The sequence below is a fragment of the Phalacrocorax aristotelis genome, chromosome 10 (assembly GCF_949628215.1).
Source record: "Phalacrocorax aristotelis chromosome 10, bGulAri2.1, whole genome shotgun sequence".
NCBI classification, from domain to species: domain Eukaryota; kingdom Metazoa; phylum Chordata; class Aves; order Suliformes; family Phalacrocoracidae; genus Phalacrocorax; species Phalacrocorax aristotelis.
The window spans coordinates 18,004,647-18,265,663 of NC_134285.1; the positions used below are offsets into that span (position 1 = coordinate 18,004,647).

At 46.8% G+C, this 261,017-nt stretch overlaps 7 protein-coding genes across 31 annotated transcripts; 4 read left to right on the plus strand and 3 right to left on the minus strand.

The window, feature by feature from the left end:
• Positions 1-4,715: 4,715 nt before the first annotated feature.
• ZNF408 (zinc finger protein 408) lies at positions 4,716-8,899 on the minus strand. The gene is given in 6 exon segments (XM_075105499.1): positions 4,716-5,782; positions 5,784-5,914; positions 5,917-6,644; positions 8,267-8,343; positions 8,345-8,519; positions 8,599-8,899. Coding segments are annotated over 6 exon segments (1,965 nt in total). The 5' UTR covers positions 8,819-8,899; the 3' UTR covers positions 4,716-5,148.
• On the plus strand, positions 8,858-34,956 carry ARHGAP1 (Rho GTPase activating protein 1). 5 transcript variants are annotated; one of them, XM_075105493.1, is made up of 13 exons: positions 8,858-8,947; positions 13,843-14,030; positions 14,832-14,924; positions 25,506-25,593; positions 25,824-25,955; positions 26,455-26,541; positions 27,170-27,268; positions 27,996-28,103; positions 28,971-29,047; positions 29,435-29,512; positions 30,058-30,186; positions 30,363-30,466; positions 31,151-34,956. In XM_075105493.1, exons 2-13 carry the CDS (start codon positions 13,892-13,894, stop codon positions 31,328-31,330), a joined length of 1,314 nt encoding a protein of 437 aa, XP_074961594.1. In that variant the 5' UTR covers positions 8,858-8,947; positions 13,843-13,891; the 3' UTR covers positions 31,331-34,956. The 5 variants fall into 5 exon arrangements, with proteins under 5 accessions (XP_074961594.1, XP_074961598.1, XP_074961597.1 ...); XM_075105497.1 differs by having other exon boundaries at positions 8,922-8,973; positions 13,847-14,030; XM_075105496.1 differs by lacking the exon at positions 8,858-8,947 and adding an exon at positions 9,140-9,162 and having other exon boundaries at positions 13,847-14,030.
• A 1,346-nt stretch (positions 34,957-36,302) lies between these two features.
• Positions 36,303-60,805, minus strand: ATG13 (autophagy related 13). 16 transcript variants are annotated; one of them, XM_075105476.1, is made up of 18 exons: positions 60,665-60,805; positions 54,906-54,987; positions 54,020-54,100; positions 53,247-53,366; positions 52,784-52,830; positions 52,093-52,233; positions 50,967-51,007; positions 50,330-50,426; positions 49,878-49,976; positions 49,064-49,154; positions 46,560-46,658; positions 45,344-45,454; positions 44,125-44,258; positions 42,811-42,928; positions 42,015-42,092; positions 41,607-41,723; positions 41,032-41,160; positions 36,303-36,719 (listed from the first exon to the last, which is right to left on the minus strand). In XM_075105476.1, the coding sequence occupies exons 2-18, from the start codon at positions 54,972-54,974 to the stop codon at positions 36,621-36,623; spliced, it is 1,671 nt and encodes a 556-aa protein (XP_074961577.1). In that variant the 5' UTR covers positions 54,975-54,987; positions 60,665-60,805; the 3' UTR covers positions 36,303-36,620. The 16 variants fall into 16 exon arrangements, with proteins under 16 accessions (XP_074961577.1, XP_074961583.1, XP_074961582.1 ...); XM_075105478.1 differs by having other exon boundaries at positions 36,483-36,719; positions 42,844-42,928; XM_075105479.1 differs by lacking the exon at positions 36,303-36,719 and adding an exon at positions 36,789-39,839 and having other exon boundaries at positions 42,844-42,928.
• Positions 60,806-61,321: 516 nt separating this feature from the next.
• On the plus strand, positions 61,322-63,724 carry HARBI1 (harbinger transposase derived 1). The gene is made up of 2 exons (XM_075105498.1): positions 61,322-62,390; positions 62,960-63,724. Exons 1-2 carry the CDS (start codon positions 61,661-61,663, stop codon positions 63,334-63,336), a joined length of 1,107 nt encoding a protein of 368 aa, XP_074961599.1. The 5' UTR covers positions 61,322-61,660; the 3' UTR covers positions 63,337-63,724.
• A 2,817-nt stretch (positions 63,725-66,541) lies between these two features.
• Positions 66,542-219,269, plus strand: AMBRA1 (autophagy and beclin 1 regulator 1). 5 transcript variants are annotated; one of them, XM_075105475.1, is made up of 19 exons: positions 66,542-66,671; positions 77,874-78,129; positions 78,384-78,442; positions 79,156-79,339; positions 80,019-80,191; positions 80,972-81,038; positions 81,632-81,778; positions 82,007-83,091; positions 101,819-101,905; positions 109,594-109,773; positions 123,004-123,084; positions 123,638-123,738; positions 155,398-155,508; positions 163,595-163,783; positions 164,239-164,393; positions 179,935-180,074; positions 206,803-206,895; positions 208,476-208,669; positions 217,679-219,269. In XM_075105475.1, exons 2-19 carry the CDS (start codon positions 77,995-77,997, stop codon positions 218,167-218,169), a joined length of 3,672 nt encoding a protein of 1,223 aa, XP_074961576.1. In that variant the 5' UTR covers positions 66,542-66,671; positions 77,874-77,994; the 3' UTR covers positions 218,170-219,269. The 5 variants fall into 5 exon arrangements, with proteins under 5 accessions (XP_074961576.1, XP_074961575.1, XP_074961572.1 ...); XM_075105474.1 differs by having other exon boundaries at positions 66,548-66,671; positions 123,001-123,084; XM_075105471.1 differs by having other exon boundaries at positions 66,548-66,671; positions 81,632-83,091; positions 123,001-123,084.
• A 17,832-nt stretch (positions 219,270-237,101) lies between these two features.
• On the plus strand, positions 237,102-254,410 carry CHRM4 (cholinergic receptor muscarinic 4). The gene is made up of 3 exons (XM_075105500.1): positions 237,102-237,248; positions 250,768-250,809; positions 251,367-254,410. Exons 1-3 carry the CDS (start codon positions 237,194-237,196, stop codon positions 252,830-252,832), a joined length of 1,563 nt encoding a protein of 520 aa, XP_074961601.1. The 5' UTR covers positions 237,102-237,193; the 3' UTR covers positions 252,833-254,410.
• Positions 254,411-254,748: 338 nt separating this feature from the next.
• Positions 254,749-259,914, minus strand: MDK (midkine). Of its 2 annotated transcripts, none has more exons than XM_075105501.1 (5): positions 259,806-259,914; positions 256,460-256,543; positions 256,206-256,367; positions 255,936-256,097; positions 254,749-255,494 (listed from the first exon to the last, which is right to left on the minus strand). In XM_075105501.1, exons 2-5 carry the CDS (start codon positions 256,536-256,538, stop codon positions 255,469-255,471), a joined length of 429 nt encoding a protein of 142 aa, XP_074961602.1. In that variant the 5' UTR covers positions 256,539-256,543; positions 259,806-259,914; the 3' UTR covers positions 254,749-255,468. The 2 variants fall into 2 exon arrangements, with proteins under 2 accessions (XP_074961602.1, XP_074961603.1); XM_075105502.1 differs by having other exon boundaries at positions 256,460-256,539; positions 259,806-259,889.
• Between the last annotated feature and the right edge of the window lie 1,103 nt (positions 259,915-261,017).

Sequence of the window (261,017 nt, forward strand, 5' to 3'; positions counted from 1 at the left end):
GTGCAGCACTGGCCTGCACCTTCTCATGTCAACTTGTTATGTGGATCACCAGAGTATTTCACTTCCTGAGAGCTTCCAGTTTACTCAGTCACTCTTTTCTTTCTTCATTTCTGCACTCTCTGTGTCTCTTCATTATAATAACCAGGCAGCCTTTACACTGCAGCTTAAGTCAACATTGTTATATTGATGCATAGTTTGGTTTTTACCGTCTTCTTGTCTTTCATTTAAAGGAAAGGTGTTAGCGCCTTTCATGGTATTGTGCGTGATATAAGGTTAGCTTTAAGCAACACTAGAATCTAATAGTTAAGCTTGGTTATCACACAGGTATGATTATCCTCTAACACCTGTGCCATCTTCCTTTAACACTATGTCTGTTGCGGTTCCTACATCCATTCTGTTGCTTAAGCACTTGTTTAAAAAAAACCTTACTGTTTCTTACCAGTTGCTGTTCTCCTTTCCCTCTGTGAAACAGGACGAACCCACCTACCAGGGCCATTAGGTCGTCGACTGTAACTGCTGAAACCTTTTATCTCAGGATTATTCAAGGTTACATCCATCACTTAAGTTTCAATTATTTCTTTACAGTGGTTTTGCTTTATAATTGGAGACTTTCACTACATCTTGGGACATTTTCCAGCCCTTTCTGGTATCTTACAACAATGTTAGTTATTAAAGATGCTGGCTCTTCACATTCTAGCCTTTTCTTGTTCTGTAATGTGCTTCCAGGTCTCCTCGCTGTTTCTCTGATTCTTGTGGCTAGCCTCTGCAGCAGGACAGCGTGCATCAGCTGTCACCTCTCCAGGGGCTTTGACTTCCACTCCTCGAACATTTAAGTCTTCCATCTGTTCACTCTTCCTGTAAGCAACTTTTTATCATGTCATTTTCTTTCTGCCTTCACCCACCCCGTGAGTGATGGACGCTGCTTTCTTTCTTAGGGTAAGAGAGTTAAGATTCAAACCTTTACCCTCCCAGAGTTACGGATTTCAACACAGCTGGGAGTTTTGATCTCTTTCCCTATACGAGTTGGCTCTTCTTTCTGAGTGCAGAAAGCCTTTGACAATTGTTTATTTCCTAAGTAACTATTTTTCCAACTTCCAGGGAGCAGAGTATAGAGGGTTTGGCCTTGGCCGATTCTCTTGGGCCTTTGTCTGCTCTGTGATGGATACGGTTTGCTGGTTCAATAGTTGGTGCATTTCTGAGAAGTTTCCTGAAGTGAGTTATAGAGTTTGATCACCAACTGTAACGCTTCAGGTACAACCACAAAGGATTGTACCATCCCCTCACACAGGAGTTCTCGTGTCCCTGAGGACAGGGGAGCTGCCAAGCGGGAAGGACTTCAGGACCCAGAGGATTGTCCCCTTCCCTCGCAGCCTGCTGCCACATTATCACTCAAACACCGTGGTCGGGTATAAGCCAGTTTACAAGTTGGCCGAGGGTTCAAGTTTGGCACACATGGCCATGGTGTGAGGTTTCAAAGTAACACTTACGGTTCCATGCATGCCTGATACCTGGGGAGGCCCTGCCAGCATGAAGGACCCCAACCATTCGACAGACCCCAGGCACTTGTCACCCTGGAGCAGTGCAGCAGCACCCCAAAGCCCTGATGATGCCCTGCTAGTATTGTGGAGCCCCACCAGCCTGGAGACCTGTGGGCTTGCTGCCTGAAGGCGTAAAGTCACAGGTGCACAAGATCTCCAGCAAAGCAGGTGATCCATGTGTCTGCTGCCCCAAAGCATGGTTATTGGCATTATAAAGCAGCATACTGTGTGACTGTTCCCCATGCCAGCCCATGGGACCAGGCAGGCACCCACACTTTTCCTTGCTAGCCTTCTTCCAGTAAGGCGTCTCTCACCAGGATCCTGTCAACTACACCAAATGCAATGCACTGGTGCAAGTATGGATGAAAAGCTGAATGTGAGCTGGCAATGTGCGCTCGCAGCCCAGAAGGCCAACCGTGTCCTGGGCGGCATCCCCAGCAGCACGGCCAGCAGGTTGAGGGAGGTGATTCTGCCCCTCTGCTCTGCTCCGGTGAGACCCCACCTGCAGTGCTGCATCCAGCTCTGGGGTCCTCAGCACAAAAAGGACATGGACCTGTTGGAGCAGGTCCAGAGAAGGCCACAAAAATGATCCGAGGGCTGGAGCACCTCTCCTACAAAGGCAGGCTGGGAGAGCTGGGGTCGTTCAGCCTGGGGAAGGGAAGGCTGCAGGGAGACCTTATTGCAGCCTTTCTGTACGTAAAGGGGGGCTGTAGGAAGGGTGGGGACAGACTTTTTAGTAGGGCCTGTTGTGGCAGGACAAGGGGTGATGGTTTTAAAGTAAAGAAGGGTAGATTTAGACTGGCCATAAGGAAGAAATTTTTTACGAGGGTGGTGAAGCGCTGGCACAGGTTGCCCAGAGGGGTTGTGGATGTCCGTCCCCCGGAAACATTCCAGGTCAGGCTGGACGGGGCTCTGAGCAACCTGGTCTAGTGGAAGATGTCCGTGCTCACAGGGGACTAGATGGCCTTTAAAGGTCCCTTCCGACCCAAACCACTCTATGATTCTATGTGCTTGTTATGGAGCCCAGCAAGAAAGACACTCAGAGCTCATGCTGTATTAATTAAAATACCATTTATTGGACATAGCACAAGGAAGGGTAGAGCATTAGATAATCCTACGCCCCTTCAGATGCTGCAAACACCAAGTAGTACAGCATCAGACAGACCTCTAGTCAGGCCATGGCATGCTGCACAGATCCCATCCATGTTGAGGTTCACAAGCATCATGGTCTTCAGGGCTTTTATGGGATTTTCTTAGGTGTAAACAATTTTATTCCTCATTTTGCTGTCAAGCAAAAGGTTGTTCACATAAGAACATGCTGTTTCGAAGATAAAGGACACGGTGGTGGCATCATCACCAGGTGCCCAGTGGGAGCCACCTAAGGGCTCCTCAGTCAGGATTAGCCAGCTAGGTTTATCCTGCAGCCAGATGACATGTGCAGCACGGCACAGACCTGCCCCTACATACTCAGATCTACTGTTAGGAGAATAATTTATCTATGAGGGTCTCCCAATTTAAAATGTTCCCACTTTTTCTCTCCTATTATCTCAGAATAAAGAAGGTAGTTACACGTCAGCGGATTAAGCAATAGGGGCCCAGATTCTCTGCTTCCCCCAGTTGCTCCCCCTTCTCTCCCAGTTGTGCTGCGACAGAGGGCACATGCTTCAAACACAGCACACGAGCCCAGCTCCAGCAAGAACGCTTTGCAGCTGTGTCAATATTTGAAAACTGCAAGAGTTAGGATAAGCACCAAAGGGAGAGCAGTAGGAAGCACTGTGGCTTCAAATACAAGCCCCCCGGTGTGCCTCTGCTCCCACTGGTCTGTCTCCGAGCACTCGGGGCAAAGACTGAACTCATCTGCCCCCTGACTTCAAAGAAAATAGCTGAAAACAAGGCCACCCAAAGGTTTATCAGCTGAATTCACCTTTCATCCTCACTTCACATCCGGCTCTAGCACCCAGTCTGCAAACCTGTTGTAGACGTTCATGGAAAAATTTTAATGTAGAAACTACAAAGACCAGCTTTTCAGACTGTCATATTACAATTATGTCAATTATGTCAATTATGTCAATTATGTCATATTGGGGTTCATAGCACCCCAAAAGGGAACTCTGCTACTGATGATTCCCTGGTGATACTACACCCTCCTTTTGTGCGGTGAGCATAAAGAGCCCTGAGAAATTAGGCCCCTAAACAAAACTTTCTGGGGAAATGCAGATGTTAGAGAGGGGCAAGATGGAGACCAAGAACAGCTAAAACTGAGGGTACCGCAAATGAAAGCAGTGTTTGTGTAATGTGTGAAGAGGGAGCACAGGGTGGGCAAGTCTGAAAGACCTCTGTCAGGGCTAGTATTGTTGGTCTCTTCCTATAAGGCCACATTCACAGAGCATTGGGAGCTGTGCACTTCCTTCCTGAGGACAGTCACCATTGGAATAATCTCCCCAGGGAAGGGGTTGACTCGGCCACGCTGGACACCTTCAAGAGTCGGCTGGACAGGGTGCTGGGCCATCTAGACTGTGCTCTTCCCAGAAAGGTTGGATTAGATGATCCCTGAGGTCCCTTCCAACCTGGGATTCTGTGATTCTGTGAAATGGAACCAATTTCCTTCAGCGTGCCTCAGTTGGCAAACTAGCACTAAAGATGGAGCAGCGGGAATACTTGGGTGTAGCTATGGTGGTGCTGTCTTTTGGCTTTTTGCTGTAGGAACAGGAAAGTGGAAGAGAGAAAGCAAGAATGTGAGAAAAAGAACAAGGGAAACAGATTAATGAACTTAGGAGAGGACAGGCAAATCTTCTGACGATACTGAGATGAACTGTTGGACCCTCACCAGAAAGGCAAGGAGCCTCTCAACTGGGGACAGTGAAAATTGCACTGTATGATGTTATTCAGAGTGGGACACGAAACCATCCTTTCATGTCCTCAGACAGACCACCCAGTCACTGTAAGGCCAGGAAGCTGACAGCAAGCAAAACAGGTGACAGTGGAGAAGGACCACTCAGCCCTAGCTCCAAGGGAGGACTTTGCTTCTGCTAATTGTGAAAAATGCTCTTCAAAAAACCCACAGCAGACACACCTTGTAAATGCTTGGGAAGCTGCTTCCCAGCAATGTGTGGCACCAGCATCACCTTCAAATGATCAGAAGTGCTGCTGAGCATCAAGAGTAAAAGCCCAGGAAAGTGCTTGAATAGCAACAATTTATTAGAGAAAGAAAAACTTGAAAGTGTTGTTCAAAACCGCTCCTTTGGGACTTTTCCTGCCCTCCCCACAGTGCACTGTCACCTACTGACAGTGTACTGAAGGCAGAGCAGAAGCACTGCTCATTAATGCTGTGGGCATCTTCTCTAAGAAGCTATTCCCATCAACAGCCAATGCCTTCCTGGCACCAGGCCCAGCATGTGGCATGCGTGGGCTCATAGCTCCAAGGCGCAGCTACCGAAAAGAGCCAGGTCTGCACAGGCAGTTACCTCCAAGACTGCTAGTTCTGCCTGGGGCTGAGCCACGGGGCCTTCTTGCCACAGAGAGACAAGAGAGCTAGGGTTTTTTATTGGTTTTTTTTTTACCTCACTTTAATAAGTACTTTAATAAGATCAGCCAGGGCAGGTTGGGATAGTCAGGTCCCAATCTCAACCTCTACCACTTCTGCCACTGCTCCAAAGCCCACCCCCTCCTGGATGATAACCACATCCCTTGGTGAGCCCTCGTCCTGTGCTATAATGCATTTGTCCTCATGCTCGGAGATGGTGATTTCAGCAATGTCCTTTGCTGATGGCGAACGCCCAGTGGGCCTCCCGTGTGCCCCAGGATCTGGAGGGCTGCCTCCAGATAGGTAAGTAGCAATGCAGTGACCACCAGCCGCGATCGGCAGCTTGGCCTCATTTGCTGGTCCTGGCGCCTCCACCATGAGCAAGGTGGGCTCTGTCGCAACCTCCTCCTGGTGGTCCTTCCTCTGAGGCCTTTTTCTTGCTGCCTGAGGTAGGTCCATGTCAAGGGAGGCCACTGCAGTGTTGAGTTCCTCAGGGTCCTTTTCTGCCTTGTGGGTGAGCACATGGCATGCAAGGCTCTGGGGAAGGGTGTAGCCCATGCCACAGAGATCGCATTTGCAGGGCTTGTCAGCCAAATGGGATTTCTGGTGGCGCCGCAGCTTCGTGGCCAGGGTGTAGGACTTGCCACGCTGCTCACAGCAGAAAGGGCGCTCGCCTGTGTGCAAGCGCCTGTGGGTGTGCAGTGTGTGGGGGTCCCGCAGTGCACACTGCGCACAGGTGGGCCTCACCCGTGTGGGAGATGAGATGGCGACGCAGCTCTGGCAGCTTGGGGAAGGCATCACTGCAGAAGTGGCACTTGTAGGGCTTCTCTCCCATGTGCAGCCAGAGAGGGGCTTGTGGCCAGCGTGGACAAAGCAGTGCTTCTTGAGGTGGCAGAGCTGCAGGAAGGCTTTAACACAGTCACTGCAGCAGTAACTGAGTTTGATCATCTCCTTCTGCGATGGAGCTTTTGGTGGGTTGCCTGGGCTGCCAGAATGACCCTCCACCAGCTCCGTATACTCCTCCTGCCCCTCAGGCCCCTCCAATGGGCCCTTTTCCCCATGCTCTGAGGATGCCAGCCTGGAGTCTTTGCAAGATTTGCTCTCTTTCTCACAAGTCTCTACACTCTCTCCTTCAGAAGGACAGAGCTGCTGGGATTCCTGCCCTGCTGTCCTGCTGCTACAGTCCCACAGGCACTTCCAGAGCTGGCTGGCCAGAGCACGCACCTTGCGCGGCTTGCCAACCAAGTGAGCCCTGAGTCGAACTGCACTTGAGGGTGACAGCAGATCCAGGTCTCCTGGACGTGCCTCTTTATGTCCCGTCTCCCTGTTTTCTGCTGGAGATCTGGGATCCACACCCTCACCCAGTTCTTCCTTGTACCTGCCATTGGCCTTAATGGTTGAGATGGTCTCAAGGCACTGATTCTCAGTCCTCAGCACCTTGGTTTGCCATGGCTCACATCTGGAAGTTGCGATTTCCTCTTCTTGCAGCCCGTGGAAATGTTTGGCAGCTGGCCTGCTAACCTCAGTAGGGACATCAAGGACTGTGGCTTCATCAGTTACCACCTTGGAGACATCGGGATCCTCTGCACAAACACAAAAGTGGGGTGGATGAATTAACATTGGTGGCTGTTATAGGGCACGATTGCTGCTGGATCAGAGGAATGTGAACCTTGGAGACAGATACTTTGCTATCCAGTAATCATGGGGCTTGAAAACGATTACTTTTATGGCTTTTGAACTAGGGAAGATGGGGAGAATTTCAGTTTTCTCTCCACAGACGGTACCTGTGCAGCATTTCTAATATTTTGCAGTCAGTATTTCTAGGAGATATCATCGTGACTGGCATAAAACAGGGTAGTGTCCTCCTTTCTTGGCTGGTAGCTCTTAGGAGTGACACAGGGCCAAGGACGGCCATCTCAGAGGGTCTGTGGGGCCAACACGCTGTGCCCAGATGGTGGGGACAGCTGAAGGCTCCGGGTCACCCGCACCCAAGACCCAGGAATCACAGAATGAATCATAGAATGTCCTGAGTTGGAAGGGGACCCACAAGGATCACTGAGTCTAATTCCTGCCCTGCACAGGACTACCCCAAAATTCACATCTCTGAGGATGCTGTCCAAGTGCTTCTTGAACACTGTCAGGCTTGGTGCTGTGACGGCCTCCCTGGAGAGCCTGTTCCAATGCTCCACCACCCTCTGGTTGAAGAACCTTTTCCTAATATCCAACCTAAACCTCCCCTGGCACATCTTCCTGCCAGTCCCGACCTCACTGGTGGCCAAGAGAGATCAATGCCTGCTTCTTCCCTTCCCTTTGTGAGGAAGCTGTAGACCGCAATGAGGTCTCCCCTCGGTCTCCTCTTCTCCAGGCTGAATAAACCAAGTGACTTTAGCTACTCCTCATACAGTTTCTCCTCTAAACCCTTCACCAGCTTCCTGGTCCTCCTATGGACACTCTCTAGTAGCTTTATATCCTTAATGTACTGTGGCACCCAAAACTGCACACAGTGCTCGAGGTGATGCTGCACACATGCAAAGCAGAGCAGGACAATCCCTTCCCTCGGGGGAAGGTAATTCAAAAGCAGTGTGGCCAGCAGGTTGAGGGAGGTGATTCTGCCCCTCTGCTCTGCTCTGGTGAGACCCCACCTGCAGTGCTGCATCCAGCTCTGGGGTCCTCAGCACAAAAAGGACATGGACCTGTTGGAGCAGGTCCAGAGGAGGCCACAAAAATGATCCGAGGGCTGGAGCACCTCTCCTACAAAGGCAGGCTGAGAGAGCTGGGGTCGTTCAGCCTGGGGAAGGGAAGGCTGCGGGGAGACCTTATTGCAGCCTTTCTGTACGTAAAGGGGGGCTATAGGAAGGGTGGGGACAATCTCTTTAGCAAGGCCTGCTGTGACAGGACAAGGGGTGATGGTTTTAAAGTAAAGAAGGGTAGATTTAGACTGGCCATAAGGAAGATACTTTTTACAATGAGGACGGTGAAGAGCTGGCACAGGTTGCCCAGAGGGGTTGTGGATGTCCGCCCCCCGGAAACATTCCAGGTCAGGCTGGACGGGGCTCTGAGCAACCTGGTCTAGTGGAAGATGTCCGTGCTCACAGGGGACTAGATGGCCTTTAAAGGTCCCTTCCGACCCAAACCACTCTGTGATTCTAAGGCCAAAGTCGCTCGTGCACCCCAGGCCGGGCCGGGCCCCCGTCACGGCACCCACCTGCGAGGGGCTCCGCCGCCGTTCCGCCGGGAGAGGCCCCGTCCCCCGCCGCGGCCGCCGGCTACCCCCGCGGCGCCAACTACCCTCTCGCCTCCGTCCGTCCGCCCGCCGTCCCTCCGCCGCCGCGGGGGTGTCCTGGGTCCAGCAGAGCAGCTCGGCCCCGCCGCAACCGGCCGCCGCGCCCGCAGCCGCCCGCTCCGCCAGCCCAGCGCCACGTCGGTCTCCACCTCCTTCGGGCTCCGCTGCACCAGGCCGTAAGCGCACGGCCCCGGCCCCGGCCCCGGCGGCACGCACGGCCGCCCACCCGCCCTGCCGGACCCCCAGTACTCGCCTCCTCCAACCCCGGGCCCCGCCGGGCGGCCCCAGCACCGCCCCGACCGGCAGGGCCCTGCCCACGCATCACACACCCGTGCTCCCCACCCGGGACAGCGCCGGCCCCAGCGCGGGCCCGGGCGGCAGGCTCCGCAGCACCGGGCAGGCGACACCAGGTGGCCCGTAGGGACCCGCCGCGCCGCCGCCCGGGCGGGACGCGTCGGGGCCGGGACGCTCCATACCGACGGAACAGTGTGAGGGGGGCGGCGGGCGCGGCCGGACAGCGGCGGGGCGGGGCGGCGTTCCCTCGGTGACGGGCCGCGCTTCCGGCGGGCGGCGGATGCTCGGCGGACGGGCGGGACGGCGGCGGACGGGCCGGACGGCGGCGGCGGCAGGTATGGCTGCCCGAGGAGCGCGGCGCGGCGCCGGGCCGGAGCCTGGGCCTGGGCCTGGGCCTGGAGCCCCGACCTCCCGCCCCGGGCGTTGCCGAGCCCCGGCGGGGTGGGGGGAGGCGGCTGTTTCTGCGGGAAAACGTCGGGCCTGGGTCCTTGCCGATCGCCCCGCGGGAGGGAAGAGCCCGCCCGGTAAAAGCACCGCGTTGAGCGCTGTAGTCCTGGCTCCTGGGATCGGAGTTTTCAGTCGTCTCTTCGGTGTATCCGACCGGTGGAGCCGGGTCACCGGGCCGGGCTGAGCCCTTGCCGGCTCGGCTCCTCTCGTCCCGTCCCGGGCGGCGTGGGCTGGGGTAGGGGCGGGGGTAACTTGTCACCCCGTTCGTCCCTGACAGCAGGGGCTGATATCCGCCCCTCCGTTAGGCGGCTGGCGTGTCCTGTGGGAGTTCGGGGGTTTCTTTTAACAGTGTAAACAGCAAATATTTGAGTTTCTAATTAGCATCTTGAAGTTGGCTCTGGGTTGTCCCGTAAAGGGAATGGGAGAGAACCGGGTGGGTGGTGGGGAGGAGGGGTGCAGCCCCTGGAGGGCTGTACGTGCCCCCGGGTTTTCTGCTGAGTGGATCCTGCACGGCGCCGAGGGCAGTCCCTTCTGTGCCAGAGCTCCCGAGAGAGGAAGCTGAGCTCTGCCGTTTTGCTCCCAGGCCCTGCAGGGAACCGCCAAGAGGAGGCTCATTGCTAGCTGGGAGGGATTTCCAGCAGGAACAGAGGCGGCCTTCAGCAAAAGGTTTGAGGTGACCAGGGAAGGAAGGCTGCTCATTTAAAAAGCTGTTACGATAATGAAGGGCCAAAGAGTTTCCCCACGTAGTTGTGTGTCTGCCCTGAGTTAGTTGGTCACAGTGTGCCAGACAAAGCCGGTCTGGCTCTCAACCCTTCTATTCTTTCAGGGCAGTACCAGGTCGTGATGCTCTGGGCGCTGCTGTCAGTCTCGACACAAGGGAGGTCTTGGGCTGGACTCTCAGTGAGTCTCAGTCCTGGGGCTCATTCACGTAAGTGAGGGCTTTGAAGGTCTGCTGCTGAGTAACTGCTTCCTTTTCTTTTGCAGTGTGCTTGATGTTAAGACGATAGCAAAGTGCAGGGTCACTTGAGTGATGTGTACAGAAAAGTAGATGCTTGTGCAAACGAAATGAAACTGGGAGGAGGTGCAGATGGCAGCAGAGTCAGGAAAATAACACAATCACCCCAGAACTGGGATTCCTTTGGGTCTGAGCATTGCTTGTTAATCGGGCAGGGAAGAAGAGGCCACTTGGCTTTTGTAATTCTTTATTGTGTGTAAGTACAGGTCCAGGGTGTGGTAATACATGCATGGACATACTCTGATGTGGAGATTTACTTTTGAATTATAGTACATCTGGAAGAAAAACAGGAAAGGAAACTACCAAGGAGGCGCAGCTCGGAAATAAATGATGTAAAAGTAGTGAGTCTGGGATTGGGGCAAAAAATAGTCTGCGTGAACAGCAGCTATCACAACTTCATAGATACAAGTGAACTCTCTTCTCTGGGTAAATTCGGGTGGGGTCTTGCATAAAGAGCCTCCAGCTCAGAACTTGTGTACGAGTTGTATTTTAAAGCGCTGAGGTTTCTCTCCTCCAGCAGACTGGGCTGTTCTACAGCGTGTATCTCTGTAATCAAGGAAGTAAATTTTTATTAGATAGCAAGTGTTCAGGTCAACCAATGTAGGTGCAGAAAACATACTGAAATGCTTGGAAAAATGGAAACAGTTGGCTCTTTAGAGCCTGGCATTCAGTAAATGCTTCTGATGTAACCTGTAATTCTTTAGTTTTTAAATGTTTGACTAGGCTTTTTACATCTAGGTACGTCATTTTTCTTACCTGATGATTTTCTGTACAGGGTGTATCACTTGCATCTTGTTGTGACATTTATCTAAAACAAGTGGGGTTCTTAAACTGTGTTATGTCTGGTGAGATGCTTGTTTTTGACAACTGTTACACCCTTATACCGATACAGAATGGACTTTCTGGTCAATGACAGAGCCTGCTTATGGGTCAGTTTTGAGTACACAGGGAAAAACCTCATGCAACAGCACTGTCAGGAAGTAAAATGCATACCCTTAAGCTAAGATCCCCAAGCAGCTTCTTACATCCTAACTCCAGGTCTCTCCTCCTCAGTTGCTAGTTCCCAGGCATTTAGAGGATTATATTGCTCTAAACTGTTCTAGGTTTACCCGATGTGAGACTCTGTGTCTTTTGCGCTGTTGGGAAAGGGCTGGGGAAGAGTCTGCAAAAGCCTTCCAGAGCTCTGTGGGAGCTACAGTATGGTTCACAAGAAGGACCTGAAATCTAAGAGGTGTTCTGCTCTGGGTCCTCCTTCCATTAATATTTCTGCCATGGAGCACTAACCTAGAGCCAAGGAATGGTGCTGCCTGCCTGTGAAAACCACGTAGAGGTATCTGGGGAGTCTGGTCTGCCTTTCCAAGGGGTAAGGAAGGTTTTGGCAGGAGCACTATCCACAGGGCTCTCTTTCCAGTGTGGAACTGTAAGGATCCTACTAACGACTTCCTTCTTCCACATGGTGCCACTTTAGGATTAATTTTATGCCTAAAAGGGGAAATCCCCCAGTGCTGTCTATTAACGGCCTCTTCTGCTTCTGCTCAAGTGGTGCAAGTTGGCTGTGAAGTCAAGTTGTGATCTGTGTAGAGACAAGCGAGGACACTTGGTGTCTTGCTGGCCCTGTGGCAGTACCATCGCTGCTCCGTGGAAAGGTTTGGATTTGGTCACTAAGCGCTTCAGGACCTTGTTTTGGGGACACTTGCTACTGGGCATCCCCAAGAATCTCCCATGAAAGGCATCTCAGTGGATGGCAGCAGTTGTTTGTAGGTCCTCTTTCCCCACTAGAAAGTCCCTGGGAGCTGGGAATGCTGGGGGCTGCCCTGGGGGACTGTGGATGCTTCCTCAGCATGAGGTGCTGGGTTGGGGGGGCTGCTAGGCTGTTGTGGGGAGTGCTTTAAGCACACTGACTCATAGGAGTTGATGCCTGGCGTTACCATAGAAATCAGATCAGCTGCTAGGAGTGGGGAGTCCTTGTCCCTTGGCTCCACTGCTGTGTGGTTCCAGCGTGAGCTCACTGTGCAAGGGAACGTGATTTCTCGCTTCAAGATCAGAGAGGGTCAGACAGCTCTCACGGGCGGCCCTCACTGGAGGGCAGGGAATAATTTTGCTTGGGTGTCTGCTTGGCTGCAGCGGTCAGACCCTGTGTGTTTGCTGTACTGTCTTGGTGATCCACTGCCCATATATGTCTTGCTCTTTCATATTTTGGGAAACTTATGTCATTTGCTTAGCAACAGCTCCCAGCCCTCTGAGAGCCCCACAGAGGTGAAAGCTGGTCACACACTGGTGAGTAGCAGATAAGAGCGGACAGGAAGTAATAAGCGGGGAGTGATCCAGAGGGAGGGGACAAACACAGACTATCCAATTTCCTGTACTCTCAAAATGAATCCCCAAGGTTGGTCACAAGTGTTGCCCTGAGGATGGACATGATGCCTTCTCTCCGTGGACATGATGCTCAGTCTCTCACGGTTTTTGACCTCTGTGCTCACATCTGAGAAACTGTTTCATCATCTTCTCTGAATAAATATACACATTCAAGCTCTAGGGATAGAAGATGCAGAACATCATTACCCCCTCCATTCTACTAATGGAAATAACTTTACTGTGAATATAATCTTTCCACACAAAGGCATTGTGCCTCCTCAGGTCATCTTTGAACCCTTTGCTCTCCTCATAATGCAAAACAAGCACAAGCCTGTCTGAGAAACATCATTACAGAGAGTCTTGCTGATGTGGGGTGTCATTTTGTTTTGCTACAATTCCTCTTGGCTTGCTGCCTCTTTTCCATGTGGTCTGTGTGAGCAACGTACTTGTCCTTTCCAGTGTTGGCATTAGAGGACAACAGCTGTTTCCTAGGGGGTCATCCCTAAGAACTGACACCCTTAGGAGGTGCTATGCTAGCTCAGTCCTGGGTTTGACATATCTTCTGTGCCAGGTGAGAGTGAGAAATATTTGCAAGCAGCAACAGCACACTGAGCTGTCTGTCTCTTGGACCTTTTTAATTCCTTGGTCTCCTGAGTATTATGGCATGCTTGGTGAAAAATACTCATTCTAGCAATATGGCTTTAAGTTAAAGATGATTCCTTGCTGCTTGCTGTCATGTAGGAAAAAGGATTTGCTGGGTGATGCTGAAAAGGGATGAAGGTTGTATGTGTATTGTCCTCCCTATCTTACTAGCTCAGCCTACGAAACCCTGTTTTAAGAAGCTGTTCACGTCTGTGTTCAGATCCCAGCATGCTGAAGTACCTACTTCAGTGTTGTGGAGAGCTCTGGGCCTCCCTTATGGGAAGAAGGGGGGGGTGATTCCTGGGAAAGCTTCCAGTGCTGGGCCAACTGTGGAAACAGCTGGACTTTGTGCCAGACCTTTGGAGGGAGGGGGAGCTCAGAGCTGGTACAGTGAGTGTAACAGGCAGGGGCTGGTGTAGCCTGTTGCCTTCCTCAGTGTCTTGCTGCTGCTCCTGTTTCAGGGGAGAAGCTACTCTTGACAGAGCTGTGGTCAAGAGACTCGCCAAGAGGGTTGGTACGGGCTCCTGATGGCCTTTTGATAGTGGTTGGCATGAAAGAATCTGACGTATGTCGGTGCTCCTGGCTTGGAGGAGGAGGAGGATTTCCTGCCTGTGTTAAGGGGGAGGGGAAGTATGATCTTTGGATAAGTAAAGATAAGAGAGGATTTGTGGAAAATTAGTGAGAAGAGGAAGAGCCTTTATGGGGAGGTAAACTTGTGGTCTCTGTGTCTCACCTAGCAATCTCTGCAGTCCTCATTCTAGGTGCTGCAAAATAAACTGTGGTGTCTGGGGATCATGGCTACAGACCCACTCTCGGAGCTTCAGGATGACCTGAACTTGGATGATACCAACCAGTCCCTCAGCCAGCTCAAACTGGCCTCCATAGATGATAAGAGCTGGCCAGCAGATGAAGCCCCTGCTTTTCCCAAATCAGGTAAATATCCTGCTTGTTTGGGGTCTGGGTTTTGGACAAAAAGGAATTGTTACTCCTGCAGCATTGTGGTCATATCTACATACACAGAGAGCCCCAGCTCCATTTGAAAGCTTTATAGATATATTAATTTTGCACCACACCCAAGTGAATTACCCCTGCCATTCAACAGCACTAAAAAGCTCAGAGCCAGATGATGTAAATGTACTCTTCTCAGTCCTGTGGCTGGCTGCACTTTGGTGCTAACAGTACAAACATGCTGTAAGTCATTGAGTGTCCTCTGCAATGGTCTCTTGCAGGATAGTTTGGACATCCTGAGTGGAAGGGTCTTGAACTTCCATCTGGGAGGTGGGGCTGGACATCTGAGTTGTTGCTCTGAAATCCTGTGCTCTGTGGACTGCTGCCCAGAGAGTTCAGGGAAACTAGCTCAAGGGCATATAGGATGTCTGTCCATCAAGGGACCATGTTAAGATCCTCCTCCTCTAAAAAGCCATGATGGTGCCCTTGGCACTTGGGTTTTGGTCTTTGTGAATGTTTGTGACGCATCTGAACAGTCGGTTTTGAGGGGGTGTACAGTCTGAGGGACTATATGGACCTCATAGGATTGACAGGTCTCTTCTGAAGTCATTGCTGCTCTTGCCCATTCAGAATTTCAAAGGTGGGTTTCCAAGGTGGGCAGGCACATATATTACTCCCTCCCATGTTGGAAAGCCATTTTTTCTCATCCCTCTACCTCTGTTGTACCCCTCGCCTAGGTGCTCCAGATCCCTTCTTCTAATTGCTTGTTCCTTATGTGTTCTGCAGAGGACTCCAAAGGCTCCCCTGAGCCCGTCACTCATCTGCAGTGGGATGATCCCTACTATGATATCGCCAGGCACCACATTGTGGAAGTAGCAGGTAGTGTTCTCTCTGTTTTCCCCTTTGATGTCTTTGCAGCTGGGCTGAGGAAGGGTCTTTCTAAAGGTTGTGGGGGTATCTGCTATATGCCAGGCCCAAATGGCAATGACAGCTGGCATCATAAAGAGAAGGAGCATCAAACTTCTTGAACATTTGCAACGTGTAATTTTCTGTTGACCTTGGTTACACTTGCATTCCTTCTTGGCTCTTACTGTCTTGATTATATTGTTAGCAGGACTTGGTTGCTTTTGCTGAATAGTTTCAGATTTGATCCTTCCCTATATGTTGAGCACAAGATGTGGTTTTTGTGTGATAATGCCACAGAAACTACCTAGCTATGCAGTACAGCTGGAAGGTCCTCAGCTGGCTAAATAATCCACAGTAGGTCTGGCAGCTCTCTTGTATCCGAACGGCCAGAGCTTGCCATCCTGTCCAGAAAAAGCATTTACAGAAATCTGGAATAGGCCCATGGCCCACTGCAGGGAAAGGCCTGATCATTCAGGGTCACAAGGATTTGGATTTTTCTGTGTGGTCATCTTATCCATATGATTTAAATTACAGTAGCCTTCAGTGATTTAATGATGGGACCTCCACAGGAAAGAGTTTTGGGAGTAGTTTTTAGTTTGCTGTGGTAAATCTGAGGGAAAGGTAATCGCAGTTTGTTTTGCATTCCTTGTTGAAAAAAAAAAGTGCCTCTTCAACTTGTTGTGACTCGATTCACACTTCCTCCTTGATTATCTGTAGCTACCCCTCCTATTGCCGTTTATCTCTGCCTTGGTCCCTGCCCCACATGTGAATTTGCAGTGAAGCAGAGGCACAAGCTGGAGTCCTCCTGATTCAGGGTTGTTCTGCATCAGGGTTTGACCGCAGAGGGAAGATTCTCAGGCACTTACCTTGGTAAGAGTTGTCTTTTCTGGGCTGTCTTCTAGAATGAACTTTCTTTCTCCTGACCTCTCACATTACATCTTTTGGGGAACAAAATGATAATGGCAAACTCAAAACTTTGTTGTCCTTTGTCTCTTGGGTGAGCCTGGCGGCTCAGGTTGACAGGCCAGGTCTTCAGCATTTGGGCCATTATGTCTTGTAGATCTGCCACAAGTGCTTTCATTTGCAAATGTGTTACTGACCTCCTTTTCCACGGGGCTGGAGCTTTAGGACTGGAGCTTATAGAGATCTGCACCCTGGTCCTCCCTACTGCTGAAATGGGGAAGGGACAGTTGTGTGGACTCCACCATTTCAGTGATAATAGCTGGAATGTCTGGAATGCAAATGGCACAGGTAACTGGTGTTTCTGGCCTCTGGGAGCCGGTGAGTTAAATGATACTGTTGTTCACTTCAGACAAAGTGCTTAGTGGAGAGTTTAGATCAGAGACGTTGATAAGACTGGAATGTCAGCCCAAACCAAGGATATACTTTGTGTGCTGCCTTCTGATGTTTAAGCACCGGTCTTCCTGCGGGATTTCTGCTCGGAGGTAACTTTTTTCCCCCTCCAAGCTCTATGACTAAAGTATTGCTCCAGTGGAGGCGTGTCTCAGCAGCTATTGGAACGCAGCCATTTCACACGTTGTCAGGATAGCTAATGAAGAATTATCTAACTTTCTGAAAGGATTTTGGGGTAGTAGGATGGCTGACCTGGAGGTGTGCCTGTATTCTGAAAGACATCTGTTCCCCGTCGTAGTTTAAATTTGTGTTTCTAGTGACCTTTCTGTCCCTGTCACGTCCCTGTATAGTGCAGAAACAGCTCAGAGAAGCTTCTGTTGTTGGTCGCTCCTGGCCAGTTTTCACATTAGCTGGTTTATCTGAAAGCCTGTGATGGTCCCACATGCAGAACATGGTGCGATGCCCTTCTTAGCCTTGGAAGAGCTAGTAGCACAGCTCCAGGTAGTGGATTTGCTGCCCCATAGTTTTGAGACTCTGGTGTCTCACCTCCTGGAAGTGGGATTTATGAAGTTGATCAGAGGGGCCTGAGCTGTAATCTGGGCTCTGGGGTGAAGCTGTTTGTTCAGTTTTCTTGGTCAATAATTAATAACGTTAACTGTTTGGAGAATCAGACAAGGTAATGTTCTCTGGGCTGTTGTTAGAGGCAAACAATCTGGGGAAAATCTGGAAAAATCCTATTAGAAGTAGCCAGGAAAATCGAAATCTCACTGGAGGATTAATATGAAACTGTTGGGATCTAGCTCTACTGAGAAGTTGTGCTTGTCAGCACCTTCAGGTGCAATGAACGCTCGCCATGCTGAGCCTGAAAAAATAGCTCCACCCTGGTTCTCTTGTAAATATTAGCAAATGCAGCACGTGAAGGGTAGTTTTATCCATTCTGCTGATTTATCAGCTTTTTCTTCTGTGTACTTCCCTGTACTGCACTTCAGAGCAGAACACATATGGCTAACTCTGTTCCTGCCTTCCCTGAAATGTATTCTGGGATGATGATGCTATTTTGAGAGAAGAGCAGAAGACTGGTTCCCATCCTCAGGCTGAACTCCATGATCCCACAGATATCCTGTGTGGTCAGAAAAATAATTGCTTCTTACAGGATGGGTGCATGGTGTTAATTACTTATTAAAAGCCCAGTTTTTATGACAAAAAGTTAGCCCACTCATTTTCTGGCCGACCTTAATTTCTGATTCTGTTCAAAGCACGCTGGATTTGAATATTGTGGCTACCTGGCCTAAAGAGAGAAAATAATATTGAAAAACATTTTTCAAAACTTTCTAGAAAAAAATCAGGGTTTTGCGTTTGTTTTTCCACTTAAAAATAGCGCAGCAGTTTCATGGAGAATGTCCTTTGTGCCCTGTGCTCCTGCCTCTTCTGGGGACTGGGATCTTCCTGGAAGCTGCTGTCCACAGGGAAGGAGCAGGCATGTCGTTGCTGTCCCTAGTGGTGGTGTGTCACAGCAAAAGGCATCCAGACCATGGTTCTGCGGAGTGCCACGGGCATTGTTATGGAGCAGCATATTTTAGTTTTGGGAAACCTTCTTTTGGTTCTGGGATTCAATGTTTTTCTGAAGGAGAGAGATGATACTCTGCCTGTCCTTTCAGACCTGCCTTAAGGTGTGTGTTTCTGGAGCATTTTACACAGGCTCTGGAGAGGTCTCTGTGTGGTTGTGCTCTTCTTCACTCTGAGTTCCTCTTTTTGTGAGCTTCATAGCAGAGAAATTCATCTTTACATGTGGCTAAAAGTTGGAGCAGAGGCCACTTGATTTCACTGCACAAACCACTTCTGCAAAGTGTATGTTTTTTTCCTTGCCACATATCACACAGCATTCAGCAGAAATGCAGGTTTCTGGTTGAATGCTATTGAGGAACTATCCCAAATTTCTGTTACGTTTAAGAGCTTCTATATTCTTCTGCTAATTCTTATAGGGGAAAGGTGCTGCTTTCATTTCCTTTGGAGTCGAGGCAGACTAGGGTGACATAATCTTGGCCTTGAACTTCAGCAGAGGCTAAATTGCAAGAAGATGGCAGATAGTTAATAACAGTCTGAAGGAGGTCTCTGGAGATGGCAATGCCTACTGGAAACCTTGGGCTGTGCAAGAAGAGCAGGGCTCTTGGCAGCTCTCTGTCAATGTGTTTCTTCTTTCTTCTGCCCAGCCTGAAATACTAGTCTCGCCTTTGTGGTCAATATGCAAGCGTTATAGCTATGAGGTACATCAGCGTTCCCATTTTACACAATAACTGGCTTTTTTCCTTTTGGGATAAGAAAACTGGGTCTTAACATATGATTGGCATATGCATTTTCCACCACTGTGGAGGCTATAAGTTGGTGAAACAGTTGTCAGGAGAGCAGCCATTGCTATTTACTTCAGCTATGCAGGCCCTGCCCAGTGACTTCAAAGCTTTGCTGAAACTCAGAGCATGTTTCTGCTTGTTTTTGTGGGAAAGCTACTGCCTTGCATCATTAACTGGCAGTCTGCAAGGCTGCCCTCGCAGAGAAGGTGTGATGCTAGTGTGTGCAAGACCCATGACTGAAGTGGGAAGGCAAGGTGGAGAGCCAGGGGTGTTTCTAGACCGTGTGTTTCTAGACCGTGTGTTTCTAGACCGTGTGTTTCTAGACCGAAACTGCAGTTTTAACAGTGAACCTTTTTTCAGTGGTGAATCTGGTACCAAACCTACGTGAAAAGCGATGTGGCTGGCTGTCGGCTGCAGGTGCCACAGTTGTAACTAGTGCTGTTTGCTGTCGGTGATTGACATGGGGAGGTAAAATCAATCTTGGAGCACCAGTTTCACTAAGCAGGCAGAGGTAGAAGTTATGGACAAAACTTGCGTTGAAAGTATGTTGCAGTGTGCCTTTCGTGGTTAACGGGCTTGGCAAAGGCCTCTGGGCCTTCCAGTATAGTCCATTATTATTGGCTCCATCAATACAGTGTGCCTGCTTTTCTGCTGCTTTTAGATGTAGTTTCTGGCTTTGACTTTTTTTTAAGAGTGTTTGTATGATGCAGAATGATGAGTTGCTTCTGTAGAACTGGGCCTATCCAAAGCAAGCCTAGCTTGTGCACCATGTTTTGACATGTGAGATCAAGGGAATAGAGAGTTTTTAAGGGATTCTAAGTTTCTAAGGGAGACCAAGGGGATGGAGGGTTTCTTTCTAGAGCCCTGCTCCACTCAGGTTCCCATCTTGATAGGCCCATGTGGGTCTGTTGAGCGTAAGAGTGATGGAAAGGGGCTGGGCATGGCAATAAAAGCCTTTGTAAACTCCTCCCTGCTCAGAGAAACCTTTTTCTCTTTTTTCTAATTGGCAATTTGATTTTTTATGGGTGTGTTGAAGATCTAAGTTGTCCCCACCTTCAGCTTATTAGTGAACTATAGCTTATTGCAAAACAATCTGTTGGATATGTTATTCATACAGTATGATCCTGTTCTCTCTACACTTCTGAAGTTTTTCAGAAGGCTTGGACGTTCAGAATTAATTGCATTTAACCCTTTTAAAAGTGGCAATATGGCAGTTGCCATTTTGCTGGTAGGGGAAGTGTTACAGTAAAGGCCAGAAATTTGACTGATTGTACAGAATTAGTTGCAAATTCAAGGAAGAGACTCGGGAGTCAGGGGTTGCTTTACTGCCTCTAATTGTTAGATAAAGTTGCTTTGGAGAGGGGCATGGGGGAAAGATGAAATAGAAGGAGCTGAACTGCTGCAAGACAGGAACTAACTGCATCCCAGTGGCAGTCTGGCTAGACTCTGAGACTTCATGCTCAATATTACTTTCTGGGAAAGGGTCCAAAGACTGGCTTGCTGTTAACTTTGTTTCTGTTCCTCCAGACCAGGGTGCACTTGATGGGGCCCAACCAGGTAGGTAGACTTTTCGTGGCACTAACATTTGGTACTGTAGATCATGGTATTCCTTTAGCATGACTGTGGCCTGTAGCTGGACTGTCTCAGGGGAGCCCAAACTTTGCTCAGCCTTAGGCTGCACTGGCAACTTCTCAGGAGTCCAAAGGCTGCACAACACTGTCATCTGAGGGCTGCACCTCTGTCTCGGGCACAGTAGAATCATCTGGGCCAAATCTGGCATCTGGGCTTTACTCTGGACACTTTGGGGCTCTTGGGTCTCAGTGTAAATCCCATTCCTCTTCTGTCATGGTGGTGGCCTGCTTGGACCAGTTCAGTCCAAACTCAGATTTACCTTATCGTCATACGTACTTTGGAAGTTCATCCTAGGATTGCTTCCTATTCCTTCATGTGATCTGCTGCTGCGCTCACGTGCTATGCAGCTGGGGCTTCAACTGGATTCTCCAGCTGGCAGCAACTGTTAGCTGTTTCTTCTCCATTTGGCTGCAGAAATGATGTGTTTTGGTGACTTGTTCCTCATTCTAGCCTGAAGCTGTGGTAGACTGCTCTGTGCTTGCTGAGCATTTGTTAATACTCTCTGGACTTCAGTCCCAGGCCTTAAGAGTTTGGCTGCTGGTGCTTTCACTTCTCAGTGTAGATGAAAACTTCTTTTTGGTGTGAAATTCTTTCTGCTGTTTCTGAACAGCAGGCCAAGGCCTTTGCACAGTCCATGGAAATGCTGATCCTCATCATGTGGCCTCTTCTGCCCCATTTCCCATGCTCTCAGGCATCCTCCCATTTTGCATTCTTTAATCTGACCCTCTAGTATACTTGGTATCAGTTAGAGCTGTAGTCACTTGGTAAGGCTTTAAGATTCTGGTTGTGTTTGAATATTAGGAATATCTAGGTGGAAGGTGTCATGTGTTAAAATACTTCTACTTTGAGCTCCTTACCTTCTTTTCCTGAGGGGCTAAATCCACTTTGGAATTCAACAGGTCACTAAAATCTACTATACTTAAACACTGCCCAGCTGTGTCATAAGCTTGGCAGGAACCTGAATTATATTAGAGAAATTTTTTACTGACAGTGGCTCTGATAAACATACTAAGCTTTGTTAAACTTGTCTAGTAATGTTCCAGAATTATGTAGTCGTGTCCTCTCCTTGACCCTCAATTCATTACCTTTGCTGTTTTACCAGTAGCACTAGCTTTTGGTGGCAAGTTTTATCCATCTGCATTCTCTCAGTATCAAAGTACCAGGATATTCCCATTTGAATCTTTGATCGAGGTGGGCCTTCAGCTGAGGGTACCCGATGAAGGTAGGAATGCGCAGGGTCCCTGGACTGCAGTTATGCTGCCAGTGAGTAGTGTGACAGCCTCCAATTGTGGCATAATCGTGGCTAATGGATATATTTCAGGAGAAATACCCAGAAATACATAGCAGGATTTGCATGTCAGCTATGTATTTTCCGTGTTGGCTGTACAGATTCATTTAAAAGAGTCCTGTCTCAGGACAGTACTGCTGCCTTGATATGAATTTCTGCTCTGATACATCTGTATTGCTGCAGGATGCCATCTGAAACATTAGCCTCAGTATTTGAACTTCAGCCCTTTTAGAAGTATGGTCCTGCACTGATGGCTTCAAACCACAGCAATGATGTTCCTTGCCCCATTTCTCAGAAGGGCATTGGAAACGCTGTACTTTGGGTGAGAGGAGAAACTGAGTTTGGCCCTTAAAAGCACCATAACAATGCTCAGGAGAATTAGCATGTCCATCAGTGCTACAAGTTAATATCTCTTTACATGAGCAGCTGTCTTGACTGGAGGGGCTTTGCATATTGGCTACTGTCTTGTTCTTTGTTGTTAAAAAAAAAGGTATCTGAATTACATCCTGTAAGGGGGTCGTTTAATTCCAGTGTAGATTGAAAATAGTTTTAACGTACGAACTTACTCACAAAGGTGTGTGCATTGTTGGGGTGCTCTGTGAGTACTGGTGGTATCTAATTGCTGCTTTGTTAGTTTGTTGTTACCTATTGAGGATTCCTCATCTGGGAGAGGTAGGAGACGGCCTCAGAAGCTGAGTGATTACTTCATGGTCTCTAGTTCTGTTAATGGAAACTTCAGCTATTTGCAATTGCAAACGAAGGGTGAAAGCCTAGATACATAAGATTAATATTGCAAACAGGAAAGCAAACAGAACAAGGGATGGAGCATCTGGGAAAGATCAAACACGATAAGGATCTGTTGGGTTGGAGGCAGAGAGGCCACCTGTGGGCAGTTTCCTCTGACAGCCAAGAATGCATGGAATGGGCTTTTGGATTTTGTTTATAAATTGGTACAACTGATTTTCAGCTTTGATGATGAATTTTGAATTTTGTCATGTCTGGAGGAACCAGACTGATGTAGATGGGTGTAGATAGGTGGAAACAAGATTGGCAGATGGTTGTTTTGAAAGTGTCTGTGTTGACAGGCTGAGCTCAGTGTGATGAAACTAGAGTGAAACCCAGACCTCAGTAATGAGCGTGCTGGTTCCTGTGTAGGTCTCATGCATAAATTAATTCTGATTTGGAAGGCAAAATAGACCATTCAGTTTTCAATCATCCAGGAGACTATAGATTATCTTTAGGGGTACTTGGCCTTTGAAATTGTGAAGGGGAAACATGCCATCTCCCCTTTGCCATAATTGTGGATTGTCCGTTTTTTCTTTACCAGCGATCCCAGACCTTTTCACCAAGACTATATAAGGATGAAGTTCTATACTTTGCATAGGCCCTGCCATAGGCTTTCATGTCATTCCAGAGGAAGGTGTTTAAGCTATGTGGTTCCTGACTTGTGACTTATCACGTCTCGAAATCAGCACCCAGGAGTCTGAGCTGAGTGTGTGGCCACCTACAACATCACATGAACATGGTGCTGTACTGCAGTTATTTACAAACCAAGGCCTGTCCTGATCAAGCTGGCAGTCATCTTCTGGCCCTCAGACCATCCGCTCTGGTATGAAATGCAGCCTCCTAGTTACCTGAAGATAGCACCTGTCCTGACTTTAGCACACAGCTATGATCTGCAAAGATCTGTAGTCTTTCTGACCATTCTCTTTCATCACTACAAAACTCAACAGATTTTCAGATGCTACTATCTTTTTGCTGATCTGTGCAGCAAGACCTTCGTCTTCAGATGAAGACATATGAGTGGCTCAAGACCACTGGGAAGAGTCACAATATGCCATATTCCCTGCCCAGGACTTTATAGCCTGCATCTTTGTTTTATAGACAACTTACGTGCATTAGACCCAGCCCTAAAGCTCATAGCAAGCTACCAAGAAACTCTGAGCTAGGCAGAGAGTGGGCTACCGTGGGATATGCAATGTGATGTTGGTCTTGTGGCCTGGCTGTGACTGTATCTGGTTGTTCCAGATAAGCCTTGCATCACTCTCTCCTAGTCCTGCATTCTGGGTCATGGTCCTCCCTAATTGCCCCTTACCTCCGCATGTGTATGTCAGTGTGATGGCCTATGCTGCCCCTTTCCTGGTCTGTGCCTAGTGCTGCCTCAGTGTCCCTAGCTTTCGTAGAGGTTTTGGCTTGTGTGCATCTGTAAATTCTGTCTCTTGTGTTGTCTGGTGAGTGACTTCGAAATCGGACTTGCAAGAGAAAAATATAAGTGAACAAGTAGTAAAAGAATCTGTTCTTCTGGCCAGGATGGGGTGTAAAAGAGGGTTAGCGGCATCTTAAGGTCATGGCTGGTGCATGTGAGTTCTCTGGCTGCCATTTGCAGCACCAAGTGGTCATCTGTTACTAACAGGCAGTGTTCCCAGAAACCTCAGGTTTGCTGTTCCGGAGTTCAGTTGGAGATCTCAGTTGCTGCATGTCAAGTGTAACCAGGTGGTAGCTGAGGGCCAGAGCCCATGCCAAGGTGAGAAAACGGCTGCATGCCCCGGATATTGTAAATCAGTGTGGGGAAAAGGATATGTTTCAAGAGGAATGATGTATTGCAGGGCGTATGCATATGTATTTATATTGTCCTGCATAGGTAGTGATCGTCACTGCTTTTCTGTGCTGCAGTCTGTATGAGATGGTTGTGCTGTAGGGAAGGAAGGAGGGTGGTGTTGAGTATAACCTCAGTAGCTTCTTCCACTGCTCCATGCTCCTTCTGCTTGGCAAGAAAACATATCTCTTGGAGCAGGGCGAGTAGCAAGAAAGATGGGAAGACTTTAACCCTTCACACTAAAGGAACCATTTCATCTCCACTGGGGCTAAAAAGCGAGTCATCCTTATGGAAATGGATTGACTGTTGTGTCTGGGAGAGAACCAGATTTTCTGTCAAATTCTGTATGTCCAAAAGATTTGTGACCTGCTTCTTACTTATCTAAATCTCTCAGTTCCCCTAGCAAGTCTGCTAAGCTTGTCCATGGCCATCTGATCAGGTTTTGTTCATGGGACTGAGATCTCTGCTGGCAGAAGTCCCACTGATGTATGAAGACTTGCTTTGGGGAAAACTTGGCTTCTTGTGTCTGAAGCCTCAAGTGGTGACTGGGAGTGTCCTCCCCGAGATGAGGGTGCTTTTGTGGGTTATTTGGCTCCAGTGTGATGTGGACTGTTTTCTGGTGGGTTTTTACATAGAATGCCTTGTTGTGCTGTACTTTGCAGCTCAGGTTGGAGAAATATCTCCTAGATGGAAGCAGTGAACAGCTTGTTCTGCAATCCCCTTGGAGAATCCAGCAGCCCTACTTGGTCCGCCTGTAGAAAAGGCTCATGATGGTGCTTGCTTTTCATCTCTGGCATGTGGCCAGGACTGCCCTGTTTTTAGGAATTTCTTGGTTTCCAGGGTATGAAATGGCTTTGTCATGTGTGCGGGACTAAGCTTCAGGTGAAACAAGAAGCAAATGTACCAGACCACAAGCAATTAGCCTGGGAACATGTGTAGGATGGAAGGAGTGGTTATTGTGCCTGTGAGGGACAGTTTTCCCTGTGCCTCCCTGGGCACACGTGCATCAGGAGCAGTGCCCAGGGGCAGTGTTGCAGGATTAATGCTCTGAACACTCTGCTCGGTACTTGAGGCCTCCATCCTCCTTCTTTCAGGGCTGGAGCATGGACTTTTTTCTCCGTTTGCATCGTTTACGTGCCAGGCCCTTGGTGTTCAGGTTCCTGCTTTCATACTAGGCTGCGGTAACTCTGCTGAAAATCAAGTTTAGCTTTGCTGGCAGCTATGGCGATCCAGACTTCTGCCTTGTTATGGTGGTTTCCCATTTCCTGTTTACCCCTTGCTGCCAAGACCACAATGTAGTCCTTAAACTCCCTGTAATCTCTGCATTTCATCTGCAGGTGATGACAAATATGGAAGGAAAGTAATTTTGTTCAGTGCCTGCCGGATGCCCCCAAGTCATCAACTTGATCACGTGAAACTGCTGGGGTGAGTAGTGTCTTACGAGGCTGCTGTTAACTTCTTAAGTCTGATATAATTCCCAGGTGCTGAATTCTTGGGGCCAGATCTATCTGCAGTAGCGTCTTTAGTTGGACATGACCTCCCAAAGTGCTTACCTCCATTGCTGGGGATGCAAATCCTCTGTTGTGGCACATAAAACTGAGTCCCAAAGGGAGGAAGAAGAGAAGGAAGTGAGATCAGCAGTTGTCTCTTCTCAGGTACCTGAAATTCACACTGGACCAGTATGTGGAGAGTGATTACACACTGGTGTACCTGCACCATGGCCTGACCAGTGAGAACAAGCCATCCCTGAGCTGGCTGCGGGATGCCTACAGGGAATTTGATCGCAAGTGAGTAAGACTGCAGCAAGCAAGGATATAACATGCTGTTCTGTAGCCTAATGTAGATGATCTTCCCCATGGCCTCCATGTAGCTTGGTGATTGTAATTTACTGTCACTTATTTCTGCTGCTTATGGAGATGGGTTGTTGTTTAATACAGGCTGAATAATGGGATAAACAACTCTTTCTGTAGTTACGTCCTTTAGGCCAACACGCAAGCAGCAAAACCAGGACTCAGTGCAAGCGTGTCAGCCCTGTGGTATAATTGTTGCTTCCTGGTAAGGCTGTTCACTGCTTATCTGTGAATTTTGGAATCCAGTAAAGCATGCCCTTAGGCTGCTGAGGGGCCTGACACAGCAGTGAAGCACAGCAGAGCAGAGGCTGTGGGTGCTGGGGAGTGGTGACGCTCAGTGCAAAAGGAATGGAGCACCCAGGGTGCCTCAATCTTGTGGAAACGTTGATTCCTCTGCTTAAAGTGCAGCTCATCCTTACTTAGCTTCTCTTGGCAGGTACAAGAAGAACATCAAAGCTTTGTATATTGTGCACCCAACCATATTCATCAAGACCCTGCTGATCCTCTTCAAGCCTCTGATCAGGTAGGAAGAGCTATAGCAGGGTCACCCACATCCTCACACTGCAGGGGAATAATGAGGCATTCTCAGTGGTGCACAATATGAGCCCAGGCTGCCAAGCCTACCTTGGAGTCTCTCACCCTATGCCATCTCCTCCTGTTTCTTAGCTCAGAAATATTCAGACACAAGAAGCACTGCTTTGGGAACCTGCAGAGTTTGCAGCTTTGTGCTGCCCTTTCTACCCAGCCAAGTAGAAGTAAAGTGTTGCAGGCTCTGCTAATAATGAACAAGGAAGTGAGAGCATCAGTCCAAATGGTATTTACTTTATTGTGTTGATGCTGAAATCCTAACTCTGTAAAATAATTGAAAGTAAAATTTTCTCCAGCCTACTGCTGAACTTAGGAAGGAGAAATCCAGTGTTTTAGGGAGCCTGCTGCTAGGGCTTCTAATGTGACTTGGAAAGTCTTGGCATCTCCTGGTAAAATATACGGAGTTGGAGAGCTATGTGGGCAATATCTCCGCTGCTCAGCCATACCTGCCCCTTTGCCCATTGATGTCTCTTGCAGACCCCTGCTCTCCTTGCCTGTAAGAAGTCTGTTCTGATACTGGATTTCCTGATTCCTTACATACCTACTTTTCTCTTGTTTTTCAGCTTTAAGTTTGGACAAAAGATTTTTTATGTGAACTTCCTTAGTGAGCTGGAGGAGTATGTGAAGCTGGAACAGTTGGGGATCCCAAGACAAGTGCTGAAGTGAGAATGCTGCCTGTCTCCCTCTCGCTTAGGGATCTGTGACAGGGGTCTTTTCTGGGGGAATGGCAAGGGGAGGAAGAGATTGTTCCGCTCAAGAAGTGGTTTTGGAGGGAGTGGTGACAAATTGCCTTAAAGACTGTTGTTTCTGTCCATGCTCCTTTCTGTGAATTGTTGACCCTGGTGCCCAGTTCTGTCCTTGAGTTAAAAATCCTTCCCCAGTGGAGCATCAATCCTGCCTCTCCCACACACCCCTCCAGGGCTTTCTACAAGCTGCTGACTATAACGCTGATCTGGAGCTCGTGCTGTGCATCTGCTGCGTCTGGGCGCCTGCTTTGCTCACTCTGCACAGTTCAGCTTCTCTTCGGGGCTTCCCAAAGTTGCCACAATCTCAGTCCTACCAGACTGATTCCCTGTCCCTCACACACACATGCAACTGTCTCATCACAAGTAGTGCTGTCCTGGCCTCCTGCCCATGCTGTCCGTCATCCTCAGCTACCCCAGCTCCTGATTCCAGGCAGATATTCCTTTCTCCCTGCTTTCTTCTGGCAACCAGATGTTTTGTTCTCGTTGACCCTGTGCTCCAGAGCTGACTGTTCTGTTTTTGCATATGTGGAATCAACCACGCTAGGCTAGAGCTGTTACCACTGAGTGTGCAGTGGGTCCATGCTGGGTTCATGCTCTTTCTGGGAGGTGGAGTGGCTTTTTACTAGTCTGCGTTTTGCCACAGATACGATGAATATCTGAGATCCCTGCAGAAACCTTCACAAGTGCCCCAGAAGCCAACACCCCCACGCCCACCGCTGCCAAACCAGCAGTTTGGAGTCTCGCTGCAGCAGTGAGTATCTCTGCTTTTACCCTGACTTGCTTCATATGAGGTCACTGTATTTATAAATGAACAGCGGCAAAAGTGGCTGTAAAATTTCTTGCAGTTCAGACTTCCTACAAAGCTCCAGTAGTTCTTCTGAGGAACTCTGCGCTCATGTCCAGATCCTGACTGACTCGGTTCAGTTCCATCCTCTTGATTCCGTGGCTAGATTGTATCTAAATTAGGATAAGATTGTTTCTGCAGCTAAGGGACACTAAGGGAGGAGCAAAATAAGGGCCGTGGGGACAGCTTTATGCCACTAGAAACTTCCTTTAAGCAAAGGAAGTCTGTAGGAGGCTGATGGAGGTGTCTTTAGGGCTATGCTGTTTTTATTGAGCAGTGCTGCAGATCTTAGGTTTTTTTGATATCATAAATTGTATTTTAAAAGCACTTCTGTTGACCCTTGTACTGATTCCCATCCCCCATTCCTGCATGGTGACACAGGCAAACAGAGATGCTGGCAAGGGCTCCTGATACTGGCTAAGTGGTGAAGGTATTTTTGAGTGTGATTTTTGCCTCCCCGGGGAATGAGGAGGAGCCAGTACTGTGTGGCCAGACAGATCCTCTGAAGCAATCTGGGAACACATTCCCCAGCTTCAGCATAACATTTCCAAATGTAATCCCCGTGATGCTGTGTGCCTGAGCTTGTTAGTAGCCTGAGAGGGGTGAAAAGCTCCATGCTATCAAGTGCTATAGACAATCGAACGTGAGGGTGGCTGAACCAGGGACTGGGATAGCAAGATCCTATGTGATAGCACTTGTGTGCGCAAGTTCAAGACTCAGGGGCTGCAGGACAGGGAGGACCAGTCATTTGTAACCTTTTATCTCTTCCCGCAGTCTCAGGGAGAAGAGCCCTGATCAATCTCCTGTTCCTCTGGTGGTCAGAGACACTGTTGCTTATTTGCAAGAGCACGGTAAGTCTTCAGCCCCACTTCTTTCCATGTCAGCAGCCCCTCCTCCACCCAAGTTCCCATCCAGAGTGTGGTAAGATAAAGAAGAACAGCAGCCTAGAATAAGGTGTAAAGGCCTGAACTGGTTGAGATAGCCTTCAACAGAGATTCTGCAGGGCTTAGGAGACCTCTTTCTTCCAGTTGTCCATACTCCCACTTGTACAAGAGTAGTAAAATGCTCCTTGTATCCTTTGTCTCGTAGTGGAAGCAGTAAGAAATGTCATACTCTAAAAAAGGGGCTTTGTTGACATCTGTCTGAACGTCCCCCAGCATGGATTTATGATTAAGACCAGCATTTTTATTGACTCTCACATGGCTGATCTTTCTTCTCCATTTACTCTTCTTTCACAGCTCTTGCTACAGAGGGGATTTTCCGGAGATCAGCAAATACACAGGTTGTCAGGGAGGTCCAGCAAAAATACAACATGGGTAAGTGCCCAAACTCAGCAGAGCCCCTCTCACTCCCTAACTACTGCTGTCCAGCTGGAATTAGTTGGAACTAATGAGTGGCTTGTCTCCTCCTCTGATAGGCCTCTAGGTGAGGCCCCATCGGGGTCTGACCCGAGTTGCAAGGGAGAAACATCTGATACTTCTGCTGTGTGGAAAGCATATTCCTTCCCACTCACATTCCCCTTGCTGCTCTATTCCTTCCTGAAAATTTCTGTTTCTCAGGGTGGGATTTACCATTTTCATCTGGTTATATTGGAGGGACTGAAGGTGACCAGAAAGGAAACTTGTCATCTGTTTCATCTGATGATTTCTAAAGATGCAGTGCTGGATTCAGCAGTGCTTTGTATATGCCTTTGGGACACATTTTTCCGCTCTGCTAGAAGACGTGGTGCTTCAGTACCCTCTCTGTGTTCTTTAAAATACTGCTTCCCTAGCTCTGGGCTCTGGCCACCATGTCCCATTCTTTGTCTGGAGGAGGTCCTGCTTTGGCCAGTGAGCACTGAGTCTCTGCTCAACTTTCTCAGGTGTGCCTGTAGATTTCCAACAGTATGAAGATGTCCACCTCCCTGCTGTCATTCTCAAGACCTTCTTGAGGGAGCTACCTGAGCCCATCCTCACTTTTGGCCTCTACAGCCATGTTGTCAGCTTCCAGAGTGAGTTGTAACAAGCGTGCTACTCCCTGAATTCTGCACCAGCCAAGGGCAAAGATGTCTTCGGGGAGGGGGGAGGTCCTGCATGGGATGCCCTGTGACTGCAGACAGGGCTTTCATCAGGATGGGTACTAAGGATTCCTCGTGGACCTGCTTGTACTGTCTCCCTTGATTTTTAGGTGTGGAGGAGGTGAATCGTGTGGATGTTGTTCGCAAAACACTCCAGACTCTGCCAGAAGAGAACTACCAAGTGCTCCATCTACTGACAGCCTTTCTGGTGCAGGTGAGCCGCTCCAAAGGTGGGCAGTTGTATTCTAGTTCAGTTGCCTGTGCCTTGCGTCAGCTTTTTGACTACCTGCTCCCTCTTTGCCTTTGAGAGGAAATGAGTCTCAAGCTAGGAAATTGCCTTTCTTTACCTTATGTTCTTGTTATACAGAGATCAAGAATGATCATGATGAACTAGCCTAAGCAGTTGCTTCTCATAACACTGAGAGGTGCAGGCGGGCATTAAGCCCGTGCAGTCTGTACCAGGGAGGCTGAAACCTCCTCCGGGTGGAGGTACAACTGCAAAATATCTGAGATTAGACTTGAAGAGGCGTCTTGGATCTGGCCTACAGAACTTTCTGCTGCCAGGGAGGCCACTGCAAGACTGTTCTAGGAAGAAGGAAGATAATTTTGTTTTGAGTGGTGTTCTGGATTGTAGAGATACTGGCTGATGGTGCTCTTGGTCATATTGTTACGATATGGCCTGGTGGCTAAGCCATAGTGGCAAATTGCAAGCTATTGCTCCTCACCTCCTGAATGCTGGATGTCATGTGTGTTTCCCCCAGCCATCTTGTGGCATTGGGCCTTCAGCTTCTCTCCTCCTGTTTGCCCTTGGGGTGTCAGCTCTGGCTTTGGGGAAGGTAGACAGCAGTTGCTGTGGTGTTCTGTAGGATTCACAATGGTCTCTTTCCTTCCCACATAGGTCTCTGCTCACAGTGACAGAAACAAGATGACAAACACCAACCTGGCAGTTGTGTTTGGCCCAAATCTGCTGTGGGCCAAAGATGTAGCCATCACCCTAAAAGCCATCAACCCCATCAATACCTTTACCAAGTTCCTGCTGGACCACCAGAAGGAGCTTTTTGAGGATGTGGAGGCCTGAATCCAGGCCAGCCGACACCAGCACACTGTGCCCACCTTCCCACCTTTTTTCCCACCTTGTCTTGGGAGCTGTGACCAAGCTGTCTCCAATGCAAAGGGACCATTGATCCTCTGGGTGATGAGCAGAGCGAGGGCTGTGGAGATAGATGGTGGAGAGAGTGTGTAAGTAAGCAAGCAGGACACCTGCTGCTCCGGATGGGGAAGGGGAGCTGGTGTCCCAGCTGCTGCTGGGTGGAGTCCTAACCCACCTGCCATTCTGTGCAGCTCTTGCAGGGCTCATCACCAGCCTGCTGCCCTATCAGATGACCTGCCTTCTTTTCCTCCTTCCCTCAAGTGCAGTTTTTCTGCCCTCCTTGGTCCCTTCCTCAGCAAAGATCTTTTTATGTTTAAGCTCCCAATAGCTCCAGCTGGGCTGCCTGGGCTAGGGCAGGCTTGCGGTGTTTTGTGGCAGAGACGTTCCTGCTGTGAGTGCCATTTCTCAGCACTGAACCTGCATCCTGCCTTTCCCCAGAGGCACCTAAAGCAGGGAAGGAAGCCAGGCAGCCCTTGTGCTTCAGGTGGCAGCGTGTCCTGCACTTGCAAGCACCACTCGCCCCCATGCATTTGGCTGGCAAGTGAAGAACAGGCTCACAGCATACAGGCTGTATACCTGTCAGACTCTGATGTAAGGAAGCTGAATTTAGCCCAAACTTCTCTGGGATCACCCACTCCAGATACTCTTCAGTGTTCATTGGGGTGTAGTGGGTGAGGTGCCTCCCATAGTTACCCAGCTCAGGTCCATTTGTCCCTCCAGCAGCATTTCCAGCCTGACTCATGCCAGACCTGGCTGTGCGGGGGGGGGCTGGCTGGGGCCCTTTGGGAGCTGGTGAGCCTGAATGGCAGGGAGCAAGCGCCCTGGTGGTGCTGCATGGCTGCACACGGTGAGGATCACTGCCTTTCCCCATGGCAGCCGCACAAGACCTCTCCCTTCTCCGTCAGGCCTGTGTATCTGTGCTGGCTGGCACAGACCGCCTTGGCTAGTTGTCTTTCTGAGCAGAGCTTTCCTCAGTACAGGGTAACAGAGAGCATGGCCTTGAGGGAAGCTCTGGGGACTGGGGCTAACCCTCACTGTGGAGTGCACCAGGCCTAGATTATGGATTTCCCAGGTGCTGAGCACTCATGTGCCAAAGCTGTGAGGGAACAGCTACTCCATGCCAAGGGCCTTCGGCCCATCTCCTCCTCGGTTTGTACTTTCCTTCCATCCTACCACGGAAGCCTGGTCAGATGCATTCTGTATGCCCTGGGCGTGCTGGAGAGATCAGGTTGTCCGCAGGGCAGGCTCAGAGCAGGGTGGGCCTGGCACCCTCCCGAAGCAGCTGCAATACTGTTAGGACATTACTGTTGGCTTTGGGTTGTGGCGTTCCCGTTACCTGAGCTCAAAGAGATCGCTCTCCTTAGCCTGGGCCCGGCAGGGTTGTTAGTAGGGTGCTTCTAGCCTTACTCCACTAGTGTGTTTTATCTTTGTATCTTGTGCCCTGTGTGCCTGGGCCAGTCCTCCCTGCCGCATCTGGCTACAGGGACAAATCTTTTGGACCAAGCAGAACTAATTTTTAAAAAGCTACTGGATGCTAAATAGGATTTGCTTTTTCATAATATTTTAGCCTGCCTTTAAACACTGACAGAAGTTGGTGCCCCAGTTGTAGTCAAAATAAGTGACATCAGCTGCAGGAATGGAAATTGCTCTTTTTGCTAAGCTCTGGAATGGGGATGGGTGCAAACACAGGCAGCTCTGCGGGGCGGTGCGGATCCGGCCACCTGGCTTGGAGGAGGCACACCAACATACGGGTGGGAACAGTGAGCAAGAGACTGGGCGTTACTAAGGCTGGAGCAAGAGAGATTCTAGGAGAGGGCTGGGTCTGATCCCTTCTACATACTGGGGAACTTTGCCCTATGGAGTCTACAAGGCTGCTTACTCTCCCTCTTCTAAGAGTAGGAGTCTTTCCTGTTTGGCCAGGACATGAATTGTTTCAGCCTGAACAAATCACAGCAGTAATCATATAAACGTTTTGGAGGGAGAGATACTCAGCTCCTAATTCACCTGCAATATCTACTAGAGTAAGTTAGCAGGGCTGATGTGCTGTGGAAGAGTAATCTCCTGGGAGGGACAGTGTGAAGAGAGGTGCACTTGCCCCAGTGCTTGTTTTAAGAGGCAAGGCTCTCTGGGCAGCCTGGGAGGAGTGGGGAGGCTGAGGGAGCCCAGTGCAGTCCCCTTTCCCTGCAGGCACCCCCCCAGTTCTGCGTAGGTTTCAGCATGGAGGGAGACGCGGTGATTTGACTGTATCTGCAGCTGACACTGGCCTCATTTACATCCCCCTAGAGGATGTAACTTCTCCTGCAGCAAAATAGCCCAAGGTCAGCAACTTGGGGCTGAAGTGCCTGTGTGCTGGGGCGCTAAGCCTTGGCCTGACGTGCAGCCCCAGCTCCCTGGGGAGGGTAGCACGTTCCGGCCCTGTGCAGCAGCAAGGACTGTTCCATGCCCAGTAGCAAGAGGAGCAGTGCTGGGGTAGCTTAGCTCCTCTCCGGGGGGAGAGAAGGGATAACTGCAAGTCTGTGTTCTGGCTGGAGTTTGTTTGGTGGGTGCTTTTTATTTTTTTAAGTGAATTCTTGAAATAATGTTCCTTTTCAGCAAAATAGAGACTGGTGCACCCCCTGCAGGCAGGGATAAAAGCCTGCTCCAGTTCAGTGCCTGCAGGAAGCAGATAAATGCTTGCAAATCCTGGAAGGGACCCTGTGAAAATATCCCCTTTCCTCTGCTGGTCCACGTTCTGGAGCTGCCGGGGGCCCCAGAGCAGGCACAGTAACCAGGGTTGCTTTTGCTTATGCAGTCTGCTCTCCTGAATGCCTTGTATGGAAATGTCCCTCCTGTGACTTGAGCAAGGAACTGGCCGGGGCTTGCCCGCAGCCCACGCTGGGTGGGTGGCCGCCAGGGCCTGCATCTGTCAAGCCCAAGGAGGGTTAAATTCCTTCCTCACCTGATCAGCCTCGTTGCACAGGCAGCATGTTGGCTGGGCAGCTTTTCTCTGCTACGTATAGGTGGGGGGCAGAATCGGATTAGGGTGCTGGTCTTTTGTGTTGGTGTTCTCCTTGCTGTAGAGCTGGCCAAGGGTGTCTTCCATGGCTTGTCTTTCAGGTTAGCTATTAGCCATTTTTCCCTGTGGGGGTACTTGTTCCACTTCAGCCCTCTTTTTGGCACCTAGACCATTCCCCTCTGCTAAGCCTCCCACTGTCTTAATGGCCTCTGATCCCTCCCTGCTCCCTGGCGCAAGCTGTGTACCAGCACCCAAGCTTTTGGGTGGTGCAGGGGATGCTGCGGCCACCTGCATGCCTTGTGGCAATGATTGCTAATTTGAGAGAGCTGAGGGCCAGTTCGGTCCCTCCTTCCTCTTTCACGCACAGGGGATCCTGTGCAAAATTTTTGGCTCCACTGTTTTGCTGGTGCTCCCTGCCGCCTTTTCTGTTGATGTTCGTCAGGCATGGGGCCAGGGTTTTGATGGTTCACATTGTTTATTTCCTTCTAGTCTGCATCAATCTTATATTTCACAGTTTGCACTTTTTGTATTTCAATAAAAATCAAAATGTAATCCCAGATCCAGGTGTGTCTGTCAAGTGGCAGCAGCTGTGGCACGTCTCCAAGAAACAGAAGTAAGGCTGGCTTGTGCTGCCAACCACAACCATGCAGACAGGGAGGAAAGTGCATACAGTCCTTGGAGTCTGATTTATTAATTTTAGTTTACCTGCTCTAACTCCCTGGACAAGACATCAGTCGTAGAGTTGGGTGGTTTAATACTTATTATTTCTCTGGGTTTTTTTTTCATGTGGATGGTACTTTTGTCTGTAGTCTATAATTTTCCACCCCTTGGACTCTGCTGGACCCTGTAACAGGGCCAGCATGGTTAATACGCTGACTATGCATCAGCCTGTGAAACCTCCTGTGAGCACAGCAGTTGGTCCTATCTCTGGGCTTGGTCATGGTGAGCTGCTGCTGCTGACACTGTGCTGTGGCCTCGGAGGAGCTGGGGAGAAGGTGGGCCCATCCCTGATGGGGTGCCATAGCATGGCACAATGTACACTGTGTGTGACCACATGGACAGCACAGCGTACACACCATTGCAGATGGATGTGTTTTCTTGTGTCACGGCCCTGCAGCCTTAAGGACATTATTCTAAGAACATTTTTCTTTCTATAAATACATACAGTAGGCTCGCAGTTGGATGGTATTTGATTGTTCGTGACCTTGGTGATTAATCATGCTTCTATGACTGTTTACTTTGTCACTTATTTGCTGATAGTTTTTCCAATCCTTTGTCTTGCTGGTGACATGGTGAAGAGGGAAGAAACTGAAGGCCCTGTAGTAAGGCCCAGATCCCTCGGGACAGTTTATGTGAGTTTGCCATCAATCCCTCTCTCCCCACCTTGTGCAGTCTCTCTGGTAAGTGCATGAAATGGTATGTGTAAATACACCTGCATACACATGCAGTTGATGTAGACAGATCAGTATCTATAAGGTTTCAATGGGTTACTCGGCTTACTGCGTTACCTCCTGAAGATACGATTAAGAAAGGATTGCTTTTAACAGTTATCCTGTTCCCCAAGCTGGACTATTTCCCTTCATAGAAGCTTTGAATACATGCATTTTTCTCTTTTTTTCCTCACCATTCGTGCCATTTCATCCACTGTCCCGTCTTTAGAACAACCAGACTCCCTTTACACTGCAGCTTGAATCAGCAGTTGTTACATTTACACACAGATTTTTTCCTAGCTTGTCTTTCCTTTAAAGGGAAGGTGTGAGCACCTTACATGAGAGCACATGTTGTATGGGATTAACCGCAAGCAATACGAGAACACAGCAGTGAAGTTTGGTTATCAGACAGGCATGAACTGCATGCTGCAAGCACCAAGCTCCTTCACCAGCATTTGCTGCTGGGATGCCCACACTAGTTCCTTCCACACTTTATTAGCCTCTTCTATCAGATCAAAACATTAAGCACGTAGCAGCAACCAAGTACAATGCAAATTCTGCTGGTGGGGTTTTTTTTCCCCTTTTCCCACCCCCTTCTTTTGGAGGCAAGTTAATATTTCAGCTGGGACAGGACATCCAGGTAATTTGGTTTCCCAGCTCACTGGGGAGGTCACCAGGGCCAGACACCGTGTGACTGTTCCCCACGCCTGCACTGGGGACTGGCCAGGCACCTGTTCTGTCTCCTCCTTGCTCTCCTCCTTCCAGTAAGGTGGTCTCACCAGGATCCTGAGGACTACGCCAACCGTAACACACCAGTGCATTTTACCCTCTGTTGGAGGCGGCAACCTGCTCGATCCTGCGCTGACAGGCGGCTCTCTGACCAGCCCCTTTCCTGCAGGAGAAAGTGTGAGAGGTTGGGATTGTCCCAGAGCTGTCACTACACGTGGTGAAAAGCAGAGCGTGTTGCTTAGGTAAACGTTTTATTGGAAATTCTTTGAATATTTGAAGTACATTGGAGACTATTTCCAAAACAATATAACTTTTAGGAGCCTTCCCCTTCACCCAAAATACCAGCAGCTACATACATTCTGTCCTTGATATAGAATTGAGCAGGAAACTGCTAAAATAAACAGCCTTCATAACCCAACTTGTGGCAGGCCACAGCAGCAGCTAGATCCTTCCTGAAGCAGAGTATTTGCGCAGTGGTCTGGGAACTTGGAGCCTAGATGTAGCAATTATGTGTTGAAACTGAGGAATGTCCAGAAAAGAGGCACATAACTCAGGCCTAGAGAAGCTCTTTATTGCTGTGGGCCATCCAGCTCAACACTAGCAGCGTATGTTGGCAAATTTCCAGCCTTTTGAAGTAAAAAAAAAACCCCTGTGCCATACTGACATTCTGCCTCGTGAGATGTGGGAGGTATAGCCATGTTAGGAACTGCATCAACAACCAGGCACAGCTAGTTGGCTTGGGACCGTTGGGACAGGATTAGCAAGAACGGCATGCTTTCTGCCAACTCCCTAGCTTGTCAGCGTGAGAAGAGGCCAGCAGTAGCTCTGCCTAGCTGGAGTTCAGCCGAGTCTATTCTTCTCTATGAATATGGCGTGAACCAACAAATGATCGTATCACTCCCCCAGGCACAGCCTGTATGTTAAGAGAAAGGCGACAGCAACCACCTCCCTGTAAGCTACTTCCTACAAGGTGGCAGACACCAACTTCCAAAGCAGAGGTGAGAGCCAGCCCATCCGTTACTTCCCTGTGTTCCTGCACCCTTCTGTGACCCTTTCCACCTGTAAAACGAGGTGGCTCTGCCTGTGGGGGGTCAAGCATTTGTTAAAGCCCACATAACTTAAGCCCTCTTGTGAGCTGTTTATCTTGGAAGCTTTTGTAAATGTCCGTGTGTCTTAATTTGTAAGGACTAAGCAAATTCTATGTGAGGTTGCTGAAAAGTTGAGTAAGCTCAGAAGGTTCTGGTGGGGGTAGCTTTCCTTCAATGAAGCCCTTACGTACAGTTTTAGAGCTCACATGGCCTCCCACCGAACACCTCGCTCAGCAAAAAAGTTGCAGTTCACAGCATCATGTTGCTCTGACCTTACAATAAGCTCTGTTCCAAACTTGGCTCCTTACTCTAGCAGTAGCACAGAAATAGTGTTCTAGAGAGGAGGTGCGTTCCCCCGTCAGCTGCTAGCAGTTGCTTTTGATTAAGAATGCAGCTAAGTTGAAGAAGCTGCCACATTGCACTAACAAGAAGGCTGGTTACTCAGCCACTATCAGGAAATAAAGATGGTTCCTGAGTACTGAGGTAACACACCCTAACTTCTGGAGAAAGGGGGGAAAAAAAGTGTTTTAGGACAGTAAGGGCAGTCTTGCAATTGCTCACTCTAGTTACACCCGGAAGGAGAGAACCACAAGACCTACCTTATCTACATTTCTATTTAGTGTCACTGTCTCTCCTCCCACCCTTACATCAGGCAGAAGGCACGCCACAGCCCAGTCGACCACAGAGCGCTGCCAGCCAGTCACGCTGTTGATAGCCAGATCATTACAAAAATAACATTTCAGCTCATCAAAAGCCAGCTGATTAAAAAGTACCATAAGCTCCTGAAAATGTGCTTCTTTAAAGAAGCTGCCTTCTGAATGACTGAAGAACACTGCAGATTCATCCGTGCCTATCAGAATACAGCTTTTTACCAAGTCCCTGCCACTCCACTACTCTGGTGTGTGCGTTTCATTCTATCAATGGGCCCTGACTGGATGTAATGGCCATGCAGTCCCCAAAAGAGAGTATTATATTAGAATAATCAAATCTGTCTTAGAAAATAAATATCTCAGATATTTTCCTGCAGAGAGACCAGTCTCACTGGCCAAGGTTCCACGGCACACTTGCTGTCTGCAGTGATCCAGGGCAGAATGACCTGCACTACTACATGAAAACAGAACATATTTTAAATATAGGTTTCTTTAAAAGCAATAAATATTTCTTGATCCTTAAGATAATCTATTAACCATAAAGCAGGAAGGTTTGCAAGGGTTAGAGGAAAGAAATCTTGGACTAAAAGACTCCTAGTTACATAACCCTAAAGACACAGGATTCCTAGTATTTACAGTTACATTTCAGAAGCAGAGACTATGAATTCAGCATCATCACAGCTGCTACATGCAGGTGTGCCAACAGTCAACGCTGGTAAACTCAGCGTGGCCAAGTGTCAGTGTGCTCAGGAAGGAAATGTGGAAAGCACTTCTGTAATTTCACTCCCACCTCTCAGCCAGCATTAACAGAAGGCCTCACATAAAATGACTGTGCAGAGACCCAGTTCCTCAGAAGCAGGAAAACAAAGTTAACTTGTATTAGGCAGGTCCCAAAACGGACGTCTCTCCCTGGGCTCCAGGCACACCAAAGTCAGGATGAAGTGCCCTGTTCTGCGGAATGGATGTCCCAGACTTAAAACTGTTGAATCTGCTGAACTCACAGACCCTGGAAACGAGCCAAAGCTTTCTACACCCTAATAGGATTGGAGACTGTAGGAAAAAGTCTGTTAGCAAGAAGCTACACCTAGGGAACTTATACCATAGGACCCTTGGAGGAAGCATATGGCAACTTTTCACAAAGCCCCTCTACACAGAACAGAGACTGAGGAGAAAATTAGATTCATACACTGGAGTTTGGACTTCCTGTGTCGCTACTGCAGTCTTAAATTTAAACCTGACCGTCAGCAGAAAAGTGGTCCAGAACTATGTGGTGGTATCGCTGAGGAAAATCAGTAGGTGAGCTGTATCTGCTGTTGAAGAGAGCAATCAAAGAAAGCTCACTTGATGGAAGGAACTAGTCAAAGTGAGACAAAAGGCAGAGCATGGGGCAACAGAGATATTTGTCGATGTCATTCTCCAGGATACTGTGAGGAGGAAGAACCGCTGCAGCAAAACTGGAAGACAGCTTCACTGCAAGGTTTCTACAAAGGCATCAAACTCTTTGACATTTTTCTCATGGACTGCCAGCTTCTCTGGTAACGAGTCCTGGAAGGGTGAAGAAGGGTGCAGATCAGGGCTCATTCACAGTGGCTAAAAGGAAGCTTTAAACACACAGGTAAAAATTCTGAGTCACACAACCCCTCTCCACTGCTCCGGGCTCCCCCTCCCACATGCACAAAGCCAGGAGTCCTCTGGCAGCATCCAGCAAGTAACCCTGAGAAGGATGCTCTGCCCAGGGCGTGTTTGTTCTGCAGGAACAGCAGGTGCGCTGGGCCCTTGTGCAATTCTCACCACCAGCTGCAGCACAATAACCTCCTCGTGTCACTGCCTTTAAGTCACTTGCAGGCTTTGGTATTCATTTTTCCCCACAGTACGTTACAATGCCTGTGAGCCCGATACAGCGCTCGCCCAGATGTGACTTTCACCAGCCACGCCAGGATTTTACCTCTGCTCAGGCTGCAAGATCAGGCCTAGACTGCCACTAAGTTTGACACCTCAGGTAGGATTAGTTTTGGGGGTTTCAATGACAGCCTCAACAAGCATGCGGCAGCAGCTTTCAGCTTGAAGATGAACACACCAGTTTTAGAGGCTCAGGTGTGCCACAAACAAATTAGCATTTGTCTGGAACATATTAGTGAGGGAACCCCTTTGGCCAGAGTCTCTCTTCTGAGAGGGACATGAAAGACATGGACCTGTTGGAGCAGGTCCAGAGGAGGCCACAAAAATGATCCAAGGGCTGGAGCACCTCTCCTACAAAGGCAGGCTGGGAGAGCTGGGGTCGTTCAGCCTGGGGAAGGGAAGGCTGCAGGGAGACCTTATTGCAGCCTTTCAGTACGTAAAGGGGGGCTGTAGGAAGGGTGGGGACAGACTTTTTAGTAGGGCCTGTTGTGACAGGACAAGGGATAATGGTTTTAAAGTAAAGAAGGGTAGATTTAGACTGGCCATAAGGAAGATACTTTTTACAATGAGGACGGTGAAGAGCTGGCACAGGTTGCCCAGAGAGGTTGTGGATGTCCGCCCCCCGGAAACATTCCAGGTCAGGCTGGACGGGGCTCTGAGCAACCTGGTCTAGTGGAAGATGTCCCTGCTCACAGGGGACTAGATGGCCTTTAAAGGTCCCTTCCAACCCAAACCACTCTATGGTTCTATGAAGATGTGACTTTTTTCAAACTGGGACTAGGGAGAGCATTATAAAGTACATATGATCCCCACAAACAGAAATTTCAGGGTTCCATACCAAATCCTCTGCCATGGACTGCGCTCCAATGTCAAAGGAGAGGCTGCTGAGTTGAGGGGGGTTCTGAAACTCTCTGTAAAATGTCCCCAGGTCCATTGGAAGAATGTCATCTTTTGAAAATGCTGGTTTCTAGAATCGGAAGTTAATGCTGTTAATTACCATTCAGAGGCATTGGTTTCCCTTTTGCCATAATCTCAGGTAAAGTCATTACCTGCTGTCACTAAACATCTTGGCATTACAACTGCTGCTGCGATAATGCAGAGTAAGTAACTGAAGAACAGCCAAGATCTGTGCTTGCCTGAGTGCTTGGAAGAGAACATTTCCTTGGAATCTGGCTCCTTTAGGCATTAAAGACAGGACACCGAGCCCAGGTGTTGGTAGGGAACCGAAGGAGTAATTTGAGGCTGTTGGTTCTGAGTATCAGTGTCTGCAATTTTGGGACTGTCAAGTTCTAGTTTGGAATCACGGGTCTTTTCTACCCCCAATGAAAACCACTCTTACATCATTTGCCATGGTACTAGCACCTGAAGCCCATCTAAGATGCAGGTATGTGAAGCACCAATGAGGGCACTTACAAAGTCAATCATAACAAAGTCGTCGTGGGTGTTCCCTGTGCTGCTGCCACTGGAGCCCTCCGAGTGTAAGCTGCCTTGTAGAGGAGATTCAGTTTCTGGGGAGTCAGGAGGATTGACCTGCCCAAGAAATCAAAGATGGTGAGTAATGATCTCATGATCACATCTGTCTTTGACAGCGTGGGGGCAGTTAGAAGGTTGGACAATAAATGCATTGCTACAGCAAAACACATACTGTTATTTGCACATCTAGAGAGCCCAAGACTCAACACAGAGTTTTCTTGAAGCCAAACAAATCTGAATTATCTAGGTTGTTGTTCAAAAAACAAGTGTATTCAAGGTAGGGAATAGCATGGATGTTGTATAAGGGATGCTGAGAAGGCACATATTATACCTCTGGAAGAGGCTTACCATGGGGTCGTTATCTTCCAGCTCAACATTCTTGGGAGCAAACATGGCAAAAGGAATGTCTAAGTTGGCCATGGTCACCTGAGGAGATTCAGCAAACAGAATTTCACTAAGATGCTCTGCTTACCCAGCACAGAAAAGGATACTGGAAGTCTTTTTCAGACCTTCTAAAAATTGCCCAAGATCATGTCAGCAGTTAGACAGGAGACTGACAATCTCATTTAAAAGGCATAAAATAGAGAGATTGCACTTAGCTGACCTAATGCAGATAGATACCCTGAGGTGGAATTGCTTATATACATCTTGTATAATATTGGCAAGGATTAACAAACCGGTACAAATTCAAACAATTCTCCTTCGTCCACCCAAAAGGCCCAGAAGAGGGCCCTAGGAACTGGGCAGATCTCTAAGCTGCCCTAGCTGAGCTTAAATACTTGCTTACTAGCAATGAACTGGTCTGCTGCATGTCTCTTCAAGGAAGGGAGGCTTGCTACCAGCTTCCCCAATTTATGAACCTGTGGTAGTGGTGGATCACTGAGAGACCCATGTGGAGTATTAAGTCTTCCATACCCAAATAGGGTGCTGGCAAAGTGGGGCAAATTCAATGCTGTCACCTCCTAAAAGGATGTTATGAAAAACAAGCCTATGACCAGGTCTTGTGGGGAAATGCAGCAGGCAGGAATATGCATTCTCTGTCTCCAGGGTTGCCCTGGCATTGGGATGCTTTTTGCTCCTCTGTGTAGGAACAGAGGGCACAATACCCTGCTTCTCCCATCTGAGAATATCTACTGCTAGTTACCTGGTTAATGGGTTTGTTGACAAAAGCTCCCACCTTCCGAATAAAGATGGTCTCCAAAAGGTCATGTGGGGAGCCACACTTCCCTTCACTGCTGTTTGATACTGTTTCTGTGTCCTCGCTGGGGGAGGAAAATAAAGTAATTAGTGACTCCTGGCACAAACAATACAGACAAATCACATGCTTTACAAGACTCCTTCATTTTTCTGGGTTTACTCCTAATATTGAAAGGAGGACAATAGAAATCTCTGTCCTTGTACCACACTTTCCTCCTCAGTCATGAGCACAGAAGGGGAATGGAACACTCGTGGAACCTGATTTTTCCTTAAAGCTGGACAAAAACTCTTTACTTGAATGAAAAGTTGCTGCCAAGTAAAATAGGCCTTTCTTTTTGGAGATGGACTTTTAACTTCAGAATGTGCACATTCGCAGCAATTCCTGTTCATTACTATTATTTTTTCAGTAATACAGTAGTCACAGCTCTGTCAGGAGGTGAGGGCAAGAACCAGAATTGTATCTGTCACTCAGGTTACAAAGGCAGCAGTCTAATACATCACAACAGCCGCTGCCAGTATGATTCATTCACTGCATGGCTATTAGTTATTTTTATGACCTGGGTTTTTTTTTTCCCCTACCACAGGTATTCAGAACTTTAAAACAAACAAACAAAAAAATGGTTTGATCTTCTGGCAAGAGGACTACGTGGATAGCAAACCCAGGAAAATACTAGTGCAACTATGATTTTTTTGTTTCCTCATAGTAAAATTTCTGCTTAAGTTATTTGACTCAGGCATATGTTACCCCAAGACAGACTTCACAAGAAATAGATACGGTGACCAAAAAAAAGAAGGATTTAGTTAGTGAGAGGGAGGTAATTTAGGACATTGTGTCCTTTTAATTAACTTTGTGCCTAAAGTTTCTTAATAAAATAGTGAACAGAGTTGACGTTAACTACAACTGGTTTTCATAACGATTCACATTAAGTCTCTGCAGAATTTAAGACTCTCTTGTGAACTTACTTCATCTTGTTGTTTTACAATCAGCAAAACCAGTAGAGAGATTAAAAAACATAAAATTGATGCTAAAGTTAAAGTTGACATAACAGAAGTTGCAAGGATGTTACAGCGACTAGCACCTGTAAGTAGATGAGCGAGATTGTTGTTTGGAGAAAGGCACAAAGCTGCTAGTTGTTTTGGGGGCTGGAAAGACAGTAGTTACGCTACAAACAATAGATAAAAAGCTGAAAACAAGAAGTTTTATCTTAAGAGGATATATAACGGGCTAGCACAAGTGGTGAATCATCTAAAACCAACCTACCTACTAGAAGGAGTAGCTGCTGAGTAGTGGACTCCATCCAGTGGGGTGCACATCCTCTCTTGGTCGGCTTGAGTGCCGTGTGCTGGCTGGCTGTGAATCGGGGGAACTCCCCCCTCTTTGCCTGGACCAATCAACTGAGATGGAGAGGAATGGTCAAGTTAGAAAGCTCAAAATCAGGTCCCCACCACAGTGCAGTACAGAGCAGATTCTGTCATATCGGGACTAAGTTGTGGGCGTTTTGAGATACAGCCAGGCTCTAGCCTGCATCAGCCCGAGAGAGGTGTCAAGTAGAAGGTGATCACCACAGTACAAACTTGTTTTATTCCCTTTCTACTCCACTTCAGGCCTGTTTTACACTGCAGAGCTCCCTGGCCATAGGTCCTCTGCTTCGAGTAGAGGCAGGCAGGGGGGAAATCATATCCTCTTGCTATGGAGCTTCCTGAGGAGGCAACGTGGAGAGGGAGGTATTGATCTCTTCTCCCTGGGATCCAGGGACAGGACACCTGGGAAAGGTTCAGAGCTGTGCCAGGGGAGGTTTAGACTGGACATTAGGAATAATTTCTTTACCGAGAGTGTGGTCAAACCCTGGAACAGGCTTCCCATTGGTCAATGCCCCAAGCCTGTCAGTGTTTAAGAAAATGACCTTAATAACATCCTTTAACTTGGTGAGCCCCAAAGTGGTCAGGCAGCTGGAGCAGATGGTCACTGCAGATCCCTTCCAACTGAAAGAGTCTATTCTGTTCTGTTCTACCATCACTGTGTCAGCAAAACTGGTGTAGCAGCAACATCACAGGCAGAAAAAGACTCCTGTCAACTTTGCTCAATTGTCTGATGATTGGATGCAAATATGCCAGTACGGCTGTCAGTGTAGCCTAGACATAGGATACACTGCTGTGCCTGGACAGCTACAGAGGCAGCAGCTTTGTATGACAGCCAAAGGTTGGAATCAGTGACACGTTCGTGCAGGCAAACAGGTCTGGTGCCTGCTCTCTTGGCATTGTTTTTCCACGTGATCCCTACCCCAGTAAAGACAGGGAAGCTGAGGAGCCAGTTCCCAGCTCCTGTGCAAGTTGTGCTTTCTCTATATTTACCTTACATTCTTTTCATTCCTGACAGACAGGATACGAATCCATGCACTAGTTTCAAGGCCTCTCTCAGATGTACAAGTGACACAAACGGTTGCAATGCCAGCCACGCTTGTTCTACCCTGTACAAGTACCTGGTGAGGGTGTGCAGCATTCAAGCCACCAGCAAAGAGTACAGGATACCCCATGTCAGCTGATCCAGCTCCCAGGGCAGCAGGCTGATAGGAAAGGCGAGAGCTGGAAAGCTAAGAAAGAAGAGAAAAAAACAAGAAGGGCAAAGGGAGAGGAGAGAAGAAGTGGGAAGGGGAATGCCCCACAGTCTGAATAATCATCAGTCACTGAAGAAGCAACAGGAAAAGTCAGAGGCACAGCATTTCAGGCTGGCAGAAGGATGATAGACTTTCATTGGAATCAATAATGAAGGTTATTACTCTAAAAAGTTCTTATTGCAGGGGACTAAGTCTGGGCCTTGACAAGAATATAAGACTTGGTTCCTACACACATATGAGGAGGCTGTGCAATGTATGCCTGACATCCAGTCACAGAGAAGCTCTGCTTGTTTCGCATACAATTCAAAAGCATGAATGCCATCACCAACTTACTAAAGTGCTAATATTTAATATTTTTTCCCCCAAAGCAACTTCATTATCAACTGTTTGAATCCATTCTCATAGCACACTAAACCAGCTGATCTTCAAGGCCTCTTTAAATAGCTTCAGCCAAAGAATACAGTGCTAGTCCCATAAACGTGCTAGGCAAAGAGAACTGGGAAGCTAACCCGTGATACTGCTTTAGGAATGAAGTGCTGGAAGCAGTGAAACCCAGGACAAGTTCCTTACACAACCCAGGGAGAAATCCAGCTGGTCGGATTAAATAAAACTGCCCTGTTTTAGCTTGCTTGACCTCAAGAGGAACGCTTCTTTCAGAGCTCTGTGTGTGATGCTCCAGCGGCACCAACGCTGACGTCATTTACAGGGGTCTGAAAGATGAACAGCACTTGGATTCACACGAGGCTGGTTAAGCTGGAGAGGGCACTAATGATGTGCATGTTCTAGGGACGCTGGCTGTTAAAAGAAAACACTCAGCACTGTACCTTACTACCTGTGTCTTTCACTAACTATCCTTGCAACAGCTGTTGTTTGTTTAGGGGTGCTTGTCCTGTCTTTGGGAGAGCTTCATCTGCAAAGGCCTTTAGGCAGACAGTCACAATAACGTTCCTGGCCCATTTTGGTTTCACTAGCCTTTCGCATGCACAACAAACATTCCACGTTGTCAAATTTGACACTTATTTTGTTCTGTCACACCAGAACTATATCTGGCCATGTATAGCATATTCTATTGACAACTCACTTGATGTGAAAAGGCCAGTCCCATCACTGGGACCTTCAAGGTGTCCGTCACCACAGGTGGAGGGGTCTGAAAATGTGCCTTTGTGACAGTAAAAACACACTGTGCACAGACAGACACACAGAGGAAACAAGGAAAAGAGAGAGAATGAGAGGGGGGAGAGAGAGAAAAAAAAAAAAGAGAGAGAAGGACTTCAGAAAAGAACTATAAAGAGTCGGATGAACTGAATGCTAGTGAAGAGGTTTTGGCTGCAGCAGCCACACCTACACATAGAGCAGAAGCCTCAGTATTGCCAGAAACACGTTTGTTTTGTAAAGAATTGACTGTTTTCCAATCTCAACACTGGTAATATTTTAGACTCCAGTAAACACTGACAGAAAGTAACTGCCAGAGACTCTGATCCACAGCTAATTAGAATTGGTACCAGCCAATCAGCAAGGAGAAGGCTGAGCAGATGCCAGAAAAAGCCAAGAATAGGGTGTTTTTTTTTTTCAGAATGTACAAATTACATGTCTTTCAATACTCTCCATCCATACCTACTCCTAATCTTCTAGCATTCTGAGGGATCATATCTTGGCAGGTCTGTGCTGCACCCTTAGAATAAAGGGGACCCAGACTAAAGTGCAATTCAAACACATTGACGTGATGAGAGAATTCCGTCAACAAGAGTGACGCTCCAGAAGTAAACGCTGTCTCACAGAGGGTACTAACGCCAAAAGGGCAATGCAAATCTGGGTCACTCCCATACCTCCTTGCCGTCATTTCCCTACCAACAGTTCCCAGTTTTAGGAAAGCTTCCTTTCTGTGTATTACCCATGGGTAACACTTTGGGCTACTCCACACCACACACAGACATGCTAGGTAAGCTCACAGGGAGAAGGTAACACCTATTCCCTTGTATCACTCAGGTTAGGCCTCGTTTTTACTGGGAAGGCAGGCAGAGATTTGGACAATTTGCTTACACAACCACACAGTTCGGAGTATTTTCCCAAATATTAAGTTGCATATAGAAAGCTGGAGAAAGTAATTAACCTTTTTTTTCCTTCTAACTTACAGAGACCACTCTTCCAAGACAGCCTTAAAATTCTAACCGTGGTAACAAAGACTGGCAGTTGCTTTATAAATAAGCACGCAGCATAAGGCAACTATGAGCCACAGGAGAAGGAAGAGTCTAGGCTCATACTTAATGTGAATCCTCATGGTTCAGTCAGTTTCATAAAGCTTTTCCCCTCAGTGACATGAAAGCTTCAAGTCCCCTGGGGAAACGTCAACTTCAGCGTACTTATGTGCGCTACTCCTGTTAAGTAACACTGGCACGAGCAAGCCAGCAGTGCAAGTTTCCTTATGAAACCTTTTGCACTTAACCCATTTTGTGAAAAGGCAGGACACAAGTCGGCCACAAACTCATCTCCTGAGCTGTCTATTGCAGAATAAGAAAAGCTTTATTCCATCAGACTTACCGTGAGTGCTGGCTGATTAGTTCCACATTGCCTGATGCCCTGTCACCCAAAATCCACTCAGCACAAAAATGCTTCCTAAGAAAAGCTCATTTCTAGCTTATTCATACAGTAGAATACATTCTGCTAAATCAGTCATATGAATTCCTCTGAAGCAGTGGAAAGACCCATAGCAAATTCTTTCAGTTTGGAACAGCATTTCAGTTATACTTCATTCTGTGTTTCACATCGACAGCAAAAGAGACTTTAGATTGTCTTTAAAGATCAGTAGAACCATCTGCTTGGCTGGACAACAAGGCAGGACATTCCTGAATATTTAAAGCTATAGGACAACTGCGAATCTGGCCAAGTCTTCAAAATAGAGAATTGTGGAGTCAGACATGTAAGCACAGTAAAGAAGGAGGAATTGGAGTTCCTGGTTTTTTATATTCAGAAGGAAACCATTTTGTATTTTAAGATTGAAACTTAAACGGAATTTGCATGGATAGGTGGAAGTATAGAGTATTAAGTCCCCAATTCAATACTATGACCCAATTTGTTTGCTGATACTTATTCCTGCTGCCCCAACTACTTTCAGATGGTGCAACAAATACAGCTTTTGTCTTTTTCCTGCTCTTCCATTCTGCAATACAGAAAATATGACTGCGCCATAAGCATTTTCTTGATATTTCAGCATTTCTTTCTCAGTATCAGTCTGTTCCCTCTACTTATGCTGCCTGGCATCATTCTCTTGAATTCCTCTTCTGGTAGTATTGATATGTGAATGCATAAGTACACTGCCATCCTCTTCAAGTACATATCAGTCCAGCTACAGGAGTAGGTTCTTTTAATATTTCTCAGTAACCCAGTCTTTCTAGTCCCCTAGCATTTTTTTGAAATTAGTATCTAACTAGGTTTCACTCAGACTGTAGCAACATAAATAATCCACACATTAAATTTTAATTAGCAGCAGGAGGCTGCTTGTTTGCACTGTAGTTGATGCAGGAGTATGCACACTATGCTAACAGTGATTGTTCTATCTAGGAGTAAATAGAGCCTGGTTTCTCTTACCTGAGATGGAGGAGAGGTTGAAAAAGATGTGGTACACACTTCTTGGGAATCTTCTACTGAGGGGCATACTGCACCATTGTCCTCACCAGCTCTAAAGCAGCAAGAAAAGAAAAGCTTTCTAACTGGAAATATTCCTTAAAAGAAATAGTAAAACACACTGGGACAAACACTGCAGGGAGGTTGAGAGTATTTGGGTGGAGTTGAAAGGAAAATTATGAAGGGCTCTCATCTACTGACAGAACTGAGGAAAAAAAAGGTAACAAAACTTTAATTTTCCCAAGGCGCTCCTCTGCTACCCCAGATAGAAATACTTCCCTCTGTTTTTTTAACTAAGGGTTATACCAGCTAATGCTACTGGCTTTGGTGTTTACAGAACCATTGTCAAACAATACCACTGGTCCCAACCTCGGTGCCCTCACATGCATTTTAGAGAAGGCAAACCTCTCATCTACAAAGAGAAATAAAACTCTGATCTTTTGCCAGTGGAAATATCCAGAGATGTGTGCCTCTGGACATGTAGTTCTACAGGAGGATTACACTTTCAAATTCCCAAAGACAACAAGGTTAAACATCCTTTGTGTCCAAGTGCTTCTGTAAGGAATTTGGGAAAATACTGGGGCTTGCTGCACTCAGCCTTCTAGGTGTGAGAAGAAAGATGTCACCCTTCCTTATATGCTCAACCATGTCAATATGATTGACATGAATCCTCCAGCCTCCCTTCCCATGCAGTCAGCAAATAGTGGAAAAGGCTCTGTATTTGGGCATAACTGATGCCTTCACCATGGCCCATGACTTCAACTCAGTATTTCCTCACCTGTAATTGCAGGGATGCATGGGTGAAGAGCTGGGATAGGGACGGTCCACAAAGTGATCAATGATAATCCCCATGATAGGAGGGGTCCTCTCAAACTGCCTGCAAGGCAACAAGCAATGGTGTTATTGGCTGCTTCTCTCTACTCTCACCCCAGTTCATGGTGCCCTCACAGAAAACCCTTGCATCTGTTAATGGGACCAGAGCATTTTTCCTTAAAATTCAACCCTGCAACTCCAAGCATGCATCAACAATTTGGAGTTCCACAGTCTGGCTCAGGGCTACCCAAATACTCCCCTTTCTGCAAGACTTAAGCATGAGAGGGAGTATTCTCCATGAAGGAGAATCTCAGCAGGAAAGGATAAGCAGAAGGGAAAAATTCAGAGGCTCATAATATGAGGGGTTTAATAATACATTATTGTAAAACGTTTTCTGGCATGATCACATTTTCTCACCTGGTTGACATGAAGGCAAGGTTGATTCTGTAGGCACAAGACAAAGTGATGGTGCCCACTGGAGTACCCACTGTCCCAACACGTACTGTCTGGAAACCTATAAGGTTAAGGAATGATTATCAGTCTCACTGATTATTTATGTTTCATACTTTTCTCTTCTGAGGTTATATTGTCTTATTTCTATAGCGTTTCCATTATCCCTTGCAATCCAAACTCGAAAGACACATATAGAACCCACAACAAAACAGCAGCACTAGGTTGCCTTGCTGGTAGGCTTCATCTACAAGACTTCTGATGTTGCTTCCTATCTTGGTCTAAAATATTGCTCTCAAGTTCTTCTTGTTCATGAGTAGATCATGATCTCCTTTACCAGTCCTGTCCCTTACCAACATACTTCCGTACTCTCATTTCAGTTCTGGATCACTTAAGAGTCAAAATGGCAATCACCCTAGAGTTTCTCAGAGTACCACCATTATACCTGTCACCTTATGAAACAACCCTTCACTGGTGGATCCAGATAAAAAGCACATGTAGACTTCAGGCTTAATTTTCCTTATGGCATTTAGGAAGAGTAATAAATGGCTAACCAATAGAGACAACAGTTCTGCTCTAGTTTGTGTCTGTTGCCTAATCATACCTTCTCCCAAGCCACTCAGTTGCACTTCACCAAAATATATCCTGCAGGAAAAGGAAAAAGAAAAGGTATTAGGTCCACTGGGGACATAATGCAATATGTATCCTTATTACTTACTTAATTTTATGAGTTGAAAGGCTGGAATTCCTTTTCCTCTTTAGAAAAAAAAACCACACAAAAACAAAACGAAAGAAGTGGCTAGAATGTCCATCTCAAAAAACCTTCCAGCTACTTCAGAGGAAGACATGTCACATAAAAAGAAAAACAAAGAGAAAATGGTGGTCTAATCAGAAATGTCAAGTTTTTAAAGCCTCTGTGGCAAGTCTACAGTTCAGAGCAAAAATGTCAAGTGATATAGACTTCACAGACAGGTCTGAGTCTAAAAGCTGGTACTCATCACACAATGGAAAAGATTACCTGTGCTGTAAAGAGACCTGCTCTTAACTATATGCCAAACCAGCAATGGAGGCAAAAATGAAGAAATGGCTGGGTTTTCTTTTTGAGTTCTCAGCTGTGCAAACAATAACAAACCTGAGGTTTAGAATCATATAAATTAGCTATGCAAACATGTCAGGCTTTTCTCAAAGCCAAAACCAAAGACTGGAAGGTGATAACCATGAACCACAAGCCAGTCAGATCTCACAGGCTAAACAGATTTGAAGTCAATATTTGGGTAAATAAACTGCAAGAACTACAGCAAGTGGAGCTGAGGATGCATCTTTAACATGGAATAGCAGGAGAGAGTCTGAATCTATACTGCTAAAGTATGCATTGAAGTTATGTGCAACGTAGACAGGCATTTATCAAATACGGGCTAGACAGTGAAAAATTGGAGGATAATAAGCAATTTAACCAGTGCTTGCATGTAGAATTTTTGTACTCTTCTCAACATGGTAGGCAAACAGCAATACACAGCCTGTGCTTAGTTTTTCTTTCAATGGCTCAGATGGAGGCTATAAGGTAATATATAGCCCAACGTTCTCTTCTGACACTGATCAGTAGTAGTTAAATCCAAATATTTTGTATTTATTATCGCTCATCCCTTTTTACCACATTTGCAGTTACACTGTGCAAGTCTAGAGTCTCTGCCATTTGCATTTCAAATTGGGAATTTCATATCCTGCTTTACCTGTACAATATTACATATTCATGGCCTTGCTTCCGTGAGAGTCTGTAGGCTGGAGTTACCCTGGTTATAGCAAGCAAAGACTTCAGCAGTAGAGACAGCCTGTTGTATACGGTGTATGAAACTTTGATTTCTTTGTCACACCTATAGAACAGAAAGGGAAAAAAATAGTCTTTTGTTCCCAACTAAGTTGTTTGGGTTTGGTTGTTTGTCTTTTAACTTTTTCAAAATCAAAGTGAGTCTGGGACAATTATTTAAGGTCAGTTTTATCGTCAAAATTATAAAATAAAGCCCATGTGTCACTACCCATTACTGACCAACCAGCTAGGAGTCCTAATTCAATCTAGTCACCTGTTGTAGAAGCAATTGCTGAAAAACACCATGCAGCCGTCTACTAGACAGAAGCATCTTTTCAGTATTAAAAACATCTGTCGTTACTGAGTGTATGAATTCTTGTATCTGAGGAAGCATACCAGTTGTAGTGGAAGAACGAAGAAGGAATGAAATTACTAGTTTATTTTCTTGGCACCAATACCGAACAGTTGGACTGCTGCACTAGACAAAGAGGGGACTTCCCTGCGTTCCAGGCCGCACAGCCAACATGTGCTCATTCATCACCATGCATCGGGCATGCCTCCCCATTTCATCAGCTAAAACAAACATACACACACAAAAGTGTGAAGAATGCACTTACTTTTCATTCATTTCTAGACACCAGATTTCCAGCTCCATGGAGTCCCCCTGGATCAGAGAAAGGATGGCAAACACAGGCTCATTTCAGAACACAAGTCTTTTCACACCTCTCAATGAAGATGTTTCTCCTGGCTCCCACTTTCTTGTAATGCAACAACAGAAAAAGGTGCGCTGGAAGTCTTGCTGTACAACTTGATCACCTGAGGGAATACCTTCCTCAGAACGGCTAAGCTCTTCATGGTCTAAGAAACTAAATTTATCTGCTCTATCATTTGAGTGTTTGGCCTCAGATATTTGCAGTGAATTGCTTCTGTTAAACAATCCATTTCTTTTCATTAGTATACCACCTAACTTAGTAAATGAAGAAAGTTTTACATTGCTTGGACTAAAGGACAGGAGCTCTGGTAGGTGACTTAAGATCCAAGTAAAAACAAAAATGACATCTCTTCTGACTCAGTTCTCACCTCTGAGGTTTTGAGAGAAATCTCCACACACATGGACCGTCCAACAGCAGGTAGTTGTCCTGCCAGGGCTTTCTTTGCTTCATGAGTAACCTCTGGTATATCTTTGATTGCCAAATTGAACTGCAGAATGAAAGAGATTAATCAATTTTTTTTATTTATTTGAAAAACTGCCTAATGGTACACTACAGACACACTCATAGACCCCTATATAACATACTAGGTCAGTATCATCTGAAATATTTATGAAACAGAAAATTCCCAGATGGGCTCAGGCTTTGCATATTTGCAAATGTTTCCCTGGCTGCTAATTCAAATGTTTTTCTTGATCCTGCCATAAAAATCATGTTCCTTTTCCCTCGCTTCAGTCCCATCTTCACCCACAGAGTATCTAAAGTCTCTTCAATTTTAATAAAGCCCACTACTACGAAGTCCTCAATTGCAGAGTTGCAAACTTCTGGCAGAAAAGAACTCGTTGCCCTACCCCCAGCAAATCTTGGAAACATGCCTTAGCTGGCAGGAGCTGCTGAGAGGTGTCATTTTTCTCTCCTCTAATCAGTCAGCCCTTAAGAGCCCAAAGTGGCTTGTTGCATGTGAACAACAAAAAGCCATATCACCAATGAAGATAATTGAATATAGTAGTTATTCTATGAATAGTTATTATAGTCTACACAAAACTATAACAACTACACTGTGTTCTCAACACACGTGCGCGCGCGCACACAAGCAAAAACCCCAACAGTTACAGCATTGCTTTAAAAAAAAGATGACTTTACCCAGTCAGAGCCTGTTGGGGAGGATGACGATCGGGTACAGATTTTCTCTCCAAGTCGGGCCTGGACAATTACTTGTACTGTCTGGAATTGAAAGGGAAAGATACACACTCATGTTTTGAGCTTGGCAGAGCCCTCATTTCAGAACCTGAGCTAGACAAATTCCAAGTTTAAAAAAAAAAGGGGCTGACCAGGATGTAGAGGAGTAGGGTTTGCTATGCTAATCTTCAGGTCTAATCAATTTAAATTCATTTTAAGCTGACTTATCTCTGTAACAACATGAGGCGACTACATCAATTTTGCGATCAGGAATTGCACAGTTTTCAGTAATACTGAAATAAAATTTACAGCTATATCCTGAACCTGGTCACATAAATGGAAGTCAAGACAATCTGTACATTTACAGCATAGCCATTGTCAGAGTATCTACTTACATCTATGTACCAAGCAAAGCCAAATTTTATAATTACGTATCAACATAATTGAAAAGAACATCCTGGTATTATTGCTTTTGATTCAATATAAAGATTTAGATTGGCTGAAAAGAAAGAGCGGAGTCCAACATAAAATACTACCTAACAGTTAGATGGTTAGATGTGTGGGATAGGAGCCCAAAGCTGACAGAGGAGTGAAGTGCCTGTCACTGATTCTACAGGAGGACACTTCTGGGGAAGAAAGAGGAATTGAAGGTAGGAAAAAAGGGGAAAAGACGTTTTTCTAGTTATTCTCAGTAATCTCCTAAATTTGATATCAGCTTTTCTTGCTTTGGTCTTTAGCAAAAACAAACAAAAAAAAAACCCAAACCGCAACCTTGTTACTCTAGCCACAGCAAGTATGGCTTTTACTGAACAAGAAAGAAGAGGCGTTTGACCACAGAAGAAAAAGTTACCTTTAAAGCAAAGAACTTGATGAACTTGTCCAGGTCCTTCCTGTCCTGGGAACCGAGATCAGTATCCATTGCATATGGCAATCTGAAATATAGCACAGGCATGGGAATGAAGTCCTCCTCCTTCAGCCTTCTGTTTGGATTTCAAGATTTCAAAATATTTTGCCATTAGAGGCTACCTCAAAAGAAATGATAAGCACCAAAGGCCCATGCCTGTCAAACTCCTAACATGCTAAGAACTTTGGGCAGTGGGCGCAAGGTATAAATGTGCATGAATAGTTTACCTGGTCAGTACAAAAGACACTAGAAAAGAAACAAGAAAGGGAGCTCACAATTAAAACTGGGTACAAGTTCTTTGATTTTGCTAGCTCAATTAAAAAAAAAAAAAAACAACAACCCTGAAACTAAACCAAAAAACCCAAAACACCCCAACACCACACTGGTTAGATTCTACACCGAGATATCCAGACACAGCGGTCTCTGCTTCAGAAATAAATTCAGAAATAAATTCAGTTACCGGCACTGGTCAAAACCTATCCAAATCATTGACTTGAGTCTGAAATTCTAAGAACAGTATTCCAACGGTATTTCAGCAAATACTGAAATCTCTATAATAAACCATTGCTGGAACGGGCTACACTGCTTCTTTACTTCCCACAAATACTGCTTGCAGTAAAATTGTACAGCTACAAATTTACCTACAACCAACTGAAAAGACACATTTTTGCCAAGAGATAGGCCCAAATTCTCTGCATCTGTTGAAAGCTCTGACAACAAATACTTAGCTTCCACATTCACGCTGCCTTGTTTTTCAAGATGCGATTGATTCTAGCAATATAATGAACTTGCACAGCGCCTGAAGTGAGGCAGGCCAAGGCACTAATGAGATTTCTGCCACCATCATGTCACTTGGACTGGGCTAAATCACAATTTTTCTGTCTCTCAGTTTCTTCATGTGTAAGTTAATAATCATATAGAGACCATGGGGAGAAATGCCTTAATTAGCAGCATTAATTGTATTTTTTGCTCGTAAGCCTTCAAAGTATTAATTCACTCTTAATTCTTGTTGCTGTTTTGTTTTGCGACAGCTAATCAGCCTGAAGCAGCTTGTCAAACATCATGTATTTATGGGAATGTGCTGCTTATCACAGAAACGTTGGTAGTCTAAGGTCAGCGAGCACGAGCAGCTGCTATGCACAAGGTTACTCTGTGTTCAATATTTAAGCAAAGACTGAACTTGCAGCAGAATATGCTATTCATCCAAATTAAGCTTAGCTGGACAAAGGGGCTAATAGCCCTGTTCACACAGAAAATATTTTATAATCTTTAATGACTACGCACATCCAGAACTTCTATTTAAATTATCTCACTTAATAGCAGTAAATACCTATTTTAAGTAATGCTTTAGGAGCACCATCCGAGACAGGCTGCTAAATAAAAGTACTGCAATTTATAGAGCATTTTATGGAGAAGAGCACTGCTTTCTGAATAACTCTATAAAAGAAAAGCTGGACATCTAATACGGTTCAAAGTTCCTAGGCTACATTCATACTACATAGCATTGTACTGTTCTCATTACAAATTTTAATTTCATTTGAGAACTAACAACACAAGCAATTCAACATTAGATGCATTATCAAATTATCCTTTGGATGCTTTAACCTCCTCATCAAAAGTATTATACTTTTTTCCCCTGTCTTTCCCTCCGCTAGATGGGAGTTTACAGATCTTTTCTACTGTGGGGGGGACGCAAAAGGAAGTCAGCACTTAATGTGCTAGATGTTTAATTGTTGTCGGGCTCTAACTTAAACAACATAAGCTTTTAGTATAGACACCTCCCACTAAAAAAACAATAGGTGAGAATGACCCGTTATTATCCTTTTGACTTAACTAAGTAAAGCACCATAAGGGTCAAGGGGACTTGAGATCTACAGCAAAACCTGGCTGATATGGCCAATAAAATACTGCATTAAAAAAATTTCATCTTTTTCTCAGCAAAGAGAATGCTGACATTTAAATACCAAGAAAAATCAAGTTAGCTTTTAATGGGAAAAGAAGTGAGAGGGCATTTCTCTGTGACCCCTGGAGAAAGGTGCAAGGAAGTATATATCCTGATGTTGTAGGAGAGCTGTCAAATAAAGCACCTGTGTTTGGCTTATGGAGCTGGAAAAGAATTCTGGTATTGACTATTGCAACACTCTTCAGAACTAATAGGTGTCAGGCTCACTGGTCTGTCAGGAAAGGAAAAAAAGCAGATCATCAACATGGTTCTCTGCAGTACAGAAATCAGTTCTAATGACTATATACTCAAACATCTCTAGAGGGGAGAGAAACAGTCACCACAGCTATATCTTAGATTCAGGGTCCAAAGAATGAGAGCTTCACAGTTCTGCCCTCCTGCAGAAGAATTGGTATTCTTCCTGCGAGATCTCAAACTATCTGTAACATTCATGAAACATGGAGATTCATACTCCTACTTCTCAAGATCCAAATGCCAGCAACAGTTGACTCACCGGAGCCTAAAGCAGAGCATCAAGTATCAGCCAAGGTTTCCTGTTAGGGATCTGTAATTTCAGGGGGAAACTGGGACCTTGGAACTCAGCTCCTGACATGTCTCAGGGCTGTCATGTGATGACCACCATCCCCTCATTTTTGCAGGAGGGCCCCTGGTGATCATCTGAGATCTGCTAAGTCTTAGGACAGAGTTCACCTTTAGAATCATTCTTGGTAAGACTCAGGACAGGCCTACAATTACAATGAACAATTTTATTTACAAAAATGCCTCACTACCTTCAGGTTAGCTGCCACCAGCTGACCTGAACAGGAAGGAAATTCTTTCAACTTAGTTCCACCAAACTCATTCAACTTCCCAGGTCCTGCATGTTGCAACACCAGCATGGCTTCTTGTTAAGTGCCAGAATCTGGGCATATGTTTAGCTCTAGGAAGACACCATCTAATTTTACACTGAACAACAGCTAGAAGGAAGTAACCTTTGGTCTAGGTCAGAAACCCACAGATGACTGATTCCCCCTCAACCAATTAATTCCTTAAGTAAACTGATACCTTCCTGCTTTAGTCTTACACATAGGCTGTTTGCAAATGAAAACAAGCATCTTGGCCGTGTGGCTTTTTGCTTTGTCTCCCTCTTCCTGCAACATCCATTTCCATACTGTTGCCTTTACTTACATGCCTTTGTCTCCCCCTTCCTCTGAACAGAAACATCAGAGACAGATGTTCAAAGGAGAACTGCCACATGGGGGTCTTTTGACTAAAGCCTTAATCTTTCTCACAAGATTATGAGGCAGAGAAGAATGCTAGGCTTATCTAACAGTTTAACATCTAAGTGTTGCACCTTATACACCCTATCGGTATTTATACTCTCTTTCTCCAAGGAGAAGGACACATCAGCATAAGCTGATGGCACCCTATTTGCATGATGCAACGAACTGCAAGAGCCCTCCCCTTCATGCCTTGGTACAGCCCAGAGAAAGTGCAGCTACCAGTGTGCCACCCAACAGCTGCAGCCCCACTGCCTGCTAGTACCTGTAACCTGGGTGCACAACAGGGACACAGCAGCACGAAACCCGTGCATACCTGCATTACAGTATCTGTTTCATATGGCGGGGATTTAGCGTGCACATCTGTTTGGCACTCATGTACATAAATGGAAAGGAGAAGCACCTGACACGTACCAGGCGTTATTATCGCTGCTGGGGAAAGGCTGCTTCCACCATCTCCCTCCTCCGAGATCTCACTCTGAGCCACGGCTGCTACAACTTGAAGTCACTGTGCTTTCCTTTCAAACAGATATTTACCAATGCAAAATAATTACTCATGCTTCCTACCCCAGAGTGAAACTGAAAAGACCAAAGGGAAGAAACAAGAAGGGCTGTCACTGTAAGCAGGTGGCTTTGGACAGCTCTTACCCCAGCTGTACGTTCCTGGTTACCTGCCTGTGCCCCCCAGGCTGGGCACACCTTGTCCCTACCGCTCTTTCAGAACTTCTTTTTTAATACAGGAGCCAAATCCAATCTCTAAGGATGTCCTGTGTGAAGCTCCAGAAAAAAACCTCATTGAATCATGCAGGTAAACAAGAAGCAAATGGAAGTTTTTGAAGCTTTTAATAGAGTGCCTTTGATAAATAGGCTTGACTGCCGAGAAAGCTTTCCTAGAACATACCCTTCAATGACCACAAAGCTTCACTGCAAGCAGGTATTTTGAGCATGTTAATAAGCAACTATAAAAAGATCTCCATAAAGACAGCGCTCTGTTTCAAGGCTAGGCCTTCAAGTCAAACTCCAGTATCCTAAAATTACTAAAATTAATCTCCATTTCACATTCTTAGTAGGTTAGTCAGAAACGTGGGGAGTGGGAGGGGGCAGGAACAGTTCTAAATTTTAAGGTGTGCCACTCTCATTCTTTAAAGTTTATAGATTTTTTTAAGAGAAGACAAGAGTAGATTCTAGCAGAAAAACTGTTTCACATAATGTAGATCTTCTGATTAAATCAACCGTATGGAGAACCACAGGGCCTTTAAGTTTTGACTGATAAAGAGGCAATTTTTCCTGCTGATCAGGAAATAGATTTACTTTATAACCAAAAAATGACTTTCAGCTCAGGAAATATCTTACTAAAGCCAGCACTGCCAGCTCCACTGGCTTAAGAACAAAATTAAGTAATTGCTGTTGACCAGCAGTTACATTCTGTACTTCCCTAAGGTCTAAAAATGGTGTCAGTTCAAAGGTCCATCCTCTCAATTTGTTTGTCAGGCCAAAGTATACAGACTAAACCAGAACCTGCTTCTACCTACCCTGTACTACAACCACCAACAGAATCACCAGGTCTCAACTTCGGTGTGAATAACTTTCAGAAAAGTTGAGATTATCCAATGCCATTTCAGCGAAATAAGGTGATCCTGTATGATCCTTCCGGACATCTAAATACAGCCTGGCTCATCTCAATGACCTTATTTCTTGCCACAAGAAGGAGGGTTCCACCAGGTCAGGCCACTCCTGCAATAGTGTGGAGAAGCTCTAAACTTCATCTGCATAGCCAACTAATTTTCAGCTAAGGCAGTAATTTACCATATTTACTGTGTAGCAATGCGCCTAGTCACACCACTTTTTAGATTTGTAAGGAGGCAGTTTGTAGGCTTAGTCCAAAGCGTCCCTTTTCTACCTGTTCACTGACATGAAAGGTGTCTCTGCTCCCACTGAATCAATGTTCAATTGTGTTCACAAAAACATTTAGAAATAGCACTTGGGGATGTGGTTTAGGAGGCATGGGGGAGTTGGGTTGGCAGACTGATTTGAAGATCCTAGAGGTCTTTTCCAACCTTAACGGTTCTATGATGGGAACGACTCTGGTGGTGCCCGAAGAGCCACACAGGAAGGAACGATTTGTAAACCCATGATCTTTCCTAAAACACAGAAAACTCGCACCTTAGAGGAAAACTATACAATGGACTGAGGGGCCTGAAGTTCTGCTATTTCTAACAAGCATTTTGGTTTTAAAGGACACCACCTGGAGAGACTTCAAGGGGCCACATCCTTCCCGGTTTCCACCGACAGCCACCAGCCGTTCGGAAACAAAGCCCAAGTGGCCGTGGGGCACCGGGCCCGCCTTTGCTGCCGCTGCAACACGGCTCCAGCAAACCCCGGCCTAAGCGAGCAGCGAAGCGAAACTAAAATGGAGACACGAATGCGCAGCCAAAGGCTCCAGAGCCCCACGTCCCGACCCCTTCCCGCGAAGGCCCCGGTACCTGCGCGGGGGCGGCGGTGCTGGCGGCTCATCCCTAGCGGAGGCCCGGCTGCCCGAGTGGGGCCCGGCCGCCCGGCTCCCCCGCCGTGCCCCGGCGTCTCCTCAGCGACCCGGCGGTGCACGGGGGATGGATGGAGGGAGGGATGGAGGGGGGTGTCCCGGTCCCGGTCCCCGCGCCCGGCCCCTCTAAGTCCCGGCGGCCCCTCCGCCGTCTCCGTCTCCGTCTCCTCCTCCTCCTCGGTGCCGGCGCCCGGGGATCTCGCAGCCGGCCAGCTCCCGTAGGGGTCGGTCAGGCCGCCGGTGCCCTCAGTGCCACGGCCTGCACCCCGCCGCCATCGCTGTTTGTTTTCATCCGCTGCTGGCGGGCGGAGGGACGGAGGGAGGGAGGGGGCAGGGAGGTGCCGGGGTGTCCGCGGCCGCACTTTCCACGCGGAACCGCCGCCGCTCACCGCCCGCCCACCCGCGGCGCCCCGGACCGGCAGGGAATGGAACCGGGCCCGGCGTAAAAAAGGGGCAGCGCCCGCCGCCGCCGCCGCTCCCGCTGGGAGCCCCCTCGCTGTGGCGAATCTGCCGCGGCGGAGGTGTCGGTAACGGGGCCGGCAGGCAGCGCGGCGGCCGCGGGGGGCTCCGCGGGGAGACGGCTTGGAGGCGGCCGTAGGGCGGTGAGGGCCGGGTGGGCGCCGGGCGGGGGTCCGGAGGGGTGGTTCGGCTACCCCTCAGCCCACCGGGTCCGAGTACGGTCTCCGCCATCCCCGGTGTAGGACGCGGCCGGGCCGGCGGTGACTAGGGAGGGTCCCCGAGGGCGGGAAGCGGGGTGCTGTGGGGCCCAGCCCCATCCCTGACAGCACCGGGCCGGGCTGTCGGGGCCCCGCCAACCCCGCTCCGACCCCCGCACTTTTAAAAGCAGGTACAAAAAAGTAAAAGGATTTGTATAACCTGAACGGTAACGGAGTCTGACTGGTAAAAACCCACCCCGCGTCCCCTTTCTGTTTGGTTTATGCATGTGGAGGCTCTGGGGAGAGCGAGGGGCCCCAGAGGAACTCCCCAGCCGTTAGCCATGGCTGTACCTATTGCAGTTCTTGACTGTGACCTCTTGCTCTACGGCCGCGGACACAGGACTTTGGATCGCTTCAAGCTGGAGGATGTCACGGATGAGTATCTAGTATCCACATACGGCTTTCCCCGAGAGTTCATTTACTACTTGGTGGATCTCCTGGGAGCCAGTCTCTCCCGCCCTACGCAGCGGTCCAGGGCCATCAGTCCCGAGACACAGATACTTGCCGCCCTGGGTTTCTATACTTCTGGCTCCTTCCAGACCCGTATGGGGGATGCTATGGGCATCAGTCAAGCCTCCATGAGCCGCTGCGTCACCAATGTAACTGAGGCATTGGTAGAAAGGGCCTCACAGTTTATTCACTTTCCTGAGGATCAGCTTACTGTTCAGAGCCTGAAGGATGACTTTTATGGGTTGGCAGGCATGCCAGGAGTGCTGGGGGTGGTCGACTGCACCCACGTGGCAATCAAAGCGCCAAATGCTGAGGACCTGTCCTACGTGAACCGAAAGGGTCTCCATTCCCTGAACTGCCTGATGGTGTGTAATGCCAGAGGAGTCCTCCTGAGTGCAGAAACGCACTGGCCAGGCAGCCTGCCCGACTGCACGGTGTTACAGCAGGCAGCCCTGACGAGCCAATTTGAAGCTGAGCTACATAGAGATGGCTGGCTACTTGGTAAGGCAATTTTTCATTGTTGTTTTCTGCAGAAAGTCTATTTTATGTTGGCTCCTCTTTGAGTTTAGAGCCTCTGGGCACAAATGATACATTTACTGCCGATTGCTCTCCTGAAAATTCCTTGAGATTTGGAATTCAATTTGGAAAATCTCTTAGAAATCTAGAACAGTAACTGTGTCTTACACAGCCAGACTATTGCATGTATGGGTTTACATTCATTCTGTTAAGACCTTGTTTTCAGTATACTACACCTTTCTAAGCTCAACGATGCAATTTTGAATTCTATGTAGGGTCGTAGTCCAGCTGTCTTTCACTGTATTATGTAGAAAATGAATTCCCTTAAAACTCTTCTGCATTCATCCAGTATTTCTCTGTGTGAAACAGTATGTCTTTATTTTGTTGTTTGTCACATTTGTAAACCCGAGTTAGGTGTTTTCTCATGCCTTCTGTTTTAGCAACAGAAATAAGTTATTCTGTATCTGCAGTACCAGAAAACTGAGTGTGAAGAGCTGCAATCTGTGGTTAACTGTAGGTATGTAACCTGTCCTCCTCCTTTTCACTGCTAACAGGTGACAGCTCCTTCTCTCTCCGAACGTGGTTGATGACCCCTCTGCATATCCCTGAGACACCTGCAGAATATCGTTACAACATGGCGCATTCTGCCACTCACAATGTCATTGAGCGGACATTCAGAACCATTCGGTCGCGTTTCCGCTGCCTGGATGGGTCCAAAGGCACCCTGCAGTATTCTCCGGAGAAATCCAGCCACATCATTCTGGCCTGCTGCGTGCTCCATAACATCTCCCTGGAGCATGGGCTGGACGTGTGGTCTTCCCCGGCCACGGGACACACGGAACAACTGGAAGAAGAGTATGAGCAGATGGAATCAATGGACTCAGAAGCGTGTCGTATTCGTCAGGAGCTTTTACTTACTCATTTTAGCTAATGTTGTGACAGAGGAAAGATACACAGAGGAAACATGCCCTTTCCTTTCCTTTAAGCTTGAAAGGACTAAGCAGACATGAGATGAGGAGAAATTTTACTCTCTTCACTTCGGGCAGTATTCTGAACTTCTCTCCATCTCTCCAGAGATGCAATTTCATTGCCAAATTTTTACTGTTGTCATGCTTATAGACTCCCCTTTCATCTGATTTAGACAGCAATGACTAATGTGAGATCGGTGGAGAAACTTGGGAAATTGCCTTTAATAATTGTGAAAGAACTGTAAGCCTCACAGTATTTTACAAAGCAACAATTCTATGCCACTTTGTAACCCAAAACATTAAGGATTGATTTTGAAACAGTATTTCATGCAAATTAAAATTCCGTGCGGACTTGTGTCTACCTGAGTTTGTCAGCAGCAAAGCAAACATCTATCTTTTCATCCATGGGTATAAATTCTTGCTAAATACCGTTTCACAGGTTTTTACGTATTGCAACACCGAGCGATTCCTCTGAAAGTTGACAGCTGTGTTCTGGGAGGAGCCTGGCTTTTCACTGGGTACACACCTAGAAGGTTGAACGTTTCTTCTTTCCCAAACAGACTGGAGAAGACCTTAAGCTACGGTTGATTCTGTCAGTTATTTAACAGATACTGGGAAACGGGCTAGTGAGTGAGTGTAAGTCTCATTCTTGCTAGGGATGTCTGCCACAGCAGAAGGCATCAGTAACTACTCATCTTCTGGCTGAGTCACAAAAATGGAACCGACTGCAAAAGTTCTCTGCTTAGATCAGAGCTGAGGTATGGAAAGGCTGCTCTACCACTGCTGGCAATCTACCTGTTCAGTGGGAAAAGATGACTAATGCGCGCAGTTGTTGCTGGCACAGGACTGGAACGTTTCCTGGCAGCGTTCTCATTCCAAAAGATGCAAGTGTTTCCAAGGATGTCTTTAACAGCAGTGTGAGAAAATTTTGTTTCTTAGATTTTATTGTTTACTGGGCAGTAAATGAAACAAAAGTGGTAGGGAATGCAGAATGCTGCAGAAATGTAGCTACTTCAAGTAGCAGTGCAATCGTCTGGCATGGCAGGTCTCTGTTTCAGAGGAAATGAGCCTGGATTGTGCCCCCTGTTTGAAGAATAAGAAAGTGTGGGACACGTTCCACAAGTGTAGGATGCAGGTGTGGGATTAGATGTAGTTCTGTCAGGTTTGCAGTGGCAGCAAGCGTTTCTGATCTGGTAGAAAAACCAAGCGTGCTTTAGGATGTATAAGCAACACATTTTCATAAGTCTTGATGAGAACTGTAAGTATAAGCACCAAACTGAGGTGTAATCCTATTTTCTTTACACATCTTCCCGTGAAGTGTCATCTAAGAACTCTTGCTCACTGTGGCAAAAACCTGCTCCTTTTCACTGAGGAAGATGCAGACAAGCATTGTTTTCTTAAAAGAAAAAAGCATTTTTAAGATAAGGGTTGCTGCCATGTGTGGTGCTTGATGGCTCATAAGCATGTCTGATGGACTATGCTAAAAATATGGATCTTTAGACCTAAATGCCAGCAGAGAGTGAATGAGCTGTGTGGATGATGCTGACGTCAAGTGAGACTTGGACACATGTAGGTACAAACGCTGCCGCGTCATCGTGAGCTGGAGTTTCTCAACTTGCGCTATGAATAGCTCTTTTCAGCGCGTGCTGAGACCAGAGTGAACTCGAAAGTGGAGGCTTCTCCCAGAACACATTTGCTGCTGGGTCCTGTCTTCCTTCAGCCACTGTCACCTTTGGTAGAGTTTAATTTCAAAACTGATCCCAGGTTTGGGCAAAACCTGCATCAGGTTGCACCAGACAAGATGAATCCACACAACAAAAACTACTGTTCTTCCCTGAGTCAGATGTCAGTACCCTTCAGTTCACTTGGGAAACAGAACATCCTCATCTAGAGGCGAGCTTGCCTCATCTAATCCTAAGCAACTTCTTTCAAAAAGATTCATCTAGACTTTTTTCCCCTTGGGGTTTAGGCAATATTTAAATCTGACAGCTTGAGATGCTTGGGTTTTTAAATTTATTTTTCTTTTTTTTTGCTTTCCTGCTCCTCTGACTCTCACCTCACCTCGCCAGCTGCATTCTGGAGCACTTACAAATTTGTCAGAGGTTTGAAAAGTGAAGTCTACCCTGACCACAAAGATATCTGATAAACCTCAGACACCTGTTGGAGGATGACAGTGACTGGCTGCGCAAGGTATCACAGTTTCCACTTCTGGACTAAATTCCTTGTAAAATCTCATCACTGACCCTTTTCAGTTCTCCTTTAAAATATCCCCTTGAGGAATGTCTAGCTATGCTGCAGGCTGCTTTTGCTCCCTCCAACCCTCAGCATCACAGCAAACCTCAAGCCCTAAATTTCACCGCTCTGAGCCTTTTGCCTGTCTATTCCCCCCCCACCCCGATCTTGCTCACGTACTGGTGCCATTGCTCTGGCTTGCTCAGATTCTTCTGACAACCCAGTCCCTCCTGAGGCTCTCACGTTTCCAGTACGGGTGAGGCAGGAAGATCCAGCAGCTGGTACTGTGCCCTCCTTAGGGCTTCACCTCGCCGGGTGCCACTTGGCACCCTTGGGTGCCTTCGCTGTCCTTCACGGCGCTGGGGATTGATGTAGAACAGTAAATATTAACACTCTGCTATTTCAGGAAAAGAATCTTTCCGGTTATACCTCAGCTGACACCCTTATCTCCCTCTAAATGGGTTTCACTCCGATACCATCTATCTTTTCTTGCCTGTTTTTAATTACATTTTTTCCATCTCTCCATCAGTCTTGAGGGGGGGGAAAGACACACGAGAGGCGGAGACTGCACGAAATGGGGAGCAGGGCGCTGCCCCCCCCTTCCCACCCCCCCCGGTAACGGCGACCACCGGCGGGCAAGGCCCAGCCCCAGAGGGCTTCGCGGGGGTAGGCCGGGACTTGTCGCTTTTCCGTTGAGCAGGCGCCCGGTGGAGTGCGGCTGCTGGCTTCAGCCTCCACCGGGATGGTGGGGAGGCGACCGGGCCGCTACCGCCATCCGCCCCTCTCCGCGCTCGATTCATCACGCCTGCCCTCCGTCGCGTCGCTATCGCGCCGCGGTGGACGGGCTCTTCGCTCGACTGGCGCGGTCTAGCGGCGTTCTAGCTTCGGCTGCTCGGGCCTTGCTATCGCTCTCGGCGCCGCTCTAGCGGGTTCGGCTCGGCGCTCGGCTGGTTCGCCTGGCCGGAGCTTGGAGCGGCGGCGGCGACGGTCGAGCACCGGGGGTGGCTATTTCTTGGCCTGGCCCCGGCCCCGCTCTGCCCGCCCGGCCCCGGCTCTTCCGCATCAGGTAGGCTTCGGGCCTACGCGTTCGGCCCGGTTCCAGGCCAGGCCAGGCCGCGCCGCTGCTCTCCAAGCGGGCGGGCGGCCGGGTGCGGCCGTCCCCCCGGCGGCGCCCCGGAAGGCGGCGGGTACCGAGCGGAGCGGGGCCGGGGCTCTGTCGCTGCTGCCGCCGCCTTTGTTCGGGAGCTGCGGCCTAGCGGTGTGGCGGCGAGCGGGGAGGTGGCCGGAGGCCCGGTGGGTCCTGCTGCCCTGGGCCGCCCGCGGGCGAGATCCGCCGCCGGCCCCTCCAGCTGCCCAGAGGGGCCGGGGCCGGTAGCGGGCGGCAGGAAGCGGAGACCTCTGAGGGAAGAGGCTGCCGGGCCCCGGGGAGCTGCGCCGGTCGTCCGTCCCCTCCGCAAGGCCGGGTTTATTAAATCCGAGCTTAAGTGGGTGCCTTAAGCTTCCCTCCCCGTCCCCCCTTTCCTCCCGCTGCACCCCCACCTCCCCGGGTAAGGTCAGGCTGCGTTTGGAGAGGCTGATTTGAAATAATATGTGTTGTTGTTGGTGTTTTTCCGGCCGCAGCCGAATGAAAAGTGAGGTGAGGGTTGCCTTCTCTCTTCCTCCTTCTGTTTCTTATCGTGTGTTGCAGAATGCTCACTGTGTAAGTAGCATTTTGCATAAAACTCATTCGTATGTGCCCCTGGTACAAGGATGCCTGATGACCCCTTTCCTTGTGAGGGAGCGTACCTGCATAATTCACTAGCTCTAGAAACGGGTTTGTTTTCAGCTACGACATTCCTCTGGACAAGTCACAAATTTCTGTAGCATTAATTGAGTTTTTTGAGATTATTTCTGATCGTGTCGGTACCATGCTTTCCACTCGCTGTAGAAAGATACTTTTGCAACACAATTCCTGCACTAAAGCAGCATTTAATCTTCAAGAGATGTTTTGGGTAGTTATGTGTAGTTTTTCCCAATACATGCTATTACAGTATCGCTCTGTCTGAAGAGTCCAACTCAAGACTAGCTGTTGCCTAGGTGCAAGCTAGTCCTCAGGAAGATCAGCTGTATGAATGTAGAGTCCATGTAAATATGTTTAGGACGAGTGCTTGGTGCTGCTCCATTTTCTTCTCTGTCTGAAAGGTTCTTAGACCCTTATATAAAAACGCAACGTGTTTTTCTGTATTTGTCCTTGTTTACTGCTCCACCCGGCTTAGTGTCCTCTGCAAATGTCATCTGGCTTCTTCACCTTTGCCACTCCCATCCTCTTTCAAATTGCTAATGGGAATGTTAAAATGGGACCTAAGAATGACCTGATAGACTTACTGCCAAGCCATTACCGGCCTTTTTGATTTTTATTGTTGGGTCTGTTTTCAGAACGTGGTATGGGGTTAAATCCAGGCAGATTTGAATGCCTTATGGATGACGTGGGCAACAGTACCTGAAATTCTCTGCTACATTTAAAATCCTTGTTTGTGTTCTGAAAGGCTGCTGTAATGCTATTTCTAACATTCCTTACTCTCCAGTATAGCTTGCTCACTAGTTCTGTAGTCTGCGATTGGTGTTGCTGTAGCTAAATATTTGTTTTTAAATGGGTCCATTTATGTTCCGATGGTAACAAATGAGTATCCTGTACTCATCTGTGGATTTGTGGCAGTGTGGATGTTAAGAAGTACAGCAGGCCATTAGCATTTATATTTTTCCTGCTACTTGGAACGAAGAATATGTTTGGATCCAAATATCTGGACTTGCCTTTTCAGATTTAGCTGCTGGGGAGTTTACACAGAATGTTTACTTTTTACTGACAGATTCTTTTTAGTTTTCTTTCTTTCGCCCTTTTCTGAGTCATAACTGACCCTCTGGATTCCTGTTTGGTTGTTTCCTACTTTTCCATTTTCTGTGCAGCACTTTTAATTTTTACGCAGCTGTAATAACCAGTTATAAAGAAGACAAGCCTGCCAGTATCTCTGTGCCATAAGCAGGGGATTTGAATACTTATCTCTTTTTCATCATAATTTTAAATGAAACTTCTGGACAGTAACTTTAGTGTTTTTCATGCCGTGAGTTCAAGGCTTTTACAAAGTTATAATAACTTTAGTTATATTTATATACAAGTTCAACTTACTAGTACTATCAATACAGACAGCATTAAGGTACTTCCCCCCTCCCCCCGTTGAGTTTGTATTATTGGAGACCTGATAAAGAGCACAGCGCATGTTAATAGTTACCTTGTGTGCTTTGTGTTAGTAGCCCTGCGCTAACCTAGCAAGGAGGGTGATAGAAACAAAATATTAATGAGGTGAGGACAAAAGAATTGTGGTTTTCAAAAGCAAATAACGAGGTGATGCACAGTGGAAGAGGATTGATGTTAGAAATATTTTAACGGGAAGTTGTTAAATGATGTAGTAGTTGCTTGATCAAAGACCCATTGATTGGGTTGCTTAAAACAAGAGGACGCCTACTTGTCTGCCTCTCTGGATTTAACCTTGGCTGTTAAGAACTCTGACTAAGATTGTCTGGTAACTGTTTGTTGTGTCCAGCTTTTGTAAACTGTTTGTTGAAGGTGCAGAGATGATAAGGTGCCAGGCCTGAGCGTGGAGAGTCTTTGTCTTAATCTGTGTGATCGCAAGGATCTGCTTTGAACGTTCTTTGTGAGGTCTTTCGGGCTGTCCCGGCAGAGTGATTCCTGCTGCCTTCTTCCTGGTATGTAGCACTAATTCTCCACTCTGAGCAGCATAGAATTGCTGAGAGGAGTATCTGAGCCGTGTTCCAGACACCTTCCTCCCTCCCTGTATGTTTCTCCCTCAGTCTCAGTCCAAGGCCGAGAACGGAAAGGGTATCAAGAACTGGCTGTGTTTCTTTGTTCAGAATCTAAATCTTCTTTGTCTCCCACCTCTTCTTTGGTTCTCATACCTCTGTGCATGAAGACTTCAGCTTCTGTGTAGATCATTTTCGCTTTTTGGCTTGTTACCTTATTTGATTATTTCCATGCGAGCAGGAAGTTATATGAACTGCGTTTTTAAAAATATGTTCTTGCTTCCAGTTGCTGTTTCTTTGTGACTTGGATAAGGTGCATCCGGCTTAGGTGCATCCTTGAATGCTTTGTCTTCATCTTGTGGATACCTGACGCTGCTTCTGCTACTCTGTAATGTTGGTGCTCCCAAATTTCTCTTGCATGTATGATGTCACTAGGGGGCACTTTCTTGGCTGTGGCTCTTGGGCTTGAGGAACCTTGATGTGAATTTAATGTAAATATTAGGATTTTGAATTAAAAATGCCTTTACTTTCCTATCTAAATGAGAATCATTCTCTTAAGATGTTAATCTGAATTCTACATCACTCTCTTTGTCTTTCAATATTGCTCTGGTTCTTTCTTTTCTTTCTGTCCCTCATTTCCTGCTGCATACAGCTCTTAAAAAAAGATGCCGTGGTCTGAGTATGGAGTTGGGAAACCAACTCTTAATTTTCTGGATCTCAGTTCTGCTGTTTTGACTTATCTTCCAGCTTTGTGAAATTCTATTTATGCTCTTCCTATCTTCTGGATTGGAAGTAATCTCTCTCTTCTCAAAAATTAATTAAGTTTATATAGAGATGATAATAATAGTCATGAAAGTGCTTCATATCCTCATTGGTAAATGAAACTGTCAGAGTCCAGACACAGCTAATCACTTTTTATTTTTATTATTTCCCTTCCTACATTTACCATTCATTTTCTGACCTTTAGGAGTTGATATCTGCAAGTTTCTCCTTTACTTCCTCATCATTTTGCTGTAAATAACTAGCAGTTTAATGTACTGCTTTTGACTGAAAAGTTCTCTTAAGAGTATTAGAGCTCATTTAATCCAGACCAAGAAGACAAATTAAGATTCTAATGGTGATCAGCTCCTTGTTGCAGTTATATAGGGTCTTGAAATGGCAATGTACTATTGACATCTTTATAATGTAACTGATTTTCCTGAGCTGTTTGTAGTTTCAATTCAAAACATAGCATTGAAATTTTTAATCATGAAGCACTAATACAAGTTATTTTTCTTTAGCAGTCCTGTTCTGATATGTGGAAGCGCTTAGAGCTGTGGATACAACTTGGAGCAGTGTAATCTGGTCCATCTACAGAAGCTGTTCTTTGGAATTACTTTCCAAATCTCTCTGGCCTTAATCAAGGGAAAACTTCAGTTTACAGAATAATACTTTGGGGAGTATCTTTGAAACTTTGAAGACTAAAACCAGGGCCGTATAATGAAAGTGCCTTAATGGTATTAGTTTTGGATTTTGTTGTGTAGTTCCATCAGAAACTTATTTTCTTTCCTTTTAAGGCTTTTTTAGTGGTGTGTTTTTTTTTGTTTTTCATATTTAGGGGCACTTAGTTGAAGACTGGCTCTGTGCTCTAATGTCTCATGAACTTTCATGATTCTAGTGTCTTAAGCTGCTTTTTTTTTTTTTTGTAAAGCATAGTCAAGAACACAGAAGTAGAAGCAGAGCAAAATAATGGATTCTCATTTTGCTTTTTCATTGTTTTGATTAATCATGCTTAAGAAAATTGTTTGTTAAACCTTTGTGGACTATTTCTGATTGTGAGTTAGCCTTGTTTAAAGATTCCGGTGCAACACAACTTTATCTCCAATTTAACTTGGTTTCCAGTTTTCTGTTCATATAAATATTGCTGCAAGAAAATTTGATGTTGTCTCTATGCAAGATGTCTTCTGGGTGTTTTTGTTTGTTTTTATCCAAGAAGAGCTAGAACCTCTGAGAACAGTCGTAAAGCTTGTATGGAAGTACCACAAATAGAGTTAAGGGAAGACAAATCATGTGGTTTGAGGAAAATTCAAATATTTAGCTGGTGAGGTACATTGTTAGAAATTCACGTGGCCATGTTGTTTAATACTGAACATAATCGCCTTCCTCCAACACTTGTCTTAGGTTTTGATTGTGGAACTATTCTGGATATGAGTCATGTCACCCTTTTTTTACTGATTTTGTTGTTATAGCATTGTTCAAATTCCAGTGCTACATAGTTCGATTACTTACCGAACTAGGTTTGTCTGAGTTGTCTTGTTTATTTAGCTGAGTTGATGCAGTCCAAAGAGGGCAAATCAGCGTTTTGGTTTTGCATAAACTTTTTTCTTTTTTGCTCAGTTTTTCAGGTGGAGACATTAAAAGGGTTAGCAGGAATGGCATGACACTTGGTATGAATTGAATCCATATTTTAAATAAAACTGCAAGTAGAATTCAGGCTTTCTGTCTGGGTTAGCGTTTCTGGGGCTTCTTCCATGGTGGTGTTCTGTGCAATTTAGGAAGGTGTTGGCATTGTAATCTGTATTGCAGAGGAGGGGAAAAATTTGGAGTGTAAACATGGAAGGGAACTAGAAAGTCGCTGGAGCAATGTGATTACTCACATATGTAATGTTTCAGGCATCATCTGGTTTGTTCTTGGAGATCTGCTGTCTATGGGTCTCGGAACCAGGTGTTATTGCTTTACCAATGTCCTGGTTTCAGCTGGGATAGAGTTAAACTTCTTCGTAGTAGCTAGTATGAGACTGTGTTTTGGATTTTTGCTGGAAACAGCGGTGATAATGCGGAGATGTTTTGGCTGTTGCTAAGTCGCGCTTACACTGGTCAAGGACTTTTTCAGCTCCCCGTGCTCTGCCGGGGGCACAAGGAGCTGGGAGGGGGCACAGCCGGGACAGCTGACCCCAGCTGACCAACGGGATATTCCATACCATATGACGTTATGCTCAGTATATAAAGCTGGGGAAGAAGGAGGAAGGGGGGGACGCTTGGAGTGATGGCATTTGTCTTCCCAAGTCACCGTTACGTGTGATGGAGCCCTGCTCTCCTGGGGATGGCTGAGCACCTGCCTGCCCGTGGGAAGGGGTGAATGAATTCCTTGGTTTGCTTTGCTTCTGTGTGCAGCTTTTGCTTTACCTGTTAAACTGTCTTTATCTCAACCCATGAGTTGCCTCACGTTTACTCTTTTGATTCTCTCCCCCGTCCCAGCAGGGGGGAGTGAGCGAGCGGCTGCGTGGGGCTGGGTTGCTGACTGGGGCTAAACCACGACAACCAAGGAAGCTCTTGTAGAAGAAGGAGCAGCTCTGTAGGCTGTAGTCATTGGCAAGACAATCTCTGTCTTCAGTACGTGCAATGTGTTCTTCTTTGCCCTTTTGAGCTCCTGAAAGACATAGGGGTCTTGATAAAGCAATTTGCCTCAAAATGAAACTGCGTAAAATACAAGGGAAACTGATTTGTTGTAGAAAATACTTTGAGGAAACTGCATGTCTTGTGTCTGCAGCCTATGTGAAGATCACTGGCAATGAAGATAAAGTATTTGGGCTGTACCACTGCATATGCTGTTTTCATGCCTGTCTGATGATCTTCTGATTGTTCTTGGAGAACCCATCCACATATGCAATGGTGGGAATGCTAAATTATTACTAACATTTATTTAATGCAATAAAAATATTGTTGAACTCTGTAATTTCTTGCAGATATTCAAAGCCTGAGATGCTGCAGTTTAATTTGGAATAAATGAAATGGCATGCTTTATTGTTAGTGCTGAATACTTTGCTTAAGAACAGACATTTTGAAAACAGAAGTTACTGACATACAAGGTAGGTAGGCCCACAGCCGGAGCTGGGATAGTTCAGGGTGCTAATAATCTGATTCTCTCTTTTTTTGAGACAGGTTTGCTTGTGTTTTTGCAGGTCAGTGACATGCCTCATTATTCACAATGGTTTTGGTTTTGTTCTGGTTTTTTTTCCACATCTGTGTTCTTTTAATATGAAGTATACAGCTTGCACTAACCTATGTGGACCATATCCACTTTACAGACAATGCATTCTGGAAGTCTTAAAACCTGTAAAAGAGACTTTGAGACAGAAACTACCAGCACGTGCTTTTCCCCTCTCTGATCTTTTCTACGGAAGCTTATACATGCATTCTCTCTGTGGATCCCAGATTGAAAAGCCAGAGGCAGCTTTTGTATTTCACTTAACGTTGCCTCTTTCTTCATCAGTCACTTGAGACCTCTTTGGGTAGCAAAATTGTCTGAAATTATTCGGATATTTGTATCTTTTGGATAGAACTGTTATAAGTAGCATTTACTGATTGCAGCGTTGTTTTCTTTTCTTTTTAAACATGGGTAGAGCTGTTTACGCTGTTTCTGTTTGCACACATCAGGAAAGGCTTTTAGTGTTGGGCTCAGCACGCATCCAAGAAGTTCTTTGGAGGAGTAATGGATTTGTAGTCTAAGAGCTGAAGGCCACATGGAGTAACTTTTTTTTCCCCCCAATGGAGGATTGAGTAACATGAAGTAATACTCTGATATTGTTCTTTGTATCAAAGCCAGCTGTGCTCCCAGAATGGTGGTAGTGGAATCTCCACAAAATTAATAGTGCCAAAGATGCTGGAGAGGTGGGGCATGTTAAGAGATGGGACCATCATCTCTGTAAAGTGCTGAAGTTTTGAACTGGGATGGTAAAGCATTGTGTAATGCATAAAATATCTTGACATCCTTTTTATGTGCCATTTGGATGTGCTGCTTTTTATTCCTCTTCTCTCCCTACCCTTTTGTCAGTGTTTTCATGGGGTCCTGTACCCCTATGAAGTATTATGAATTTGCTGCTTTAGTTTCCTTTTCTAGAGGTTCAGCATCTGTAGAAGTGACAGTTACAAGTGAGTTTATATTGCTCTGAGGCTGGGAATTCTTAAGGCCTCTTCGAGGACAGCTGGCGCAGAGCAAATATAAGGCTTGGGCTGTGTAATGCTCTTTCCAAAACTGTTCACAGCCCAGCGTGCTGTCCTGAAATGCCCTGAATGGAGAAAACTGTTAAGGAAACAAAGGTGCCAATTATAGAAAAATTTCTGACTCTCTACTTGCAGAATTTCTGTGGTGCCCTGGACCACATCCAGGGCATCAGCTAATCTTCCAGTTGTTGGACTCCACTTTTGGTCATCCTGATTAAAGAAAAAAAACCCAAACCCAACAAAAACCACAAACCCTCTAAAAAACTCCCAACAACAAGAAGAAATCCCTGAGCAGTTCCTTGTTTTGGTGGTCAGCTGTTATGCCATGTGATAACATGGGTATTTGTAATAGAAGCCATTAAGGAATCAGTCCACCACTTGCCGGGACAGTTTTGATCCAGTGAGCTGCACGTTTTCTTTATGCCAAGGCCTGAGAAGTATTCTCAAACCCACTGTGTTTTACTTCAGCTTGGTAGTCAGATGGCTACTGAGTAGCTATGAATAGGTTTGTACTTCCATGGTTTATCTGCTAATGGTGTTTATGCTGTTAACATGCCGTCATTATTCGGCTTCTTCTATTTGAGCAGAATGTTTGGATTTGGTGGGTATCGTTACTTGATTAGAGAAAGAACTTGCTCCTTTAAAAAAAAAAACCACCAACAACCCCAAAACAACAAAAAAGTCTGAAGTGTTGCCAGAGTGTGTCACCAGCTAGTGGAGAGCAGTTACTTTATTCAGGCTAATTCAGATAAAGGAGTAAACTTCCCCTCCCGGGGCATTGATAAAGCTTGGCCCCCAAGGGGATCCAGGTTAACACTGGAGAGCCAGCCCCACTCAAGAGGGATTCATTCAGCATTTTCTGAAGAGATCCCAGCTTTTAAAAACGTGGAGCAGGTTAGCAGGGTGAGGCATTCAAGCGCTGAGTTTGTTTTGTTTTCTTTTCAAATGGGACAAAGAGGTGAGTCGGAAGAAGCTGAAAAAACCAGGGACAGTCCCTGAGGGGAAGACATTGAGTTCAAACATGCTCAGGAGGCTGACATATGAAATGTTAGTTATAGCCAAATTAGTTCAAGAAATTAGTATGCATCTGCAAAGATTTAGATAAACTGTCTTAAGGTAGGTGGTACTTAGTTTTATATGGCAAAGATGACTTGGTCTTTCAAGGAGGTGAATACAAGAGGTTTGCTGACTGCAGGTGTAAGTGTTATCTGTCTCTTTATTTTACAGTACATAAACTTGCCTGTGGCATAAACAAACAGAAAGGTGTTTGTTAAACCTCTTGATTTCCTTGTTGCTATTGTACTTCAGGGAACACTAGCCTGTCTGATAGGACTGAAATGTTCCCAAGTTGTCAGAGCTTGTTCTTTCTCATGAGTAGTTGGGTTATCCTGCTTTTAAATTATCAGGATCTCTTAAGTTATTTAGGTTGTTTGTCCTTTATGGTTATTGAAAGGCTATTCCAAAGCTTAATGTTTGGGTTTTCTTCAAACTTCCAGCTTATTCCAGCTGCAAGTCTGGTCTTCCATTTGTGTCAGGTTTATATGTTTGTTCTTGGGTTGCTGTAGTTCTTACTCCTTGAATGCACCCCTATAGAATATTCAGCTACTGATTTCTTAATTTAGCTAGATGAGACTGGCCTTACAGTTTCCTCCTGTAAAATAGGCTTTTTATTGCCTGTATCATTCTGAGCTGCCCTTCCCATCACGCTGCTCACCATCTGAATCCAGTGATTTCTGAACATGGGTGACTGGTGCTGTTTGCAGAATCCAGATGAGGATTTGTTAGCATTTAGTGAAAAAAGGCTTTTAGTTTAGTGATTCCTGTATTATGCTGTGCTTTTGACTATATCTACTCCAGTTATCCTTGGTTTAGCTTTTTGTGTCTGGGGTTTTTTAATCTGCATAGTTGCTTTTAAGAAGTTGCAGCATGACGTCTTTAGTTTTTGTGTTGCTTTCCAGTAAGGCTTTTATTTTGTAGAATAACTCCTACCTAATGTTTGGCTGACATTGCAGATTCTCGAAAGAAGGCTTATGTTACACTGCGGAGTTCAGCTTCTCTAAAATAGATGATCCCCATGCTGTTCGCATTAAGCATCAGGGAATTTCCAGCTAGCTTGAATTTTTGTGGTGAATTTCTTTTCTAGGAAGATGGATACCTTTACTTGTTCATCCCTTCAGTACCCTTTATTGTACTTTTACAAATGAAAACTGCTCTGCTTTATTAGAACTCATTTTCCTGGCTTATCTCTTCAGACAGCTCCTCCCTGTAAGCAGCAGCTGTCTTATATCATCTTGTTCAGGAGTTTTTCCTCCCACTCTCCCTAAAAAAAAAAAAAAAAACCAAAAAGAAAGGTTTGCTAATGACTGTTCTGAGTTCTGTCACTTAACAATTCATCTCTTCTTGTGTACGTGATCTTTTTCCTCCTGTATATGTGTGTTTTGCTTTTTTAAGTTGCTGATTCCTTCTCTATTGAGTATTGATGGTTTTGTTCAGAGTGACGTGAACTGAGGAGGATTTGTCTTTAGACTTTTACATTCTAAAGAGATGACAGAGTAGCATGCGCACTCTGCCGGGATCAAAAGGCAATAGCATTGCAGTGATGTTTCTTGGTTTATGTATTCTAAGAAACTTCTTGTTTCTGGATAGCTTTTGGTGGCAAACCCCAATGTGTGAGACCATTCAAAAGCTGTGTAACTTTGTTGCCATTAGAGTCGCTATATTTAGCTCTTTCAAAAAATTAACTTTTTTTCCCTAGAAAACCTGTATTAATGCTTTCCTTAGCAGCTCAAAGTGTACAAAAACCATTAATCTTTGCCACTGTGCATTACTTGGGTGAACTGTTCTAAGAGTAATGTAGATGAAAAGATGATGTGCAGACAGGTGAAATGAATCATCTTGATGGAGTTGGCCAAGATGCTGCTGCAGTGTAAGGTTTTGGTCTGATACATGGTTGTTTTTGTACCTTGTAAGCTATTGTGATGGAGTTGGAAGTAATTTGGACTTGAGGTCTATCAATTGCCTGGCCTTTGCAGCAATAATAATTACTATTACTGAAATTTGAATAATTCCCTGGAGACTCCTCTATCATATAGTCAATTTTTAAACACTATTCCTCTAGCCATTGGTCACCCTTCCCAGATAAGACCTAAATCTTCAAGGTGTAAGACTCTCTTCCTAAATCTTTGTTCTTTATTACATAGCACAAGAGGTGGAGGGAAGGGAAGGAGTTTCAAGGCCAATTTTTTCTCTTAGGCGTGGTATGCCTAGTGCTTATGTACAAGAAAAGGGCTGGATGCTTTCAAAAACCTTTCAAAGCAATTGTTGGCTGCAGAAATATCTAAATTGGGCCTCAATAGTGGAAGAAGGTAGCAAAGGTTGTGGGAGAGGATAGGTTTTTCTCTTAAATCTAGTCTTTTGGGATTTAAAGCTCTTACATCATCTGGTGATCAAGGTAAAAGCTGCCTTCCTTATCATTCTCTTCTCTTTCTAGGTTTCCATGAAGATAAGCAATTGAAATGTGGATAGCCTATCTGTAGCTTGGTGGTGGTTGTCATCTGGAGCCTGCCGGTGTCTCCTCCCAGTAGTTGTTGTAACATTGGCTGCTGAGAGCTATGAAGGTTGTACTGGAGAAGAATGCCGTCCGCATCCTGTGGGGTAGGGAACGGGGTACCCAAGCCTTGGGTGCTCAGCGGCTCCTGCAGGAGTTGGTGGAGGATAAAACCCGATGGATGAAATGGGAGGGCAAGGTAAGGTTGTGGGATAGAGGTGCATAGCTTGATCTTGGAGTGGGGGACGGGCGGCAGGGATTTGAAATAAATTGTCTTGTGATTGTACATTTGATGCGTTACACTTGATATGCTCTCTGGCTCTGTTCAGTTCCTGCAGTGATGTGATACTAGATATGTTCCTGCAGCGGGTTCCCCTTGTTGTCTGTGTGGCTTACAGTTAAAGTGTGATCATATGACACTTGCAACACTTCCTGCTTTGTTGGCTTTTTCAGAAAGTTGAGTTACCAGACAGTCCACGCTCCACCTTCTTGCTGGCGTTTAGTCCAGACAGGTAATTAACTCCTAGTTCGTTCCCTGTTTCAGCAGTCTCCTTATACTTACAAAAGTGATCGGAGGCTTGTGCCCGTTGTCCAGTCCTGAATAGCCAAGTGAAACTTCTGGTTCCCAACACGCATGGATGAAATGTGCGCACCTTCCTAATCTCACAGCTTCGAGTGTAGTTGGTGTTCAATTTCTGAGGTACCCAAGCAATGTGTAGTTCTAAGGAAAAACAATCTGTGCGGTCACCGTAGGATTTCATAAGAAACATGAGGCAGTAAAGGGTGTTTTAGCACAACATGCCAAGTGATGTGGCACGCCCGCTGGGATATCTAGGACGAAAGAACAGAGCAGAATGTGTGTGTTGGAAGCAGAAATGGAGGTGGGGATCTCTCTTAGCGTCACTTGATTTGACAGTGGTTGAGATGGTGTGGAGAACTGGGAACGTTTATCTGCCCCTAACTGTCACTCAGGAGCTCCTTCTGAGCTGCATGTTCATTCTGACTTTCAAGGTCAAGTTTGTGTTCATGTTTGCATGGACCCTGAAATCTGGCTACAGGAAGCTTTGTGACCATTGGTGAAACAGTAGCCTCTTACCCTTTGACCTCTTTGTGGGAGAGCTGCTGGGTTAAGTGTGAACAGACCCTGTTGAGATGAAGCTAACCGTGGTCTGGTTTCGCTCTACTCTTCTCACGCTAATGTTTGTCCTACCTTCTGCATTCCCAGGACCCTAATGGCTTCCACACATGTGAACCACAACATCTACATCACTGAGGTGAAAACGGGCAAGTGTGTTCATTCCTTGGTTGGACATCGCCGCACTCCCTGGTGTGTCACCTTCCATCCCACCATCCCAGGCCTCATTGCTTCGGGATGCCTAGATGGGGAGGTTAGAATTTGGGATTTACACGTAAGTCTTTCCTGAAACATATGTGCCTTTGGTACTTGTTGGGTGGTGTCTTTTTTTGTCTGAGTTTGTTTCCCAAATCTTGCCTGGTGAGAGAGCTCTTTGGAAGCTTTGCTGGGACCTGTCTCTAAAAGCACAGAACAGGTCATAGCTATCCTCTCCTGTCTAGAGAGGAGATGACTGATTCTTCGTTCAGTCCCGCCAGGTAGGTCATGCTCCTTAGCCACGCGTCTTTATTTCATTAGAGCGGTACAGATAACACTGGAGAACTTTGTGCAAGGTGCCTGTTTAGCTTATGTGAAAGATGTGCCATTTTTCATTCCACTGAGCATATATGAACTCTTCATTAGAGAAGCTGCTGCTCTGCAAGTTCTACCTAGTCTGGTGATTGCCACAGAGACAACACACGTATACGTACCTGGTCGATTTGAAATGCAGCATTTTTTTATAAGCTGCTTGAGAAATGCTTCCTACAAATATACACTTACGGTCATTGTTGTAAGTAATGTTATGTTCTAGACATGACATGTGGCCTCTCATATGAGAGCAGCTGCTGTTGTTGCCAAGAAAGCATGTCACTTCCATCTTCTAGGCAGAGTTCTGGAGAGATGGCACATACTTGGGAACCTAATGATCTCAAACTTTGTGAGAAACAGCTTGTGGTTCTTGACTCCTTACTCAGGGTGGAAGTGAGAGCTGGTTCACAGATAGCAACAATGCCATTGCATCGCTTGCTTTTCATCCTACGGCTCAGCTCTTGCTGATTGCAACTGCCAATGAGATACATTTCTGGGACTGGAGTCGTCGGGAGCCTTTTGCAGTGGTGAAAACAGCCAGTGAAATGGAGCGGGTCAGGTGAGTTCTTGCTTCTCGAGGAAGAGAACGCTTGTATGTGAAAATGGTCAGATCTGGGGAACGTGGGGGGGTTGCTCTCGGATGCCACATTCTCTGCAGTGGGGCAGTGGAGAGAAGCATTGCTTGCAGCTCCTTGACACAGCTGGTAGAAAAACACTTCTGTGCACAGGAAAAAAAGCAATTGTCAATAATAGGTCAGCTTGGTTGTTCATATTTGTAATCAGACGTGGGCCCAGTAAATGCCCAGGACCTACTTCATGTTCATTTGTAAGTTTGGTAATTAAACTTGTCAGCCATAAGGATGAGAGAACCCAGAAGTTGCTGGAAGAGTGTGCTGAGCTATTACTTTAGTGTAGTTACAGAGGAAACTGTGTTGCTGGAAACTTGATGCCTTCTTCTAAGCAATTTAAAATAAGTCAATGATGTAACATTCAAGGGAAGTTAATCTCTCCCTTTGTACCAAACTCCATTTGGTAGTATATATGTACCTATTCATCAGAATTTCCCGGCTATTTCAGTTGATACAGCGGTACTTGCTTCTAGCTTTTTTACTTCTGTATGGTGTTGCTGTGGACTGTATAGTAGCTGCAGTCTTCAGCTAGATGTTTTCTTCTTCATGCGTAAACTTTTTGACATCCTTCAGAAGATGATGATAGTAATGTAGTAATGTTCTCGTTGCAAGTATTTCATGTGGGATTTTCTTCCCTGCTGTGTTGAACTTCCTGTGTCACTGTGGGACATGAACTGGTGATTGATACTCTGGCTCTGTTTTTGTTTTAGGCTGGTACGGTTTGATCCCTTGGGACATTACTTGCTCACAGCAATTGTTAACCCTTCTAACCAGCAGGTAAGGGGAATGTCAGTACCTGTACCGACTGACTAATTACAAGGTGCTCTACATACATTAAGCCCATACATACATACATTCCTAAGCAGCCTGGTGCTTTTGTGAAAACCTGAAGTACTTCTAAGCCAAGTTTTGTGTCACCTTTACTGGTCACGTGAATGCTCTTGTGTTATGCACAGGGATATTAAAGAGCTGTCCAAAGTCTGTCTGTTTTGGCCTCACTGTCTCGGTGGTGGTGGGACAGATGTCCCAATGGCCCTGCTCTTTCAGTTCTGTTGTGACGTTCTGCTGGATTTGAAGTCTATGCAAGGTATTAACAATGCTTCCTGTGGCTGCTGACCCTCAGATGGATGCTTCTGTTGGTATGAACAATGTATTGTCAAAGCTCACTGGGCTGTAGGAAGAGGTGGTCTGGATCCATAAAATGAACTTTGAACTAAAGAGTCAGCTGGTTTCCCACAAGTCAAGGCCTCTAGGAAGGGACTTACTGCATCCTTTCATCTGTCTGGGGTGGTAGCTGGCCTTCTGCTAGTTATTTGGAGGTGTAGGATTTTGCTGTGAGGTGACTGAACTTTGACTGCTTCCTTCTGCAGAGTGACGAGGAAGTTGAAATCTCTGTGGACAGCACAGAGATGCCGCATTATCGCCAGCGCGCTATCCTTCCTTCTCAGCCTGTGAGGCGCACACCACTTCTCCACAACTTCCTGCACATGTTGTCCTCCCGCTCCTCTGGCATACAGGTGGGAGAGCAAAACAGTGTTCAAGACTCTGCTACCCCATCCCCTCCACCACCTCCACCACCACCACCTCCGCCTCCAGCCAGTGAGAACACAAGGGCATTGGTCTATAACAGGCTCCGGGAGCATGTCAGCTATCCCACAGCAGAGTGCTGCCAGCACCTGGGGATGTTGTGCCTTTGCAGCCGATGCTCTAGTGCAAGACTTCCTTCTTCTCTCTTTCCACACCAGGAAAACGCACCCTCCACATCTTCTGGGGCCACTGGCACTTCCTTCTCCTCTGTGCAGACAGAGCCTTATCAACCCCCAGAGCAGGCATCCATCGCACAGGAGGAACAGGGGATACTTAACAGGCCCTCCGCTTTCAGCACGGTTCAGAGCAGCACCGCTGGCAACACCCTGCGCAACCTTAGCCTGGGCCCCACACGGCGTTCCCTCAGCGGCTCACTGGCAGGCCACCAGCCCCGGTACCAGCAGTCTGTCAGAGAGATGGCTTCGGGCTTAGGTGGGTCTGACTGGTCCAGGACAGTGCTGAACATGAACTCTCGGTCAGAGCTGGAAGCCATGCCTCCTCCTAGGACCAGTGCCTCTTCCGTGAGCTTGCTGTCAGTGCTGAGGCAGCAGGAGGGAGGCTCCCAGGCATCCGTCTATACCTCTGCAACAGAAGGCAGGGGCTTTCTGGCCCCAGGGGCTGAGGCAGACAGCGGTAACAGCGCTGGCCCAAGCAATCCGGCCAGCATTCGTAATGAGCTTCAGTGTGATTTAAGGCGGTTCTTCCTGGAATATGACCGGCTTCAGGAGTTAGATCAGGGGATTGGTGGGGAGCCCAGCCAGTCACAACAGGCTCAAGAAATGCTCAACAACAACATTGAGACTGATCGGCCGGGTCCCTCCCATCAGCAGACTCCACACAGCAGTGAAAACAATTCCAATTTGTCCCGGGGTCACCTGAACCGCTGTCGCGCTTGTCATAACCTGCTGACCTTTAACAACGACACGCTGCGCTGGGAAAGAAGCACGCCTAGCTACACACCGGGGCAGGTCCAAAGCACATTTGAGGGTGTGCCTCCAAATACCAGCCAGGTGCAGCCTGCAGAGAGAACCGAGGGCAGAGCTCCTGCCTCTAGCAGGCTGCAGCTGGGCAGTTCTTCCACCCCACAAGAGGAGAGGACTGTGGGAGTAGTCTTTAACCAGGAGACGGGGCACTGGGAAAGAGTTTACAGCCAGTCAGCTTCAAGCAGACCTGGGAATGTATCACAGGAGGCCTTAAACCAGGAAATGCCTGAGGAAAGCTCAGAGGAGGATTCACTCAGGAGGTAAGATATATGCTTGGTCTTCCCCTTCTGTTTTTTTCTTAAACTTTCCCATCTAGTCTGAGTTTGTCAGTGTTTTCAGAGTTAACCTTTTCTCATGTGGTCATGTGCTATTTATGTAGATGAAAATAGAGATGTTGCCTTGATGTCTTTTATAGCTGCCATTGTCATGCTGCAGGTAGGTTCTGAGGGCATCTCTGAGGACAAACACCAGACCTCTGAATGGGAAAGGAGAACAGCAGTACAGACAGGCAAAAGTACGGGCTCTGGCAGCAGATAGATCTCTGGGGCAAACTCCACGCCTGGTGTTTCCCAGACACTGCAGAAGGGTGGGAACACAGGATGTGTTAGTCTCTGTGCCCTGTACCATGCATGTGCTGCACGCGGAGAAGCTACACAGGGTAGGCATGGAAAATTGGGCATGACTAGTGAGAATTGCTTTCTTGAGTGCCGTGTCTTGTTGAGGTTGTACTTGTGAAGTTGGAAGGGTTAACAGTCGTTTCCTTGGTGTTGCCGTATAAGGCAAAAAAGGTCAAAGCTTGGTCAGTGGTTTGGGCATATACCCTAGTTCTGAGTGTTTGGTCAAACCCATGCACTTTGCTTGCCTTTGATAAAGAGGTAAGTTTTGAAAGTGGCTCCCGCTGATCTGTATCTAGGGCGAACTGATTGGGGGTGTGCTGATCACTGAAAATTTTTGGCTCTGCTGTATTCTTTTCTAAGAAGGTGATTCTTTCTTGGAAGGGTGTTGTGGGTTTTTTTTTTGTTTTTAATACTTCAGATGTGTTACAGGAAACAGACTGAGTCAAATCAAACTTGCTCCAGGAAGGACCTGTGCTTTGTGTGAAAGTGTCTCTAACCAGCTTGTATAGACGATTCAGCTACATTGGTAGTTTGGACAGGGTTTCCCTACTGGGTTTCAGTTTGACATACTCTCTGTCAAGTGGTGTGTGCGCTTGTCAGAGCAAAGGTCCGGTCCTGCTGTTTCTTGGAAGGAGATGCTTTGTGCTGTAGGAAAGCAAAGTTTCCAGGTTGGATGCAGACGTAATTGAGGAGGCTTTGTATGCAGCAATGCCTGAGGAAAGGGAATTCTTTCCTCCTTCCTGTAGATAAGCTGCTTATATGCAGGCTGGAAGAGCGGCTGCCTCTCTTGTTGCTGTAGTTGCATAGCAAGTAAGCGGTCATGAAATTATTCATCTGCTTCTAAATCCTTGCCCTAGATTTTGGGTTGTGTTTTTGGTTTTTTTTTTTTTTAACCTGCCATAGTGAGAGTCTCGAGCTGATTACACGGTAACTACTTCTTTCTTGGGCCTGGACTTACCTGCTCTTAATTTAAATCAGTTATTGTCTATTCCCCTATTAAAGGGCAGAGAGGTGAGAAGGAGCTAACAAATTTACCTTTAAAATGCCACTTGAGTAAGTCTTGCATTATCTTTCCTTTGAAATAGCTGTACATGCTCATAATGTCTCCACTATGTTGCTAGCTCTCTGGGCCGAGTCACTGAGTCACCGTAGGCCAGAAATAATGGGGGAAAATAACCTTCTTGATCAGGCGGTTGGCACATATTTGGACAATGAGGTGTGGTGGGATCTGTAGATGTGATCTTTTCTGTGGGAGCTGTATAATTTAAAAATGCCCTGAGGTGGATAACTCGGTCCACCCCAGTGTGCAGGAGCTTGATGGGTTGCTGCCTGACAGCTGGAGTCCTGTGACTAAATGTCTGGGTTACTTTGCCTGTTGCCCATGGTGGTTGCCACTGCCTGCTCAGTGGCTGTAGCACCTGTGCAGGGTTAGTTGCCTACCTGGTCACCTGTGTGAACAGGTTCTTTTTGCTGAGACATTGATTTGGAGTGTGTAGTTTGATGTGTGAGTTTAATTCCAGAGGAATTCCTATAGGATGAAACCTTTAGTGGAACCTATTTGGCAGAGGTTGCTGAGAAGCTCATAGGGACTCCTGTTTTCCCAGTCTCCTGCTTCTGTTATCAGGCCTTTCTCAAGAACAGGCATGGCAGGGGCTTCTGCTTCCCTTCTAACTGAAGTTAACTGTAGAGTAGTGAGTTCAGGAAGCTGAGAGCAGTGAGCAGTCTGGTATTAAATGCTCATGGCAATTTCCTTCAAGTAAAACTTCATTTCCTTTCCTGTTAAACACATTGGGTGGACTTGTGGGGAGTCTTATGAAATCTTTCCTCTTAAAAGGAACCCTGCATGTGGGATAGCTATATCCTGCAGGTGTAGGTGTTTTCCCTTCTTGAACTAGCTGTTATATTTTTCCTTATAGAGCAATAACAAGTCAGCAACAACCCACTTCCATGATTTTTGCATAGAATTAACATCCTCAGGTCCATTGATCTTGCCTCCTAGACCTAGGGTGTGCTCTCCCATTGGAACTGCTGAAACCACTCCTGCACAGCAGAGTCCAAAATGTCTCTTAACCTTTGCAGCTGCAGAAGCGTATAAAGATGGTGACTAAGGTTCATGAGATGTGAACCGCTAAAAATGATGGGGAAATAGAGGAAGCAAGGTAAGCCGTCAAGCCTGAGAGTGCGAATGATAACTGTGTACACGCGTTCAATCAATGTAATTTTGTGCCTGTGGACCTCAGGTTAGTTGTTATTGCTGGGGGACACGCATGTATTTGCTTGTAACCTGTTTCGTATTCTGTTCTTTGTCTCTCCATTAGATGTCCTCATTGGGCAATTGAGCTCTGTATTCAAAGGCTAGCTGAAAAACTTAAGATAAAAGTTGCATCTGGAAACTGAGTGTGTACATTCTCATTCCCTGTCCATGGGGACGGTTCGTTCCTTGAGTTGGCTTGCCTGGCTGAGAAGTAGGTTGCTGGGAAGATATTGCCATAGAGAGTCAGTTGAGTAGTTTAATGAAGGTTGTTTCTCTTTGAATTCTGTTGATGCAGCTATGCCAGCTGTGTAGGGAGAGAATTCTGCTCTTTCTGATGGCACTGGGCTAATTATGAAGGGATTAATAAGCATGTAATGAAGATATTCCTGACTAACAGGTCTGGCACTTTTGTTGGGAGGAACATGTCTCTGAGAGCCTTGGCAGCCCAGCAGCCGTGTCACATTCGGCTTGGCCTGAAAGCAGCACAGGTGTTGAGCTGTGTGCTTCTTGAAGCTGTGTCAGTGGGGTATTAAACTAGGAAAGGTTTATGGTCTACCTTAAGCAGAAGTTGGTGAGACTGAGCTTCAGCTTTTCTGAGGTTCTCCAGGCTGATCACATTAATTCAAATGTAGGGTTTTTTCCCCTGTGCATCTTATCTTTGCCTCACTTCTAACATCAAAGTGAAAAGAGCCTCAGAAATCCCTGAAGCTATCATGTGAAATGTGCTGCAAAAAATCGGTGATAGAAACTATTGGCAAGATCTGGATGAAGAAAAGATAATTGAGCAACAGATGATAGCTAGTTTAATTTTTCTAGAACTTCCTGTTAATTAAAAAATGGGTTGAGGAAGCGTTGTGTAGGTCTTAGTGAGGGAAAAGATCCTGTAAGTACTTTAAGTTATTGTTGCTGTGTGTGGCAATTCATTTTTGTAATGAAAAGTTGAACAGGGAATGAGAGGATTCTCTTAGTGAGCTGCTTGAGAGTAGCTAGTGTCACCTTAAGAAAATGATGTATAAAATCCTAGCAGTGGTCTCCACTGAAATATATCTCCGCTCATCAATTAATGACAGGTACAGCGCAATGCTGTCTGATCCAGGTCATCAAATGCCACCTCTTTGGTGATTTTAATATGACACAAGTGGTATTTACAGAGCTGGTGTGTTATTTCACAAAAAAGGAAAATACTTTGGTTTTATATCTAGGGGTGCTTCTTGGTTCTGGCCTGGCACACCAGGCCACAGCCTTTCTAGAATGGATGCAAGGAGCAAGTAGTGCCATGTGTGTCCCTGTTGACATATTTCAAACCTTGTTCTGTGAAACAATCCTTAGAAAGGGGGAACAGAAATACACAAAAGGCAAGTAGTCCTCTACACATTCAAGATTTAGCTGCTTGTAGTATATTAAGGGGGCAATTCTGATGTTGTTTACCTGTCTCTTTTGACTAGAGATTTGAATGAATTACTGAAAATGAAAGATGAGTCCTGCCCTGTTGCCAGACAGGTTTGCATGAAACATGTTTCATGAGGAAATGCTTATTATCCTTATTCTTCCATTAAGAAGCTTTGTCTGGCAATTATGTTAAGCTTCCCTAACCACTCCATCACACTCATTCCAGAGGTCAAATTCTGTAGGCTGTAGTACTGAGTAACTTCTGTGCCTATGTCTTATGAATGCATACTGGTTTTGCCTTGCCTCACCTATTTAGTTTGGCAGACAAGAAAGACTGTTGAAGTTACCTGAAAATCTGAGAAGTCTTTTGAGCTGTCCTGGGTGATGGTTTTGCCATGCACACAGGTAGGAAGGAGTATATGTGAGGTGGGGGAGTTTGCAGTGTCTGGGGACACTTGTATGAACTCCTTTATTTTGTTTGTTAGTGTATAAAAGTTCAGAGTCCACAGTGCTGTGCCAATAATTGACCTGCTGAAGTCACACAGCTGACCAGAGCCATTGCTTTTTGATGTGTTTTGCTCGGTTGGATGCAGTGTGTGCAAGTGCCCACATGCAGACCAGTTTCCCTGGAACCGCCTAAGAGGGTCCAGGGTGAAATTTCTGGTTTTTATTTTGCCAGCTCTTGTCTGAAGATTGAGGTCACTCCTGCCTGCCTTCTTGCTATCACAGTGTGAACCCAGTCGTCTTTTCTGAGCTAAGGTTATGGGGTACTCAGCAATCCAGGATTTCTGTCTAGGTGAGAGGAGAAAACAAAAGGTTTATGAATATGATCCAGTCATCGGTGCTATACATCATTAATTAGTCTGGGTGTGTTCCCTTTCCCTTAGAGAGGTATAAACGTTCTGCCTGTGATTTCACCTGGTAGCCAAATGCAGACCTCTGTTCTGTCTGTTCCCCTTTAGATTTTTCAGAATTTCATTTCCATATTGCTTTTCAGCCACAAGAGGGTAGTGTTGCTTCTGCTCCTTGCTTCCCCCATCTCTTTTCGGAACCAGAAAGTTCCTGAGCTCTTGCATAAAGAAAACAAGGCAGCTTGAGGACCTCACCAGTCCTAAATTGCAGCTCGTCCCTTAGTTACCATACATTTGCAAGTTCCTCAATGTATGTGGAAAGGCATGAATGGGGATCAGGAGGGGAAACAGCTCTGAATGCAAGCAAGGGAGCGGTTTATCCTCTTGCCTTTTGTAAGGGTTTGAAAGGGACAGATGTGGATCTCGAGGTGAAGCAGGTATTTTGTTTTTCTGACGTGCAAATGCCCATGAGTTAGAGTTGTAGAAGAACAACTTTGCAGAATTTGTCAGGACTTCTTGCTCCTTGCCTACCAAGCCTGGAGCAGACCTTTGTTTGCAGTCTGCCTTGTCAAAGGTTTTGTCTGCATTTAAATGCTTGCTCATCCATCCTCAGAAGACTTCCATAATATGGGGTTTATTTTCTGGAGGAATGCTTGGCAGATGTTGACTGGAGCCTTCGTGGTCATGTATTCCAAGGGGCTGTGTTTATTTTCTTGTTCAAGTATGCTGTGAGCTGTTACCTAAACTTTTGTGCTTTTCCATAAGAAGGCTGTGAACACGTTTGGATTTTTGTTTGTGGGTTTTTTTTTTTCCTGATGCAAATAAGCATGGCTTACTCATGGCCATGGGGGTATGCATGTTCCAGTTCTAAATTGTAGATATGGTGTTGACTTGTGGTTGAGCTGGGACCAGTCTGTGTTTAAAGTAGATTGACAGGGTAGAAATGCTCCCATTCCTGCCCAGCAGTAGTGAGTACTGTATATGAAATGGAAAAGCGTGTTGTCACTTTTACAGCTTGCTCTTGAGTTCCTGCTGTAGCCTAAGCTTCTGATGTGCTGCTCTGGTTTTTTATTTAAATGACCAGGATGTTGAGATCTCTGCATATATTGGCTTCTGGCAGCTTTCTCACTGTGTAAAGCACTGAATGAAAAGGTATATGTCGCTCGTATCTTAGCCTTAAAAACAAAACACTGCCTTGTTCCCTGCTGGGGGTACAGTTGCCTGCTAAGAGACACTTATGTGACTGAAATTTCTCATGAAAATAAGAGAAGAGGGTAGTGCTACTCCCTTTACTTTTTTCGGAGGAGGCGACTAAAGCAGGAGGGAATTGTGTTACCTAAAGCTCACAAAATGTATCTTGTGGCAGAGACAGAACACACACCTAGTGTATTTTGTCTTGTTTTTTTCCTTATTTAACAAAACCTGTGTTGTTACTATTTTTTTCTAACTGCTTATAGCAGTCGTGGCTTGCTTATTCAAGTATTTAGTATCTGTTGTGGCAGTGATGCGTTGAGTTCACTGAAAAAGGGGGACTTGAGCAGGAGTCTGTCTTTCACAGCAGCCTCCTAGAGAAGCTGGAGGCTCATGGCTCAGACAGAGGTACTCTTTGCTGGGTGAAAAAACTGGCTGGACGGCCGAGCCCAGAGAGTTGTGGTGAACGGAGCTAAATCCAGCTGGGGGCCGGTCGTGCATGGGGTTCCCCAGGGCTCAGTGCTGGGGCCAGTCTTGTTTAATATCTTTATCAATGATCTGGATGAGGGGATCGAGCGCACCCTCAGTAAGTTTGCAGACAACACCGAGTTGGGTGGGAGTGTCGATCTGCTTGAGGGTAGGAAGGCTCTGCAGAGGGACCTGGACAGGCTGGATCGATGGGCTGAGGTCAACTGGATGAGGTTTAACAAGGCCAAGTGCTGGGTCCTGCCCTTGGGTCTCAAGTGCAACGCTACAGGCTTGGGGAAGAGTGACTGGAAAGCTGCCCAGTGGAGAAGGACCTGGAGGTGCTGGTTGACAGCTGTCTGAACACGAGCCAGCAGTGTGCGCAGGTGGGCAAGGTGGCCAAGAGCGTCATGGCTTGTATCAGGACTAGTGTGGCCAGCAGGAGCAGGGAGGTGATTGTGCCCCTGTACTCAGCACTGGTGAGGCCGCACCCTGAGTCCTGTGTTCAGCTTTGGGCCCCTCAGGACAAGAAGGACACTGAGGTGCTGGAGCATGTCCAGAGAAGGGCAACAAAGCTGGTGAAGGTTCTGGAGAACAAGTCGGATGAGGGAACTGGGGTTGTTTAGTCTGTAGAAGAGGAGGCTGAGGGGAGACCTTATTGCTCTCTGCAACTACCTGAAAGGAGGTTGTAGTGAGGTGGGTGTTGGTCTCTCCTCCCAAGTTACTAGTGATAGAACGAGAGGAAATGGCCTCAACTTGCACCTGGGGAAATTTAGAACAGGGTATTAGGAAAAATTTCTTCACTGAAAGAGTGGTCAGGCATTGGAACAGGCTGCCCAGGGTGGTGGTGGAGTCACCATCCCTGGAGGTGTTCAAAAAAAACCATGTAGATGTATCACTTGGGGGCATGGGGGTGTTGGGTTGATGGTTGGACTTGATCCTAGAGGTCTTTTCCAACCTTAATGATTCTGTGATTCTAGGAGTGCACACCTCTGAGCTGTGGGGAGGAGAGGCAGCAGTACAATGCTGGCAGCTCAGACTGCCTGTCAGTGGGAATGTGGCCTGTGCCTAGTCTAAATGGACCTACCCGTTATAATTTCTCCCCTCCCCTTACATTCAGGCCCATTACTTGTGGAAACCTTGCTAGCCTGGTGTCCTGCTATTTGTATTTTAGGGTCAGCATTTTGCTTGAACATACGGTAGACCTTACCTGTGCTGTGGAAAGAAGGGTCTTCTGGCACCCTTGTAGCCTGCATGTGTAACATGGCAGTTTCAGAAAGTTTATGCTGTGCTGTTTTCAGGCTTGGTAGGAGATAATTCCAAAGATGCTTGTTACAATTCTTGAAAATGATGGTGATAGAGATAAGTAATGTCTCAGTAGTTAGTGAGGAACAGTGGGGTAAATAGAAGTTTTGAAGGGGTTTGCAAGCAGAGACAAGAGGTTCAGGTTTGTGGTTGGGGAAAGGGGCTTGAGGAGAGAAGGCCAAAACTGACAGGTGTGGGAATTATTTCTGGAAATGCTAGCCTGGACATGCCGGAATGAATGAAGACCTAATTTGTCAGTAGTGAAGTCATAATCTGAAGGTGACATGAACATTTAGGCATATAATTGGCTGAGGTGATGGGTGATGTGTCCAGGTAGTGGACAAACTTGACAAGGATTGTTTGGCTTGATTATTGGTTGATGTCTACGTGAGCTCTGAGGTTGTTGCTGCCACTCATCCAGCTTTGTGGGTTTTTTTCTGGATAAAGCGTGCTGTCTCTGTGGGCAGGAAAGACTTTGTTTTACTGAGTAGTAGAATTTTAAGCTCTTGAATATGCTGATGGTTGTTATGTGGAAGAGCAAGGGAAAGAGGTGCCTGGTTTCTTGCTCAAAGGTTCGTCCCCTTGCCTTTGCTGGTTTCCTGATTTAAGAATAATATAAATTTGCTAGAGCCCTTTTACTTCATTACTGAGTGTTGGTGAGGGGAAAAAATGATGCCTTGTGCTTTCCCTCGTGCAGTGACTAATGGAGGTCGCTCCCTGCTGCGGAGCTTCCATGAGTACTTCAGAAAGCTGAGCATGTGTAGGCTTCACCAGACTTGCAGAAAGGCTTAAGCCTTCTTTTCTTTTTCTTGACCTGAATTTAAATATACAGCAGGGACTGTATATTGTGTAGCACACAAAAAGATTCTTTTTGCCATGTTACTCTTGCAGTAGCTTGGCTTGCAAATGAAGCAAGTGTAGAAATAACTCTGCTTTCTCAAATATCTTCATGGTGTTTCCCCAGTCAAACCACTCCCCTTCTCCCACCTCTGTTTTTGGTAGTCCAGGCCTAGCAATGAGGAGTTCACCTATAAAAGAGGTAAACTTTGGTTCTCTGTGGTCTCCAGGAAACGGAGACCTGTTTCCCTACAGGTGTCTGTCTATGGGATTGTTCTGGGACTTTGCTTTGTGTTCGCCTGCTCCAGCATGGCAGCAAGGGATTTTGCTAAACTGGATTCCATTGATGTTTCTTTATGAGGTATATGGTTCCAAATGGGATTACTTTTGTGCTTCTACTGAGGAGTAATGAGAACTACAGTTCGGTGGGTTGGGGTTTTTTCTTGGTTTTGTTGGTGGTTTTTTTTGTTTGTTTGTGGTTTGGGTTTTGTGGTTTTTTTTTTTTAGGAAGTCCTGTATAAGATGACTGTACAACAAAGATATTAGGTAAAGACAGATTGCTTAGAAGTTGAAAGACAGCTGACTTCAAATGGATAGCTATTTGAGGATCCCATAAAACATACAAGTTTTCAGCTTTCCTACACAGAGGGAAGAAGTGCAAATAGCCTCCCTCTCTTGAAAGCTGTGCTTTGTTAGGTTGTCTGTCTCCTGTGCTGTCTGCACGTGGCATCCCTGCAGCCTCCTGATCCAGCTGCTGCAGGGTGGGCAGCATGTCCAGACAAGCTCACCTCACCTGGAACAGTTGCTCCTGTTCCCATTTTTACTTACGTGCATTGGGTTGATGTACTTACAGGATTCTGTCTAGCGGATGTTGCTCAAGATTAATGGTGGTCTTTGACAGGCTTAAACTATCTAGCTGTGATTCCTAGAGCTTGTTGTCTGGCTTCAGATAAGTAATGTTAAAACAATCTCTGATTTTGGTTTTGGTTTTGTTTTCCTTTTGCCAAGAAACAAGTTGTGGGCAGGCTCTCAGGCTTCCTGTTTCAGGCCTGCTTCCTCAACTAAAAGTTATCTGTAGCTTTCTTGAGAGTGAAGAGGAGCTGGAGGTGTTGGCAGTATAGTATGCCTCTTTTTTTATGTTAATACAAGCCCTTAATTGTTAGATATGCGGTCACTTACATCTATTGCCTGAGTGCACCCATTCTTCGTGCTCTTTCTAAACACACAGCGCATGGTGTGCTTGGGGACAAAGTGCCCTTATGCAATTATTCCCTCCTTATTACAGAATCTGGGCTGGAGAACTTGCAGTAGAGCAGCACGCATCTGCTCTCTGGGCCTGGAGCAAGAGGAGAGGGAGGGACCTATGATCTGCCTCAGTAATACAACTGTAACCAAAATAGTGATGACTCTAGATTTCTCCAGTTGAGCCGTTCTGGTCTGTTCAATAACTAACATGCATTTTAAACACTTTCCACATACATATTTAACTGATTGTGCGAAATGGCTGTTTGTGTGCTGATGTAACTGACCCTCTCCCTTGCTCTTCTTGAGAAAGCACGTGCTGGAACTGAAGACTGTGAATAAACAGGGTTTGTTATCTGCCAGGAAAGTGACTAATTTTTTCTGCTTGAAATGCATTCATATCAAATCCTCCGCCTTTGTGAAGTGGAAGGGCTGGAGTAAGTGGCTGAACTGCCCTGCCGGTCATCTGTTGACCTGACTCTTCATTACTCCAGCCTGAATGAAAGCATTTTAAAGGAAGTAACTGATGTGTGGCGGGACCTCTGTTTTCATAGCCTTAGAAGCCTATGGAGATAATGGCTGCCCCCTCAGGAAGGACACCTCCTCTTCAGTTCCCTATGGAGAAGCAGGAGCCCTGTGTAATTATCCCAGAACTTGACGCAGATTTGCGTGTGTGGGTGAGCAGAGATCTCTGCTGTCCACACAATCTGTGGTGTTGGGAACTCCCAGAACAAGGAGAATTTGAAGCAGACACTACACATACGAAAGTAGGTAGAAGAGCCCTCAGAAGAGTAAAGTTGTCTGCAGGCCGAGGGAGTTCACTCTGTTGGTTACATTCTGGCTGTGCTTTCAAGCCTGTTATCATAACCATGATGACCAGGAACTGATTCCATCTAGCTCCATTTCTCATACAACTGCATGTTGTTAAGGGTCTAGGTGGAAGAATGTGATGTCTGTCTTCAGCTTGGCTGAGATGCATGCCCCATTCTGATCACTGGTATAAAACTGCCACTGTAAAGCAAAATAGCACATGCAGTAAGTTGAGCTGATTTAAATTTCTTCTCTCCTCCCTGCCCCTCAAGTTTTGCCCTTGCAAAAAGAAAGTGGAAGATCTTTTGTCGTTCTTTTCATGTTGGAGTTATTGCCAACCTAATGAATGCTGCCATAGCTGCTCTTGAGCCTTTTCATGTCTATCGTGGATGTGTGCTTCCTCTTGTCTGTTAATGTATTAATTATTCCTCCGGAGCTGTATGATGAGGACCTCTGCATAATGCTCATCTTGCATTCATCTCGCTCATCAACTGAGAATCAGCGTGCTCGTTGTTTGTTCTGATGCATGGCTTTTGTCAGCAGATTAAAAGTGTGACCTTGGGTCCACTTAAAAGATCTGTCATATTCCTTAGAGCCACTGACTTTCCCTATGGTGAGGTCCAAAGGCGCTGTGTAGTTCCTGTGGCATCAGGTGGTAGATGGAAGTTGAAATTCCTTGTCCAAGAGCAGAGGTGAAGTAATAGTGCAATTTGTCATGTGGTATTACTTTCTAGTTGAACTGAAGCAGGTAAACTTTAAAGGGTTAACCAAGTTTGTCTTAAACCGCTGCTTCCTGCCTTGTGATTAGGAGAACTCAAATCCCAATGCTTGTTCTGCTGTTCGAACTCTTACAGTTGTTTCATGTAATTGTGCTCCTTTTCCCTGCACTCCTACCCAAATGTACTGCTTCCCATCCTGGAAGACCTGACGTGCTGTCTGTTTTCTGACTGAGAAATCTTTACAGCTTGTTTTCTACAGGATTCTTGCCCAGAATCAGTGAGGGGGGGGAAAATATTTTTTGTGATAACTTCAGTTGTATTTCAAACCTGCTTCTCTGACAACTCCACACCTCTAGCTGGGAAGGACATCTTCTCTGTCCCTGGTTGCCCTTCAGAGTTAGCACAAGTTCCTTCTTACAAAGAGGCCGAAGTGTTCTACAAAGGCCATGTCTGGAACTTCTCTGTGATCACATATTACATCTTTACTTTGCCTAAAGAAAGGAAATTTTCTTGCAAAGGGTGTTCATTATGTGGAATAACTTTAAAAGAAAAAAAAAAAAAGGTGATTAAAAGAATGCCTGACAGGGCTTGGATACTCAAAAGAAAGGCAGCCACCAAGTCTCACTCCTCACTGAGGATGAGTTGTATGGCGAAGATGGGAACAAGGGGATGGGGGAGCTAACTGAGAGAACTGCAAACATGAGTGTTGAGGTTTTCATCAGTAGTGAAATTCTCAGGGTATTTTTCTTGAAGATGGTTACAGCTGTCTTAAGAAAAGTTTGACTGTTTTGTTTGACTGTTTCTTCTAATCATCTGCTTCTGACCTGTCTAAATTCAAATCTTGATGCCAGGCTAAATCTGCCTAACCATAACCATGTGAAAGCTGAAACAGTCTAGAAATGTTAGCTTAGAGGTATCAGAGCAGATTATGTTAAGGACTTAATTTTAGAGATCATCTTTTCAGGCAATCTTTAGAACTGCATACTGATTGCTTTTTTATTTTAAGCTTGAATATGAAACTGGTGATAGCAATAGTGGTTTTTTGTCTGACAGAACTACAAAACTTCTATGGAAAATGAAGCTCTGGAATAAAATGCTTGATGGCTTCTCCTTATGTGATTTCAGTTTGCTCTTTGAAAGTAGGCAACACGATACAGAGATGTCTGAAATAATTTTTCCTTATTCTTATGAGAAAAGGGAAGGTGGGGGAAACAAGTGGGTTGGGTTCGTTTGGATTTTTGTTTAGAATAGTTTTCTAGTGTTCTATTGAGGCTATAATTGATCTCCAAGAATTAATTTGGCTTGTTAACAGTTAATAATTGAGCTTAGAATTTGAGGGAGGGTAGCAGTGCTCTTGGACAGCTGGAGAATATTCAGCTGTCTTCATGCTTCAGCTTTCGTGTTATCTTTAGGTTAAACATTGCCCAGCGTAAGAGGAAGATGACCTGAAGGAAATCTAGCTTTAAACTGTTGCTATTCTTTGCATTCCTGTGAGGAGCTGCAGGAGCACATCTGTCCGTAGGTGTGAGCGCTCAGGAGAACGGGCTTCTGGCTGTAATTTGGAGGGCTGAGAAAGGGATGTAATATGAAGTAGTGCGGTAATTTCACATCCAAATAGGCAGCAGGGAATATAAAAGCCTTTCCAGGGGGGGATACAAAACCAGGGGAGGAAACTCATATCGACAACGCTGGCAGCTTCTGTACTTCTGCTTCAAAGGATAACAATGAATTGCCCTGTCTTAGGCCTTCTTCATAGCTGAAGGCTGGGACTGTGGGAGAGGCAGGAGTGCTTGCTTCATTTTACTCCTTTGCTCTGGTTGTCAGTGTGCAGCAGCAGCTTAGGGGAATGGCAGCAAACTGAACACCCTTTTGATTTTAAGGAAACTAAGCCTCAGTGCTGTTTGTTAGTGCCCCCCTTTTAGATGGGGAGGAAAGCCCTTCCCTCTGTGTCGTGTGGAGTAGCGCTAACCAGTAACGTGTGCGCCGTGACAGCAAACCTAAGACGCGGCGTAGGAACTGCATAGCCTTAGAAACTGTTACTGAGAAGTTAAATTTGCTGCATTTAAGTATCTTCTCAAAGCCTGCTGAGATGAATCACTCTGTCCCAAGAGGCTTTTGGTGGTGATCCTTGCCCCCGTGGGGAGAGTGTGGGTACAGTCCAATGGCTGGTGCGCAGTGAGAAGGTTGCTTCGTGACTTTTTTCCCCTCGAGCTGCAGCAGCTGGCATTCAGCTGCTTCATTCGTGAGAAATTTCCCTTTTCTGCTTTTAGTGTTTTGTGTGTGCGCACTCTTTCTCTCTCCCTTATCTAAAGGTGTCCTGTAACTTAGACCTTGGTTCCTTTCCCCCCTGCTAGCGATCGCTGCAGTTTGCAGACCCGAGGTAACAGAGCAAGTGCAGAGCGGCAGTTCCATAGCTATTGATGTCTGACAGAAAAAGAGTCTGCTGAGATCTCAGTGCTGCTGTACAGAGGCAATTTATGTCTTCTTGTAGTAGTTCTAATAAAAAAAGGCAACAAAAAACTGCAACCCCCCTCCTCCTATTTTGGCAAGCTGGGCGAGAAGGATCTCTCAGGGTGAGCAGAGCTAATCTTCATCATTGCGGCATTGACTGACAACCTGGAGGATGATAATGTGTGATTTTATTTTTTTTTTTCCTTGTGAGCGGGGGAGGAGAGTGGAAATTGCAGTTTCTTTGCTAATTGTACTTTAGATGTCACTTGTGACAATTTCATATTGTCTAGACAGAGATAGTGGAGCAATTGCTTCCACAGAGCCTAGTGTTAGCCTGCTATATATCTGGGTAGTGAAAATGGGGGTGTGGGAGAGGAATAGGGTGCTGTAAGCACCAGAAAGGAATCGGGAGTCAAGCATGATCTACTGAAATGTTTTAAAAGGAGATGCAAGGAATATGCATTTCTGTTCTCGCTTTGCATTCTTTTCTGTCGGAAACGTAGATACTTAGTGTCTAGCAGTTCCCTGTAACAGAGCTGCCTCTATTAATCTATGGTTTATGTTTACCCTCCTTAACAAAATTGCTCCCAGCCTCAGCATTTACTGTGGTAGGATATTGGGCTACCACACTTTAGGCTTGCTGAAAACAGTCTATGTCTCTTCTGGGACTTTGGGTGGCAAAAGCTATGAATGTGGCACCTCAGACTTGACAGAGTGCAGCATGAATTACTCCAAAAACATTTATCTGTGCCTTCTTGGGGAACAGTAGGTTACGCTACCAGTGTCACAGACGGGACACTTTAGTGATCATTATAGCAGTATACCTATTATTGAACCCATTCGTCAGTACCAAATGCATTTGGATCTGTAACTTGGGCCTCAAGGGCTCAGTCTAGAATGAGTTAGTTAAATAATAGATTTTATTTGTGTTTAGTACTCTGGTTTCAGAACAGATATTTGCTAGAGCATAAGTGCAGAGATGGTCTATCTGGGTCTCATGAGATTGCATGTTGACTTGTTTTGTTCTTTTTATTTTTTTGCCTGCTATATGTATTTATGTCCACCTGTTCATTGCTCTGTGAGCTGGGAGGGGACAGTAACAGGACAATTAAGAACTACCAGTCAGGCTTAAAATCAGCTGTAGCTCTCAGCATTTACTGTTAACTAAATTATCTTTGTCCACTTGGTCTGAATGTGGTCCTAGTATGTGGCTTGTGTGCCTCAGTGTGAGATAGTGCAGGAGCTGAGTTTGGTCTTGGAAGGCTTGGAAGGACCTGCTGGAAAGGCCGTCTTAGCTGAGACCATTCAGCTTGATCAGCGCAGCCTCAGAGAGGGTCCTGGGGAGTGTGTTCAATGGAGTGTGTTTATCATCCCGCTTTCCATGGTCCCGTAACTACTGGCTTTCCTAGGGAGCCCTTCTGGTGCAGGAGGTGCTCCTAAAGCAGCAGCAGCTCCCACTGCATCATGGAGTGGTGCTGCAGGCTCTTCAAGTAAAATCATAGGGCTGTGAGGTCTGTAGACGGTCTGTTTACCTGGATACCTGGCCATCCTGTGGCTTAGGCAACTGTTGGTTTGTGTTTTACTAAAGCTATACATACCAGTTCTCATCTGAGGTATCTGGTAGAGCAAGGCTTTTCAAGTATTCGTTTCAAGGATCAGGTGGGGTGTAGAGGTAAGAACTATAGATTCCCCAAAGTGCTCTTCCCAAGCCAGGCAGAGGGGGTCCTGGCAAACCTGTACTGAGTTACTACAGTGTGTGCCCTGCTCCTGCTCCCACACCCTTCCGGTGCCCTTTTGTTGGAATACATTTTTATTTCCTTCAGTGCAGCTGCTGGCTGCTTTCCGGAGGTGATCACTCTAAGTCAATGCTCTTCTCAGGCAATTGCCAGCTTTCAAAAGGTGAGAAGAGAAATATGGCTGGAGAATACCTGGAGACTCCTTTCTAACAGAGCCTGCTGGGCCAGGCAACAGGTAGTGGTTGCCTTCCCTTGTGGCTCTGATTTTACTGTCATTTAGTGGATAGTCCCTGAAAGGCTAGAAGAGAGGGGGGCACATATAGGTGCCAAGACTTTTGACAGGGATTATCACAGAATCCCAGGTTGGAAGGGACCTCAGGGATCATCTAGTCCAACCTTTCTAGGAAGAGCACAGTCTAGACAAGATGGCCCAGCACCCTGTCCAGCCGACTCTTGAAGGTGTCCAACGTGGCCGAGTCAACCCCTTCCCTGGGGAGATTATTCCAACGGTGACTGTCCTCACTGTGAAAAATTTCCCTCTGGCGGCCAATCAGAATTTCCCCAAGAGCAACTTGTGTCCATTCCCCCTTGTCCTCTCCATGGGACTCCTTGTAAAAAGGGAGTCTCCATCATCTTTGTAGCTACCCCTTAAGTACTGGTACATGGGGATGAGATCCCCTCTGAGCCTCCTTTTCTCAAGGCTGAACAAACCCAGCTCTCCCAGCCTATCCTCGTATGGCAGCTTCCCAGTCCTCTGGTCATCCTGGTGGCCCTTCTCCGGACCCCTTCCAGCCTTTTTGTACAGCGGGGACCAGAATTGCACACAGCACTCCAGGTGTGGCCAGACAAGCGCGGGATGATGACTTCTTTCTCTCTGCTGGCGATGCCCTTTTTGATGTAACCCAGCACCCTGTTGGCCTTCTTGGCTGCAGCAGCCACTGTTCACTCATGTTGAGCTTTCTGTCCACCAGGACCCCAGGTCCCTTTCCACAGAGCTGCTCTCCAGCCAGGTGGATCCCAGTCTGTGCTGCTATGAGTTTGATTATCTGTGGATACATTATCAGGACTCTGTAGGCATTGCAGGGAAATGGCATCAAACATGCCACTTGGTTGTGTGTAGGTTGCTCACACCTGTAAGGAGGCAGCTGCTCTTTCTAGGGTGGGTGGCCCTGCCAGGCTCTGGGTGCTGAAGACCTTTCTCCGTGGTAAGTCCAGTGAATTAGGCAGGGTGATCCAGTAGGATGGCAGTTTTGGCACATCCAGGCTGCTTGCAAACAACTGGTGTTGGAGTGTTCTGAGTAAGCAACTCTGGGGAGCAGACTTACAAAAAGCATGTTGATGTTGCTATTGCAGTAACCCAGTCTCTGAACTCTGAGCCAGTTGTTTAGAAAGGGGCCAGCTGACTGAATAGGTAGAATATGCCTTCTGCTAATGCCTTTCCTCTCAGAAGGAATAAAAGCAGTTTATATATGATGTAGGTGATAGGTATACCTCATAAAGCTGTTGCACCCCTTGTTCTGGATTAGCTGCTTTTGCATATATTGACATATTTGGAGCAGGGGAGAGGGTTTGGTAAGGCAGGATTGAAGTATGATAACTTTCTGGGGAGCCAAGGGATTCCTAATCTGTAGCGGTGTTTAAGGTTAGAGCTTTTGACTCAGTAACCTGGGGAATTAATTAATATAAAAGTTTTAAGAGACTTAATAACTGTTCTTGAATAAGGCGGGTGGTTGCCAAGCAACTCTGCCAGAGAGGACGGGATTTCTTGCCTTCTCTAGAGTCCCAGTGCTTTGCAGCAAGTACTGAGTCTCTTGAGCTGACACATGCCTTTCCAAGTAACTGAAATGATCTCTTGCTGTTTTCTGTATTCTAGATCTATAATGTAAAATTGAAGTAAATTTTTTTAATTGCTTGAAGGCAGTAAAAAGTTGCCTTATGATCCTGGGGGTGGGGGGTGGTGTCTGCTGCTGGAAAAAACATGTTTTGTTTGTATTTCTACTATCTTTATCTGGCTAGAAATGGGAAGCTGGACATGGGTTAAATCTGGTCCTTCCTGCTTCCTGTGTTGACTCTTGCTGTCCTGCATTGCAAGTGTTAACTGCGAATAAGGAGTGTGGCGCTGAGACAGATAGGTTCAAATCTTTCTTGCCAATTACGTGTGTGGGTGAATAGAACAGCTGTGGTGTTGGACCTCTTTGACACAACAGTTTTAAGTTGCAGATGCTGGAAAACAAAATTTAGCAGGAGTCCTGAGGCAAAAAGACTTGAAAGGGAACTCGGCGACCTTATAAACTTTGGCAGTTGATTTTTCCACTCTCCACACCTGCCCCAAATCATCTCTTGTTAATCCAATGGTTGCAACAGGCTTGAATGAATCAAGTCTTGAAACAGTGCCATCCTCTGCTTTATGACAGGAAGCTAGATAGAGGTGCATGTAGAAGCCAGGGTGGGGGACATGTTCCTTCTATATGCTTTCGATTCTGCTCCTTCATGACTCAGACTTGCTTCACGCATATTCAAGCTGTCTGGCTGCATTTGCATACATTTACTTCTTGAGTGAATATTTGGTGTCTTTCCCTGTGGCTGATTAAGATACAGAGGAAACAAACTTTTTGTAGCTGAAAACCTCTCTTACTGAGCCTTGAGACTAAGATTGAATATCTTACCGTGAATAAGCACCACTGATGCCCTTAGAGTCCACATGCTGAGCTCTGTTCCTTGTCCTGTGTTCCTTGGCCTGTTCCCTGCCTAGCCACCTTTGAGTAGGTAAGAACCTGACAGATGGCCAGTGCAGTGTTAGTGTTTATGGATCTGACAGGTTGGGATGGCTTGCCTCCAGAGGAGAAGTGGCATCTGCATCTTTCTCTTGAAACTTGGAAGCAGGTTTGGGACCACTCTTCTTTTTTACTTGAGGTGATCTTCCTCCTGTGCAGTGAGAATATTATACTTTGACTAGCTGTGTGATGAAAAAACTTATGCCATCAGTGAGTGCTTCAGTATGTTGCAGAATTCTCTGCACTGATGATAGAAATAGTCTTATGAGGTTTCAGAAAGTATGGTGTAAATAGGGAGGATATGCCTGAATGGTCTCTGACTTCATCATTTGTTTTACCTTTCTAGGAGGTTGCTGGAGTCTTCCCTCATTTCATTATCTCGCTATGATGGAGCAGGGTCCCGGGAACATCCGATCTACCCAGATCCAGCCAGGTAAGAGCTAAATGCAATCTAAAGGCATTTAAATTTCATAGGCACGCATTGCTCAACTCTTTGGGTATGGTTCTAATATTGGGCCCATCTCCTCCTCAATGACTTGCCATGGAGGCAGGGTGCAAACCAAATGAAGAAGATGCTGTTAAGTCTGGGAGAGAATGAGGAAAAGAGGAAGAAATTGCTCTTGAAATAAGCACATAAGGATTATGAGGATAAGGAAATCATTTGGGATGGAGAACACTAGGTGGCAAGCAGGTCCAACAGTAAATGAGATTATGTCAATAAATTTGAAATCTCTTTTGAAGAAGAATGAAGAAAAAAGGAAATAGTCTATTGAGGAGTAAGGGAGAATGCAGTAAAGGCAGTTAGGAGCTGGTGTGAGCAGGCAACATGCTTGGAAAACGGAATGTCTCCATAAATACATCCGTATGAGAGAGCATAATCAGGATGTTATGTATACTTAACTAAAAACAAAATACTGACAATTATTTCTGAAGAGTTGTGAATCATTGACGTTAGACATGAACACCTGTAGTGCTGCTTAATCTCCAGAAGAGGTGGGAGTGTTTCAGAGGACCACAAAAAGCAAACATGGCAGAGTTATCAAAAATGCAAAGGAGTGATCTTTGCAGTTTCTACTTAGTCTATTAAGAAAGCAACAGATGGGATAATGTGACCCACAGACTCTGTCAGAAGAAATGATAGAGTCGTAAACAGCAAGCAGCTTTGGAAACTTTCAAAAATTAAATTGTGACAAATAAGCTTTCTTCAGATGGATTTAGCAAAGCTATGAATGAGAAAAATTCAGTAAGTGTGACATATATCTGATTTAGCCTATTAAGAGGACCTCTGGCATAGCTGCATGAACTGCATGAATTAGGATTTATCATAAAGGAGAGTACAGGAATACTGGTGTTTGAAAATGGAATATTTAAGTTGCTGAAGGAGGTTTGGTTTTGTGGTTTGTTTTGGTTTTGTTTTGTGGTTTTTTTTGTTTAAATCTCATTCTTTTTTACATCATTAACAACAAAATCTGCATTTGTATAGAGATGATGCTCTAAGTACAATTTCTGAAATAAAAAGCTAGGTTGCAAACTGGCCACATGGTATAATTATGTTGGTAAATAGCTCCTTGCTAACTATCTCTGTAGATAAAGCCTTGTAGAAGTGAAATCTTATATTAGGCTTTTTCCATTCATTGTGAAGAAGGTTGCTTTGTAAAGGTAATTCAAAGGCTCAGGAATGGTGTAAATAAAACTGTTTGTAGTGAGGTAAAGGTAAGGTGGAGTGTGATACCTGTACATAGGGTCATTGGGAAACCAGTCTAGGCAACTGCAGAAAGTCTTGGCAACCGTGTGTCAGAATGATGTTGATAAATATAAGTGTTCTAAATGACAGGTAAAGGGATTGGTTTACCTGGAAAGATGAAAATTATGTTTTACAAATGTTAATGAAAAGCTTTTACTACATTCAGGTCAGTTTCTAAATGCCAAGAGCTGCTGAATGGCTGGAAGTGTGCCATTCCTTATTTCTGGAATGTGTAATCCAAAGCAGGCAGACTTTATTGAGCGCATACTGTAAGAACTGATTTTGGCTCTCTGTGAGCTGCTTTTAAAGAAAGAAAAGGAATAGAGCCTGCCTAGGTCACTGATTCCCCCTCCCACCAGATGTCTGCTATGATGAACCTCAATAAAATATATGAAAGAGGATAATTTCCTAGCATAAGGAGCATTGTCAAAAATATTTTTCTGCTTGAAGCCATTTTTAAGCTAATAGATGCTCTTCAAGTGACAGCTGAAGTGTTTTTAGGTTGTGGTAGAAGCAATAGTGGCTTGAGTTAATAAGGACCGTTGGGACAAAAGTCCAGTGTTGGAACTTCTTCTAAGAGGGTTAATTTGTTCTAGTAAGTGTCACTGTCGTTTTCAGAGGATGAATTCATATATGCATAATCAGCACGAGCTGGAAGCTTGAGTAGGGTGAGATCAGAGTCTTCCTCCATAAACCTAACTTGTGTGCTAGGCTAGTAGTCTCTTTTTAACTGTTCCTATAACTTGTTAGAAATTGGGGATGTGATTAAAAGGAGTGTTACTGCATTTTGAGTTTTTTTTTGTAGTATCGTATGTTTGTAACAGAAAGTTAGGACTTTCAGATGTTCTTATATAACAAAGTGGAAAAGTGAAATGAAGGTGAAATAAACATGCATCTATCTAGGTCTCTGTGTGCTTAAAAATACATTAAAAATCATAGAATCATGGAATGGTTTGGGTTGGAAGGGACTTTAAAGGTCATCTAGTTCCAACCCCCCCTGCCATGGGCAGGGACACCTTCCATTAGACCGTGTTGCTCAAAGCCCCATCAAACCTGGCGTTGAACACTTGCAGGGATGGGACAGCCCCAGCTTCTCTGAGCAAGCTGTTCCAGCACCTCACCACCCTCATAGTGAAGAATTTCCTCATTAAATGTAATCTAAATCTACCCTTTTTCAGTTTAAAGCCATTATCCCTTGTCCTGTCGCTACATGTCCTTGTAAAAAGTCCCTCTCTAGCTTTCTTGTAGGCCTCCTTCAGGTACTGGAAGGCTGCTATAAGGTTTCCTGCAGCCTTTTCTTCTCCAGGCTGAACAACCCCAGCTCTCTCAGCCTGTCCTCATAGGAGAGATGCTCCAGCCCTTGGATCATCTTCGTGGTCCTCCTCTGGACTTGCTCCAACAGGTCCATGTCCTACTTATGTTGGTGGCCCCAGAGCTGAATACAGCACTGCAGGTGGAGTCTCACAAGAGCAGAGTAGAGGGGCAGAATCACCTCCTTTGGCCTGCTGGTCACCCTTCTTTTGATGCAGCCCAGGATACTGTTGGCGTTCTAGGCTGCGAGCACACATCGTGGGTTCATGTTAAGCTTCTCATCAACCAACACCCTCAAGTCCTTCTCCTCATGGCTGCTCTCAACACATTCTCTGCCCAGCCTGTATTTGTGCTTGGGATTGCCCTAACCCAGGTGTAGGACCTTGCACTTGGTCTTGTTGAACTTTGATGTTCACACGGGCCCACCTTTCAAGCCTGTCAAGGTCCCTCTGGATGGCATCCCTTCCCTCCAGTGTGTCAACTGCACCACCCAGCTTGGTGTCATCAGCAAACTTGCTGAGGGTGCTCTCAATCCCGCTGTCCATGTTGCTGACAAAAATGTTAAACAGCTCTGGTCCCAATACCAGCCCCTGAGGAAAATATATATACCTCCTTAAGACCAAGCTGTCTCCAACAGAGCCTGTCTGGTATTTTGTTTTGTGGTTGTTTTTTTTTTTTTCTTAAACTCCACAATCTGAAGAATTTATTTTTAAGAGCGTGTGTGTGTTAGTTTTGTTTCTGCATCTAATGTCTGTAATGATGCTATATTTGAATAACCTGGGTCAAGAGTGAGGCAGAGAGAATATTTTTTGAAGTTCCCTCAGATTTAGAGTTAATAGTCTGATGTAGACTGAGCAGTCTATCTCAGTGGCCATGCTGAACTTCTGTAAGATCAGCTTGGCTATTCTGTTGTTCTCCACAGTTTCCATATGCAGTGAGGTCAGACAACAATCTGCAGAGGAATCAAATAAAGCTGTCATCAAAGAACACCTATATTAGGTTTGTTTTTTCTAAAATAGAAGTACGCAAAAAGATGCGTCCATCACAAGGGGGTTTGGTAGATACATCTCTAGGAAAGAATATAAACTGCTTGGAAGTTACCAAGAAAGTGACCCTCGGACTGAATGTTGCCTGTGATTTGAAGGCTTGTGTGGAATGGAGGCAACCAAAAGTTGGTGTCCACTACCAGCATTGCCTTCAGACCAAGGATTGGTGGTATGTATGCCAATGTAGATAAGACCAAGGAAATAAAGGATATCAATCAGGTAACCCCTTTAAAACATGTCTGCTGGCTGAGAGGCGTTTAGAGTTGTGAGCTGTAATGACGTCAGAGAACATCCTGGCCATGGGCATCAAGGCAGGGTTGGTAAGTTGTGTCAGTCCTTCTGACATGTTAGGAAGCATGGAGGTCTGCACAGCGGTATAGTGCTCTGGGATGCAGATGTACTAATTTTTGTGGCTGTCGTGGGGGACGGGGTCTAGACGTTCTTCAGCTGATCTTGTGAGTTTTTTTTGTTTTTTTTTTTTAAAATGTACTTCCTTAGAAGATAGTAAAATGGGGGAGGGTGAAGAGAAGCAGGCTTTGTGTAAAAAGTTTCATGTTGTCCATAAATATGGCCAGCTGGATTGGATGTCTGGCTGTAGCGGAGGACACTGTTATGTAGTAGCTCACTCTTCAGTACTCATGATGCCATTTAGAGAGAGGCACTTGAACTTTACTAATTGCTAGCAAAACATTTCCTTCCCTCAGTTCCACTTCTCACTGGCCAGCCAGCAGTGCTGGGTGCCTAGGGAATGCACTGCCTCTCAATGACATGGTGGTTGGATGAGGCAGAAGCTGTTTGGTTCTGTTTTTGCACTGCAGCGTTTCTCCTACTCAGTGCCTTGTTCTGGTGGTAAAGTGTGGCGGCATAGCCGCTGCTCCACCGAACCATCTACTCCAGTAAATTGGGTCCAGTCCCCTCAGACTAGGTTAATTTAACTCCTGTCGTATTGTCAAATACAGCCTACTCTCCTGTGGGTGCAAACTCGGTTTAAGAACTACGGGATAACCTCTATCTGTGTTTTGTCACTGCTTTGTTAGAAACAAAGGTGAGAAATAAATGGGCTAGGCAGCCTGCTGTGACTGGCATGTGTTCAGCCAGCTAAGCTAGGTTTGGCCAGCTAAACCAGGTAGACTAACTTTGGTCAGTGGCCGATCTGCAGTTGTGTTCAGTAACTGAATGAACTGAAAAGATATGTTGAACATTAACCAGTGTTCCTTATGCTGCTTTGCAGCCTTCTCCTCCCGCCAGGACAGCTAAGTCTCTTACTCTGGCTCTCAGCTCTGGTTCCAGTTTGTGTTGTAACTGTATTCTTAAGACAGAGCCTCACAAATACATTTTTTTCTTTTGTGCCCTGCATGCACTCATCTGCAAAGATGATTTCTTTAACCTATTGCTTTGAATATATTTCTCCCCACCCTTTTTGTCCTTTATCCCTTGCACCTTTGTCTCTGTGTATCAAATGTAAGTTTCTTGTCTTCTCTTTGGAAATCTTTTTCACAGGCTATCCAGTCTACATACCATGTGCTGTCAGGAGGCTGAATCTGGCATCCCACAGTTTGTTACGGCCAGTCTTTATTGCCTGCTCTTTCTTGTTCTTCTAACAAGCATCGTATTTTTTCTTGTGACGTGCTGCATAATTTGAGAAGACTAAATGTCTGCAAAACTCATTCTTCATATACTTCTGTTAAACTCCCCCTTGGTGTGATATTAGTGAAGAAGAAAGTTTCAGTGATTGCGCTGCTGGACTACTGAGACTGCTTTCCATGTTTTCCAGTGTTGCCTTGTTTCCATGTTCCTTTCTTTCTCTGTGTATGTATTATACAGTAGATATATTTTTAGGTATACACAGAGGCTTTGGCTTATGGAAAAGGCCAAAGAGGAGAGCAGCTCCTCATAAATGAGTGCCCTGCTGTAATGCCTTGCTTTTTTATACTTGGCCTATTAAGTCTTCAGGGGAGTAGAGAGAAGTGCTGTGTTCATACAGTGAAGCCTTCGATGTTATATAAGCATAAAAAGCTTTAATTCATCAAACAGTGCATAAAAGATCCAGGAGGAATCCAAAACAAATTGGGTCTGTGATTCCTCTTACCCTTTTGCTGCTTATTGATGAAGGTTTTAGACTCCTGAGCCTTTAGCCTGTCTGCTAAACTTGCTTCTTTACCAATATGGCAGCCTTGTAGAGTACAGGGAGCTTATCTTGGGGAAGATGCGCTCTCTTTGCGTCTACATGCCTTCTAATTCCTTCTTTCTTGCCATCTTCTCTTTTGCCTATAAGCCCTCAATGCATGGCACAATGGGAGACTGAATGTCCTTGATGGGTGTCTGCAGCCAAAACAACGTTAATACTATCTATCCCTTGAAGAATCAGTATATTTCTTTTGTGCTGCTTTAGGGAGAAGTCTCTAGAAATACTATTAAATGTAGTTTTTCATTGAAATATGACTTTCGGAATAGTAGCCAAGCACTTTATCAGACCTTGTCTGATCGCTGCTGATGCTGCTGTGGATGTGAAAATGATCTGTATATAAGCAGTCTTATTCCCAGTACATTGCCATTAAATCAGCAAAGCTGTGGAAGGGAGAAAAAAAAAAGTATCTTCTAACAGTCATATTATCAGAAATGATTATGGAGTTGCGTTTTTGTCGCTGGTTGTAGTGTAACACAGAGAAACCTTGTGGCATTGGTCACTATAAAGCGAAACATATCCTTAAGAGTCTTCATGACTAATGGTGAGGTCAACTGTAAAACGAATTTAGCTTGAAACGCTGCTCTGAAGACAGGTAGCATTCCTATAAGGCAGACAGGCCACCCTTCTTTGATTGCAAATGAGTTTATTTTCTTCTCTAGACTATCTGCAGGAATTCACTGTTCACTTGAGGTTTTTTGTTTTATTTTCCTTTGTTAAAAGCTGTTCACACTTTCATTTGTAGATTAAAAATTAGGGCTGGTCTCTCTGTTATCAGTCTCCTGCCTTTGCAGGAAATGAGATTTTATTTTTGTGGCCCTGGAAACTACCAGTCTGGTAACTTGAGTTGAATAAAAAAAGAACAAAATCAAACACGCATGTGGAGTGGGGTGGGGTGGGGTGGGAGGGAGCTAGAAGTTAAAGGAATAGATATGTCAATGTCTAATTATTTGGGGGAGGTTGTTGTCATCTCTCTCCTTCCCCCAAATTAGAGTTCAAGTCTAATCCAAATAAGGCTAAATAAATGATTATTCAAGCATCTGAGGTGCCTGAACTTTAATACTGAGTAACTGTGTCTCAGAAAAGATAGGCTAGGAGCTGTGGATATATGCAGGGTAGGAAAAGAGAGTGTGTTTTTACTTGTCTGGCATCAAGGAAGGGCGTAATACTGGTGGAAGCTGATGCAAACAAAGGCCAAGTTATGCACAAGAGGGAATTAAGAGTTAATTACAGAGGAAAGTTTTCCATTTCAGGTGGGTTGCAAGGCTTTTATGGTCCTGATAACATACATTTAGTGGATCTGATTAAATTGTTACTATATGAAATCCCTACCATTTGGATTACAAAGTAGTTAAAGCTATTAAACCTTTTTTTCTCCTGCTTGATACTTTATGGTACCATCAAACCAACAGCACCTTCCTTCAGGGTTTATCTGAACACTGCTGCTGTTTGGCATTGCAAGCAGAGTTCACAGTGGGAGTTGTCTTGATTCTTACCGGGGATGCTTGCTGGGGTCAGTTGTGTGAACTGGTAATAGATGAAACAATGGCCTCCAAAGAGTCCCGAGAAGCAAATTTCTCTGTGCTGTGGATGAGCTCTTTGTCTATAGGTACTGCGTAGTGCTTCTGTTTGCACAACAAGGGAATCAGGTGGGAGTGTAGCATATAAAGGGAAAATTGCTTCTACTTGCTTGCTTTATTTAATCACAGATAAAATGCAAACAATTTTGTGATATGCTGTTACTGTCCTGGCACTTGGAGCTCAAAAGGAAAAATAGGACTGGTTGTCATTCTGTACCTGTGTCACAAGTGTCTCTATATCTCTCTCTTGCTCAGGTTGTCTCCTGCTGCGTATTATGCTCAGAGGATGATTCAGTATCTTTCCCGGAGGGACAGTATTCGACAACGCTCTATGCGATACCAACAAAACCGTCTCCGCTCTTCCTCCTCCTCTTCCACTTCAGAGAACTCAAGCCCATCCGTAGAGGGAAATGATCTGGAATTTGAAGATTTCGAGTAAGTGTGCACGCTGCCTTGTCCTCTTGCTTGGGTCTGTTGTCAGCACAAGGCTGCTTTGTGGCTTCCTGCCGTTTACCAGTCAAAGGCATCTTGGGCTTCCTGTAGGAACAGGTTAAGTCAAGTCATTCAATCAATAATTAGAGCAGTGATTGCTACAAATGGGTCTTGTCATTTCTGTTATGAAAATTAAGGATGCTTTAGCCTACCTTCCACATATCAGGCTATTTCAACCAGATTTAAAAGACCGGTTAAATAAAGAAAAGGAGAATCTCTTTCTCCCATGGAACAGATGGGGAGCCAAGAGTTTATTAGATCCTTCAAACTGTGAGACAGAACAGGAACCAGTAAGAGGCTTTGCAGGACTTAGTTATTTGTTCTAAGGCTGTGGGAGGCAGCCAAACATGTTCTGTCACTTTTACTTGCTCTATCTATATAACTTTGTCAAATTAGCTGATGTTCCTGGGATTTTGTTGGTTGTTTTTTTGTTTGTTTGTTTTTGTTTTGTTTTTTTTTTTAAGACTTGGTGATTGCAAATCTATGTTAAGGCTTAGTTTTCTGTAAGGAGAGCAAATGGCCTCTTGTGTCAAAGTGAGGAATGGCTCTGCATCCAAACCGTATAGAAGAGCACTCCTGTAAGCCACTGTATTTCCTTCAGAGTGGTTCTCCTGACAGACTTTTAAAGTCTGCTCACCAACATGTGCTTTTGGAGTTCTAGTGATACCCTGTGTAATCCCAGCAAACAAATTCATTGCAAACCCTTCCCAGTAAATGGAAGTACAGTAATGGATTGCTTACATGGCATGGAGACCAAAAGTTCAGGAATTCAGATTAAAATCCATTTTAGCAGAAAAGAGAATATGACCTTTCTAGTCTGTCTTCAGACATTTCCTTTTAAATGTGGGATTTTCCCTGAGTACTTTAAGTATTTCACTGATTTTATTTTTTAAAAATTTTTACCCCCTCTGTGTATATTGTGATGAAAACATAGGATGATTCTGAGAATGGTCGTAGAACTCCTCAAAAATCTGGGCTTTTATGTTGCTGCTGCCAGCAGAGGATGCTGTCAACTTTGCTACTATCATAACTTTCAAGTTCACTTGCTACGGCGGTACATACTTGAGATGGCATGTTGTTAAAGCTCCCATGCCCTTTGTGTCAGGGTGAAGTCCCTTTATGAAGGACACTGCAGAAAAGCAAGATATTAATCACATTCTGACTTCTTAAGTGGTAGTAGACTTTTCCTTAGAATGTTGTTCTGTGAAGCTGTCATTTCATGCTTCAGCAATTAAATATTCGGAAGTACAGGGCGAGTGAATGTCTTCCCCTGTCGTTGTGGCCTTGTTTGTGTAAGATGTAAATGAGGGGAGATGATGCAGAAGAGTTACTGCCTAGTAGCTTTTCCCAAGCAGCTTCGTAGTCTGGAAGAGCAGAAATATGGTGGCTGCTGGGCCCATTTTGTGAGGCAGGTGTGTTGCAAGCAAAGACCTTAATATTTCCATTATTCCATTTCATTTGTCTGGGGTGGCTTGTTCTGCTGGGAGAAGAAAAGATACTAAGCTCTTAATTCACAGAGCCAGGTAAATGCCTGCAGAAAAGTGTGTTCCCCTGCAGATAATATTCACACAGTGAGAGCACCCGGTCAGGGAAGCAATTCAATCAGCCATGCTAAGGTTGTCTTTCATTTCATACTGAGCAAATAGAAGGGTTTATTCCTTACTGTGCAGTAGCTGAATTTGTTGGTTGAATATTTCATAGTGAATTCTGGTCTGTGCATTCAGGACATGCTGTCTTTTTCCTTCTCTGCTTCCTTATTTCTCCTGGCTGATTAGAGGGAGCCGCTGTGTGAGGGTCCTTAGAGCTGGAACTTGTCTTGTGACTCATTTGATTTCTTTTGCTGACACTTCACAATGAAATCTCTTATACAGAGTTCTTGCTTCTCCTTTTGGCTCCTGTATCCCTCCTCCTTTGTTGCTCACCTGAGCAGAGTCATGTATTACTCTCTTTATTTTTCTCTTGTGCTGATCTATATGCTCTGGCTTCCCTGCTTCTCTGGATTGGATGTAGGACAGGGAGTTGCTACTGTGTCTAGCTGTCTGCAGTGGAATCCAGTTAATTTTTTTTTTAATGTAAAAGCCATAGCAAATTGCTATGATACTTTATCTTTCTCAACTGGTTAATGCAATTGGTAAATACTCTTTTCTTTCATTTTCCTAGAGATCAGGAGAAAGGTGTAAAGGGTGTTAAACACCGGTTGGTCTCTGGGCAAGGAGTGAGCCCTGTGCTTGTGCAGGGTGCCTGGGAGACAAGCCTTCCTTGGCTCTCATCTTTTGTGGGGTTCTAAGGTTTGTTTCTCCTCTTAAGAATCCTTGTTGTATCTTTTCAGCTTTGCTTACCTAATGACCTAGTAAGGGGCATGAAAAACTTTGCCTCTGCACTGTTTGTGTGCATGTGGCCTCTAAATTTGAGCTAAAGCCTCTCCTGTGTGTCAGTCTAATGGTGTCATTTCTCTCCATGCAGTTTCTCCAGAATCTCGTTTGAATTAATTCATAAATACCTTCAGTTTGTGATGGCATTAGCAGTAGTGTTGGTCTAAGAATGTGAATTAGAGTGGTTTTTATAGATATTAACAATATTCTTCTATTACACCGGCTTTTGTGGACAGAGGAGGAGGAGGGAGAAACAAGCTATACTGTGTTATTTGGTCTAATAAGATGTTACATCTTTACATGTGCTGCCTGTGTTGAACCTGCCACTGTTGTGATCTTACTGCTTATTGAATAAAGCTGACAGCTGTAAACTTAGTCATGTCTCAATGAAAGCATTTAATACAGTTTGTAATATACAGATTGTAATATTAGATTATTAACAGATAAATTGATGAGTAGGTTTTAAGGTTAGCTTTGGCAGAATCGTAAGCTAAAATGGAAAGGCTTCTAGTATTCTGGGATAAGAATCTAAGAGTCTTCGAATGGAGAATGACATCACTTTTAGTCTTCCAGCATAACTGGTAAAAATAGATTCATCAAGTCATAGATGGTGAACTTCCTAATTTCAAAGTCTTTTTTGAGTGTCTGATGTTTGGATCACATAGCGAATTTAGATTATCCATTTATTTATTTTTAAGAGCTAACTATTGTTTCTTTAGACTTCTTCATCAAGTTTGACTGGGTCTCTTCTGGAGACTTCCTTTAGTCTAGGACAGCTCTGATGCTGGAGGCTGGGTGTTGCTTCTAGGCCTCCTTGGGTAGCACAAACTAATTCTTTTCATGTGTAATTCTAAATCTGTCACTATAATCAGAATGTGACAGTGTTTCTGCAGATGAATTCTGGACATCTGTTTCCCTTCTTGTCTGCAGTAGATGTGGGAACAAATACACAAATACAGGTTAGTTTTACTGTCAGACTGAAAAGCAGATATATAGGACAGTGCACACCTCGCTGTCTGAAGGCCTTGCTCAAATCCTTCTCTGTGGTTCTGTAAAGGCTTTCAAGCCAAGGCTGAAGGTGTGACTGTGGCTGACTCCTGCATCTGCTTTTGACAGTGGGCTGCCTGGTAGAATATGGATATTAAGGAGCTTGGAGATTACACTTTTTTTAATGCCTGCAGCTTTTCCCATTTCTATCCTCTTCTTTTTCCTTCCTCCCAGGAGGATCTGTGCCAGGGTGGATACATTCAGTGGTGCCATTGTCACAGACAAGGAAGGTCTTTATTTTGTTTCTACAACAAGAAGGGCTTTACCCCACAGGCCTGAAATCTTGTTTTTGGTGCTTTATCTTTTTATTTTCTTTTGAGACACAAAGAGCAGTCAGACAGAGAGTATGAGCACTGTAGGCACTGTTTTACTGAGACCATAATGGGAATTCTGGTTTTGTGGAAGCAGGCTCTTGCTTTGCAGAGGTGATTAATCACTTATGGAAAGCTTACAATATTCAGGGTGACATGAGTTGACAAACAAAGCCAAATAAAAATCCTTTCCTCTAAGGCATATTCTGAACTAAGGCTTGTGGTTTCTCAGATGGGCATCTTGCAGAAGTCTCGTTGTAAGTGCATAAGATAGGCATGGCGGATACTCATGTATCTTCTGCCTGTTTTGGTTGCTTTATTGACACTGTCACAGTAAAGTGCCAAGTCTAAGTTCCTCCAATAGCTTCCTGCCTAACCTAAAAGGTTCTAAGACCACAATCTGCCAGCTGACTGCCACTGCGTTAAAGCTGTAAGTCTTACTTCTGGTTTCCTGAATATGTTTTTCATTTATTTCAGAGAGTAGTATGGTAGATTCTTTTTGGCCTCTTCCATAGGTGAAGTATTTGGTTTGGAAGTCTGTTTTGTGTCATAGTCAGTGCTCACTTCAAGCTGGCATTTTGGTTTAACTTTATTAAGAAGAAAAGTACGCAGCTTGATTAAACATTCATGTGAGACATCTGGGCAATCACCTGTCTTTTGGAATGTCTTAATTTAAAGCATCTTTTCTTGTTGGCTTCTTTAAGATCCTTGACTTGAGCATCGGTTCCTGAAAATATTAATTAAGAGAATACACACGTGGTTTGCTTAATGGCTAAGACAGAAAGAGATTTTGGAAGGTTTGAGTGAGGGGAGAGAGAGGTTGGAGATTTACCACTTAATGAAATAACTTCTTCCCTCCCCTTATGAAGGAATTCCATGCTCGTGTTTAAATCCCGTCTCTACCTTTTCAGTCTGACTCTGTGTCATTGTTTGCTAGCGACACAGCAAAGGGAGCACTAACCTGCAGAAATGCAGTCAATTCACTAAGTACCTGCTGTTTTCTCTTAGCACACCAACTACTAAGAGCACACAGGTAGAGCTCCCACTCTGTACAGCCAGTGTTGGTCTTTACTGCTCTTCTTCCCAGCTGTTTGCTGTGCATTTGTGTATTTCAGTGGTTTTTTCCTTCCTGTGACAACCTTCAACTTCTGCAAAAGAAACTCCCTCACATAGGAGTGCGGTTTTCTTGGCAGGAGCGAGGAGAGATTGGAATGGCCAAAGTTTTTTATGAGACTTGAAATAAGGTCAGAGCGTTTCATCTACAGTTCCAGAACAGTGGGACAAGTTCTGTCATTGTGGAGAGAGAAGCGTAGGGAATCCCAGAGGTAAGGAAAGAGGCTTACTCTGTAGGGTGACTATAGCTTAAGCTGACACCTCAAGATGGATGGGGTGTCAAGTGCTAAGTACTGACAGGGCATAGTAAAGGTGGGTGAGAGGACTTGATGATAGCCTTTTGGTGTTATTGGTAGAAGGGTAGCATATCTGAACTGCATGGTTTCGAAAACCAATTAGCCTGGGTCGGTTTTTAAATTTATTTATTTTTCTCCTTATCACCCTGCTGTTTACGTTTGAGATTAACAAAAGACATGGCAGGAGATATGAGAATCTGTAAGGACTTCCCGTCACTTAAATGCTGATGGAAATGGATTTTTAGGATCCATGATGCACCAGTATACTGCAGAAAAAGCAGTGATTTCTTTCTGGAAGTCTTAGAATGGGCATTTTGTTATCTGTCTCTCTTACTTGAGCAGCTACAAATAATATTCTTGTTAGTAATTTGTTACTTGAATTCAGATAAAGATATTAAAAGCAGGATTGCTATTTGTTGTACATGCCTGCTTTTGTTGTATTCTTCCCAGAGCCCTTTTATCTGTGGTTTTGATGCTGTTTCCTCTGCCTCTGTTTCTTGGCTCATATGGCTCTGCCTCGTTGTTTTTGATTAAGATGGACCTTCTGAAAACTGGCTTTCAAGACAGATCTGAAATTTGTGGAACTTGATGGTCACTTTCTGTGTTGGGTTTTTCCTCTGTTACAGATTTCTGAAGCAGTTAGTACTGGGATGTTGTTTCCAGATACGTAGAAATTTATGTTAATTATATTCATAATCTTAAACACAGTTGCAGGCTAAGAATGCTATCAAGTCCAGGATGAATGGGAATGATACTGAAACTACTCTTTGAACTTCATTTTTCAAGGATTAGTGAGAGTCTTAGCTTGGCTTGTGATCTACGCATAGTAGCCTGCAGCTTCATTTTCCCTATTCTTTTTATCTTTATCTTTGGTGACAGTCTTTTATATTCCCCTTATCTTGGTCTTAATGTCTAATAATACTGCCTGGATGCAGTGACAGGCAGTGACTGTTTCCTTGCAGCAGTACTGCAGGATATTGCTAGCTCTCCAGCGTAATGTTGTTTTACCATTAAGACACATTCCAGCAAGGCAAGCGTCTCCATAGCAGTGCAGTGAAAGAATGAATGCCTTTTGAAAGATGACAGTTGCCAGAACAGCTCACATCATGTTCTATACTCTTGGTTGTCTGGGCTTGTAGAAACAGTTTTGATGTCAAGATGGTACCCTTCATCCGAGTTTTTCTGCTACTTCTGAGCTGCATTCATTGTTCTCTTTTTGCTTTTATTTTGTGTCTGTGAAACTCTTAAGTCAAACTAGGTCACTGAGCAGGTGACGTCTGGTGTTAATGAGAGTGATTAGGAAAGAAGCGGTAATAGTCTGTTGCTGGCCATGCAGAACAGGCAGAGGTAAGCATTCTTCAAGCCTATAAGTCTATCAGAATAGGGTTGTTTGTGCAGTTTTCATTTCTGTTTCCTTTGGAAGAGCAGAGGCATAATAGAGCAATATAGTTTAAAAAAAAAAAAAAGATTGGTACTTACTTTTGACACTTCATTCCAGTATTGAAGCCTGATGGGGCAGCCGTTTGTATGTTTGTGCTACAAACTGTGCTCAGTGAGCACCAGTTGTGAAGTTTCCAAGTGATTAGAATTAGCTATAGTGATATTTTTCCTAGTCGTGCTCATATTTGGATGAATGTTAGAAAATGGCTGATCAAGTGGTCTTGGAGGAAGGGTGGTTGTAGTGCTGGATGCCCTGTTTTTGGTTTGTTTTTTTTTTTTTAATAAAACACTGAATACAGTGGTTTCCTTAATACTCACCTGACAGGTCTAGACTGGGCAGTAGGGATTCTCTACGTTCATCTGGCTTCTGATGTTTCTGTTTTCTAATGACTCGCTGTAGCTGTGGAGTGTATCAGTCTTATCCTAAAAGGTGTCATAAATTTGTGAGCCCATCACACAGTGACATGATTAAAATAAAGATAAGTGGATACTGTGCCTAGATAAGAGTGCTTCATTCTGGTTCCAAATCAGTCTTTCTCTGAAGCAATTAATCCTTGGCATTTAATGGACAAGTGCTGCTGGTTTCTCTTGACCAGGTAATAAATCCACTCTTACGTGATGCTTCTCTGAAACACTTGATGTTTTGAAGTGCCATTTTTGATCTTGTAAATGCATTTTCCTCTGAATAGCCCTCTGAGAGGTAATCAAGACTGGGGCATTGTTTCCCTCTGGTCAGGAGAGCCATTAGTATCTCAGCAGTCTGCTGTTTTATGGGAAGTTTTAGCTGATAAATAGATGTAAGTTTTCTCTGGTGTTCACTTGAAAAAGCTGCTAGTGAACGACTGGTATTTTAGCCTTCAAAGAAACATGGGAAGAGGGAAAGGCACCATGTCTTGGATGACTACCTAACAACTTTATCAATTACAGTAGTAAGTAGCTATGTTGGAAGTCTCTTCTTCTAGTTCCTGTCTCTCCAGCTAGGTAGCATTGCTCTTTGCAGTTTCTCTAATATTTTTATTCTTCGATTTTGTTTGACTTCCAGTGTTATACTTGGGAGTTTGCTCCAGGGTCCTAACACATTTAGTGCCAGCAAAAGCTTTTTGTGTAGCAGACACTTTTTTGTTCAGTTTTTCTTGTTGTCTGCTTCTGTTCTGCTTTAAGTACTTTTCCTTCTATAAGGGTCATATCCCTCAAAGATGAGTAGATAAATTTACACCTTTCATTTTTACCAGATTGTGTATATATATTTTTTTTTAAATGAGTTGTCATCATTTTAACCTCTGTGGATATCAATACTTGTACCCTTTTTGATAGGACCAGTGCTCCCAACTTGCTTATTTGTATCTACTTGTGCAAAAAAGTCTCTGCTCAGACATAAGTCAGTTGTCTTGAATCATTCTCTTAAGCATAAACCTGTTTTTAGGTGAGAGATCCTTGTCCTCAGACCCATAAGTAAGGTGGTCCCCTTTTCCTGTATTGAGTTTACAACTTCTCCAGGGCTTAAGGACTGTGAGAGAAGTAGCATATACGGGATGGAAAATGTATCTTTTTGATTAAAGACTAGTGCTACTGATCCAGGAGATGTTATTCCAGCTACTATGTCTCTCTGCAGAGTTACAACCAACTTGCAGTGTGGCTTTTCCTTTTGTCTTTTAGGATGCCTGTATCTCAACTGAAATATTCAGAACATCAAGGTTTTACTTACTTCGTGTTTACCTCTCTATTTTGAGAGGCTTATTTCCTAGGAACGCTTCCAGTTTTCCCTAACTTCATTCATAGGAGATGCTCAGAATCTTGTAGGATCACACAGAGGAAAAACTAAAGTTTTGACATCTTCTGGTATTTGCTGCTCCTCTCAATTGTAAAGCTAGTAGTTAACTTTCTATCATAGTGTTCCCAACACTATGTACCTTACTTAACAGGATGGTGCTGGAAAGCAATTACATGTTCTTGGAATCACCAGCAAATGTTCTCCTCGCCACCTTTTTTCCTACTTCTGTAATCTTTGTGAAACATAGTAGACGTTTTGTAGTCCTGTGCAGCTCTGCTGAGTACACCCTTCCCATGTCATCTGTTTCCATCTAAATCAGCAGTGAATCCTGTGAACTGCAAGATTACAGGATCTGTTTCTTCTTTAGTATGGCCAGTTTAATATGACACTCTCCAGGCACCCTCTTTAGAGGCAGACTTGACCAACCTCTAAAGCCAAAGAAGTCTGCATTTTCTGGTAACCTTCTCTGAACTCCTGATATGATCTTTACTTTGTGCTACTCCTGCCCTCTGTGCTATCTCCTTTGAAGTAACCTCCTGCAGTCTTAAAAATTGATAGCAAGTAAGTGGAGATACTTAATGTTTGAAGTACCAAGAATCTGTTGTTGGGTTTTTTCCTGTTACATCAAGATGGTGCAACTGAATCCAGTGCCAACCCTTAGAGATGCCAGTAGATGCCACTTAACCAATTATTTAGCATTTCTAAAGTGTGTAAGTGTCTAACCTCTGCAATAGAAATTGATTTAGCATTTTAAATTGAATCGCATGAAACACGATAAAATGCTGAAAATATGGAACGATTGGCTTGGTCTGATATAATTTGATTCTTATGAACTTGCATGGCTTACTGTTGCTGCCTCTGATAATTAAATGGCTTTTCAAAATGGTCATTGTTGACCTAATTCTGTTGGCAGTGTAGTCAGTGGGAGTTTTAATTTTGACTACAATGGGAACAGTTAGATGAACAGATTGCATTAGAAATCTCATGCTGTCTGTTTAATTTCACTTCCTGATACAACAATCTCCAAATATTAGAGAGAATTCTTGCCAAGTTAGAAAAGCAGAACATTGCTTTTTTTCCCTTTCTGATGGTCTTGACTGTCTTCTGTATCTACTCTGTTATTAATGTGGAAGCCAAGTTACCTGATGAAAAAAAAAATGCCTTTTCCTCCAGACTTTAGGATGCAAAGTTTTGCATCTCCATCTCTGTTTTCAGAGCCAGCGCTGCTGCTCCATTATATTTACATTGGCCAACTTTTCTCTCAACAAGCAAACACAACAGTAGCAGAAAAAGTCAGAGATTTGACTCTTATCCAGTTTAAGATAAACTTTCATCCTTCTTATGCCCCATTAAAGGTCCATAAATCTCCTGAATGTTTGGGAATTGCTTTCTTTTCCTGCTTCATTCTGTATTAATGTTAATGCTATTTTCCCCCTACCAACTCTTATTCTCCATATCACTGTTTTGATTTATGCCACACTGGTATCTGAGCAAATTATGAATAACCTGAATTTTGAGCCTGACCCTTAAAGTTTTGACCATTTGTTGGCTCTTGCAGTTTTCTTCCTGAGACAAATTAGTCTTTTAATAATTACAGTATTAAGTCTCCCTTGTCACCTTCAATGCTGATTACTTCTGGTTCTTTCCCTGCATCTTGCTCAATGGATTGCTTAGTACCTTCATTATTATTTTTTCACTACAGAAGTTTCCCTGGGCTGTTCATATTTGCTGGTGCACTTAGATCAAAAGGCATTGGAGGCCACCTTTTTAGCCCTGTTACAGCACTTGCTGTGGCACACTTTTTTTTCATTTACTTTTGCAAGGTAATTGAGTTGCTTTGAGGAAGAGGCTTTTTTTTTTAAAAAAATGTAGACACACACTGGGATCCACTTTTGCAGGTTACGTTAATTAAACTATCCACTGCAAATCATTAGCTGATGAGTCTGTAGGTAGTTGACACTACAGAGAAAGTAGAGCATTAGATCTTTCTTGATCTAAGCATTAGATCTTACTTGAGAGAACTTTGGAAACTTCATTTCTTGCTGGAGTGGTTCGCACTGGCACTGCAGTCATGCTAACATCTGCTCTCCTCCCTGTCAGCAGGCTGTATGTGGTACAGAAATAACACAACGTGTCACCCATCTTCACTGATCTGTAGGGTTTGGGTTTTTTTTTATTAAAACTTTCCTTTTTAGAAGGTGCAGAAATAATCTTCAGCTGGCACCAGGGTAATATCAGCTGTTCTAGCTTTTCAGCACTAGATGCTTGAAAACAGTCTTGCATGGGAGCTTAGGAGTTTAGGTATAAATGACTCTGTACATTAGTGATTCAGAAGAATGTTTGGTAATATTCCTCTTTAGCACAGGGGAGTGTATCTTACACTTCTATTAAATAGGAATTCCAACATTCCTATTTACAGGATAGTCACTGTTTCTCATTCCCAGTTCTGCCCTTTGAGTTACAGGGCAGTGGCAGTTGGGATGTGGTATCTTTGTAATTTTTTTTTTTTTTTAAAGGGGATATTAAAAATAGGTTGCTGTCTCCTGAATCAGTAGAGGCTGTGCCTGTCACGGAGAAAACTGAAGAAAAGTCTAGTCTGTATTTTTCCTTTTAGGCTTTTTGTATTGGGGAAGGGTTGTATGTGCAGTGAATGGGAGAGTACAGGATGGAGTTCTTGCATCAGAAAGCTCTGTTGATTAGAAAAATTGTGTCCTAAAATGTTTTTGTGGATTCTAAGACCATTGGCTAGTGGCATTTTAAAAAACTGGAACAATTAGTTGCTTTGGGTCTCTTGATTTGGACTGTAGGAGACTTTGTACCTTTATTTTTTATTGGCTGGAGCTAATTCCTCACTCCTTCTGAAACCTGCTGTAGGGATTATCTTAAACTGGAGAGTTCTGCAGGGTGTAGTCCTGCTGCTGTTCCTCTTGCTGATATTTGTCCCTTTCAAAAGCATCTTCTAATTCTAGTAGATGTCCAAAGCAAATGCAAACCCTGGAAACAGTTTTGCTGCTTTTCTCCCAGGGCTGCACATCAGTGTTGTTTCAGAAACTGCTACATGGACTTTTTAATAACAGTATTTCTTGTCTGACTTTCACTAGCTCTTACTGTGTGTGGCAAGATCTGGAACGTGGCACTTCTTCCCCCCCCCCCCCCCCCCCCCTTGGCCTTTTCTCTTTAACTGGAAAAGTTGATCATGTCAGCACTCAAGTTCCCAGGGTTCTGTCTGTTATTGATCCACATCTTAAGAGGCTGGAGGCCTCTGATAAAAAAAAAACAAACAGCAGCAGCCTTTAGGTTGCTGTTTTCAGGAACCCCGCTGGTTACCCAGAAACCTCAGGGTGAGATGCAGCTTTGGCTGTGAACTGCAAATGCTGTGTCTGCAGTGGGAGGAGAAATGGAAGCGTTGAGCTTGGATTTAGATTTGGTTTTGGTAAAATAGCTTGAAATGCTAATGAGCTTTGCAGAACAACCTCTGCTCTTGTGTTCCTGGTTCCTCAAGTGTGTGGGATACAGCCACGTAATGGACTCTTTCTCAGCCCACGTTTCTTGCTCACTGACTTTAAAATATTTTTTTTGTTTTGCCTTTTTAAAATGCACAGCTTGCTGGAGTGGGTTAGGAATGTGCTGCTAGCGTGTTGCATAAGGAATATTTAGTTTCCTAGTGATTCCAAGGCTCTGCAAGTAACGTTCTCCCCACCGCTGCCTGGGAGGAAGACAAGCAGGGCTGCAGTTATAGACAGGGATCTGGAATCCAGGGAGAACAGACTTGCTACTCGTGCAAGGTCACACAGTAAGTTTCTGATCGGAGCGTAAAGCACTGCAGAGGTCTAGACGTTTCAGAACTCCAGAGTCACTGACTGAGTCTCATTATTTTCCTTGCCATTTTAGTGCTGTATAATTACAGGTCCTCTTGTGACCTATGAATGCAATATCAGGACTTTAGTTTGCTGGGGACTCTGGAGGTCCTCCAGTTTGGCCTCCTACTTGTTGTAGGGTTGTTATTGCCAAAATCAGGCTGGGTCAGCCATGGCTTTGTCTAGCTCCTGTCTTGAGACTTCCAAGGATGGCAGCCCCGCAGCCTCTCTGGGTAACCCATTCAGTGTTGTGCTGCCCTCCTGGGGAAGAAGACTTTCTTGTGTCTGCTGCAGGACAGTAGATGCTGGACCCTTTCCCCTCATTCCCCAAGGCATAGACATTTATTGTGAAACAGGAAAGGTTGTTGAGGATGTGCAGTTATGTCTGGTACCACCTAACATTTCTGACTTCACTGGAAAAGCTTGTGAAAGGTGAGATTATCTCAAGCTGTGATGGCACTTAAACTGGACCTTGCAGGAAAGGGTGCAAAAGAATAGTCTGCAGATTATGCTCTTTTGCCTGCACTTCTGGGAATGAAAATGTGAAATTCAACAGATCTCTTTGTGTTAGTCAAAGTTATCAGGACTGGTGTGCTTGCTGTTGCTCTCCCAGTCCAAATGCAGAAGTTTCTCGTTCATTTGCTCAGGTGCTGACATTGATTCGTTGACTCTCTCTGATTTTTGTTGATATTTCAAGACCTTGTCAGACAATGAGGAAAGTGGGCATTAGGCTACCCATATGTAAAGCTGTCAGGAGTCTCTGGTACAGGAAGTTGTATGAATTTGGAATATTAGACACATGTGACTTACGCAAGAGAACCATTAAATCTCAGTGGCATACTCAGGATGACTAGATGACGTTGTTCAGTTTTTCTTTTCTTGGAGAATACTTATTACATGGTATTTTTAATTACATGTGAAGTAAAAATAGTAAAAATAAAATGTTTTCTTTTTCTTTTGCTGAAGGGACAATGGAGACCGATCCAGGCACCGAGCTCCCCGGAATGCCCGCATGTCTGCACCATCGCTGGGGCGCTTTGTCCCGAGGTAAGGCTTGGACATGTGAGAGTAAAAGGCTGTGGAAATCTTGGAGGTACCAGTTGCAGTTCAGCTCTCTGGTGCTTTCAGATGGAATCCTTTTCTTTCACAGGGCTGCTATATTCTTGTTTTGCAATTTCTGGGACCCCAGAGATGGCATGTTGGTATGATCAGATCATCCTGTGACATTTGAAGGGCAGCATGGTCTTAGTCCTTCTTACCTGCAGGTTGGGGCTACAGTGTGAAGGCAGAATAGGAGGAGAAAGGAATATCACTGAATTCTCAGCCCAACAGACTGGTCAGAGATTTGGAAGCTATTGTGGAAGGTAAAGGATTTGCTTAATGCCGAGCTTCACAGCTGTTGACCAGAGGAGGATCTAATCTGTAACTTGCCTTTTATTTGAAGCACTGAGTAGCTGGCTAAGCAGAGGAGACCAGCCTTCCTGCTACTATAGTCTGCTGGAATATAGTCATGTTTCCTCAAAGTAATTCAGTTGCTGTCCAGGGCTGTAGTGTACTGGGATGCCTTTCTCCATGTAAGCTTGCTATCTCTGTTTTGCAGACGGTTCTTGCTGCCAGAGTACTTGCCTTACGCTGGGATTTTCCATGAACGGGGACAGCCTGGCTTGGCCACCCATTCCTCTGTCAACAGGGTTTTGGCAGGTAAATGAGATTTCTTCGTTGCAGTAGTCATGTATGTTAGTGGTATTTCCTCTCATGAATCTCAGCAGAGGAGGATTGATGAGCAAGAGTCTAATTCCAACTTTTGAGGTTCTATTTAAGTTGCCTGAAACAAGAGAAAGGACTGTTGGAGTGATGTAGTGAGCTGTCTGTCATTCAAGTGCTTGGGCACTGCAGATTCTATACTTCAAGCATGCATATGGGATTCTCTGCATGAATTGGGGAGGGGTGCTGTTAACAGTTCTTGCTTTGTTTAACTTCCTCCCCTATTCCTAGATGTCTTTTTCTTAACAACCTGACAAACTAATGATCAGCTTGCTTCAGGTCCTTCTAATTGAATTATAGGGTGCCTTGTTCGTGTTCCGGCTGGCAAGACGCACACAAGGCAATGCAGGATTCAATTAGGATCTTAATAAGTGCATATTAAAAAACTCAGCTGCCACCACATACAGCACACAGGCATTCAGGAGCCTTAAAGGGCAGGCGGAGGTGGGGGGGAAGAGGAGGAGTACAGCCCTTTGGCAGTTCATGAATGAGGTAGTTACAGATGAAACATCTTGAGGGTGGGTCTTTTTTGGCTGAGCCTGAGTTGCTCTGTAATTAAGCCCAGTGCAGGGGAGTCATGTTGGAGCTTGGGGGAGAACCAGGGATTATGTATGGACAGGTAGGTTTCTTTCTGTAGGTAATCACAGGACCACCACTGAAAGGAGTGTTGAAAGGGTTTCTCGGGAGGCTGCATGACCCTTTTCCTTATCTTGAGGCACAAACAACTATGACTAAACCATTTTGGACAGGATTTATCTAACCTGTTCGTAAGAGTGTTCACTGGAGCTTTCCCAACCATTTTGGGGTGGAACTGTTGTTGGTGTTGCATGGCTGATTTAGTATGGCATCTCCTGGACCTTTGTCTCCCTGGACATTTTGGTTTGAGAGCATGGTTCATAGACCTTGCTGTTGCAGTAGTAGTAAGAGCTCAGCCAAAGGCTGGCCTCCAAAGAACCTCTGCTTTTATGCCTCAGGAAAGAGTGGAGCTAGCCTGTAGCTTTAGCTGATGCACATCTTTCCTGTGCTTGCTCCCTGTGTGGGCTTTGGCTGTTGGCACATGGAAACAGCACGCTGGCAGATAATTACTTGCTGCCAGGCAACACTACAGAACTCTTGCGTGGCCTCGCGTTGCTGGAGCCACCTGCCTTCAACCCTCCTCACAGTTCACCTGTTCCTTAGTGGCTGGGAAAAAGCCTGGTATTTTCTCCATGCAAGTTTTAGGGAATTTGAGCCCCAAAATACATGTGCTTGCTGTTTGTTGCGTTTATGCCAAGATTAACAAAAGAAAGCAGAAGCTGGAATCATGGGACTTTCAACAAAAAAGATCAATATTTTCTTCATGGCGCTGTGCTGATCCTACTTAAGGCAAAGTTTGGTGTGGAAGCTCACACTGGAATGGCTGGGACTCCACTGTAAAGGTTTTAATTGAGTTAAATATAAAATGAATTCTAATGCAGCAGGTGCATGTGATATGTTGTTTTAATCATCTGTTTATTTAATCTGTACCTATGCTTCCAGCTCTCAAAAATTTTTTTAACATTGTGTTCTAAAACATGTTAATGTGTTGCAGAAACCAGGAGGGTTGAAGTTGTAAATATTGGGTGAAGGAGTGAAAGATGATAACTAGAAAATGAGGTTGCAATTGTGGAATAATCTGAGAATCCCTTGTTCGTTACGTTGTTCAGCAGCGTTGTCATTTTCAATATTATATTTCAGAGCATGCAAAGTTGCAGATATGCTTTCCTTTTAGTTACCCCGTGCCAAAGCTTGTGGTAGTTCTTTCTGCACTATCATAGTGAAAAAACCTCTACTCCAGCTCAAAACTACTTTAACCCTGGCCTGATAGTTACGGGCGAGGTTGCCAGCCTTAGCTGAGGGGAAAATCAATCATCTATCTTCCTATTAACACAGCCTAATGTAACTTGAGTGCCTTAAATTGCTTCATCCGACTGTCATTTCCTAATTATGTTTAAATGCATAAATGCCAAATGTATTTCTTACGGAACCTCCACAGCATTTGGGAAAAGATGCCAAAAACCCACCCGTATTCCTAACCTGACGGCTTTCTAGAAACTGTCAATGGACTTCTATGGTCAAGTATGAGTGAGAGCTGTTGTTTGGGAAAATACTCCCAATTACACCTCTGCTCCTGTCCCCTGCCCCACTTACTGCTGTATGCAGAGAAGAAATAAAAGCAGCAGACAGAGATCTTATAGGTGTGTGAATTACTTTGTGCTGACTAAACTTCTTCATGTCAAAGCTCTTGCTGTCAGGTTCTGTCCATGTTTACTTTCAGCTGTCTGCTTTATATGAACAGCTTTCCATTGTTTAAGTGACATTCTCATGCAACTGTTATAGACAATGGCTCCATGCTAGGGAAGACCACCTAGTGGGTAAATTCTTAGAGCAGTCTGGTTTAATGAACCACTAAAAATTACAGGTTATCTAAGCAGATGGGCTAGTACAGCGGCACAGTCGGTTTGGCAGAATGACTCTGACATGCCAGGCAGGGCTTAGACTGGGATCAGGGAGTCCTTTGTACTTGTCAGGGACTGGTGGTCATCCCTGTGCCAGGGCACTTCCAAGCGAAGTATAGGAGGGGTGGCAACAGATGGGTAGAGTAGGTGGGAGTTCAGGGGAGAACAAAGTGGTACTAGTTAACGTAACAGACCGAGATATCTCCATGCCAGCAGTCTAATTTGTGTGTAGCACTGGAACAAGTCCCAGTAGCACCTTCCCACCTGACTCCTTATCTGCTGGTGCAGTTTAGATCCATCAGCTGATATAAGCTGCATCACTGTGCTTTCTGGCACCAAGTCAAACACCATATGAAAATATATTACATCAACATTGTTACCTTTAGCATTCAAACTTGTAATCACACCAAAAAGTGTTGGTAGTTTGACAAGTTATATTTTCCTGTAAAGTCTATGTTGATTGGCAGTAATTACACTGTCCTCCTTTAATCCTTTATTATCTGAGTCTTATATCAGCTTTTTCATTATTTTGTCTGGAATCAATGTCAGGCTGACAAGACTGACAGGTCTCATCCTATTTCAACCTTTTAAAATACTGGTATAACACTAGCATATTTTCAGTCTTTCACATTCCCCTTTTATTTCAAGACTCATCAAAAAACCTGAGAGTTCATTTGACAGCTCTTCTAAGGCGCTTGGTAGCGTGGGCTATAAGCTGCCCCCTGGACTCCCCTGTCCTTGGTGAGCTGCTGTAAGTGGTGGGGTTGTGGTCTCCAAGGAAACATCCATACAGTGAAAGCCGGTTGAAGTGGTTGTTTGCTAGAGTGATGATGAAAGCGGTAAATACATTTTGGCTTCTCACTCGATAGGCCTGACGAACTGAATGTGGCAATGCAAGTGGAATACTGTGTCTTGAAACTATTTCAGTCTTCTGGTCTCTTGGGTCCTCTGCCATTTGCAGGCCAACAGAGTGGGGTTGTGTTTTTTGTGGTGTGTGGGGTTTTTTTTGTGAATTGTTGTTGGTTTTGGGTTGTTTGTGTTTTTTTTTTGGGGGGGGGGGGGGGGGGGGGCAGGTGGGGTAGCTGTTTGGGGTTTTTTGGGGTGTATTGTTCTGTGCCTCCCAGGAGATACCAAAGAGTTGTTCCATGGGATGAGGTTACACCTTTCCTAATGGGAGGTAGCATGGCTGCAAAGTTCAGCACTGTTAACATGCCTGGCTCTGGATCCAAAGAACACACAGCTCAGTATTGTGTTTACCACCCCCTACTGCTTTTTCTTTTGTTTGTTTTTCTTTAATCTGAATATTTCTTCCCGCTGTTTTGCTTGGTGTTTTCTGTTTGGTTTGTTTGGTTGGTTGTTTTTTTTTTTTTAATAACTTACTCTTTGTCCTAAGTCACATTGTGAGCAGGACACTGCGAAGTTATTTGAGGGCCAGGTTGTGGTTATTTTTTGGCATCTGGTAGTTGACAGATATACATTTTAATATCTTTTTTTAAAAATCAGTAATTAAATTTTTAAAAAAGATCTACTTCATTGCCACTAAAGTGCTTATGACCTGTTGCTGGCCTATATGAACTTTTCCCATAGGCTTTATAGTAATTGACTATTTCAGGATGGACAGAGACATGCTAATGGTATAGTGGAACAAAGAAGGCTTTAGTTTCAGCTCAGCAGAAGCTTGGAGGAAGAAGAAAATGAGTGTTTGCCAAGGAACTTTACAGGAGGCTTTAAAAATTGACACATATGCCTGTTTCTTTATATTCCTGTTACTCATCAGGAGACCTGCAGATGAAAGTTTACTGTTTTATGATAGGGTTACCTAGTGTTGTGAAATGCTTCTGTCTCACCTCACTTTGTTTTAATAGGAATTTATTCAGTTATGTGCTTCTCAACAAACCAAATATTTTTCCTTGCGTGAACACACATTGTGTTTGTCTATCTGGCTTTGTCACCAGACTTCATCTGTTTAAATGGAATCCAACACAGTTGTTCTGAGTCCTCCACCTCATGGGGAGATCCAGACTCAGGATGGCTTAAGGGCTGAGTGATACAACACTATACATATTTTTGAGTGATTTCATTGGTATTTCAGGGTAATAGATTCAGACTAGAGACTGACCACTTATGTGTATTCAAAGAACGAGCTTGATATTACAGATGTTTTCCGTAGCCCGTGCCTGTTCAGAGTATGACCTGCTACAAGAGTAATAATGGTGCAACTGTGGATATCTCTGCTGGGGTTGCTAAACAAAGGTATCTGTGGCCTTGTTACACTGGGGTAGGGCTAAGGCTATAGGTGAAGCTAAGACTCAGTTTATAGCCTGCCTTTAAAAAGTGTAATGTTCAGGGCTTCAAAGTGTAATGTTCAGCTGCTGTTTTCCCAAAATCACTGGGGGGGTTTAACCGGCAGGCAGCTAAACACCACACAGCTGTTGGTTCACTCCCCTCTCGGTGGGATGGGGGAGAGAATTGGAAAGAAGGTACAACTTGTGGGTTGAGATTAACAGAATTTAATAGGACAGAAAAGGAAAAGAAAATACAGTAACGGTAAAAGAATATACAAACCAAGTGATGCACAGTGCAATTGCTCACCACCTGTCAGTTCCCAAGCAGCGGCCATGCCCCCGCCCCAGCCAACTCCCCCAAGTTTTTTTGTTCAGCATGATGTTGCATGATGGCATATGGTATGAATAATCCCTGCAGTCAGTTGGGGTCAGCTGTCCTGGCTGTGTCTCCTCCCAGCTTCTTGTGCACTTTTAGCCCCCTCGCTGGCAGGGCAGTATGAGAAGCTGAAAAGTCCTTGACTTGTAAGCACTACTGAGCAACACTAACTAAACCATCAGTGTGTTATCAACATTATTCTCATCCTAAATCCAAAACACAGGACTATACCAGCTATTAGAAAGAATTAACACTATCCGAGGTGAAGCTAGGGCAATCACATAAGCTATCCCATTCTTCCAAGCTTGGCTGCCTGGGAGAATTCTAGGTCATGTGCCTTCAAATGAATTTCTGGACTTCAGCCAGAAACGGCTAATGCACAATTTTTGGAGCATTTGAAGTTTCATCAGGTTGAAAATTAGCTAAGGTGATGGATAAATGTTGTCTTACCCTGTGACGGGGATTTATCTGAGCACATGGTAGTTTTCCTAATAAGAATTAGGGTGATGACCTCTCACCAGTCAAATTTTCAAGACAGACCCACCACCTAAGGTGCCTCCTGATGCATGTTCCTAATCTGTTGATCACTCTAGCTGTGTTAAGGGCTAACATTCCGATACAAGTGAATGGCTCTAGCCTAAGGCCTGTTAAAATGGATGTTGATGAGCCTGTGATCCAATTGGATAGAGTATTGGTTGCTGCTGCAACTAGAATTAGCCCAGTGACCTTTCACTTCTGCTCTAATGATGAAAGTGATCATGCTAAGAGGCTGCTGTGGTTGCCTTGGAAACCATATTGCAGGCAGATTCTCCAGTTCCTCTGGAATCGCAAATTCAATTGCCTCCCACGGCTCAAATGTGCTTGACCTAATCCTGTTCTGTCCCGTACAGTGTCAGTAAGCTGTGAATTCTGTTTTGAGATGCCCTCGTCCTTCAAATGTGCTTGCAGTGATGCAAAACTGTACAGAGTAGGACTGAGGTAGATGACTTGAGTGCTAGAAGGCCAGCAAGAGTTGATGGAAAAAATCATCCCAGCTGTCTCTGATGCACCCTTGTTTTTCACTGTCAGCTGGTGTGTACTTTGCTTCCTCTGGCAAGGCTTTCTCTATAGTTGTCTGAGACTGAGTATGGACTGAAGGTCCCTACCTTCAGCTGTCAGTGTTTGGCTTTTTGCTGTTAGCTTCCTTCTGCCTTTTCCTCTGACAAGTGCGTGAATTTGGATTAATGTCCTGATCTAATCTGCCTTTTCACAGTACGCAGATCTGTAGGGTAATACAATCAATTAATACAGCCATGTGGCTTTCTGTGCAATGTGTTTCTGTTATAAATCTGTTGGGTACTGCTTAATATGGAAAGACATAACCTTTGTGAAACCTCATTCTCTGTGGCCTCACTGTGATATACCTCGGTGGACACTAAACGACATAAGAGGCTTAAAATATGCCTCAAGTTCTTCCTTGACTGGAGAGCTACGGATATGTCACCTTCATCACAAACTTGAAAACTGTTTATAATTTCTGTGGAAGTACAGCCTTTCATGCAGAAATGTAAGGAAGAAAAGAGGCCGTAGTGCTGAACTGCAGATGCAGGAACAGATTACAGTAGGGAATGGGAAGTGGCCTGTGTGGAACTGGCGAGAGGTATCCTTGGAGTTGTTGATTTCCTCGATGTGGTACTTAAGCTTCTGAAGACAGTAGGGTTTTGGAAGCATAGAGAAGACTTGAATTGTGTGATATCCTCTTATTTAAGTGTTCAGTTATAAACATGCTTCATGTGTCGAAGTAACACACTTGCAGCCCATGAGCTTTCCTAAAGCTTAGCTGCTGAACCTCAGCCCTTATCTGCCTTTGCATCTCTCCAACTGCTGCTCTCCAAGAGCAGCTTTCAGCTATGAAAGTTTTCGACATTGCTTGATCATAGTGGAGTGTCTCACAAATAAAATCTCCTGATAGTTTGGGGGTTGTACATGGTTTGGATGAAGGCAGAATAAAGTAATATTCTGTAAGTTAACTTTATCTTGGTATTAGAGCCATTGTTGACTTCTGCTTCATAGATTCTATAGCCGTGGCTACGGAGTTGTAACACATCGTGATTGTGGTTGAAGGTGAACAAACATTCTTCAAATGAAATCCATCTCCCAGAAGGTAGAAATCAGCATTTGTTAATGCTTAATAAAACTAAGCCTAGAAACCAGCCAGCAATACGTAACTTCTTGTGGCTACACAGGGATCATATAGCTGATCCACAGATGCTACATTCTCCCCAACAGGTCCATATTTGTAGTACATCAGCCATTTTTCACCGTATTGCAAGACACCAGTGAGTGTTTTTGCCGACACTGTACTTTAATTGGCCATCCAGCTGCCAGTTGTCTCATGCTATAATGTGTCATTCTGTAGCGTTGTACCTGGGCACAAGGTATTTGATGTTATTTGATGTTATTAGCATTTGAATGGCCTACAGGCCACCTCTTCTGAAATACTAGTCCTGTGCAAAGACCCCACAAAAGTTCCCAAGCTAATGGCATTGGTTTCAATGCAGATAAATGCTGCTCAGAGCTAAAGGGCATTTACTTCTCCTGTCTACCTAGACATCTCCTGAAAGCGGCTGGTAGGGTGCTGAGAGAAAACCATTAACATATGTGTTTTTGTGATGGAAAAGGTTGTGTGTGTTGTTTCCAGTTAGCCTTTCCCTCCCATCCAAAATATCAAATCCTACAGTGAGAACCTGTGCAGCTACTCATCCTTGTTTTGATGTCCTCTCCTGCTGTGTACACTGTCACAGACACAGAAGGTGTCAGGGTACTTTGTGTGCTGGAATGGAAGAACATTAGTCTGGCTGTCTGCTTTGATGCTGTGCTTGCTCTATGCCTCTCTTCGCTTGCTTGTTCGGTTTAGCAGCAAAGGTACTCGGTGGGCACAAACACTTCTCTTGTCAGCTGTGAACAGATCCAGTTTGAATTTTTTGGTTGGGACGTTGAGTGCAAAGCGCTAGAGATTGAAGGGCAGAAGGAATGAACTTCCACCAGAACCCTTGGAAGACACTATCCCCTATTTCGTTCCAGAGATTAGGCTACTCTCAAGGCTTGAGTGACTCCAAAATCAGTTTAATTTCTAAAATAAATTTGTAGTAATATTTTGTACATAGCTGTCTTTATATGGAAAGAACTGCCTCTTCACACCGGAGAGCTGGAGATGGTCCAAAAGTCTCTTAAATATTGCATGATAAAGGTCAGCTGAAGAGTCAAAATAGTGCTGTTAGCACTTTAAAACCTGCTCGTGCTCAGTCCTTTTTGTTCCTGTCTTTATGCTTTTGCAGCTCAAGCCTTAGTTCATCTCAATCTGCTATGTCTCGGAATGTGTAAACTGAGAGGGATGTGAGTCAACTGAAAATAAGAATCCACAGCTACCTGCACTCTGCGGGGTATTTAGATGGTAATTTTGGGGGCATCTGACTTGAGAGGCTGTGCTTCCTGTGTAGTTAAAGAGAAGCTTCTGCTCTGAATCATCAGCTGAAGTGAGCTGAACTTAGGTGCTCTGAATCTTCTGTGGACCTGCCAGTCTATTTATCACTGATTGTATAGGGAGCTTTGAAGAGTTCCTTCCTGCTGTGGGTACCTTAAATGGCTAAAATTAGGCAGGTTGCATCCTGCCCTGATGGTTGAGTGCAGAAGGGATGATATCTAGAAGAGGAGCCTGAGCAAAAGGGATGGAATGAAAGCAGCAAAGGTGGTATAAGAAACTAAGAAAGCAGGAATTCTGACAGGAAGAAAAGCAACAGCTGTTTGATTTATGTAGAGGGTGTTCTTTCATGTGTGCTTTGCTTCCAGAAGTAAACACTGCGTGGCATAGTGGCAGTGCCAAAGTAGCACATAGCTGTACTGTTGATCAGTGCTGCTCACCTGCTTTATTTTCTGCATTTATCCACTGAAAAGATGTAGTTGCTTTCCACCTCACCCCCCCTCCCAGTACACAAACCCTACCACTGTCTGCAGGAGGTAACCAAGCTTTCTTAGGAGGGGCTGTACCCTTTCTCTGTTTCTGTAGCTTTTTGTTGTGGGGTTTTGTGGGGGTTGGTTATTTTTTGTGTTGTGTGTGTGTTTTTAAGGTTTTTTAAAAAACTTATTCTGGACTGCAAGTATTAATGGATATTTTGAAATCAGTCAGGCAATATACAATATATGCTTAACTCACTGCTCAAGGTAAATGAGCCTTGTGTGATAGGTATTTTTTTTTTTCTCGATTCCACCAGTGCAATTTGAAGCTGGTACTGCCACCCTTACTTGTGCAGCGCTGTTGCAAATTTAATTCTGCTAGTCGGGAGTGTGGAACTTGGTTTTATGGCATGGATGAGTGTGCCTGCGGCAGGAGCCCTTTCTCAGACCACATCAGTCTCAGATACTCAACAAAGACTCATGTGACTTCCTCCTATGTTATGCTCATCAGCATTTATGCTTATGTAGCACTGTGCTGTGACCTGTTTATTTCTTCCTCTTCCTACTCCATGTCCTGTCTTGCTGTGTGTTGCGCATTGATGTGACAGACTGCGGACCTGTCAACAACCCGTTTTTAACGGAGTAGGCAAGAAGCTCTGCTACTTGATCAGAAGTTGGGCTAGATGTGATACAAGGAGACTCATTGTAGGTATGCTCCTTGTTGCTACTCGGTGCTGTGTCTTTTCCATGTTTCATACTCCAAACATGGCTACAGGACTCAGCAGGTAGACTTTTGGTATTTATGAGAAATAAAACTTAACATCTTGATTTCCTATATGTGGGAAGATAATGCAGCAGTTTTGTTGACGCAGCAGAGCTTTTTGCAACTGTTTTGTAGCTCCTGGATGCATTTAAAATATGGTTGCTTGTGCCTCACAAGCTAACATGTTAGGTAAGTACTGGAATCAGGTTTTATTAGTAAGTGAATTAGCCTCGTGTCTTGTAACTGGATGTTTTCTGGGTCTTTCATCGTGCCTTGCTCTTTTGGTTTCATGCCTCAAAATAGGTAAAAGGGTCTCACTTTGAGCATTGCAGATAAATAAGGAAGTATCTACAGGACAGCATTGTGGGAAAAGCTCTTCAGGAAGGCAGACTTTGTCCTATTCAGGGACCTGCTTGGGGCTAGTATATACTGTTTAACATCTTCATTCATCACCTGGATGATGGGTTGGAGTGCACCCTTAGCAAAACTGGGAGGAGTGGGTGATGAACCAGAAAGTTGTGCTGCTCTTTACAGGGACCTTCATAAGCTGGGAAATGGGCCAACAAATCTGATGAAGTTCAGTGAAGAGAAATGCCAAGTTCTACACCAGGACAGCCTGTGGACCTACTGGTTATAAAGCAACTTTGCAGAAAAGGACCTGGGGGTCCTGGCACGCAACGAGTTGAACATGAGCCAGCAAATGTGCCCTTGCAGAAAAGAAGGTCAACAGTATAGTGGGTTGAATCAGGAAGAGCATTGCCAGCAGACTGAGGGAGGTGATCTTTCCCTTCAGCCCTGGTAAAGCTGCATTTGGAGTGCTGCATTCAGTTCTGGGTTCCCAGTGCAAGAAAGGATTGGGCTTACTGGAGCGGGTGCAGCGAAGGACCACAAAGATGAGAAAGGGATTGGAGACTCTGACTTGAGGGGAGAGGCTGAGAGAGCTGGGACTGTTCAGCCTGGAGAAGAGAGGGCTCGGGGCTGGATCTTGTCAATGTGTATAAATAACTGAAGGAATGAAGACAAGTGTGCCAGGCTCTTCCCAGTGGTGCCCAGTGAAAGGGCAGAAGGAAATGGACACGAATTGAAATTCCATTTGAACTTAAGAAAACTTTTTTCTTTTTATCGTGAGAGTGGTTAGATACTGGAATGGGTTGGCCAGGGAGGTTGTAGAGTCTCCATCTTTGGAGATATCCAAGTTTCACTGGAGAGAGTCCCTGGTAGCCTGCTGTAATTCATCCTCCTCTGAGCAGGGAGGTGGGCTAGAGCATTCAGAGGTGCCTTCCACTCCACCCCGATCTTCAGTGATTCTCTGAATCATGAGTGCACAGGAGCAGTGACCTGTTTGGGTTCAGAGTGGGTGAGAATGGAGTTTGTTTTAGCTGAAGCTGTGTTAAACACCATCTTTCAGCAGTAGGTACAGTTGCTTCTGGTTGCATGTATTGGCATTGTCTGCTAAGTCTCTTGTAAAACCTTGTGATATCTGTCACTGCAGAGGGCTTCTGGCTCTTTCAAGGTTTGTCTGAGAGCGCAGATGTAACAAAGCATTCTCCAGTAACCAGCTTTCCATGAGGATACTTACTTTGTGCCAAGAGTCTCTCGTTTTCATTTCTTTTTGGTAAGCTGGACACCCCTCAGTTGCCCACTTACATAGCATAAGTGTCCGTAGAAAGAGTCGGTGTGGATTAGCAGCGGCAATGCGTTATGAGCATAATTTACAACTTTATTTGCAAGTGAGATTAGATGAGCGCAACATTTCTGGTCGGAGTTAGGTGCAGACCACTTTGTTTTACAGGATTTGCTTGATGAGGTCTGAGGTGTCAGGGGATCTTTGGCTAGTATCTGGAAACATGACTGTGCTGAGATTAGCAGTAGTTGGAAATGTCTGCATTTACTGAAATGTGCCAGACACCGTCTGTCACCGGCTGCATTTCAGGAGTTGTAGAGATGTTTGTGGTGCATTGTCCTTGGTTCTGCTGCCTTATGAGGGGAGTTTGTTAGAAAAATGTGTATGACACTGTTGTCTGTATGAGAAAGTCCTGTTAAAGGGTTAAGAGGTCTCCAATACAGAGCCTTGAAATGCTAATTACACTTTTGCCCTTATGTTTCCCAGAATTGATGAGAGATGATGGTGCAATTGTAGGGTTATTGTTACCAGCCCTGGTATGTAGGCTTTCACATGCATTTGTGGAAGATGGTTCAAAGGGGAACAGAGAGGTACTGGAAGCCTTGAATTAGGCTGAAACAATAGGGAAGATTTTGGACAGTTAAAGGAAGCAGTTTTATGGAATGACTCTGGGCTAGGGGCAAGATGTATTTCAAAACAAGCTAGCAGTTGAGCACTCTTAAGAGTCTAGATTTCAGTGTTACCAGTCTATGGCTGTTGGCCTTTCAAAGAACCAGGTGTTCTGGGTCTGGGGTCAATCCACTTCTGCCTGTAGATAGTAAAATATGGAGCGGACTGTGGCAATCTCAATCTGTTTATCTGGAGGGCAGATCTTTCCTGCAGTCATATCATTCCTAGTGATGATTGGCGGAACAGTTGTGACTAAGTCAATATTATTACAGCCCAGAGTGAGATTGGATACCTTGGGACAAGTAATATGTATCCCATTTGCAGTTTGTGAAGGTTTGTTTTGGGCAAAGTAGTGACTCTGAAAATGTCTCTGGGGAGTTGCACGTGAACGAAGGGAACATGAATTCCAGTCATGATGACATAGCTCTAAGACTTTATATAGGCAGGCAATATCAGGGAGAACAAAAGTGGGGTTATCTTTTTATACGGTCTTATTAACACCATCCCAATGGTGTGCAAAACCATGGGCAACTCTTGTGTCCACACTTCAGAAATGCTCAAAGTAGCTGAGGGAAGAATCACCCGAGGAAAACCTCAGCTGTAGAATGACATAAACTTTTAATGTTCTTAGCTAATCGAAGTAGTATGTAGTAGTCGTTGTTACTTGGTTGGTCTAGATATATTTATGTGGGGGAAAGATTTCTGATACAGCACCCTTTAATTCAATAGGCAAAAGGCATAGAAAGATGCAGAAGCTCAGGTCAGACCAATTTAGACTGGAAACAAATGGCAGATGTTTGAGTGGTGGTGTTAGGGTGTTTTATTTCTTGAAGTTCTGATGCATAAAGTTAATCACTTACCTTATGATAGCTAACTGCTGAAACAGGTGGGTTTCTTCCAGTACATGGAGTGTTTAAACTAGCAAATTGGTTGCGTGGTCTCAAGAGGTTGTTTATGAGCATGGTACTGGTTGAACAGTTCCTGGTATATGTACAGGAAGGAGCTTTGACAGGATGCTTCAGTAGTCCCAGTGCAGGAGAGATCCCACTAGGCATTTGCATCATGTCACAAGCTGTAGCCTGCTCCAGTGCTGCGTGATGGAAGCAAGCACTGAATCTGAGAAAGCTTGTATATTGTGTTTACTGATGCAGACTGTCCCAATAAGCCTTTCTGTGTACTGGTGGCTGGGAACCTAAAGCTGGCTTTGAGATTCAGAAAGGCATTAGAGAGAGATTATAATGTTGTTAAAAGTGAAGGGTGCAGGCTGATTCCTTTTGTGTGCATTGTTAAAGCGATTAATTCCTAGATATCATTATATCAGAAGGGGTAAGGCTTTGCAGAAGTGCTCATCTTTTTGTGGGTGGTGAGGGCCCCTTGGGATCTGTCTCTTTGTGGGTGGTAAAACTCACTTAGCCATAAGTATTTTCCTACTGCTTGCTGCCTCCTTTTTAAAGGGGGAAGAACAATAATGAAAAAATACCCATGCTCTAGAGCACAGAGGGGAAGCAGGGACCTGTATGATCTGCTGTGCAAAGGGGTAGGAATTCTCAGTGGCCTGCTGCATTTGGCTGTCATCTTTGAAGAGAATAATCATGATCTTTGCCTACGTGTCTTTACATGGTGGTGGTGGGGAAAACCCACCCCACCCCACCCCACTGCAAAGCAAACCCTGAGCCAGATTTGCTACATCCAATATAGAATATCTTCATAGACATTTTTATAGTCGCCCTGGCGTGAGGATGGAGGAAGCTCTTGCTAAGGCAGCATAGTTGTATGTTGTATGAGGGATGTGATAAGGATGCTGTGTACTGATCTCCAGCTCCCTTTCCCAGGTAGGTAGGATTGTACCACTGGATCCTTCTGACTGCTACCCTGGAGGGCTGGCTGTTTTAATAATTGAGCATTAATGTATCAATCTATTACCACTTAATGTATACAAATCAAAGGTTGTTGCTAGCTATTAGATTCTGCAGTGATAGTTTTCCATCCACATAGTATTGGTACCTCAGCTTGCTCCATTGTTTTTATGCTTTTGGGCTGCTGGCTTTCCTTGATTACAGGGGAAGATGTATGGGAAGGTATTACAAGGTTAGTCACAACTTGCCTGCCTCTTTGGAGTTACTTTTGACTTGAGGGTTTGTTCATTCCAGATGGGTTTGGTTTACCTTAACAGGAGCTTCACTGAGAGATCGCCCTCTCTCTGTGGATGCTGGAGGAATTTTAGAACATGCCCGTGGCAATGGCAGAGCCTATAGAAATAAATTTAGGCTATGGAGTTTCCCCAAAACATAAAAGCTGCATTTGTTGGTCATTCTGGGACGTTAAACATGTGGAAGGTGGTAAGTGTCCTGTGTCATACAGAGAAATTCTTAACGAAAACCAAGAAGAGGATCCAAAGAGTATTAGTGCAATAGCAAACGCAGGCTCTGGTCAGGATGAGAGTGCTATATAAACTCATACCAGCTTTTTAACTCATTGCCTCAGAACTTAATCAGAAGTCAATGCAGACAGCAGGACATTATGTACACTAGCAAATATAAACAGGAACCAAGGGTGGAGGTGTACTTCATGTATTTGTCCCCCTCCCCATCCCCTCTTTTTTTAAAATTAGTATACCACTACCTCTGGAGCAGGGCAGAAGAGGGAATGGTCTTCAGTGTCTGCAGGAGCTCAGAGAATTGGTTTTGAACTAAGCAGGAGCTTCAAGTCATTGCTACTAAAGGAAGATGTGTTTTGCTTTCTTGAGCAGTAGGTTGATGCACTCCCCTGCTGAGCTCGGTGTGGGCTGCGATCCAGCAGCCCTGGCATGCAGGAGCTACGTTTCTGAGCATTCACAGAATCAGCAGAACCTGTGAGCCAGCCTTTACAAAGGTAATTGCTCCAGGCTCTCAACTCCTGCTGAGTTCCTTGGTAGCCCAGCTTCTGAGTCCAGTTGTTGCTGATCTAGGGAACCATGTTCATGTCTCTTGCTCTTGCTTCGAGCATTGCCTGAAAATACGTACAATTTCAGCTGTATCAAGCTGCTCAACCCACCTGTTTTTGCAGCAATGGGTGGGAAGAAGAACGTAGGTGTGGCTTGTGACCTGTTAGATTACTTCAGAGCTGGCAGCAAGCACAGAGATCCGTGTGGAAGAAATTATGGTGATGTTGATAATTGCTCATTCGTCTCCTTCAGCATCTTTGGGGGTGGTGAGGGTGGTAGTGGTGGAAGTCATTCACAGAAGGCAAGGGAGGAGTGATCCAAGAATCAACACTGTTACCACCTTTGCTAAGGAAGAGATAATGATGACGGTTAGACTACTAGTCCCGAGCTTCGACCAGGAACGGGTCCCTAGAAGCAGAGCCGCTTTAGTAGGATCTGGGAGATGAAAGGTAGGCTGGAGAGGATCCAAACGGGACTTGTCAGAAAAAGAAACATGACTGTCGGGGGTTCACATGGTGCAGTTTGAGAGCTAGAGATTAGAATAACCACAGGGGTGAATGCATTTCCCCTTTGCACCCTAGAGGTCCAAACTGTGATCCAGAGTCTCGGAGGAATTCAGAGATGCAGGAAATCAATGCATGTTTGTATTGTGAGAGGAGAGAGAAGAGCATACAAATATGTACTGTCAAATGGCAAGGGATGGAAACTGGAATAAAACAGGGAGATGGGAATAAAATTATAGAGGCAGGTGGAGTGCTTGTAAGGTTTGGGAAGATGCTTCTGTATGTGATGAGAGGAATTGCTGGAGGGGAAGGAAAAATTGAAAGAATGGAGGAAGTAATGTCAGTTTGTAATTTTCTTAAATGGAACTGAGATTCTGCACAGAAATGGAGGCTGGAGGAGGGGAGGGTTTGAGGAATGAGTCAAAGGTGGTGACGAGGCAGCTGGGATTGCAGGCGTGGGTTTCAGTTAAGCTGGAGAAACACTGTCTTCTTTCAAACAATTGTTCATATTAGCATTTGTGGTGTGGGCATGCATGCACCCATCCATTTGATGTCTCTGGTGTGCTGCACGCACACACATTGTTTCAGGATCTATCTGTCTTTTGGTTCATGACAGACCAACCCAGTCAGATCTCTGTCTTCCCTGAGGTGCCATAGTAGAAAGAGAAGAGGAAAGTTGTGTCATGGAGGGAATTGGTATGGTGACAATTTTCATTAGAGCTGCCTCTTAATAGGTGGTGGAATGGGAACTGATATCAGGGCTGGGTCAGGCTCAAAATCTGGTGGGGAACATGACTGGGGGTAGGAGGCAAACACCCACACCCCACCCCCTACCCCCCATTATAAGGGTACTGAAAAGTATGAAGGAAATGCAAAACAACTTTGACAGAGAGGAAGGGAAAGAAGACACAGGAAAAAGGGTTGAGGGCAGACAAATAACAGTTATAACAGTGCTTATAGACTGGAAATCATAGCAAGGTGGAATGAGAGAAAAGGGTTGATGGTAAAATGTGGAAGACATTAAGTTGTGGTGGGGAGGGAGTCATTAACATAAAGTTTAGACAAAGAGCTTATAGGCCACGTGGAATGAACAGATCTGCAAAGATTTTGAAAGGTGAGGTGAGAAAGCATGTCTCTAAGGACTTGATTGGATTGTCTGTGTGGAAGGCATGGAAGGGGTGTGAGGGGAGTGTGTGTTTTATCTTTTACCGGCCCAGCTTGGCCACTGAGGTTCCACAGAAGACCCCTCGTTCGCCAGGTATGTGAATGTCTGACACAGGAAACAGTGAAAGCTGATGGCAAAGCCCTGTCCTAACTTCTCTGCTTGCAAAGAAACTAGCTTTAACTGGATGTTGGTCTCCCCGCTCCTGTGATTTTAGTGAGCTACTGCCTAACTTCTGCTGTCCTCTGATTTGTGAGGCCTAAGAAAATTGTCCTTTGGGACTGTAATTTTACACTGAGTCCTAGGACTGAGAGGCTGACCTGGAGTCCTCATCATTATCTAGACTGTACCACTGCTGATTCTTTGATCTGGTAGGAGCTGGACCTCTGGCTCTGCTGCTGTGAGGATGAGGTCTTGGAGCCTCTCACCACAGTTTCTTTTTAGTTTGTGACCCTTACCTCCAGTAAAGCATGGCCTGCTCCGAATCTCAATTGTGTATAATCTAAAATCTTACAGCAAACCAGTAAATTGTGATTGTCCTATTTTTCACCATCTGAATTTCCTTCCCCTCTTGCTTATAAATGTTGTGTGGAATAGCTGTGGTGGTTATATTGTATAGCAGCTTCTTGGACAGGTCTGCTTAGTATCCCCTGGAAGTATTATGAACTAATTCAAACTGGATTAAGGTCAAATCTGCGCTAAAAAGAAATAAAACCCACCTGAAGTATCCATCCGTTGTGCAGTGTAGGGCCTGAATGCTCACTAGCTGGGATGTACTTCTGCTGCCTTGAGCTTAGGTCTTAGTTTTCCTATGTGTGGCTTTGAGTTTGGCTTTTAATACTCCTTAAAGTAACGGGATAAGGCATTAGTCTCTTTTTATCTTGTAGTCACTTTTGTAACTGCAGTGGATTGGACCTGTCTGCATTGAACTCAGCTGTGGCATTGACTTACAGAAGCCTCTGCAAGGTTTTGAGCTTGGCTGAACTCCTTGCTGCCCTCTGGGAACTCTGACGCTGGGTTGCTGTTGGTCTGAATGCCACACTCTTACTTTCACGTTGTTACACAGTGGTCCATTGGGGTGTGGAGCAGCATGCTTCATCAGTCCTGCTCCCGTGTACTCTGGGATCTGCCTCACCGCTGGAGCCTGAATCTCCGCGTCGGTTCTATGCAGGGATCTCTGCAGATTCAGTGAGGTGCTGGAACCTGCTTTGTGCATTAAAGCTAGTGGCGATAAAGAATGAGTCTAGTTTCCGTTGCTGTCGTCTAGATCATGCCAAACCGCCCTCAAAACTTCCTCCATCAGAAAGTATTCAAAACAATGCAAGAGCCAAGTACTTTTTGCTGTAGGCTTCTTTTTACTTAGCTCTCTTCCAGTTGGAACAATGTGGTCTCCCCATTGTGTTCTTCCAGCCTGGGCTTCCTCCATTCCATCTCACCATGGTTTAAATTCAAACTGCTTTCCCACTAGCTAAACTATGGTTAGATTTTGTGTTTTGCCAGCTTGCTCGTTTTCTGCTGGTTTTGGTTGTCTCCCTCTTCACCACGTTACCCAGAAACCTGCGAGCCTGGCTGCTTACTTCCTAGTTCCTGCTCTGCCTTCTCTTTTGCTCATCAGACTGGGGATACCTCATAAATTGTTCCCTTTAGCGATGTCTTTCCAGCTTTGTATTCTCAACGTAAAGTTAGTGCCTGTTTTCTTTGCAGACGCAGTGACTGTACAGGACCCACCAGTTTGAGAAGAGGCTTTTAATGAGTACAGAGCACCCTTAAAATACATTTCATAAATGCCGCCTGTCAGCCCTTCATTTGCCCTAAGACATTCTGTTAGTTTATTATATGGAGTTTATTTAAGTTGTCAGGACCTGTGTTCTTATTAATGGAGGTGCATTTTTCTCTGAAAGCATGTGCCTTCATCTTAATCTCCCTAGATGAGTACAGATTCAGAGCAGACAAGTACTTCCTCAACAGACATATCCTGCTCACAGGATATTATCACTGTGAAATGTAATCAACCACTGAGTGTGTTTAGGTTAGTGCTCTGTATTGTGGTGGTAGCTCAGCCCGTGTCACTAAGCTAGCTGACACAGCGTAATGCAGTAGCCTAAAATGTGTTTAAGGATAGTAAGAATTTTTGTAAGTCTTCCATTCATTGGCAAGTACAAGGCTTTGAAAGTGTTTCCATGCTTGGAGCTTTTATTAATACTGCGTACTGCTATTTCCACAACGAAAAGTGGCTCCAGCGTGGAAGCTTGGTGTTGTACTGATACATAGTTGGGTCTCAGGAATTCAAGTCCTTCTAGGGAACTGCTTCTTGGATTAGTGAAAGTTTGTATTATTGCGATGTGGTGGTTGATAAGGCATGCCTGTGCCTTACGAAGATAGTGCTGAGGCTTTTTTCCGCTGCAGATGAGTGTTTTGGCATAAGACACAAATTTAAAGTTGTGCTAAGCACACATTCTTGCAATAAGAACTGCAGAGGGAGTAGCAGGCATTTGGCTTGCTGGTTTGTTTGGATTAATAAGATTTCATGTAGTTAAAATGCACACTCACAATGAAAAAGGCTCTTCTCTGTAAAGGCAGTTTCACTTGTTATTTTTGGACCTATTCTGCATCTATCTGTTGGCGTAGATATATTGGTTAGATGGGAGTGCTGTTACAACACTATCTGAGCCTCTGCTCAGGAGATGAATTATTCGGTGTGAACTGAAACTGTGGGCACACTGATTTATGGGCTTTGGAGATGATGATAAAGTATAACCTGTGCGGAATATGGGCTAAAGTTGGCAAGCATCTTGGCAAGCAGTATCCATAACAAAATCACGAGAAATTGCAGGACCTCTGAATCATCTAAAACTATATGGAGCAGTTTTGGCAAGGCTGGATTAGCCTGTTACTGTGTTAGCATCTACATTAGATGAGTGACCTAGTGCAGCAGACAGTGTGGGTAGTGTGACGACTGGAGGACACCAGCATCAGCCCTGGGTGGTAAGGATATTCCGGTCAGGCAACGACAGCAACGCTGTCAAGGCGTGGTGTTTTGTTGCTGCAGTGGAAATATTCCTCTGAATTCAGACAAACTCTGCTAGACCAGAAAGTTAACTTTAATGATTGTCAGAGGCAAAAATGTCCTAATACCATAACTATTCAGTTTCCCAGTGCCTGTGTTACTGGCCAAGGCGCTGCTAATGGAAAGGCTGTCTGTGCCTTTGCCACTGGGACCTTGCCAACTTTTTCTTTGGTAAGAGAGCTGGCACTGGAATGCAGACAGGCAAATGACCCTTAAAGGGCAGACATTTAGCTTTTTTGCTTTGACATACAGCAGCAAGATTTGAGGACTCTGTCCAGCCTGAGTCATGTTGCACAATGAGCTCAGGTGGGTTCTTGTGCGGGGAGGGCCATTTAAGCAGGAGATGGGAAGTCTGGGAAGGCAGTTCCGTGTTCCTGGTATTGCTACTTGGGAAAGTTTGTCCTTGTGCTCTTCAGAAATGTGGCAAAGTGAGATGGGAGCTCTGGAGACTCGAGGGCTTAGAGTCTGGTGCCTGCTCACAGCTCCTTGGCGGAAGACTGCCCCCTTTGTCTAGTCTCTGCAAGACTCTCCATCTGAGGTAATTAGGATTAGCAGGCACATTTCATGCTCTGAAAAGTAAGAAAGGGAAAGAAGAAGGAGTTTTACAAAAGAAAATGCCTGCCAGGCACAGATTTTGCTCTGGTTTTGTACAGCGAATAAACATAGACGTGAAGGTTAAAAAGCAGACTTCCAACAGCATTTATTGAAGGGTTTGGAAATGATGCAAGGAGCTTTGTGATGGGAAAGAGCGGAGGCATTGCAAGGGGCAGAGTTGGCAGAGGGAGGAGTCGGAGCGACACACAGCACAGATTAGCTATTGAAACCTTCCTAGTTCACCTTCACAGGGATTTTATGAAACTTAAACTCTGGCAGGAGAGCTGTGGCATTTTGATTTGGAGAGTCACCTACTGTTTCTAGAAGCTTAGAAGGGAGGGCTGTGACCATGCCCTTATGAGTGGGTTCGAACAGAGGTGAAGGATAGGAAGGTGAAGATAGGATAAGAAGGATAGGATAGGTGAAGAGGAAGAGAATACATGTTTAGAGGCTGCGAAGTTCAGCTCTCTTCTGCCTTTTCATCTAGCAGTGTATCCTGGCCTCACTTGCTTCTCCCCTGGTTTAATTCTGAAAAACACTTCTTTTGCAGCGTCAGTTGCTTGGGGATCTGATTTCAAATATATTATCTTACTGATTTTTTTCTAGTAGATTGATATGGATCTCCAGATGGAGAAATGACTGTAACCCACGTTATTGTTTCTCCACACACTGACAAGGTAAAGCTGTCTTTACCTCCCCAGTATTTTCCAATAAATAGGTTTCTGACTCCCATGGCGGGGCAGTAGCTGATGGCTCTTATGGCTGATTCTGTAAGTATCAGAGGATTTTGTGGTGTACAGAATAACAGAAATTAAGAGGAAAGTGTCAGCCCCTTTCTCCAACCCTTTACTCATTGTTTTTTGTTAGGGCTTCTTTATGCATGCAGACAAAGTCATCTAAAAGGCTGAAAATATGCAGAAAAAGTCAAAAGAAAACATTAGTTAAATAAAATGCAGATTGGAATGTATTTTTAGTGCTTGCATATTTTCCTGAAAAGGCTATAGTGTAGGAAACATGTTTTACTGCTTGAATCATATGGTAGTATGAGGCATGCTTTTAACACATGCTGCTGTCACATGGAAATAAATGCTCTCAAAACAAGCAACAGTTTCTGCAGAAACTCCCTTTCACAGCTCCAGCAGTTAGCTGATTGGAAGACTCCAGCCTTGACTCCCCTTCCCGGCAAGGGGCCCAAAAGAGAAAAGAGAAAAGCTTGTTTGCCCACCCACTTCTCAAACAACTTGTGAGCTGTTTCAGCCAATGGTAGCAGATGGGTTTTTTTTTCCTGTTTCCATAACCTTTTCCTGTCAAGCTCTTTTAGTGATCCAGAATCTCTATTTGCAGGAAGATTTCTCTTGACTGTCTAGCCTGATAACATTTATTTCCACCTGTGTGCTTCATGGAGCACCTCTGTCTCTTTACAGATCATTCTGTACTTTTGCTAGATACTGATATACTGATTCTAGTATCAGAATTCTAGGAATCTCATGGCGGTCCCTAAACAAATAGGGTTTTTCTGTTTAAAATGTGTATGTGTGCGTGCTGTTAAATGGTGTAAAGCAACCGATATAGTGGAGCCTTCCCACAGAACTTCCCATCCACTGCAGCTATAAACATCATAAATGACAAGTGAGAAAACGAACAGCTGAGCCTAAACAGTCCTTGTTTATCAAGGTTTTCTTATAAAGAAGAAAAACACACTTAATGGCTTAATTTGAGTTGTACAAATACAAGAGCACCACTAAGACTTGCAGCTCTGCTTCTACTGCAAGCAGGATTTGAGGCTTTGGTTCTCTGGTGAATTGTGCTTACTACCCTGCCAAGAATAAAATTTTAAGCTATGCAAATGAAATGTCCTCTGAAGCATAAGCTAAATAATTATGTATCAGTAACGAGATACAACTATTACTTTGTGTTCAGTTGCCAAAGTCAGGCGCTCACATGTCTCATTCATCCTTTTTCCTTGCCAGCAGTTGTTGAGCAGTTACGTTGCTCTCTCTCATCACTAAGGTGAGGTGTGCTTAAGATACTCTGGTATTCCCATGGTTCAGATGGTATTTCTCTTTTCCTTTTTTCTTTTTTTTTCTTTTTTTTTGATGGCATGGGAGGTTACCAATCTTACAGACGAAAAATAATGTGCAAAAATTGTTTTAAATCCTGTCAGACTTCCACTGTGACAAGGCTGTACTTGAGGTGATGATGGGTAGTGATTTAAGAGGTAGAAAGAAGGAATTCCTTCAATTTATTTGGTTGGGTTTTTTTCTGTTCAGCAGTGCGTATCTGATATTGGATGGTTGCAGAAGGTTTTTCTCAGGTTGGAGACTTGGATCATGATCTGTCACTAACAGTGGCTGAGAAGGTTGAGGTAGCTACAGCAAGGAAATGCAACTGCTTGTTCCTTGTTGGTCACCCTGAGTACTATGAGGACTTCCTAACAGTAACATTTGCTTGCTCCAGTGTGTATATGCAAAGGCTATTATAAGATACCTTATTTGTCACCAAGGAAAGTACAGGGTTTTCCTCGTCTGAGAGCTTCTATGTGAATATTGCTGGCTCAGCCCTTGCTGGTCCTCAAACTCACCATGCTGTTTCATATCTGCTTTTCCAACTTCCATGTGTAGCAGGGTGGCGTGAGCAGGGGCATCTCTATGGGGTGAAAAACAACAGAGAAGCAGAATTCTCTTTAAGGAGAAAAATTATCAGCTTGCTCGGTGAAATGTAAACAATTCAGACAAGAGGGGAATGCATTTGGAAAGGACCATAACCTCTACTAGTTTCCCTGAGGGAAAACTGCACCCTGCCATCAAAGACACACACTTTCCAAATGCATTTCTCTATTAATGGTTATATGATCAGACAGAGGAAGATCTCTAACGTCAGGAAGGTAAGATATCAAGGAACCACCATGACTGTATTGGGGATGGAGGCTTTGGGCAGGGCATCTGTTCATTTATTGTTTGTGTTTCTTGCAAAACTGATTTCCTTTTGAAGTCTGAAACGTGTGGCTGGAAAATTCCCTTTCCTGTATGATGCTTGCATTCACAATGTGAGTGGAGCCCTTGGGCCTTGACTAAGCTCCAATTAGGACGGACATCTTCACTATCTGCAGCTGAGGCCTGCTCAAGTTCCCATTGCTGGTAGGACTGTGGAGTTCTACATGCTAAGCATTGCCCCTTTTAAAAGGAAATTTTGCAATAGGAATGAACATGAATGAGAAATTACATTTCTTCTTATTTTGTACATCTAGGGTAGAGGAAAAATAGCAGCCTTTTGAAGGGTTCAGCCTTCAGAGACCATAGACCTCTTTGGGGCTTTCTCAGTTAACATCAAATCTGAGATCCCTTCAGAGCTTACCATATGATGAACTACCCTCAGTAACATTTTGTGCATCTATTAATGAAAATTGTTTTGCCCACTTCCTATTAACAGCTTGCTGGTACGTTGGAAAACAAGCAAAAAAGAATCCTTGAAAATACCAGGTTGCTATGTATGCTGTTTCTACAGCATTAGCATAGTTTTAGATAGTTAGCTCAGCCACTTCAAAGGCAGTGTCTTTATGGTGACCTGGCACAGAGATTTGCTGGGACTTGCCAGATTCCTATTCACAATGTAATATATTTACTGTGATCAAAGGTAGTCCCCAAAACTGCCCCTATAGGTGCCCTATAAAATACTATAGGGACAGGGATGTGCAGGAACCTGTTACCTCCACTAGGCTTCATACATCAGTAGTCACATTTCAGCTGAATTCAAATTGCTTTAGAACTGGGAACTGGTTGAGACAATCAGGTGTATTCTTGCAGCAAAGAGCTTTATCCTTGGTTAATCAAATAGATTTGTCCTGTGTTTTGGGCTTCCTGGAGCCTGGATTACGGTAGATCTGGAACTAGTAGATGTAAAACTCACCAGCTGTGATGGATCCTTTCTGCAAGTGTAGGATAATGTCAGTATCATTAGCTACAGTAACAAATGGGCTCATAAAGAATCACAGAATCCCAGTTTGGAAGGGACCTCAGGGATCATCTAGTCCAACCTTTCTGGGAAGAGCACAGCCTAGACAAGATGGCCCAGCACCCTGTCCAGGCGACTCTTGAAGGTGTCCAACGTGGTCGAGTCAACCCCTTCCCTGGGGAGATTATTCCAACGGTGACTGTCCTCACTGTGAAATATTTCCCTCTGGTGGCCAATTGGAATCTCCCCAAGAGCAACTTGTGTCCATCCCCCTTGTCCTCTCCATGGGACTCCGTGTAAAAAGGGAGTCTCCATCTTCTTTGTAGCTACCCCTTAAGTACTGGTACATGGGGATGAGATCCCCTCTGAGCCTCCTTTTCTCAAGGGTGAACAAACCCAGCTCTCCCAGCCTGTCCTCGTATGGCAGCTTCCCAGTCCTTTGGTCACCTTGGTGGCCCTTCTCTGGACCCCTTCCAGCCTGGCCACATCCTTTTTGTACAGCGGGGACCAGAACTGCACACAGCACTCCAGGTGTGGCCTGACAAGCGCTGAGTAGAGCGGGATGATGACTTCTTTATCTCTGCTGGCGATGCCCTTTTTGATGCAACCCAGCACCCTGTTGGCCTTCTTGGCTGCAGCAGCCACTGTTCGCTCATGTTGAGCTTTCTGTCCACCAGGCCCCCCAGGTCCCTTTCCACAGAGCTGCTCTCCAGCCAGGTGGATCCCAGTCTGTGCTGCACTCCTGGATTATGTTTTCCCAGGTGCATGACCTTACACTTCCCCTTGTTGACCTTCATAAGGTTCTTGCTGGCCCACTCCTCCAGCCTGTCCAGATGTCCCTGCAGAGCAGCTCTCCCTTCTGGAGTGTCTACTTCCCCACTCAACTTGGTGTCATCTGCAAACTTCATCAGGCTACACTTGATGCCGCTATCCAGACCACTTACAAAGATGTTGAATAACATTGGGCCCAATATCGATCCCTGGGGGACGCCACTAGTGACAGGTTGCCACTTGGAAAAGGAGCTATTTACCACCACCCTTTGGGTGTGGCCTGTCAGCCAGTTCCCCACCCACTGCACGGACCCCTTGTCTAGGCCGTAACGCATTAACTTCTCCAGGAGGAGGCTGTGGGGGACCGTATCAAAGGCCTTGGAGAAGTCCAGGTGGACAATGTCCACCGCTCGCCCCATGTCAACCAGGCAAGTCACTTTGTCCTAGAAGGCCACCAGGTTTGTCAAGCACGATCTGCCCTTAGTGAAGCCACGTTGGCTTTTCCCAATCACGGGCTTCATTTGACTTGTGATGGCCCCCAGGAGGATTCGTTCCATAACTTCCCCAGGGATTGAAGTAAGGCTGATGGGCCTATAGTTACCCGGATCCTCCCTCAAGCCCTTCTTGTAGATAGGGGTAACTTTTGCCTTCCTCCAGCCCTCTGGGACATCCCCTGTTCTCCATGACTTCTCAAAGATTATGGATAGTGGCCTTGCGATGATGTCAGCCAGCTCTCTCCACACCCTCAGGTTTATGCCGTCAGGGCCCATCGATTTGTGGGGGTCAAGCTCCCGTAGTAATTCATGTACTAACTCTTCCTTCACCGATGGTGGGTTGGTGTTTGGATCAACTGGCAATTTCGTTCCCAAAGCCTGGGACCTGACAGTGCTGGTAAAGACCGAGGTGAAGAAAGTGTTGAGGACCTCTGCCTTTTATGCATCGTTGGTGATTGACTCTCCTTTTCCATTTAACAGTGGGCCTGTGTTTTCCTTCCTTTTCCGCTTACAGTTGACATACTTGAAGAAACTTTTCCTGTTATTTTTGACATCTACAGCCAGTTTCAATTCGAGCTGGGCTTTTGCTTTTCTAATTGCGTCTCTGCACACTCTGGCAATGCCCTTGTAGCTCTCGGCAGATAATCCTCCACTTCTCCATCTCTGGTGTGCTTCCCTTTTGGATTTGAGTAGACCCAGGAGGTCATGGTTGAGCCATGGGAGCCTCTTGCTCCGCCTACTTCCCTTTCCTTTGTAGGGGATAAATTGGCTTTGTGCTTCAAAGAGAGAGTTCTTGAAGAACTCCCAGCTCTCACCAGCTCCTTTGTCTTCCATGGAAGCTTCCCATCGAATCCCTCCCAGCTGAGCCCTGAGTGCACTGGAGTTTGCTCTTCTAAAATCCAGAACCCTTGTCTTAGAGCTGACCTTCAGCACACTCAGCAGGATCCCGAACTCCACAACATTGTGGTCGCTGCAGCCAAGGCTGTCACTAACAGAGATATTACAAAGCAGGCTTTCTCGGTTTGTGAACAGCAAGTCCAGCAGCGCCTCATTCCTGGCTGGCACATGTAACGTTTGCATCAGGAAACAGTCCTCTATGCACTCCAGGAACTTGGTGGATGACATGCCAGCTGCCGTGTTGTCCTTCCAGCAGATGTCTGGGTAGTTGAAGTCACCCATCAGGCCCAGGTTCTGTTGGCCAGAAGCTTGCTTTAGTGCTCCAAATATCACTTCATCGGCTTCATCATAGTGGTTAGGAGGTCGATAGCAGATGCCCACTGTGAGGTCCTGCTTGGAGATGCCCCTTTGACTGTAACCCAGAGGCATTCGATAGAGCAGTCGCAGTCACCATAGCTGACTTTGATACATTCAAGGTGTTCCTTAATGCAGAGTGCAACTCCTCCACCTCTTCTACCCTGCTGTCCTTACAAAAGAGCCTGTACCCGTCCATTGCGATCCCCCAGCCATTTGAGTTGTCCCACCATGTTTCAGTTACTCCTATGATGTCGTACCCTTCTGAGTGGGCACGGAGCTCCAGCTCCTCCTGTTTGTTACCTAGGCTGCGTGCATTCGTGTGCATACACTTGAGGCGATTACTCTTCTGTTTCACCTCTTGGGAGACGGCTAAGGAACCTTTGTCACCACACTGCTTGGCCTGACTTACTCCCCCGTTGGACGTGCTGGTGTGAGCGTTTTTGCCACGGATCCCGCCCCCCAAGTCCTTTAGTTTAAAGCCCGCCTCACCAAGTCAGCCAGCCTACTGCTGAAGATTCCCTTACCCCTTTTAGAGGGTAATTACTTTTCAAAGGTACTCATGGTTAAAGATGCAAGTACTAATCTAGGGGGAATTTTATACCAGGGCCTAATCACTGTTTCAAATGGAGTCACAAATCAGCTGAGGCACTTTTCCAGCTTCCTCAAGCTTATCTATAAGCATCTTAGTAATTTCTTGTCTTACTATGAGGGAACTGGCCAGACATCAAAAACTTAAGCGTAAAGATCTGGTCTAGAAAAAAAAATTTGAGCTCTGGTTTCTGTTAAATACATGGGAAAGACATTCCCATAATATGTAGATATTCCACGTTCTTGGAACTTGTACCTCAAAGCCTGTGTAGCTCTAGGCTGTTAGCTCTTCCTCTGAGAGTCTGATAGTAGTAGTCCAGAATTATCCTGCTCATCACTGAAGGAGTGCTGGATTGCCATAGAAGGTAGTTTTGGACCGCTTTTTTCCAGTTCAGTCTGAACTTAGACATCGGCTTGCATGGCTTGATTGATAATGAGCAATAGCTGACTGGAAAAGGTTAATTTCTCCACATGCCAAGATGAGTTGGACCCTCTGAGGGGATTGAGACTGACGGATAAATATCTGTCACGTGTAGGTGGCCTATAAGAAGATTTGAGGATTTTTATTTTTTTTTTAAGTCTTTGTTAAGACTTTTTTCCCCCCACACTTTAAACTCTCATGTCATGCGCTGAGTGGGGGTGGATGGAGATTGGGGTTGTGGGGGGAGAAGGGGGGGCTGCTGAAAGCATTTATCTTCATTTCTGCCATCACCCAGTGTTTATTACGCAGTGATAGACAGACGCAGGAAAGCTGCCAGTCAAACCTACGTTCACTGCATTTCAGTTGGCTTTCGCTTTGGATTTCAGCATTTTGAAATCAACATCATCTCTGCAGTAAAAGGTCGTTCTGTTTGTGGGGTTGACAAGCCTGAGACCCTCAGATACCCACTGCAGTCACTTGTGATCCCATCAAACAGTGGAAGACCCAGGAATCAGGACAGACGGTCAAGCACTTGGTGAGAACTGCTGCTGCCCACATGTAAGAAGCTGAAGTTTACCTCCAGGTTACACTAGAACGTAAGAGGTAACAGCACCTTCTTCTGCTGTCATCCAGGGTGAAACCCTGACTGGGCAAAGCTGTCTGAGAAGGAGTTCTCACGCTGCACAGTTGAGCAAAAGCTCTGTAGTGAGGATTTTAACTTCCATAAGTTTTCCACCCATGGTCTCAAATCTTCCCTATCAACCTATGGAAAAAGCAAACAACAAAGGTTAGGATGGCATAGTTGTGTACTGGGGGATATATTTTCCTCCCTAAATTGAATGTCTGAAATGTTTGCATGCTTTTAATCGTCTTTACTGTAGGACAGTGCATGGCATGCATGTGGGAGGCTTCTGGCAGGACTTGTGATACAAACATTTTTCCACTTTCTTATATGCACCTAGTTATAATTTAATAATTACACTTCTCAATTACATAATTAGTGTAAGCAGAGGTAGTTACTTAATAAAACCATGTAGATCATGGATTTGCCATTAGTGTTAGGCACACTGGTTTGGAGCCTTTGAGAAATGGATCAAATCCTTCTGAACGTACACCTTTCGCTCTATGAACCTTGTTCCCTGGGTCCTAATCCTTTCGATGAAAGTATCTGTTACCTGAAGCACTAGCATTAGTTGATAGCTTTTGCTGGCTCTGAAATTTGTGCAGGGCTCTCCTGTTGATGGGGAGGTACTGCTTTTTTCCATTGTTAGTTTTTCTATGCAGAATGTGACTGCCTTTGGAGATGAAGGGGATGCAAAGTTTAAATGAACATCGTAACTAACCTGAAGGATGTAGGGAAAGAGATGAGAAGATCAGAATCTTTACAGTAAAAAAAAAAATTCAGAAACATTTGCCAACAGCTTTTTTTATGGTACTTGTAGCAGTAGGTGCAGCAGTTGTACGAGCCAGATGAACTTGCTGTTTGTGGGGCAGTTAGTGATGTTGCTAGGCTTTTGTGATGCAGAGGGAATGCACGATTACTCTCCTAGGGTATGTTATTCTCCAGTTTATATATTACTTGCGACGCCTGCTAAGGTTGTTCTCATTGCAAAACAGGTGATGGCTTTGTAATGTTCATCTGTAGTAAGATCAATATTCTGGAATTATGTGCCCTTAGTAGTACTTCTGTTGCCTGTCTTTGCGGAGTGTTTCCTTCTCTGACTCAGGTCCTGTAATGCAGTTGTTACCTGGTTGATGTTACCGTTTCCCTGCAGCGAGTCCCACTGCTTGAAATTTGTACAGAAACTAGTTTTCTGTTCTCCACCTGGTGGCTGGAGGCAAGACAGCAGAAGAGCTGCCCTTGAGCACCAAATCTAGGCCTGCAATGCAGAGACTTAAAGATGAAGTAATATAAAATGTAATTGTCCTCCTTCTACTTCTGGTTGCAGAATATAATTTCATTAATGCATTGAGTCTGCTTTCTCCACCACGTATCTTTTGTTCAGAGGAGCCTTTTGTTTTGAGGGATATGGAGAGCAAAGGCCTTGGGCATATGTAAGAGCAATGGAAATGTTCTTGATTCTGCTTTCCAAGTGATATGTGCACGTCTGACAGAGGCAGATACAGAGACTGAGCAGATGTAGGCTGGAAGTTTGCAATTGCTGAAGGCCTGGCACAGCTGAGGACACGGTGTAAAGCTGGCTGCTCAGAAGTCTTGCTATTGGCATATTTCTGAGCTTTCTCCAGAACAAAAAATCAGGACTTGAGACAGCTTATCGATGAAAAGAGGACTAACAGCCTTCTTGGCACCAGTCTAGAATTTGCTTCCCTATTTTGCCCTGCCCCATCTTGTTCTTTATATTGCAGAGAAAACATAAACCTTGTTTGTGTGTTCAGGGCTTTTGTTTTGTTTTTTTTTTTTTCCCCACAAGTCTGAGTGTTCTGCTGGCGTTTGGTAAGGAAAGTAAAAGTCCAGCCACCCTAGTGTCCTCATCTTCCTCCCTGCCACTTTCATTTACCAGTAGTTAGCAAGCTTTTAGCTCTCTGTGCAGGCAGCAGGCCTGCTGTGTACTAGACACGACGTTGTCAAAGTGACACCTCTTCCGCTATTGCTGCTGTGGCAGCAGAGTCCTGAGCCAGCCCTTCTGGGAGGTTGAAGACACTCAACTTTTCTGAGGGCTTCCTACTGGAGACAGTGTAGAGATGCTGAAGTCCAGACTGTGTAGACTCTGGAGACTGTGCTTTTCCTCGTTTGTGCTTGGGGATGATCTTGGTTTGCTCTCCCTCATCAAATTCCATTACCGTGAGTTTCTCTGAGTGCCAGCATGTGTATGTAGCACAATGGCTGCATGTATATAAAGGCCTTAGAGACTGCAAATAGCATGAGATTTTTTTACTCTAGTACTGTTACGGGAGAGCTGTTTCTTCTCTCCAGTTGTCTCCCTAAGGATTGCATTTAATGCCTCTGAGCTTTCTCAAATGTATGCCAACTTGAGTTACAAGTGGCAGTTTCTTTCTGCTTGGAAAGATTATGTTCTTTGTGCTAGTTTCTAAAGTATTCTGCTTAGCCTTCTGCTTAGGGCAGTTGCCCAAATCCTTGGGTGGTTAGTGAGGGTCAAGTCCTTTGCCTGGAGTCAGGGCAGCCCCTGCCTGCTGCTGGTTGAGCCACCCAGAGCAAAGGGCCCACTTGTAGGTCCTCCTTGCTAATATTTCATTACAGTCATTACTGTGCAGCAATTATGGTAGGCAACGAGTGGAGTTTACAGTAGGAGGAGGAATTACATCCATAAATGTGTGTGATTTGCCAGGGCAATGCTTTTCCTTAGTATGTCTTCTGGTCTGCCTTCATAGCTGTTCTAGAAAACATTGGGTCTGTTAAAAATCAGCTTCGCTAGTACCAATAAGTAGAATGCATTTGCATCAAATGAATTGATTAGGATTTCTGGCTTGTGAGTCTGGGCAAGTCTTATCTCTCATCAATTCTCTCTTTCTCTCTTTTTCTTTTTTTCTTTTTTTTTTGTTTCAAAAAAAATGTGTTGCAGGGGAGGTGCTTTCCTATTAATTTCCTGTGCTCTGTGGCTTATTTAGGAGGTGTTGCCATTTCTGTAAATAAGGTTTCTTTAAGAATCTAGACTTTTGTGTATAGGATTTTGAAAGGTTTTGTATGGTTTTGTCTCCCCAGCTCTTTTCTGGATTAGCTTCTGAAGGTTAAATTGCTAATTATTTTCATCTTTTCTGTAGGTGCTGTGATTGGGGATGGACAGTCAGCTGTGGCCAGCAACATTGCCAACACCACCTACCGACTCCAGTGGTGGGACTTCACTAAGTTTGATCTGCCTGAAATCAGCAATGGTAAGCTGGAAAGGACACCGGTACTTTCTTTTAAGTCTATACCAACCAGAGCTACTCAAAGCTCTAGGATCTTCCAAAGGTAACTCTGTGTTGGAGGCCTTGGATTACTTGATTGTCGTATTGCATTGGGAACTGTAAAATGCTTAGCCTTTTGAGAAAGTTGACTAAAAGCATGCAGAACTGCTACTGCTCTGTCTAGCTTGTATATTCTTGCTATGAGAAAATGGGGCTTTTTTGTCAGCATTCTCATGGGAATATAAAATCCTCTCAGAAGAATTCTGTATCCAATCTCCTCATTCTTCTACCAAGTTTCTAGAGGGATGTTGTCTTTATACCTTTACATTAGAACCTGCTAATAAATTGGGTCTGAATTCTCCAAGTTATTGACGTTAGTGTCGGTTGAAGTGCTGCAATACATTTTGGGAATCGGGGCCCTGGACTGTTGCTTATCACAGTGTTGCAAGCCATGGGAAGTAGGTGTAGCTTCTAGCCGTTTGCAAAAGCAGTGATTTGTCCCATATCTCAGGCGAAGGCTGCTTCTGGGTCAAGAATACGAGCAATATTGCTGATTTTATTTATTTATTCATTTATTCTCTCCTTCCCTTTGTGAAGATTAGACCATAGTTTTACGTATGTTCTATGGCATAAGCTAGCTCTCGCCCTGGAATAGACTTCCTTATGCAGGCACAAGAATATTTGATGCTTGTGGTCAGCTGATCAAAGAATGACTTTTTGGGGGCTAAAACTAACTTGAGTAGAAAGGCTATTTTTAACCCAGAATAGTATCCTGATATAGCTTGCTGTACAGCTGCAGAAATATTTGCTGCACCCTGGGATGAAGATAGGAGGTAGGTATTCATGAATGTTTCTTTGTACAGTGATTTTTAGCTTAGGCCATCTCTCTGCATATGTGAAATTCATTGCTTGACTTCTCAGCAAAAACAGATTGGGTTCTGCCTTAAGGGACTGACTTCTTCTTAGGGAGAACAGGCATTCTATTTTCAGAAAGACTTCTGCTTTCACAGGTAGACACTGAAATGAACTAAGAAAGTTTCTCCCAGTCCCTGCAATTCCAGAAATTATATATCTTACAGGTCTCTGTGGGGTACTGTCCTGTTGCTTAAAGAACCCACAAGAGGAGCATATTTAGTGATACCATAGCAGCAGAGATGTGGGGAATTGAAATCACAGAATCATAGAATGGTTTGGGTTGGAAGGGACCTTCAAAAATCATCTAGTCCACCCCACCTGCCATGGGTAGGGACAACTTTCAATAGGTCAGGTTGCTCAAAGCTCTGTCCAATCTGACCTTGACCACTTCCAGTGATGAGGCATCCAAAAATTCCCTGGGCAACCTGTATGGGACCATTTACCTCCCAGTCCCTGGGATATCAGAGGAGCTGGGGGAAAGCCACCAGAAGCCCACCTCATTACAAAAAGCTTTCTTACTATGTCATTCCTAAAGACAGTGTCTGGTGTTTCTGTCTCATCTCCTTCTGCATTTTATAGAATACTGTGGTGTGATGTTTATAGCCTGGTGGGAAGTAAAAGCCCTGCTTTTAGATGGTATCCCTCAACATTGTAAAGGGGAAAGATGCTTTATATTTTGTCCTGGAGAACCATTCTGTCTCTTGGGAAGGAGCATGCAGCATCATCTTGAAAATAGAATACTGTGTTGAACTCATGTGCCAGTGCTTTGATGCATCTCGTTAAATGCCAGGCTTTGAAGTACTAGTGTAAGGTTGTAGGCAGAGGATCAGTGCTCAAGGCCAAATTTTGCCCCACAATGGCAATACTTTCTGTGGTCTAACCAGAGTCTGGAACAGAATAAAGGTGAAGTCAGAGGGGGAAGCATCTTGCTGCTGACTGAAATTCTTTGGGACTCTCTGCAAGCTTGTAAAGTATTTGAAGATTGCTACAGCTGCTAATAGCTTTTTTTTTTTAAAAAAAAAAAGGGGGGGTGGGGAAGGAAAGGCATAAGATGTTTGTTTATTTTCTGTGGGATTCCATAAATTATAAAAATCATCTGCTCCTCAATATTTCAATCTTCTCCCCCTCCCCTACCAGGACGCTTCCATTCTGAAATAGCTTGCAATTAGCTGGAAATCGGGCTACAGTTTCTCTTGTCATTGTGCCCTTCTTGCGGGCAGGGTTCCCGCTGCAAGCCCATCCCTATCCCTTCTGAGTCCACACTTTGTGCTTTGTAGCACTTGGCTTTTCCATCCTCCGTTATTTCCATTTGGAAATGTTTGGTTTTACTCTGCTTCTTCCTTTTTCCATGCTGAGCCCAACTCTGGCGTTTCTAGGTCGTTAGCTGTATCTGCCAAGGTCTAGCAGGGAGGTATGAAGATGCAGCAGCTGCGCTCATCCTACAACAGGTATTTGCCAAGCTTGACTAGGCGCAGAACAAAGGCAAGCTGCAGGTTTGCCACAGTGCACAGATTTGTAGAGATACTGTGAAGCTAAATGTGTAACAGTGGAGCAGTGGGCTGGAGGAGTTTTTTCTGACTCTTCATCATCTTGGAAATAAACTATTTTCCCAGTAAAGCATGGGATCTCAACAGCTTCCCCCCCCCCCCCATCATTTCCTATAAATTAGAGGTGGTCATGTGAGAGAGCCTGCTTGCACAGAGGAGGCTATTGCACTTCCTGGGACTTACTTGACCCGCAGATGAAACGATACAGCTGAAGTTTGGGACTGCTTGCCAGCTCCGCTCTCCATCAAAGAAACGACTCTGTGGCCAATCTCCATCTCCAAGCAGCTCTTCTTCCTGTTACAATTAAACAAAGAAACAATAGTTTGGAAGTATGATAATTCCCACTGAAGCAGACATGTCTGAGCGAGTCACAGCAGCGTGATTAGCGCAGTCCTGCGATCTCAGCAGCTGGGCCCCAGCATCCTTCGGAGCCCTGGGCTCAGGACTCTGCTCCACAGCAGTGACCTTGCGAATGCCCAGTCCAGCAAGCACACGAAAGAGGACGCCGATGGCTCTGGGGAGATGGCAGTGCAGGGACTTATGGGATTTTAGTATCTGTCTATTAATTGCAGAATGGAAGAAGATGTCTTCAGATTTCTTCTCTCTTTTTGCCAGTTTTGCTTTTAATAACTCTGAAATGAACAGGACCCAGTCTTAAACTGTCATTGTCAGTCGTATCGGCTCTGCGGTAGGAATTTATTTGGCAGCAGAGACAATGCTATCTCTGGCATTTATTTAATATTCTTCTAGTAAGTCTTGCAGATCCTTAAAATTTCCTGCAGCTAACAGGTAAGTATTGAATCAGTGAACAGCGTAGAATATAGCCTTTCCACAGATAAAATTTGAAGGTTTTATCTCTTGTTTATATCTTTTGAATATAGTTTCTCTCATGCTACTCACTGCTTGTTATTTCATTTCCTAGCCGTTGTGGCTAAACTGGTCTAATGCTTCCACGTTTAGTCACACGTCAGGAATTTGTCCTGTTCTGACACTGGCTGGGACTTGAGGAAGGTGATTTGATCAATACTTACTATCCACAGTGGTATGTAGAAGAGCTTAAAAGAAGAAAAGAGGGAAAAAAGGCATGCTAAACAATTTACAAATAGGAACAGCTGTTAAGGAAGTGTCATCCTTAAGGGTGGCTAGGAGCAGATCATGCACCCAGCATGATTTTCCTTTGGCAAATAGTGTTGCTGGTGCTGGTGTTCCAGGCCTTTCCCAGCTTCAAGTGTAATTATGCTGTAGGTGTTAAGCACTCCAGGTCGGCACAACAGCTTGATTAATTTGTTCTCTGATGTTTCTTTTGACATGTTCTTTTAGCTCGGTGTCTGCATTAACAACAAAAGAAAACAAGAAAAGAAAGGGCAGCCTTGTTATAAATCGTTTCCCCAAAATAGCAATTCCCCCCCCCCCCCCCCCCCCCCCAAAATCTTCTGCATTGGCTTCATTCTCATAGATCAGGCCTCAAGCTCAAAGAACTCAAATAGCCTGTGGCTTTAAGTGCATGGGTATCTTCATCCTCCCCATGTCTTGGGAACCTCTTAGATGCTGGTCCTTAAAATGAAACCTTGCTGAGATCTCCACCTCTCACGTTTCATGTCCTTGCTGGCACAGTAGGCTGCCTTGGTTCTAGGTGTAAGTGCTACCTGAGGCCCTCATCCTTTGTAAATGACGGAAGAGCAAAGAAACATGATGCCAGCGTGAATCAGGTCTTGAAAGACTGAAATAAAGGGCACTCTCTCTTGTTCAGCGCGACTTGCATCTGTGATGTTTTATGTTCCAGGCACACATCAAGGGGGAAAGATAGTTCACTTCTGGCAGGGGAGCTCACAATCTGTTTTGCTAAGAGCCGTTTACCACATGCAACAAACTTTAAAGAGAACAAGACATGCAGTCATGTTGGCCATCCTTGTGGACTGCTCACCAAAATCCTCTGTGCTGTGCTGAAGGAGGGTTGGACGGGGGGAAGGAAAAACAGTGTAGATAAAAAATGAGTGAACATGTGCTATATGATGAATAGGCTCTTGGTGACTGGTGATCCAAAACCAGCATTGTTTTTAAAAGACATGTAGTAAATGCTAGATGAGGAAGAGGATTAGAGACCTGGAAAGGAAAAAAATAGCCGTGGAACTGTGAGGATATATGCAAGACGTGGCAATGTCCGTGAATCTGTACAAGCATTACATACAAGCATTTCTTACCTGACAAAAATAAAGATGTGGGTTTCTTTTCTGATGCATGTCAAAGGTGGCATTAGTTGTAAAAAAAGAAAAACAAACCAACAACAAAAAAAACCAAACAACCCCAAACCAAACCTTAAAAGCTGAGAAGAGACATGGATTCTATAGGCTATGATTTTTCAATAGTTACAGGAACAAGGAAGAAACATTGCCCATAGCCTTTGCCCAGAGAAATCAGTATCTGTCCCCTCTAAAACTTCTTGCACCTCTTGGAAAAGCACCAGCTCATCAGTACAGAAGGGTGCCTGAGCTAAGTGACACTTACGCCTTTGGTCTGATAAAGCATGTATACAATCTTACTACTTCCAGTATTGAGCATCAAATGACAGTAGACATTCTGTTAATCTTATTCAGTCTTAAAATTGGATGAATTATTTACCCCTCTCCTCACTTCTGTTGAAAGACTATTCTAGAATCTTGCTATTCTGGTAGAAATCTTCTAATTTCCAAACTTAACGGCTGCTTTTACCCACTTACTCACCTGTCAACATTATTTGTGAAGAGAACTGATGTTTTTCTGGCACTTACTTTCTGGTATTTTTGTAAATACAGTCCCATTTCCTTGCAATCTTTTTTTGTTTATTTGTTGGGGCTCGTTTGAGTTCGGGTGGTTGTTGTTTTGTTTAAAAAAAAAAAAACAAACCAAACATGTTTTGTTTTCTCCAATCATCTTCCTAGCTCTTTGATAGACTTGCTACCGTTTAGGATTTAATCTTTCTTGAACCTAGGTGACCAAAACTATGTCCAGTATCCTGCGTGTGGTCTCAGCGCAAGGTTGTATATTAGCACTGATACTTCTATCATAAGTGTGCTCCCCAGCGCAGTTTAGGATTGCCATCTCTTTCACTGTTATGCCAGGTGGATGGCTCAATCTTTGCAATGATCATGAAAATGGATCCTCTTTTGTTTCCAACTGAGAAGCTCCTAGGAGAAGCAGACATTTATAAATGTTAATGCACTCTAGAACTCTTTCATTTCACTTCTGTTTATGTCCCTGTACTTCAGTTCACTGTGTGGTCTGATCATACTTTTTAAATGAAATTACCAAACTTTATCAACAGAATTAATCAACCAGCTCCACTGTGTGCCTAGCTCATTGATAAAGCTAATAAATAGGACTGGTTTTGAAATAAGTCACTGAAGAATTCTGCAGGAATCCTCTTGACGGGGATTACAACAGTGCAACCTGTTGTCATGTGTCTTTTAGCTAGTTCACAGCATATATTGCAGTCCTTGTGTTGATGCCCATCTTCTCTTGTGATGACATAATGATGACATACTTGAGTGAAGCCTAGATTTAAAACAAAAAACAAGTGGCAAGTTTTAATTTTACCTTTTTTAAAATTAGTTAGTATGGTCTTCAATCTTTAGTCTTTCTGTTCAGCTAGCTTCAGACTAAGGACTTGGGAATTTTGTCATCTTTTGGACCGTCTGTTCTTCGAAGGGCCATGTGTATTTTAGGTTCTGTTATTAGAGCACTGACAGTGACTACCATTGTTTACCTTTTTTCTGTTCAGCACCTTTCTGTTTATACTAGGCTGAAAATGACTGTTTTTAGCAGCTTCAAGACTGAAAAAAAGAGGTTGAATAAATTTAGAGTACAGGTGTAGGTGGCTTGGTACAGAATGTAATTACACAGTCCGCTTTTTATCCTCATCGTTTTTTTTCATCAGAGTTTCTTAAATGGAACAGCAGAAGTTGATATTCAACCATGTAGGAAAGCAATTCCAGGAAAAATGTCTTTAAGACCAAGAGAACTGAAGATGAGGTTCAGTGAGTGCTTTAAATCAGCAGTGCTGGAAGAAGGAGCAATCCTGCCTGCTTCCCTGTGATGACTTCTTTCTCTGCTGCTGCAAGTGTGCATGTAGCCATGTGGCATACCACGTTGGGGAAACTGTTCTGGCTAAAAAGGGACCTAGGCAACAGTCGGTAATTCCTCAGCCATATCAGTTCCTTGATGTAGCTTGCTTTCCACAGAAGTTTCAGAAACAAAGGGCAGGGATTGTTTCTTCTGGCAGCAGTGCCATTTTGTTAAAGCATTGAGTTGCAGCCTTGATTTGGTTTGGGAGTTCAGGCTTTCAGAAGTATGCGCAAAGCATTCTTGGCACCGTTCTTTTGTTAAACTAACAAGGAATCTAGCCCAAGAAGTGCTTTCATAAACTCATCTGCAATTTTAGCCAAACCACTAGGCTGGGCATGGTCTGGAGATTTAGAAGAGACTGTAGAAGTTGGCATAAGGCTCCACATGATGCTGTAGCTTCAAGCATGTGAGATGGGCTCTTCAGTCTTATAGCATGTAAAGCTTCTGAATTGCAAATGCAGACTTTATTACTTTTTTTGTTTGTTTGTTTCTATCCCTTTGAGTTTGAAAATACTAGAATCTGAAATTCCCCCATCCCCAAAATACTGTATGCTGTTTCAGCTCCAAATCTCCTGGAATAACTGCAGCAGTTTTAGTGAAACGCTGGACCACATTTAGGTTAGGCTGAGGGAGTGAACGTAACTCCAGCCTTGTCTTCTCAAGCTGCCATTGAACTGTTGGTGGTGACGATGCTAAAAGGCCTTGGAACCTCGTTGTACTAGGAATGGCACAGGTGCATAGTAAGATACAATAGCCCAAAGAGCTTATGGGCTGCGTATGCAAGGCACAGAGGGGAAAAGCTTTGTACAAGGTCACCCAGCAACTCACCAGCAGAGATTGAAGTAAAACTTATATTTTGTGAATTGCTGATCACTACCCTGTCTGCTAAACTGTTACTTCACCAATTCCATGAGTGTCTCAAATACTGGAGCAATTAAATAGAGGAATGGCTGGAGAAGGCTCTGCCCTTTCTCACTTGCTTTATCCAAGATTGGTGTAAAAATCAGCTGTCAGAAGTGAATGTCTGTATCTGGCAGGAGGAATTTTTCTCTCATCTCCTGTTTATCGGAGAAAAGGGGAGCTGGAACCTAGGGGTTCCGCAAGAGAAGGGGAAATGAATTAAGGTGTACTGTTTCCAGTGATACCACTGCTGGAGTTTGTCAGAGAGTCACGATACGGGACTTGTTTAAACTGTGCTGTCCTTTACAAAGGATGGTGTTATGCTCAACAAAGGAGGGGTTTGATAAAGTGCAATTGCCACTATTCCCTGGCTGAAGGCTCCAGGAGGTGAGTAGGCTTCATTCCCTGGGCTCATTGCAGTGTCTTATGTCCGTTTTGGAGCAAGTTCTACATTAATCAGGGTATTAACGTTTCATAAACTTTTGGAGGAAGCTAAATGTCTTGAGTGTGTTTTGCATGTACTGTCCGGTCTCCAACGTTAGGTTTAAATCTTGCTTGTTGTCGATTGAACCCGAGTGCTTTAATCACTGTTCCTTTCTTCTTTGCAGCCTCTGTGAACGTGCTTGTTCAAAACTGCAAGATTTACAATGATGCTAGCTGCGATATCTCTGCCGATGGGCAGCTGCTGGCAGCCTTCATTCCCAGCAGTCAAAGGGGCTTCCCTGATGAGGGAATATTGGCTGTGTATTCCCTGGCACCCCACAACCTGGGCGAGATGCTTTACACAAAGCGATTTGGTAAGCATGCAGCAAGGAGTCAGGGTGGGTAGGAGTGTGAGAAGTTACTGCAGAACTCAGCCTTCAGTGAAAATACAATAGTCCGAACATTGGTGATTGTAGTAACAAAAAATATTTTATTGACCTTCAACTAGCCACAAATACAGTACTGCCGGGGAGAAGCTTGTGGTACAGTCTGGACGTGTAAGGTGCTGGTAAGGGGGAGCTGTTTAAGGGATAGGGGTTTTGTATTCCTTAAAGAACCTCATTGTCTTAGTGAGAGGACACTTGCTGCAAGGAAATGTCTTGCAAAATCTGTTCTGTGCAGGTCTCCTTATTCTTCTCTGCCCCTTACAAGGATGAGCTTAGTACGCGGTACATCATGGGAACGCTGGAAGGCAATGAGGAAGCTGTGAGAGTGAGGCATAGGGAGGGATGTCAGCCTGTGAGAGAAATAATGCCTCTTCTCTTTATAGGCCCTAATGCCATTTCTGTGAGCCTGTCTCCAATGGGCAGATACGTAATGGTGGGACTGGCTTCCCGACGTATCCTGTTGCACCCCTCCACGGAACACATGGTTGCTCAAGTCTTCAGGCTGCAACAACCCCATGGCGGAGAGACCTCTATGAGGGTGAGTGTATGTTTCTGTGTGTTTTCATCAATGATTTTGTGTCATTTTGGCTCTAGCATAGTGGTTGCTGTGTTACAATAGCAAAGAGGTAGCACGCTCCAGGCCTACTTGAATAATAAGCATGTGTAGGAATTTATTGCAGAGGTATGCAAACATGGCAGAAGAACCTAAGTATAACAGAACTGTGAAACTACTCTGGTTTCAAATATGATAACAAACAAATATATTCCATGTCATACGTGGTATCCTAAGCCTAGATGTCACTCATAGTACCTACTAGATATTTTGTACTTCTTAGGGGAACATGCGCATTGCTTGTGGTACTACAATTGGCTTTGCTGAGGGAGTGTTCCAGCTGGGGTTTCAGGATAATTTCCTAATGTTCTGTCTTGAGTTCACGCTGGAGTTCCAGCCTGTCCAGTGCAGCAGCACAGAAACAGCAGCGGGGCCCTGGCCATCTGCCAGCCCAGGCGCATCGCCATGGCTGTTATCAGAGTGTTCCCAGGCCCGGCAGGGGAAGGGGATAAGCAGTACAGCAAGCAGTGAAAACAAAAAACATCGCTAATAAGCACTAGATTTTAAGGCATACAGTGTATATTTATATATGTACACTAAACTAGGCAAGCCCCATAGCAAGCACAGAAGCCTGCCAATTAATAGCTAAACAGCAATAACAGCTATAAATTCCATCTAACGCATTCCAGTCAAATCTGTCATTATCTTAAACCTTTCATGCCCCACGTTGAGCACCAAAAAGGACTGTCATCGTTTAGCCCCAGTCAGCAACCCAGCCCCACGCAGCCACTCGCTCACTCCCCCCTGGTGGGACGGGAGAGAATCGGAAGAGTAGAAGTGAGGCAACTCATGGGTTGAGATAAAGACAGTTTAACAGGTAGAGGAAAAGCTGCAAAAGCTGTGTGCAGAAGCAAAGCAAAACAAGGCATTCATTCACCCCTTCCCACAGGCAGGCAGGCGCTCAGCCATCCCCAGGAGAGCAGGGCTCCATCACGCGTAGCGGTTACTTGGGAAGACAAACACCGTAACTCTGAATGTCCCCCTCTTCCTCCTTCTTCCCCAGCTTTATATCCTGAGCATGACGTCATATGGTACGGAATATCCCGTGGGTCAGTTGGGGTCAGCTGTCCTGGCTGTGCCCCCTCCCAGCTCCTTGTGCCCCCGGCAGAGCACGGGGCGCTGAAAAAGTCCTTGACCAGTGTAAGTGCGACTTAGCAACAGCCAAAACATCTCTGCATTATCACTGCTGTTACCAGCAAAAATCCAAAACACAGCCCCATGCTAGCTACTACGAAGAGATTTAACTCTATCCCAGCTGAAACCAGGACACATTCCTAAAAGCGGCTAACTTCTAGGAGAGCGGCCACTGGTGGTTTCAGGGATGGCAGGAGCCAAGCTTCACATCATACTCTCAGACTGAATGTGAGGCTTACCATTCTTTTGTCAAACGGGCTTTTGTTGGCTAGTTATTAATGAGCTTCATTTATATATATATAAAAATATATATATATGGGCCTATTTTGGCAATGGAATTATCTTCCTGTACTTCTGCTTTGTGGGAGAACTGAACTATGACCCATGCTGACTCATTTAGTATGTGAGCCTTCATCTTTTTGCTAACTGGCAAATAGAGTTCATCAGTGGAGCACAACAGCTATTCAGTGATAGTTTGGGATGGAAAAAGCTGTGTCCAGTTGATAATACACAAAGAGAGCTGAGAAGGCAGAATAATTTCTAAATTCCTAAATTTCTAAAGCTGAAATTTAGGCCGGATTCAAGTTTTAGGCCATGTATTCAGGTGACTTTCATTGCAGGAGATGAAAAATGCTCTTCAAACCTTTTCACTTTGAGGGATAACTTGGTCATAGTAGAATTCATTCCATAAGCAACTTTTTTTTCCTCTGTCCATATCTCTCCTCCTCTTTTTTAAAAGGCACCTCTTATTATTACTTTTGGCAGAGCTTTCCCAGTGTACAGGGGTTGCACTGAGTCATTCATCTAATGGCCCAGCACTGGGGAGAGGCTTGTCTCTGGGAGCAATTGCCTGATTCACCTTCAGACTCTATAGCTGCTCTCCAGGCTGCTCCTGTTTCAGAGAGGGTCATCTCAGCCTGTATGGTTACATGAGCTGCTTTATCAGCTGGTATGAAACTCTAGTTTATCATCATTATCTGCTCCCTGTTATAATGCACGGGATGTTATTCGGTGCACCAATCAGCACTTTTTCAGCCCTGGTTCTGAGCTGCCGTTCTGGTAAGAGCCTCTTAAGGTAAGAGGCAGAAATTAAAAAGTATTTATGAGAAAAGCACAATTTGGTTAGCAGGTATGGTTGGTGAAAGCTGTGTGGATATAAGACCACTAATTACACGGATTCAGTATCCTGTTCGATCCTTTTAGAAGTCTAGATTGCCCTGGTACTGTCTCTTTTTTCAGTTATTTTAAGATCCTAGTGAAATACGTAGCTTTTACTGCCAGTTACGGGAGTATCCCTTCACACAGTGTTTTTACCATATTATAAGAAGTTAAGATTGGGAAGTCTTACTAGCTAAAATCGTGTCTCTTCCCATAAAGCGCTATGGTAGGATTCTTTCCTCTCATCCTTTCTTTACATTTGCTCTAAACTCCAGTTGCTATGGCTTCTACTTAGCCTTTCCTTTTGAAGACTTTTTTTGTAGCCGGCTAAGTCAGTAAGCTTCTGCCTAAATCTTCCATTTCTATTTCTTCATCTCCATTTCAAATATATCTTCTTTCCCTATGGTGTGTTATACTCTTCAGATGCTTGTACCCTTGCTCTTAGTCACCATTTAGTGAAGTAATGCTTTGTATTCCCTTAATCTTTTCTTGTAATTCAATCTTCTAGCTTTCAGTTTTTTATTCTTCTGAATTCTCTCAAAAATACCCTTCTTTTTTTTCTGCATTCTGGGATATGTTTAAATGTATGTAATGTCATAAGCATAGTCTTACCAGAAGCCCACAGAGGGTATTTTTTTCCTGCTTTTTTTGGGACTACAGGGCTCTACCTATGCAGTCAAAAACTGTTGTTTTTTTCTTTTTTTGCTGTTTTGGAGCATTGAAGATTTTTGTACTATTTTTCCCACTCTTGCTTTTCAGACTTGCTCCACATCACTGCACTCCTTTCTTTTTCATCTGCTGTAGTTCTGGATTATTTTCCTCCAGATGGATTGCATGTATTCTAAAGGTTGCTTTTTTTTCATCTTTCTTACACGTGTATTTTTAGCTTCCAAAACCTTTCCTCCACGTTTTCAAATCTATTCAGTCTAGCAGGATTTGCTAACTAATTTGCTGTTTTCCCCTTTCCCACATCATGTTTAAGTTGCTGTTTTCCCCTTTCCCACATCATGTTTAAAGATGCTAAAAATACCTTATTTCTGACTGCTTTGGACTTTCAGCTTTCTGCCTATGTGACAGGGTCACAACTAGACCAGTCTGAATTAATTTGGTTCAGGAACCTTCCTGTGGGATGATGTTGAGTATCGTTTTAACATTCTGGTGTGTTGGTCATCTTTGTGCTGTCTGTAGGACCAAGTTTGTTAATCTCATGAATATTATTCCTTCATGTAGTTCTAAAACTTAGTAGATCAATTTACAGGTATTTATTCTGTCTTGAATTTTGAAATAAGACTATTCCATAAGTTTGTTATACTTCTCAGGACATGCAAAACAGAAATAGAGCTGTAAGTAGGAAACTTCAGAATATTCTTGGTACACTGTCTTTACAGTGGCTGCTGTATATATATTTAGTTGAGTAAAAACCTGTTTGCAGCTTCGCCAGCATGCAGTAGAAAAAGGTTTAGGAAACCTGGTGAAACTGTGTTCTTCAATCATTAATTTAATGTGCACATTAGAGAGAATCAGAAAGCACCGTTGGTGCCTCTGTGCCAACAGCTTGTAATACAAAGCAATTGTTGCTTGTCTTCTAATTAAAAATAAGTCACAGCCATGTTCAGAAACAATGCTTTGTGGATATTTTAGATTTCCATTACTTGCAAAACTCCAAGAGAAAATTCGAGAAATGCTACATCAGATTCTATGAAAATTCTTGTAAGTTGTCTCACAATTGTTGTTTCCTTCCCTGATGCCTTTTGATTTGCAATCGATGAAGCGGGAGAGAAGGGCTCGGCAATGTGGCCTATAAGTCACTGCAAAAGCATGGCAACCTGCTGAGGAGTGAAATACTGTGATTATTTCTGTTCCCAATTAAAATGGAAATACTCTTCCTCCACATCCTTGACTAGCAGTCAGTGGAATGCAGGTTTCTATTCCTCAGAGAGGTTCCTCCACCTTGCTGTTGAAATAGTGGTTTTGAAGATGTGTGAAACTCTAATATATTTAATTGCACCTAGAAATCCACTTGCTGCTGGTATAATTTTCAGAGTTGGAGAGAAATGTTCCCTGCAAGAAGTACAGCACTTTTGGATTGTACTGAGGAGCATCTTGGTTATACAAGTGTGCATTGTCTATATACATCTTGCTCCTGATGTTTGAGAGAGATTGGGTGGAGTTCTACGGGTCAGGGCTGACTTGATTTGACAGTTATGAATTGTGCTCAGAAACAGAGTAAAAGTACTGAACTTCTGCCAAATATGGTAGAGTCATGAGCTAGAGGTTCATGGTTTTTTTTTTTGTTTGCTCCCTTAAGATTGATCTGCTTAGCATTTCAGATGGAAACCTGGCTTTGCTAAAGATCAAGGTTTTTTTTCAGTCTGAGGCTTAAAAAGCTCTCTGGTAGTGTTGACTTTTATCAAGAAAGGTATGCATAAAGCTTTGGGGGATTTTTTTTTGTTGTTTTTGTTTGGGGTTTGCTGGGGTTTTTTTGCAGCCCTAGCTAACATCTCTGGAATTTATCTGTAGCTGGAGAGTGCAGGAAAGGAATTCCTTTTAGCAGACCTCTAGCTTGGAGTGGTACAGGTAGCAGTGGTACTGGGAATTGTCTGGAAATATTTGAGTTCCAGAGATGGGAAGCTTGGAGAAAGGGCTCCAAATATGGAGTAAGAATAGGTTTTGCAGCCTATTTTGAAAGCATAGGTAGAACGCATCTCCAAATAAAGAGGATCTGTTTTCAAGCTGCTTGGGTCTAGGGTGATTTCTGAATTCCGTGTGATTCCTAGAGTATACAGAGGTTAAAGAACTTAAAAGAGCATGAATTTAGAAACATGGTTGGAGCTGAAGTTAGTTAAAACGTAGAAGAGTAAGAATCATATTGCCCTGGATCTGCTAGCAGTAAGAAAGAAGGCCAGAAGGTAGTTCTATTTCTGGCATTCACAAGTTCTGATGCCCTTGCAATGTTTCATGTTTCTCATTTTACCCAGAGGAAGCTAACTCTAAATATCAGAAAAACGCAATTACTGTAATCCAGATTAGAATAAAACTTGGAAAGGGGCTTTTAAGCTGAGGATACAAAAAGTGATATAGGTCATAGAAGAATTTGATTGACATAAAACTGAAGAGGAAGTCATGCAATTTGTGGGGATAAGGTGACTTAGAATCATAGAATGCCCTGAGCTGGAAGGGACCCACAAGGATCATTGAGTCCAACTCCTGTCCCTGCACAGGACAACCCCAAAATTCACCCATGTGTCTGAGGGCATTGTCTAAGTGCTCCTTGAATATCGTCAGGCTTGGTGCTGTGATGCCTCCCTGGGGAGCCTGTTCCAGGGCTCCGCCACCCTCTGGGGGAAGAACCTTTTCCTAATATCCAACCTAAACCACCCCTGGCACACCCTCCTGCCAGTCCCTCGGGTTCTAACTTGGACTTAACCAAGCCCCATCTCAAATACTGTGTTGTGCTTTGAATCTGGAAGGAAATTCAGGCTGTGGAGATCCAGAATTAACTCTTGACAAGACTACTGGTATTTGGAAAACATCTCACTGAAGTGGTTGGTCAGTAGCCTGGATGGAATAGAGTATGTGTACTCTTCCATTGTAAACAGACAGAGAATTCCAAAAACTGCAGGAAGCAGACAGGCACACAGGGTTTTAGGACAGAGCCAAGCTTTTTTTCAGCTTATTAACTCTTAACGAGGAGAATACACAGAATATGTGAGAAGTTGCACAATTCTACTGAGTGCTGCTGTTGTCTGTTGAGCTTCATGCAAGTGTCAGTAGAACGTACGCAGTGTGGTCTGCAAAGGTCACTGCCAGACCTCGTGGACTCACTGGGTGAGCTGTGAATACTCCTGCAGCCATAAGCAAAGGGACTGAGCCTGAAAGCAAATGGCTGTGCACATTTGCTTCGCTGGGGCGCAAGTTACAGTTTTGTCAGAACCCTTGATGATGTGAAAGGAAAACTCATTAGGAGAATATATGGAGATGGCTTACTGTAACATGTTACTTCCAGTGGAAAAATTCCTGTGAACTAACATACTTCTGAAAACGGGCAGTTTTCAATAAAGAGAGTAAATGTCTTGCTGTGTTATTGAAAAAGCGTGCTTACTGGTGTGGTCCTTTGGATCTGCTCTTGAGGGAGATTTTGACATCTTCGGGTCAACAGGGGGAGCTTCTGACAACTCAGAAGAACTGCAAATAATACATTCAATTACTGCCCAAAGAAATTTTTCACTGTTGGCAGAAGTTGAACTGGACAGATGTTTCTCAGACTGCCAGAAGCCCAAGCAGAGTCACAGACTGTGTATGCTTGTTGGTACTGGGAAGAGGGCATGGGGACAGAACCTTTTTCTGACTGATATGGGAAATCCTACCTTTTAAGGTGAAGCGGAGCACAGTAGTCTGGTTGAGGACCAATAGTTTTATGTGCTCTGTGTATTGGCAGATTCTGTCAGGTAACTTTAGAAAAACAGAGCATATGCAAAACCTGTGTTGGTAAGCACTGCTTACGTAGGGTGCTGTAAGAAAGAGCTGTATTCAACATGATCAGAAAATGCAGCACCACCTTAGCGTTGTAGACAGCATGAAGATTTGCATAGGTGTGCACGTTTGAGTATAAATGCAGGATTTGGGATGTTGTAAGAGTTAGCTAAATTGCTGTCTTTGCCACTTCACCCATATCTGCATGAAGGCTGCTGAGACAATTTACCAGAAACTGTAAAAACTTGTTAGGATCCCTTCGTAAAACACTGTTTTAATATCTTATGCGATGGTTAAACATGCAAGCAGCGTCAGTTTTAGCAAACTGGTGTGAAGAAAAGACAAATGACATCTATTCAGGATGTTTTTACTTCATGGGATGTGAAGCTGAGAGCCAAGACCTTTTGTTTAATATGGGGTCCAGTATTAGGAGTGCTGAGCCCATCTGCCCCACAGTAGCTACTGTTAGCTTTGGTGCGGTTGGGTACATAATTTTAACTAGATAGATGGCAAATGTGGTTCTGCATCTGAGATGGTTTATATACAGTCATCTCATCAGATAGGGGAAGGGAGCCAAGGTGAATTATTACCAGATTTGCACTAAACAGGCCATGGGCTGAGAAGAGATTTGCAATTTCATGAAGATTTTTTTTTTTCAGTACTGCTTCCTACCATCTTTCTTGAATGAAATTTAAGCCAACTCCTTCCTCCAGTATTTATTCCTTCCAGACATGTAGGCAGCTGGATGACAGCCTCTTTTCACCTAGATGAGGGTGCATGTAGCTCTGTCATCCAACATACTGTTGACATTTGATCTTGTATGCTGTTCTGTTGAGGCTCAGCAGACGGAGAGCAGGGTAGAATGGCAGCTGTGCACAAATCCTTTGCTCTTGTCATTAGATCTTTAACATATTATAGATTTTGCTGTTACAGTCTCAGCATGACATTTAATGGGGAATTCACAGGTACTGCTTTTGGTTTGCAGTGTGAGTTAAGGGCAAAAATAAAAAAGCTTGTCACTCCTGCCATAGAAGTAACTGTATTTTTATTAGATTGGTCCAGCATTGAGAGCTGTCAGTGATTTTTGCAAGAGATGGCAATAGCTGGGGGCACACTCCTGTTTGCACAGTTCAGTTCACTTTTCTGCATCTGCACTGAATATATACATCTTCTGTCACACTAACACCCCCTATGGCATTCCTGTTTCTCTCCTTTCATCTGTTCCAACCACATGCACGCACAATTAAAAGGACAATTGTTTTGTTCAGCAATTTCTTGCTTACTCAGCCCTAGGTTTCAGATCTGGGCTTAGGCTGGTCCCCTAAAGGGCTTTTTGGAGGCATTACCCTGGTTTTGCAGTCTTTGGGAGACGGGTAGTAAATTAACGAGCCACTTCACTCTGTGTGTGTTATTTTCCTGAGTGAGAGCTTTGTTACCTGAGATGATCCATTTCTTCATAAGACCTAGTTCTTGGTAATGTTTTGAAGTTTCCCATTAGTTACTTTAAAGTCCTTTCCTATGTAGAAGTTGCATGGCAGGCTTGTGAGATAAAGTACCAGCTGATAATGCCAAGAGCTCGCCTAAAGAAAGAAAGGGTTAGGTGTGCTGTAATGAGACTTCTGATTTGAAAGATCAGCAGTAAATGATGTGATCAAGTATGATCAGGAAGAACCAACAGTGTTTTACCTTTGCATAAAGTTCCTCCATCCAACAGAAACTTCTGGTGCAGTTCTGTTTTAGGAATTAAGTCAAGTATCCTCTGTTAAGGTTTTAGTTGTTGCTCAAAATTAAGGGTTCTCATTTAATTCAGTGTGGTTCAGGAAGCAAAGCTAGGATTTTTCTGCACTGACAACAGGTGGGCAGAAAGAGGTTTGTTGTATTGGTAAAGACGGAAGAAGAATTTCATGTATGATCCTATTGCATCTGGGTAAGATAAATGGAGTTGCAAGAAATTTTATTTGTGCAGAGCATTAGATGATAAGGTCCATTTGAGGATAGGACTGACAAATACAAAAAGATAAGTGCATTGTTTTTTGTCTTTTCCATTTTAACAGGGAAGATCTAATGGAAAGACGTGCATGTTTTTGGCAGGAACCAGCTGTGGGGGAGGGGTTGAGACCAACCTGCCGAATAAGAAGAGACTGGGAGCAAAAAAGCAATTTTATTCCCCCCATCTGATCATGGGAAATGCATGCCTTTTTCTTTGCACCTGCATATAGATACAGAAAGACTCCTTCCACACAAAGGGGAGACTTGCCATGTTTCAAAATACTGATGTACATTGTCTCGTGAATAAGTTCATTGAGCCACGGGTCAGTTATCCCAAGGAGTGTTTGTTTTGCTTTGCATTTAAGGCTCTCTGCTCTAGACAAGCTAGACTTGTATTCTGCTGCAGAGGGCTCTGGGGTTTGTGGCAGTGCAAGGCATATGCCTGAATTTCAGCAGCTGTTGTGGAATTCATAAACAGAAGGCAGAGCAAAGAATGTAATCTAAGCAAAAAAGGGGTAGTGTTATGTCGTCTTATGCTTCTGGACTTTAAAAAGTCACAGACTGACTTAAACTAATTGGCAGCATTATAGAAGTCAGTCATGCAGGTGGCTTCCTGGCAGCTGAGCAAAGGATGTGTAGTGCTTTCAGTAGAGTGGTAGATGCTTCGCAGCAGCGTATCTGATACCCTGGTGTCAGAGGTGAATTAGTTAAAACATTGAGAAAAAAAAAACCAAACAACAAACAAAAAACAACAAAACACAGCCCCAAGGTGAGATCTTTCAGTGGCAACACCCTATTAGGATGAGTAAGGCAAAAGGAAAAAAAAAAGGTAATTTATTTAGGGACTGTTCAATCTCAGTAAGGTGCTTGCAATCAAAAAAAAAATGAAGCGAAACTTCAAGTTCTTGTTCAAGGTCAGATTGTGGAGCAGAAGATGAAGAGCAGAGGCGTGCTTTCAGTGAACTTATTGTGGATTGGCTGTGATTTTTGGGCTGCATCTGTATTACGTAGTTCATGTAGCTTAGTTTGTTAAAGTGTATTACAAAATGAGGTACCTGTACAGAAGCTGTAGCATAGCTGCAATGACATTGGCAAAGCTGCGCAGCCTCCGCAATTACTTTGGTGGTATTACCTGTACCCATATGAAGAGCACTTTGTTTACTACCATAAACTTTAGATCTGGGCCAGCACAAGATGCAAACATTGGCTGCCAGTACAGCTAAACCCATCCAGCAGAGATCAACACTCCTTTCCGAAGCACTTTTCTCTGCAACCCAGGTCAGAGTGGTCATGAAGCTGTAGATTTTACCGGTCCTCCCAGTAGGAGATTTCTGTTGGATTTAGCACACTAGACGTTTCTCTTCCTGTGTGTTTTCAGTCAGCTTCTGGTGACAGCAGCGATTCAGTTAAAAATTTGTAATTAAATATTAGGCTGGTGCCTGATAAACCCACCTCATCTGCTCCAGCCTTTCCTCTCCCTTTACCTCTCAGGATGGAGCTTCATGGATGACAAGATTTCCCCATGTAAACAAGAGAACAGCTGCACCCCCTCCCCATGCAGTCTTTATCAAGGCTGATCTAACAGCCCAGTTTACTGCTTGGGCTAAGCAAAGGTAATGGCTTGAAATTTATTGGCATCTCAAAAGGTGATGCATCTAGTCAAGAGCAGGAATGCCTCTATTGAATTTAAAAAGATAAAAAGCAAGAGTTCCTGCTGAGTTTCCCTACCTGCTTGTGCCAACCTTCTCTTCTCCTCCAGCTTCAAAACATGTTTTTACTTTCTTGAGTGCCAGAGAGGAGAGGAAAGATCCTACTCTGCCAAACAAGTAGCGTTCAGCACACTTTTGCCTTCCATTGCTTCCTTAGAGGTGGGAAGGCCTTGAACAAAGAGACAGCTGTGCAGCTGACGTGGTGCCCCTGCTTTGGCCAGGTATGGTTCTGCTTGGACCAGGTGAGCAGTGCGGCTCCGTTGCCAGCCAGCAGCGGTAGCACAGGCTTGGGGCAGCCTGATGCTATTCTGATGACTGACAGAATCCTGGTAATTGCCCTGTCGGTTGTTTTAACCCCAGCTTCTTTTTTTTTTCTGGGATTGGCAGACCCCAGAAATGGAGGGAATGGAGGTGGAATTTGAAGAGCGTTATTAAATAGCAGCAGCTTCCCTGGGACCGAGTGGGAGGGGAAGAGGGAAACTCTAGGCCAGTAACTAGGGCTTTGCAGAGCAGAGGCTTTTATCAAAAAGTTTTCTTACCCCTCCAGGGCAGGTACAAATTAACTGTCAAGCTCTGTGCTTATGTATTGTGCCCTGGGCCTCCTTCCCACGTTAAGTACAGTAGTGAAGAAGAGATCATCAGGAAAAGTTCCTTGAGGCTGTTGATTGTCATGCAGCCTCTCCTGACTCTCTGCCATAAGCAAATATTTAGTTTAATACCTCAGCGGTGGCTGTGGCAGATGCTACAGTACCGATGTGCCAGCACTAACAATTTGGAGGGGGAGCAGCAACAGTGGACTTGAGGTGGCCTTTGCACTCCGCATGCAGCTTGTTTTCTGAACACTTTGAGGACCTTTTTTGTTTTTTTCCTTTTCCTCATGCTTTATAGCTCTGCTTTCTCTGAGCCATCTTGTCCCCTGCTGAATTCAGTGTTGAAGAAGTGGCTGTGAAGTGATGAAATGAGCTGTAGGGAGGTCAGGAGACGATGTACGTGCCCATTCCTGTTCAGGGAGGATAGAAAAGGCACGCCAAAGAGATAAGTAGGTGCTTAGCTACCTAGACAGTTTTTGGTATTTCTAGAGAAGGACTTTTTAATCTTGCTGACATCCCCGGAACTCAGAGGAGAGGTGGGACCCCTGAAATGACAGAATACTTCTGGAATCTCCAGCGAAGTGTGGGGAGATCGCCAGAGGCAGGGCTTACATTTGTAAGCGCAGGTCAAGCAACTGTTCTGTGTAACCCAGGCTGGGTTGTGTGGCCCTAAAGGGAAGGGGTAGGACCTTTCTTGCCTACTGAAATGACATTTATATGTTGTTGCCAAGAAGAGAACAGCTTACTATACTTACGTTGCCTGTTTGGGTTTAAGCTTCCATAGGGGTGTTCTGAAGCTCCCACTCCTCAGAATTCATAGTGCTTATGACTAGAGAAACTAGAGAAACATATCATTCAAAATTCTGTTTCAGAACAGCATCTGTAAACAAATGCAACTGCCAACTTCATAAAATGCTGAATTACCACATCTGGTGTGGCTATGGATTATTGATTTAGTAGTGTAGTGGTGCTAAGAGTAAGTTTGACATTGGTTACGGTGAAGAGCCTAGAAGCCTTCTGTGACTGCAGGCAGTGATTATGGGCTGATAAAGTGCAATGCAGTATGACGTGTGTCCTAAATGAAAATGCCACCCTATTAAAAATAAACTCACTGAAGGCTGTGGTAGAGCGTGGTGGGCACCTGAAAGATTAGTGGACTTTTGCAACAGTGGTTCTAAACTGGTTCCTGAACCCCTTGGCCATCAACATAGCTGTTGTAATATGGCCTGAGACTAGTCTGCAACCAGCCCTAATGAAAGGGAACTGGGGAATTATCAACTTTATACATTGGTATTGCTAGTTTTAAGAGTGAGGGTTGGAAGCAATCTCTTGATCTAGAAGCTGGAGAATCATGTTAAAAAAGAGTAGGATTCCTATGACAACTTGAATATTATTCCTAGAAGTTCAGAACTATAAAGCCTGGACAATCCCACTGGCAAGGACATGTGGTCACTCTGTGGTATGTTTCCAGGCTGGGTATTTTGGTTTAAATATCTCAGTAACTTGTTATAAGATGTAGCAATGGAAACAAAAAGACCAAAAAGAAAAAAAAAAAAAAAAGCCAAAAGGAGTTAGCTGTGATCTATGGAGAATAATGCTTCCTGGCAGGCTTCTGACCTTCTTTGAAGAGAGGGACCTGCAGGTGTTGAAGGAACTTTAATTTTTTTCTCCACTCTGTGGGTAGAGTAGGGGGTCTTGCAAATGGATGCAATTGCAACAGCCAGTCTGTATGACTGCATCAGATTGATTAGCTGGGTTCTGGTTACTGCTGCGAGTGGTGATTATGCCAGTACAGCTGCTTTCTCTTTTTATGTACTAATTACCACACGCACGGATGTCATCACCCTTAACACTGCATGGAGTTGTCCCATTAGTGTGGGAGTGGGAAGCAGCAGGGGAGGGGAGCTCTTCGGCATGACAAGCTGTTTAGAAGTGAATGGAGTGGAGTGATGAAGCAACTATTCTTACACAGGATTTTTAAGCCATCTTGTCTTTGAGATTCTGCCCTTGGCCAACGTTTTTGCAGGTTGTCAGAACCAGACCCATGTCCTCAGCAGCATTCTCCATGGGGTGCTATTTACGGCAAAGTACCTGGGCGCTGAGCTGTAGCTAGCAAGTCTTCCCCCCTTGACATGGCTTGTTGCAGAGCCTGTGGGACAACGGGTGTGCAAACTGACCTGCTAGTGGAGGAGAGCTTGTGGCTCACCCAGGAAGGCAACTTGTCTAGCTGTGATACCTTGCAAAGCCATTCTCAGAAGAGAAACTGTTTCTGACTTGGCAAAGAAGGATATGATGGAAAACCCTCACAGTTCTTGAGAGATTTGGAACGCTTCTTTCATTAATAATTTATGCTCCCAGCTCTGGCGGACCCCTCCCTTTCTCCTCCTCCCTCCTCCTCCTCAAAATCCAGTCTCCCCATCTCAGAGTGCACCATAATCTCCATGGTAACGGGTGTTACTGTCGTACATCCGATTACCCCCGCCCCCCCCTTCTTTTTCTCCCCCTGCCCCACTCCAGCAAGCAAGGCAGGGAGGGAACGGAGCAGACGTGACAGAAATGGGTAAGAACTAGATAAACCCATAAGGGCCTGTTCCTTCCATCCAACCACCAAGCTTCTCTGAATACACGAACTGCTGAGTGTCAGCCAGGGTGAAGAGTGACCAGCTTCTGTCACACAGAGTAATCCTTAAGAACTTTTCTCCTCGATGTGGTCTCCTCAGAGGACAGGTTAAATGTGTTACTGATGATGGGAAATAGTGTGGCTATATTGTTTTGCTCTGACTTATACTTTGTGTTACAACGGTCAAGATGGAGGTTCTGGGTACTAACCATTGGAGGGCACGCAGTTAAGTGGTCTTTGCCTCAGACTTCTCAAGTTAAATTGTCAACCAGGCAGGATGTGGGTGGTCAGTTGAGCTATGGAGAAAAACAGGTTTCTAAGCTGTCATCCTGAGCCCCAGCTTGTTATAGTAGCTGATGAGTCCCACCCTAATGAATTCTAATTACTACTTCAGGTCAGCTTAGCGGTGCAGTAGTGGTTAATCTGCATTCCCATCTACCTTTATCCTGTTGTTCCAGCACATCCTCATTCCCTTCCCTGCTTCCTGGTCCAGCACCATCCCCTTTTCTGAGGAGCCTGGAAGAAAGGTTTTGGGATGGATGGATGGTTGCACACCAGAAAATATAATGAAAATGTATCTTTCAGCTGGGACTTATCCCATTGAAAATCTAGATTGGAAATCTGTGTTACCTGTAGCGATGATGGGTTTAAATCCTAGGTAAATTTCTGCAGAAATTCTGTTAATGATTTGGACTTGTAAACGCAGTTGTCAGTCGTACCTTTCTGAAGCCATGATGGAATGTGTTCTGATAGCCCAGTCCACTGAAGCAGCTTGTCCCTGTCTATTCCTGGTAGCCAAACCAGCTCATTACCCTTTATCCACTTCCCATGCCTTTGTTTTTATGATCTACATGTGTCATATTTTCTGGCTAAATGCAGTGTTGTCAGTGTTACCCAGTTCTGGCTGCTGGATGGCAGGGTGCAGGAAAGCATTGTGTGGTACAAAAGACATTAGCTTCTTGGAGTTGAAGGGGATTATCTACATACATGTAATCTGTTTCACTTCATCGCTGTTGCTTTTCAAGCTCATACACTTCAGAAACCAAGCTAGTGCAGACCAGAAAGCAGAGCTTGCTATTGGTGCTTTGTGCGCACAGGGTTTTCATTCACCTGCATTAATGCAGCGTTTGGGAAGTGCTGGCCTAGCAGCTCTTCAGCTTCTTACTTTACTGCAGGTAAAATGGGTGGTGTCAGAAGGGGACCTGAACTGAGGGGTTTGTTACTTGCGTAGTGTTATTCTTATCTCTGGATTTTGATTTTCCTTTGTGCACTGTTGGTGTGGCAGTTGGTCAAACTCTGAAACATTTTCAGGAGGCTGTTTTAATGTTTAAAATAGGAAAGAATTATATATTATTTTTCCCCAAAGTTTGGTTTGCTTAATAGAAACAAAGTTTTGATGCCAAAGGCGCATGTACTTGCCGGTTTCCTATTCCACTCTAGTGAGTTAAAATGCGAGGTGAAGGCCAGAAGAGTCCCAGATGTCCTGCTTTCTAATGACTGTACCACTTATCACTTTGTTTAATTATTTTGAATAGAAGGGCTATGCAGTCCACTGAGTGACATGCAGATTCTCCTGGGGTCAGAATTTCTTCTGCTCCGCAGCTGTGTGCGAGTCAGTCTGTTGAACGCTTAGGGGCACATGTATGTGCGTTTCTAGCAGCTGCTTACTCTCGCTGCAACATCCTTTGAAGTGGCATGTCTCCTTGCTGCAGGGAGAGTGAACATTTGTTTGAGCCTCCTTGGCTCTCCTGCATTGTATTGTCCTGTCAAGTAACCTCCTGTTACTGTTTCAGAGAGTTTTCAACGTTCTGTACCCAATGCCTGCCGACCAGAGAAGACATGTCAGCATAAACTCTGCTCGCTGGCTGCCTGAGCCAGGCCTGGGATTGGCATATGGCACCAATAAAGGGGACCTGGTGATTTGCCGACCAGAGTAAGTGATTGCTTTACATGGAATTATAACTGCTTTGGCTGTTCTCTGAGGCTGTTTGAAGTGTATCTCATTAGCTCATTTTATTTCCCATGTCTTTCTAGGCTTTCTGGACCCTTTGTTTAACGTGTGTCTAGTGCAGTGTCTTTCAGTCTGTCTGGATTTATGGATTTCTAAAGCTTTCCAATGAGGACAGCAAATTTGAGCTGTTAGTGATATGCTTGCTTTCCTCAGCTTTCATGGACCCCTTGGAGTCCACTAACCAGGTTGAAAGCTGCTAGCTGCTGACCTAGACTTATCAAATACTTGTACAGTATTCCAGCATGAGATTCTATGAATTGCCAAGATTTTTGTCATGATTATGAGCAAGCCAGTGAATTGTTTTGATCCTCACTTGAAAGCCCAATGATATGATGTGTAGACTTCAGCGCGCTCTTACTTATACAGTGCCATGAAGGGTGTAGCTGTCCCTTTGTAAACTTGCAATTAAACACGAACTAATTTAGATGTGGTGTGACACATATGATGACTGGGCGTCTAAGCAGTGAAACATGTATTGCTTTCAGTGTTCTTGGGGAGCCTCTGCACCATACTTTGAGACCCTTTTCTCCATTGTGTTGTGCAAGTGCTTCTTTTGTAGCTGTGTTTCTTTTATGCTGCAGGAACACTTCAGGGATTTCTCTACCTCAGTTATTTCCTGGTACTAAACTACCTGGGTATTCTTTTGGGTTATGCTTCATCTCTTGAAGATCCTGGTAACTTAAAAGCTGGCACCTAGAAACTTGCAGCTTTGCTGGTGATCTTACCGAATGTATGTGGACTCCATCTGCTGTGCATGAGATCAGGCATGTGGTGCTTCAGGAGAGTCATATGGTCAGTGTAGAACCACTGTCTTATATCAGAATAAATCGTCATGGTTTAACCCCAGCTGGCAGCTAAGCACCACCCAGCTGCTCACTCAGCTGCCCACGGGTGGGACGGGGGAGAGAATTAGAAGAGTAAAAATGAGAACTCATGCATTGAGGTAAAGACAGTTTAACAGGTAAAGCAAAAGCTGCGCATGCAAGCAAAGCAACACAAGGAATTAATTCACCCCTTCCCATCGGCAGGCAGGTGTTCAGCCATCTCCAGGAAAGCAGGGCTCCGTCATGTGTAACGGTTACTTGGGAAGACAAACACCATAATTCTGAACATCCCCCATCTACCTTCTTCTTCCCCCAGCTCTATATGCTGAGCATGACACCATATGGTGCAGGATATCACCTTGGGTCAGTTGTCAGTTGGGGTCAGCTGTCCCGGCTGTGTCCCCTCCAGCTTCTTATGCACCCCCAGCCCACTCGCTGGTGGGGTGGGGTGATGAGAAGCTGGAAAGGCCTCGACTCTGGTAAGCACTGCTCAGCAGTAATGAAAACATCCGTGTGTTATCAAAACTGTTTTGAGCACAAATCCAGAACATCACCCCATACTAGCTATTATGAAGAAAATCAAGTCTACCCCAGCCAAAACCAGCACATAAATACAGTTGCAATAGTGACTAATTCAGTACAGCCTTCTGGTGAAATCTGTGGTTGGAATTCAGATTGGACCGATTTCAGTAGTACAGAGTGCCAGTGCTCTTCAAACAGCCCTCTTGTTCTCTTGAACATAATCTTTCATCAAGGCCTTATTTATACATGAAGTCTACAAGATATTATGATGGAATCAGCTATAATCACTCTTTTCCAGGATAAGTGGCTTTCTTCAAGAATAGTTGCTGTACTTTATAAGCAGAAGAATTATTCAGGAATAATGGCACTCTCCTCAAACTCTAGAGAGTTATTCTAAGTTATTTTCAGTATAGAAAAGTGGTAAGATCTAGTTTAGCGATTATGGCTCATGAGATGAACTTGGACAAGAACCCAGGGAAGTGAAGGCTCCCTGAGGGTGGATGCTTTGATTGAATGCTCCAGAGTCAACCTTGGTCTGGCTGTCCTGGCTTGCCATGCCCCACATTAGGTATCCATTCTGGTGCTTGCAGTAGCCCCAAACTGAGTGGCATGTCTCTTCTTGGCACCTCACTAATTAAAGACACAACAGGAACACTTTCATGGTATTTTATGGAAGGACTGTCAGTCCTTCTGCAACATCTCTGTGAAACCTTCTTAGCTCACTGTGTTGCTAGGGCACTCTATCTCCTTGCTTCTAGCCCAGCAACAATCGTGCACAATTCCAACAAAACTAAACTTACAGTATACTAAAACATGAAACAAGGTGGCTGTAGAGGTGGGAGATTTATTGGCAGTTTGAAGAAATGCTTCAACAGGTTTACTGCTGTTTACTGGAGTGACTGGTGCTTCTGATGGTTATTGCAGACCTCAGGTGGACTGGTAGGTTCTTTTTGGAGCTGGACACCTGATACATTCTGTTCTCAACTGCATCGTTTGATAGACCAACAACAGCCAGAGTGACTTAAAAACCTCTCTGCGAAGGTCTGGATATTCATCGAGCTGAGTAATTTGCATTTAGGCTATAACATCAGAACACACAAATGAGTAAGGCTCTGTCAGAGCAGAAGTGGCTTGTGGCTGTGATGTCTGCCCCAAATCTACTTGGAAGACCCTCCCAGAAGTGAAGAATCCTGGCATATAAATGCCATCTCGGTAGTTCTTGGCTTAATAGATTTAGTTTGAGGTTGGCATATCTGTTGATTTTAACTTGAGAAATGAGGGAGAAGGATGGAAAATATTTGTGTAGTTTCCATACATAGTAATACAGAGGAAGATAAATATTAAATAAAGGAATCAGCAGTTGTTAGAGTACTATATGGGGGACAGCCTAGCAAGCAGCAGGGATCAAGAAAACACTGTATCACTGAAAACAACCCCACTGTTCTAATTTGGCAAAGAAAACTGGTCAGTAGCAAACAACTGAGATGGTTATAATTCCTTGGGTCTTTATTCCCATGTACGATGGAGACGTTTAAAACCAAGTACTACAGGGATCACATGAACAGGTTGGAATAGCAGCTGTGCCTCAAATACAGGATTTGAAAAGCATATGCTTAGGGAGAATGAGATGAGTAGACTGGAACTATAAGGCAACCAAAAAGAAAAGGGCATAACTTGAAGCTCTGTGGGCTCATAATAAGAAGCTATACAAGTAGTCCTTCCAGACTTCTAAAGAAACAGTAATTAAAATCGGACATTTGGGGCTATACTGCTAAATTGGGGTAGCACTGATGGCAGTTTTTCTTGCAAATGGATACGGGGAAGGTCAGGTTATCTTGGCAATGTGAACTCAGTACACAGATTTATGGGGTATGTTTTGAAGGAAAGGACAATTAAAACCATGGGAAGCAGGATCAAATGCATTGCGATTTGACCAAGGTGCAGTATAGCAGGTTGGATACCTGTCCTTGAGAATTTTATGTATTTATTTTTAATTAAAGGGTCAACTAAGGACTTGCATCAGGTCTAATACCTCTGCGTTTTAGTAAGGCAGTTCCCATGTTGGAACTAAAATAAAACTAGTTAATTTGTGAAGAATTAGGATTAGAACAAGATCTGGTAAAGAACAGGTGAAGGCCTGGCTAAAGGGAAGAATATAACAGGATTGAGAGCTGGACTCTGCTACAAAAGAGGTCATTGATGGACTTCTTTAAGAACCTGTTCTGGGGCTGGTTATTAATACTATTTATACTCATGCCTTCTAAGGGTGCACTGAATAAATTTGCAGAGGATGTGAGATCAGCCTTGTCATTGCAGGGAAAGATCAGAGTATTGCACAAGAACTGGATTGCCTTGAAAGTGACTGGAGAAATGAGGTAGAATTTAATAGTACAAAGTGCACTTAGTGACTAATAACACCGAGCTCAGTAGTTAAAATGACAGAGGAAGAGAAAGACCTGAGGTTTAAGTTGATTGTAGGTGTTTGAGCCATCAATATGTAAGGCTGTAAGAACAACAAATTTAGTTCTTGGATGAGATGCAAGGTGCTTAACAGCAGAGATAACAAAATATTACTATCACTGTAGAAGAAACTAGATACATAAGCTGGGACAATTTAAAATTCTTATGTCCATATTCAGAACTGCCTTTAAACAGGTGCAGTAGTTGAGAAGAGCTGCTGGTGGGATCAGTGGAGCATTTTTATCTAAGAAAAGCTGCAGCTTGGGGTCTCTAGCGGGGCTAAAAAGGAGGGCTAAGAGGGGGTTTTATACCCTTCCATAAATCTCCAGGAAAGGAGAACTATTTAAATTTTTTGTTTTTTAAATAGAGAGCAAAGAGGCGTAAATTGGCTATGACTAGGTTGTCAAGTCATCAAACCAGCTGATTTCTGTGATAGCCTGTACATTGGCTGGGTGGATGCAAAAGGCTTAGCTGTTTGGAGATGCAGCTTGGCTGGCTTACAGAAACAGGCATATGATATGAATGCTTGTGACTGGAGGTGGGACTGGACTGCTGAGCCATGAGGCACGTTTTCAGTATTTTGAACCCAAGGTCTATGTCTAAACAGGGGTTGACAAGTTGGCTCTCAGAGCTGTTGTGCTCTAGGGAGGGTGGGTGGTGACAGCAGTGTTCATCCACACTTGGAAATGCACCTAATGGACCTGAAAGAAGCCTGTAAGAGACTGTAATTCATGAGCCAGTACAGTAGCTATGAGGATAGAGTAGATGTTTCTATTAGCCAAAGATAATCCCTAGCAGGATTGCGTTCTGGTGAATAAAGGGAAGAAAGGACATTGTGTACCCACTTCCTTAGATTTCAGGGTGACACCCAGCTCACTAAACTGTGCTACTGAAAAACATCAATTTGTTTGCTCTGCTTTTTATGTGATTAAATTGGAAGAAACTTCTAATGTAACATCAGGAAAGTTCCTCCTTTCCCAAATGCTCAAAGGCCAACCAACTCTACATTTTTTGCTAATATGTTAGTTTGAACATACAGTATTAGATACGGACTTGTATTGAAAACCCAGAGATCCCAACTGTAAGTGAATAAATACTACTATGAGTAAGGTTAACAAATAACTGTCGTGGTTCAGCCTCAGCTGGCAACTGAACACCACGCAGCCGCTCGCTCACCCCCCCACCCCTGTGGGATGAGGAAGAGAATCGGACTTGCAAAAGAACTTGTGGGTTGAGATAAGCACAGTTTAATGATTACAATAAAATGATAATGATAAATGATTATGATAATACTGACAATAATGTTAATACAATAAAAGGGAAAAGGAAGGGAAAGGGAAAACAGGGGAAAAAAAAAAAACCACGGAAACACAAACGATACAACCACTCCCCACCCGCCGACCGACGCTGCCCGTCCCCGAGCCGTGATTGCTCCCCCCTCCCCCGGCCAGCCCCTCCCAGGTAGCATACTGGGCATGACGTTACATGATATGGAATATCCCTTTGGTCAGTTTGAATCCACTCTCTTGGCTGTGCCCCCTCCCCTCCCAGCTTCTTGTGCACCCAGCAGAGCATGGGAGGCTGGACATGTCCTTGACTAGTATAAGCGCTACCCAGCAGCAGCCGAAACATCTGTGTGTTATCTCAGCAGGTTTTTTTTTTTCCATGCTAATTTCAAAGCACAGCACTACACCAGCTAGAGTGAAGAAAATTAACTCTATCCCAGCTAAAACCATGACAGTATCCACCCCTTATTCCATATCGTTGACATCATGCTCAGGTCCCATACTATTCAGTACAAATTCAATAATCCCTATCCATCTTCTCATCCTTTAACAATATATATATATACACAGATTTTTCATTTATCATTCCCCTAGTCTATGGAACACCCCTGTAAAATGCCTGTGAAATGTCCATTGAGTTCATTTAGTCCATGACTTTGGATTTCATCTCTTGTAAGGGTCCTTCAGAGAGGCGATATGTGTGGGGTCAGATTGTTGCATGTCAGTCCTTGTTCCATCACCGCTGCACTGGTAGTTCTTGTTCTCTCACTGCTGCACTTTGCTCGGTTCCATTGAAAGTTCATTTGCTATTATTATTAATTGGGAGATTCCCACCATGATAACATGCCATTGATATGGCATATAGCAACCATAGTAGTGATGACATACAACATCATATAGCAATTAACAGCATATTATTCAGTTCATTGGCTGTTTTCACCCAAAATTAAATCCCTCTGAGGTACACACCGGACTCCTCCATCCTCCCGTATCACCCACCAAGTGCACCCAGGTCCTCGAGCAAACGCAATCCCACGAGTGGGTTTGCCTCTGCCTGAAGCAGGAATAACCCAGACTGTCTTGCCCAACATATTTTTTATGTGCACTACAGGGACTCCATCCCCTTCCACAGTACGTAAGGGCTCTGACTGGGCAGGGCCAGCTCGCCTGGCAGATCCCCTCGTGTTGACTAACCAGGTGGCTTTTGCTAAATGTGGATCCCAGTGTTTAAATGTTCCACCCCCCATTGCTCTCAGTGTCATCTTTAATAGTCCGTTGCATCTTTCGATTTTCCCAGAGGCTGGTGCGTGACGGGGGTGTGATACACCCACTCAATGCCGCGCTCTTTGGCCCAGGTGTCTATGAGGTTATTTCGGAAATGAGTCCCGTTGTCTGACTCGGTTCTCTCTGGGGTGCCATGTCACCACAGGACTTGTTTTTCCAGACCCAGGAGAGCGTTCCGGGCAGCGGCGTGGGGGACAGGAGATGTTTCCAGCCAGCCAGTCGTTGTTTCTACCATTGTAAGCACATGGCGCTTGCCTTGGTGGGTTTGTGGGAGTGTGATATAGTCAATGTGCCAGGCCTCCCCATATTTATATTTCAGCCATCGTCCCCCACACCACAGAGGCTTTACCCGCTTCGCTTGCTTGATTGCAGCGCATGTGTCACATTCGTGGATAACCTGTGCAATAACATCCATGGTCAAGTCCACCCCTCGATCACGAGCCCACTGTATGTTGCATCTCTCCCTTGATGGCCTGAGGTGTCATGGGCCCACCGAGCTAGAAATAGTTCACCCTTTTGCTGCCAGTCCAGATCCACCTCAGCCGCTTCAGTCTCGGCAGCCTGATCCACCTGCTGGTTGTTTCGATGTTCTTCAGTGGCCCGACTCTTGGGGACGTGAGCATCCACATGCCGTACCTTTACAACCAGGTTCTCTACCCAGGCAGCAATATCTTGCCACAATGCAGCAGCCCAGATGGGTTTGCCTCTGCGCTGCCAGTTGCTTTGCTTCCACTGCTGTAACCAGCCCCACAGGGCATTTGCCACCATCCAGGAGTCAGTAGAGAGATAGAGCACTGGCCACTTTTCCCGTTCAGCGACGTCTAAGGCCAGCTGGATGGCCTTTACCTCTGCAAACTGGCTCGATTCACCTTCTCCTTCAGCAGTTTCTGCTACTTGTCGTGTAGGACTCCATACAGCAGCCTTCCGTCTCCGGTGCTTTCCCACAAGGCGACAGGACCCATCAGTGAACGGGGCATATTGCTTCTCATCTTCTGGCAGTGTGTTATACAGTGGGGCCTCTTTAGCACGTGTCACCCCTTCCTCTGGTGATATTCCAAAATCTTTGCCTTCTGGCCAGTCCATAATCACTTCCAAGATTCCCGGGCGACAGGGGTTTCCTACTCGAGCCCGCTGGGTGATCAGTGCAACCCATTTACTCCACGTAGCATCAGTTGCATGGTGTGTGGAGGGGACGTTCCCTCTGAACATCCAGCCCAGCACTGGCAGTCGGGGTGCCAGGAGCAGCTGTGCCTCTGTACCAACCACTTCTGAAGCAGCTCGGACCCCTTCATATGCTGCCAATATCTCTTTTTCAGTTGGAGTATAGCGGGCTTCGGACCCTCTGTATCCCCGACTCCAAAACCCTAGGGGTCAACCCCAGGTCTCCCCATGCGCTTTCTGCCAGAGGCTCCAGGTAGGGCCATTCTCCCCGGCTGCAGTGTAGAGCACATTTTTTATATCTTGTCCTGCCCGGACTGGCCCAAGGGCTACTGCATGGACTATTTCTCATTTAATCTGTTCAAAGGCTTGTCGTTGCTCAGGGCCCCATTTGAAATCATTCTTTTTCCGGGTCACTTGATAGAGAGGGCTTACGATCAGACTGTAATTTGGAATATGCATTCTCCAAAAACCCACAACACCCAAGAAAGCTTGTGTTTCCTTTTTGCTGGTTGGTGGAGACATGGCTGCTATTTTGTTGATCACATCCATGGGGATCTGATGACGACCATCTTGCCATTTTATTCCCAAGAACTGGATTTCTCGTGCAGGTCCCTTAACTTTACTTTGTTTTATGGCAAAACCAGCTTTCAGGAGGATTTGAACTATTTCCTTTCCTTTCTCAAAAACTTCTTCTGCTGTGTTGCCCCACACAATGATGTCATCAATGTATTGTAGGTGTTCGGGAGCTCCACCTTGTTCCAAAGCATTATGGATCAGTCCATGGCAAATGGTAGGGCTGTGTTTCCACCCCTGGGGCAGTCGATTCCAGGTGTACTGGACCCCCTTCCAAGTGAAAGCAAACTGTGGCCTGCACTCTGCTGCCAGAGGGATTGAGAAGAATGCATTAGCAATATCAATTGTGGCATACCACTTGTCTGCCTTGGACTCCAGTTCGTATTGAAGTTCTAGCATGTCTGGCACAGCAGCGCTCAACGGTGGAGTGACTTCATTCAGGCCACGGTAGTCTGCTGTTAGTCTCCACTCTCCATTAGACTTCCGGACTGGCCATATGGGACTGTTAAAGGGTGAGTGGGTTTTACTGATGACTCCTTGGCTCTCCAGTTGACGAATGAGCCCGTGGATGGGGATCAGAGAGTCTCTGTTGGTGCGATATTGCCGCTGGTGCACTGTTGTGGTGGCGATCGGCACCTGTTGTTCTTTGACCTTCAGCAACCCCACAACAGAAGGGTCCTTCGAGAGACCGGGCAAGGTAGACAGCTGTTTAATCTCCTCTGTCTCCAAGGCAGCTACACCAAAAGCCCACTTGTAACCTTTTGGGGTCCTTGAAATACCCTCTCCTGAGATAGTCTATGCCAAGGATGCACGGAGCCTCTGGGCCAGTCACAATGGGGTGCTTCTGCCACTCATTCCCAGTTAGGCTCACTTCGGTCTCCAGTACAGTTAGCTCTTGGGATCCCCCTGTCACTCCAGCAATGCTGATGGGTTCTGCCCCTGTATAGTTTGATGGCATTAAGGTGCACTGTGCGCCGGTGTCCACTAAAGCTTTATACTCCTGTGGGTCAGATGTGCCAGGCCATCGGATCCACACAGTTCAGTAAACCCGGTTATCCCTTTCCTCCACCTGGCTGGAGGCAGGGCCCCTCTAGTCCTGATCATGGCAGTCACAACTCACTTCCGGTAAATATGAATCACGGGTGTCTCTGTTAAGATCAGTCGGGACATCAGCACTTCTGCTCCTCTGTCTGGAGAATTGCTTACGGGAAACTGGGGCAGCAGCTCTCCTGGAGAAACTCCCCTGAGTAATTGTTCTCCCTTGCAGCTCACGTACCCGTGCCTCTAAGGCTGAGGTAGGTTTTCCATCCCACTTCTTCATGTCCTCTCCGTGATCACGCAGGTAAAACCATAGGGTGCCCCGTCGTGTGTATCCCTTCTCTTGAGCCAAGGGACGATTACTCCTAATGGCTGAGATACTGGTCCGTACTGGTGGGGAGTAGGACATGTCTTCTTTGAGTTGCTGGAACTCTCGGGACAGTTTCTCAACAGCAGAGACGAGTGAGGAAGAGAGATTCGCTTCATATTCCCGGAGTCTATCAATCAACTCAGCCACCGTTGGTGTCTCGTCATCTTTCCACGACATCACTGCCAATGAGTTTGCATGCAAAGATGGTGCGCTCCGTACAAACTTCCGCCACACGGGTCGTGTGCACTCGGCTTCATCTGGATCTTTGGAGGACCGTTGATCGTCCAGGTCACCATAAACCACCTCAAGCGCGGCTAATTCCCTTAGATGCTGAATGCCTTTCTCCATGGTCATCCATTTTCCTAGGCGAAATACAATATCTTCTTTGAAGGGATACCTCTCTCTCACCGCAGACAGGAGTCGCCTCCAGAGGCTGAGGGCTTGTGTTCCTTTTCCAATTGCTTTATCAATGCCCCCTTCCCTAGAGAGGGATCGCAGTTGTTTGGCTTCCTTCCCCTCTAATTCCAAACTACTGGCCCCATTATCCCAGCATCGGAGCAGCCAGGTGATAACGTGCTCACCTGAATGACGCCCGAAATCTTTCCGTATATCCCGCAACTCCCTCAAGGATAGAGATCGGGTAGTTTCCGTTTCTTGTGCACATGCTTCCTCCTCCTCCTCCTCTTCTCGTGATGGCCCTGGTTCCTCGAAATCTCTTTCTAAACAAGTTGACCTTCTCTTCCATGATTTCTTCTTGCGTATAGGGGCGACTGATACTGGCACAGGTTGGTCCTCTGGTTTAGCTGCAACGCTTGGCACTGGGGTTGGAGTAGCTGCAGTATCTGTCATAGGGGGTTGGGTGGCCACAGTGCTTGTCACTGGGGTTGGAGTAGCTGCAGTATCTGTCGTGGCGGGTTGGGTGGCCGCAGTGCTTGTCGCTGGGGTTGGAGTAGCTGCAGTATCTGTCATAGGGGGTTGGGTGGCCGCAGTGCTTGTCTCTGGGGTTGGAGCAGCTGCAGTATCTGTCGTGGCGGGTTGGGTGGCCGCAGTGCTTGTCACGGGGGTTGGAGCAGCTGCAGTATCTGTCGTGGTGGGTTGGGTGGCCGCAGTGCTTGTCGCTGGGGTTGGAGTAGCTGCAGTATCTGTCATAGGGGGTTGGGTGGCCGCAGTGCTTGTCGCTGGGGTTGGAGTAGCTGCAGTGTCTGTCGTGGTGGGTTGGGTGGCCGCAGTGCTTGTCGCTGGGGTTGGAGCAGCTGCAGTATCTGTCATGGCGGGTTGGGTGGCCGCAGTGCTTGTCACTGGGGTTGGAGCAGCTGCAGTGTCTGTCATGGCGGGTTGGGTGGCCGCAGTGCTTGGCACTGGGGTTGGAGTAGCTGCGGTGTCTGTCATAGGGGGTTGGGTGGCCGCAGTGCTTGTCACGGGGGTTGGAGTAGCTGCAGTATCTGTCGTGGCGGGTTGGGTGGCCGCAGTGCTTGTCACTGGGGTTGGAGCAGCTGCAGTATCTGTCGTGGCGGGTTGGGTGGCCGCAGTGCTTGTCTCTGGGGTTGGAGTAGCTGCGGTGTCTGTCATGGCGGGTTGGGTGGCCGCAGTGCTTGTCACGGGGGTTGGAGCAGCTGCAGTATCTGTCATGGCGGGTTGGGTGGCCACAGTGCTTGTCACGGGGGTTGGAGCAGCTGCAGTATCTGTCATGGCGGGTTGGGTGGCCACAGTGCTTGTCTCTGGGGTTGGAGTAGCTGCGGTGTCTGTCATGGCGGGTTGGGTGGCCGCAGTGCTTGTCACGGGGGTTGGAGCAGCTGCAGTATCTGTCATGGCGGGTTGGGTGGCCACAGTGCTTGTCTCTGGGGTTGGAGTAGCTGCGGTGTCTGTCGTGGGGGTTTGAGTGGCCGCAGTGCTTGTCTCTGGGGTTGGAGTAGCTGCGGTGTCTGTCGTGGGGGTTTGAGTGGCCGCAGTGCTTGTCACGGGGGTTGGAGTAGCTCCCTTCTCTTTCCCTTGGGGGTACTGAATAGTGTTAAATAGGGCTCGATAGGCATAAGCCAGGCCCCAGCACATGGCAGTGATTTGTATCTCTCTGGAATTGCCAGGGTGACAACATACTTCCTCCAAATGTTCTACTAATTTTCAGGATTCTGCACTTGTTCAGGGGTGAAGTCCCACACCACGGGGGGTGCCCACCGTCTTAGGCATTTGCCCATACTTTCCCACATACCCTGCCACGCATAGCTATCGAGCCTTGGGACAGATCTCTGGATTATATTCTTAACTTGCTTACTAACCTTAGACAGATCTGATACCACCTGCCAAAGCAATATCAACAGATGTATCTTAACTACACAAGGATGTTCAAGATACTGAAAAGTTGTTGTAATGAAGGAGGAGGCATTACATAAGATGGTAGCTACGGTGCCATTCTGTATTTCCTCCATAAAAAACTCCTCAGAGGAGGAGGTATAATTGCTAATTGCCTCCATGAGGTGGTAGCTGTAGAACAGTAACGGCTTCCATGCAAAACCTAAATAACCGATAACAGTCAAGGCCAGTGTTTTAATAACAAGTCTCCTAGGCAAAATATCTCTAATAAACTGACAAAATCAACAGCAAGTTTTAACATGTACTTTACAATCAGCATGGTAAAGACTGGACAAACTAATACTGCGAGCAGATGAATCAGTGCTGTGACCAGCAACTGTTATTATCTCAAACCCTTCGTGCCCCACGTTGGGCGCCAAAAAATAGACTGTCGTGGTTCAGCCTCAGCTGGCAACTGAACACCACGCAGCCGCTCGCTCACCCCCCCCCACCCCTGTGGGATGGGGAAGAGAATCGGACGAGCAAAAGAACTTGTGGGTTGAGATAAGCACAGTTTAATGATTACAATAAAATGATAATGATAAATGATTATGATAATACTGACAATAATGTTAATACAATAAAAGGGAAAAGGAAGGGAAAGGGAAAACAGGGATAAAAAAAAAACCACGGAAACACAAACGATACAGCCGCTCCCCACCCGCCGACCGACGCTGCCCGTCCCTGAGCTGCGATTGCTCCCCCCTCCCTCGGCCAGCCCCTCCCAGGTAGCATACTGGGCATGACGTTACATGATATGGAATATCCCTTTGGTCAGTTTGAATCCGCTCTCTTGGCTGTGCCCCCTCCCCTCCCAGCTTCTTGTGCACCCAGCAGAGCATGGGAGGCTGGACATGTCCTTGACTAGTATAAGCGCTACCCAGCAGCAGCCGAAACATCTGTGTGTTATCTCAGCAGGTTTTTTTTTTTCCATGCTAATTTCAAAGCACAGCACTACACCAGCTAGAGTGAAGAAAATTAACTCTATCCCAGCTAAAACCATGACAGTAACAAAGGTGGTGGAGCTGGTGTTCAGCAGTGTTTGTCCCTCATATGTTCTTTTCTTTTGCTTGTTTAGCTGCTGGTTTCACCTGCTTGCAGATAAACACACTCTCCACCTTAGAGCAGGTCTCTATGATCTGTTTAAAACTTAGTTACTTTTCCTGCTGAATTACTGAATTACTGAAACCCAGCTTTTGGAAACAACCTCCTCTGCAAGGAACTACCAGGACAAGCTATTTACTTTTCACTAGTCTTATCTTTCTTTTTTGTTTGAAAAAATTGTCAGCCACCATGTAAGAGGCGTCACTGGGAGAAGGTTATGGAAGTGACTGCTGGGGACAGAGCACAAAGTGCAGGAAGCTGATATGAAGAAAGGCGTCTGCAAGTCCTGCAGGTGCATAGATAAATGAGTGGAATGCCGTAGATCATATGTGGTGTCAGTGTCTTCATGCATGTCTTGTTGCTTTTTAACCAGTTGCAGTGGTGATAGGCTGGAGCAGGTGTACTCAGGTCTGTGGCTCACGTGAGAGTTCTGGTAACAAAGTTTTGCCCTTCAGATGTTGATTGGAAACAGGTTGCAGTGTGTATGAGGTATGAGGCACATAGAAGACAAAGTTATCAGAAGTAGTCAGCATGGATTCACCAAGGGAAGATAATGCTTGACCAACCTGATGGCCTTCTATGATGCTGTGACTGGCTGGGTCAATGAAGGGAGAGCAGTGGGTGTTGCGTCTCTCGACTTCAGTAAGGCATTTGACAGTATCTCCCATAGCATCCTCACAGGCAAGCTAAGGAAATGTGGGTTGGATGAGTGGACGGTAAGATGGATAGAGAACTGGCTCAACAACAGAACTCAGAGGGTCGTGATCAACGGGGCAGAGCCTGTTTGGAGGCCAGTAACTAGTGCTGTTCCCCACGGGTCTGTGCTGGGCCCAGCCCTGTTCAATATATTCATCAATGACCTGGATGATGGGATAGAGCGTAACCTCAGCAAGTTGGCTGGTGATACCAAGCTGGGAGGAGTGGCTGATACACCAGCAGGCTGTGCTGCCATCCAGTGAGACCTGGGCAGGCTGGAGAGCTGGGCCCAGGGGAACCTCATGAAATTCAACCAAAGCAAGTGCAAGGTCCTGCACCTGGGGAGGAACAACCCCATGCACTGGTACAGGCTGGGGGGGACCTGCTGGAAAGTGACTCTATTGAGAAGGACCTTGGAGTGCTGGTGGACAGCAAGCTGACCATGAGCCAGCAATGGCCAAGAAGGCCAACAGTATCCTGGGGTGCATTAAAAGGGGTGTGGGCAGCAGATCAAGAGAGGTTATCCTCCCCCTCTACTCTGTCCTAATGAGACCACATTTGGAGTACTGTGTGCAGTTTTGGGCCCCCCCAGTTTAAGAAGGACAGGGAACTGCTGCAGCAAGCCCAGCAGAGAGCTACCAAGATGATCAGGGGACTGGAGCATCAACCGTATGAGCAAAGGCTGAGAGACATGGGTTTGTTCAGCTTGGAGAGGAGAAGACTGAGGGGGGATCTTGTCAATACTTAAATATCTAAAGGGCAGGTGTCAGGAGGATGGAACTGGACTCTTCAGTGGTGCCCAATGACAGGACACGGGGCAACGGGCACAAGTTGGAACACAGGAAGTTCCAGCTAAACATGAGAAAAAAACCTGCTTCCCTGTGCGGGTGCCAGAGCAGGGGCACAGGCTGCCCAGGGAGGCTGTGGAGTCCCGTCCCTGGAGATGTTCAAAACCTGCCTGGATGTGTTCCTGTGCCCCCTGCTCTGGGTGTGCCTGCTCAAGCAGGGGGTTTGGACAAGATGATCTCCAGAGGTCCCTTCCCACCCTTGCCATTCTGTGATTCTGTGTCAGCCTGATCTTTTTATGAGTGTCCTTTAGTTCACTCTAGTCATGTTTCAGTGTATAGACGGTTGCCAACTGATAGATTTGCATACATATTAGATCACAAGTTTGCTGCCTCCTTGCGCATGGCTCCACATTACCGCATGGTAGTCTGCACTTCTTAGATGTAAGATGAGTTTGTGTTCAGTCCAGAAGTGTGGTATTGAAAGGCTCTGAGGCTGCCACCTTTTAAAGGGTGGGCGCCATTAAGCTAAATCAGGACACTAAATTCATGACACTAAATTCATGACACTAATATTCATTGGGAGAACAATGCCACATGAAGGCGGGAATCCCTTTAGGCGTACCACTTGAGCTGGTATTCCACTTAGCAGATGAAGTGAACTAGTGTGTACTACTACTCGCTGTGCCCTGGAGGTCTGTCGCAAGAGGTGGTGCAGAGCAGTGTGAATTCCCCTGACCCCTCTGCTGTCCTGCTGCGACGCTGACTTTTCTGTGTGGCTGCTAGTGCTTGTAGCCTCCCCAAGGCTTACATCCTTTGTTAATAGTTACGTCCTTTGTAACTGTGACGGGTGCTAATGCTCACTGCAGTTTGTATGTCTGTCTTGGCTCTGAATAGCTCAAGGTTTGATTCAGTTCATGAATCTTTGTTTTTTGTAGCATGGAATGAAATCCACAGTGTCTTGTACAGTAGAAACACCTCTACTGAATTAAAAAGCAATTTGGTTTTTAGTGCTCATAACCTTTCCTATCTGGTCACATCCTAACAAGAGCTTTCCCATTTAGAACCACCCCATGTGGGACTTCTAAAACATTGTCATGTAGAACATGAACAGGTGAGACCGAAATTGAGGAGCAGACTGCATGCTGCTTAATACCTCTGCTGGCTTCTCTTGTGGAGGACTGCCATGGGAGGAAGGCAAGGGGTCCAAATATCGGTTGTTCCTTATTTCATCTTGAGTGCCCAGCACCCCTGCTCAGGAGCAGGTTCAGGAAGGGCTCAGTGCTCACATGCTTTTGAAAATACGAACCCCAAAACCTCAGTGTTCTGAGAAAACCATTTCAAAACCACGCACTCAAAGCACCTTGTATAGGGCTAGCTATATAATGCAGGCATCCACAAGAGAGGAAGGGTTTCTTCAGCAGATGGAGCCTCTGGTAATTGAATTAAAATACCCCCTAAAGATGTATCTGGTTCAGAGGCAGCATCCTTTGGAATTATCTTGTTGGGAAGTAGGTGTGGAGAGTCTCAAATTGATTCAGTGCTATGCAGTGTGCATATTTTAATACTTTGTGGTGAGATCTGCCTCTAATGTGAAATTATTCTGAGAAAACTCTCTTCGCGATAAATCCCTATGCTTTGCAGAGGATCACTGCAATTGCCTGTCCATGCCAGTCCAGGTTTTTTTCCTCTGAGAATTGCATATCCTCTCATCTAGTAATGGGGACAATGTGTCTGCATCTAGTTATCAGCAATGCTAAAAAGATGGTGGTCTGTCCAGCTGCCTGGTGCATCATGTTTCTCTGCTGGCTGGCTCCATTCTTCAGGCTCTTCAGCCTCTAGCAACGATGCACCCCAGCAGCGTAAAGCCCTGGTGCATTGTTTGCCTTTTAAGAATAGCTTCTGGAGGGTGGAGTAAACAAGGAGACTGAAGGAGGAGCTGTCTCCCTTTGCCAGTAACAGAGGGATGTTAGCAACCCTGCACAGGGAATGCTTTCACAACTCTTAACTGGGGTGGCTAGAGATCTGGTTATGCTTGAGTCCTCCCTGCAAATGACCTTTTGAAAGGCAGCATCTGCACAGTGGCCTTTGACCACGGCCATTTAAGCAAATGCATGTCCTGGATTTTTGCTGCCTGTTATCCACAAGATAAATTGCATTTTCTAAAGATGATTTTCATTGATAAAAGGACTGAAAAGGGAGGGAAGATGGCCGATTTTGCACTGAAGATGCACCCCGAAAGCTTATATTTGGATTTTGTTATTCATGCATGCATTTAAGAAAAAAATGAAATTAATTATTTCCAAATTGCGCAGGGAAGCCTAGGTATCCTGACTGCCAGGAGGCTCAGTCATTGCAGATGCAAGAGAAGTAGACTGGCAATATGGAGGCTTGAAACAGTATCTCCATTCTGATATTGTTTTTTATTCCATTTCTATTTCTGTTTCTGTATGTGAATTTGATATCCAAGACGAATGATGGCATTAGGTGGAAGATGCCCTCATAAAATTCCATTTAATATGTCTATGAATCTTAGAGATAAATTTTGAGAGCGGTTTTAAGTCTTCAGTTATTAGCAAGTTCATTTCCCTCACCCAATTCTTCAAGATATGCTGAAGCACTGACTAGTTAATGACATTTATTTTCCACCATGAGAAAGGGAACTTGGTACAGAGCTCAGTGTTAAAGAAGCTTAACCTGCTACTTATCAGTGTGTGTATTATGTCACTGGGCTTCTGGAGGTCCTTACTGGTTCTCAGATTGGGTAGCAATCTTTCTAAGAGTATGGCCACTCTAAAAACAACTACCAAATGCTTTGCTTATATCTATTCAGATCACACCTGCTGCCTTTTCTTCCCTTACTTTTTTCTAATTCTATCTACAAAAGCATTTAAATTTCATGCAAGCAATTATTTGACTTACTGCCTACTGCATGTGGCTCACTCTTTCTTTGTTTTCATATATCTTCTTTTTTCTCTTTGTTATGTTACTGTCTTTAAGAATAAAAGTTATGCTTAGAAAAGAGTAATTGTCAATTTAAGTATGGATTTTTTTTTTTTTTAAGAATGCTGTTAAGTTGGCTTTTTTGGCCTTTTGTCACTTCCTCAGTTTTTTGTAAGGTGTTCAAAATCAGGAGTGAATGGCTCAAAAAAAGTTAACTCAATCTCCCCCACCTCCGCTTTAATGAGTGCAATTAGCTGCTACGTCTGCCTTCTTTTCTTACTCCCTAATTGCACAAGTACCCTTGGATATTTTTTTAACTGGAGACTTCAGAGAGAAAATTCGGTATCTTGTCCACTTCGAGTCATCATTGATTTTTGTCCTTAGCCTTGCTGATGAATAGACTTTTTCATTCTAGTACCATTTTCCTTGTGTATTTTTAGAATGCCTTTTACCTCTTTGGTAGCACCAGTCCGTCCTGCTTTCTTATAACCTTTTGTTTTCTCCGCAGGTCTATACTAGACCTTCCTTGCTCAGTTGTTTACTACCTTGGCTTTCCAATAAGATAATTAATTTTCTGGTCTTTGATCCAGTTTATTTGTGGAGTTTTATTCATTATCCCTTATGCCCGTGCTTTCTAGCAAGACTGTAGAGGATCTAGCTAGCAAATAAAACAGCCAACTTTTTCTCCATTATCTTTCCCTTTTTTAAATCCCCAAGCTATCTGGTTCTGTAAATGGTCTCAACTTAATGTCTACAAACTGTGAATAATTGGAGTAATAATTGTGGATTTGGGGTTTGTGTTGATTTTCTCTCTCTCTTTCTCCTTTTTTTTTAATTTTTGAGAACGTTTCCCCTGTGTGCTAAACACAACACTTCTTAGTCGGCTAATTTCAAAGCTGCTGAAGATCAAAAATATAAAACTTGGCTTGCCCTGTGGATCTCACTGAGAACAGACCAAGCCAAGAGCTTGGTTCTGGAGCTTAGCAGCTTTGTACGTGCACATCATAATGCCCTATTTAAAAAAGTATTTGCTATGCTTGCTAATTTTAAACATTTATTTTGAACTTGATTTCTCCCATTCTAAATCAATTTTCCTGGTTTAGTTTGTTGTCATAAGATCTACAAAAGACCCCTACTTCCAAGTTGCCTTTAAACCAGTGTGAATGTTAGTTTCTGCTAAAACGCTAGTGGAAGTTCAAAGGTGACTAAGGAGTGACTTTGGCTCTCGAGACTTGTAGCAGTTTAAGATGTTTAAGGCCTTAGAAGGCTTAAGCAATTTGCACTCCCCCAGAGAATCCTAATGTCCTAAATTGTCTAAGGCACTGGAAGAGCTGATAGATCATAAACAGCTTAAGATATTCTTGAGGGTTCAAAGCTTATTTGGAGTAGAGTCTGCCTGTAATCACTTAACGAGCAATTAACGAGCCTTTAGGTTTTTAGAGGACTTCTAGCAAGTTACCCATCTTTAGAGCTTGGTTTAAGGTGACACCAAGCTAAATTGTCCTTATTTAAGTAATTTAAAGCTCTGTGTTCTGGACCCTGTTACTCACCTTCCAGAGGATCCCTACATACTGCTTGGTGTGGTTGGAGCCAGGTAAGTGAAGGATACCATGGAATACTGGCAGGATTTTGAGTGAGAAGAAAATCAGTGAAAATTCAGGAAATACCTATTTGGTCTATTTCTGCCTTCTTTATTCCAGGCTATGGCCTGGGTGGCATGTTCTTATTCACATAAACGTGTGTGTTTGTTGTTTGTTTTTTTTTAATAGTGCTAAAACTACTGTGTAGCACACTGTATGATACACAAAAATCTTACCACTGTTGTAGGAGCAAATCTTAACTCTGGGTCTTCCTTGCATGAATGTTTTGTCCATCTGCTTACAGTAATGCATTAATTCAAATATTTAGCATTTAATGAGGGCCTCAGTATGCCCCCTCCAAACTGGGGTAGATCTCTTCTAGATGTCAAAGTAGCTGATGTCTAGTTACAAAATCAGTAGTGCAGGAGTCATGTTTGGGACTAAGAAGGTTCCCCATTTTCTCTCAGGCACAACTTAGAGCTTCCTAGGTCATGCTGAGCGTGGTGTAAAAAAGCTCTGGGAAAAGCTGCTTTGAAATACTGTTGTGACATTTTGGTAGGAGAATTGATACTGGCATGAAGGCTGTCTTTGAAGGACTTCTCTTGTCCTTATTCTTAACACAGGTTTTGCTATGTGGCTTTGTGTCCCTTAAGTGCAGCACTCTCAACTTCAGTATTTGCACTTGGGTCGCAAGATAATTGAACATCCAGAGTTTCATACAAAAATCTTTCGTTCTGCTCTGTCATTGTCTTGGTGCTTAATTGCCATTTTTCACTCCTGAGGAATGTGTTGAAAGACTGATTCTTAATTTAAGACTTTCTCCCTTGGAATGTAAAACAAAATCCTATTATGCTACCTGTGCCTGTGTCCTCCATTTCAACTCATGAGACTGCTCATCTGCTTCACACAGACTGGAGGTAGGTTATGAATGCTGACTCCTGGAAGTCACTTGAGTTTTAGCTGTAGTGATCCTGCAAACTTGTGCATATTCACACTGTTGAGACAGAGTTTATAAGGCTGACCTCATTTAAATAGTGGGAGTTTGAATAGACCCTCTTCAAAAATCCCAGTATTTAACCTAGCTGGCAGGACTGCACAATCAAATAAACACGGCCAGTCATCTTGCATAGTGTTCTGAGTTCACTTGGCATCCTCCCTGAAGTAGGCACCTGGCTACCAGCTGCACAAAGCTGCTTGCTGTCCGGTTTCTGCAGTTCTTTTGGCAATTCAGGTAAGCGTCAGGATGTGTATCTTCATGGTTGCTGGTTTCTAGGCGGGTGAAGCTTGCAGGATTCTGGAAAATTAGGGGGCTGTATCAGTGTAAGGAGTAAAAACGCACCATCTGCTAGTCGCAGAGAACGGGTGATCTTTCCATTGTTCCTCTGAATGTGATGAATAGGATAATTTAATATGTAAAGTGCAGATCTTGTGTTCTGTATGACTTATCTTGTTAGGAATTCCTATACTCGGTCTCATGCTCTTCCCCTGGCTAGACCTACATGAGCTGTACTCCAAGGATGTGCTCTAAAGTAGGCCGGTGCCAGTGAAGCTGCTACCTCTTCCTTGGTCAAAGGGAATTACTACCCAGCAGAGCTACTCCAGGAATCCCATTTGCTGGTTCCATACAGTTTGCACTGCAGCCAATTTTCACTTGGATTTGTCTCTGCGCGTGGCTCATCGCCTGCACAGAAAGCTAAATATTTGTGAAGTTGGGTGTTAGAAATTATTGTTTTCCTATTCAGGCAGCTGCTGGGAGTGCCAAACTTTGCCTTGTACTAACAATACCATTGCCTAGCTAATCATGGGAGCCAGGCTTGCTGTGCTGATCATCACACACTGGCAGAAGAGATAATGAGCTGCTGACAAGGATGCATCTGGAATCCGGCCGAGTGTTGCATTGCATGAGATACCATGTGCTGCTGCTTCCTTCTCAAACCAGGACAATGGAGTCCTGATCCTTAGCATAGTGTCCCCATGTTCTCTGTAGCTCGCTATATTTCCTTGATACAGTTGGAATGGTTTAAGAATGACAAGTTCACACAAAGGGAAGAAAGCACCTCTTGGGGAGCTCAAATCCTTTGTAAAGTAACCTGGTTTTGTATGCTTGCACTTAGTGATCTTGAATGGACAGTATATTTGAGAAATGAGCTTTAAAGAGTAATTTCTTTTGTGGAGAAAGCAAACCTTGACAGCATGAAAACCAGATATTAACCTAGCTACATGCTGCATGGCATGACTTTGTAGCTATTTTTCTCCATGTTGGGCTTGCCACAATTTTCATGCTGGTAATGGGGTTGTGCTGATATTTTTTAGATGGGAATGCAGGCAGCAATGTCTTAATCAAAATTTAATTCAGTGCTGTAGCAGACAAATGTGCTACTTTTGGGCGTTTCCACGTGGCAGGATTTGAAGGAGGAGAGCAGTGCATTTACCCATTGCTGCCACTTTCTTCAGTATTGGGGATGGTTTAAGTGAAAAGACAGTAAGTGCTATCTATGCTTTCCTGGACATGCATACTCTACTTGCAAATTATGGGGGCTTTTTTTGTCTTGCCATCTCGCTCCTGAGCTATATTGTTATGGCAAAGGTGGGGAAATTTTGTCCTAATCCCTCCTCCTCTTCAACTGCCAGTTTTGGATATGCCAGTTGAGGGGTTACCCAGATGTCTCGGTTTGTGTTGACCTATGCTTTGTCATTTTACTTTTCAAATACTGGTTAAGCCTATGCAGTAAATTGTATTTCAGCTTTCTTGTCACATATGAATAATTTTGTCGTTAATTCCTAGAGCTTGGTCCTAGTTTCTTCAGGGGGATGTACCTGAACTATGTAGGTAATACCTCCATGCAGCAGGAGAGGCTGTGCTGCCTAAGTTGTTGGCTCTTGTTACTTAATGGGTTCCACTCTGAATCCTTACTTGACTTCCAGCAAAGCATGAAAGTCTGTGCCCTTCATCCTCTCCAAGCTCGTTAATAATGTGAGCTGGACACAGGCGTGAAGGAAAAGTCCATCTCGGACAGATCCCTGCTGGGAAAGCCAGGCTGTGAGCAGCTCTACATTTAGCAAAGCTAATGGAAATTTTCAGGGAGGGCTTAGAGAGCTTAGTGACATCCATAAAAAGGAAGAAAATAAGAACTTGACTAAGTGGACTTCGCTGCCCATGACTGACGCAGTGTGGAGAATTGCAATTTTTCACCCTGAAGCCCTGGGCAACAAATGTTCTCCTTACTGCATCCACATCCAAGTGGCAACATGCTCCATGCTACGCAGAGCTTCTACTTTATGCCTTGGAAAACGTAAAGTGCTTCCAGCATTTCCATATCTAGAGTTTGATGGAGCAAAAGTTAAATGCTTACGCTGCCTGAAAAATATTCATTTCTCCAGCGTAAGCTCTGCTTCTGTGAAATGAATAGTCAGGCCTTGATTTGCAAATCTCCCGGGAGATGTACTGTGAAAGGCTTGCTAATTTACAAAATTCAAGCGGTATTTTGCAATGGGAGTTAAAAACCCTTTAGGCTTTCTGAAAAGGGAGATCGCACTGTTTTAAATAGGTGCGGTTAAACCAGTGCGAATCTTTAAGCTTAGTTGTAAATCTGATTTAAACCAAGGTGACTGTGGTTGTGACACACATCTTGTTGTGTACTTAAGTTGGTTTAAGGTGCCATATGTGATCAAGTTTCTAATGAAGGCATAGTCTTAAAACTGGCACTTAACCCATATAATAGCAGCATTTCTTTGATGAAATCTTTGCCTGTTGAGAAGGGAATTGATGATCTTTTATACAAAGATAGTGCCCAACCAGTTCCCTCTGTTAAGTTCAGATTATTTGCTTTCCTCGCTGTACTTTGATGCAGCCTGAAACATCTCTTCTGTAGCCTCAATCAATCATCCAAAGGCTGGAAGACCCAATGGGGAGCAAGCTGGATATTGGCCTGGAGGCTGGAGAGGCAGATGTGATTTCCAGGTCAGAGAGATGCAGATGCGTGCAAAAGAGAACAAAGATTGTGCTGGGGGCTTTATCGCTGGAAATCTTTTGCAAGCGGTGGAGTTGGGAGAGGGTAAGTTGGTTAGCTGGTCTAGGGAAGAATCTGCTGAAAGGTAGGGGTGAGGATGCTTGCTGCTGGAGTAGGGAGTGTCAGCTGTTAATCCTGAGCCACTTCTTTGCCCCTGCAGAGAGACTGGAATACCAGTCACACAGGGGCTGTGGGACCATGCCTGTACTTTGGAAAGTATGAAGAAGTGTGGAAGAAGTGGGAGAAGAGCGTGGGACAATTTAGCTTTATTGTCTAATAGCTGCAGATACCAAGCAAACTAGGCTTTTTATAAGGTCGAGCACATCTCACCTCGTTGGGTCCTCCACCACTTGCATCACAAAGTTGTCCTCAATGCTCTGCAGGAACCTTCTGATTCGTGCACTGTCGGGTCCCAGGCTTTGGGAACGAAATTGCTGGTTGATCCAAACACCGACCCACCATCGGTGAAGGAAGAGTTAGTACATGAATTATTACATGAATTATTACAGGAGCTTGACCCCAACAAATCATTGGGCTCTGATGCCATCTACCCAAGGGTGTGGAGAGAGCTGGCTGACATCATCGCAAGGCCACTATCCATAATCTTTGAGAAGTCATGGAGAACGGGGGATGTCCCAGAGGGCTGGAGGAAGGCAAAAGTTACCCCTATCTACAAGAAGGGCTTGAGGGAGGATCCGGGTAACTATAGGCCCATCAGCCTTACTTCAATCCCTGGGGAAGTTATGGAACGAATCCTCCTGGGGGCCATCACAAGTCAAATGAAGCCCGTGATTGGGAAAAGCCAACGTGGCTTCACTAAGGGCAGATCGTGCTTGACAAACCTGGTGGCCTTCTAGGACAAAGTGACTTGCCTGGTTGACATGGGGCGGGTGGTGGACATTGTCCGCCTGGACTTCTCCAAGGCCTTTGATACGGTCCCCCACAGCCTCCTCCTGGAGAAGTTAATGCGTTACGGCCTAGACAAGGGGTCTGTGCAGTGGGTGGGGAACTGGCTGACAGGCCGCACCCAAAGGGTGGTGGTAAATAGCTCTTTCTCAAACTGGCAACCTGTCACTAGTGGCGTCCCCCAGGGATCGATATTGGGCCCAATGTTATTCAACATCTTTGTAAGTGATCTGGATAGCGGCATCAAGTGTAGCCTGATGAAGTTTGCAGATGACACCAAGTTGAGTGGGGAAGTAGACACTCCAGAAGGGAGAGCTGCTCTGCAGGGAGATCTGGACAGGCTGGAGGAGTGGGCCAGCAAGACCCTTATGAAGGTCAACAAGGGGAAGTGTAAGGTCATGCACCTGGGAAAACATAATCCAGGAGTGCAGCACAGACTGGGATCCACCTGGCTGGAGAGCAGCTCTGTGGAAAGGGACCTGGGGGTCCTGGTGGACAGAAAGCTCAACATGAGCAAACAGTGGCTGCTGCGGCCAAGAAGGCCAACAGGGTGCTGGGTTGCATCAAAAAGGGCTTCACCAGCAGAGAGAAAGAAGTCATCATCCCGCTCTACTCGGCGCTGGTCAGGCCACATCTGGAGTGCTGTGTGCAGTTCTGGTCCCCGCTATACAAAAAGGATGTGGCCAGGCTGGAAGGGGTCCAGAGAAGGGCCACCAAGATGACCAGAGGACTGGGAAGCTGCCATACGAGGACAGGCTGGGAGAGCTGGGTTTGTTCAGCCTTGAGAAAAGGAGGCTCAGAGGGGATCTCATCACCGTGTACCAGTACTTAAGGGGTAGCTACAAAGAAGATGGAGACTCCCTTTATACACGGAGTCCCATGGAGAGGACAAGGGGGAATGGACACAAGCTGCTCTTGGGGAGATTCTGATTGGACACCAGAGGGAAATTTTTCACAGTGAGGACAGTCACCATTGGAACAATCTCCCCAGGGAAGGGGTTGACTCGCCCACGTTGGACACTTTCAAGAGTCGTCTGGACAGGGCGCTGGGCCATCTTGTCTAGGCTGTGCTCTTCCCAGAAAGGTTGGACTAGGTGATCCCTGAGGTCCCTTCCAACCTGTGAGTCTGTGATTCTGATGTTGCTTTTCCAACAAATAGAATCATAGAATCGTTAAGGTTGGAAAAGACCTCTAGGATCATCAAGTCCAACTGTCAGTCCAACACTACCATGTCTCCTAATCCCGGCCCTGAAGTGCCACATCTACACGTCTTTTAAACACCTCCAAGGTTGGCGACTCTACCACCTCTCCAGGCAGCCTGTTCCAATGCCTGACCACTCTTTCAGGAAAGACTTTTTTTTCCTAATATCCAATCTAAACCTCCTCTGACGCAGCTTGAAGCCATTTCCTCTCACTCTCTCACCTCACATAAAGAGCAACTACCCCACCTCTCCTTGCTGGTCTGTCTTTCCTGAAAAGCCTGTAGCTTTCCGTGACCACATTCCAGTCATGCGAGCTATCCCACCATGTCTATGTGGAATCACCTCCCTCAACCTGCTGGGCATGCTGCTTTTGATGCAGCCCAGGATACGGTTGGCTTTGTGGGCTGTGCATACATTGCCGGTTCACGTCCAACTTTTCACCCACCAGTACCTGCAAGTCCTTCTCCACAGGGCTGCTCTGTGGCAGCCGTGTAGTGATATAAAGCACCATTTTGAAACCCCCAAGCCAGCTCACAGGGAGCTGGTGTGTCAGCATGGCGTAGCAAAACACTGTAGAGAAGGTCTCTTCCATGGTAATACGGCCCATACTGCTGGAGGTGGGACACGGCAGTGGGTGGGAGATCTCCACTCTGCCTTAGACTGCATGGTGTGTGCTTGTCCTCTGACGTTTCTGTATGGCACAGGGTAAGCTCAATTTCCTCTGATCCTCTGCCGGTCTAAGAGCTGTTGGGCCTTAGAAATAGTACAGCATTATGGTTATGGTGGTTTAGTTTCTGTGATTGCCCTTAGTCTTCACTAACAACGTGATGGTTAGCTGTACATTGTTAACCTTGCCTGTTCCTGTGAAGTGATTAGCCAGCCCTGGCTTCACGTATCGTTTTGGGAAATGCACAGTGAAAGGTTGCCAGAGCATTGGCTGTTATGTTAACATGGTAGCATTAGCTGTAAAAAGTTTTTGACTTTCCGGACACACGCATAGTTGATCCAGTACAAACTCTTTTGTGGAAACTTATTAAAATATCCTCTATGTCTGCCATTGCTCCACAGTGACTGTCAGTGAGAGGGCTGTAGAGAGATTTATTGGTAGGTAGAACGAGAACCGTTTGCGAAGGAACTAGACATCGCATAAGAGCAGTGTTTTACTTAGCATTACCTAGTGCAGGAAACGCTGGCAGGCACCACAGAGATAATTCATCATCCCGTTCCAATTCATTGTTTAGTCACTTGGAGTTAAGGTAACCTGATTTTATACACACAGTTGTCTACATTTCCTGAAAATCTCTCTGCTCCTGTTGCTGTGCCTCAGTACTAATATTTAATTGACATGAATGGAATATTCCAGAGCAATCTGGGTAATACAGTGCTCCATGTTTGCAAGGCTGTTTATGGTGATGAGCCCTTTTAGCGAAAATGTGAACTGAGCTAGATCTGTAGTTTCTGTAGGGCAGGAGCCGACCTTCGTGTTGTGGGGACATAATGTGTGCCAGCTGGAATAGTGTCCTGTCATGCTAATATTTTTTCCTTCTTTGGTGTTTCAAGGGCCTTAAACTCTGGAGTTGAGTACCACTGGGACCAGCTGAATGAGAACGTCTTCGCTGTGCATTCCAGCATTAGGAACACTGAGCGGCCTGGGTGAGTCTCCTGGGTATGGGTTAGAGAGACCTGACCCTTTCTGCTGCTTTTGTTACATCTGGCAGCACCACTTCTTTGTTGCCTTAGCTCTGGCAGCTTTACATATGCAATTTTTCTCCCCTTTGACACTGCCTAGTTGGGTCACCTGACCTGCTTCCAGCAAGTGACATTCAGTGCCCAAAAGTGCTGCCAGTGATAGTGAAGGACATGTGTCATCCATGGCCTCGGTAACATCTGTGAGCAAGCTGCAGGAGGAACATCCGGGGCTTGATGCATCAAAAACCCCATGCACAGTAAATGGCCTTTGGAGGATAACTGAAGTACCGTGGGCATTTCACAGAGTTCCATTGGGTGGTCCTGGTGACTGATTTTCATCCCTTTAGTTTCTGGCCATGGGACAGTTGTTTCTTAGCAATAAACTCTAAAAATAAACCTAAATCCCTTGACAGCCCTATTGGCTGTTTCATCCAGTCTGTCTGGCAATGCACACATTAGTTACTCTGGACACAACAGTGATGCTGCAGTCCCTCGTTTCTTGCCCCAGTGATGTGTACTTCTCCATAAGCCAACTGTTCTCAGCAAGAGGGTGACCGTCTTGTTTCTGACTCGTGAGCTCCAGGCTGGTGTACCAGGGCAATATCTATGCTGTCCTACAGCTTTGGTCTGATTGAGGGTGAAAGATAAGCAGTAGAGATTCTTTACTCTGCCATGTGAGTATGTGAGTGGATATTGCCACTACTCACGTTTTTTGACAGCACATATCAGTCTTGCATGATGGGTTTAGGAGCAGCTTGAAGGCAGAAATACTGCTCAAGAATGAGCTAGCACAAAGAGAGAGCAAGAAAAACATGGCAAGTTTCAAAAACTTTATAAAAAAAGGTTGTAAATGAGGCAATATTTCCTAGAATCTCTACCATTCCCAGCTTTTACAGCCAGAGGTCAGTTTTGGAAAGAGCATCCAAGCATTGTCGAGATTCAGCTCTTGTAGTGTTGTACACTTCAACTGTTTCTGAGAAGCTAATGGGCCTTGAGGTAGTTCCTGTTGTTTTGCTTTTAAGGACAGAATTTCTCTTGTCTGACTGGAACGGGCAGATATGTCTGCTGGAGTGCAACCATGAGTCATGTTCACAAACTAGAAGGTCCAGAGGAGGGAAGGGATGTAGGCTGCATCCTTGGGAGTTAAAACTGCCCTGCCAACGTGCAGAGGGAGGTTATGTATGTATTTATGGTCTTGTGCTGCATGTCATGTTGCCTACTCAACACAGTGACCTGGAGACAGAGTTGTTGTGCAGGCTTAGTGATGCTGCAGGGATATCTATCTATGCCTGTCAGACACGCTACTTCTGTGAAAGGGTGAGTGGACTTAAAACTCAAGAGACCAGCCAGCTGAGGCTGGAGAGAGGTGTCTGTGTGTGTGTAAATAAGTGTGGGTCACAGTTTCTTCCAGCCCCATCTGCTAGCCGCTATGTACATGCCTGGTTGGAGAGGAGGCAAGAAGAGGCTCACATGGATGCTTCAATCTTGCCAGGGCACGGTGCCTCCAATGCTCCTGGTCTTATTTGTTTTTCCTCTCTTTTCAGAACCAGCAGAGCCACGTGGAGGACAGACAGGGATATGGGCCTGATGAATGCCATAGGCCTGCAACCCCGAAACCCCCCCACCTCTGTGACTTCGCAGGGTACCCAGACCTTGGCGCCTCAGCTGCAGAATGCCGAAACTCAGACAGAGAGGGAAGTACAGGAGCAGGAATCCGCCTCTGCAGGGACTGGGGAAGGTAGGAGTTCAAGCAATGATTTATCTGTCAGAGTTTACCTGGTGAATGAGGAATTTCCACATAGATTCCACATCCTATCAGTGCATTTGGACATTCTTGGTATCTCTTCAGCAAAGATTTCTCCAGCCTAATTTGACTGTAGCCAGGCCAAGATGATCAGGAGAGTGAATCTCTGTCCCCATGAATAAAGAAGTTGTCTTATTCACATGCTTTTAGAGGGCAAAATGAACTCTTCTCCAGATCATTGTGTCTTTGTAGAATCAGCTGTACTGGCATCACTCCTCAAAAATCTCCTGAACTCTAACCATCAGTATGGCTGCAAACTGTTAAGAATTATTCTTTCTCCCTCTGTGTTAAAGTTTAGCTTGGTCCTTCGACCTCTGCATCTAAAACCTGTGCAGGCTTCACAAGCTCAGCATCCAGATACAAAATAAAATACTGTAAATCACTTCTCAGAAAGCAGGTATGAGTATTCTGTTTAGTCTGGTTGATGAAGGTGTGATGAGTGTCCAGCTCAGCTGTTCAAAAATGTCTTTTGTTTTTCTACTCCAGGAAAACTTACTAACACATAAAGAGCTGGAGGCAGCTGGTGTGCAATTCCTATATGATGATAAAGTCACTGATCTTTTGAAAGCATGATGATTTTGTCCAGGCTTCATGTCTCTATACTGTAGCATTGTGGTTGAATCCAACTCTGAAGGCTTGGCTAGGAAGGAGTTGGGCGGTGTATCTGTAGGAAAGGGAAAATCAAGGAGACAGTTTTGAAGTTGTTGGTTCATGATGAACCCATTTGTTTCTGGGAAACAGCCCGTGACATGCCCGTTTGTGCCTGTATGCCTGCTTGTGCTTTGTCACTCTGAAAGATGCTTTTTGGCATGTGACTTTTCCACAGCTTCTGCTGTGCAGCCTCCATAATGTGTGATAAGGCTTTGCGTTTCTCTGATCTCGGCTCTTCTGTTCCAAGGTAAGTGGCAAATTCTTGACCTGTGGGGTTTCCCATCTGCTTATCTCAGCGGAGTTGAGATTAACCTCTCTGGAAGGTTAGTATAGTTGAGGGTATGTGAATAAGGCTGGAACGTAGTATGCCTGGATAAATGCTGAACTTGTAGGAACTGGTTCTTCCACTGAAAGTGGAATGCAGACTGAGAAGAGGGTACAGTGTGAGACCTTCTTGCATCAAGGCCGTGATGGCTGATGCTGCAGGCTTGGGGGTCTTTCTCTGCTCTGTTAAACGAGTGGAGTTCTCCAGTGCTGCTGCTCTCTGCTGCTGTCCTGTAATTGTCTGAAGGTTTCATTGTCTCATTCTTTCTAATTAACCTTTCAATTTTCAGATCTAGATAACGGTTTTTAACTAGACCATTAATGAGATGGGGAAGAGTCAGCCTTTACCAGTGCCTTGGGTAGGGTATCTATACAAAGAAGCAACACATGTAGCATTTGGAAGAAAAGGAGTGTAGATAACACCTAAGACAGAGAATTCTCTTTGTCTTCCTTTCTTGCTTGGAAGAAGATTGGCAGGTTCCACATCTGCTGTGATTTCTAGCTCAGATGCTAACTTATCATATGTCCCCTTGCAAGTGGCCTCACCTGCAAAATGAGCTGTCACACTCCTGTCTCCTGTATAAGGATCTTTACAGACGTGTGCACTGTAGAAGAGCCAAGCAGTCTTACCCTGTAGTTGACCAGTTCTTACGCCAGTTGCGTCCTCAGTGGAAATTCCTGTGCAAAGGCTCAAAAGCAGCTCAAAACAGGGAACTGGCAAGTCATTAACTATCAGGAGCCTGTAGGACCCAAAAAACCAACAGTAATCCATGACAGAGGAGTAGTACAAGGACCTATCATGAAGCAGAAAGACAAATTTTCAGCTGCTGTTACCAACACCTCAACCAGCCAGCCAGGGACTTGTGGCATTGGTGGTCTGGTTCATTCAACGGACTTCATGCTTCACATTACGCTTGAGCCCCACTGCGCTGCTTGTAACCTTAATGTCACTGTTCTTCCAGCATCTTACACTCTTGTGATGCCCGTCCAGGGTGTTGAGGCAGGCTAGAATACACACTGTGCTGCTTTTCTGCTGGCTAATTTGCCCACCGTATCTGCCATACCTAAAATGCCGCTGTATCTACCATAACTCTTTCCCTGTTGGAAGGGAAACAGTGTTTCCTAATAGCAGGATCCTAGATGTCAGGGACACAAAGGGGGGGAAAAAAAAAAAAGGTAAAAATATGCTACCACTAACTTGGTGTGTGACCTAGGGCAAATTATTAATCATCTGCCAAATAGGAATAAATCTTCCCATAGTACAGTACACCAGAGGCTGCGAAGATTAATTAGTGTTTTGTATGGGGCTTTAAAGATCTAAATCACTAGGGAAAGTCTTAGCAGTATTATCAGCAGCAGAATGGATAAATCAGATGTGATTCTGAGTAATGTAAAGTGTTCTAGTTACCACCTTGTTACGGGGGGGATGACAACAAAACAACCAAACCAAAACAAAAAAAACTCTTGAACGTTTCAAAAGAAAAAAAAAAGAGAAAGAAAAAGAAAGGCTAGTGCTATCCCAAAGAGTGTCTTTCTGTCCTATGTCCTGTCAGCCCCACTGTTGTGGGGAATTCTGCTCAGGGCATTTCTTGCAGATATGTGCTTACTGTACAGGGAAAAAAAAAAAAAAAGAAAGAAAGAAAAAAGTATGCAGAATTGCATCAGAAATCTAATTAAGCTCTGTGCGGGTATAAATAGTTTCCTTTTCTCATGCAAAGCTCTGCGGGAACTTTGCTGTTCTGATTATCTTTCTGCCTCCTTTGGAGGAATGAGTATATGATGACTTTATTAGAAGTGAATCTCTCTAATGTCTGTATCTTTTTCTTTTGCAGCAGTTGATAGCTGCCTTGTGAACTCTGCTCCCAAGCCACACATAAATCAAAGGAAGTTAGAGAAAACTAGGAGACATACCAAGAAATGCCTAATACAGTGTTTCAGCTGTCTCCTACTTTCTTTTAAGCTGACAGACATAGTGGAAATAGTGATGGAGTTGTAACTTTGAGGCACTCTTAATTAGAAACAATCTGTTGGGAGTTATACAGTGCTCTCCCTTGCAAATAGACAGGTATGATGGGGGAGGGATCTGAATTCAGCTGGCAAATTAAATCTCACTTAAAAACCAACAAAAATTCCGAATGAGATTTGATGGCCAAAGCTTTAACCTTTAGAAATTAAAATTTCCAGTCCAGACTGGGTCAGGCTGTGTCTGCCACTTTTTCAGGCTGCTGGATCTGTGGAGCAGGGTGCAAGTGGCAGTAATTGTCACGGACTGCAACTGTGCAAAAGGTGCTGCAGGCTGAGGGAGAGGGACCTTTGCAGAGGCGCCGGTCACGTTTTTGTGCATCCATGCTCTCCACTGGCTATTGACGCTGTATCAATACATCTTTTAGGTAATCCAGTTGTTTAAAAATAAAAAAATAACCCATGCTCCCCCCCAGAAAAAAAAACTTGATGGAAATAACTGAAAGGCAATTGTCATTTCCTATTATCTGCATTGTTTTGGGGGCTTTAAATTCAGATAGCTAGCTCAGTGCTCCTTGTGCAAGTAGGCATGTGTCAGGAACTACTGAAACTGTAGCCATCAGAAGGCTTGCTGTCAGTGGATTGCTCCTTTGCCTGTCTTTGGGGGAGCAACATATTGACCACTGTCATGCCATATACAGTGTTTAACCTATTTGGTTGAAGCGTTTCTCACCAGCCATCATGTCCAACTGCTTTCAGAGGTTGCAGCAGATACTTTTGAGAGGGAAAAGTGTTGTAAAATTAAAGGCTTGGGTCTGTGGGATTCAGTCTGTTCAAACTGCTAGTAGCAAAAAGACAGCACATGCAAGTGAAACTTCCCTGGTATAAGCAAAGCATCCTGAGGATGCCTGAGGAGCACTTGTAAGCAGGGTCAGCATGCTTGCATGCGATTTACTTGATCTGAGACATTAGGCACACGTGTCAGGGGGCTGCATGGGCAGGAATACCCTGTCCCCAGCTGAGCCTCATGAAAAAAAAGCAGGATGTTGTTTTATGTTAGCTGAACATTTTCTTGCAATGCTGTTGTCAGATGTGATGTGACTTTTGTGTGTTAGTGTGGAAATGGGAACCAGGACACCAGGGATCAGCTTCCAGATCTGCCTCTCGTTCTCCAAGTAGAAACACAGGTAGATCCTTTAGCCTTTCTTATGCCCCTCCATGTGTAAAGTGTGCATTGTATGAGCTGTAGAACTGCAAATTTTGGTTTCTCTTTAAAGCCCTCTGAAAAGCACTACCTAAAAAAATAGAATCAGGTTCTAGAAGCATGTACTATGCAAGGCTTTACGGTGTGAACTACTCCAAGTACCTGGCTCTCTTGGGATTAAATTATGGGGGCTACCTTTAAACTCTCATTACAAAAGTAAGTTTCACTCCTACAAATCACCAGGGTGAGATATTGCTAAGAAATTCGTTACAAGTCAAAGCAGTTGTGTATTTTCTGGGCTCTGTGGAGTTGTTTGGATTAGCTACCTGGGGAAGGAAGTATGAACATGCTTCGGAGCTTCGTTGGGGAGAAAAGTAGTATTTCTTCTGGCACGAAGGGAGATACGATTATTCATAGCTGGTTATGCTGTGCTGTGACCCTCCCTTTCCTGTTCTTATGCAAGGAACGAATTCATTTAAAAATGCTGATATTTTTATCTTTGGGCATCTGAATTAGTGGGTCAGTTCACACCTCAGAGCCATTATTCTGTGTTCTCTGAAGACTTAAATATCTCTGCAGTGCTTGCACTTAGTTCTAATTTTGAAGCTTTATTTGCAAGCATGGCTACTAACTACTCCTGGTTTTAGAAACAGGAAAGCTGAAAACTGGAAAGAATTCAAGAGTGATGCCAGTATATTGCACAGCCACGGAGGAGCCTCTCATCCTTGCTTCTGTGGGCTTTGCTCTTTACCAGGTGTGTGCCATCCATGCCCAGAGATAAACAAGTTGTACTCCCCGCAAGTACTTCAGAGATCATTTCATTTAAGCATGGAAATGCTCCTGCCTTATGCCTGGCTCCATGGAAAGTTTGCCAGATGTTTTGCCTTTGCGGTCTTCTGTGTCAAACTCGTGTCTTGCTGAAGTAGCATGGCAGAGGACTTCTAAATACAGATGCATTAGCTAGGGAGTATTTTGTTAAATGTTGGAGCCTGTCAGCTAGATTGACAGAAATATCCTGGTCTTCAGGATAATTACTTTCAAGAGTAATGTTTTGTGTTTGTGTTTGTGATAGATGGGGTTTGGGACTTCTGCAGAGGTCATTTAGGTTAGAGTAGAAAACGTTTGTAGGAACGGAGCACTGTGGACACAACACTAATGCTTGCTTGTGTTATGGAAGGGGAACCATGGGTGATGCTTTTCTGTCCTGTCAGGCACAGAACTTGTGTCCCTGTCCAGAAAAAGGTGGAGACTGTGTCTCAAGATTGCTTCCTGCTCTGTGGTGGATTCTTACACAGGGACAGCCTAGGTGGAGGGTGAACTGGCAGCTGTTATGTTCACACTGGTACTTCACACACTAGTTGGAGCTGGGTAGCTCAGTTTTCTAGATTTTTGTCTGTAGTGCTCTGTGAGATTTTTCTTTTTTTTTGACCCTAGAAAGCAGGCTTGGAAGAATGAGAGCTTAAGATAAGGGATTTTACAGAGCCTGGGAGATCAGAACGTAGTTTGGAGTGTAAAATGAGAGAAAAGGAATTGCCATCTCCCTGTGGAGAATCAGATGTGCATTCACTTGGCCTACTCATGCACATGCTCAGGTTCATGCTCTGGATGTGCCTAAACGCTTTGGAGGCTGAAAATCTGAGGTGTGCGGTTTATGGTATTGCTGTTGCTTTGGATAAGTGCCTGCGTGCACATTCCGAACCTCCACCAAATGGAAGTTTGCTTATTTCACTTGTACTGAGTACTAATGTAGTCTGCATTGGCAGCCTGGTGAAAGAACATGTGTGGGAGTCACCAGGCAGTAGAAATGGGCTGTATGTGAATCTGTGCTGCAGCTCAGCTCAAGGCAAATTGTGCAGGAAGCTTTGCTCTGAACCAGCCAGCCAAAGTCATTGTCAAAACCTGACAGGAGAAAGGGGAGGACAACCCCCAAAGCGGAGGTGCTTGTTGGCTGCTTGGATGGTGAGGCTTACTTCTGGCCCTTGACAGGATGTCTTTCTGGAACTTCCAACACTGCTGTATCTCTGTGCTTGTAATCTGAAGGCTCATGACTTGCTGATTTCAGCTATGGCATCAGCCCTTGCCTGTTTTCTGAGCCAGCAGCTGCCTCAACTGGAAGTTCAGCCATGGCACATGGTAATTAAGGGGCAGAGAAATCAGGGGGTGCTGTGGTGTGCTCTGCCTGCATGGACTCCTCTGGTGAAACACGTTTGTAATGCCGAGGAGCACTGGCTTGGAATCCTTGCTGATTCCCTGTTCCAAGGCCCCCGTACTGGGCTAGTTTATAGTAAGCAATTTGTTGAGAGCACAGTACCTGCTCTTTCAGGACTCCTGTAGGTAGGGCTGGGAGGCATGTCTTGAAGTCAGGTTGTACGTCTTGGCTTTCTCAAGCTTCCTCTCTGGCCTGGCCAGGTGGTTGGTAATGAAGTGCTTATGACTATGCCCTCAGAAGGATGCAATGATTGAACCCAAAACCATGCTTCTCAAACCTTCCGCTTACTTCCGCCCATGATTAATGCTTCAATATCCCCTAGCATGTGTGTTTTTCACACTGAAGTTTCCAGTCTAATAGTTGCCTCTGACTGTTCTCAGTCTTCGTGCTGGTCAGCCAGATTCCTAGTTCATGCTTCAACCGCATCCCGAACAGGCTTTCTCTGCTAGAGTTGTGGGTCAAGCTCTGCCCAGGGGGTATTCTTGCTTACTCCTCTAGGCTCTGCTCCAGGTTCTCATGTGGTTACAGGTGTCTCTCTAGTGTCACTGATGCTCTAACCAAGGAGCTATGCAATTGCTGTAGGTATAGTGGAAATAGCAGGCTTACTACATTCCTAGCAGAAAGGGACTTACTCTGCTTGTGAGAATTAAATTTGCCCTTAATATCCGTAGTATCTCTACAGGAGGGCAGTATGTCAGCAGACTTGCTTGAAGATTAAATTAGCCATACCCTGTGGTCAAGGAAGCTGGTGGTCTTTGATGCAATTACCACTGAGCCCATGAGGAAGGGGAATAAGCTATCACTGACTGACTGCACAACATATTAACAGCTTTAACTATCTTGCTTTTTTTTAAAAAAATAACCTCTACAGTGACATGGTATAGATTGTGTTGAATACCCCAGCTCTCATGTTGGATACATGATCTCCATCCCACAGCCCCGGGCAGTTTTGTCTTCCTAGACAGTGTGGCATTTTTATTTTTATTGTGTTTTAACTCCTGCCTACATCGAGCCTTGTTGACATTTGTGTTCATTTTCTTGGTGCCAGGAGAGCTCATGGCTCTCTCCTCTCCTCTAATCAGCACTGCAATGGCATCATGGAGCTGGGAGTGAGATTTATCTCTTTAATAATTGTCAGGATCCCACTGTGGAATGATTCTAGCAGTTTATGATTACAGATTGTTTTCCCCAAATGGTCTGGATAGGGTTTGTAGCAACAGGAGGATGCTGGGAAACCAAACTGGGCTGGACTTCTGTGCCATGGGGATTTAAACTCCCACATGGACTATTTTTCTGTGAGATTTTGTTCTTCAAAAGTAATCTTCAGCAGCCGAGGCATCTGACGATGGCTCCCTCAGAGCCCAGTACAGCCTGACTATGAAGGGAAGGCTCGGAGATGGAGTAGACAAATACTCTAGACCTTAAGAAATGTTTTTTCCATTCCTCAAAATATATCAGTCAAGGGGAGAAGGAGCCTACACAGTTGATCATTTGTTGATCATAGGTGATGTGGAAGCACAGACTGTGTTCTATGGCTACTATCTGCTCTTGGCCAGATGCCCTTGATCACTAAGTCCCATCCGCCAACCCAACACCACCATGCCTCCAAGTGCCATGTCTACACATTTTTTAACACCTCCAGGGGTGGTGACTCCCCCACCTCCCTGGGCAGCCTGTTCCAATGCCTGACCACTCTCTCAGGAAAGACATTTTCCTAATATCCAATCTAAACCTCCCTGGCGCAGCTTGAGGCAATTTCCTCTCATCCTATCACTAGTGACTTGGGAGAAGAGACCAACACCCACCTCACTACAACCTCCTTTCAGGTAGTTGCAGAGAGCGATAAGGTCTCCCCTCAGCCTCCTCTTCTCCAGGCTAAACAACCCCAGCTCCCTCAGCCGCTCCTCATCAGACTTGTTCTCCAGACCCTTCACCAACTTCGTTGCCCTTCTCTGGACACGCTCCAGCACCTCAGTGTCCTTCTTGTCCTGAGGGGCCCAAAACTGAACACAGAATTCAAGGTGCGGCCTCACCAGCGCCGAGTACAGGGGCACAATCACTGCCCTGCTCCTGCTGGCCACACTAGTCCTGATACAAGCCAGGATGCTGTTGGCCTTCTTGGCCTCCTGGGCACGGCTGGCTCGTGTTCAGCCATCTGTCAACCAACACCCCCAGGTCCTTTTCCTCCAGGCAGCTCTCCAGCCACTCCTGCCCAAGCCTGTAGCGTTGCCTGGGGTTGTTGTGACCCAAGTGCAGGACCTGGCACTTGGCCTTGTTAAACTTCATCCAGCTGACCTCAGCCCATCGATCCAGCCTGCCCAGATCCCTCTGCAGAGCCTTCCTACCCCTGAGCAGATCGACACTCCTGCCCAATGCATGCAAGTCTGTGAGGGATACCCGTGGGAGTGACCAAGATTTTCTTGACAAAACTCAGTGACTTTGTTTGACACTTCATTGGAAGTTACAGAAATAAAATGTTGGGCTCCCTCTGGAACAAAACCCATCTTCTGTCCCAGCACATGCGCACTGCGTACTTTCTGTCTGTTTTGTAGTTTGCCTTGTGCACCAAAGTGGCTTCTGCTTTCTCTTGCAGGTGAAGGTCCAGAATATGGGGCCAGTGGGGAGGATGCCCTGAGTAGGATCCAAAGGCTGATGGCAGAAGGTGGCATGACTGCCGTGGTCCAGCGGGAGCAGAGCACCACCATGGCGTCCATGGGCGGCTTTGGCAACAACATCATTGTGAGCCACCGGATCCACCGCAGCTCTCAGACTGGTGCAGAGTCCACCGGAGTTGAGGGCACATCAGCACAGCAGTCCACCTCACAGCAGCTGGCAGTTGAGCTGGAGGGACGGATCCTTTCAGAGTCTATGCAGCTGTCAGAGCATGGCCTGAGCGGGCGGACAGCCTCTAGCGGGAGTGAAGGACAAAGCGCTGGTGATCTGGACCTGCCAGAGCAGGCCCAACCCTCCATGGACACTGAGGGACCAATTGAATACAGTGACCTAACTAATAATAACCATCTTCCTGACAGTACCAACTTCTATAGTAATGACAGCACCAGTGGGGAGTCGCGGAACAGGTAGAGATTGAGTTGTGTGTTGGTGCTACCCTTGTACTGCTCAGCAGAGACCTGTACCTCACAGCTGGCCAGGAGCTGGAAGAGTAGGGACGTGTGGCTCTGACGGGATGCTGGTGGTTCAGAGGGCTTCTCTATCCTGGGTGAGTGGGAAGGGATAAGGACTGCAAGGGGAGCCATGGGGATGAAAGCATACTTACCGTTCAACATTCCCACTGCTGAAGAGTTAACAGGAATATGAACCATATTGGCTGCACATCATGCAGATTTTGAAGCCCCATGGGATACCCTGAGGTCAGCCCTAACCCTGCAACTCGGTCAGTGTCATCCTTTGTAAAGCTTCTTTCCTTTCCTTTTTCCCACCATTTCGTGGCCAGGGGCTGATCAATAGAGTTAAGAAAGGGAAGTGGGCCTGCAGCATCCTTCTGGAGACAGGAGGTCCTGCTGGGTGTGATGCTCCAGCTCCATTGCCCAAGTGGAGGAGTCTTCCAGGCCACAGTCCTGTTCTGTGGCACAGTACTGCTCCCCCCTCAGAATGTGGTCTTCTGAGACCTGTCCTGTCTGCGCTGTGGTCTTTTCGGGAAGAACTGGGCTTTGCCAAAAGCTGCATGGCTCAGGATCTGCCCACAGGTGGAGATATTTGCTTTTTAGAGAGTTAGTTTAGCACTTGGCAGGAACCTAAGCAGAGCTGCTGTATAGATGGGTAGAGGGACAGGGACTACTGCTTTCTAGTCAGGATGCAGTTCACACAAGGATGTTCTAAGCTGTGCCAATATTAACATGAATGAGCCATCCCAGTGGTTTCATGGTGCCAGGACTGAGCTGCACCTCTTTGGCAGGGGGCAGGTAATGTCTTTCAGCTCCAGGCCAGGGTGTGAGGTATGGGTCTGTGATGTAAGGTGTTGCATGTGAAATCTTGACCTTGTACATGTAGTTTCTAGTGGAGAAATCAAGGCTCTGATATTTTGTTTTTAGTCTAAAATGTGATTTTCCTTTTTGTTTGTAACTCTCTATCCCTAGCAGGCTTGTCGAGGAAGGACGGGGAGAGTGTGAGTGCTAATGAGGGAAACACCAAAGATCAATGTCATTAAAATATGACAAACCCTTGCTTCACCTACTGTCTTCATTTGTGTGATGGTTGTCTGTGTTCAGCTTTGGGATAGGTACATCCAGCTCAGAAACTCAAGGTATCTTACAAATGTCAGATGGTGGCCACCCCCTTCCCAGGAGGAAAGCAGGCTCAGCCTTTGAATTGGAAGCCCAAAACTGGGAAACAGGGAAGAGCATTTGGGAGTCTTGATTGCAAATCGCCTTTTGGCGATTTTGCCTGGAGATGAGCAGGCACTTTTGCGTTTCCCATCATGCAAGCACTGCAGTAGGGAGAAAGAGGAGCATTTCTCCTACCCTGCTTAAAAAGGTATGCAGAGATGCAGCACTGTCTGTCTTAGGCAAGCAGAGAGTGGTCTGTCTTGCTGACCTCTCGAAGCAGAAAAGGAATGCAGTATATGGCTGTTCTGGATAAAGGAATGCATGCCCCACTGTTACCATTCTGCAGTAAGGGGTGCTTCCCCTGCTGTCTGAGCACCTGCCGGCAGCCGATGCACTCCTGCCTGGCTCCTCTAGACTCTGCGCTGCAAAGACATTACAATAAATAAGGCTGTCATTAGGCAGCACTCAAGCTCCTAGTCAGAAGAGTCTGTTAGAGAACATTAAGCAAATCTTCTCTTAAATCACAGCCTGGAAATGAACCTTAAATCAAATCAGCTGCTGCCAGCCCTCATTGCGGAGTGTTAATGAGGCTCTAAAACCTGCCCTGAGCCAACCAACATCCCTGACCTGACAGGAGAGCAGTCTGAAAAATGGGATTCCCTTGTGTGGTGAGGCAGGTTTCATGCATCCCTGTATTGCTTCAGTGGGGTGGCCTGAGGATGTGCTGACACTGGAGAGCCAGAGGCGCTGTGTCTCAGCTGAAGGCTTGGGCAGACAGGGTGGTGCAGGTCTGGGCAGAGCTGTTTACTGCTCTGCTTGAAAACAAAGAAAAAACAGAGCCTGGAAAAAATCTGCTTTAGCTCAGCCTGGCATCTCCCCTTCCCTCACCCTGCATGATTCCTGGAAGAGTCTTGAGGCCAACTTTTGGTAGATGTGTTGCAGAGCATTTACAGATGTCCACTTCCATAGCCAGAGCCAAACTACCTCCGGAAAAATTTCCATTGTGGTTGGAGAAAGGTCTTCTGGGATGTCTTGCTCTAGTGTTGGCAGATTCTCAAAGACCTGGCATGTACCATTGCTGGGCACTCTGGCCTGGCTGCTGTGTAGAAGCCTGAAGCCTGCTCTGCTGAAGAGTTCTCCTTAGTCCAGACCTGCCCCTGTTGGAGACGATGGCAGAGCGGGCAGTGAGCTCCAGTGGGAGCAGGAGCAAACCACAGCTGCTGTTTTTGACATCGACTCGGGACATCTCTGAAGCTCCAAAGCAGCTTTTCATTCAAGGCTTGTAGGGGAAACCCTTCCAGATGAGGTAAGGGTGGAGGCCTGATCAGAGCAGGCAGCTTTGATGTTTCTCCTAATGTGCTTTGTAGCTCTGGGCTAAAGGCTGGTAGCAGCTGCTGTCTGACTCCAGTGTTCAGACTTTAAGCAGGAACAATGGGCATGGTGGGCGTGGGTGGGCTTAATCTTCAGATGCTGCCTCGGACATGCTTTGAAGAAGACCTGCTGTGGCCACACAACTAAGCAGGTGCTCTCAGTGGTGGTGGGCTTGTATGTAGGGAGAGCAACGCTAGGGTTTTTTTTTCAGTTTCAGACCTAGAATCTGCCAAGCTCAGTTTCTATCCCTGCCTGAGACCTGATGTAGAGAGGTAGGTGGGTGGGCAGGAAGTGGAGGGGCAGGAGGGAAAATTGAGCACACTTATGCCATGGGCTCACTTCCCCCGCCCTCAACACAATTTATTTCTTATGCCTGCCATGCTTCTTGTGGAACAAAACTCTCTCTGCCTTGGACTATGCTGTTCTGGCCCAGAAGACTTACTTGGCTGGTTTGGGCAGGGCTGAGCTGACCTGTACCTTCAAGGAACACCCCTGAATCCACATGATGGCCTAGGCATGGAGCCCCACACAGAACAGGAGGTGGTGGGTTTGCCTGTGCCCAGGACAAGCGCAGCAGTGGCATGGGGCTCCTTCCCCAAACTTCCCAGCTTGCCTCCTCACTGTGGTGTGGTAACACAGCGCGGAGGCAAGCGCCCTGCCAGGACCAACGTGGAAATTCAACAAGAGCTGCCTGAGGAAACCAAACCACAACTGTCCATGCTTGCTGGCCCAATTTAGGAGGCAAAATGAGAGCTTAGCTGCCTAGGAGCAGAAAATAATCTTAAAAATGAAAAGCTTTTCTCAGCCTTAGCCTGTCAGGAGCCTTTAAATGTGCTAACAAAATCCTGGGGAAAGGAGAAATACATTGCAGAGAATTTTATTCAGCTTTCAGAAAGCTTTTGATAAAGTCCCTCACAAGAGGCTATTAAAGAAACTTTGTCACCTCAAGGGTGAGGGGTAGAGTCCTCCTGGAGGTGGAAGCTGTTTGAGGTGGGAATTGGAGTCAAAAGTAACAGCCAGTTCTTGGCATGGAAAGAGGTTAATGGTGGGTTGGTTGGGTTTGGTAGGAGACAGTGTTCTCTAAAAGCACTAATGAGCTGGAAGAGGAGGGGAACAGCTGAAGATACGAGATTATTTAGGTTAGCTAGGAAGATGGAAGGTGACAGAAGCCTGGGCAGTGGGAGAAGGTAATGGTTGGAGCTACCGTGCTGGAAGGGGGCTTTTGTACAAACCCTTCACAGCGCTAACATGCACGGGCACCACTGCAGCCGGTGAATGTTCTGGCAGCCCCAGGCCTGGGACCAAACCAGCCGGTGAGCACTGCCTGGAGGGGAGACCTGGGATCCCACAGTGGGTTGGAGAAGCCCTGGCAGGTGGTACAGCAAAGTGGTGAGACCTGCTTATCCCTAAGAGTCCCGTGTTTTCTGCCCCCTCTCCTTTCCTGGCCTATTGCTCCATCTCCAGGACCTCCATTTGACCTCCCCTGGAAGTCCCAGACCATACCCACATGTGGACGGCATGGGGTGACCCTATATCTGGGTGCTGCTGGGACCCCAGCTCTACTTGACGGCCAGGAGCTGTGCTGGGCAGGAAAGGGAGGGCAGGGACCAGGGCACAGCTGGGTGCATGGGGACTGTCCCCCAGCATTACCACTGCTGAAGCCAAGCCCCATAGCTGGCCCCTCTGCCTGCCGCTTGGGCTGCTGGCCAGGGAGCCCTGCTCTCTCTGCTCGGTCCAAATATGTCCGAGAAGCTGTTCTCCAACAGGAAAAGGCAATTAATTAAAGCGTGCAGCAAGTGAGCCATCCGCCTCTAATTGGGATCTCTGTGTGTAGCACGTAAATGTCATGCCGCTGCTGCCGCTGCATGGAGGGGGCCCCTGGCACACGAGGGAGCCGGGCTTGCGGGGGAGGTGGCAACCTTTCATTGCCAGCTGCAATTGCCCTCCGCCAGCCAATTAATGTCGGCACCCCTTTCTCCTTGCCCCTGGAAGCAGAGGCTTCTCTGCCCTGCTGCCGCTGCATGGTTCCTGCTGCGGTAAGAGGCGGGAGGCTCGTTACAGCCCGCTCGGTGCGCTTGGGCAAGCGCAGGGATTTGTTTCCCCACCATGCCTTGAACAGAAGCGCCTCTTGTCTGTTCTTGGTTGGCGTCTTGTTTGTTTTGCCTTTTAAGCAGTTGTTACTGGTGCACAGCACCAGTAGGAGTTGGCAGGGATCAAGCTGTCCTCCCTGGGATGCCAGCACTGGGCATCAGCTCCTTCCCAGCCATGAGCCGGTATCCAGGAGAGGGCACCATGAGGCTTTCCCCACTGCCTCCCATCCAAAAATCAACCGGCTGTTGCTTGGCCTCTAGGCATCCACCCCCTGTGCCAGGCTCCTCCAGCTCAGTGGTGCAGTGTGGGAGGAACTGGGGGACCCCAAGCCCTGCATGAGCAGCACTTAAATGACTCAGTGGGACAGGCAAGGTGTGAGCGATGGGAGATGTGAGCCCAGCAGGGAGCAAACACCACTGCTGGAAGAGGCAGCCAGACACTCAGGTCTCCAGGAGTACCCGCTGCTGAAACTGGACCACCATGTGGGTGGAGAGCTGCAGCTGGGCTCTGCTGCCCCTCTGAGCCTTCGCTTCAGCAGTGGCTCACAGGATGGTGAGCTCCAGGCTGGCATGTGCTTTTTGGCAGCTGCTGAGGTTTCTCTTCCTGTCCTTGTGTCCAGCCCGGCTCCGGCTTGGCTGCTGGAGCCGGACTCTGGAGTACCTGGTCTTTCCAAGCTCAGGCAACACCTGAGGCTCCCTGGCCCTCCATCTTCACCCTCTGAGCTCTGAACTCCAGCTTTACAGAGGCTGGGGTAAGTAGCAGACACTGTGCAAGCGGTGCAAAAGCATGAGACATTATAGTAGTTGAGGCTTGGTCCTTTCTACTTCTTAGGCTTAGCTAATGTCTAGGCCAATATTCCTACCCACATGGGTGCTATGGGTACACTGCGGCTACTTCCCCAAACCCTTTGTCTGTGCCATGCAGATGGCAGGCCAGCAGACCTCCAGGTTAGGTGCATGTCACTTTGAGCATTGCTTGGCACACACAGCAAATGCTGTCCTCGTGTCTGCACTGCTTTTTTTTGAGCTGCTGGGGAGAGGGAAGTCTTGAACACCTGGGAGAAAACAGGAGACCAGGATGTGTTATAGCGGGGATCTGCTCTGCTGTGAGTAAATCAGTGGAAGGGAGAAGAGGGGAAAGGGAGCAACAGGGGTTCAGCTGACAGTTCCCAATGTGCAACGGGCCCAGCACAAGTGTGGCTGTGGGGCTTGTGTGCTCTCCAGTGCTCACTGCTGTGTGTTCAATGAGCCCCAGCATCCCTTACCAACACACGTGAAGCGTGTGTACTGAGCTCTTACCTTACATTGGTGAGTTCCCCTTTTTCTTTGAGGCCAGTTCAGGTTGCCTGGCATTGGAGACCTGCTGCAAGACGGCAGGCTGCTGTCCTGCCTTGGCCCTGCCAGAAATGCCCCTACCTGGAGAAGGGGGGAGCAGAGCCGAGGTCCAGGTCTGGCCCCTTCCTATACATCCATGCAACTGTGTGTGGTGGTGAGCTCGGGGGATACGCTGGGATGGCAGCCGCTGGGGTGATTTCCAGGTGGAGAGGAGGCTGCCTGGGTAGGGGCTCTCATTGTGCTCCCCCGAGAGCAGCCCTATGCTTGCTTGGGTGTCTGTGCACCAAGGTGCAGGTGCCCTAGGGAAAGGGTGCTCTCCTGGGCTGTTTGAAAGGCTGGTGCTCAGCAAACACAGGCTTATGTCCTCCGCTGACAGCTTTTGTATATGAACCTGGATTAATTTGGTGCAGAGATGAAAATATTTTTATCCTGGGAGGTTTTGTGGCATGCAATTGCTGCCTCAGAGCAGGGGAAGCATGCAAAGCCATGGTCCTTCCTGGAGTTTAGTGCTGCACCCCTGATACCATCATAGCTATTAAAGCCTGTCCCTCAATCCCCAGTTCAATAATACAGTAATATCCTGACAGGATCAGGGGCTGGCTCTGATGGCAGTCCCTCCTCTGGTGGGGCGCAGGGCACTGCCACCCTATCACAGGGAAACTTTTAATTAGCAGATTATTTGTTTTCATGGCAGGCTTTGGAGGGGGGGGGGGATGAGCAAGTTCCTGTTGTCACGGTGGTGGTTGCTGGCTGCTGACCAGGCACCACTGAAAGCCAGAGCCCTTGGCTGGGCTCTGTCACGCTTTGCTGGCTGGTATCCAAACCCAGCTTCTCTCTTTCCCCTGGGTCAAATCTTCCCAAGGTGCTGCGGCTGTGGCTCTGCCTTTTCCCTGGTAGTCATTGCCCCTGGATTTGCTTGCTCCCGCTGTGCCATACCCCCACCGAGGAGGGCACCCACCCCTGGGCTCCTCCACCCGTGCTCTGTGCCTCAGCAGGCCCTGCAGACCCAATCCCACTGCTTTGAGCCGTGCTTCAGCTGCAGGCAGACAGAAGAGGCTCAAAGGGGCTAATGAAGAAAGACTGGCAGTGACCGGCGAGGCTAATATTAAAGTGTTTAAGTGCTACGGCAGTATGGAGGGCTGCACTTATCTGTCTGCCCACTGCAAAAGTTGCCTGCCAGCAGTGCCCTGCTAATACCTACAGGAGGGGCTGAGGGGCTGGTCCTGCTTCATTGCTGAGGGGGGCCAAGCACAGCCATGAAACAGCAGCTTTTGGGTTGTGGGACACAGTGTGACCGGCAACGACAAGTGGTGCTGGGAAGGACAAGGTGGTTCTGGGCCATGGGGCGAAGCCTGTGACGAGGAGGAGAGTTGAGCATGCAAAGGCAGCAGTCACCTTTTTCCCACTCCACTCTCGCCCAGTGCAAGGTGCTGCCCTGCACCCAGCCTTTCCCACCTTGTTCTATCTCCCGTGGCTGCTTGCAGGGTGGGAGCGAGGATCCCACACCAGGGACCCTTTATTTCAAAGCCACATGAGCTCCTCTGCAGTGGCACCGGCTCTGCTGCGGCAGACTGGTGCCACCCGTGGGGTAGGGGGGCTCAGGCTGCTCCCCCTAGAGCTGCAGCCCGGGGCTGAGTGGTTGGCAACACTCAGGGTGCAGTGACCCAGGAGAAGCCTCAGAGAAGACTTTGCTCTGGAGGCGCTGAGGATGGTGACACCCAGCATTGTTTTTTTGATGAGACCTCAGATTTGGTTGACAAAGGTAGCTGTGTCAGCATAATATGCTTAGGCTCCTGTAAGGTATTTGACATAATACTTCCTGACAGCCTGATTGGAAATTAGCCCTATACAGCACTCTGTGGGTTTAATGCAGCTAAGTGCAAGGCTGTATGTTTGGAGAGGCAGAATGTAGGTCGCAGCAGGGAGATGGGGCTGCGTGCCGCAGGCGGCCAGGCGAAGGTCGGGGTGGCTGAGGTCCCAGGGGAACCAGCAGCACTGGTGGGTCCTGTCCTGCAGAGGGGTAGAGCTCATTGCTTAGAAGTTACTTTAGAAACCAGACTTGGGGAATCGCTCAGCTAAAACCCCACTGTCCAACATGTCGCGGAAGAGCTGGCTCAGGGATACTGGCAGTCAGTAAACCACCAGCACGTGAAATTCCCATCCAGGTCCCACGTGCTGCTCCTTGCCTCAGTGCTGTCTCGGCTTGCGTTTGCTCCCTGCAATCCCTTGCCGTGGGCTCAGCAGGATGGGGCATCTCTTCCCCCCTGGGTTTCTCCAGGGTCCCTTCTCTGCCCGTTGGCCCTTACCCACTGCCCTCCTCGGTGATACTTTCTGGGAACACCCTCCTGCTCTCTTGTTCCTACCCCCTCCCCCAGAGCGTTATTTATCTATGCTCATCAGCTCTCCTTCCTAGGAGCGCTGCCTCCCACGTAGTTAATGGGAATGATGGGAGCAGGATTGTCTGGCGATGACGCTCACTAGGGATCCATCCACAGAAACCCCCCAGGGTGGCGCAGATCCACGGGCTCTCCCAGGCAAGAGCAGAGCCAGGCTGCAACTGCCCACGTCCTGCCCACACCAGGGCTGGCTGGATGGGGGGCATGTCAGCCACCCAAAGCGTTGCTCTCAGGCAGACCTGCTCTGCATGGCCACCCCCACCCCCCCACCCCCACCCCAATGCTGCCAGCCCCAGCCCCACCACCTGCACAAATATTAGCTTAAGGGGTGGCAAATGGCCCTGAAACTGCTGAGATTCCTCCTGCCTCAAGCAGCCCCTGCTCCATCATCTTCAAGGCTGTTGAAGGCTTTCCAGATGGCCTAATGGACCTCATCAAACTACAATTTGTATCTCAGTGCGCAGCTATTTGAAGCATCCCAGCTCAAGGCTGGCAGTAACGCTTTGGCTGGGCCAGTGGCACATCTGCCTCAATTCATTGAGGAGCTGATGGATGGAGGGACTGTGTTCTGGAGTCCAGCACCAGGAGGCTGGCCCTGGGGTATGAGGAGGGGTCCAGGGGGCTTTTGCATGGAGGCTGCAGGCTCATGCTTATGGGTCCCCCCAAGGAGTTGGCAGCTACTGCTGTAGGGATGGACGCAGGTGCAATAGGTCCTGTCTTTTAGCAAACAGCTGAAAAAGCTCTTTGAGCCTCTGCAGGAGCATGGGGTCTGTCTTGCCAGCTTCTCTGTCCCTGGCTTGCAGCTTCACAGGTTTGGCACCAGCCCTTTGCAGTCCCAAGGGGTTGCTCCTTCCTGCTGGCATCTCTAGCTCTTCGGGGAGATTTTGTTAAGTGTTACTTTGCTTTGCCCTGTGCTCTCTGGACCGGCTCTGTCTGGTGCAAGGGTGATGTGCTCCTGCCCTCAGGCTGAGGTGGGAGAGGTCTTGTTCCCCGTGCTGGGGCTGCTGCCAGGTTTCCAGGCAGGGTCTAAGGCCCTGAACAGGTGGAATAGGTAAATTTTCATAAAATAGTTTTACCCTTCAAACAATTAAGACCACAGCTGCTTACTTTCCTCTTTTGAAATGCTGTCACTGAGATGATGTGTTTTTTAATTTCAGTGATAAAACCTATTTTGGGTCAGGTAATCAACTAGGTATGAATTCATTCAGCTCATAAGAGCACGGTGTCCCTCCATAGGAAATACTCCCTCAAAAGGTGTTGCTCTCACTCAGGTAGCTCTGAAAATCTAGGAAAAGAGGTTTTCCTTACTTTATGGTAGCAAGAGGGGACCTCATTATTTTTCTGCTGTATTATGGCAGTGCCTGCCATCTCACTGCAGCACCTGGGGGCTGCTGGCACGCAGCAGGAGCCAGGGGGAGAGCAGCATGGCCATGAGTGACTGTGGGGGCAGATGCACGAAGGGAGACGTGAGGAGCTGGATAAGGGCAGTGCAGCCAAGTACCTGCACGGAGCAAAGGTACAACCAGAGCGTGAGGAGAGGGGTGCTGTGAGCTGTGGTCTGAAGACCCCCCCACCTCCTGCAGTGACCCCGGCCAGGTCCTACCTGAGCAAGGGTGGCTGTTAGCACCCCATTTCCAGCAAGACAGCTGGAAGCACTTGCTCTCTGGAGGTGTTGGCAGCTCCTCTCCTCGCACTCCAGGTTGCAAGGCCATGTGCCTACCCCTGCCCTTGGAAGGGGCTCATGGTCCCTTGCTGCCCCTGGCTGCACCTGGCTGGGCCCTGGCTCTGCACGGCCCTGTCCCTTGCTGCAGCTTCGTTCTCCAGCCTAATCACCCAGAGGCTGGAAATTAAGTCCCATCACAGGCTCATTTTCATTAGTAAAAACTCCAGGCTGGGCTGGGATTTTTATTTATTTTGCTGATTTGATTACCTGCCTCCACCGGCAGCTCCCCCAGCCCCTGCCCAGCAGGGAGGGGGACGGTCTACACAGGTTAATGGGCTCCCATGGGTGACTTTGCTCTATGCCATGCCCAAAAAGTCCCAAACCTTTGTCATCCCTGCACTGGTGGGCTCCTCAGCCAGACGCCGCTCTAGCTGCTGAGAAGGGAAGCTGCAGCGCTATTCTGGGGCATTCCCCCTGCCATGAGCGAGGGTCTTGGGGCTGGGTCCCTGGGGAGCAGTGCTTTGTCTCCCGGACCAGCTGGGCCTTGCCAGTTGAATCGCTGGTGGGGGCTGGTATGGGGCCAGTGCCAGGGCGCAGCAGGAGCTGGCCTGGCTGCCGGGAGGAGGAGGGCTGGGTGTGCATGTGTGTGTGTGTGCACACGTATGTGCATGTGAAGGGAGCACCTGTGGAGGGGAGAGGGGCTGCAGTGTGGAAGGACGGACGGACAAAGCTGGGCTGGCAGCCTCCTACCCTCCCCTTCCTCCTGTGCTCTCTGCCCTGAGAAGCCTTATTTAAATAAATGATGCGGTTACTGGGAATTAAGGGGTGGTGAGGGATTGATGCCAAAATAGATGCTGTTCATTTCCAATTTCCCCAGATCCTCCAGGTTTTTCGTGCGCCCTCTCCCCCTCTCTCCAGGCTTCTCTTCCTCCTCCTAATGAAATTGTTGGAGGGTTGGAGACCTGCCTGGCTGGAGGCTGGTTCCCTCCTACCTCAGTGTCTTCTTTCCTGACTGGGCTGGTACTTTCAGTGACTTTTTGACTTTTGAGTGCCCTTGCAGGGGCTCATGCTTTTGTACCTACACCTTCCCCAGGGTCCCCAGCTCTGGGGTGAGTGGTCCCAGGGCTGCAGGGCTGCACATTGCAGGCAGCCCCAGCTCCACCACGTTCCCACTCTGCAGCAGCCCCCTGCTCGCCTCCCAGTTCCCTGGCAGACACAGTAGTGAGATTATCATAATGATGCCCGACAAGGCAGTACCAGGAATTATGCTGATAAATCTAAACAGACAGCTTATAAAAAAAAAAAAAAAAGGCAAACCCAAACACAGCTGAACCCAGGCCTGTAATTTAATACAGGGTTATTAGCCTGGCCAGCAGAGGACAGAGATCTTGCATCCTGCAGCCTCGAGTCTCCTCCGTCCCTGGCTCTGCCTTGAGAAATGGCCTTTTGCCATAACAAAAGACTTCAGCCAGGTTTTTGTCTTGGCTTGGAGTGGTGGAGTCTCCTTGGCAAGTGCTGAGCCTGGGTGGGGAGCACAGACCTGGGGGTGAATGGGAGACCCCGACGGCAGTGGGCTGCCTTTGTCCCCACGGTGGGCGGCAGCTCGGTACCCATAGCCAGCCCGGGCCAGACCCTGACGTGCAAATTTCAGCAGGAAGAGGCTGGGGAGCAGAGGGTGAGGAGAGAGGCGGCGCGGTGTGTGGGGGGTGTGAACGCTGGGGGCCTGCCTGCCGTCATGCTCGCTGCCCACCTGATGAAGGCAAGTGACTGGTGGCCGGGTCCCTGCCAGGTGCAGGGCAAGGGCAGCATCTTTCTCGGGAAAGAAAGGATCTGCTTCATTGTGGCTGTGGTAAATCCCTTATTGGCACAGCAATTGCTGACTGAGTTTTTAAACCTGCTGTGGTTTTTTGCACGCTCACTGTGTTCCTCTTGCTTTCCTTCCCTGTGAAGGGGACTGCAGGTAGCATTAACATTAATGGCGGCTCTATCTGAGGTAAATATGTGCGTGGGGAGCACAAATATGGTCCAAACGGGGGGCTGAGCTGGGCTGCCTGAGGCGAGACACACACATAGAGCTCTTTCTCCCCCAGCAGCACCGGCAATTACCTAAAACTGAGGGAAACATACCTTTTTAATAGAGATGTTTAAAAGAGTGGGTGCATTAAGGCAAATATTTATTAGGTTCCATGTGTATTAGAAGGTAGGCTCCACCAAGCTGCTTGGTGAATTAAATCTGATGGTGGAGTGACTGAGCTGCAGGCAGGGCAGCTGGCTCTCTGTTCCAGGGGGAAGAGAACACTGGGGGGCTGCAGGGAAGCCCCCAGAGGGGCTTGGGTTCACCTCTGTGCCCCCCAGCACAGGGAGGCTGGCAAGTTGTGAGGTGGCTGGGCTGGGTGGTTCAGTGCCTGTGTGGGGCTGGTGCTTGTCTCCTCGCTTTGGATGAGTTCCTCCTCCAGCTGCCTGCATCAAGGGAGGGTTTGGCTCCATGAATTTTGTCGGGGTCAGGGGCTCCATCCCCCTCTAACCCAGGAGCTGGTGGACCTGTGCCTCCTGCAGCTGTCCTCTCCTGCAGCTCTGCAACGCATTCTGCAGAGCCCACAGAAATGCCAGAAATGGTACAGACCAACCTCTGAAGCTGGAAGGCATCAACATGGCAGGTACCCCAAAAGCCTTTGGAGGGGCCACCAGCAGCAGCCAGACTCTCGTGCTGCCCAGTGGGTTGCTTGGGACCCCGCACCATGGTGGGGAGGAAGGCTGAGCACTCTGCCAGCAAGGGAATTGCTGTGCGCATAAGTACACAGGTTAGTGAATTCATGAAGGAGTGAATTAGAAAATTAACCAGTTAGACTAATCTGTTAAAGGGGCTTGTGCCACTCTGATTCTTTCCCTGATGGTCAGGCAGCAAGCCCTGTAGGACGGTGCCGGGGTCAGGGGTCCAGAGAGCGCGGCGGCTGGCTGCCAGGAGCGGGCAATTGTGGGTGGACACAGTGTTTAACCACCTGCCGGCTGGCTCCGCAGACCAGACCTGGCCCACAGGCACAGAGGTCACAAGGGTGATGTGCTGTCTTCTGCGTCGGCGTGGGAAATGGCAGGGGAACAGTGCAAGCCTACATTTCCACTTTGTCTTTTTTTTTTCCCCTTTTTTTTTTTGATAATAGGTATAAAAGAAGTGATTCAGAAGCACTTTCCCTCTTCCATTACCGAGAAAGCAAATAAGAGTTGCAAGAATGGGGACTGCAACAAAACAATTATATTGAAATATTCAAAGTCGTGCTTACGTGGCAAATGTGACAAAATTGAGCACAACCTTAAAATAGCAGCAGCAGCAGCAATCTTTTAAAACACAAAAAGCAGATGATTATTGACTGAAGAGATTGCAGCGCACAAGGCTGGGTGGCAGGCTGTTGTGTTTAACTCTCTCCAGAAGTGCGTGCTACCTGCGCCTCCCCAAAAGCAGCAGCAGGCACAGGTTGCAGCTGCCCTCCCATTTTTGGTGAGATTGAGCAATCAGCAATGCCCAACAACCAACTTTCCAAGGGCTAACATTAGGTGAGATGAAGTCTAGTGTTTTGCCTGCCGTGCCCCCTCATGTGAGTTAAGGCACCAATATTTGTGGTCAAGCCGGGAGCATGGGTGTCTGGTGGTCCCCTGGCATTTCGAGTATGCTCATGGGTCGGTGGGAATTGCACTGGTGTGCACTAGCCAGGTGTGAGAGGATGACTTTCTATATTAATCACACAACATCATCTTCATGCTCACCTGTCTTCCCTACACGGGCCAGAGCGGCCATACCCTGCCTTCCTGGCTGTGCCCTGCTGGGGACCCCAGGGTGAGTGGTGGCCGCCAGTGTCACCATCACCCTGGCTGCTGAAGACATACCTGCAGTGTGGCTAAACATAGACTTCTGCTCCCTGGGGCTGTGGCTCTGGCATCCTTCACTGGTGCTAAAAATGACATTTTCCAAATAATGAAAGAATCTTTCATTATCCTGTCTCTCCACCCAGCCCGGCAGGCTGGGAAACAGCTGAGCACTAAGTGATGTGTCTAATGCAGCTTCAGCATCGGTATTTTTGTTCCTCTGTCTCTGGTCCAGGCGTGCTGTGAAGCATGAGAAGATGTGGCTGTGGATGACTACCAGGGGCCTGGCCAAGGTAGCGGAGCATGGCTGGGTGCCTTTGGTCACCTTCGCTCTTGGGAAGGCTGCAGCACCCCTGCCCCTCCTCAGGCTTTGCAAATCCTCCTGCCCTGCTCCCCTGCAGCATCACTTGCTCCCTGCAGTGTGGTTTTGTCCCAGCATGTTTTGGGTCCTGGCTCACCCCACATCCCTGAGTGACTGCCCTCCTGCAGAGCTCACGTCTGGGGCACTCACAGGGCCGTGTGTGCCTGCTGCTGCCCCGGGGACAGCTGGAACAAGGGGGAGAGGCAAAAGGCTGCTTCCCTGGGCATGCTGCTTGATGGGGAAGAGCAGGACTTGTGCTCACACTGTCCTGCATCTCCTCAACTGGGAGAGCAGCTGTGGGAGGCTCCAAGCAAATGTGGCCTGGGTCTGATATTTATTTCAGACCCTTTAAACTGTCCTAAGCCCCTTTAGGATTGTGCCGTCCTGTGCCCTTAGGAAAACTATCAGGAGAGAGGCAGGTGACCACAAGGTGCTGTCCCCAGTCCCAGCTCCCACAGAGGTGATGCTGGCCCAGGGGAATGACCCATGTCACCCATGGGATGTGTCTCACCCACCAATGCACATGGGGCAAGAGCTCACCCACGGGTGGCATCGCCCTGTTTCCTGCAGCCCTGGGCACGGGCAGGGAGACTGAATTACTGCCCTGGCATTTAGACAGTCGACTCCTGCCAGGCAATGCCAGCTCCATCCCAGCAAGCAAAGGGGTTGCATGCCTGGGAGCTCACTCTCCACCCCAGCGATCCCTTCAGGGTGCCCGGGGTGTCTCCTCGCTTGGCCAAGAGCAGGCAGAGAGGTTCCTCCTGCTCCCTGCATCAATGCTTTAATGCGCTCACTGTCGGTTGAGCGAAGCCTTCATGCCTGTCTCCCTTGGTGGGCTGATGCTTGGGGGGGCTGAGCCTTTCTCACTGTCACGGGCTGTTTTTTCTCTCTCTGCCTTTCCCCTTCTGAGTTGGGTTTATTTTGTTGTTGAGCTGATAGTGAGATTAGCATTTATCACCAGGCTGACTACTGGAGGGTTATTAAAAGTGATTTGCAATGTAAATACTTTCATCATCAACCGCATTTTCTTTAGACTAGGGTTGACTTGTATGAATATTAAGGCCGTGTGGATGGGTTCAGTGGGTTTGTGGGAGTACGTCTGTCGGAGGGAGAGATGGGCTGGCTGCCTGCGCTGCGCTGGGAGAGGCAATCTGGAACCGCCTGAGGGCAAAGGGAGCTGCTGCCAGAGGGAGAGAAGCGGAGCATGAAAGGGTGTGGGTGAGGCAGAAAGAAAACCTGAGTGCCTTGGAGAGGGACAGAAAGGAAGGAGAGGGAGCATGCGAGCATATGCACGAAAGCATCTCTCTATGAGCAGGATGGAGGACAAGCTGGGGTGGGGGCATTTTCGCTGGAGGCAAGTGGGGTCTGCCAGGGTGTGTGGAGGGTGTGTGGAGGGAGGGGGAAGCCTGGCCAGATCTGGCAGCGAGCAGGTTTGTTCCCTGGCAGCACCCGGTGCTGGAGGCATCTTTCTGAGCAGGCACGTGCCCTGTGTGCTGCGGGGATGGGTAATAACTGCTTCTTCACCTGCAGAGTCCCTGCCATGAGCGTGGGACTGCAGGACCAGGGGTGAATCCCCTAAATCCCCCAATAACCACAGGCCAGCATTAAGTTGTGTACCAGGAGCTGGTGCTGGCTGCTGCCGAGGCTCCTGCTCACTCTACACTGTGCGTGTGAGTACAGTTACTGGGAGTCTCTCGGGGATAATGGGTGGATGTTCCCAGGCCTGTGGGGGAAGCCAGAGTAACTGCCTTCCCTGCTCCTCAAACATACTCATGTCCTGAGCACCTGCTCAGCAGTGTGATCCTCCTCTGCCTCAGGGTGGCTGTGGATGGGAGCTGTAACAAGCCAAGACGGAGCATCAAGGTGGCCACTTGCCACCAGCCCTTGCATCTCTCGCCTCAGGGGCAGAGGGAAGAGGCGTGGTGTTGCCTGTTTCTAGGTGTTTGTGTTGTTCTGGTGCGAGGGTAGTTTTTGAGATGGAAGAGCCTGATGGAGCATTGCCAACTGATAATCGAAGAGCAGCAATTCCTGATTAGACATCAGGCATGGCAAAGCTCATGGGCATGGCTAAAAAGAAAAAAAAAAGGACAAAGAAGCCATCCAAAAATAGAGGCTAGAAGCACAGTGATGAAAAAAGGGGGACTGTGCAGTTGTATGAAAAATGGCGAGATCCAGGAGTATCCCGCATCCCTACAAGGTGACATCTGCTGGCTTTTACTCCCCACGTACCTGCCAGACCAAGCTGTGTCAGTCAAATGGGACAGCAGGAGGCTCAGACTGTCACATGTCCTAATCCCAAAAGAGACTGAACATGAGGGCAGGTTAGCCTCTGGCTTCTGATGTGCGGCAACCATGAGTCCCTCCTGTCCCACCCAACAGCCCGGCACAATGTAGCTGGTAGCCAGGGTAAGGGTTGGAGCTGGGGTCAGATTCTGGAGTGGAGTTATTGTTTTTCATGACCAGTGCCTACATGGCCTAAGAAGGAAGGTGATGTCACTTTGGTGACAGCAAGAGGGGCTGGTGAAACCTGCTGGCAGCCCATGAGCAGGGAATGTGCAAATATGTCAAGGCAAGAGAAGCAAGTGCTATCTTTAATTGGAATATGTGTGGGGAGTCTGGGCTTTCAGAAACTCTACTTCTTCTGACTACTGAGAGTGCACAAGGCTAGGCTGAGTTAGAAGTTGAGAAGTTTTGTGTTCAGTTTCGTTACACATATTTATCTCCATGACTGATCAGCTTTGGAGGGAGACTTCTCACTGTTCATTACAGTCTTTTGTCTGTCCATGGGGAGTTGTATTTTGGAACAAGAGTCCAATCAAACAACCCAACTCCAGTGCAATCAAAACGTCTTTGAAGCAGACATTTCCTCAGTCTGATGAACCACAGAGTTCATCCAGTTTTCACTCAGAGTTTTCAGCCAGAGTTTCACCCAGAGTGTGGCAAAGGTTTTTTCACATTATTTTTTCTTCAGTGGAGGAGAAGGATGAGGAGATGGTGGAATTTATTTGAGGTCAGGGCTTTGGGGCAAGACAAGAGACTACAATTAACTGGCTGAAGTCTTTGACAGGTTTTGGTTGGTCACTGCAGATGTTAAGCTGGCAAAAGTCAGCAGAGCCTCGCTGCGCTCAGTGCAATCGTGTGGCTCCACCCCAGCTGACACTGGGAAAGCTTGGTCTCCTCATTCCTCAAAGAAGGCAGGAAAGAATACCAGTTGACTGAACATTCACTAAGGAAATGCCAGGGTCTGGCCTAGAATGACCAAAATAAAGATGGTGTATCTGCCTTGCTGCAGTGGCAGGAGCCTCTCAGTGTGCAAAGGCAGCAGCTGAGCTGCAGATGCGAGTGCTGAAAGGCTTTAACCTTTTCAGGTTCTGAAAGAGCAAAGCACTTGGAGCTGGACATGTATCATCAGAGAAGATGGCCTGAAATATCCTACAATGTTGTCTCTTCTGAGATCAAGACATGTGTCTTCACCTCCAGAGAGAAAACACCAGACTGCAGGATCTGGGGAAGAGAGAGGTCTGATCTGTGAACTGGACACACCTGGCTAACATTTTAGATGAGGTGTTGACATCAAGCACTGGAGGAGTTAAGTGCTACCTCCCAGAGCAAGGGATGTATGAGAGGAGGCAAAGGAGGGGGTTGTGGGAACTTGTCTGAGACTGTAATCACTCAAAGGAGGAAGAAAGTGGGGCGTTTATTTGTTTATGTGCATTTATGTATGTGTGTGAGAGAGCCAAGCAGATGGGAGAACGATACCCATGTGTATCTGTGAGACAGTACAAGTGAGAGGCAGCGGGTGGGTGAGAGGGTTGGTCTAGGTATAAGCAGAGAGAGGGGGAAAGCTTCAGAGAGAAAGGAAGACAGATTTGGGGTTTTTTTCCATTTGTTTCATCTTGCTTGACAATTCTCATAACTATGACTAAAGGAGAAAGCAGAACCTGTGGGGTTGTCAACTGATTGTGAAACTGCCTGTTGATGGTTTTGTTCTTGGGGGGAAACCCCAGTACTGAGTATTAGCGACAGCCCGGCATCACGCATTACAGGTTTGCAGGCGTGTGTGCACCAGGACAGGATTTTAGGTGTTTTGAGGAGGCCGGAGAGGGTGTCGAGGTCTCCCTTTGCCCAGGCTGTCAGACCCTGCTCTGCTTCTCTGGGCTTCTGGTTCCCTCCCGCCTTGAGACCCCAGTTCTGATGGCTGCAGGGGAGTGGCCGGTCCCGAGTCAGTCGCTCTCGGCTCGGTCTGTCCCGGGTCGGTCTGTCCCGGGTCCGTCTGTCCCGTGTCAGTCGGTTCAGGGGCGGTCTGTCCCGATGCGGTCGGTCTGTCCCGGGATCGCTGTCCGCGGTGCTGCAGGGGAGTGCTCCCGCCGGCCCGACGCGGGGGGGGTGGGGGGAGTTCACAGCTGCATAACATCTGGCCGGGGGGCGGGGGGGGAGGAGACACATCTGGGATAGAGCGGGGGGGAACAGCGGCGTGGGGAATGACCGCGGCGCCCTGACATCGTGGTGTCCCCACATCCACCCACCGGTGCGGGGATGAGGGGGGCGCACATCTGGAGGCGGCACATCTGGGAGCGGGGGAGGAAGGGGGCGGGCGAAGCGGGGGGTGGGGGGAGGACCGGGCCCTCCCCTGCTCCCGCCCCTTTCCCGCCCCTCCGCCGCGCACGGCGGCGCCGGGAGCAGGGAGCCGGCCGGGGCCATGCGGGCCGGAGCCCCCGACGGCGCGGCGGCGCGCTCGGCGCTGCACCATGGCCGCTGAGAACCGCTCGGCGACGGGCGGCGGCGCGGCCTGGGGACTGCTCGGTGAGTCCCTGCTCGGGGAGGGCTCCGGTTGCACCGGGGCAGTGGGGACAGGCACCCCCCGCAGGCCCCCCCCCCCGCCCCCCGAGAAGTTCCTGCGGGGGTGGGTGGGAGGGTGGGGTGTGCAGCATGGGTTGAAGGTGCATGGTGGAGGGGCGCGCTCCCCCGGGGGATGTAGCACCCGGTCGCCCCAGGAATGGGTCGTGTGTCTCTGCCAACTTTCCTGCCCCTCGGGTGTCCCTCGGGTCGGACCCCCAAATTCGGGACCCCCCGAATTGGTTTCTCCACCCCGGGATGTGTGGAGATACCAGGGCACTGGGACAAGGTCTGGCAGCTCCCTTCCCTACTCCCATCCAAACCAACGCCACTCCTCGGGATCCGCGGTCCAAGGCACCTCGGGTCCCTCTGCTTGCCCGGGAACTGGCATTTTCCGCACCCTGCCACGGGCATATGAGCAGCCTGTGCCCCGGGGCGCGGGTGCCCCCACAGCGGGGACCCCAGGGAAGGGGTTATTTGCTCCCCTGGTACCTCATTTTGGAAGGACATTTGTTTTCCAGGCAGGAAACTACCTGCATGCTTTCTTTGCTTCCCACTCTATTCCAACAAAAGCAGCAGGGACAAGATCCCATATCTTTTGGACACTTTGTCCCCAGGCTGGACAAACCCCCTCGGGGCCTTGTGGCCACCTCCCAGACATGACTAGGCAGAAATGCCCCCACCACCCAGCAGAGCCCTCTGTCAGGTTGGACATTGCATAGGGGGCAGCTCTTGGCCCCCCTCTCTCTAGGTGTGGATCCTATCTGCCCTTTAGCCCTTGGTGGCCCTGCTGCGCCTCCCCTGCTGGTAAGAGCAGAGCTGCCCCATGGTCTTCGTTGGCCCATCATGGGCAAGAGTCAGACAGCCCCACCCTTCTTTTCTCCCAAAATAATGACACTGGCTTCAAATCAGGGAACAGTTCTTGTCTTTTTATTTTTAAATGAATGCAATGCTGGCTTCTCTTCTGTCCTGCTTTCAACCCCTCTGTGCTGCGACCACATTTTCTAGCTGATCTTTGCAAAGCCTAAGGCTAGGGAGATACTTCCCAAGCTGGGGAACAGCCTAGCATTCCTCTGTGCCCTGCTGGCACCTGGCAAAGTTGGCAGGCTCTGCCTGGGCATTTGGAGGCTCCCTGCTTTGTCACAGGTGCCTTGAGTGACCTCCAAGGATGGCTTGGCTTCTCCTGCCACTACTTGCAGGATGAGCAGAGGGGCTGGGAGGGCTGGTACCTACCTAGTGGGGTGGCTCATTGATGCTCTCTATCAAAATAGTCAGATGCCAGGGTTCTAGAGCCGAGGCTTTCAGTGAAACATCAGCAGTGACAACGCTCACGGTGAAAACACAGGTGACAGCAAGATGCTTTTCATTGTCACTGCTGCTGGGCATCACCTCCTGCTTCCTATCACCTTGACTTCAGTGATCTGAGCACCTGCTGCTGTTCTCCAGCCTGGACTAGGCCCCTGTGAGGCATCCCAACAAAGAGCAGGGCATCCAAGGGTGGCGATTTCACCTGTACAGAGATCCTAAGAAATAGTGACCCATCCCCAGTTCACCCCTCAGCCAGGCTGGTGGCCAGCATGCAGAGCCCCTGGATGGGGAAGGTGGGGATGAGAGCAGATATCTGGGAGGGGGTGGTATCCCTGTGCATGGCAGCCCCTGGTTCCTGCAGGAGCCAAGCCAACGTGCCCATGCTCAGAGCCGGCAGCAATTTCCCACGTCTGCCGGACAGAGCGGCAGCAGCCCTGGGAGTGACTCGGTGAGTGGGCAGTGGGAAGCCAGCAGGAGAAGGAGGAGGAGGAGGGCTACCGGTAGAAGTGGTTTGTTTATTCACACGAGGGGCATACTTGTCTCAGCAGGTCAGTCTGTTTCCTTTCACAGAAGAGAAATGAACTGAGATGATTAGTTAATGCTGTGATCCAATTTTTCTCAGAAGGAGCATGGTTTTTCTCTTTAAACTGTCCCCATAAGTATTCTATTGATATGAGGTTTTGTCATGGTTGGGGTTATGCTGTTTCGTTTGTTTTTTTTTTTTTTTTTCAAATTAAAATGACAAACATCTCCCCAGGGAAAAGAAAAAAAAAAAAGATAAAATTGGGATAAAAATAGTGAGACCAGTATGAGCAGCTGATGCAGAGCAGTCCCTAGCATACTTTTGCTGTGGACCCCTTTCTCTGCCTGCCCTGCCGAGCCCCGGCCAGCAGCACCCACAGAGGTGAAGAGGGCTGGTGAGTGCCCAGCTGAGGTGGCAGACGCAACTCTGCAAAGCCAGCGGGGAGAGCAATAGCGAAAGGAGAGGGAAATGGAGGCTGTTTGCAAGAGGCTGCTGCTTTCTGCACAAATGCAGCTCTTCTTTCTGCATGCATGTACATGCAGCAAGAGTTTCATGTGCCCAAGCTGACCCCTTCTCCTTGGCACCCTAAATCAGGCCTTCGATGGGTTTCTTCTGGAGAATCAGGCATTGTCCTCGAGCCGGTCCCTGCTCAGTCTGACATGGGCTATGCCCTTGTTGCTCTCCAGTAAATCAAGGGAGGAGGTTTGCTTTGCATTTCAGCATCCATTCTGGACTGGCTCTAAAACTGTATATTTAAAGGACATGTGTTTCGGGGTGATGCGACGGTGTGGGACCTGGTGCAGCCAAGAACTGGAAGTTTGGACCAGATTATTCTCATCTACTTCCCTATCTCTCTTCATCACTCTGCATCTGCTAGTGACTGCTCCTTAGCCCACCTTAGCACCAGTGCCCACCACAAATATGCCAGGGCCCAGTGGTGGTGGGGTGGGGGGGACTGAGCACCCAGGCCACGTGGAAGCCTCTTCAAGCCAGCATTTAGAGCCATGCCAAAGCCATCCCTCTTCTGAGGGATTCAGGCAACCAGTTAGAAAACAGCTGTCAGTTTCTAGGAAGACTCATATGTTGTTCTGCCCCGGGCCCCGGCAGGCCAGGCAGTACGGTGAGGGTCTTAATGGGTCACTGTTATTTGTTATCTAACTCATAACCAAGTGAAGGAGTGTGCCAGCGGGCCAGCCCTGACTGTCCTGTCCCCTCCCAGGAGAGCACTGCCCACCACAACATCGCTTTAACCCCCTAGGCATGGGAAAGACTCACTGAATGCAGACTCTCAAATGTACTGAAGTTGGCCCTTGGTCTATATTCAGACAAATTAATTTGCTGAAGCTTCAAGGGGGAGTTAGGCATTTCTTGGCCAAATGAATCTGGGGCAAGCGCTCCCCGGGCAGGCTTGCCTCCTATGCCAGTATTTTACTGGTGCAGGAGCACAGGGCAAGTGTCTTGCTTACAGGTTCCCCCCTTGATGTTTAGCAGCAGGGTTTTAGCAGCAGACACACAACCGGCCCCATCCCCACCAGCAGACACTTGAGTGTCCCCACCCTGCGTGCATGTTGGCATCCACCCCACCTTCTCTGCAGATGGATGCACTCGCCCTGCTGGGCCTTAAGTCTGGGCCAGGATGGCATAATTTGACCTGGCTTTAGACCTTGAGTCCCCCAGCACAGTGAGCACTGGCAAGTGACACTTGAACACTAGAGATGTTCCCCATCCTGACCCCTCGCGTGCTGGGCACAGCTGCTTGTGCCTTTGCCCCGGGGCTGCTCCCAGGACCCTCCAGAGATGCCTTCATCCTGGAGGCTGCACTGCATGGAGGAGGAACTCAAACAATGACTCAGTTTATACCTTGTAAGATGTAAGTTTGGAGAGAAAATTAACTTCATCAGCCTGTCCAAGCCTCCAGACACAGTGGCTGCAGGCACAGACCCTCGTGCTTCTGACAATCCCCAGAATGGTTGCTGGATGTCCTGCAAGTCAGAGCTGTGGGAGTGACTTACTGTGACCCTATCCCCATCGCCCCGGCACCCTGTGCCCCACTTAGTGCATAAGGCAGCAGCAGAGATGCCTGAGTGCCCTGTCCCCTTCCCATTGCCCCCACCCGGCCCCAGCGTTAGGCAGGCTGGGATGTGCTGGTGCACCCCAGGCACTGTTTGCGTGACTCAGAGAGGGTGGGAGAGGGATATGGGGAACCACAGGGCTGTTTGCTTGTCTTCAAGAGCCTTGCAGAGGAGTTTCATCCTAGGTCAGCTGACAGAGAAAAAGCAGCAGCTGGGAAGTTTGTCCTTTAAAGGCAGCACTCAGTGTAAACCATGGAGCTCCTTGGGTGCAGCAGGCTTGGCCAGAGCTATCGACACAGTACCGAGCTATGGAGGCTAGCTGTGCTCCTCTAGCCCAGAAAGCCAGGCGGAGAAGCAGCCCCTCTGCTACCACAACTGCTGTTAATTCTAATGTGTTTTATGGCACCTTGCAGCTTGCAGGTCGTTAGCAGCAGCATGTCTTGGCACTGCTGAAGCCGGACAGGAAGCAGTGGAGGCTGGCACCAAGTGTCTCAGCTGGAGGCGTCTGGAGGATAGGGGTGAAGTGTCATCCACAGGTTTAAGGCTTGCGGCAGAGTTTGTTTGTGTTGGCCAGTTAACGAGCCAATGTTTTTAGGCTCCTTAAGCAGAATTAGCTTGATTTGTCTGTGGGAAACTCAGACGTCCAGTTGTACAACACCAAGGTCTGAAAACACTCTGCAAACACAATGTCCCTGGCTCTGGCATCTGTTCCAGGTCACAAGGTGGCTCTCTAGAGGCATGCATGGCACCTTGCTTCAGTGACCCTTTGCTCGCAAACCCTCCCGATGGTGATGTTAGCTGGGCCTCCTCCACAGACAGTGTGGTGGGCTGGCTCTGCCGTGGAGGGACAGGCATCCTTGTGGGATCTTTGCATGACTGAGATGGGAAGGAGGATATCCTGCCTGTCGCCATCTCCAGTGCCTTTCGGGGTAGTTTGGATCCTGGCTCTACTGGCAGTTACATCATGTGCAGTCCCAGTTAAAGCCAAAAAAATGTGTGTGTGTGCAGAGAGGAGTGGAGCGCAATGAAACCCTACTGGCATCGGCTTTTGACAACAGGCGTGAATTGCCTGGGCTTGGATTTGCCTTTCTGCAGTACTTGCGAGCATTGTCTAGCGTGGTCATTGCTAGGCTGTTTGCAGAGCTCAGGTCACCCACACAGCCCGTAAGTGATGCCTGACTCATGAAACTTCCTGCCACCATGTGCAGCCATAGGCAATGAGGTGGTTCAAGCCCCTGCCCAGTGCTGCGGGGTGCTGCCTGCGGCATTAATGTAGGGCCACGACAGGCTGGGGACCACCGTTCTGCAGTGAGTAGTGACTCCTAGGTGGATCTGGGCTGCCCAAGTGGGAGAACTGTGGACCACAAAGGTTTCCAGCCCCAGCACAGCTCCCGCTCTGCTGGTGGGAGCCTCCAGAGAAGGCAGCAAGGAGAGATTTGCAGGCAGTGTCTCTGCATGAGGTCTCTTCCCCTCTGAAGAGCTCTTCTATGGGGGAGATGTGTAATCCCACCCTGGCTGTATGAAGCTATTCCCACCTCCTTCCTCTCCGTCCCTCCCCTCCTCTGTTGTCACCACAGACAGGAGTTTCCTACCTGTTCTCCCCCCCTGGCTGCCATGCTCCCTGTACTGCTTGCCCATGCCCTGGGCTCCCCTGCCCACCTCCTGCTCTCGCTCCTGTCCTTCACTCTATCCCCTTGCTCAGGCGTCATCTCCAATGCCAAACCCTCTGGCTGGCCTCGTGGCCAAGTAGGGATCTAATGTTTTCAGTTTCCTTTTTCATCAGTCGGCCAAAGATTCCTATCTGCTATCTGTCCCCAGGACTAAGGCTGTCCTCTGTCACATCCAAGCAGCAGGGCCCTTGCTTTTTCCTGATTTCCTGCCCTTGGCTCAGGGCATCAGCTCTCTTTTCTCTTATTCATTGCTTAGCTTAGCTTGTCCTTTCAAAGCCCCAGGGAACCTCGCCCTGCTCCATGGGCCAAGGGACTCTTGCCCACTTTTTAAAATTTCAGATGAGCACCTTGGTGCTTTCCCTCTGCAGCCTTCGACCCTGGGATAAGTTGCTTACAGAGAAATACAACCCCCCCCAACCCACCCCAGCCCCAACAGCTCTGCTCTGCCCAGGGCAAACACCGCATCCCTGATGTACAGAGCCCAGAGTCTGTCCATTCCCCTGCCTGCCCTGGCTTCCTCCACCACCACCTGTAGCCACCCACTGCTCCTGGACCCTTTTCCCTCCATAAAGAACTCAAGAGTAAGGCATTTCATCAAAATCCTTTAGTGCCATTGGGAAGGGAAGATTGGCCAGGGCTGCCGAGTCCTTCCTAGTACTAGGAGGTGAAGGAGAGATGGTCTTTCACAGCTGGTCTGACTGAAGGGCATCTCCTGGCTGGAGCCCTCCACAAGAGCCCAGCACCCAACAGGCGGTCACACCTCCCTCCTGGCGAGCCCCTTACCTCCCCGAAGAGATGCAATCTCATGGAAGCAGCTGCGCCTCCCAGCTCACACTTGGTGCTTTGCCTGAGCTGTGTCCTCACCTCATGGCCTGTGAGGACCCTGGGGGACAAGGAGGGTGGGCACAGGGTGCTACCCCTCTCTGCATAGGGGTCAGCTCCCCCCTTACCCAGTGCCAGCCCCGGCTCCTGTGGGGGGCTGGCACCTTGGCCGTGTGGCCAGCGTGGGTGACTGTGTGGGGCACGTGCAGGGCGAGGGGGCTTCCCTGCAACAGGCTTCCCCCTTGGCATCCCCAGGCAAGGTCTGTCCTTGTCCCTGGGGCAGGGACAGCTGCTCTTCTAAGCAACCAGATCTGAGGGCTTGCAGCTCCCTGCCCTCTTCCCCCCCCCGTCCCTCCTTCAGTGCCATCTCTGCTGCAAGTGTCTAGTCCCAGCCACTAACCTCTCCCTAGGGAAAGCCCAGCTAATCCAGGCAGCCACTTGTTAACTGTAATGCACCATCAGTTGTTGTTGTTTTTTGTTGTTGTTGTTGTTTGTTGTCCTCACCCTCCTTCCCCTCTCTGCCAGCCGAGCCCAAAGCCCTTCCCAGCAGCAGGACCTGTAGCTGCAGCAGGGTTATTTCTGTTGTGCTGCCTTGAAACAGCTGGGTCCTATTAAAGCTTCAGCCCAGAGATATAAAAGAACGTGAGCATCTCTCTGAGGCTGAGAGCATTAATGCAGTAGGGGAGAAGTGTGGCTCTAGCCCAGGCTCAGCTGAAAGCTGAGCACCTTCCCAGCTCACTGGCATGGGCTGAGCTCTGCTGTCAGCAGAGCTGCCGCCCTGGGTGCCAAGGCAGAGGGCACAGGAGGGAGGGGATGGTGACCCAACTGTGGGATGCCCCTGAAATGAGCCTTCTCCACCCATGATGTTACCCACTGGAGCGGCCACAGGCACAGGAGCTGGTGGGGAACTGCTGGTGTCTGGGAGCTGCGGGCTGGACACAGCAGGGTAAAGCTGGGGTTGGCTTGCATGGCATTTGCCAGGTACACTTGCTATTAGCTTTCTACTGATATGTTATTTATTGGGCCTAATAATTGGGTGACAGATGGTTAATTAATCGTCAGAGTGACCAGCATGCTGGAGGGTTATTTGTAGGAGTGACTTTTAACCACTTAAACCCACTTTCTCACCAATTTGCTTCTTGCCTGGTAATGCTGGATGTAGATGGTGTGTGGCCCCTTCCAAGCCACATATGATACATGGCTCTTCAGGGATACAGGCAGGCACCAGGAGGGCCAGCTTGGGCAGGGAGGTGCAGCTGTGCCAGCTGTGGGATGCTGATGAGCATGCTGGACTGGGCACTACTTAGATGGGTGGCTCATAAGCTGGGGCTCTGACCTGCAAGCACCTCTCATGGCCAGGTGCACAATGCCTTGGACGGGGTACCTCGGTTTTGCTTTGAAACCGAGCGACAACAACCTAGTTATGAGCAGCGAAGGCAGGGAGGCTCCTGGCTTGCTCGGGGCAGGTGGTCAGGTTAGGTGACTGCAACGCTCCCTTCTGGCCCCGGACACAGAAAATATTCAAAACCTGATGCACGAACATGTGCCGAGCACAGGGGGGGTTCTCCACCCCCCTCACCTCCCCCTGAAAGCTGGCAGCTCCTGTACCACTGAGCTCACTGCTTCTCCGTTGGCTCCAGGAAAAGCCGTCAGAGACTCACAGCTTGTGGGGAGGGAGGAATTTGCTTTGCCTCATCAGAACCAGTTGAACAGCAGAGGAAGAAAGAGTATTATTTAATGGAAAAATAAAATGCCCAGATCCACCCTAGCCGTTATTGGCAAGGAGCAATTCCTCTGGCACGATGGCTCAGATCTCCTCTGGAGCAGGATAAGGACTTCAGGGCCCATTGACCCTTGCCATGCCAGAGAGGTGCCAGCAGCAGCCGCCAGCTGGAACCAGGAGGGCAGAGGGAGCCCTGCCATCTTATAATGCAGCAAATCCTGCTGGCCCCTTGTCTCCTTTCTGTTTTCCTCAGTGGTTTATTGCCTTCACCACTGCCGATGCGCAGGCACAGGAGCAGCCAGAGCCCTCTCCAACAGGGCAAACCCAGGCTAAGCCCCCTGCCAGGCACAGGAACCCCTTTATCCTCTCCCCATATACTGTATTTCTAAGGTGCTTGTTCCCGGTATCTAGGAGCTCTATTTTCTCACTCTTTGAGGGGTGTGATGTCAACCAGAATAATCCCTCACTAGCTGTAAACTGGTGCCATGACTCAGGAACTAATTAATGGCTATTAGATAACACAATTAGCACCACAAATTGTCACTCCTCAGTGGAGTGTCGCCCCATCCCTTTGTGTCACAGACATGCACGAGCCATAAACATAAGTATCCCTTTAGCATCTTCTATCCTTCCCCTCTTTTTTTCTCCCTCCCTCCTCTCCCAAGGCCAGTTGTGGCTGTGCTGACTGCCCAGCCCAGCATCGTGTCAGTGGTTTGACATGAGGGAACTAATCCCATTAAGATTTTTCACCCTTTCAGTGCTTTTAGGAAGGCTAGGACAAGCAGGGGGCTGGTGGTGGGGCTAGAAGGGCTGGCCCAGTTCTTTCCAACGACGATGCTGGAGCTGATGTGCTCCAGCAGCAGCCTTCTGCACCCAGCTGGAGCTGGGGTTGATGTGGGAATGTGGGAGTGATATCCCCCAGGATATCCTTGCAGTGGCGGGTCCAGCTTCCCTCCCTCCTGGAGGCAGGCAGTGCCTGGAGCCCAGCATGGTGCACCCAGCCAGGAGCTGGCAACCATGGCTACCTTGGGCTTGGGGGTCTCTTCAGCTTTGCTAGTCCTCCAGTGGGCTGGTCGCACCCATGCAGAGCAAAAGCCCATCTCCTCTGGGTGCAGCTGACACTCAGAAGCCTCTGGGAAAGTAACGGTTTCTCTAATTCCTCTTCTTCCCCTACAAATATCTTCTTCCCCTGATTGGTGTGTGAATGTGAAGCTTGGTTTCTTCTGCTGAAGCTTGCTGAGCGTGCTGGTGTGTTCACAGCCCTGCTCATTCCCAAAGACCTCGCTTCAAGCTGCATGTGGACCAGCTGTGACTGCCCACGCCTGTCCCCTCTCCCTTGGCCCTGAGATGAGGATGGGGCTGGGATGGAGCAGGGAGGAGGCAGCTGGTGGCGGCATGAGGGACAGGGGCCATGGAGGGGCACCAGGAGTCTGTGCAGTACAGGGAGCAGGGGCAGGGGACACTGGGGCAGCAGGGCTGCTTGCACTGGCAAGCTGGAACTCATCCCACAGCTCGAGGTGCCACCATCACACGGGTGTGTGTAAATACCAGCCTCTCCTGCAGCAGTGGGCAGGGCAGCTGGCTCCTGCCATGTGGGGAGTGATGGGAAGAGCAGCAGCAAGCAAGACCCTCCGTCCCAGATGGGTTCAGTGCTTGGTCACTGACTGCACCCGATGGAGCACCTGCCTCTACTTGGTGCGGACTTTTTGGATACAGGGTGACCATCAGCAGTCTATGACAAGGCCAAGGCTTTCTCCTTTCCTACCTGGCAATGGCCTGCAAGGCACATTGCAGGGGCTGACAGGCTGGGAAGCCTTGCCACTCTGTGGCACACAAGGTGAGGCAAGGACATAGCATAGCAGGAGCTTTCTGTTGTGCCCTCAGATATCACCCTGTGACTGAGTAAGAGTAGGCAGGACTGGCTTTGCTCTCTTGCTCTGGAGCTGTCTCCTCACCTGACAGTGGTGGCACCAATGATCTCAGGCAGCAGTGGGGGACTCTGCTGTGCCAAGTGCTGCCCAAAATAGGTGGACCCCACTGAAATTACAGCCTTCTCTGCTTGGACCTGCCTGTGCCTTGTGTCTTCATCCATAACATGCAAGGTGTTGGGTGGGAAGGGAAAGCTGTTTCCTTGCTTTGAGGACATGCTTGCTGAGTCCTGCAGGGACCACAGAAATGCTTACACCAAAAGATGCTGTTGGTGAGGAGCTGGAGACTCCTAATGGCTTCAATGGAGAGGAGAAAACCATCCATAAATCACTGTCAAGAAATCCTAGGGAGGGAGGAGGCCAGTTATGGCGTTCACTGTAGCTGGTCAGCAGAGGCAGGTCTGGGAGAGCACCTGCTGAGCACTGCAGACAAAGGCCTGCATGGGCAGGGAGAAAAACCAACTGGTGTCACAGGTAAGGGCCTCAATCCCAGGAGCCCTTCTGAAGTGGCCTCTGGGCTTTGCCAAGGCAGTGTCTCCTCCCTGGCTGTCGTGCTGGCACAGAGTTGGGGGGCAGAGGGGGACTGAGATAGGGAGGGTGATGTGGGATGGGGGGGCATGAGGGAAGGGAGAGGAGAAATGTACTTTTGGAGGTGCAGGAGGAGAGAGATGGGCACTGGTGGGCATGGGGGAGGCATTTAGTGGGTCATGGAGAGATCCCTTGGTGCCTGGGGGCTTCACAGCACTGGGGCAGTGATGCAGCTGGCATGAGAGTGGAAATGGAGTTGCATTAGTGAGTCTGTCACAGCACCACAGCTCTCCCGCATGCTCCCTCTGTCCTCGGGCATATCCTGGGGGTGCAGGTAGAGCCAGGGCTGCCTGAGGTCTATTCCCCTGGCCGGGCCCTCCCCACACAGCCTGGGTGCCCTCTGTCCCCACGGGCAGTAGGGGAAACCAGCCCCCAAGGCTGAAGCCGCTGCTGCTAAAGGGGAGTCCCCCAGGACAGAGCAAGGCAAGTTTAACCCAAGGGGCGGGGGCTGGCAAAGCAGCTCAAAGGCAAACAGCACGATCTACCCCCAGTGCCCATGCAGGCAGGATGCATGGTTTGGTCAGCCACTCTGAGACCTGGCGAATTCATAGCATCCTTGGCCTGCTCACAGCTCTGGACTGAGCTGCCTGCTCTGCTTAGGGAGGCAAAGACAGCACCGGGCTGTCCTGGCGAGCTCAGAGAGGGTGTCCGGGGCAAAAGAGAGAGACAGCAGGATGGAGAGAGCGGAAGATGGGGAAAGAAAAGATGCCTGACAGGCTGGGGCGTGGCAGAAAATAGTCAAGGTATTTGAGGCAAGGATGAGTGGTGTACGTATCTTCTGGCTTGTACATGTTGTTGTATGTCTGTGTTGTATGTATCTTCACACCCTTAACCATTTTTAGTCTCCCTCCTACCCTCAAATGGGAGATTGCTTTATTTTTACCCTTCAGTGAAGGTTCATTTTCAAAACACCCGTTAAAGTCCTTTACCCTGAGGCTGCAGTTGCATCTGTCTCAGCACACCAGTTTCCAGCATGACCTCTGGGTGGCATCCAAAGACACGCGAGTGGGGCTGCGCCACTCTTTTCCTCCATTTACAAACGGTTTTATGGAGTGAGATGAGCTGGACTTTTCTTACTTTGGGCAACTGAGATCATGAGCCTCCGTCAAGGCTGGTAATTAAATGCACTTAGAAGAGGATGCCAGTTCACAAACTAAAGTGAAAAACTGAAATCCTCATTTAGCAGAGACAAAGGAAAGGTTTCTTTTCAAGATTTTCAAATTCTTCCTGGAAGACCTGGGGTAGATGTCTGGTTGATTGCTAGCTTGTCTGATCGGTTTGATTAGCTGTTACAAGAATGACAGCTAAATCTCCCCATCTCATCAAAGTGAAGAATTTAAAACTAATTTCAATTGTACTGAAACCAACCCGCAAACTGCTACGATTATATAGCTCTAAGTCATTTTATACACTTATCACCTCTTCTTGCATCCCTGGCTGGGTGCCCAGGAAGGGTGGCAGCAGAAGCTGCTTTTCTTCTCCCTTCAGGCATCCCTTGCGCTTGGAGCTCGGTGCAAAGCTGGGCAGTGCCGCTGGGCTTCCTCACCCCAACAGTGTTTAGCACTGAAGGGTGTTGCTTTCTTTTCAAAGCACTTTGTCTTTGTGGACCACGTGTAACAGGGCTAGAGGATAATAGTAACGAGGTATTTCTCTGGCCCTTGCCCACTTTTCCCTCCATGTGTAAGACAACCCCAGCCGCTATCACATCTGTAGCCTTGCTAATGCAGAATCTGCCTTAATGGCTACATTGGTCCACCAGCTTTAGCATCTCAGCAGCCATGCTTCCATTTTCCCACAGCTGCATCTCTTTAAAAAGCAGTTATATTAAAACCTTGGCTGATGGAGAAATCGCCTCCTCTCACCGCAAAGGAAAGGCAAGGGCATTTCTTTCAAAAGACTTTAAAAATACGAACCGATACCAAAGCCTGCCAAACCCTGTTTTGGAGAGGAGCACATTAATGGCATGTTTATACATTTAGCAAAATCAACTTCAGGAGCCCCAGGCTTTCGGAGCCAGCGCTGTTATGCGAGGAAGCTTGCAGAGTCACACTGTGCCAAGCAGTTGTGCTGCGGTGCCAGCGAGGACGCCCACCCACAGCAGTGCCCATGGGGCTGGGTGGGCAGCCTGGCAGGACCCCCACCCTGGATACAGGGTAGAGCTGCTGGAGAGGCTGCCCTTGCTGAGCTGGCAGGATTGGGATGCCCCCAGCACCCAGGGTGATGGGCCCAGAAGGTTTTGGGGGCCTGGGTGGTGTGGGAGAGGCAGGCTGGATGGGAAGCTCCTCTGTCCAGCCCACCTCTCCCAGCACCGTTGCCTCTCCTTCCCCTTCCAGGAAACTCCCCTTCATCCCAGCACATCAATTTTGGTCTATTGATTTATTTTTTTTAAGGTCCATTCTCTTCTTACCTTGGGGTGTTAACCAGTCATCTCAGTTTGGATGAAGGCAATCTTTCTGTCCATAATTCTTGCTGCTTTTCATAAATTAGTCCATGTAGTAGGCTGAGATGGCTACATTCACCACATATGTCTCCCCAGCTGGTGTGGCTGCAGCTGCACTGTGATGTGGGACTGTGGGAAGGGGCCAGCATTTCCAGGCATTGCTGCCTGATGGCACTCATGTGGCCCCTTCCCTCTCCCACGCCTGTCAGGGCTGGGCTGTGAACCAGGCAAAGCCAAATTGCCCGGTTTCAGCTTTGTTTGGGTTTTCAGCATCTGCTTCCAAGCAGTGTCACCCCTTTGTCAAGGCCACCTCTGTTGGAAAAGTTGGTGTCCTCCAGTAAGGTTTTCTGGGACTTTCATGAACTCCTTGGAGCTGAAGCTGTAGTGTAACTTGCTGTTTTCCCTGTCCCAGATTTTATCTTCCAGAAGGAGCTGTTTGCTGCCAGAGACACAGGTGAGCTGAGCGGACCATGGAATGGTCTTTGTGGGCTAGCCCCCTCTTGGGGAGGTGCTTAGGAGAGGCCAACAGGTAATGCCTGGAGTATACCATAAACCTACTCTCTTCTCTGGGGCAGGGCGCTGGCTCCGTACCGTGCTGTCCTTGCAGCGAGCATTGTGCATCGTCACCTCTCGGCTCTGCAGCCCCCTTCTTCCTGCAGCCCCATGGCCTCTCTGCCTGCCTCCCTGGGGCACACTGGGGCTGTGCTCCTGCTGGGAGGTGGTTCCTGGCTCTGCAGAGACGGGACCACTGCACCCTGCCCAAAGGGCTGTCCTCAGCCCTGTCCCTGCCCCTCTCCTTGCAGCCCTGTGTGTCTTTTCCATTGCTAAATGGGGACACAAAAAGTGCTCCTGGGGGAAAGCTGCAATGGCAGAGAGAAACCCAGTAACGCCGGAGGCTTTTTAACCACTAGCTGAGAGCAATGCTGGCCTGGGAAACTGAGGAGGCAGTAAACTGCCAGCACGGGCCAGCAGGTATGATATTCTTCCTTTCTGTCCCCTCTTGCCTTGCAGACCCCATGCACAACCTGTCTGCTCAGCCCTGGCAGGCGAAGATGGCTAACCTGACCTATGACAACTTCACTGTGGGCAACCGCTCCAGCCAGCCTGCCACCAACTACAAGACGGTGGAGCTGGTTTTCATTGCCACGGTCACTGGCTCACTCAGCCTTGTCACCATGGTGGGGAACATCCTGGTGATGCTGTCCATCAAGGTGAACCGCCAGCTCCAGACTGTCAACAACTACTTCCTCTTCAGCCTGGCTTGCGCGGACCTCATAATCGGGGTCTTCTCCATGAACCTCTACACGGTCTACATCATCAAAGGCTACTGGCCACTGGGGGCTGTGGTGTGTGACCTGTGGCTGGCCCTGGACTACGTGGTGAGCAATGCCTCTGTCATGAACTTACTCATCATCAGCTTTGACCGGTACTTCTGTGTCACCAAGCCCCTGACATACCCAGCCAGGAGGACCACCAAGATGGCAGGGCTAATGATCGCGGCTGCATGGATATTGTCCTTCATTCTCTGGGCCCCTGCCATCTTGTTCTGGCAGTTCATTGTGGGCAAGAGGACAGTCCCTGAAAAGGAATGCTACATCCAATTTCTCTCCAACCCGGCGGTGACCTTCGGCACGGCCATTGCTGCTTTCTACCTGCCCGTGGTCATCATGACAGTGCTGTACATCCACATCTCCCTGGCCAGCAGGAGCAGGGTGAGGAGGCACAAGCCTGAAAGCAGGAAAGAGAGGAAAGGCAAGTCCCTCAGCTTCTTCAAGAGCCCTCTGATCAAACAGAACAACAACTCCCCCAAGAGGGCTGTGGAGGTGAAGGAGGCGATGAGGAATGGGAAAGTGGATGACCAGCCCTCAGCACAGACAGAGGCCACTGGCCATCAGGAGGAGAAGGAGACTTCCAACGAGTCCAGCACAGTCAGCATGACCCAGACCACAAAAGACAAGCCCACAACAGAAATCTTGCCAGTGGGGCAAGGACAGAGACCGTCCCACCCCCGGGTAGACCCACCTTCCAAGTGGTCCAAAATTAAAATCGTTACCAAGCAGACTGGGACCGAATGTGTCACTGCCATTGAGATCGTCCCAGCTAAGGCAGGAGCCTCTAACCACAACTCCCTGGCCATCAGCCGCCCAGCCAACGTTGCCAGGAAGTTTGCCAGCATCGCCAGGAGCCAAGTACGGAAGAAGCGCCAGATGGCAGCCCGGGAGAAGAAAGTCACCCGGACCATATTTGCTATCCTGCTAGCCTTCATACTCACATGGACGCCGTACAATGTGATGGTCCTCATTAACACCTTCTGCGAGACCTGTGTACCCGAAACAGTGTGGTCCATCGGCTACTGGCTCTGCTATGTCAACAGCACGATCAACCCAGCCTGCTACGCCCTCTGCAATGCCACTTTCAAGAAAACCTTCAAGCACCTTCTCATGTGCCAGTACAGGAACATTGGCACAGCCAGATAAACTGGCACTCAGGGACCACTTCAGCAACGTTACGAAAGCTGTTCCCTTTGCCTCCTTTGACTGCGGGGGTGGGGGGGAATGTCCTCTGCTCCCCACTCACAACAGTCCGGACTGTGCAGTGATTGCAGATGATGCCCTTCATCCAGTGCTGGCAAAGGTCCGTGGCACCTCTCAGCTGCAGTTCCTTCCAGTCACCCTGGGCCTGACAACTAGCTTGGGGAGCCAGCGGGAAAGCCAGCAGCAAGAGGAGGAGATGTGGTCACCAGGCACCCTCCCCAGCACCCTGCTCTTGAGAGGTTGGCCAAATGGCATCAGTGTTTGTCCTAAACAAGATGTCTCTTCTCCCCCTTGGCTGTCTTCAGAGCATCAGAGCTTGTCTGCTTGCAGACACCCTAATGCTGGATGCTTTGCATAGCCTTTTAAACCATTTATTACCCAAGAAATGAAAGAAACCAGGGCCAAACATTTGCCAGCCATTTTGGATGAGGCTGGCTCAGGCATGCTCATGAACCATCCTGTCAGCCCAGCCAGGCCACCCTCCCGAGGCACTCAGGATTGCACCCTAGCAGATGTGACAAGCTCATTCCTTTCCCTTGAGTGCCGCCATCATGCATCCTCACCCTGGGACATGGAGGGGGCAGAATTTTTGGCTGGGCTTTGGCTCCGCTCTCCCTTTCATGCCTTTTCCACCCACAACCAGCAATTGGCTGGACGGACAGACAGACAAGCCGAGCATCTCAATACGGGTGAGGAGCGTGAAACCCAGCCGCCTCCTACAATGATGGAAACTAGAACTGCAAAGGAAAGCAGTGGTACGGTGCAGGACATCTCTCCACAGCCTTGGGGGGAACATGCCCCCTGAGAACTGGGCAGCAGTGACAGTGAAAGTAGCTGTCCTTGGGAGGGACAGGGGACCTGGGGGGGGGGGGGGGGGGGGGGGCGGGTCTCAGAAGGGGATTGGAAAGAGGGTCTGCAACATGGCCAAGGTGCCCTGTGTCTCACCTGAGTCACGAGCAGCTCCCTCCTCTCCTCATGGTGGGTGTGAAAGGCCTGATGCATGGCTGCTGGGGGTGGGAGAGGACAACTTGTGCCGCCCCCCAGCCCTGCTCCTGCCCTGGGTGCACAGGGATGCCCAAGGAGGTGGCTGCTGAGCTTTGTAAATGGATGTAACCCTGTTGTTGGTGTAGTGGCAGAGCCCTCAGCATGTGGGCTTCAGCCAGTGTGTCCAGCCCCCTCCCAGCCCAGTGCTGCTCAGCTTCTCCCAAAGCTGCATCTCTGCAAGCCGTGGTGGGCACGGCCAGGTGCAGCGAAGGGATGGGATGGGGCCATGCTGGGACTGGCATACTCCATGTCCGTATGGCCTTCCCGTCCCCACGCTGGGGGTGCACAGCGATGCTGTGCAACCTAAAGAAAGGCTGCCCCAGCCCAGCTGGGGACCCCCCCCCCCCCCACCACTGCCTTTAGGATAATTCAAGTAGCGGTGCCCAAAATGCCTGGCGGACCTTTGGGGTTTTTTTAAACTGTTACAACCCTGGCCCAACCCACCCTGAGACAAATAAAGACCTTGGACCAGAAACCAACGGCCATGATGTGAGGAGTGAATGAGTCATCACCTGGTTTCCTCCTCAGCTTCCCAGTGTCACCCACTGGTGACATTTCCTGCAGCGCACGGGTGGCAGCCTCATCCCTCCTTCCAGGAGTTGGGGGGGTGGGGGGGTGGCACGCGTGTGTGTGTGTAGCCCAAAGCACTGCCAAGAAGCCGTGAGGTCTGACCCATGTGCCTTCTCCAGGACCGTATGCGGTGGCCCCCAGGCTGCTGCTGCCAGCTGCACGGTGAGTTCACTGCTGGTCCTGGTGGGGTCCACAAAGCTGGGGTTTGCTGGGGTTTCCAGCACAGCAGCACCTTGTGGAGATGACAGGTGGGTTCTGATATTTTTTTAAAAAGATTTTTATTGGAAAAGAAACCAAACCCCATTTTCCAAAAGAAGTGAGAGCTCCCACCCAGCACTGTGTTGGCACAGCGAAGGCAGAAGTGCTGCAGCCCTGGCATGGACACACACGGTTGGAAGTGATGGAGGAAAGGGGATGCAGTGGTTCCTGGGGGCAGTGGCTTTGTTTTCTCTGGCTGCTGCAGGGAAGTTGTGCCCTGGTCAAATGGATGCTGGAGGAAGCCCCTCGAGCTGAGGGCAGTCCTCGTGTGAGTAAGGGCCGTGAATGGTGGGGTTACTCAGGCATCCAACACCCAGCCCTTCCCTCTGGCATCAGTACCTGGCAGAGGAACGACAAGGCTCCTGGGCTTGCCAAAGGATGCACTAAAGGTAACTCGTGTGTCAGAGGGTGGAAAAATATGTGTTCCCATCCCAGCGAACCCCAACACCAGCCGAGAGGAGGCAAGTGAGCTGCACCAGCAGCGGTGGCGAGGCAGCAGGCAGGGGGGCAGCCACTCCTGCAGGGTGGGTGGGTTTGCTCTCTACAATACTAGCAATTAAAACAAGGCATCTCAGTGAAAGAGGAGGTCATGGAAAGGAGGAAGGAGAGGAGGAGGAGGATGACTGGAGCATGGGCTGGCTGCAGCTGGGCATCCAGCCCTGTGGGCACCATGTCGAGGGGGCCGATGAGGATGCTGGCTTCCTGCTCTAGTCCTTCCCCTTGCCCTTCTTTGCTGCATCCAAGAAGCACAGGAGACAAGAGTTAGTGTGTCCGCCAGCAGCTCACCAATCCCCCTGGCACTGCCATGGCAGAAATGTAGCCAACATGGCCAGCTCAGCACAGTGCAGGGGCCACATCCCCGCAGGCAGCCTCCCCCATCATGTAAAGCCACATTTTGCACCAGCCCCACTGAGGAGAGGGGGGAAATCCCTACTGCAACAAAGCTGACAGTGACTTGGGGGGACCAGGGTTTTTACTAGCAGCACCTGCATCCCAGCTGGCCAGCAGCTGGACTTTGGGGCTGTCAACATGTGCTGATGCAGAGGGAAGCGCATCCTACATGGTCCCCCATACCACTAGCAAAGTCCAACCCCAATGGGTCAAGCTACCCCAGAAAGCCCCTGCCCAGGGTCCCAGCAAGACCCTTCTGGAGACAGGAGTGGTGGGGACTGACCTTTGGACTTCGACTTGATCTTGGAAGAGCAGGGCTTGGTCACATAAACAATCTCCTCACACTGGGCATTGTACAAGGCTTTCTTCAGGATGCCGGAGCGAGTCTTCACACCCGTCTGAGCGCTACACCCACCCCAGCTCTCAAATTTGTACTTGCAGTCGGCTGGAAGAGAGGGGAGAGGTGTCAGAGCCAGCCAGGACCCAGCGTGGGCACCAGCCCTGGCCACCCAGACCAGGGTGGTCCCCAGCCACCCTGCCACCATGTACACACCGCCAAACTTCTTCTTCCAGTTGCAGGGGATCTTGCACTTGAGCTTCTTACTCTCGTCTTTGCAAGTCCCCTCACGGTAGCCCAGGCCACAGTCCTTGCTGTTGGGAACGCAGGGTCCCCAGCGCCAGTCCTCGCACTCAGAGCCATCCTTCTTTGCCTTCTCTGCAAGGGAAGGGGGAGTGGGTGCTCACTGCAGGGGCATGGGAGCACACCCCGGGGCTGCCACCAGCCCCCTGCCCCCTGCTGCCCCTCACCTTTCTTGTTCTTGCCAGCCTCAGCGGTGGCGGCCAGCAGGATCAGCGCCAGGAGGAGGAGGAGGCCGCGGACCTGCATCCTGCCTGGGGAGGAGGGAGGGGGTGAGGCAGGCGAGGGGTCAGGGCACGCTGCGGCAGTGAGGAGGGGGCATGGTGGGCTGTGGGCAGCCTGGCTGGGAGTGAGATGGCAGCTGCCTCCATTGCACACACGCACCTGAGTGTGTGCATTTGTGTACACCCCAATAACCTGCTTGTTGCCACCCATTAGACAGCGTGTATTAATTACACCAGGAAGGTTAATTGTACATCTCAGCATCCGCCTCTGGCTAGGGATCTATTGGTCCATGGGCTTGTTCCTATCCCTGCAGCCCCCCATTGCCCTGCGTGTGGCAAAGTGTTCTCTGTGGGCACCTCCGCAGCCTACACAGCAGCTGGGGAAGGCTCTTTGGTTGGGTGCACCCAGCACCAGGCTGCACCAAGGCCTGTGCTGCTCCTGTGCCACACACCCCCCCCACCCCCCCAAAAGAAAAGCGGCTCCCTCTTGGATGCTGGCAGTGGGGGTCCTGCTCTCCAGTGCTGGTCTCCAGCCCCTACTCCCTTGTATTTCTCCATGGCTCCTTTATCCAACACCCGGCAGGCTGCTGCCCTACACGGAAGAGCCCCAGGGCCAGGGGTTGCTCCTGCCATGGTACCTTTCTCTGGCTCCAGACGACTCCGGGGTGAAGAAAAAAAGCCCAGCAAAAACAAACCTGCTGCCATGAGGGGTCTGATACCTAAACCAGAAGATTAAACACCAAAAATAAAGTCCCCGCAGCGTGGAAGCTCGTTGGACAGTTGAAGTGGGAGAGCTGCGCCCACTGCTGGTGCCACGGCTGCCAGCACAGCACCCATGCATGCGGGGCGGGGAGGGGGAGGGAAGCGTGCATGTGTGTACATGCACCTGGGATCACCACACAAGGGTGCAGCCCCTGGGGCCCTGGCCACCCCACCACGGTGGCCTTGGTCCAGGTGATGGCTCCTCTCCAGCTGCCACCACAAGCCTCTGTGGGACACTGCTGCCAACACTGAGGTCCCAGATCCTGTTCCCAGCAAGACTGCAGCTGTGCAGAGCCAGCGTCTCAACTCTGGTGGCCCCTTCCTTGCATCCCAGTGCCCTGCTCTTTAAGACGACACCCCTATCTGCGTGGCAGCAGCCAGCTGGCAAATGCATCACACCTGCCCTAGCACCATGATGGGCTTGACAGCACTGGGATGGAGAGGTCAGGATACACCACGTGTCCCAGGGGAAAGCAGTGCAGGGAAGAGTCTGGGGTCAGGATTTGGTCCCTGCCCCCAGGCTCCATGGGCAGCATGCTAGAGAGAGCAGCTCCCCACATTATTGAGGCTCCAGCACACTCATCGGCGCCATGAAGCTGCCAGCTTTGCTCTGCATTGAACTGTCAGGGGGAATTACACAGCCTGGCTGGTTGAAGGCACAGCTGAGGGGATGAGAGCTGCCTGCCCCCTCACCCAGCCTGGCTGGGAGCCATCCCACCGAGTACGGCATGGCTCAGCCCTGTTCCCACCCAGCTGCCTTCAAAGGGGGCAAGAGCTCAGCCTGGAGGCCCTAGTTACGGAGAGCAAGGCTGGGGGCTATGCTGAGTTGCTGACACTCCTGCCCCACTTCCTGTCAGGGTAACACCTCCAACACCCTCACTATTCACAGCATCCCCCTGATTTCAGGCGCTCTGTAAATGTCTTTCATCCTTTGCCATGGAGCATTTCCCTCTGCTCCTGAACCGCCTCCCAGCCTGGCAACTTCCAGCCCAGGTTCTGCAGATGCAGAATTCTGAGCACTCGTGGCAGCCAGCCCCAGCTGCTGTGCTCACCCCACCTCACCTCTGGGCATGGACATCTTCTGCTCCCCATGGTACTCATGCCATACCTGTGGATGTGTACACAGGGATGTGGGAGTGGGGGTTCCAAGGGACAGCCCAGCTACAGCCCCAGGGACTCCTGGATCTGCTCCCAGGCTCAGCCTGGCACATCACAGCTCTCAGGCAAAGTTCTGCAGGGACCCTGAGCCATGGCTCATCCTAAAGCATTCATAAGGGAAAGGGAGTGCTGTTTCCCAACTGGTTTTCCAAACAGTCTGATCCCTTCTTTGCCAGTAAAACAAGAGCTGTTCCCAGTCAGGCTGCCAGCGCCTTCTGGCATGGTTGCACAGCCCAGCTCCTCCTGCACCCCTGCGGGGCCCTGGCTCCTCTCCTGCTCAGATCCCAGCTGGCTCTTACACTGCATTGGTCTCTCCCAGGAACGGGCTGCAGGAGCAGAGCAGCCTGGAGCCTGGCCACACCACGGCAGGCCCTGTTTCCCCTTCCCCTCCCTCCTCTAGCTGCCCTGAGTTTGAATCATCTAGGACCAGCGCTATTAAAAAAAAAAAAAAAAACCGCCAGGTGATGCTGAAGCAGAGCCCAGATTCCCACCACTGCAATGGGACAGCCTGGACCCCCTCCTAACGTGGACCACACCATCCTCCCCACTCCTGTCCCCTCGCTGCCACCCCGATGCTCTCCCGGGGGAGGAGGGCCGCCAGCCCCCTCGCAGCCCCTCTTCCAGCAGCGGGACCTTTCGGCTCGGCTGAAATTGCAGCTGGTTCTAGCGGAGGTGGGCGCAGGGCTGCTGCCCTCCCTCCGCGGGCTGAGCTGCTCCCCAGGCTCCGGGCAGGGAGCCCAGCGCTCGGGGAGCCCATGGCTTGGGGTACGCAGCACCTTCATCAGCAGGAATTTCCCTGCTGCCAGGAGAGAGGAGGCTGAGCTCTTCCCCGTAAGCCAAGGTGTTTGCATGACCAGGAGGCTTTGCTGGCGGTCCTGGGGGTCCCCGGGCTGCGGGGTCCCCGGCCGGAGCCCCCTCCGCCACCTGAGCGCGCCTTCCCGACTCGGTGTGGGGTGCCCCCCCAAGGTGGGGATGGGGCTATGGTCCCGGGCTCCTGCCTCAACCCCTTCCTGCCGCCTACTCTCCAGGACCCTGCCTACTCTCCAAACCCCTTCCTTCTGCACCTCCAGCCCTCCAGGTACATCCCCGGCTCCTCGGAGGTGAGCCCGCACCCGGGGGTTGCCTCCTCCGGGACCCCTACCCCAGTCGCCCTCCCTGCACTCCTCCTCAACCAGGGCCTCGTCCCCCACCCCAGCAAAGCCCCTTCCCCCGCCGGGAAGACCTCAGCCTGAGTTACTGCCTCCTCCCCGCAGCGGCGAGGTGCGGGGGGTGCAGGTCGCCGTTGCCTTGCCGGAGGCGCCCATCCCCGTGGCGTCGGGCGAGGGGCGCCGCCGTCCGCGGGAGCGGGGGGCGGGGGGGTGTCCCCACTCACCTGCGGGGTGCGGCACGGAGCGGTGCGGTGCTGCTGCCTTTGTGTGGCGGCCGCGTGGGGAGCCCCCGCGCAGCACACAGCGGCCCCTGACGTCGGGCTCGGCTGGCAGCAAAAAAGGTGGTTTTTTAGCCCAAAACTTTTCGCAAGCTCCTCCTCTGCCCCACCCCTACCCCACCCCCCCTCCGGCCAGGCACAAAGGCAGGCCGGCGGAGGGGCGGCCCCTGGGGGCAGGCTGACCCCACCCACCCCACCCCCCACCCCCCCACCCACCCCCCACCCCCCACCCCCCCACCCACCCCCCACCCCCCACCCCTGGCCGACGGGGAAGGGGGGAGTGCTGAGCAGGCTCAGCTGGTAGTGTGCTGGGCTCCCCGGCAAGGAGAGCAGGACCCTGAGGGGTCAAGCCCCAGGGGGACACGTTCCCCATGTGTGTCCCCTGCCCTTGGCGAGGTGTCTCACCTTCCCCCAGGCTCTGCAGCGTGCTACCAAGGAAGCAGTGAGGGTTCAGCTAACTGCATGCCTCAGCATTGCAGAGTGGCTGAAGGGGTGCAAGCTGAACAGCTGGGCTCCCCTGGGGCCTGCTGTGCTGAGATCCACTAGAAGATGGCCTCTGCAGCTAGATGGAGCAGAGGGAATCACCCCGTGTCTCCACCAGCTCCATGGATGCCTCCTTCCCCACCAAGGCATTGATGGACCAACCTTTCATGGTCTCTGCCCTTCTCACGCTTCTCTGCTTGCTCTGTGCTTCGTGAGAGGGTACAGGGAGGGGGTACCTGAAACAAAACATCACTTTCAAGCTGACCCAGGCCTCTCCCAAGCCTCATCTCTCAAGACCTGCCGGTCCCCAGTTTAGACAGCTGCAGCCCTTCTTCTTGGACCAAGCAGTGATATGAGCTCAGGCTACTGGTTGGGGATGAAAGGACCTTGCAGACCTGACTGCTCCTTTCCCCCTTGTCCACCCCGTTTTCTCAGGAGGTGAGGAGATGCAACTTTCTTCTGTAGTTATCAGCCAGAAAGGCAAGTGTCATGCCAAAAGAATGGGGCTGTGGTGGGGGATGGAGCCATTTTTCCACCTCTCACCCTGGAAGAAGGCTGCTGAGCGCTACAGGTAGGGTTGCGGGGAGGGGGAGAAGGGCAGGAATCGCTTTCTGAGAGATTCCCACATTTAACTCACACCCTGCCAACAGTTTCCTGAACACCTGCAGAGGTTTT

Coding starts and splice junctions, on each gene's coding strand:
- ARHGAP1 (XM_075105493.1), top strand. CDS start 13,892: ATGGCTACAGACCCACTCTCGGAGCTTCAGGATGACCTGAACTTGGAT. Junction 14,925..25,505: donor CCACATTGTGGAAGTAGCAG/GTAGTGTTCTCT, acceptor TTTCATCTGCAG/GTGATGACAAATATGGAAGG. Junction 29,513..30,057: donor CCAGCAAAAATACAACATGG/GTAAGTGCCCAA, acceptor CAACTTTCTCAG/GTGTGCCTGTAGATTTCCAA.
- ATG13 (XM_075105476.1), bottom strand. CDS start 54,974: ATGGATACTGATCTCGGTTCCCAGGACAGGAAGGACCTGGACAAGTTC. Junction 54,101..54,905: donor TCAAGTTCTTTGCTTTAAAG/GTAACTTTTTCT, acceptor TTTCAATTCCAG/ACAGTACAAGTAATTGTCCA. Junction 50,427..50,966: donor ACTGAGTGGCTTGGGAGAAG/GTATGATTAGGC, acceptor TTAACCTTATAG/GTTTCCAGACAGTACGTGTT.
- HARBI1 (XM_075105498.1), top strand. CDS start 61,661: ATGCATGTGGAGGCTCTGGGGAGAGCGAGGGGCCCCAGAGGAACTCCC. Junction 62,391..62,959: donor TAGAGATGGCTGGCTACTTG/GTAAGGCAATTT, acceptor CACTGCTAACAG/GTGACAGCTCCTTCTCTCTC.
- AMBRA1 (XM_075105471.1), top strand. CDS start 77,995: ATGAAGGTTGTACTGGAGAAGAATGCCGTCCGCATCCTGTGGGGTAGG. Junction 78,130..78,383: donor GGATGAAATGGGAGGGCAAG/GTAAGGTTGTGG, acceptor TGGCTTTTTCAG/AAAGTTGAGTTACCAGACAG. Junction 78,443..79,155: donor CTGGCGTTTAGTCCAGACAG/GTAATTAACTCC, acceptor CTGCATTCCCAG/GACCCTAATGGCTTCCACAC.
- CHRM4 (XM_075105500.1), top strand. CDS start 237,194: ATGGCCGCTGAGAACCGCTCGGCGACGGGCGGCGGCGCGGCCTGGGGA. Junction 237,249..250,767: donor CGCGGCCTGGGGACTGCTCG/GTGAGTCCCTGC, acceptor TCCCTGTCCCAG/ATTTTATCTTCCAGAAGGAG. Junction 250,810..251,366: donor GTTTGCTGCCAGAGACACAG/GTGAGCTGAGCG, acceptor CTTGCCTTGCAG/ACCCCATGCACAACCTGTCT.
- MDK (XM_075105501.1), bottom strand. CDS start 256,538: ATGCAGGTCCGCGGCCTCCTCCTCCTCCTGGCGCTGATCCTGCTGGCC. Junction 256,368..256,459: donor GGCTGGCAAGAACAAGAAAG/GTGAGGGGCAGC, acceptor CTTCCCTTGCAG/AGAAGGCAAAGAAGGATGGC. Junction 255,495..255,935: donor GATCAAGTCGAAGTCCAAAG/GTCAGTCCCCAC, acceptor TCTTGGATGCAG/CAAAGAAGGGCAAGGGGAAG.